Below are 285,062 nucleotides of genomic sequence, written 5' to 3'. Positions count from 1 at the left end.
TGTTTATACTTGTTAATAGAAATGTTATAATGTCATAAGACTTTTTATAATTTATGAGAATATACTATATCTCTTTTTATTAGTCAAATAAGGAACGAGTTTTTGCATCGTTATAATCTTTTTCTAAAGACGTGACTTATGATATGAATTAATTTGTATCTATAACCATTTAGTAGAGTTATGCGAACCCAATTATCGCCGTTGCACAAAAATAATGCGCATAAAGCAACCTTCTTTCTTCCAAACATCATCATAAATCACTCGTCACTTTTCCACCATTCTACCATCGGATTAAGACATCTGCACAAAACTGACAGACATACGAGACGGATCATATAAGCCGTGGAACGTGACGGGAATTATCGGTAGCTAGAATAACTCGCCGTACAAAGGTTGAAACAAGGCAATGATCACTTAAGATTACCGCACCTGCATAGCAGGATGTCGTTTCTTTGCTCTTGTTCTCTTGCGTAAGCTGCTTCCAATTATAGCAAACAAAGGATTATTTTTTTTATCTTTCGTATAATCTTAAATTCATACACAATTTTATATATTTAATAGAATTATTCCAGAACGCAATTTCCTGAAAATATCCATCACGCTAATATATTTAAAAAAATATATGCATGTTAATTATTAGGCGTAGACATTGCAAAAAACCATGGCATTTCACAGAATATTAATTTTACAATTGCGTTATACGACAATTATGATTTTTAATAATCTATCTATCTTTTGATTGTCTTCGTTTGTGCAAAGTTAAGAATTTAATCTCAGTTATCATTGTCACACTTTTCGCAGTTATTTCTCGACCTTTTGAGCTGGATTTAGAAGATTTTTTTATCTCGTTTTATTTCCGTTTATCCCTATAGCCGGACATTTATCTAAGGGAATAGGAATCGTTGCTCCTGCGCGAACAGGTAAATAGGTATCGATAGATGCATAGAGCCGCTGTGTGTGTATGCATGTGTGCGGTAGAGAGACCGCGGCCATTCGCGTGTACCCGTCGCTAGGGTGGAGCTTTCCACGGTTACGGAGGGAGAAAGATAGGAGGAGAAAGCAGGAGGGTGATAGGAACAACCGGGCCGAAAGAGAGAGAAAGGCGCAGCGGCGCGGTCCATAACGCGTGGCAGTAACTAACCGGATTCCGGTGGGCTATGCGCGGCAGCACCATAGCCCCATACGGCGTAGAATATGGGGAATCTATGGGCTCATATCCACGACCCAAACTGTACACTAGCCAAATGGACGCGGCAATAACGGCCCGTTAACGCTAATTCGCGGAATTCTGATTGACGACGGCCACAGGGAACGGGTGCGCCCCTCAATTTCTGCCTCTCTTGCCGCATTCTATGTCCGCCGCTCTCTGCTCTCCGCTCGTGCATTACCTGTCTCTCCCTCGCTCTCTTGCTTCATTCTCTAGGTTACATGAACCCCCCAGTTTATCATTTTACGTTTGGCGTCAATGGCGTCAAATATCTTTCGCAGTTTATACGCATATAAGAATCTACATTCGAAAGGAAACCATTAAAACAAAATAATTTCTGTAAATATATTGCAAGCACAAAAGCTCTATTAGTTATTGCAAAATACTTTCCAGAAAATAATATAAAATTTCAATATTTCTTTTTAAATTGTACATAAAAATCCTTAATCGCGTAGAAAAATTTATTTCATGCTGCATTATACGAGACTGCACATTCTTGTCGGACGAATAAGAGCGATTTTATTAATGATTAGTTCGACGCCACTGCATTCACCCTTTCCTCTCTCTTGATATTCTCCTGTGTTCTCTCTGTTCTCTATGGGTCTTCTCTCTTTATCTCGTGTACGCGGTTGATCCGAGTTTGCCTCCCCGTCATGAGTTTGTAATACGAGCTCAAACACCAACCGGCCTCTCGCAAATACCATCCCCGTGGTGCAAGCGTCTGCATATGTGAATGTGCGCGCAAACAAACGTGACGAGACACGAATCTATCGACATGTAGTAGCTTGTGCATCACGACACGACGTCTGCGACTGGGATGGGATAGTCGGACAATGTCCACTATTTCTTGTTCCTTTCCGTTTTACTACTCGGACTATTATTTCGAACCCTTACTGCCCTTACTTTCACTTTTCAGACTTTTATTGTTTTTCCAACCCTTTCCTGCTACTCTATTGTCCTTTCCTTTCTATAGATAAATTTCTTTTTTTCCCTACTTCGTACTTCCGAGTTCTCAATCTCATTTTAACGTTCTTCTTCGAAACTCTTTCATTATTAAGAGAGATCTCGACCCGTTTAAATCTGTAGTTTATTTTAATAAATAATTGATTTTATTGACATTATAATGGACGAAATAAGACGCTTTTGGCGCATCATATCTTTGCAGCAATCACAAGTTACATGCACTTATTTATAGAGATTCGCAATAAGTGTGCCGCCGCTCTCGTCAGATACCGAGACATGTCCTTTTCGTCCGATGAGATCATCATTTTAATTGCATTCCTGAGTAAAACCTATCGTAACGAACGTTGCGTGTACCCGAAACCTTCCAATTAAAGCAGCGTGTTTGCCGCATTTCACCGTTTATTTATAGACGCACAGTTATAGCATGCCCGCTTTTGCCGTCGGATGCTCATCCTCGTAAACGTGTCGACGTTTCGGAAAATGCATGGCCGCCAGAATTTGCTAAGAGCATAAAATTACGTTTGCACTCCTTTCATTTTGCCACGCGGCACTCTAAGGCTGATGTGTCCGTCTAAAATTAATACGAAGGTAACGTTAGATCAATGTCAATTAAATGTTGGTTCACCACATCCTTCAATCTACTTGGAAGTCATATGATATCCGCAGAAAGTACTCTTGCGTAAGCAATAAATTATCTCGGATAACTTCAAACAAGAAGTTACAATACGAATCAGAGAAGAAAATAAAACGAAAAACGAATTATCTTTTAATTCGCTACGCGAAGCGAATGACGTAGAATAAAAACGCAATTCCTATGCATATCATAATTTTAAAATACTCTAATTTACTATAATTTTATCACATAAATAATAAAAATATGTACAAATAGTTGTATAAATATACCATTTTAGTCTCATTATAGTTTTTCAAAATTATACAGCAAAATTTATGTTAAACAGGTGCGATTTTATCTAGTTTCTAAAATAATAAGACTAAAGTGTCCAAGTGACTAAAGGTTCGTCAATTAAAAGAATCACGGTACAATGAGATTGCCACCTCCTCCTAACTGGTAATTTTGCGATTGCCGCCGGCTGTAGATTAGAACTCCCATTTTGGCAGTAACGCCGGTCTCTGCCCTTAGATTATCGCAGGATAAGAGACTGGACCCAATTAAATAGCTAATAACAAGGATTGCTCAACCGATCGAAAATTTCAAGGGTGAGAAATTTACTCGTGCAACAGCAATATTTTATTTACTAAAATAGTAAGTTGTATTTTGCCCGTTAAATATTTAATTATTCTATCGCTCTACATGCGAAGAAGCATCATGAATGTTTAAAACAATGTAACAAAACCGCTTATCGTTTAACTGTTCTCAGTTTTGAAATCTGCTGTGATTACGAATCGTATCGTACGCGAAACCTATTATCTTTATTTCAATTCTACACCGTTATTTCCTAATATGCTCTTTTTGAATGAATTTTATCCGCGTATTTGTTGCTTGTATCTTGTGACTAAAAGTACCATAAATTTTTTATTCTTGATTATTTATGATTCATATTTGTAAATAATGAAGTGTGATAAGCATGCTTAAGACCGTACCTCATTTGTATAATTATAGTGAAAAATGATGTATCAGATAGCGAATAACAAGGGGGCTTCGAATTCGCAGATTGTAACATTACGCACGTAAATACCCGGGAGCGGTATGCACGGACATTTTACAGTAGCTTGGGGTGCGCACGGATACAAATGGTTCATTAACATTTCTTACCTGCTACTATCGGTACAGTGGATATCAAATTATATATTTTACGAACTTCGAAGCGGCTATAATAGCTGTACAAGTGTCACTCGACGACTATCTCGACCTAGTATATGGTTCTCTGACCGATGCGGTACGCTTCCTCTGTTATTTTTCATTCTCTCTCCGTCTACACGAAATTACGAAAATATTATATATATTTCAAGCTTGCGCAATAATATTTCCATGTTTTCTATAAGTATAATAAACAGTAATTGTCTTAATTTCCTCGTAATTAAACGGAACGTTATGAATAATATTCAGCAAGTATTTCGCATGTTAAAGTGCACATTTAATATCTGAATTTAATCGATTTTAATATTTATTCACTTATAGATTTCTTAAATTTTGGATTGTTATTTGCATTAATTTTCTGCCTGACGTTGAAACAACATGAATATTTCAGGACGATTACAGTACTATGTTAATATGAGGCATTCTAGCAGTTGCAAGCGATAAATTATTTCAAACAAGCTTCCGAGTAGATTAAAGTGCTCTGGTCTACTATAGCTGACGAATGATACCGTCAATTCTATTTAAAGTCGTTTGCTTGAGCCGCATCAAGCGATCTAAAGAGCGCGCTTCAACCGCGCCGCATAAGAGCGCCACGAAATCAGATATCTATGCAAAACTTTGTATACACATACATTGTATATATATATCATAATGCACACAAGCATATATGTGTACCTGGAAGCACGAGTGAGATTCCCGGGAAGATAAAAGGAAGAAAATCAGCGGTGCACGTGCAGGCAACCCGGCTTTATGCCTCGTACTTCTTGTCGTGCGCTGGCCCACGTTGCTCGAATGCATTAATCACTTCGATGGCAATGCATGGACATGGCATTGCGCTGCCCTTTACCTCACCGAACTTCTCTCCGTGCTTATAGTCACGCGCGGCACGAAGATATAAATCTTCGAGGCATTACTCCGAAAACTGGATGTCTCCGTGACCGCTCGAGATAAATTATTCGCGCAATTTCGAGCTGATTTCACCTATTGTAAGTTATTGCGCAAAATTTTGCGCAAAACAGGAGAGAAATAATGTAAGCGAGCGACATCTCCTTGTCTCGGTCCAGGGAGATCGAAGATAATGATCGGAAACTATTTACCTCGCTCACGACAACATGAATCACACCGCGAACATTCTGCCGAGAAACCAATTATCGCTGCTCCCTACATTTCCTATGAAATTTAATTGCTCGCATTACGCGAAACAACGGAGCGTCTTGTGGCTGGTGTGATGCCAGACGCTTGATGCAGTGCCGGCGACAAAATGCAACGGCTCCGGAATGAATAATTCAAGTCACCGCGGCGGTGTGTAACGCGCCGAGAGCTCCACTCTCTCGTGCGAGAACGTCGGGCATTCCTGCACGCATTTGCTCCACGCGATTATAAATCTCGAGACTGCGGGATTATAGTGAATGTTATGCACCAATGAGGACGGGGGATGAGATACGCGACTTTACTTTATTATATTGGCTTTGTCGCCGGTCCGCGCACTCACTCTCAGCTTCTCCATTTTTATGGCTTTAAATGCGCAAAGCCGAGAAAATTATTTTTGTGTTTGAACGTGACGTGCTTCGCAAATTTTCTAAACAAATATTTCACTGTCGCTTCTAGAAAATTCTGTGCAAATGAGTTTGCTACTGTCGCGAGATGTTCGATGTGATATATAAAATGTAATATTTCATTTCTAGCACAATTTGATATGTAACTTTTTTGTCGGCATTCTTGCCGTTTGATTTTACCAGCAAAAGCCCCTTTCGCATAATTCTTATTTGAAATAAAGACGAGCAGCTTATTGAAAACTCATGACAGTTCTTACAACCACTAAGAGTGCGAGATAACTAATATTTATTAAGGAATTACATCTGTAGGGAAAAGCCGCGGGTTAAGATGCCGATAATGGCGCGCGTGCAAGTTTATGTAAGAAGATCAATAGCTTGCACAAGAATTATGATCCTTATCAGCCGATGATGAAGCTTCAATAATTTATTATGGAGCTCAAGGCACATTTATGCCATGAAATTCCATTTACCACATACCTCTGCACATATCTTCGCACGTATTTATCTCATATCCACGTTCTCGTAAAACGTGAAATAAATTACCCAAATTAAATCGACAATAAGTTAACGCTTCAACTAGACATATTTTGTCAAGCTCATATTTTGTCAGATACATATTTCACAAAATTATGTTTAGATTTTCGTAAATACTGCGAGTTAAAGACTCTAATATATCTTGACACTATTTCTCTATACATTTAATTAATATTAAATGCGTCTTTCATGCCGATTTTATAACATGAATCAAGCAATCAAAAGTAATAGCAGCTTATTTGTATTTAGCATATCTGGAGTTGCGTGCAATCTGATCGTCTATCATTCATTCATAGACATCTTTGTGACATTTGTAGACATTCACTCATTTATATTAGAAAATATACGTATTAAGAAACACGCATCTGTAAAGCGAGCTGGAATCAAAACAAGTAACAAGTATACATAGAGCAAGCATTCTATATAATTTTACTATGACAACAAATAAAATAAATAAAAGAGATAGTCTGTGTGTCGCTCTATTCGCTGTCAATTGCATTTAATATATAAAAACTAATTGTTCAAATATGTTATTTAATTTAAATAAAAAATACTGATAAACAAATTTCAAAAAATATATAACACAATAGATATTATAGAAAATTTTGCTTTCATATAGCGAAAAAAATACCAAGCAAAGGAAATTTTTCTACCAATTTCCGGTTTCATTCCGCGGACGGAATGCTCGATCTACGTATGCATGTCGCTGATCGAAACTTAAACCTAAAGCGCCCGAAGGTGCAGAGTGTACCGCTGAGTGTATCAACACCAACCCCGAAGCAATTCTCCCTAATAAATAATCCGGTTGCAATGGTCGTTCTCAAGGATAAATCGAGCGAGGCAAGCTCATCCGTCTGCGACGGCGAGCACGAGAACGTATAGAGGCGTTAGCTATACATACAGCAAGGAGGCGAACGCTTGACGCTGTTTATGGTGGTTCGTTATACACTGACGAGGTGCGCGAGGTTATATTAAGGTGGTGGATACGCGACCACGATATCTAAGAGGGGCAGTAGCGGTCGTAATTCACGGCGGACCGGTGTGTTCCTTTGCGCCGTTCTTGGCGAGGTGACACTGGCGCGCTGGTACCTGGTTCGCGTTGGCCGAAGGTAAGTCCGGATCATATTCTTAACGAGAGTGCTTTACGATCCGCAGGCCCTTTATCTACGGTGGTGTTGTTGGCGTTATCCGAAAGAAAGTAAAGAAGGCGGCGGGCGGGGAGGTAGAGAAAGAGAGAACCTGAAGAGCTGGTAAGGTGGCCGTGATGTATCTCGCACTTAGCTGTCCCATGCCACGCCATGGTCGGTTAGAATCGACTTTACGCTTTGTCAGAGTATCGCGCAACGTGCCAGTTGTATGCCGTTGTTCGAGATCTTGTTCGTTAGTAATCGTCGTCATTGCGCATATGTAGAGAAGAAAGTAATCGGAATAGACGAACTCAAGATCTCAATGTTTTCTAGTGTTTCCGAAAAAATAGGTTGATCTGATAAGAAAATAATGCTGCTTTTCTCAGCAGTTTAGAGAGTCTGAATAAGTCTAAAACTAAAAATAGATCTAGTGTTTGATTTCTTACGAGTAGCTACTGCGTGTTTTTATATACACTGTTTATCAAAAATGTCGATCCATTTCAAAGCAAGTTTTCGCACCGTGGAAATTTGCATATGCTGTGTTGATGAGAAAATTAAGAAACAATGACAATATCACAATATTTATTCAAGAAAATTTGTGTTTTAATAATATGTAAGGCCAAATGTTACGGTCTTAGAATCATTTTATCAGAGTGCGTTAATTTTTTGGATAAACAATTTAGATATTTTGCAAGTAGCTTATATGTAGACGAATTTCGGAATATTTTTCTGCATTAAGCACATTTTATGTCAAGTTAATGATGATGACTTAATGACTTTTTCTGTTTTATAATCATTCTGATGCGATAGCGTCTGCTTACTAGATTTCTCTGAAAACCTCAATTGAATGACTTGACTTCATTTCAATCTGATTTAATTCATTCGCTTCAAAAGAACGAGGGACTTTAGTGTCGTGAGCATATGGGATTTTTTTTATATGTACAGCCCATACAGTGGCCACATTGTTCGGAATATTACAACCCGCATATAAGACAGCAGTTCACTTCAGAGAAACTTCATCATCTCCCCCTTCTATCTATTACAATTTTAATCATTGTATTCGTTTCGTTCACGCAGTTTCTCTATTTATATCCATACAGTTCTAATATTCAAATTATAAATACGATAATTTTCTCTGACGAGCATTTTAAATGCAATTAGGCGTGTCTGATGACGATGATTATGCAGCAATAATATTAAAATATGGCACATCGTCAATCATGTTTACTCGGCCGAATGTAAGACACGTTATTCTCATTACCTTTGCACGTATTGAATGCTTATCCGTTCATCAATTTATCTTGCTTGGCCACTTATTCAAATGAGAAGTTTGCCCGCGATACGATATGATAAAGAGATAATTCAATACACGTTCAGGTATAACGTTATTACAATTACACGTAAATGAGCCGATTACGCGTACGGTCGTGTAAAAGATCAGAAGCACAAGAGAGACAGGTTTCGTCAGTATTCATCTACTGCACATATCCTCGTGCGTGTCACGCTTAACGCAAAGACAACCAAAAAATTCGCGGTAACATCTTTCTTACAAATATATTTGCATTTCGAGAAACAACGGGTTATTCGCAATCAAGGCTCTCGTAAATTGAAGCACAACAGAGACAACAAATCTAGGAAATTTGAATTTCTTCTCTTTTTACACGCGCGCGTGCGGGAGTAACTCGGGAAGATCATTTACCCTGTACACGTGCACGCGGATAAGATCCCATGAATACATACCTAACGTTAGCTAATTTGCATATACGAGAGAAACCTATCGTATATATATATATATATTGTATGTATATACAATACACATATATTATGCCTCGCAACTCACGACCTTAATTTGAATGACATGCTCTTAAGATCAACTGAATTCTCAAATAAAAATAAAAATTTTGATGTAAAATACCAAGATTACAAGAATTTTTAAATGGCGAACGTTAAGATGTCAAATAAGGCAAAACTAACGCGATCAGCTATACCATGCAATGATAAAAATGCTTTTGTATCAATGATATTTATTTTCTTTCAGCAGCATTTCTTGTTATTCCATAAAATAAATCGCGACTATAAAAATATTCCGATTGGCAGGAAAAGCCAGAAGTATAGTATATTCTAGATAACAATTAATTTATTTTAATTTTGCTTTCTTATTTGAGTAAAAATTTCTGTGATCGAAACAGTTCTGGTTTACCTGATATAAATTTAATGCATATGCATAAACGAGCGTATTCGTTAAAGATATTAATTGTCGTACATTCCCGCTTTATAAATTAAATTTAAGCGCGATAAAGTTTCAGTCAGATTTAGCTATCCTTTATCAAGTACGTATGTCCCATTGTGAAGGAGTATTTTCGGAACACCCTGTACGTGTATGCGCTCTCGAAGCAGCCTACGTGCGAGCAGTGGACCGACAGAACATCGCTCACGGCGCTCCCTTGGTCCTAAAGCGCTATGTTACAGGGGTTGGGGGGCACTTACTTCGTTCTCGTACTCTTGTACCTTCGTTATCCACTCCCCATTTATCCTTCATGCGATCCTCGTGTACGTGTACCTACGCGATCCTTTTCTTCCTTCACGTAACCGGAGAGCTGTGAGCGTCATTACGCCGGGCTAGTTGAAAACGGAGTTGGCGGAGTTGCGGCCGAGATAGTTTCGCCATACCGCTGTCACTCTCTTTGGATATCGCGCACAATTCTCGGTTTTATGAAAATTCAAAGAGAGTGACCTGTTGAATACGCGAAAAGTTCGATCGTCAAATTCGAGCGCGCGCGTACAAACTTTCGTAGAACTAATCGCGAATAGACGGCCCTTCCTTCGTAATTCCAGAAAAGCCCTAATATGCATTTCGACTGCAAAGTGCTAGTAGAGTAAGCGTAAGGGGAAGGATACGCTAAACTTTAACACTGCTGACATGCATTTTGCAAGACCTAAAGGAGCCGCTTCTTTCTGAAGGATATAAAATCCTAAGTGCACAATAGTGGCCAATTTCGCGACTGTATATTTATTCTCGTGGCATGGTCCGGTATAGTCGGCGTCATGCGAGAGAGCCGTTGCTTAGGTGGCAACACGGGTGCAGTATACTTTTACGGTAGGATCGCAACATGAGTGACGAACAGACCCACGTCCAGAATTATTTTCTAATGCCGACTACCGGCTCGCTGGTTTACGAGGCAATAAAATCCACGCCACAATACCGGGAGCCGTCTTACGCGACGGGTCGATCTGTTGATGGTGCAAACGCCACCGCTTGATATGATGGATTCACACGGGTCATAAAATTAAAGGCCTGAACAAATTTACGACCATTTCAAATACCGCGGAATTCGGAATTTAACCGCATTGCCCTTCGAATCAGTCGCGCTCTTCTTGCAGCTACTGAGAGACAATTTAACGCCATTAAAATCTCATCAAACTTTTTCGTGCTTATTATGTTATGATTCTCAAAATAATGTAATACAGAAAAATTATTGTCTTAATTAAAGTATAGACAAATAATTAAGCAAATATTTTCCATTTAATTCATAATTTAAATTATAAATATTTTAAGTTATAAAAAAAATTATTTATTAAAAGAATATTGTATTTTTATCAACAAGCTACGTAAAGATAAAGCATTTAATAATCTCAAAACATATTGAAATATAAATAGCTTTATCTTCACATAATTTATTAATAAAAATACAATATTCTTTGCTTGACTTTTCATTTCTAATGGGCAATACTTTTTAGGCTTTTAAGACCCGGAATGATTGAAAGTTATTCTAGTTTTAGGATGACAATAAGATGTCATTCACGGGATTAGAACAGACTCGCTACATCTTATTAAGACTTAAATTAAGCAGAGGAAAAGAGGAGGAGAGTCCAGAGAAGAGAGAGAATATAAGCGATTGAGATCGAGAAAGCAGGGATGGTGGTGCATTCAGGCATTATGGCCGCCGCTCCTTGAGTTTGGAGGGTCCGCGATGAACGGCTAGCAAGGATGTAGAAGGCTCCAGCGCCAGTTGGAGGGGAGTTGCGGATCGAGAACATCCATCTTCCCCCGCTACTCGACCCCTCCCCTATCCCCCATGCTCTGCCCTCTGCAACGTACAGGGTTCACCGTACCGACATACATCTCCTGTCCAAGGGAAGTCCCCCCCCCCCCCTCCCCTTCGTCTTCTCCTTTACTTAAGTTAACTTTATACTCCTTCCGTCCCTCTCCCAGCCTCTCCCGTCGGCCCCTTTTTTTTCTTGCGGCGCTCTTGTGCTTTAAGAACGAGAGGCGAGCTACGAAACAAGCATCGGCGAAAGAAAACACAAACTTAATCCTACACGTGATTCATCTGGGCGAACTATAGATCTGGATTATCTCCCATCATCTGCATATTTACGGGCATCTGCCTCGTACTGATTGTGCGTGCTCCACGCGCTCGTATTCAGCGCAGCGTAGGAAGTAACGCCATCGAGACGATAAACTGGCGAAAAGTATCCCACCGCGTTGTTATTTTGAAATCGCGAAGAGAGGAAAAAGATTGTTACGGACGGAGCTTTGTCACCGGCTCGTTCAACACACTTTGTCTCTGATAAATATCGTTTCCGAGCCATTTGCGTAGAAATGTCTGGCGAAAGAGGAAGCTGCGGTATCAACAGTCGTCAGAAAAATATCTGTCGACTTGCTAAGTCCTGGTAGCAGTAATATTATGAAAAACGGCTCTTTATGTACAAAGAGGACCTCAATTTCGGCTTTATAATACGGTTTAAGATTACTATCGAACAACAAATGAGTCTTGAACATATACCGCGCGACGAAAAGCACGTTTTTGCATCGTTGACTTGATCATAACTGGTTATATGATCGATACTTTGTTACAGACTTGCCTGCGGTTTGGATAAAGCAAAATCGTTACTTAGGGAGAAAAAACGCCATAGTTCTCTTCATCTTCCCTTTCTGTCTCGCGTCTCCTCCTTTCCGTTTCTTCGTTCCACCGCCAGTTACTCGCGCCGCCGTAATTCTTTGAACTACTCGTCTCTCCATCCCTGCAGCGTGGCTAAGTGCCGTTCAAAGCCTGAGCTCTCTCACCTGCCGCGATGATGATCGCTGATTAATTCGCGATTGGTCGTTGCGAGTTATACGGCGATCGACTATCCGCAAATTACCTATTCATCGCGTAATAGCAGTTACGTGCCTCGAGACTAAGTGACCGTGTTCTCTCCTTTCTATCCTTCTCCTACACGAGGCTTTTATCAATCATTTCCTTGTCGATCGTATATATTCCTTGCTCCCTTTTCATCCATTTTATCTGTCTTATCAACTGCTGTTTCATTTTCTTGGTTTAAAAACGACGAAACGATAATATTTATGATTTATCGAGCGTTTTCAATCGAGAACAACGCATTTAATATTTAATAATGATATAATTACGATCTCTTTATAGATAATATATTCACGTTTTTTTACTTGTCCATATCCTTAGCTATTATTCTCTTTCTTCTCATTTATTTTATAGAGCTTTATACATTACGATATATAAGAATATGTATTTAAAGTAATAAATGTGTAATATACCTGAGTGAATGCCTGAGTGATGTGTAATTTAAGATGCAATTAAAAAAAATAATAATTTTTAAAAAATATAAAATATTTAAAAACATCTAAAAAATTCTATTATGTTAATCATATGCCATCTACATTATATGTAGCGTGTTACATATTCATCGCAGCGTATTGTTATTTTTTAGTTGGATTTTCCACTTGCAATGGATACAGTTTAGTCAACATTCGGAAGCCATACCATTTTATCACGACCATTCAAACCCCATTAGCCGTGCAGTAGAGATACCGCACATGTCTATATATATGTATGTATGTATGCCTAATCTGCATCCAACATTTCTACCGGGTGACCAAATGATTATTTTAATTGTGTAACAAAATAATGAGAATTTTTTTTAAGTGTTACGAGATCCTAATAATCAATTGTATTATCAATTTTATTACTAATTATTCTACAAATCTGTAATATTCGTAATTTATATTAAAAATATTGAAAAAGATTTATCTATGTTTGCCATTTAATAAACAGAAAAGCATCGCAGTGTGCCGTTGATACAGAAAAAGAATTTCAATCGACTCTCAATCATATCGAGCGTAGGTAATTTTTAATTGAGCAAAATTATATAAGATCGAGTACGTATAGTATTTTATATAGCTAAATTAATATTCTATTATATTTTACTTCTTATAAATACTTGAGTAAATTTGAAGAAAAAGGTAGCACGACGAAATAATGATATTTGCATTATTCAACAACGAGGTGTTGACAAATAGAATATTTTAAAATCCATGAAATATTAATAGGCCATTCAGTAAGCCAGAGTTAACATGATTCTATCACGGATCTTCTGGCAATATTCAAAAAAAATTTGCTCGTACATTATGCAAGTCCCAAAAATAATATTAACCACGTAAAAGTGATTGGTGAAGAAACTTTAGCATCAGCCATGATACTATGGCGATGGTAATGGGGAATTCTGGCAAGAGTGGGGTTGACTGCTCAAGGCCGACTTGTTGGTTGCCTAAAGCGGTCCCAAAGTGGGGTCTCCACCCAGAGTGGAGGGATTTTACATGTCCCTTCGTCTCTTCTTCTTCTTCTCTCTTTCTCTCTCTCTTTCTCTCTCTCTCTCTCTCTCTCTCTCTCTCTCTCTCTTCCTTCTGAGGAATCATAAGAGAAAGACCAGCACGCATTGAGAGCTGGTTGCGTGTGGTTATCATCAAGGAATGTGCTGTCTACCGATTAGGTAGCAAATGTTAATGCAACACAGCGGTTCGTTGATAGAATCGTAATAGTAATTGTTAGTCACGTATGCTGCTGTATCTGTTTTTCTTTTCTAGGTTAGCGTATAATGCGTTTTTAGATTGATTGTTTTTAGATTTGTATTTTCTACATGTAACATTGTGATAAGATTTAGAAAATTATTATAAAGAATAAAAAGAGAGAAGAAATGCAAAAGAAATTGCTCATCTCTTTATCACTCAACTTATTTTTCAAATAAATATTTCAAATATAAGAATATATTCTAAAATAAGTGGATAGAATTTAAAAAATAGCATTAAAAGAAATCATTTTTGCGCGCTATATGCGATACAATATGCAAGAGATTATTAATATAATAATGCACACTTTATTGCACATTAACGAAACTTGTATTCGCAAGATAATGGTGTAATTTTAGTATTGCCTCCTCACTCGGCGCGGATATTCAGCAGAATCTCGTCCCGCGATTGTCTCGAAAGCACAACGACTGCGGTTTAGGAAATAGTGTAGGATCGTAAGGAGAATTAGGCGTCTGAAATAGCAAGGCACGTAGCTCCTTAACGACGTCTCGAAAGGTTCGTGATTTTACCGAACTACCGAAACAATCAATGAAAGAAACGCAGAAAGAAACCTAATCTTTACTTTATATTGCACGATATATGTATAATGCTAACGCAAATCATCAAAAGAATATTGCCCTTGCAACTTAATACACAATAAGAAAAATGTTTGCAAGTTTAATTATAAATTATTGTTACATTTGATTAAAATTTTGAATTTCTTATATCTATTTCTTAATAAACAATGCATTTTAATTATACTTTTAATGTAATATTGTTTGCTCACATTCGACATTATTCTATAACAACTATGCTCTCAAATAATTCTTAAAGTATAGAGAAATCCAATCATTCATAGAATAAAAGTAAGCTTTGTCCAGTAGTTAAAGTGAGGATAAATTCTAAAATTATCATTACGCTTAACTTATCATCATCTAATCAAAATAATCGATCGATAAAAGTAAAAAGTTTAAATTAATAAAAAAGATATATATCTTTTGTTTTCATAAACATATACATATAGAAATACTACGCATTACTCTTCTGCCCTGCCTGTATACTATATTGCAAGGAGCTTCCTTCCGGTATCCGGTAAGCCATTAATTCAATACCAAAACCTATACTTGTCAAACCAACATGACGAGGGATTGAAACGCTTCGGCGGTCACTCGTCGTCTAAAAGATCGAGCAAGGGAGAGAGGAAAGCCATTTCTCCCGCCGGAAGCTAGATATCCCGAGGTCTCCATTTCTATCGACAAGCGACGACGTGCCACGTCAGCGCGGATCGTCCACCCTTCTCTGGTTTTTCGTCAGTCCAAACGCCCGCTCTGATATTTATTTTCACCGTCGATTCTGTCAACGCTACTTCGACATACACATGGGTGCCCTAAGTCTACAAAATACGTGGAACCGGACAGATCAAACGTGTAGATCCATCAACCAGCATATAAAAAAAATTTCTATGTTAGCAGCATAAAAAATATTTGAAATACTAACTGATATATTCACAGATGAGAGAATCGAAGATAATTATGGAATGTTTTTTTCGAAATTTAGATAAAACTCAAATTCTATAACGCGTCAAATGTCATTAATTTATCATTTTGATTCGAGAAGAATAATGCAATTAAAAATTTGAAGTAATTAGATTATAATTTACAATTCACAGAAAAAAATTAATTTTTGATGGTTAATAAAAAAAGGTTCAAAAATTTTTAACTAACATTTGTGTTCAAATTTGAATAAAATTTTTGTTATCTGAAAGATATCTAACATAAATGACCAAGATTCGTGTAAATTCGATTACAACAGAATAGAACATTGAATAAGTATGCAGAACAATTGTCATAAAGAAAGTAAAATGCTTTTTGATATTACTGAACGGTTCCTGTGAGATAGTTCGAGTCAAAATCAAGTTCGGAGCGAAAAGACCTATTCATACTGAAAATGGGCGTGTCGCAGCGGACACACCAGAGGTTCATTGCACCATTTGCCGGCAAGATCGCCATTTACCACAAAATTATAGACCGAACGATCCACGGGCAAGTCGATCGACCGCGTTGATTAACATTGTAAGGACTATCTTTAAGACGAAAAGCGTTCGTGGCGATCAACAGGCAGGACCCGTGCATAATGATTTTCTCAATTGCTCTCAAAAACATGGTTGACAATCTTTATCACTTTACAACGTCTCGAGATTTCGTCTTATTTTCAATTTTGCCGTCTGAAAAATATTTACTCAAGGAATATTCATCTCTCTTTATATATATATTACTGGATTATTAAATCATCGTCTTACATTAAATATGCTTCAGCTAGATAACTGCAAATGATAATAAAATACCCATTAATACCCAATAAAATATTTTTCAAATACTTTTTTCTTACCGTTTTTATTACTCTACGTATTCTGTTTCAGTAAGAAGTTCAACATCTTTTCATAGTGCACACGTAATAATTTTATCTTTTTCATTATAATAACGTAGAATTGACACTATTTCAAACATACAACAGTTTAAAAAAAATTTACCTTTCTAAAACACCTATCTAAAAGCTTTTATATGTACATATATCACTCCTGTACTTCATTCAGTATACAAGTCTAAAGCGTAGATAGAACGCCGTTTGCTATGGGACATTAAGCGCATTATGGACTCATATTTCGCACAGATTAAGCATACAGAGACGTACGGATGTCGGAAAATCTCAAGTCGCGCAAGTATTTCGAAAATTTTCTTCGGACCATCAGTCTCGCGTATAAAAGAGCGCCCGCGGTCCGAGAGGGTGAGCGGCGGCGGAAGATGGTATTTGCGCGGGCCAAACGACCTAAATAGAGAACAAACAGCGAGGGTGCACACATAGAGAGAATAACGCGAGGGAAAAAGGGAGGAAAGCATCGGAGGAGGTCGGGCGAGGGTGGCGGGCGAGAGAAAAGGGAGGAAATGGCGCGCGTTACGGAGAAATGGCGCGGAAACTGGGGATAGTGACGGGCAATGGGCGACGGTCGACTCCTCTAACCGAACGAAAACTTGAACCGGAGGAGATCGTGGGAGGACAACCACTCCCTGCGCGATCTCTGCAAGTTCGTACCACCGCGGTACGTACTGCGTGGTAGGAGGACAAAGGAGGAAACGAACTAGGATACCTTACGGGCGAGAATCGCGGAAGGGACGAAGGCAGGCCGGGGACCCATGTGAAACGCGCCGTGAGGAGAAAAAGATCGTCGGTCTCTCCTTCCGACCGGTCCCTTTCTTTATCTTTCTTCTTTCTTCGCTTCTCGAACTGCGCGCGGAAACTGTTCGCGGGATTAAACTAACTTCGCCGACCTGCTGACGGCCCCCGGAATTCCTATCGTGAAGGTTCGTAAGAACCTTCTGTTCTTAATGGACCGCAAATAACGAGCCTCGCTATTTCGTAGCTGGCAATTTGACCTTGAGATTAATATAGTCGCTTGCTGTTAATTCTAGATCTTAACCATTCGCGTTTCTGAACGTAAATTGTTTACATAAATACTCATTCCCTGTTGTTAAAAGAAAAGATTTTGAAGATTTAAATGACGTTTTGCATTAGCAAAATAGTATAAATTTTTGGAAAGAATGAGTTTCATACTAAAATGTCATTAAATAAATAGCAAGAAGTAGAATAATGAATTAACTAACGGAATTCGAATAATATCGAATTTTTTTCGACTACGATGTTCACCATACGTACGGTAACCGTGCCGGCATCTATCGGTTATCACAATAACTTGTGAGCACTATCTCGGATCACGACAAAAGTTAACAATATATGAAAGATGTCATTCAACTAAAATATCGATGACAATATTCGTATCGAACCTTAAATGACTATTCATGAATAATTAAATAAATTATTTTCACAACGCAGGTGCTGACCGGCGATCAGCAGTATACTTTACACGTATCATTAAACACATATTCGATTATTTATGGATAAACACAATATTCAAAATTTATGATAATAATATTGCGATGCACACGTATTAAATAAATGCTCGTGCAGTTAGTAATTTATAAAACATAAATTTTTATTTAATCTTCCTCTGGCGATTCATTATATTTCAAATATCAATTTTATGCGTGGAATATGCATTTTCTTAAAATGTGCCAATATTTTTAATTTTTCGATAACGCAATATGATGAAATGATGGAATCGCAATTGGATACCGGTTAATGGCCGTACCGGTGTGAGAGTAATTTATATGTACATTCATGCAAGTTTATTAGGGTTATTTATGGGCCAAATTTTTCTTTCCATTAAAAAGAGAGGGAAGTGATGACCTAAAATTATTATTATTATATTGAGAATTGCAAATATGCGCCTTGCGCCTACATGTTGCGGTATAAGGCTGCACGACATACGATGAAGGTCTTTAAACGCCGGGGATCGTAACGAGGCGCCGTAAATGGCGATAGATTGAATTAAGATTGAGCAAAATGAGCCAATTATGAATTAATTGCGCGGTAGCACCACGGTAGCGATATGTGCTTTAATATCCGATTATGTCTTAACAACATATCAAATCTTTCATCAGTTCTCCATTCTTCAATATAATTAATACCCCGCGAACAGAATTGTTAATCAACGTTTCTCTTTTTGCGTATTGCTATAAATACGAAAATAAATCTAATATGTAAGTATAGTACATAGATTTTCTTGATACAACCGCTTCACTGTTCTTTACACTTTACTGATCATATGTGTATTATATTAACAAAATTAATTCTTTAACTAATAATAATAAATAAATTAAATTTCAAGTACTAACATTTTAATGATAAATTATTTACATAAAATATTTGAATTTAAGAAAAATTACTAAGTTTTAATTAAATTAAGAATATTATCGAAAATTTAGAAATAGCAATTTATTTCACACACATGTATATTAAATTAAAATTTTAACATTATCTTTTAAATGCAATACTGATGATATATTAAATACTGAACTGAAAATTACAAATAAATAAACGTGATTAGCGCCTTTGCATCAGTTAAAAAATTATAATAAAAATTATTCATTAAAATAATTAATAATATTTTCGCAAATATAGCGCATTTGATCAGCTTATATCAGAATATCATAAAGTTGTAATCATTAATTTATACCATCTTGTCTATATTTTAATTATCTATATAGACATATATAGATAATTATACATATATCTATATATACATATAATAAGATAAATATGTGATAAGTGTCGTGATAATATTTAGCCGCAAAACTGGAGAATCCTATAGTACTCTACCAAACATTGTTCGTGCATTATGTTTTCTCTTGAACCTCCTTGTTCATAACATTATCATATATGTACGTGTCCTAACCATAAATGCAAACTCCCCGCGCGAAGGGACTGAGAGGTTTTTGTGGTGCAAGCCGGCACACGCAAAAGTAACGTAGAGTTTCTGAGGCAGTAATTACTTGTTAGAGCCGACGACAAGAGACTCTGTTACAGCAAACTATAATGACTGCGACACTATTATTTCTGTCTCGCAATATTTTTGGGCAATATTTAAACATTAAACAAACTTGCGTTTGTAACTGCACATGATACACATATAAACTGAAAGTCGTTCGTGTATCCTGTAAAATACATATCTTTAAAGATGTCTCAACAAAAAAAAGATAAGTGCAAAAAAATTGTAAAGCAAACATACATTTCTGATGTCTGCTATAAACAATTGCGTTGTCATCTAGAGTGTGAAATTCGAGCAATTAATTCTTATCCAGTGCGAGAACGATTAATCGTCGCGACGCATAATTTACGCCAGAATTTCGTCAATGGCGTGAAACGTTGATAACCATTTAACATTCTCACACTATCAGGCCACTAAAATAATACTCTTTATCATGTAAAGACTGATGACCGACGTCATGTTGATATCAAAAATATTTGCGCGAATATATATTCACATAATTTTTTCATTTGGCTAACAGTTTTCCATTAATAAAGTATTTTAAAAAATATCTAAGAGCAGCCCAGTGTGAATTTATTGCAAAATTGAAAATAATTTATGTTTATATAGTTTCTCATAGAAAATAGATAAATAAACTGATATAATATATAAAAGATCATTAGACGATTCTTAATAATATTCAAAAATTAAAAAAAATAACAATTTGATTTTCCACGCAATGCATTCCATATTATAATACATGATAAATAGTATTATAAATAAAACATGTATAATAAAATAATCTTTAGCCAGAAGGCTAATATAAAAGAATTAAATGCACTTACAGTTCGTTGCACGTTCGTCAAAGCTGTGCACACGTTTGTCGGCAAATCAAAGTTATCCAGAAATCTGAAAAAAATAGAAATATGAGTTAAAAAAGGGTAAATAAAAATTTACAATACTATTACGTATAATTAAAAATATTGCACATTTATAAAATTGAATAAATTAATTATGCATATTGTATTTTTGATTTTCACATGTTTTTATATTAGATAAAGATTTTTGCTCTTAATTTTTCAAAATTTCTTAACAGATTTTAACAATGCAAAGATCTAAATATTGGAATAAAAATGCATAATTGATAAATTTTGTTTTTTTTTAAGAATAAATCGCCTCTTTCCTCTGCACACATAAAATTATTCCTTTTGTCTAAACAAAAAGAGCGCAAAATTGTTTAGTTTAATTTTTAAGAAAATATATAAATAGCATATAATTACAATTGTTTTATTAGATTTTTATTATGTTAATCCGCGTGATATTTATTTACTATATCATTGCACGTGCAAAATGATAATACAAATGCAGGCATGGTACTTCTGTTAACGCGAGATTGTAAAATATAGAATGTCTTTTCTTACGCAAACCACTCTCTGAGACGATAGTATGAAAAATACTAACGGCAAGCCGTTATCTAAAAGAAGTCTGCACACTTACACCTAACCGGGTATACACTTTTTAGCTTACACGCGTACGTTCTTCCTTACAGGAGAGTATAGTGGTGCAGACGGCGCTAATGTTCGCCGTTACTCACGATTCTCATTTGCAAGATTGCCTATACATCTTGCGGCATCCTATCACAACCGTTCTTCTATACAGGTGATTCGTGTATAGGTGGGTATAACGGGTGTACCAAATATTCAAATTTTACTATCTGTACTTGTACCTCTGACATCTATTAAATATAATTTACTAATATATTTCGATTATTCAGATACGGATTTATAATAAATAATTAATTTTATTTTGTTAACTTCTATTTTTGCTCCTGATTTTTATTTATTAACTATCTAGATATATAAATATGTTTTATATGTTGATTAACTTCCATTAAAACTTTATTTTTGTTCCATCTTTTTTGTATATTAATTTATATAAAAAAAAAAAATAAAACTAAAGTAATATAAAACTTTTTAAAAATCATGTAGACGAATTTCATGCTAGTTATCTGTGTTAAATCACAAATGATGTAACTCTAAAAAGGATGTAATTATCATAACTTTGAAAGTACAATTGCAGGTAGTCAAAAAAGAAATTTTCACGGCAAAATCAATCAGTGGAAGGCCTTCCGTATCAATAATTTAGTTCACCCCTCTGATAAATTCCTCGGTGAGTGGTACAATACACCCACTGTAGAAGCATCGTTGTAAAAGTCAACAGCACCCGCGTAAATTGCCGTAAAAAAGCCGAGGCTGTATGCGAGCCCAGGCAAGCAGCAACGCAAGGGTAGTAATAAAAAACGTTGTCTGAGAGACAACAATACAAGCAGGAAGTATCGTTATGTGGGAAGCGCAGCCCTTTTGTCAAATTTTTTTAACCTTAACCTGTAGGAACAATGATATCCTGATCCTTTAAATCTAACTCTGTTTTGTGATTTTTGAGCACGACGATCGTAATTCTAACTTGTCCAGCCTTGAATTTTCTCGTAAATGCTGTGTTTTAAGTTATGATATTGTGCCTGTTCCGCTAATTATGCTTAAGAGATATGAAAAAAATTTATTCATTATTTTAGCAAAAATATTTCTTTAAATTTATAATAAACAATAAATTATCACATTTTGCACAAGCAGTAAATTTCACAAAAAAGCTAATAAACTTTTTAGATTTATAGCAATAAGTTTACGTAATAAAATAAAGAAAAAATTGAATACCTATTATTTTGTAAGTTTATGCGTAATAATAAATTTAAAAAAGTTCTTTTAAAGTGTAAACAATTTTTAAAATTTGTTCTATAAATATTCGACTGCAAAACACATTTGCTTTGTTCACAATAATAGTATTCACATATAAATGTGATTTTTATTTTCTTTTTAGAATGCAAAACCAAAACGATACGCTAATACGATTTAACGATAACAGCGTGCAAAGAGGAGTGCTTGCCAATTATAGAAATCGTATCATAATTAGCCTACTATCTCGCAATAAGATGGCTCTTACAAAATAGTCGCCCTAGATCAGCCGTAACAAGAGCTGGCGTATCTGGACACTGTAACCAGTAACGGCAGGCATGCTTCTGGAATAACGTACTTGGTACACGGGTGTTACAAGATCCCCGGCGTCGTAGGTGTAACGTTACGGCGCTTTGACTAGCAATCCGGCTTATTCTAACGATCGCGTGGGTATTCGAAAAAGTTAATCGTCCGGAAAAGGCGAGTCATTGATTCACGAAAGTGATCATTGACAAGGATTACGTCGTACGAATAATTTCTGCATCACATGTACGATATGGCACGGAAAAACTGATGCGTCTTGCAAGATTGACTCACATGCGATACGTATGTAAAGTGAATATACCGGTAATAAAGCTTAGATGAGCGCGCAATAAATTGGTAAACACGGATGTTAGAAATATTGAACGCGTCGACTGGATTTATACGCATGTTAAGTACCGTACGCACGTAGGGTTCGGCTATTTAAATGCTGGAGCTTCGAACGGCTACAATGTAAATGAGGAGCGCATATCGTTGCGCATCTTTTGTGGGTTACAGTTAAATTTAATGTTTCGCGCATTATGAATTTATATGTGCTGTGCAATGCCTGAATTATTCAGAGCCTATTTCAGTTTCAAACTCCTACAGCAAAACAAATCAATTTGCAAAAAAATAAAACTTACATCTTTTTCGCGCACATAATACTAAACGCAATTATCTCATTCTTAGCCTACGTGTACATTAACACAATTTTCAAAGTTTCAAGTCTATCATGTTTCTGAAACGCGTGCGTATTATATTTCATCAATTAAATTCATACAAGATGAGAATATTGCAATCACTTTTCAAGAATTCAGATCGTGAAGGCGGAAATGAGAATTTCCGAAGACGTAAGTAGCCGGGAGTTCGCTCGACAAAAACGAAAGAAGATCATTGGCCAACCTTAGGCATCTGCATTATTTATAAATCACGCTGTTAAGTAGAAGCCGAGATTTTAGCTGCGCTAACACAGAAGAGCGTTTATCGCCTCAGATAGGATAGGTACTCTCCACCGCGGCACGCAGCTAGCAGCGCAACTTCTCTTCGAAGCAGGAAACCCTGGAGGAGGGTTGGCCTTCAAGATAAAACACCATATCGCACACCATACGGCCCGCCACGTATACGTACTTGCATGCTGTACCGCGGCGGCGTATACCCTTCCGCCGTGTCCGTAAGCTATACACAAACGTGCTCGCCGTACTTCGGCAGGGTTGCATTGCCCATTGGTTGCTGCAGCTATGGCCTATTTCGCTCGAGAGTACGACCCATTCGCCGTTGAAAGGGTCGTCCGTTTCGACCTCTTCTGCGAGCGGGCTAAGCATTCTTTCGGTGCTTCCTACAACACGAGGATTCCGGCGCGCCATTCGCAAAGAACTATTTACCCGAGATGATCCCTAAAACGCGACCGCTTTCGCGTCACGCGAGGCAAAATGATGAAGTCGACAACCGTCGCATACAAGATTTACGGCAATAGAGCAAAAGCCGCATGTATTTTGTATCTTCGAGTGGACGTCCTCGGGCGGCATTTTGTATAATTAGGGATTCATTATTAATTATGATATGACATACAAGTATATGGTGTGAATCAATATTGCCGCGACACTCTCATTACAACATGTAAGAAAGTAATCTACAAAATAATACTCGTGAGATAATTTGCCAGAGTCTCACCTTCCGGCAAACATGTAAATGGTTTCTGAATGATAATTATAGACATTTTTCCAATTATACGCTAATTGGAACGTACGAACTATATTATGCAAATTGTATCGTTTGGAAAAATTTACATGTGATATAATTATGCTGAGCAGATAGGCACTATATAATTTGTACTACGGATGAAGGGGCTCGGAAGCTGCTATTAATACAAGACTATAAAACCACATTACTGTGTCATTAATGTTGGAAGATCAGATACGACAACGCTTTATATCGAAATTAAAGCGCTGTAATTGAAATTTCGTCAGAGCCACTTTTTTGGAAAATGCAACGTGCACTGAATTTGACAAGCAACCGACGCTTCTCATAAGAAAACATTTGCAAATATCCATTTCTGATTTTAATAATTTTTAATCTTGGCTTAATATCAGAAAATAAAAGATATTTTTCTAAATCACAAAATATATGTAGCATTGTTTCATAAACTTTATATTAAATCGGAATATTTTAAGGCAATTGTTTAAAATTCTTTGTCATCTTGTGTTGATTCGTTTATCGCGCGCGTGATATCAATCCTTCAACGTATAATTAAATAATTGCAAAAAAATTATCTTTTAATTCAAGCTGTTCCGCAACATGTTCAGAGGCAATCAAATCGAAGATAAATATTTACGTAAAGATTTCCTTGTCAATGTAAACCATAATAAACGTATAACGAGGTGCGCATACATAGCAACACTGCGCTTTATTTTCAGAGCGTATACGCCCATGTTGTTGTACGTGTGTGACTCGCCACAGTTTATGTGAAACATTATCCCGACATTACCTGCCTGCGCTCGCCCGTATCCGCAGCCTCCCGCGCCACGGGAAAATCTACGAACCGTCGCAGGACTGCCCTGTTTACCAGGATAATGGAAAATGATTAATTACCTCGATCGCACAACCTGCGCGATGTCACGCCAGTTAATTAATCAGATATCCATGACATTACCCGTGGAACGCCTCGATCAACCACGAACGATAATCAAACTGCGGAAATATTGTTACTCTCCATTCATTATTCAATTATTCATTTATAGCTGTTTGTATTCCTATTGTAAGTAATTTGAACGAAACAAAAATATATATAAAACAAAATTTTGTTTTATATATATTTTATGCCAAAGTATGTTAGCTCGCATAATTTTGCGAGACAAACAACGCGAGGAGAGAAAATTTTTTTTATAATATTTTTATTTTGGCGCGTACTTTCATAACTTGCGTAGCGATTTGACGTTTTTCGTAGCGTGAATTACGGATTTTGCCCGATTTCATGTTCCACATCGTTCTATCTGACAAGAAAAAATATTCTCAACGAATTTAAATATATATATCTCTTTCCATTCGTCATTGATGCTCCGCATCGCGCTCGAATAAATTTGAGACGGCTGAACCAATTTCAATGCAAATTAGTGGTGATTCGATACATTCATGGTGGATTTAAGCATGATCGATATTCGAAAGCGACGTGCCCGGAGAAAGATTGTTTGCCGACATAAATTTTCTACGGCATAGCTTCAAAATCGTATCCTACAATATTCGAGTGTTTTACACTGTACCATATCCCAAAATGTAAGAAATAACGAAGGAAGATTATGCCGCGAGACACCCGGTACAGAGCACGCTCGTTGTATAGTTTTAGCCATAGTTTCAGGAAGGATGGATACATCAAGAGGAGGGTAGGGGGAAGAGAGATGGAAGTTGGCGCGATTCAAAGTCGTAGGTTGAGGGGAAAGAACGAAATCCATAGCAGTGGCGAGAGGGATCCCGGTGCATGTTGATGGCGCGGGAGGGAGGCCGGAAGGGAGGAAGCGAGAGAGCGAGATGCAGCGAAGAGCCAACGATACGAAAAGAGAAGGGTGGATTGAAACGGCGGCGAAGTCGTTGGACGGAGAGGGGTGGAAGCGAAGGGATAGGAGGTGGCAGCGGACGGCAGTAGCGACGGCAGTTGAGGCGCATGAGCACCACTTTTATTGATTCCGTAACTGCCGCCATGACTGCCGTGGTGCTTCGCTGAAGGGTAGGGGGTTGGCTGGGACCCGGGGTGGGTCGGGTACGGTTCGTGCCGGTAGCGGAATGAGGGCGAAGGGAACGGTGCGCACGGGGGCGCGATGGGATAGCGGGGGCGCCGAGGGTGAGGCTGATGGGGTGGAAACTCTACGGAGATAAAAAGGAACGAGGGTTGGTGCCGTGCCGGAACCGGCGGCGGCGGCGGCAGCGACGGTGGGAAGGGGTGGAAAAGAAGGGTTTAGACGGGAGGAATATCAATATATCTTATTGCGTACAAACATACAGCCGAAGTGGGAATAAACTTGAGATTCTTCGTGATACTTGTGTAAATAAAGACGACGGCGTGATATACGTATGTACACTACGTACTTGATTCGCTCGATGAACTTTTCGAGATGCAAAATTGCCAACTAACGCAACGTTTTCTAAATTCGCAATACGGTTTTAAATATTTTTGAATCTTAACGAAAAATAAAATTTTAAATATTAAATTATTGAAAATAAAAACTATATTTATTTTAACTATAACAACCTGAGGAAAAAATAACTAGAAAAAAGTTGAATAACTTTCTTTCCTATTTCCTGCTAGATTATTTAGTTAATGCAAAATAGAAATTCTAAAATTATTATTATTAAATTAATCAGCAAAGATGTGTTCTATTGAAAACATACTTAACTCGGATAAAAATTCTGTATAAAAATGATAATTTAATACATTAGTTACCACAGATGGATATAATACATTCATTCGCCAACGTACACTAATCCAGCTTTATCGTAATAAATCCTATTTTATGTACCAAAGAGTCGACGTTCGCGGATTGGCTGAAAGAGCTCAGCTTCCGGACGAATGCGGGTGTAGTACGCCGATTAGAAGGGGTAGGCAGCGATGCGTGGAGATAATTAAGCCGTCTGATCTATGGGCATTTCACGAATTCGCTCGTTATCTCCTCGGTACCTCGGTGTCCCCTCGGTGTATTTAGTTCAGTTTCGGATATACGGCTGGATCCGTAAGCCAAAACCGATGGTATTCCCTCCCGCACAGTAGCCGGCCATAGACCGGGAAAGTGCAGAGCCCAGAGGTCGACGTTCAACAGTCCACCACAGCTTTCCATCTCCATTCCCAATCCTTTTCGGCGTACTCTGTCCCTCTCAGATATTTCCTCGCGTCCCTATCTCTCGACCGTCCTCCTGATCCCTCTATCCCATCCTTCTACTTCTCCTCCTCTCGCGCCCAACCTCCCTCTTCCGACTGCTTTATTGTCTGGAGTCGCTCCATCGAGGGTGCATCCCATTCCCGTTTTTAATTGAGACATAAATAAGGTTTGTTTGGCTTTGCCATTCGACCAGTTAGCTATCCCTGGGAATTGGGATTGAGACTCTGCCAATACAACTCGTTCTGCATAATGGTCGCGTTAAATTTTGTCTCCGTGAAGAAGTACTGGGAGCATTTTTTACCTCTTACACGACAGGTATGCATCTAGGTAAGCCAGTAAGCATGTTCAATAAAATTCATTCATTCTTTCCCATCGAGATTCCGTTCACCAAAATTTTTGATTCGTTAAATACGCGTCCTCAAATTATTCTTAATAAATTATAAATTAAATTTATAATTGTCGTAAAAATAAAAAGTATATGACATAAATAATAAATTTTAGATATTTAAAATTATTAGAAATCCAAAAAAAAATTTAAATTATGACTATAATGAGAACACATTATCATATTAATATATAAAACTAACAACAGAATACGAGAAATTAAATTATATTCTTTCTAGCCACACAAATGTTTTAATTGTGATTCTCCACAAAATATTTCTCCGTTTCCCGGACGTCATTTTTTTAGTAAGATATCGACGAGAGCAGATAAAGTTATTGCCGTGTGCATTCCGAATAAAGTAAAAGTAGCGGCTGGACCAATCCGGTTCGCTCGCAGGCCTGGTGGGCATATAGGTGTAGGCGAGAGGAGCGGCAAGATGCCGCGGAAATTAATGTGCTCGTGTCGTAGGATCCTTCGCTACTAAGATCGTAATTCTCGTTGGCCAGGTACCTCCAGAAACTTACGAGCAGCCTTTGTACGCTGGCGGCAGACGCCTCTACATGGTACAAGTTAATCCCACGAGCCGACATGTATATGAATACCCTCCAGCTCGACGATAATTCCTCCATGTAGTTGCGATCCACTCGCAATGCATGTAGCTAGTTTTAACTCGCATGCATCGAAAGTATCTTATATGCAATGTTTTTCACTTTGCATTTAATTCTTTTTTCTCGCAAATCTTATCTATATATTCAGAAATTTAATACGTCGATTCGTTGACTTGAATATATTATTTTTATAAGACTAATTTAATATTAACTGCGTGATTATTATTGTTGTATTTTTCTCTTTGCTATAATATCGCTTTTTCTTTTTAGGTAATTCTGTTATTTAGCCATTGAACTGTCCATTCTCCTCTCTACTCCTCTTTTCGGATATTGCATTCCCTTGTATCCGACCCTATCTATTGTTCCAACAGCTTCACATGTTTACCCCTCCTTCCCGCTCTAAACCTTTCTCTGTAGGTAGAGCGGGGCTTGAAAGAACAGCGAGTTCAAAAAATGGTAGCGGTCGGTCGTGTGTAAAACAACACATACCATACGTCACCCCCGGTTTAATCTTGCCTCTCATTTATGCTACTGCGAAACGGCCGGACCGACGGTCATGGAACCCCGTGAATGCCGACCACTGCGGCTCGTGGCGATTCCGCTGACGTATCTCGGCCATCCGCTCCCCCTTTTGTCTCGCCGGTTCACGAGGATGTAAATGTCATTGGCGCCATAGTGTCGCGCGAGGATGCGAAAGCTCGGATTAAAGTCGCCCGATATACGACTGTGAAAGTATTCGAGATAATACAATGAAATAATCAATTATTGATCGGTAGGGGGAGCCGCAATTCATATTACTATGAAATCATCTACGTGTGGTATGAATAGTAATTAATTATAGAATGGAACACATATATCCTACTCATATATACGAACTTAATACTTGGGTCATGCAATATGGACACATCGAAGTAATCGGCCGTAAGTGCTTTGGTTAATTATGAGCAAACTTTGGCGAACAAAATTTATGTCGAAGCAAAAAGCATACTTGCTTAATTAAGCAAGCCATTAAATGTCAGAGAATTTTTCTTATAATATAAAAAACAGAAAAATAAATATGTATTAACATTTCTTTCCAGCTGCATGCTTAATTTAAGCATTTCTGTAGTTGCAATTAGAATTTCATGATTATGGATCGCGGCTGCATAATTATAATATATTTATAAACCACTTAGTGGTCATCATTGTGAAATTCATTAAAACATATAAATATACCAAAATCGTGATAATGCCAAAATGGTGATAAAAATTAATGTCTTTATGTGCAGTATAATCTTATAATGCCTTAATGGCATCGTTAAAACCTCCAAGTATTGAGTGAACAAGACAAAGCAGTTTCACGCAAAGATACAAGCGTTAAGTGCGTATCTAAAGATACGTTGGACATGAGTTATTATCCGATATATGCATTGCCAACCATGCACAGGATTCTAATCTCGCTTTCCCGCCTCTATCCACCTCGTTCCACCTCCTTCTTCCAGTTCGAAGCAGGCAAACCGCTTCGCTCTCTGCCCCACCATCTCCGCGGGGAGCATCTTCCGCTAATGAAACGCTGGTGAGCTACCGCCGCCTCGTGCCGCCAGCTTTTGCCATAGAGCCTGGCTGGAATCACCCTCGCGACTTACTAATACCAGTCTTCTAAATCCCCCTCCCCCGTTCTGCAAAAGGGTGGGTTATATTGAAACTCCTTCAATTTACGAAACTTTGGCGGGCCCTCCATATCGATGATATACGAATTACATAGCTTGCTTTTATTCTTCTGCCCGAGAATATCATCGCGTATATGCGTTGATTCAATTTTTTGGTATTCCAATCGCATCCATTTGTATAATTTCATCGCAATGATCTGTATATATATCACAAAAATGTACGTCGCAAAAGCTACGTATAATGATATGAACCTGATGATACGAGATACACAACAATCAATTGAATTTATCACATTTTATCACCAGTCTTCTATGCTTTACATAAAATTGTATTATAAAAATATTTTATGCACGTTGCAACGTGTTTAAAAAAAAAAAAAAAGAAAAAAATAATAAAACTAAGAATTTTTAAATATATACTCATCGTTAATGAAATCGATGACAAATAATGCATGTCGTATCTTATAAATTTTCTCGAAAGTGCGTGCTGAGAGAAACGGAAAAATAGGGAACCTAATGGTGAGCGAGAACGAGAGAGCGGTAGAGGAAACACGGTTTGTGGAAGCACGGAGACAGTAAATATATACGGAATAGCTCGGAGGTAGCTATATGCAGGACGGTAACGCGGTAAGATGGGCCTCGGCATTGCCAGCATGATTGCCTCTATGGCACATCGAGGCAATCCCCGCGGCTACGTGCCCGACATACATCCGCTTCCATCTTACTTTCTTTCTGGTTTTTTTCCCTCTCCTCTCCACCATCTTCTATTCCGTGGTTTTCGCCCCGTGGAGGATCTTAGATATGCAAGCACCTACGCAGGCATTGCATATTTAAATGGCGAACTGAATGTTCTGCTATTACATCACGCTTAATTGAACAAATAAAACGCGCACCGATAATTAATGCCGTCCAGAAGATAAGATACTAATCTCAGATCGAAAAACTTTAAATAGGATTTTTATCTTTCAAAGTGTATAAAAAATTTAAAATTAGTTTTGTTATTAACGCCGTATTATTTTATTATACTTTATACTCTCTTCTTAATTCGTTTTGTAAGAAAACATCTTTGTAAAATTAGTTTTCGAAAAGAGAGCTAGCTGAAGGGATGGTCGGATGCGAAATATTTCAATTTTACAATCAAACATAACTTGCAGCCATTGTCTACCGTCCATCGCTGGATGCGCGCTGGCGGTCGGTGGGATTCGTTTCCCCTATCACCGTAATGAAGATCTAGTTGCGTATTTAGATACAAGTAAAGCTTTCTTAGTCGTAACCTTGATATACAACGGTCTTCGGCCGTTCCCCCCCTCATTATACTCCCGACAGGAAAACGCAGGTACGGAGCGCTATTACACGGGGTGCCATTAATCTTGCCATTAATCTTCTTACACGCTCGCAGCATCGGCGATGCGAAAATTAATTGAGACCGAGAAAATTAATATCGAGGCTTGAGAATTTTTGGCGAATAACCGCGATAATAGACAGACGAAAGGTTGACATATGTACGCGCGCTACGGACAATGAGAGGGTCCAGTCGTACCGTATTATAACGTGAGTGTTGATGAGAGGCAGGTACATTCGTGACCGAGACTAGGATATGCCCCGGTAGTCCCTCAGTGGCTCGTTAAGGCATTTGCATTTCATTTCGGCCCTCCTTCTCCTGCCTCCGACCTCTCGCCCTTCCGCACAACAGCCCCTCTTTTCGCGTATAAATATTAATGCAACATCCCGCTCTCTCGGGAGGTTTTTGTTCCTCTTCTGCCCTGAAGAGTCGCGCCCTCCTTCTACCGAGTACTTTGAATGCTGATGCGCCACGAAGGCTCTGCGCTCGTATCCGCGCATCTCGCGCTCTCTTACGCGTATTCCCTTTTTCTCATTCTCTTTCTCTCTCTTCCCACGAGCAACTGCGCGTGCACATTTACGTTTCGCAATAAAATACAATTTATGAATGTATCTTAACATGCAGCTTATGCGACTCCGGAGAAAAGATGAAGACAGACGCCTTCCGTTTTGCTAGCATCCCGCGACACCGTCAAACCTAGGCGGCTCTTTACAAAAGAACAAGTTGTTCACAAATGGAAAACGTGATTTGAAAAGACTAATTTCTGCATCACTTATATCTTTCTTCCACTTTCTTCTCTAAGAAAATAGTTTCACTCCAAAATCACGCATTAAGATCTAAGAAATCTTAATCATTTTTATTCTTTCGTTTAATTCAAAATATTTGATTTAATTTTTTACTTTAAATTTATTAAAAATAATGTTCATTTATATATTTTAAAAATTTTATTTTTCATAATAAAATTGTGTCTTTTTTTTATTTTAGAAAGTAGCAACTGCATTTCTAACAGCATCAGTAAAATTAATAGAAAGTTTTATTCTAATATACAAATTAAACAAATTGCCTTGTAATTAATATAGCAAGAAAAGCAATTATATTTTTTTCTTTCCATACTCTAATCATGTATCATGTTAGAGAGTGATTCTCTTAACGAACTATGCCGTTTTAGATTTCGCGTGCATGCTAAACGATCGTCGGCCACGTAAAGTCTCATTAAATTGCTCTCCATCCATGCCTTACATCGCAGACTAATTAAGATGTAGCCATATCGCAGTTGCAGATGCGCACAACGACTGTCTGATTACAAATTTATATTTGCTACTCAAATGGCACGCGCACTCTTTAAACCCTCGCTCGTTATGCGTCAACGGCTCAAAGGAGTGAAATGCGATAGGTAAACGTTTGTTATTTGCAATTTCACCCGTGGGATTGTATCGTAGGCGGGGAAGGGCTGAAAGACAAGGGTAGGAAGGTTTAGCAGGACTATTATACAGATCACGTGGTGATTGGATTCGTTGTTATGCCCGCCATACCGCTGCCCGCTTCATTCGGATGGACGACCTCTCTGACTGGCTAACAAAGTTAGGTGGGCTGCAATACCTTCTCAAACCTAAACCCAACTCCGCGGCTTTCATTATAAATTCACCTCCGCCCGCCGTCGGCTCTTCGTTACCGCTGTACGGAGAATCCCCTCGACCCCCTAACTCTCCACTCGTATTAATGACGGCCCATTATATCATTCAGCCTCGAGAGATTCGGCTGCAGGGTGGCTTGAGCTAGGAGGGTAAGGAAAATACATCGAATGTATTTTTCATTTTGGATCAGCGCCAGACTGAAAACTATGCGCAAATCCGGAAATTCTTTCTCGGTTACTTCCGCTGCTTTTCCACCATGCGCACGTCGAACAAAATTATTTTTTTATATTACTGGCGAGCGTAGTACGTCATATTGAAAAATTTTTTTAAAACAACGTTTCTAAAAATATTATCTGAAGCATGAACTTCAATAAAGTGTGACTTATCACATTCTCATTCGAATTGCGATCAAAATAAAAAGTAAATATGAATTAGAATATATAATCTTTTAAAATATAAAAGTAACTTAAAAACTTTTATAATATAAAACATATTTACTTGATAATATCAAGTAATATACTTTATAGTATAATTTAATGTAATTATATCGGAGATTTAATTACATTAAAGAGTTAAAGAAAGCAAAAAAGTTGCTACAAATTTTATTAGCGTATTAGATGAACGTAGAACCGTCCAGTTGACGCGGTATTAAATTAAAGACCGAAAGCTAATTTAATCCGTGCTTTCTACACTTTTCCAAATTGAAACGGCTGAAAATCATCTAATCCTACCGATCGTTCCAAGCGGAAGTGCTTTCTCGCAGATTGTTCGATGAATCAATGGAAACCCGTGGTAACGTTTACCGGGATTGGATTACTTCACCGTAATACATATTCCTTCGTAACTTGCAAGTCGAGCCAGGTCCGCCATGCCCGGGGAAACTTTGCATCTGCGCTTTTCAATTTGGTGCGTTGCCAAGAAGGTAGTTGAGCGCGGAATAAATGAGAATCCACGTCGTAAGGCACCTTAATATCTCGGTGGAAGTGATTTAGACGTTTTTACAGGGTGTCCTCGCAGTCACTTATATAAGGAAGATGGAATGTTCGGCGCGCGGGGGTGTTGAAACTCGAGAGTTCGGATTCGAATTCGGTAGTGGCGCCGGATGTGCATAACGACGTCTTACGTACTCCATCCAGCGCCCCGCTTGTTATTTTTCTACCACCCAGTAGTAGTCCGACTATGTGAAGTCCGCCCTGAGCATCGAACACGTGTTCCACCTCCACTAATCTACCCCGACCATGCCATCCGAAAACGTTGGATGTGGTCCCAGATGCTCTTACACAGCCGTCGGTCGATCTCTCGCCTTGTCTTCCAGACACTGACGCAAAGTTAGCACGAACGTTTCCCCGGAAGCATGTGGAAGTTACATAATAAAATCTATATGTAGTGTTACATACAGCATTTAATAATGCGATCGTATCGTCATCAGATTACGAAAATAAATTGCCTGAATTTTTTACGTAGCAAATTACTTGAGATTTTTACTCGATGACTTAAAAGTGTACATTGTAATCTGCCCTTCTAACATTCAGATGTCAGCAATAAAAATGCAAAGGCCATCATATTGGATTAGCTTTTAATATATGATCGAGGTGATACGGTAGCTTTGATTGCGTGCTTTAATCTTCCTATGAATCTCGGGTAGCCAATTGCCCGACGGCAAGATTTTCTACGTTTCGTATTTGATATTACCTCATGTCGAACGGTCGAAGGCGAATAAACGTCGATTATATCGTGCCATTAAAACCTAATGGGTCATTTAATACAGCATATCTCTTTCATGAGAAATATACGTTTATCTATCGGAGATAATATGTCGCAAAAAATATATATAAATAGCAGCGTATGTATATAATTTTTTAGCTAACATTTAATATTAAATAGTGCATTCAAAAACATCAATAAATCTTACATGATAAAAATTCAAAGAATTTTAATTTTAATAAATTTTGTAAACAAATTTTATAACGCGCAGTAATAGGTTCAACATTAATTGACCATTATACATTTATCGAGTTTAAGAACATAATACCTATAATTTAGAATTTAAAGTTAGTAAATTAACTTTAGTAACAGCAGAAGTAATTAAATTTATCATTATTACGAAAAACAGAAGTTTTAACTTGTAAATTTGAGCCCATTCTAGCTAAATATTGTCATAAGTAATCACAAGCAAATTTGCTGCGAGTAAATGTCTTCATTTAGATGAAGCTATCCGATAGGTGACCGAGCTTACGCTCATAGGCTGTATATTGGTGCGAGAAATGCTTTCCAGTAGAGTAGCGCGGTGTTTATCGGACCGTATCCCCGACCACATCCTCTACCTGATTCGCTTGCTTAGATCCAGAGGTTACTCGTAATCTCCCAAGCTAGTTCGACCATCATGGTTGCTTGCTCCAACACATTCACGTTTTCATGGAAATTGTACGACATCGAATAACTTGTCTTTCAACATATTCTGATTTAATTTATGGCAAGCAGTTTTTGTAATGTTTAGCATACAAGCGATTCAGACTACGTTTATCACCGATTAAATTAATTATCGCGAATTTATTTCCATACTAAACTAATTGGTAAAATTTTATTTTTTAACCGTACAAAAAATATTTTATGACTAAAAAATTAATTGCAATGGCTAATAACTTCATTTCATTAATATTTAGTTAACAGACACTCCAGTCGCAATAAAAAATGACTTCTATTTAGTTATTCAATCCTACTTTATATAGAATATACATTGCACATAAGTAACGTGATTTTTGGAATAATTCGATAATAATAAACATTGTAAATAAAAGTTTATTTATTTTAAATAATAAATTAATTGACAAAATGTTCAAATTATTTTTTTTTTTTTATTAAAGAATCGAATTTGTCTTAATTTTTCATATAAAAGAATTTTCTTAACATAATTTTTCTTGTCTCATTCTCCACATAAATATGTTATGATACGATACTAAATATAATACATAAATACATGAACTTCTTGTATTTAAAATAGTAAAATTTTATTTATAACATTTTGTTTTGCAACACAACTTATTAATGATCATTATTTTATTGATCATTGATTATTGTTTATTATTATAGATTTGTACGATGTATACTTTATATAAAATCTGTGAAAACTAGTTTATAGACAAGATTTTACGAATATCCTTGCAAATCCAGATATAAAGACGCCGTAATCAGGCGTTTTAAACGACTTCAGCAATTAACTAACTTCGCTTTTTTCGAATAAACTAGAGACTATAAAATTGACTTTATTACTATACTATATTAATAGTATACGCCTTGAATACCGATCGACTGAGTTCATTAAATTCCTATTAGACAGCGTACAAGAGATCTTGTAGAGAATGTGACGTATCGTTTCTATATTTAATTTAATAAAATATCATTATTTTAAGAAAAAATATATGTTCCAATATATTTTAGATAAAATTTATTTGCTCGTACTTATATTATGGTTCTATTCAAGCAAATTACGATCATTATAAGAAAATATTATGCACGATTATTATGAAGTGCTGCTCAAGTGATAAAAATTAAAAGCCGTAACGGGGCACAAGGATCCACATCGTGAAATACGTGATGTGTGCGTTCACGGTTTTGCAATCATGAATAAGATAATGATCAACCGCGCTATCGGTATATACAAAATGACTTCCGTCTTCCGTCTTCCGATTATTACGGTCTGACTATCGTTACGGCAATAAGGAAACGATTTCTTCTGGAAAAAATGAGGGGATCGAAACGATCATAAACGATGCAAATGACTCCTTTATGACGTCTCCGAAAACTTTTCGTTTTGAAAAGTAAGTTTTTCTTACTCAGCTCTATCGCACTTTTCATACATATTTAACTACAATTTAATCGTTGAAATTTTCACGTTTGTAGCATTGTAAAATTGATCAGTTTAGCTGTGTTCGCGCGTTTTATACGACTGGACGCTGAAAAAGCTGCGATGAAAGGTCGCATGATTACGAAAGGTATGTAAACAAGAGATCGAACCCAGACGGGGGTATGCTAGCATTGGAGCGAATTCCCATGCGGTAGTAAGATATTGGTTTTCATCCTGCTCGTTCCGGTGCTCGTAACGTTTGATAAAAATGCGTGTTACGCGTTCCAGGCCAGACCCACCTCAGACTGAAAGGGCGCCTGGGGAACCATACACGAAGAGATCACGAAAATTTTCCCTTCGCCTAGTCTCACTCCAGGTATTTGCGCATAAGAGGGTGACGAACAGACCTATGCCTATAAATACCTATACGCAATGATATCGCCTCTCCGCCGGCAGATTTTTCAAATACCACGCAAACTGATAAAATCCACAATTCCTACATTTACGACTTATATACCGGACGTTTCCCACTATGCGACGCTATGGAAAATACTTGGAAAAGATTAAAATTGAAAGAAAACGTTTGTACAATATTAATATCATTGTTTCACCACTTACTGGATTACGACTTGCGAACATCTTCTAACAAACAGCAGTAGAAAAGTGAGTTTTCTGCTGGAAATATATTTCCACGGTTGCGCGTAAGCCCGCACCAACGCCGGGATTTAAACTCAAGCGTGGAAAGCTTATACAAAGCTCCAAATTTATTGGATGGAAATCCTCTCGGCATGAGCGTACAAGTTCCCTACTGCAAAGTTGCCCGGTAGGATTAACACTTTCCTATCTCCTCCTCAATGTGCCGCTATTCTCGGTAAACTCTTCTGTTTCCATGGCTTTCCAGTGTCTTAAAAATTTACTACAGCTGTTAATGACCATATATTTACATTTTCGCGAAAAATATTATTTTTCAAACTTATAATTTTAGTTATAGCTCTTCTTACTAGTTCGAAAATTTCATTCATATTTAAAGGAAAGTTTTCATTTATGATTTAAAAAGATATATAAAATACAGAAAATATCTAGAGATCTAAACAATTTCTTTAATTTTATTTAATTATCAAAGTTTCTTTTTAAAAAGAATTTTATAATTTTTTAAACATTGTTTATATATATATATATATATATATATATATATATATACATATACATATAAATTGTCATATTTGTATGTATATTTTTATTAAACATTTATTACTCTTTTCAATATATTTTTCTATTTCTTAAAATTATTCATCTAAAACTTTTCCTCATTCATTCTTCTCTTTCAACACATGTCTTTTCTCACGCGACAATAAGCTCCTCGTCGTTGGTAAACCTATGCCCTTTGAGCTTGTCCCTTATACGAGGGAAGAGAATAAGATCGGGAGTATAGGGATGGTCCTCGAGCTATGGCAGACCAATATCATGCATGTAGACCTGGATGACTGCGGCTCAATGGGCTGCGTTATCGTGGTGCGACCACCATATGTCCAGGTAAAAGTTAGATCTCAACTTCTTTAGCTACGCTATCAGCTGTCGCATTTATTGTACACTCTTAATAATTTTTTAGTGTGATCATTTTTATCAATTCTTATTTAATAAAAACCAATTATGTTATTTTCTTTCCGACGTATAACTGATTTTATTCTTGTGAACACATTTTGAAAACGCATGTGAGCTCTTTCTTCAAATAATAAAATTACGTTTAGTCACTAATTATAATCGAGTTTAATATACAAAACTGTTTTAAATATTTTCTAATATTTAAAACCTATTTTCTAATATTTTATTCGCTGTGCATGTTATTGCTTTTGTTTATCATGAAGTATTGGATCTTCATCTGTAAATAATTATACTACATACATTGATCTTTAAAATCTGAATACGCTGGTACACATTAATCTTTCTTTTTTGAAACTTATCAACGGTGAGAACATTGTCCGCAGTTGTTGCGGGAATCTGATCTGGGGTCGTCCTCAAAATCAAACACATGTCGTTCGAAACATTATTTGTACCACCAATGCACACTACTGCTCAAAATTTTACAAATACCTATTTTATTCCCTCTCAACATTATTTAAAAGAATTTGAAATATTTTATAACACTGATCTCTTTAGCAGTATAACCAAAAATAAATGCACAAAGTTATTAATTTTAACAATAATTTCAAATTTTTTATATATAATTTTGGAAAGATCACAGCGTATTAAGTTCTTATAAAAAGTTTTTTAAAAATATCAAAATTATTTAGATCTCTAGATATATTAAAATAGTTTCTTATTGTTAGTATAATAATAAGAAGACCATTATATATATATATATATATATATATATATATATATATATATATATATATATATATATATATATATTGTAAACTAATTCAATTTATTATGCAAGATTATTGATAGTACGCGCAGAAACTGAGAAATATATTCTACCACGAATATCTATCACTTAGCATTTGAAGCTACAAAATGTTTACGTTGTAATTTATAGAATTACATATTTTTTTCTTTGCATGTAGCATCATATCTTTTACCCCACATATTGCATAAAGATGGCACTACACTTTTGTGTATTTGGATTTCGGTTTGACTAAGTTCACGCTATGATCACAATGCCTAAGTGCATAGCAGAAGCATAAATAAGATATACAATCGGCACTCGGCAGATACAATTATCGTTATAATCGTATTTTTCGAAAGGCTTGCACAACCAGCACGTATTCTGGACTCGACCCCTCGCTTTCTACTTCAACATCCATTCAAACACACAGTCGGCGAAAACTTTCCTGGCGGGATTTGGGAAGCGAGGCGAAAACGCGAGCTTTCCTGCCAAGGAAATACGGCTCTGAGGGGGTTCCCAGGGCAACGCCAACAGCAGCCAGTCGGCATCTCCCAGAGGATATCAGAGGAAAGGCGAAGAGGTATTTCGCACAAGGAATATTCCTCTAGAATGTTTCAGAAAAGATTTTGCAATGTCTAGCGTAAAATTACAAACATTATAATTATCTTTAAAAAATTAAGGTCTTATTAGATATTGACGGCAAAAAAAAGATTATGAAATTCGCCATTTTCTGGAAAAGGATAAGTTCAAAAGTGAAAGATTCCAAGGAAAAATCTAGGAGAATCTAGAAGGCCTGAAGGGATAACTGGATGGTTGGAGATAATGGGAATTTTGAAATTGGATTATCAATCTTCGGGCTTCTTGACCTCGGGCTTAGAATTGCCCCTTTTCATATCCAATATTAAGATTCAAGATGAGTTTTCCAGGTTACAGTTACATTCTTTTCTTCATTAAAAAAAATGTTATTACCAGTAAACAGTTATTAGCTTTTCTCTAAGAAGGATCCTCTCCCCCTCTCTATTTATTTTACTTTCTCTCTCCTTCTCTCTTTCTCTCTCCTTCTCTCTTCAATTATAAGTTTGGAAAGTTAATACTATTTCAGTCACAAAATGAAGTTAGTAGAAAAAAAAAACTAATATAATGGGCCCGAATGACTCAGCGTATATCCGTGGCAGTTAATTCCCGCGAATAATATCTTCTATTTGCCGTAAGCGCGATTGTACATCAGACCACCTACCTGCCCTCTCTTTTTTCAAAGAAAAAAGAGAACGGCGTGACATTTATGGAGTTAACATTTCTAAAACTCGCCGGCCCTCATACGACGGCGGGGCGGGAGGACGGAGGAGAAGAAGCGGGCAAGAGAAACGCAGAAGCAAAAAAGATAGAAGCGCCGGAGCGAGTCGGGTGGACGGGGATAATGGCAGTCTTGGAATTGCATTATCAATCTTCGGTCCCCTCGGCTCCTCGGCACCACCTCGCCCTACGGGCACTACGCTCGACTCTATTCCATTCCATTCCACCCCTTTTCCACCCCTGGACTACTCTGGAAACTCTCGCGGTACCATACCCCTCTTCTCGCGCCGGGGAAAACCCCCGTCAAACACGGCGCTTCCCAAGCTACGTTGCCGCGCAAGCCCTGTCCCCACTTTCTTGGCGCATGACGCTCTATTCCCTTGGATGTATATGCATGGTATCCTCCCTTCCAGACTGCCACCTCCCCGGATTCACCTCAGCGAACATTTGTATCACATTTTGTATAATATACATGCATCATCATACCGAAATTATTTTGATGAGCGGCGGAACTCATTTTAATATACTATCTATGATGTAGACGTTTAAAAATCATCTAGAAAAATATCGCGCGTATTATATGTCAAAAGTGAAAACATTTGAAACGAGACGGATGCATAGTTACCTCCCTTTTAAACTATCATCTCCTACACGTGTGAATATTTGGTTGTAATATTTTTCTTACGCCTGTTTCATTATACACTTTTGTATAATACATTTCTATTACAACTTTGGATTATTGCCGAATTTTCATGAACATCTCAAGAACAAACACTAATCAAAAATATATCCAATCATATTTTATTTTTCGCAATGTATTTCGAAATTTATAGATCATATTCTACGACTAAAGCGAAAAGTTTTACACTGATGTATGCGCTGACGAATTGAGAAAAGATCAGCTAAAATGTGCGACATGATCGAAGGGCGATACTAGATAAGACATCTTCATTCTAGAGGTGGCAGCAGTCAACCTTATTGGCACCTTCATCCGAGGATGAAGACGAAATGACGACGGGTGAAAGGACGAACGGCAGGGGGCGAAAGAGCGCCCTCCTTATCCGTTCACAAAATGCCGCGGCCAAGCTACGAAGTCGATAGCGTATCGCTTTCCACGGACCCAAAGGTTACCGAATCGTTCTGAGACTATCTTAATGGCAGGATAGATCGTTTGATACTATGGCCGAGTCGTAAAGGCTATTGCTCTGCCCTCCATCCCTTCTTCTATACCGCCACTCTGCCCCGCGCGTCCCCTTCTGCCTTCCATAGCTGAGAAAGCTGGCTTAGCGCCACCCGGATGCCTCTCTACCCTCGTGCCTCTATACGCACCTCGTTTATACCCTCAGAAATGTCGACATAGAGTACCGGCATACTCGATCCAATCCTATTCAGCGAGACACAATTAATTGTCATCAATATCTTGGATTATCCTTTAAATCCGATTAAGGCATTAAGATGATTCATGAAAAATATTATTTCATATACCGTCTGTAATATCTCCTGCCATAAGTAATAAGATAAATGTACATTTTACATTTATTTTTAAAAATTATTAAAATCAAAAGCTATCGCACTGTCGATTTTGATCTTTAATGAAAATTTTTTATAATGTTATTAGTTTCATAAATTATTGAAGTTGCAGTCTAATTGAGCATGTCGATACCCGCGTTATACATTACAAATTTGAATAAAAAAATTTAGTTTTGCTATTATATAGATTCTATCATTACTGAAATAAACTAAGAAAACTCTGCATAATTTGCAGCATTAATATTTTCCCAAGCAATCTTTCTTTGCGATTTTTATTATATAAATTATGTGAAATATAAAAATCTAATAAAAATATTGCAATGCTCGTAGGCTGAACAAGGAGCACTGCTATTGAAACTAATTAATAATCCCTTTCTACTTTCTATCCTGACATTTATATGTATATTCAGAACAATGCGACCAACATGTAACTTAATTAAGGCAACGACGCAAACCCGACCGCGGGTTTGTGGCTACCGTTTCTCTATATCCGGTCTGCGTAATATTATCTAGTCTGTTCTCTTGTTCCCTTCGCAACCCGTGAAATTGCGCAATGCTACCCCGGAATTGTATTTGTTACGTTGCACGTACATTTATTGTGTCTTTTGTTAGATCCGTTTCGACCGAAAGAGGTAAGCAGTTCATATTTACAAGTAAATTGTTACAAGACAAAGCAATCATTTCTTGTATTAGAAAAAATGAGATTGCAGAGATTATAATTGGCTCTTAATATGCTGTGGCAAGTTTAAGATAGCTTAAAATTAAATTTTAGAAGAAATTTCGTCATGTCTTTCAAGAGTATTAACTTTTCAAAGTCTTTCTTCAGTTCAATGTAAAAAGATTCCTATAGATAAAAAAATATATAAGATTCTCAAATAAAATAAAAAAATAAAAATAATATATTTATAATTTTATAACTTTTGTGTTTTTTCAAGCAACATTGTCTTCGATATTTGTAAGACAAAATTTACATCGAATTTTATATGTAATTATATCAATAATTGATATATACGACAATCATTGGTAAAATTTTACCACAGATATATATTACATAAATATGCTCAACATTATAATAAAATCTAAATTAAACAACTAAAGCACAATAAAATCAAACATTTATTGTGTCTTATGCGCGTTCTTTATTTATAGAAATCATTCAGCATTGAACAGTAAACACGTAATAAAAAGCCTTAAAATGTCAGAAAAGGTGATAGGTAGCTCATAGAATAGTTCGCATAACTGTCTGATTAAAAGCAATGATTCGCACGTAAACAAAATTTATGGACAATTATCGTGTTATTTAGTCGACGGTTATAAGCCGGAAAGAGAAGACGGAGATGTTGAAGAGCGCCGACGACAGCGTTCTCTCTTAGCCCGCCCCTGTCATTCAAAAAGGTGTCAACGGCAATAGCTTTTACGAGATACTTATTAATTGTTACTGCGCTTTTACGACGGCATAAAAGCGCGGGCTACGACCATTTGAGTGGGCACAGTGCTGTAAGGGGAAATCCTCCGATGGATTATTACCTCCGACGAGACTGAACGTATATAGTTGCACATACTCGCACGCGTGCCGATTCTTCTCATTGATTTAAAGACAAGTTAAGAGAGCTTAAAAAAATATGTATATAAACAACTAATAAAGAAAATCGTCGATTCTTCTATAAGAAAATGAAACTGCACGACAAAAACTTCGATTATCTTCGCAATTTTATTCCTTATGTTATTCAATGTGAAAATAATGAGAAGGATGCAGAATTTTTTTAATGCATGAGTCATAGTATATTATTTTATATATAGAGATTTTTTATATGATAAGGAAAAACAACCAAGTTATGCACACAATAAATAAAGGTTCGTAGAAAGTAAGCAAACGTTAAAACAGAAGAGAGAAAAATGAAATAAATTCTATTTTTTATAAAAAAATATAAAAAAACTTATTTATTATTGTGATGTATATAAATTATATATAAATAAAATATATATTTTCAATTTTAAACTCTATGGATTCCATCATGGATCCCACAACGAGCATTTGGTCTTGCGTTATAGTACGTCGTGCTGCATCCTTCTCAGGGGTCAGATGAGACCAGTCTATACAAGCTGGTAGTACATTCTAACGTTGCTAGTTGCTTCATATAAGTCAGATAACTTTTTAGATTTTAAAGAGTTGTGTATATTCCCCAAGAATTATTCTTTAAATCAGAAATATGTAATAAATGTATCTATTATAGTATGATTCACATAAAAATATATGTATATTTGTAAAATCTTCAATTTTCTAATAATTAATTATATTAAATTATTGAGTTATATTTACTACAATATTTTTAATTAAACTTTTTTTTTGCATTAATATTTTTTGTGTCCATAACATTACTATTGATACAATACTATTACTATTAATGTCTTTTTTAATCAACACATGTATAAACCTGTTGATCATATTGTTAACTATTTGTTATACTCAATATATCAAGTAGATTTTCATGCAAAAGCCGGAAACTAAGTCGTTATTTGACGAGCTTCACGCAAACGGTAACGGCTTACATTTTCATCGAATTATTTCAGGACGAGGAAACGTTCCGTGGGAAATACACAAAGCTGCGCGCAATAAAGAAGAAAAGAATGAGCCAACGGAAGTGTGCATAGCGACTTAAATGATGCGAATGTTAGGAGTTGGATTCTTGAGGACCACGCGAAAGTCCGGGTAACACCGTCGCGCAGTGGTGTAGGTGGATGGTGACGTAGTCTAGGCTCTGAGCTTTGGATAACGACTGCGGAAAGACGACGGCATTGCCGGGGCGCAAGTAAAAGAGAGTTTTTCTTTCCCCCCCACCGGCCCCCGCGGCTCCAACGCTGCGGCTTATCTCCCCACTAAATCCAGCGATTTTAATACGCGTTCCTCGGCAATTTCCGCGCTACACATTCCACCGCCGACTTAGCACCCCTCCGTGGTCCATGGACCAAGGTGTGCCCTCGCCTTCTTCCTTCCGTCTTGCTTCCTACCGCGTTTCCTATCCTTCGCCCGGGGTTCCCCTTCTTTAAACGAAGTTTATTTTTACGGTGCTATTTAAAGCAATTTCTGATTTCCCTTAATTCATTACGGCGCCGTTCCCTACAGCCCTCTTAATGCGCATAGGCATTGCTAACATTTCTCATTCCTCGCGCAATACGGTGTGTTCGAAATTGCTAGGTTGAGATTTTTCACGATTCAATTCTACGCGATGGTTTTAGCATTATCATAAGTTATATATCTAAATGTCTACATTGTATCTTTTTTTCGTGCAACTTAATAGCAATAATTAAATGCACAAAATTATCATCTTCAGATATCTTGCTTGAAATATAATATGTTCCGTTTTAATGGAACGCTTATAGATTTATAGATTGCACACGCACTAAATCATACGAAACTGTATTAGAATAAACGATAAATTCGAAAAGTTAATAAATTCACCAGCAGCCGTCTGCATCTAGGCGGAGAACAGTCTGCACAAACTTTCTTCCCGCAAAATTGAGTCGGATTTGAGTTATTGAATGGCGTTCATCCCTTGGGAAGAAATGGCCCTAGTCTAACAGCACCTCCTCTGCTTTCCTACGCGTATTCCACACCCTTCTCGCAACACATTTATTGCCATTATATAGGAAACAGGGGTAGAAAACGTATAAGTACAAAGAAATAACACGTGATGTAATGATCAAGCGTGGGGAGCCATCAACTTTACTTTGATTTTAATGCACGTTATTGTCTCATATTCCGACTTCATCAATTATTCTTTTGAAACCTTTTCTATTGCCGTGTTATTGTTTTCACGTAAAAAAAATCTGTTTCATGTTTTTCAACTTCGGTTAATCACAATATACATTGATAACTTCAAATGTATTCTAAAATTTCACATAATCTTTGATAGAATTTACCTGCAGAATATCTAAAAAAAGTTTTCAATAAATTAAAATTTATTTTTTGTGATAAAACTTATTCTTTCATCTTACTGAAAATATTTTGAGATATAACCAAAACTAAATGTATACAATACATCATAAAGTGTAAGGCAAATATCTCTGTTTCTTATATTCTCATATTACTATAGAAAGAGAATCCTTGACAAATCTTTTAAAATTCTATCAACACATGTTCAAATTTCTTTCACTACATAGAAAGAAATACACATATCATAAGTTTTTTTACTATAATAAATTTAATTGTACATGGCAATTACTTCTGCGAGCCATAACGAGTAGCTTAAGATCAAAAATGGAATCTGCCCGTCGGCCATAAAGGTGAAAAAGAGACGACACAGGTAGGTAATGCGATAAATATGATTTTTATGTGAAACCGGCTGCAATATTCGGGATTTGATCATCAAGGGTGGTCCCCGCGCTCGTACATCACACAAGGAGAGTTCTCTGCCAGCCGTTTGGCTCCTCCCTCGAGCCAGAAAGACCCACGAGGAGGTCAGCGATATCCATGGACAGTCGTCAGAGACATTCAAAATCCCATGATGTCGTTCGTCACTTCAACCTAAAAGGGAACCGACTCTCCTTTCGCCTCTTTGTCCGATCTCGGCTCTTTTTCTTTCCGATGCATCTTAATCTAGATGTAACCGTCGCCCCCCCCCCTTCCCCCGTTCATCGTGCCATCTCAACAACTAATTCTATCTCACTCGAACCTTCTCTCACCCTTCTTTTAGCACTTCCCCCTTCTGTCTCACCTTTCACGTCCTCACAGAGACCGACAGGTTTCTACGATGTGATCGTTATTTCACCGTTGTAAACTAACTTTTTCTCTTTCTTTATTCTGCCGCTCTATTTATGGGCGGCAAACGAGCGGACAAAGCACGATGAGCTGAATAATCTCCGACTATCGCTGATATAGTTGCTTGTTCGACCGCCCTTAATGACTTCAACTGGCCATCGAGGCTATCCACTCATCTAATTTGCTATTTGTTTGTCTACAGCCGAATTCGATTTTAATAAATATCCTTTTAGATGTAGAATCTTTACACACGAGCACACACATATACATATGTATATCCTGCCTGACATGAGTTCAAGACGGCATAATTCTACTACACAATTATAAATTATTTTTATACCGATACTTATGCAAATTAAGTTTCTATAAATATATTTATTATTACGTAATATAAAAATACATCTTAATCCATACTCAGGTATTAACGTAACAATTTATAAATGAATCAATTATATAGTTATGATTAACAAAATATTAAAGACAATTTAATGGATTAAGATGTAATTATATTACAGCCCTACGCATGTATGCAATTTTGGAAATCATTATTTCACAATGTACGATAATTTGAAGAGTTTAATTGGTTTAAAAATAGAAAACCAATAATGCGAATATTGTCTCGAGAGTTTGTATTATCTATTGTCTCTCTCTTGGTTGGTATAGCGATAACACCACCGAGATTCGCCCAGATTTACGAATCAAGTATAAACATTGAGGAGATTACGGGAGAGCTCGTTTTAAGTTTTAACGAGATCCCCTCAGCGCGGTGTCGGCGGCATTATCAAATAATTGAGAGATGTAACTCAGCGCTATCTCGCTGTTCCCTGTTCCCTGTTCTTCTCTTTCCTTCCAATCTCTCCTTCCTCCCTTATTCGCCAACTAGACCAGGCTACATCGATTTCACGATATCATCCATTTGTTAATTACGCATGCATCATATCGTGTAAAAAGACATCATGTAACGTGTCATTGTTACACACAGAAGTTATATTTCAACAAATAGCAAATTAAAAATACTTCCAGATTCTTTTACATTTTTCAATATATTTTCAATATAAAAATATAGTTTCAATAAATTCTTATTAAGCATTGTTTAAATATTTTCTAACGTGGCACTCTCTTTTCTAGAAAATTAATATAGAATAATTTTTATTTTTCAACTAATATAAGTACTAAAAAAGAACAATGAATATTACTTAGAATGATATCGTGAATACTCCAAAGCCAGAATAACGAAGGTACCGCATCTTCGCGGTGATACAGCGAAATATAAATAAGCCTGGTGGACGGTAATGCGTCTCGTACGTCACGTGGAAAGATTAAACAGTTAATAAGAATAAGAGTCTCTTCGTCGGATTCTCCCCCTTTATTCCTCGAACGGGGTTCCTTTCGTAGGTCGCGGTACGATAGCAAAGGAGAAAGAGAGAGAATAAATGGTAGGAGGGGAAACACTTCCACGGGTGGTTGGAGGGAAATGGCGGCCATCTTTCCCGCGGGCTCTTCTCGAGAACCAATCGCCTCTCTCCCACGAGCATTAAGGCGGCAACTCCGGCTGAAGAATTGCCTTTGCCACGTTAGACACATTTTTCTCGCTTTTCCTTTATTCTCTCCTCCGGTTCTAGAAGTCCCGGGACTCTTTCCTCTCCTCCCTCGCCTATCACTCTCACCCCCTTCTCTCTTTCTCTCTCGTGCCGAAAGGAAGCTGCTCTCTTACTATCTTTCTTGTCCTCCGCCATCCACGACGCGCCGTTTCGCATCTCTTATTTTCTTTGTTCAGTCAGACCAAACCCCGTTGCACCCCTAAAGTTTTTTCTTATATATAGGTATGGGAGGGGTGGAATAGTGTTCATCCCTAAAGTGAGCTCCATCGAGCGGCAGGTGGCTGACCTTAATAACGCGCCAGAAAACGTTCCGTAAGAAACCTTCGATAAAGAAAAAAGAGGAACACCGCACAGGTACTATATTTGAAACGTCAGTTGTCAGATTTACGCACGAAACTTTCGTCGCGGTTCGTCGCGATAGATAGATCGAAAGCAGGGGGGAGAAAGAAAGTCTTTCGAACTCTCTTCTGTGGGAAAGTTCGAACAATCGATACATTTCACCAAAGGTCGTAATAGACACGAGTGGTATTTAGGTCAACAGTGAATGGTAGAATATCTGTAAATGCATCCCTGCTGCCAGTTGGATGAATTGAATTCGTCACGTATCTTGGATATGTACAAGCTCGAGGCAATAATCGAAGTTTTATTCTTCTCTTTCTGTACACTTTTACTTTATTATATTTTGACAGGGACTCGAGACTATAATATCTTCGAAAGCTATAAAGCTACAAAGATACAGATGTCGGGTACAATATCGGCTCGTAACATTTTAAGCTCGTAATTTTAAGACCTCTATGAATATTTTTTCTTGCTCGATATGCTCATAAGATTCATAAGTTATTGTATTAATTTTTAAATTCTTTAAATTTTAATTTAGATATTACCGTATAATTTTAATAAAACAGAAGTTACAAATATTACAAAAAAATATAAAATATCTTTTATTATCTTGTTGGATTTTATATGCATAAATATAAAAAAATATAGATTACTGTCAACAGCCACGGTAATCGTACGACGCGCTTACCGATATAGAGCGGTTTACTCTACTTCTGTAAGTTGTTTTGTCGTCACCGTGGGATATTTCCAATTCATGAACGACCCAGCTGAACTCGCAACGAATACTCACTTACTTCGAGTACCTAAAGTCCCTTACTTCGCGGAACGTGAATAAAGTACCACATCGAAAACAATGTTTTATTCATTTAGACAACGACCAAACCCTGCGGGATATAAGTCAAAAATAATTTTTAGAATACAACCGAGTTTGTACCCGCAATATCTATATATTTAATATCTCTATAAATAAAAATATCTTTCAGATATTTCATTACTATTTATGTGTAAAATATTTTTTCATTTTAATGCAAACAAATAATGAGATTAATTATGAGATGCATTTATAGAATAATTATCATATTATCCATTATTGCAAAAACTGTAAATTAAACGTGATTGTTATAAAGATTAATTAAGCTTATGCAAAATTTCTTTTATAATACGTAAAATGTGAAATATTTTATCACATTGTAATCGATGTATAATCACATTCTTTACAATGTAAGCTTGTTAAGGATAACGACTCTAAGGATTATTGATAAGTGGGTAAATAAACACTAAACTCTTTTATGTCACGGTTAAGGGTATATAAGGGCATAGACAGCAGACGGGAAACCTCTTTCTTGACTTTATGACAGGCAACTCTCTTGTGCTGTACCGGCAGCACTCCGGCGAAGTCGTCAAAGACTTTTACGAGCGGGCAAACGGGATTTAAAGTGACGATGATGCAACCTCAAGGTGCTCACTTTATCCTTCACAACCTCATAAATGTAACTGATGACATTGCAAGATATGTTAGACTTCGCATCTCAGTTCTACCACCCGCAGCGAACGTGAATTTATCGATAGAAAAGAAAGATCTAAAGAATAGTCATAAATCTTTGAGAGACTATTCGTCTGGGCTAATTTTTCAGTATATCTTAGCTGTTCTAAACTATTATTGTCTAATTTTGACTTATTATTTCAAAGTTTAATGCATTTAAAGGCAATAGCGTCTATTATATGTTAATTACTACCACAATTTGCAAAAAAAAGAACATTTTATAAATGTCAAATTTAAAACATGTTAAATATATTATAGAAATAACGAAAAATTGTTAAAAAATATTAAACTGTTATAAATTATAATGTATTAATTTAAAACAATTTTGTGTTACTACGTTTTTGTAGCGTTTGCTACTTGATATGGATAAGAAAAATATTATTAATATTCTTTACGCGCGTTCGTACTCTTCTTTTTTTTTCTCTTTGACATAAATGATACTATAATTCTGATCGGATATTCATAATTGTTATAAATTTATAATAATTCAATATAAATGCACAGGCATATAGTAACGCCATCTCACAACAGAAATCTTAAACATTATGATCTCAGGAAGAAAAGTAAGCGGCTGTAAGCAAGCAGGCATATAGACTTGCAGATTTTGATATGTACGCTGCATGGTAACATATCCATGGTAAAATGTACGTAATATATATAAAAATATATCGTATTAGAGGCTTTCGTTAAAATATAATATTATAATAATATAAAAAATATCAATAAATAAAATATACTTAAATTAACAATGGCAATAAAAGATAAAGATCCTAAAAACCTTTAGTCGTTACTGACATCATCTATGACCATCCGAGGTTAAGTAAAAGCAGAAAAAATCTTGAAAACCATTTCTGTGTTTTATCTAAGACGTTTATCAAATTTTATTCAATACCGTTATCTGTATTTATTTTAAAATTAAAATTGCACCGTATTATATAATTAAATCTCACAGAATATATTCCTGATAAACCATGTGTAGATGTAAAGCGAAAATGCACCAAAATGTATTGTTTACTGGCAGAAGGAAGGATGCAACCGTGTAGTTCAATTGTAAAATAAATGCTGCGGTATTGAACAAGGGTCGGTAAGCATCTCAAATAAAACAGTAGAACAGCTGATCTCTCTACTACAAACGAAAGCTGGTCAGCATAGAAGTTTTCATGGGCAAAAAACATTTCAATGATGTGATGTCAGATAGCCCTTCCTCGCCATGTGACTATATTTAAAATGGTACAAATATCTTTCCTGCTAATTTACGAGTGAATTAAACCTGACAATTATTATTATCGTAGCATCATATAAGGAGGTAACAGATAATAAATTTGGCCATAAAACTTTGTACTAGTGTGGCTATGTTTTGTAAAGCTGGTTTAGTGCTGAGTCGCGTGCAACAGCGCTCGTTAAAACTACCGTAAACCACGTAATCGCCCGCGATGTAACTCGTCTTACTGACACCAATATTTCACGGTTTTACATTCAAATTAAACATAGAATTTTTTTATTATATTTGCTACTTACTTAATTTGTGATTTACTACAGCTATTTTTATCAAATTAATAACGTAAAATTAAACAGTTAATTATCTATCATTGTAATTGTTGTACCTATTATTTCTATTTAATAAAGGACTTGTTCTGTTTTCCAATACTCAAGATTAAGTAAAATTTGTATAGTCTCTTCATTAAAAAATCCATTTTTTATTATAAATTACTTACCGTATCGTTGCTCTGTTGTTACATGATGCCACCTAGGCCTCCTCCACTTCATTCTCACCTTTGAAACACTCACTCGCGTTCACGACGCACGCATTGCTCGCGTGCGTACCCGAATGCACTACGCGACACTTTAAACGCGACACTCCCGACTTACATTTTGTTACATTATAACGAAACGAATATATTTCGTACCACTGATTACGCGCACAAAATTTATCTGTAAAATATAAACACATTTACATTACAATGATATCCAAAACAATACTATAGTTATACATATATTTATATACATTTAAATTATGTTAAATATCTTCAAAATTTTCAATTTTTAAGATTTTATTTCCAAATTCAAAATTGTATTATTATTTTTATAAATTTTTTTTCAACACATATGTTTATATAATTTATATTTTCTAAATTATGTAATTTTTAAAGTAATTTTATATTTTATTAATAATTCATAAAATTATAGACAAAGATATAATTGTAAAGATGCTACATTTAACCATTATACAAGAAATATTAATAAATAAAAAAAACAATATAAAATTAATATTTCCTTATGCAAATATATTGAATACTTTAACTCACACTCAATACTGACTGATGTAACCTTGCGCTGCAAGCCTTTGATTCCACCTAAAAAAGTTAATATATATTTTAGTCATTATAAATTTTATGTACATATTGCGTACAAAGTATTTGTGATATGGAATACTTACTTGCATCGAATGAAATATACGATCCCGCCGCAAGACAATCGACGAAACATCATTAATCACGAATACTTGACAAACGCCCGTTATTTTATTCGACACTTCCGATAATCGCCCGTCACTTTTTCGACACTCTCGACAAACGCATCAAAACTTATTCGACTCACGATAAACGCCCGTCAAAGATTATTCGACACTCCCGATAAACGCCCGATAAAAACTATTCGACATTCCCGACAAAAATCACACTTGTAATCTGTAACGGACAAATTTTGCAAGTAATCGTGTGAAGTTTGAGCTCTGTGTTCTGAAACTGCGCTTAAAATTCCGCGTCTACAAAATTGCGCGCGCAACGCAAGTCTGTTCTTTATGAGTTCCTACACTTACTATGTGATATAAGCTTAAGGAGGCGCTGTATGCAGTCTACTAACCGGACAAATATTTTAATTTTATATAAATTTAAAAAATATAACTGCATTAAAGTGAACAAACAAAATAAATATATAATTAAATTTTCACTTTTTCCTCACCTCTTCTTTGTCTTTTTATTTTTTTATATTTGTTTAACTGACATTAAAGTGAGAATAAAGAGTGAGAATAAAAGACAAAGAATAAATAAAATAAAAATTTTAATATTAATATATATCAAATAAAAAAATATTTAGAAATTTCTATGTGTGTGTGGTTATTTCCATGATTTTCATAGTGTTACTACTTTTAATTTATTATCTACTTCTTTTTAACATGAAGTTTACATTGTCAAACAAATGTGAAATAAAATATATAGAAACAGCATAAAAGAAGCAAAAAAAAAATTTTTTTAATCATAAATGTGTAATTGCTTTTCTGTGTATGTCAATTACCTACATACTTAATGAACAATTAGATAGTGTCAATTGTTTACAGCATCATTCAATTACTGTATGAAATACATTCTATAAAATATTATTATGTCTGTTATATCCATTTAATAAAAAACTTGTTCTATTTTCTAATACTCAAAATTAAGTAAAATATATATTTATATGTATATATATTAAAATTTATGTTAAAATATATTAAATAATATATCCTCAACATTTTCATTTTTTTAAATGTAGTTTCTAAATCCTAAACTTTATAATTCTTTTTGTATATATATTTTTCTACATATATGTTTATATAATTTATATTTTCTAAATTTTTAATTTTTAAAGTAATTTTTTAAATATTTCAATTATCAATTTATAAAATTGCGGACAAAGAGATGATTGTCAAGATGCTGCATTTAACAATTACACAGAAAATGTTAATAATTAAAAAACAAAGTATGAAATTAGTATTTCGTACTATTATGTAAATAGTATCGAATACTTTCACTCACCGACCGATGTATCCTGTAGGCCCTCAGTTCCACCTGAAGAAGTTAACATATCTTAGTCGTTATAAATTATTACAAATTTTATGTATCTTATTATATAATTATGTGAATATTTTATAATTATAAATTATAATTATCTATCTGTATGTTACTAGTCTGTACAAAAAAGCTAAAGTAGTGCATCCTTTAATTATTTGTTCTGAGCATCACTATACACTGAGAGAAAGATACCTAGATAGAAAGAGAAACATAAACTCTCTATCCTTTACTTTTAGCTTACATGTCAGTGATGCTCAGCAAGATCAGTTCTGCGATGCACCGAGTTAGTTTTCTCATCTAGGTTCCAGTTAACACATAAAATATACATGTGTGTATATATCTAAATAATAAATAAACACAATATTATGTTTACCAATTTTAGAGTATTTAGTTTTCTTGCTACACAGATTCCATTTCAGATTGCTATCCTCCATCAAAGCATCAATAAGTATCTAAAAAATATGCATCCAGTTATATAAATTATTATAAATTTTATGTATATTGATAATTATGTAATTTGTGTAAATATTTAATAATTAGAAATTATAATTGTGTATCTGTATGTTACTAATCTGTATGAGAATGTTAAGACAATGCATCATTTAATTATTTGTTTTGTATATCACTAAACACTGAGGAAAAAGTATTCAGATAAAGAAACATAAGCTCTTTATCGTTGCTTTTGGTTTACTTATCAGTAATGCTCAGTATAACCAGTCCAGTAAAAAAAATTATAAAGTTTCATAGATACAATAAGTTAGTCTTCTCATCCATCTTTTAATAACCACACAGAGATATGTATATATCTAAAAATAATACATAAACAATATCATATTTACCAGTTTTTGAATATTGTAATTCAATTTACTCGCTAAACAAATTCCACTTTAGATTGCTATGCTCCGTCAAAGCAGCCATGAGTACCTAAAAAATTTGCACTTATAATTAGTTACTTGCATAAACAAACAGAAATTAATCTATCATTATAAATTTATTATAACAATATATGTATATATGACAATTCATTCTCGTTATTCATGTTCCAATTAACTTACAGAATTATATGCATATCTAAATAATAAATAAACACAATATTATATTTACCAGTTAAGAGCATTGCAGTTTAGATTACTCCATGCACAAATTATGCTTTGGATTGCTATGCTCCAATGAAGCATCAATAAATATCTACAAAATATACAATTAGTTATTCACATAAACAAAGAAAAATTGACTCACATATATGTTTCACTTCCAAGAATCATAGATTTACGTCGCGAATTTGTTATGCTACGGTACACGAAAGGCGAATACGAGACAAAATAAACTTTGTGCCACACACACACACACTTACACACTTACAGCAAGAAGATAAATGCCGGCCGTTTGGCAAGTCTCAGAACACGGACATACACCTATAAAACATCAACAACGTTTTACTCCATTTAATACCGACGAGCTATATTTTCAATATGCTTTACCTAACCAAAAATATTGTATATATTGCGTACACCGTATTTGTAGCGTCGGAATACTTACTTGCATTGATTTGAATAAACGATCCCGCTGCCAGGTAATCGACGAAATACCGTTGATCCCTACACTCGTAGCATACGTTTCGGTAAAAGCTCGTTACTTTATTCGATTGTCCTGACAAACGCTCGTGTTATTTTTTCGACACTCCCGTCAAACGCTCGTCACTTTATTCGACACTTTCGACGAAAATTTCCGCTTATAACGAATCGGGCATTTGTAACGGATAAAAAATGCAAGTAATCGCGAGAAGTTAGCGCTCCTTGTTCCAAAACTATGCGCGAAACTCGCTGAGAAGACTGCTAATACAGCGCCACCTTAAGCCTGTATCACATAGAAGGTATTGTGCACCTATAAAGAACGGACTTGCTTGCGCCTATAAAGAACAGACTTGCGTTGCGCGCGCAATCTTGACGCGGAGTTTCTAAGTGCATAGTTTCAGAACGTATAGCACAATCTTCTCGCGATTACTTGCAAAAATTGATCATTACAGATGCATAACGAGTGCGAATTTTTATCGGGAATGTCGTATAAAGTGACGGCCGTTTGTCAGAAGTGTCTAAAAAATGACGGGCGTTTATCAAGAGTGTTGAATAAAGTTGCGGGCATTTGCCGGAATGTACAGCGCAAGTGTTCGGGATTATCGGTGTTTCGTTGCAATTATCTGGCGGCAAGATCGTTCGTTCGAAATTATTTCAGTAAGTACAGATTCCGAGATCACATAAACATGCACAATTTATTCACTTTTCATTAAAGTAACATGTTGAAAATTGAACTCATTAGAATTAAACTGATTGTGAGTAAAACATGGTTGTTGTTTTGCAGGTACGTGATCACGTACTAGACGACTTTGTCGTGACCGTCAGGATAACTAAATCGTTTGTTTTGCTCGCTGTGTAAATGTGTGTACATTGTCGAACAGATTGGATGTGTAACGTTGTGCATAATTTGATTATACAATATTATGCGTGTACGCGTTGTAGCACAAAGTGCTTTTATCTCGCATTTGCGTTTCGTGTATCGTGACGTAGTAAATTCGTGACGTAGCAAATTCGTGACGTAGCAAATTCGTGGCATAGCAAATTTGTGACATAAATTCATAATTTTTAAAAATGAAGTGCGTGAGTTGATTTTTGTTTGGTTAGCACATAAGTGTGAGTTTTTCATATTTATCAGAGGAGCACAGCTAAGATAGAATCTGCAGCGGATAAAGTAAACTGCAATACTCTAGCTGGTGAGTACTTAATACCTGTTTATTTCAATATGTATATAATTGTATTAAAGTCTGAATGAAGATGCTAATGCGGTGCATCGCTTGGCTGATCGCGCTGAACACCACTGAACACTAATCAAGAGGTGATGATAGAGAGATATAATTCTCTCTCTCTCTCTCTCTCTCTCTCTCTCTCTCTCTCTCTCTCTCTATCTATCTATCTATCTATCTATCTATCTATCTATCTACCTCTCATTCAGTATTCAGTGATGCTCGGATAAAGTGGCCAAGTGCTCCGTTAACATTTTCATTCAAGCTATAATAATAACACACTATACACAATTAGAATTTGTAATTATTAAATATTTAATATAAGATATTTAGAAAGTTTATTAAAATATTTATTAAAATTTTTCAATAAATATCTATACAATTTTATGCATATAATTATGTTATATATAATTAATATAAAAATTATTAATATTTTAATCTAATTAATTTAATGATAATTAATTTACATGAAATATATGATAATTTATAATAAATAAAATATGTATTAATTTTTCAGGTGCAGTTAAAGACACATTTAGCTAGGGTACAACGACCGGTGAGTTCATTTCATTTGCATAATTACATAAAATATTGAAATCCGTCACTATGTTTTCGTTTACCAATATTTATTGTACAATTGCAACCATACTTTGACAATAGCAAACTCCTATCTAAAATTTACAAATCTATATTTGCAACTAAAAAAATATATACTTTCATACTTTCTATCTTAATAATAAAAAAATTTTTAATTTTTTATAAATCACAAATTATATGTATGCATCTCATTATTTTTAATTGATAAAGTTATAAAATTTTAATAATATAAATTATGTAAATATAAATGTAGGAAAATATATTTTGCAGAAACATATTATAAAACAAAAATATTAAATTTAAGAATTTTAATTTAATAATTAAATTTTGAGAAAATATAATATTTAATTAAATTTAAGGTACAGAAATATATTATTTATTTAAATTTATTAACAAGTTTATTTGTTTAATGTTCTTGCAATAAAATAAATTGTCAAAGTACAGTTCTGAATACCTACATAATTTATTGGTGTGATAAAAGATATGTGATAAGATACAGTTGCTTACATAGCAATTGATATAATCGACATAGTTTTATGGCATATGTTTTACCAAATGGTTTTTTGCCCAGTATAATAATATTTTATGATCTTTTAAATATGACAGACACATTTTGTGAAATATGTCCTTTCTGCATAATAGCAAAAAAGATATTGATACATTATATTTTTTTCTATAATTTTGTTACTTTATAATTACATGAACAATTTAGCCATTATTTAAGAATTAAAATTAACATTTTGACACATTAATATAAAAGAGATAAAAATTAAAATTTCCCCTATAATACACTATTAGTATAATATAACATTTACATATGTGATACCGTTTTATGTGGAAAAATGCTACATTCGATAGTTAAAAAGTTTTTAAGAATGTATAACTATATATTTAGTATTATATTTTAATAAAATATAAAACATTATTGTGATAAAAAAATATAAAGTTTATGTATCTAAAATCTGTATCTCTCTTGTTAATAAAACTTAGAGAAAAAAATATTAATATAAATTATGCTTATGCAGAACATAAAAATTTTTTATTTTATAAATTTTATAGATATTCTACTATAATAATTATTTATGTAAATTAGCAAATATTATTGCTATCTGCCATTCTAGTTTGTTGTTTTCTCTCTACAATTATTATTATTTTTCTTAACATTTTTCTTAAATTCCTGTACTTAATTTTAATTTTTATTTATTAATATTCCACATAAAACTCATAGCTGTTTCTAAAATATTAAATTAAACGTAAATAATAATAAATAAAATATGCAATCTTAAATTTATAGTTCTTGCAATTATATCTATTTGATTTTAATTTTTACAGTTCTGTATATTGTTGACTTTAAATATTGAAAAGAAAAAATATATTATTCATAAAAATATAGATATTTAAATTAAATTATTTATTATGATAAAGAGCTAAATATAAATTTAGAAGAGATTCACATGGCTATAAATTACATAATATATTTTATATTTATTTTCTAAAAGTATGTAAATGTTAGAATCAAGAAATTACATATATTTATATACTTTCTCTTTTATATTTAACACATAAATAATTCGACTCAAATCATACAAAACTTTTTTAGACAGTTTAAATACATAATGTAGTTACTTGAAATAGGAAGCATGTGTAATATATAAATAATCAGTATCTTTCATCAATAATTTATAAAAGATGAACGTGATCGTTCTATCCTATCCGCGTCTACTCGATTAAGCAAATATAGATTTACCGCCGAAAACAACTGCATGTCTGAAATAAGTATAAATTTCACAAGCTAATCACTTATGGCACTTTTCAATAATTAATTCTGATTTATGTGAATCTCTTGTCATAATTTTGCGACCGGCGAAAAAAAATCCATATTTAAAACGTAGTCTTATTCGCGTTGTGCTGCGATTCTGGCCAATCGTGAGCGTAAAATGGCCACCATGGAGCCACGTAACTACAGCTGACTAGCACAAGATGTCGGTAGCTTTGCCAATCGTAAATCGTAGCGAGATTCCCGCCCATTGCATACCGGTAGGCGGTGCCACGGCATTTCGTGATGTCGTCGCACGTCCCCCACCAAATCTCACTGGCAGTCGTTCCCCACTCTGCCGTTCTATGGCGATTCCCCATTTTCTTTTGCCGCACTCCCGACTGTCGTACGAAGAACTCTCGGGTGGGCCACCATCCCCGGTCATCTTCATAAATGCGAGATGGCCGTTTGAAATGGTATTGAGGCTAATTTGAGCAGCGCTTATGTGATACAGTGTTTGTTTATTGCTTACTAAAACGGTTCGGATTAAATATAAAACAGTTGACAGAGAGTAGTAGACGTCGAGCTAGACGGAGTGGCGCTCGCCGAGCGAACGGCGGCGACGTCCGACGGACTCGTTTGGATCGCTGATTGTAGCTCCGAAAAGCATATGCAATCTTATGATCCCTTCCTTTACGGTGTTTATTTTTTTTTTCTCTTCGTATTGCCTCCTAACTTCTTACGCCAGCAGTTCGTAAGTCGTTTTCGGTTCTCATAAGCCTTGCACTTGCAATATCGCTAACTTTAAAGCTACTGATGTCGATTTACGTAACTTGTAGCTCTAACAGTTTTATGAAACACTGAGTAGGCCATTGATTGCTTTAAATCATCACAAATCTAAAATTTTTAACCAATCGATCTTATTATGTCAGCATTGAATCTCTTTTGTTATGATTTGTGTTCTCACTTTCTCACCTTTTCACTCCAATATGAAGGAAAAACTTTGTTTTATCTCTAAAATGGCAAGACACATTCATCCCCTAAATTTGAAAATATGTTTCATCTTGGCAACATTTGTTGCGCTTACTTCCAACAACAGAACATCGGGTCTACCGACATTTTAACCTTCCTCCCTTTCGACATTGTGCATTTATACATATATTCGCAGCACGATATTCCTGGCAAATTGTGTTTATAGGAATAGTGAAACATATTTGTCCCGAAGGAAATATAGACCTTTAGTCTGCGTCAAGGGGAGTAGTGGGAGGGGGCTGGATTGTGTCTGTGGAGACGCTATGTCACTAAAAAGATCAATACGCCATCGCTGCTCGGCGTTCGCCTGAATCTAGATGGTGCGAGCGTACGTACGTATTTGCACGCCAAATGCCACATATCTGAGCTACTCTGTTCTGTATTTTTCAATGCGTATACCAAATACTATCATTCATCGACAGCTGTTAATGACTATTGGTGTTACAACGTGTAAAAAACGTATAATATAGGCAGCAAGATATTTCAATATTTTATTACGCTCTGCATTCGTTATTTATGAGATTTTATAAACGGTAAGATATGTCAGGCGTTTTGAGTTGTATTTTAATTCAGTCTGTGCATAGCGAGGTGACAAATCCGCGCAATAGTTGTTTTTCATAGCACGCGACATATTTATGTGTTACTACGCATGCGATATTTCTCCGGAATTTGCTTTTACAGAAAAGGAGTACTCTTGCATGTTTCCCAAATTAGCATGATTTAACGCGTGGATTATCCGATGATTCTTAATACAACGTCTATGTCATACTGACATTAGTTATGCATTTATATAAATTATAACCGACAGATAAATAAGACTTCCGACATGTGTGTAGGTTCAAATATAAAATAATGCAGTGATTGAGTCACACAAAGCTGCCGTACAAAATCACTTTTATAAATACATATTCATACATATTCAATTTGGACATTTATAAACAGAGATAACGACGCTCACGTCAGTATGTAAAAATTAGAATCGGTATATCAGTTCGAACCGTATATTATTTAAAATGCAACGTTATTCCTTAGATGTGATAAAAGATACATGAAAAAGACAACAATGTAATTGATTAAATGAAATTACTCAAACATTAATAGTATAATTAAATAATTCTGGTCATGTGCTAACAAGTCAGAGTAAATTTGCTTCGTGAATAATGAATGGCGCAATTAAAATACAATGAGATACATTAATATTGATATTTAGTTTCCTTTTTTGAAACTGTTAAACTTATTCTTTAATATATTTTCAAGAAGAAAAAATGTAGAAACTTTCGACTCATTTTAGAATTATTTAACATTATTAATTTTGACGATTAAAACCGACAAACGAGATGTGAGAATCCATTGTCAAGAAGTGTACTTTGATTTTAATTATTTTTGCGCGGGCAGTCCAGTCGGGAAACGACAAAATAATTTTGAGCGGGTGTAAGAACGTGTTTGCAATTTTAAATCCGCGTGCGTGCATATACGATATTAACGTTAACATAGTTACTCGTGCGTGCTAGTACGGCGTCGGTGCGACCGTTTTACACGTGTAACATCATACAATGGCCATAAATGGTATCAACAAGTGGATGCTTAAGTGCCATTATGAAACGTTGATTATGGACATAAACCATATTATGTATTCGTGAGTAGGTACATCAAGATACCGCGCATTTCTTTCTACGATTATACTAGCATTTATTGTATAATCGAACGAGCAGTTGTGCGAAAGTTAAATGCTCTTTTTTGCAAATTCATCTCTGAAATACAAGATCATTGATATGATGATAATTCGTGGAATTCATATAAATCGCTACATTGAATACTTTAACATACGTGACAAATGAATATGTTTTATGCATCTGCGGATGTGTGTACAAGAATATCAGCCGCGACATACATAAACAATCATATAACTCGATCGATTAATACAGGCAATAAATGTTTATGGAACGTGAATCATTCGATTGGGTTTATATAGCTCGTACGTTTTATTCTTTTTATAGGCCCTATAGCGCATTCAATATAAAGACGTCTTTAACGTTCGAGAAGTAAATAGAATTCCGGCAGTACATTACTTAATAGCGTTTGTGTCGTTTTATTCGTATGGCTCTATGCTCTGATACACAGAGACCGAAAAAGGCTAATTCCGTTGATAACCACTTCCACCTGCATTTGCTTTCGTAATATGGTCAATGGATTTTCTAATTAAAACGTCTCACGCACTTTCACTAATTGCTACGATACTGACTAAATACGAACGAGTTTTCAGTAATAAATAGTCTTGTATTATAAATAACTTTTCGAACATGCGAAATTATATTTGCAGCATCTTTATAGATAAGCAAATTGAATGATACTTTATTCATATCTAGAAGCATTCGTCTTTTATCTGTAACAATTTTTTTTTCGTCGTCTCTTTTCTAAGTAAATTGCAAAATTATCAATCCGATTAATATTAATGAGGGTGTATATGTACACAATGATATCTGAGTTGTCCTTACAGAGTTACATTTAAGATTCCATTCAATATAGACCCAAGTCAGTTCAGAAACATTCCTGAATTAAATATACACTAAATTTAAATATTTAAATTACATTTTTTCCGTTGTCTCTGCTTTATATCCGATGGGACCGTGATACGGCATGGACGCTAGAGATTTTATCGCGGGCAGTCTCAAATAGTAGAATGATTTATTAATATCTACGTTTCCGACGAATGCATCCACTTTCTCGAAACTGTAGGCGCACAAAATCGGTCATCGTCTCGGCAATATTTTGCGTCAGTTACAAAAACTAGCACGATTTATTTGCGGATAAGAACGGCGTAGGCAGTGTTCGTCCCTCGAAACGTGTCCCTTCTAGTGTGCACGCCAGCAATTTACTCGGCCGAGCCGACCAATTATGTGGAAAGCGGCGAAGAATTTGCGAGTGCCGCACATGCAACGCACGCATGCGGCCGCGCACACACGCGGCAAGGTAGTCGTTAAAGACAATCTGAGCTTTCCATCTCCCTGCATTGGTTCGGGCGTAAGAACCAGACGAAGTGCAAGAAAATTGCACGAAAAAATACTGAGGTAATGAGCACGTGTCGACTAAATTGTTGACTACGATAACGACAACCTTACGGTCGATATTTTCGAAATTGTCCGATGCCTTCATGCAGTAATGTGTGAAATGTCGCATAGAAAGTTATCTGTATTTCACTATCTGCTGTTTCGCTGATTGCGCTGATCGTGCTGAAGTACAAATTTTATACCTTGAACGTACGTTTCTTTTTTTACCGTTTGCGACTCGTATTATCTATGCTAAAATAGTGATTTTTTTTAGAACTATTGCATAATATTCTCTTTGCTAAGATTTAACAGAATTATAAATTTTAGTAATGCTATATTTTTAACAATAGTATACAAATTATCATTGTGCATAAATTTTCCATTTAAATTATTCTGCAATCTTTTTACTTTCCCACGGCAAATTTTATTAAATAATTATTTGCTATACTATTTATAATTATGCATTTACTATAATATCTAGAATTATAAAACGTTCAGTGCTTAAATTAAAAAAATTTAGTTACATTTTTAAGAAGCATGTTTATTTGAAATGGAATTTTCTCAGCACAATGTAATGTATATTTTGTTTTGAATTGCACTAACACTTTTATTGCATAAAATATATAAATTTTATACTCACCTAAATTAACACACTTATAAAAATTATGCTTAAACTAAAAGATTTATTAAAACTGATGTTAATTTTATTTTCCGTTTTACATATGATTTAGAACACGTCACTTCACATCAATAATAATTTGAAAACATGTACCGTTTCTAAATATCAATTCTAAATCAATATCAATGACAAGATCATAAAACACTAAAACTGACAGATTTAATAACTCAGATTATAAATTATTTCGAAAAAAAACTATACGCGAGGAGACGACCCGAAAGAGGAAACTGAGATAGAAGAAAGTTTCTATTTTGTAGAAGGCTTCTGTTGATCAGGCAAGAACTCTTGCTATTGGTCACAGAGTATCCTCGCTGTTTTGCCTGTTTGATGAAAAAGTGTCCTGCGCAGACTAAAAAGGTTGACTTTCATTCAACTTAGTATCCTTTTTGAACATGGAATTTTTACGACTGTCCTAGTGACGACACTGGAACAAAAACGATACAACCATACTTTTTCAAACCATTTGTCACATAGTAAAACCATAATTTTCAAATTTGTGTTGTTCTTAATAATTACGATTATAAATTTTCATCAGAATTAGATATTATGGTATAACGTTTTACATAGTTTATACAGTGAGTTTCTTTGATTTATACTGACATTTTTTATAAAGAACAATAACAATAATTTCAGAGAATATGAGTGCTATAATTTATTGCACATTCGTAATTTATAATAAAATTTTTATATAAAAGTTAGGCATGGGTTATGTAAGTTTTCAATTTTAGTGCAGAAAATATTAAAATTCTTCAATCGGATAAACAAATGTTCGCGAGTAATTTCTAACACCGGTGCATTGTTGCGGGAAGAGCGAAGCGTCATAAAGAGCAAAGAGATATGATCTCAATTAGCTCGAGCTAAAAGTACGGGTGCGGAATGAAACAGCCGATAAGAACCCGACGACGTGTTCCATTTATGGAGCTTTTGAAGTGGATTATATCTCCTCTCTATCGTTTGAATAATTTTTCAAACATTTATCACATATATCATGTTCGACTTTTCTCACAAAAATGATATATTATTTGTACAATCAATATATTTAATCATCAACATTACATTTATTTTTTAAATTAAAATAACAAAGTTATAGCGAGCTGATGCAATATAAAATGGATGATTAATTAATTTCTTTTGAAATGTCTTTATATATCAGAGAAAGTTCAAGAAAATTTCAGGTAGTAAAACAAGAAAAAATTTCATCAACAGTTTATTACGCAGATAGCCAAATGTTGGCAGATCAAATTTCAATCTTGCTAACATTTTGCTTACTGAGCATACTACAACTTTTATATGTCAACATAAGACAGATCTTTCTTAAAAAAGATTAAAGTATGATATGAAATTATATATAAAATATTAAAATTCATAACATTACAAAAAAAAATACAATTTAAATGATATGTGATAAAAGCATTTTCATTAACTCGCCACTTTGTGACAAATATTCATTAAGAATTCCGTGGTGATAGAACTGGAAACTGTTGGAATCTAGAACGATAAAGAAACAATTCGCAGAAGGTACTGCTACTTGCACGTAACACAGAAGAGGCTGATGCCTCTGTGACCCTTGCAACGGCCCACACCGACGTCTTTCTGCAAGACTCGGAAAGTATAGCGGTTGTAATGTTACAAGCACGGGGAGATAAGAGACCGTGAGACTGTGGTCCGAGACTGGGACAATAAAGTTAGTGGCGTATAACGACCGAGATGTGAGGAACAGGGTACATGTTTCTTGTTGTTTTCATCAACCGCGACATTTTAACGTTGCTGGCTGACTTCGTCACCTGTAAACGTTCTATCCCCGCGCTTTTTTTAACAATTTAATTATTTTATAAAATAAATAACAAATTAAAAAATTTCAGAAGAATAACTGATAGAAAAATCTTAGATAGCTGATACATTTATTTAGCATCGCTTCGGTTTCTGAAAGATAGCATTTCTCAGAAAATAACTGCCACACGTTATTCCTCTTAAGAGTCTCGCCTGATTTTTATACCAAATCGTATCGCGCATGAGAGACGCAGAGCGCGCCGTTAAGGGCATGCCTCTGCGATACTTAGTTCTGATCTACAGAGAACAACGGCGTCGTTGTGTTCAGATGAGAGGGTCACCGCTTCCGCGCCTCCATCCATTTATTCGTTTCAGTTAAAGTTCCCGTGGGACGTCGCCCTTTGCCCGTTTCTTCCTCGCGTAGGCAGCATCCTTTGGATCTCGTACGGGTTCCTTGCCACTTTTCTACCTCCCCAGCGCGCGTCAGGGGCCAACGAAACCAATAAGTAAGGGCAGAAAAACGGGATGGAGGACGGTGTGGCGGAGAAAAGACATACATTCGAAGCGACATGGATATATGTGCGCGACGTGCGGATATACATGGCCGTCCGTATATACGTGTCGTCGTACCAGCGTCGTTGGTAACCTTAACCCCGCGAATTAATATTCTATACGCGCCGTTTGTACGAGGCCTCGCGGAGTGCCAATGGCACACCGCGCGGGAACGTCCTGGACCCTCCGGAAACACCGGGCAAGGACAAAGAGACCGAGACAAGTTTCACCACGGGATCTATTTCATTCGTCAATCAGACAATACCGGATTCTAGCTCTCTCCGCCTACCATGGAGAATAAGATTCTATAAAGCGGATCAGCGATTCTACGTAACATTAGGGGAATATCGTGCTGTGAACAACTGGTTTATACATTAACGGAAATACTTGCCATACCTCTTTGAACTCGTGTAAAATGAAGCATATGTAGAGTAAAAAATTAACAATACATAAGATAAAAATTAGGAAAAAGTTAATAAAAAGACATGCATCTGTCTGTTAAGAACATTCAAAGCAAAAGAAATGAAGAACATCTATGAATTGGAATGAATATGGAATTATTTTTTTTCGCATCTTTTTCTTTTTTTATTACGATAAAACTTAAAAATTAAATATTAAGCATGATAATGCATTATTATTTGTAAAAAGTTGGCTCAAGATTTAACATAAATTTATCACACAAAAATATTCAAAATATATATGTTAATATAAATTCAAATGTACATTACGACATTTTCAAAAGATATAACGTGTTATTTTCAAATGTAATACATTTTCCTTCTTTCACATCTTTTTCACGAACATTCTGTAAACTTATGTCACGTTACTTCCAATATTCTACTATTTGTGACTGCCCTTTTATTTTGGAATAGCATATCGGAATATAAAAACAATCATTTTCCAAACGAAATGTGCATGATACAAAGCAAAATGATGCGATACACCAAATACAAGCGGATTGCAAGAGAAATGGGTGATCGGCAAATAGGAAGAGAGCCTAGGGGACCGTGACGCATAAACCGATACGGTTATTTCCGAATATCCGCAGCCATACGCGACCACTCGATGCCTCCATTTCAATGTTCTGCCCTTGCGAGCGTAAAAGTGGCGAAAATTCGACGAGACGCAAGGGTGGAAATCGAGAAGTAGATAGGAAAAAACCTTGCCGGTAGAATACAACGCTTTCATGCTCCGAAACTTGCCATCAAAATGCACAATCTCGCGTTTAAAGTGAGGGGAGTTAGTTCAGTAAATAAGTTGATCCCACTCTCCCTTGTAATTATTTACGAAAGAAAACTTAACAAAGGAAACGACAAAGGGTTTCCGCAGTAGGGAATGAAACAGACATCCGTAATTTACTATATGTTTTTATTTCGTTTGTATATCATAGATATAGCTTATGAATATAATTCTACATCAAGTTTTGAAAATGGATACATTTACATTCATTGTCAATGAATTACCACCTCGTTCGCCATCATCATCGTTATCATCATCGTCGTCACTCTTGCCATCAGTTTTCGTCATACAGTATAATACTAATCATTAATAGTCAGTAGACATGAGACTCCATTATTCCGTTACTCTTATTACTTAACGTGGTAGGTAGGTATTGAAGGACAGCTACGCTCCCTTATCATTACAGTATTACGTTAATTGGGTATCATCGATACATTTTAAAGACCCGCGGATTCATTCATCTTAATTAAACATTTCGCCTGCGGCTCTTCACTCACTGGGCGATGTTAACGTTACGTGGTGTTTAGTATTTACATCGAGAATTGCTGAAGTATAATGTATGGTTTTCCATTCATCCGATAGACACAGAAAAGTAAAGATTAAGACTAAGTTCTGCACTTCCATCATTTCAGCATGTATGCGAGGGTTTAAGCAAGAGAGTTAAATTAAAATTAAAAATTATACTTTCTAACATACAGTTTTCGCAATTTCACTACGTATTGCGTAAGTATCATAAAAGAATTAAACAGAAATTGTAATTATAAACAGGCTACGGGTTTGAGCAAAGGAATCATTGCAAAATCTCAAAAGAAGATATTCTTATAATCCGATTGTCCTCCGACTGGCATATAGATAAAAATGTGCACGGCGCCCGGCTTGTCGCGTCTGTTGTACGTACAAAGTACAACGTCGCTCTAATTTTCAATAAATAACATTCAATTAAACAATCGGAGCAGAACAAGTATCCGTTAAATATAACTCTTGAACCCATTAACAACTTCAGAAAAATTTTTCTTCAATATATTCGGCGACACGAAGATAATAAAACTTATCGTGACGTTACGTAGTAAATTTTTTACAAACATTGTTCGACAAAAAAGAAAAGAATCCTTTGCCAATCAGACAATAAAGAGCAAATCGGATTTCTCCAACTGAGACTGATTTGTCACACTTTGCATGGACAAGGACAAAGGAAACTATTGTATGTGTCGAGTAAAAGGCGTGGGATGAGCTGTCATAAATTATGAAAAAAATTCGAAACACGGAGTACGCGTAAAACAAAAGACAGCTGCCAACAAAAGTAACTCTTAAAGTGTATATAAAACTGATTAGCTTATCACTTTACAGAATCAGTTGTGAGCAATCTCTCACGGCGAACAACTACCAAAAACAACAATAAAGACAATCAACATATTCTTGCAAACGAACAGAAACATTTTAAATATGTTCAACATCGTTTGGAGTTATTCGGATCCCAAATGCCAATCTGTTCAACAGTTAATTTTTGCATAATTTGGGAATGCTCACAAGACGATTCCAACTTCAAGTGCCCAGATTTGTGTTCACGCTAACCGGACACACGATTCACTAGTGCACAGATCGAACAGACAAATGCAATAAGTATAATACAACCAGTTGTGCAAAAGACAACGAGATTGTTCCGTACCGATCATCAGAGCGTCCTTTTGCCGAGCAAGAAGACTAGAATTAGTTTCTTTTTTCGATATCCGCAAGATATATTTAAACAAAAACATAAAAATTCGTGCCTATCAAGTTTAGAAATTGTGGTACGCAACAGTATCATCGTCTTCGAGTACAGGATATTAAAAATCTATATAATATATCTATATAAAAAAATACGCGTCGAAACAATTGAGACAATAAGCGATATTCACATTACACTATTATAAAAAAAATTCGCCAGTACCTCTCTTTCCACATTAACAAAAAACAAATATACGAAAAAAAAATACGTAAAATAAACAGTTCATAAATAAACAATGACATCTATAGATAAAGAAAATATAACAAACAATTTTTTTCTCACCTCAATCCTACGTTCCGCCAAACGGATTCGGGGCAACTCATTTCATAAATATCATCTTTCGTTTTCTTCTTTAAACCTTATCGCGAAAAAATAATTGATATAATTTTAATTGTGCCAATAGATTCACTTTTTTAACTCACAAATAATACAACGCGCGCACGATTTACACTAAATATTATCTCACGCTCTCAGTCTCTCTCTTTCTCTATCTTTCTCTCCCTCTCTTTCTCTCGTTCTCTGCCTTTCCGTCCGTTTCTTTCTCCCACTTTCTCTCCCTCCCTCTCGCTCTCTCTCTTTCTCTCTCACTATTCTATTCATTATTCTCGAACGCACATGCAATCCTTTTTATCCTCAAACTGAATCACTCCTGCTACTCATACGCGCACATTAAATGTTATTATGTTGTTAAATCAATGCTTGAGCCACACACTCTAGTGTTTGTTTTATACTTTTTAATTCGGATAAGAGAAGTCCTCGCGCGGGGATTGGGGCTAGGGATTTTGGAGAGGATTTGTTCAATAAATATTTTTGCTTCAACGTCGAAAAATCGGCCACGCAAATTCAAGAAAGACGCGAGTTTGGCAAGTCGGGCAATGTTGTACTACTAACATATTGTGTGTTTTCCTTTTTTTTTTAACTTTTCAGTAACTATACCTAATCGGTACTATCAATTCGATATAGTACATCTACGATAATCGTAAGATTAGAGCGAGTAAATGACGGAGGTAAAAGCGGAAGGGAAGAGGAAGAGGGAAAGAGAAGGGGTCAGATCGAAGGAATAAGGGAAAGAGGGAAAGGATGAGGAAGCGTTATGAACGTTATATGATATGATTACGTCAGTTATTTGGAATAATATTCTATAACCATATAGAGTTGCTGCAGCTAGCTTAAGAGATAAGCCGAGAGAAAGCTTCATATGTGGACGGCGCCCGCATAATTTTTAGTCTAAAGTTTCCGCCTTATATCTCTACGTTCTTCCGACCCATGCGAAAGATTCGAGAAGGGACCGGTCTCATTGATCGGGATACATCGGATGCGGACTCTGTTCGCGTGATTCGGATAAGAAATCGCGAATTAAATTTGTAATAGTATACTTTCAGTGTGTTTCTCCAATTGGTTTCGCCAATTTCCAAAAAAGTCGATCGTTTGTTTTGTTTTTTTTTTTTAAGTTATTCGTATACCCGTTGTAAAAATATAAAACGAGCGATTGTAAAGCGCCCTTAAAAATTTCTCGATCAACGATGTGATCTAAATATAGATAATTGATTAACAGCTCGAACGAATTTGCTGAAATCTTTCCTTAAACAAAATAGCGCGGTCACGCATCATCGATCCGTTTCTCAAGTCCAACACTGGTCGACGTCTGACGTATGCGCGCAAAAACCGGCGCGTACGTCGATGCCATCCGCTTTATTTCCCATACGCCGCCTCGCTAGTTAAGACTTAATGTATCGTAAGTAGAAACTAACACGGCCGCCATAAATCTCACACCGCCTCGTACTGTACAAACCTTCTCGGACTAAGTTTAATAATAATTAATTATTATTACGCATTACGTATATCTCTAATTTGTCGGACGTATCGGCGCCGCCATCGTCGCAGTACTTGCTGCTGCCGCGTCACTTAATAATTAACGGTGTCTGTAGTTGTAACATCAAAACATAACTAAGCAATAATAATGATATAATATAACTCACAATTTTAATAATAATATAATAATAATAAGGATAATGTCGCATGCCCTGCAGCTCCTGTAGATTCGGAAACTACAGAGCACATTTGACGCGAGCAAATTTCTAAAACAAAATAATAATAATAAAATAATGATGATGATGATAATGATAATAATAATATTATAATAGTTCGTAAATAGAGTGTGTCATGTTTCTATAAAGCTTTTCTACAAATAGATACACCGATTTTCGGGGCTAATCGCGTCACGAGCGTTCCTCTCATTTTTCGATTCCACGATATTCTTTCATTTTTGTTCCGTATACAATGAGCCGGAGTAGATTCAAGCGCGATCATACTTTTTCTTCGACATTCCGACAAAATAACCGAAAGATCCTTGGGCTACGGCCACGAAATATACAATAATTACGTTGTGTACTCTTAACACGATAACAGATTACGTGGAGTGGAACCGATATACGACTATGTTGTGTTGTCCCATAATGTTTTTTGTATATCTATATGCGTAGGCCGAGCACAAGCATAAAACATGGTCCAACACATAATGAGCAATAGTAGATATATTTTTAGCCATATATATGAAAATTGACAATATTTAGATCTTGAATTTTGCTGAAGAATGTGCACGCGTGTTTTTCTATACTTGCGAGCATCTTTTTTGAAAGCAACAAATTTAATAATCATATGTATACAATGTGAGATCTTGCATAGAAATCTCGTAGATTCATAAAAATTTAATAAATGAAACAGTTGAAACATTTCGAAATATACTTTTAGAATTAAAGAAATTTAATTAGTAATATTAGTTGTCAATGTTAATTTTAATAACTCCGAAATGTATCACGTCGCGGTGTTGATGCTCTGCATAAATTTCTACAGTCATTATGAGTATTTACTGCCAATGTAATCATATGTGATCGGTATTATGTGTCATTACAGCGCCTTAAACTTGGCTATAACTTTCTAATTGGAGATAATGCAATTTAAAATGATAACTCCACAAATATATCAGTTTTTCCAAGCGCTTCTGGACCTTGTGTTAATGCGACCATATTTCTGCGAGTGCTCTCGTTTCCTTATTCAAACCTAATTTCTGCAAAATTGTTTAACCTTACACACGCATATATTATGTTCTACTTCATTCCTTTTCATTTTGCACATTACATTGTTAAAACATTATTACGATTACGGTATGTAGGTAGGTACTTCGCTATGTGAGAAGATATTTACGTGAGTATATCGTGTGTGGACTCACATGCGCAGCTTACTCGTTACATTACGTATGGGAATATTATTTATAGTATTATTTTTAGTTTAGGTAATTAGCGGTAAAGTACTAATACGAATACGTTTTCTTCCTTTCATTTGTTTAAACGTGCTTCTTTTTTTTCTTCTTGCTTTGATTACGGACGTCTATTTGGAGCTGCCGTTCATTATGCTTCTTTCACTCAGTTAAATTAACAAGGTATCTTTTTCCCCTCAATTTACGTACTTGTTTAAAACGTATCCTAAAATCTTCTTACCGCGCCGGCAAAAATTCTGCCTCAGTGCACGACACAACAGATTTTTCTTTTGTTCATATATATATAATATATAATATACTTATTACTTTTAATATATAATATGGTATTGTGTACAATATGATTTTACGTCATTATAGTTACTAGACAATCCATGCAATAGATCTTGACGTTAATCGAAACAGGTGTAATTCTCATTCTGCCGCGTTACGTATATTTTTATTTCACATCAGTATCTCTTTACATTTTGCAAAATATTATCTCTTTAATGAATGATAAATGTAATATATTCCTCTATTCTTTTCTATAATAATTATAAAATCGATGGATGATTAATACATTACGCATTAAACAGCAATATATTTATCTTCTGTCGATTTTATAGTTATTAAATTAAGAATAACGATATATGCGCTTCAGATAAAATTTAATCGAGATTTCTCTGATAAAGGCTCAAGATCTATGCATTGATCGCGCTAACACGGAGGAGAAAAAAATAATTAGGTAATAATTTATATATCTCGGTTATTTCTTTCATTTACCTTTTCCTTTTTTTTACGAACTCTAAGTAAGTAATACCAACAACGGGTTCTATATCTATGGAAAGGTCTACCCTGACACCAAATTACGTATTTAATGTACTAAGAGCGAGATACTCATCCGGTGATGTGGCTTGTGTGTTTCGTACGTATGTACGTACGCCGTGTCCATGTGTCCATGTGTCCATGTGTAGCTTACCTCTCTTTGCGCTGGTTTTTTTGCGCTTATTTTCACGAAATTTTATACTTACAAGTGTGTCGTTATTTTCAATGAAACGTTGAGGAAGATAATTGAAAACTGTGAATGAATTGTAACCAAACAGTCAAGAAAACATAATGTTATGAATATGTTAGAAAGTATGTTACGAATTATGTTAGAAATTTAGAATATTTCACACAAAATTTACATCAATAATTAATTTTTTTTATAATGATGAATACATTATAGAAATAGAAAGTGTATGTATTGCCTAGATGTACATGTGTAAATGTGTACTTTTGTTTATTAACACGGCAGGATAATCGAGATAATTATTCTTCGTTGGAATCTTGGCAAGGTTCGGTTGATGAATGTATTGTACAGTTAATTACCATCAGTATCACGTCTAGAAAAAACACACAATAGAATACATTCCTGATCCGTTGTTCGCTCATGGTGCGTTACCTCGTTCTTTAGTGCATGGATATCATTGCGACATTCACATTTCTTAAATTGTGTGAAATTCGCGAATGCAACGATATTTTATTGCTCATGATAGGATACTACTTTTATTCACGTTGGTAAAAAAATAAATTTTTGCTGTGTAAAATGCAAAATAATTTATTGTTTTTTTAACAAATTTTAAACAAAAATCTCGTTTTTTATGATTTGGCTAAAATAATACGTCGAAAGTAAATAGTATAAACAGTAGCTAAAAAGTATAAACAGTACCTTTTCATACAAAATTAAACATGTAAAAAAGATTATTTTAAACAAAACAGTTATGGGAATTACACTCATTTTTTAAATAAATTTCATATTTAATAAAATTTTCTAAATTAAATGTTCAATGATTTAAATGTTCTATAAGAAATTCCGATCACGTACTTTCTTGTATCATTGTAATCATTGAACATTTTATTTAAAAAATCTTATTAAATATAAAACTTATATTACAAAAAATTTCTATTACAAAATTTATATTATGCTTTACAAAAAATTTCTATTACGAAATTTATATCATGCTTTACAAAAAATTTCGAATAATTTCTTGTAAAGAAAATATATCAATCATTAGCCACTTGATCACTATTTTATAGTGATAGAAATTTCAACACAGTCGACTTTGATAACATTGAAATTTTTGATTAACACACTTGAAAAGCGAATGTCCACAAATACTGAATTTCTTTTATGAAGAAAAACGGAAAGGGGGAAACGCCGTGTATATCGGTTATTTACAATTAATCCGGTATTCAAATTGGGTATTGAAGATACCCTAAATCCGCAACGAGGACATCGCGAATTTTATGCCTTTTCTAATTTTCTCTAGTCGTACGAAGGAAGCGGAACGTTTCAGCGTCGGAAATAACGACTCTGTTTTTTTGAACAGTCTCGTTGGATTTCTTCCTTCGAAATGACGATGCATGTTACAACAGAGAGAATATAGCTAAATCTTCAAAATTCACACGTTCACGATGTAAGCGATGAATTGAAGATTAGCTAAATCCTTAATTTGCTCCCCTGATTTCTTCATCGTCTTGCAACTGAACGCCGGTTCGCTTGTACAATTTGATTCGTCTACCTTCTCTTCCCTCAAGGCTCGATCAATTAATCGTAATGTCATCGTTCATTATTCGGTTGGTTATACGACCATTAATCTTTCAGTTTCGATCCGTTTAATTAGTCTACTCACCGCCTCGACGTAATTATTGGCTCTCCATGGCAGTATCGCGCCAATTCATGCGTTCATCGCTTGATAATCGCGATGGCTCATTGTGTAGCACCCGATTAACAATATACATTATACGTTCTAGGAATCAGTCACAGGCTGAGCCCCCGTGCGAACGTTCGCGTGTCGCCTTTCGGGGGTCAACCAAGTAAGTACGTAGTTGGGGTGGGGTGCGTTCATTCTCTATGCCTCGAGATTTTTTTGTCTACATCGTAAGAGCTACATTACTTTTTACCTTTTTTTGCTTAAAAAAACAAAAGAGAGAACCGATTCAGCAAGGCATTCGTCGTACCTTTCTTATCCGTCCAGAGAAGACCGCTCTGTATATCTTCCAGGCCTCCCAGATCTCGCTATCTTCTCCCTCTCGATGCAAAACCGACGATCGCAGCTGCCAAGTCCTCTGCTCGCGCAACCATCGGCTCACCGACTCGAAGAAGATTGCGGAGACCCTCGCCTCAGTTTCCATGTTTTTTTTTTCGTACCTGTCTCGTCGCGTGCGAAGATGAGAGGAAGTGAACTCAGGATCTTCTACGTGGCCGAACACCTTACCGACTACTTCGCTTCGGCGTCTTCATCCAGGCCGCTCCAGTCTCTTGTGTCTTCCTTAAAAGAAAGAGAGTCGGCTCAGTAAGGTATCCTATGTTGGTACCTTACTGACTGCCTTCAGAAGATCGCTTTGCGTCTTTTCCAGGCCGCTTACGTGATGTTGTTGCTGATGCTGGAGAGCGGCGTTCTGCTGCTCCTGCTGCAACTTGGCCTGTTTCTCCGCCTGCTGTTTCTTCATCATGTCTTGCTCCTCACGCTCGCGTCTGGCTTGCTCGTTGATCTCTTTCACCGCCCTCAACTCCTTTTTCAGCTTCATTCGTCGATTTTGAAACCAAATCTTGATCTGTCGTTCCGTCAGACAGAGCGCGTGCGCGATCTCTATTCGTCGTCGTCGCGTCAGGTAATGGTTAAAGTGAAACTCTTTTTCTAATTCCAATGTTTGGAACCGCGTGTACGTCTGTCGGCCTCTGCGCCTTGGACAACCGTTCGGACCTGAAAATGTTAACAAATCTAATTTCTGAGATTTCTCGAGAGCCTCTAAGCCCTTCAAATATAACTCTTTTTTTTCAAGACGAAAATATGCCAATGAGTTAGTAAATTTTATAAAATTTCGTCAGTGTCAAATATTTGTTAAAATATATTTTATTAGATATTTATTTCAATATTAACATAAATGAAAAAGTATAGAAAATATGATATAAAAAGTACAATTTATATTCAATAATATATATATGTATATATTCCATATTTCTGTAAAGAAAGACATAAATATCGCATAAGTGTTTGATAACTCTTTGTCGCAAAGTCAGAAAAACTATCTCGCTAATCGCGGCACAGTTACTTTCTGTTAATCAAAGATACTTTTCCGTACTCCCATGAATGATGTCATATGCTTTCCATATTCTATCATTGACTATCTGCTGATTTTCTTCCTCTCAGCAAGAGAGAACCATATTTAAAACCCGAGTTTTATTGAAAAGGTTAAAAGTAAAAAAGATAAAAAGAGTGACTAAAGTTAGAAAGTTAGTCCTAAATTTTCTTAAACCTTTTAAGAAAGGTTTCTCACACAAAAGTTAAACCCTTCCTATAAGTTAATTGTTTACTCTACGCTTTAACGCCAGGAAATATAAATACAAGCCATTTCTTACATTTTATGCTATTCAGGCAAGAATCTAAATGCCAAAATAAAATTGAAGTACCTGCCGTGCACAGGTAAGAAAAATTTACCCAATAGAAAGTTATATATCTGCGGGAAAAAGTTTCTACGATAACATTAACCGAGTATAATTAAACAAAATCGATGCGAAATTTCGCATATCCATAAAAAATATTACAGTGATCATATATCTATCATATCTATATCTGGAGCATTATGGAACTTGAAAGTAAACCGCAGAAATAATATTTCATCATCAATTTCTGTCTTATGAGGATCGATATGCGTTTACAATAACATCATATCGAATAATAATTTATTAATGCCATTCAAATAAATTTAAGTTTGATAATTGCATTTAAACGATCTCTTTATGCTATATAATAACGGCACTGTTGAATTTCAAACAAGATATTTTCGGAATCAATTCGAAGGTAACTTCACTTTCAGTTGTCGCCACGGGAAAGGCGCGTCTCTTCTGAAGATCGCTAAGAAACCGGTTTCTTAGCGCAAAGAGTGGACAGCCATAATACCATCATTCCCGGACCGACGCTGAGTGGCCATATTATTGCCTCGTGATGAAGCAAATGTGTGCTACTGACCAATAAAAGATAGCAAGACTTTTCGTTCCACGTTCCACTTATTTTATGAGAGTATGAGCATTGTATCGACACGCGAAAAAGTGAGAAAATTAATTATTATATTGGTTAGAAAAAAAATGTACTTCTAATAGTCAATTAGAGATGCATCGATGATAACAAATCACAGATAAAGATTTATTTTGTATTTTATACACACACACACACACGCGCGCGCGCACGCACACAAGATAGATTTCTTTTTCTGTGTTGTCAAAATTTTACCAATATATCAGAAAGATATTTCACATCGAAAACTAGAAAATTGTAAGGAAATGACAATATTTCTCTAGGCATTAAAGAATCTAGTCTAATCGAAAAGAAACATGTCATATGCTTGTGACATTTTCTATACATTTATTTCCATAAATAAATAAATTTACAATGCAATGATATTTTTTTAGAAGATAGCGCTTATCTCTCGTTATTCATGAGGCCGATTAGCAGGTTGCAATATGCACTCGAGTTATGGGCAATGTAAACCTAATTCGCTTATATACCTCGCAGAATAATATATTAAAGAATCGAGATTAGCGAACGGCAAAGGAGTAGGCTTCTATGACAGATTTAAGCGAGTGGCGCCGTATTTTCTATCTTCTGTCATAACGATTGCCGTGCCGTAGCGATCGGGCGAGCACGAATGACACGCACGTGCGCAATTCCCGATGCAGGATGACCTATCAAATACGTATCGCTCCGAACCGAGCAGAAAACTCTTGGAGAATGCAGAGAATGCTGATATTGAATTCAGCATGGCCGTTCTCGCCGGTGCGGTCCAAGCCCGCGTCGGTGTACGCGTGTACCTGAATCAGCGACCACACTCACGAATTCCGCTTTTTGCGTACGTGTGGAGAGCCGGCCGCGTTCGTGTTGGTGCGAATCAACACGGTTTTTAGCCGTGGCCGTGTGCGTCAGTTTGGCACACGTACATCCGCTGCAGCCATGGGGTGGTTACCGAAGCCCGAAGGGTGGGACATAGGTTACCTTGGCAACCAGAGGGGAAACCATTCCATCCTCCTGGCGGCATATCACGCGGGAGCAAGCCTAGCAGCCAGAAAACTCTCCGTTGCATCCTCTCCAACCGACCCTAGGAGAAGCCCCGCTCGCTCTCCACGTCTTGGTCGTGGAAGACGGGTGAACTTGATTGCGCCCACTCCATTCGCCGTAAATATAGCCCATCGGCGAAGTGCTGGCGCGGGCATTATCAATAATTTCGACCGAAAGAACTAATGCCGGTGTGCCAAAATTTATTCGGCAGGCATAAAGCCGCCAAAGTGAAGCCGCGAGTTATATACGAGTCGTGACAAAGCTGGTTCGGAATTTTCAAAGTTGAATAAAAAAATATTTCACAATAATGCAATTGTAAATCGCACACGATTGAGTAATGTAATTTATTTTATATAAAAGTACAAGAGATACTGTATTCAACTTTCTATCTAATCGAGTCACAGGACAATAATAGGGATGCAAATTAATGAATAGGATGCGTAAACTAGATATCGCTTATCTAGAATCTTGCCAAGTGTTAATTAGCGTTTTGCCGTAAATGATTCAGAAGCAAATAAATTATATCCAACTGCCGGTGATCCATTGCGACCCTACCGAAGAGCGACACGATAGGACGCGCAAGTAGCCTTTATGGATGGCACAGGCCTGTGTCTAATTACGGTCATATACCAAGTTTAATATCTGCTTTAGCACGCAGCTTCGGGGCTTGGGGAACAATCGTGGATATTGTGGAAGTTTGTCAGGCTATGCTCGCTAATCTCGGCCAAAGTATCTCGATTTAATCAAATTATTTTTATTTATGCCACTTTTTGCACACAGCTGTTCGAAAAGATTTTCTTTATTTTGTGTTAAGAAAAAGGACTAATAAATATTCATATTCCATTGAATCTTTTACTAGAGAAATTAAATATAAGTAAATATAAAACATGTTTATCAGATCTTAAATTTATATCTGTCTGCGTTTTGTCCCCGATCTGTCTTTTATTATTCACACGGTATCTATTGAGGATATAATTTATTTGGTGCTACCAGATGCTTTTACTTCGCACGCAGTAATTCATTAACACGACCAATGTTGTCACCGCTATGCAAATGCAGAGGTATTTTCAAGTTTGAAAAGTGTGCACTGTCTTTAACTAAAGCATTGAGAGCGCGTTGAGAGCGAAAATCTATGATCTTTACGATGATTTGTAGATTATTAATAGTGCCACGCACCACCGCTGGAATGTGCTTCGAAATGTCAAATGGTTCGATTAAGATTACGCTCCAACATTCCGTAACATAAACCGTGCCCTGAGATTATCTGGCTTCTAGAATATCCATTGCAAGAACGCGAAAAAGTTTAGTGAATGTCGCATGACAACACGTAGCGGTTCGTCGGCCGAAAAATACCGCACGCGAGGTCGAGGGGACGTTGTACAGATTTCGCGATGCGGCAGCGTCGCGACGCCGCCAACGCGGCATCCGGCTTTGACAGCACCTGCAAATCGCGAACCCTCGCGTTTAGATATGTCGCGCTACGGCCTAACTCTCCTTGTCCGACCGCCGGAGCGACCATGCGTGAGCCCCCTCAGCGATTCATTCATAAATATCTCAAAACGGCTTAATTTCGCGGCACTGCGGGCAAATAAAATCTCGAGCCGGTGAAAAATGTAGACAGTTTGCCAGATGAAGGGGAACAGCGGGGGGGAGGGGGGGAGAAGAGAAGCGAGACGCGAGAGGAGATACGGCGTAGCCACGACCCACGACTCGCTTGATCGCCGTCTCGGGTCACAGCAGCCTCTGCCAACGATAGAGTTGGAGGACCGACCGGGTAGGAGGGCATGCTAAGGGAAGAGGAGGGAATAGAGGTGGAATGCGACTCTGAAAGAAACAGCGGAGATAGAGAGAGAAAGAGAGAGAGAGAGAGAGAGAGAGAGAGAGAGAGAGGGAGGGGAGGAGAGAAGAGAAGAGATATATAAAGGAAGAAGAAAGATGGAGAGTTCCAAGGAGGAAAAATGCCCACGATAACTCCACCGTCCGTTCTGTCGTGATTCCAACTCTGGACACGATTTATACGGCTAATCCTCACACTTTTCTTGCCCAGCATCTCGCATCGTCGCCAGGTATCCGGTTCGACCGTAATTCAAGGCCGCTCAACGATTATTCAGCTTCGCGCTAAACATAGATGCGCTGTTGTTCTATCCGGCGTTCATTAAACTCTACCTGGGACGCGCGCTCAGTGCGTGAGACCTGTGAAATGTACTATCGCCGCGGTGTTGTTGCAGTTATCGAGGACATAAGTCGCGTGAAAAATTCGACGGCTGGAATCTGGACGAGAGCGGGAGAAATCGTGTTAGCATTTGCAAAATGTTACGCGGGGGGGAAATCCGCGGACTGCGTTATAATTTCTATTCTGTAACCGATAATATAGAGTTTTTCTGCCGCGGCTGGAAAAGGCTGTGTGTTCCCGATTTTTTTGTTGGCCGTACGTATCCGATACCGCGGGAAATGTGTTATGTAAATTTTACGCTGTGGCTGCTGTTTGCAGGTAATTATTGTAAGCGGTACAAGAAAGGGGCCTCCGATTAAATCTATTCTAATTTAAGAGTAATTCAAGTGAAATATATGAGATTACGCGAATGAGATTATTAGAACTTTGATATTTATAATTGGACGATTTTACAATCCAAATATATTCCGTGCAAATTGCCAAGATGCTGCTTAGTCGAGTGTATCGATGAAACATTGCTTTTCTTCTTGAAACACGATGATCTTCGTAGCCAATCGTACATCGTAATGAAGCGTAGCGAGAGATTTAGATGATTACCTAAAGCTGATCAACCTTAGAGCCAAATTACTTGATCATTAGGGAATATTATTCCTGTACCATAAATTTCGTCGTCAAATTATCCCACTTATCATTTTGTTATTTTTCAAATCTAAGAAAGAAATCTGGAATATAAATTTAATTTTGTGATCAAATTAGAGTAGAAATATATTTGTAGAAAAATTTATAAAAAGATTTTTCATTAATTTTTCTTAGATAAAAATCAAATAAAGTAGGCAAGTGGGAATAAAACGGGATTATTGTTTTCGGCCGCTACTTGGCGAGAAGAACCAAAATCGCATGAAGGCGCGCACGAAGCGCGCGGTTGACATTTAATCGTCTCTTTAGATTTACGATGACCTGGCCCTATTGGCGCTATTACGGCACAGCGGTCTCTACCAGCTATTTTGTCTCGGTTGGAATGAATGACTGTCCGGTCCACTTGAAGTGACTGCTACTTCTCGTGGCCCTACCCTGAAATCTTTACGCAGTCTTATCGAACACCGCGTTTTTGCAATAGTAGGTTACCGATAAGTAATTTCCATAATGTAATTAATTGTGACGGATGGTGAATTTTTAAATGCATTTTGTGTGTAATTAAAGTGCGGCAAATTACTGAAAATTAATATCTGCGATAATTACATACATTGGCACGTGATTCAAGAATATTATCGAACGGTATTTTTGTAATAATATGCTGCTGATAAATCTGTCACATAATTAATTGAAGTGAGTTAGCAGTATTAACGCCAGTATAATGACCAACAATAAGAACTACATACATATGTATGCAAATTTCAAAGAAAAGAAACATCTTAATGTTACAAATAATATCTTAATGTTACGTATAACACGAAGTAGGAATTAAAAACTTAAAAAAAAAAAAAAAAAAAGATTTAAGTATAAATATTAATTAAAGTATTGACTTTTTTATCTGTTTTTTTCTAAAAACAAAATTCTCATAAAAATTTCTATCCCCATTTTTTTATTTTTACTGTAATATACATATTACAATATATTAAATATCTTTTCCACATTAAAAAATATATGTAAATGATATGATGCGATATTGCAGAGAGAAATCATAAGATGTTAAAATATAATTCTGTAATATCGTTTTCTTCTCTACTCGAAATGTCGTTGCGCTGGTGTGAGTTTTCTTAAACTCTTATTCGCACTGCTAATAATTTTTTTAGTTTATTATAGTTAGAAAATATCTAGTAAAAGATAACATAATTAGAAACATTACGTTGTTTTGCCTATTACGTCAGATTATGACGCACGTTAGTGGTTACACTTCAATGATATTAAATTTCTTAATATATTCTTTACATAAATTTCTTTCAAAAAGAGAGATATCTATGCAGTAGCAAATATACTTCTTAAATATGCATATTAATTCATATTGTGCAATGTGCTTTATGGTAATAATATGATAGATATGACTCAAAACTATACAAGCCATGTGAAATTGTACATACAACGTTTAAAAAAAGAAGCACGAACATACGACTTGTATTTCGTCATAGCTTCGTTAAACATTGCTTACTCTTCTATTTATAACTACAAACTGACATTCTAAATTTATAATACATTGCAATTCATTATGTATTTATTTTTCTGTGTCGTGTGATACGTGTCTTTTATCTAACGACAAAAATAATGTGTCAAATCAAACACATGCATGAATACTACGTGCGATATAGAGCTCATAATAAATATTTATTATGTGTTTTACACATTTCGTTGTGTATTAAATGGATTATATTGCTTCTCTAACTTATACAAAGAAATTTTTTTATTTATGAAAACACGCATCGTATGTTAATACAAGGGAGAAATAAATGTTGACATTACTGAAACAATTTGAAGAATTCTCGCTGATTTAGAAACTGGAGCATTCTCGTGCTCCGACTACTGGCTATAGTGGCCGACCTGACACTGACATTAACCACCGCGAAAACGATTTATCGCTTCCCCGGTTATCACACGAAGGAGGACGGTACGAGCCCCACGAGTAATTTGCGAGGAAGTCACATGGCTAACTTTCTCAATATACGCGTACATATATATTTAGCAACCTCAATTTACAACTTTCAAAATGGCTTATTAACTCTGGGGCTAAGAGACCTCATTTCCATTAATTATTTGATTATTCATCAAACTTAATCGCCGTACATTAAATCATAAATCGGTTGACATTGTAGAATATTCTATTTTAATGTGCTGTAAAATATTTAACGCAGAAAGTTAAGCATACTTGATCAATAATGTTTATTACTCAAATTTTTCGAGATTCTTTTATTAAGAATCCTGAAAAGAATTAAGATCTTTTATTAAGAAGCCGGTACGAAAGGAAATACGTGACCGCTCAAATTGTCAAATCCGAAGGCACGTGGACGTTTGTACATACAAAATGATGCGAGCCGCAAAGATGGTACCGGCACCATCGTGGCTGCAAGCTACAAGGATACACAGGATACACAGGTGCGCACGCACGCGTAGCGTCCGTCACGACCAGCAATAGACTTAAATCCTGATTGGTTAGACAGTTAGTTGGAGTCTGTGTGTGAAACATACAGGTACGCCGAGGGGAGCGTTTGGAAGAGCGGAGGCAGATATATGTGCATGGGAGTATGGGCGTTCATATATATACCATGGCGGCAATAAAGGATTCCGACAAGGATGGATGATGAGAGGGGGAAGTTCGCTCCATTGTTCCCGATGGAACCCGAACGCCATCCATAAGGGTGCCTCCATTATCTGGCGTGTATCTACCACTACATACATGCCACGGCGCGCTCGTGCTCCGTATACGGATACCTAGACGCCTAAAGATCGAGTGTACCCAGATGTGTGGTGCGGCGGTGCCTTTCACCGTGTGCAGAGTTGTACCTACATGGCGGCCAACTGTGCCGCCACGGCAATAAGAGCTCTAATCTCCCACGAAATTGTAAAGTCGGAAGAAAAATTTATAAGAAGAGTGCAGAACGCATGGCTGCGCCGCACTCCGCGATAGAAGATGTCTTTGGAAGGAGAAACAGCTTCGCATGCTTCGCGAATTCGAAAAAGATACAGATAAATTCGTGGCACAAAAAGCCCCTTGAAAGCGTGAAATGTTTAAACTTTAATGTCTATCTCTAATTTATAGAGAACGAGATAGTATCAAAAGTATAAATTTCACGGAATACGTGATGTAACTTTTTTACGATAAATTTGTAAAAATATATTGGTATTTATTTTCCAGTTTATCACACGTTAATATTGAAAATAATACTGGAATTTGTCATTAAACATTACTTCTATCGTGACATTATGGAAAGTGCTAAATTTTGCATGATATCTACTGTCGCGTGTGCAATACGAGCATGCAGATAGCACGTAAATATAATTGAATGCCCGTGAACGAGGTGTAAACGTCACAACAGCTTCTATAAAATCGATAAGTTATCCGTGCACCGATGAAATCTCGGCAATCATTTTTCGTATACACATAACGTCACGCACTTGATAAAAGCGTATCTAAAATTGCAGCTAAATTTATCAAATAAAATTATATGACCCGCGTATTAAAAATTTATCACGATTGACCGAGTAATTTTTATTATTCCAAGTGAACGTGTCCTGCGTGCTTAATGCATTATTGCGCGCCATATACATGCTTAATTCGGCTAACCAAAGGATCTTTAAGACTCGGCTACAGTAGCTCTTAAAAATAAACCTGTCGGCAAGGCGCCAGGCTCGAAACACGCGTAATCTCACCCGGAAGGCAGGGGCCGATACAAAATGAGATTAAATTTTAATTTTACAATAAAGAATGAAGTATTAGAATGCCGTTGGCAAACATTCCTTCCCCTCTTAAAACTCGTAACGGAGGCTTGCTACCCTCTATATTCTGACTAACGGCCTCCACCTCTGCCCCCGACAGGGCAACAGCGCGAACAGCTACCCCCATAGAATCCCTAAGACTCTAATTACGGCCTTACATCCCCTACTACCTTTCTCTCTGTCTTTCTTTCTCTCTCTCTCTCTCTCTCTCTCCCCCTTTCTCTTTCGTTCTTTCTTTCTCTCTCTCTCTCTCTCTCTCTCACGTCCTGCAGCGCCCTTTTCGACCATTCTCATATTTTCCGACACTCCCCGTGCTACCACACTCCACTACAACCCACCCCCTATGCCATTACATGCAAATGCCACGGTTGTCTCTTTCCGCTAATAAAAGTCGTGCCCGTGCAATTTAGAACATCCGACGTTCGGCCACTATGGCTTCTGAAAGACACGAAACGAGACGCGGAATAAGTCTGGAAAGACGATGACGTCTAGAAGATTATTACTCATTAGCCATTAGACTTCAAGGTAGAGGTACGAAGCAGACGTTATGCAATCCGAACTTGATGGCGAAGCAAAGTAAATTCTTTTTTTTAAGCCGCATATATAACTATATTTGATGTTACTTTCAAATGAAAGATAACAAAAGTATTTAGAAATCGGAAATTGAGGAAATAGTCAATAAAAATGTTAAAATTTATCCCAAAATATATTACATTCGAATCGTATAAATTAGCATTTTAGAATATTAAACAAAATGAATGAACGCATTATTGACCATCGAACCAAGTATCAATGAACATTATTAATTAAAAAGATCATTCTAACAGCAAGATATTATTCCAAACGGATGACTGTATGTCTATACATATAATCGTAGCAGTGCGAAGTATTAAGATTCACATAATGTTTAATCAGAGCACGTTGCGGCTTTACGATATTAGCCAATGTTACGTATCTCGCTTCACCCTTTTCCAACCTTCCTCACTGACGTCACACGACCTCTCAAATGCTTGGCAAAATGTGGTAAAATTCTAAATCTTCCGGCTATTTCAGATTTTAAAACTTTGTAAATGTTTAATTTTCAAGAAATAGTGACTGATAATAAATGCAATTTGCTTTGCATTCACCTTTCTTTTTTTGTTTCTTTTTTTTATCATTTGCAATTAACTTTTCACAGATATAGAAACACATACTTATATTAATAAAATCATTATTCAATACCTTAAATCCAAAACCTCGTATCTCGAATTTTTGACCAATTTCACTTTTTCTATTATTATGATAGTATTTTTAATTTTTATATATCAATGTTTTTTGAATAATCCCAAAAACTTATTTATTAACAACTTAAAATTATTTTAAATTTAAAGTTTGACAAATTAATCAGAATATATTATAAATAAACAGTTTTTACGTTTCCTGTAAAATTTGGATTTTTTTAGTTACGATGTTTTGGATTAAAGATATCGTATTGTTCTATCGAATCGTTTACGATTCCTGTAATATATAACCTTTAGATTGTTAGAAATTACGTACCATAAAAACAATTCTTACTCGCTACATTCAAATCTGATAGATGTATTAAGAAGAGAATATCGTTGATAGCTACAATATATGAAATGTGACAACTCAATTAACGATTACAACTCAATCACTGATCAGTAAATGCTGAGTTTCTCTTATTAACCTCCTCTTCCATTAGGATATATTTAATTAGAAGCAACAGAGATCCTCGGGTTTATACAGATTGAATCTGATGGCTTATAATACTTCCATTGAAAGAGAAAGAAAAAGACTAAGGCGAGCGCCGTGTGTAACGTCTCCAGGCACATAACATAAATAGAAATAACGCACGTTTGAGCTTGCGCCAAGAAAAAATATTCACCTTCATGTTCCTATAAAACACACCCGCGAGTAGCGGATGACAACAGATATATCTTCGAGCTTTGTTTCGATCCGTTAGTGTATCAATAGTTTCCACGCGACGAGGCGACATCATGCCGCGTCTAATAAATTGTCTGCAAACATCACTTAAAGTGAATTATCCGTTATATTACTTAAAGTGAATTATTCGTTCTACTTGCTGACTGTTGTATTCTGGCCGCGCCTTTAACACGAAATGTACGATATTTGTGCGCATCAATTTTACGCATCATCTAATTTAAGAATTGCGCGATTCGATAATTAAGTCAAAAATACTATCTGATTTACGTTTGATTTCAATTTTTGCTTTCCTAAAATTACATTTCAAAAGTCTTTTTGTCAAGGATTTTTTTGTGAAAAATTTCGCTTATGCAAAAATCGCGAGATGCTTAGCTGTCCAGAGAGGTAATCTATAAGCTAGAGAAAACCTTCGCTAGGCAAATATACGTGTAATAACAGCTGTAAGATAAAAGAACTCCGAGAACATCGAGAGGAGCAGTCCTCCTCCCATCTGGCGTACACGCTCTCTCGCTTTCATACACGCTTCCTTGCTGCCTCTCGGGTTCTCTGCCTCAGCTTGGACACATCATGCGAACAAAGGGGATTCCGCGCACATGCGCTCTCGATTCCTAGCACTGGTAACGATTCTAGCTCCTGTTATAAGCTAGCACACCCTCCAGTCACCCTCTCTCTTTCTCCCTCTCTCTTTTTCTCTCTCTTTCTGCTCTTTCGCCATCCTCTGACTCGGCACAAGGTACGGGAGCACCTCCTACACACAGCAGAAAAACAGTGCGCGAATGTGTGAACGTATACATAGACGTCAAACGGAGGTAGAATGCGCATCTCGGTGTTTGAGAATCGTACCGAGATGCGCGAATATTATATGCATACAGATACAGAGAGACGCGGGAGTAATGTAATATATACATGCACACATTTGAATATACTGACGAATGTGGTTGCGGAAATAGAAACACATACGTACATATTAGTATATACGTCGGCGAACAGAAATATCTTAATATATGAAGTTGCAACAGTTTTAGACAACTCGGAGCGTGCACATGGTACCTAAATATCCGTGCATTATGACTCCAAATTGTATTTGACAATCTGGCATTTCTGCGCGTTTGACATATGAAAGATTAAATGTTAAAATAATTTAATAGCAATTTATATATGTAGAGTAAGTTGATTAATCAACAAAAATTTTAGTTTCAGATTTTTTAAATAATAATAATGCATTAATACCTAGGTATGACGCGCGCTCCGAATTGTCCAAAACTGATGCAACTTTGTGTCGAAGCCATTTATATAACGTGTATGCAGATACTGCGAGACAAGATGGAGAAAAGTAAGAAAGAGAAAAGACAGTACGTATGTACCTACATACCGCCTAAGTCGCGTGAGACAGCACAAAAGCTGGAAATGGAGCCCTCAGTTTTTATTGAGGGATAACAGTCGTGATAAGCTGTATCAAAGGTATAACATGAAAGAACATGGTGACTCTATGCGGTATCTGAAAAGAATTGTTCTATGGTATATGCAACTATTTCCCGTAGGAACCTCCGGAAACTGTTGCTACCGTCGGAATTTTTAAGAGAATTTATGAAGTATTACATATATTGCTTTCTCTCTCTCTCTCGCTCTCTCTCTCTCTCTCTCTCTCTCTCTCCCTCTCTCTCTCTCTCTATCGGGAACGCAGTAATTTTTATTTCCAATGAAAGCTCGATTACACAGCGAGAATTAAAACTTGTGTCTGAGAAGAATGATAAAGTATTACAAATATATTTATTTATCTGCACATATCATTCATTAATACATTTGATTGAAAGTGAGTTGCTGATTTGAAAAAATGTATGAATATGCGATTTTTAAAAGTGTTGCATGAATGTGAGTTAAAAAGTTTGCAAAAGCATTATTAAAAAGTACAAATTTATTCATCTACGTATTCCTTTTTCTGCACATTTGCCATGTTTTTCTCTACTTTTTCAAGCTATTATTTAATTTTTTATTATAAATACTTATTTTTAAATCCGAATTTGTGGACACTCCTTGATTCATCCTCGTATTACAAAATTGAAATTAATTATGGCAATAAATAGTATTTTACTACGGCGAATCAGAATGTAATCATTCGCGAATATACGGATGGATAACTCAGAGCATAGGTCGTGTAGAAGTCGTCTGGAGCAACAGATCATCTTACAAACGATTGAGCTCTAGCGTCTCAGAACAGTAACTCTACCTCGTCGGATGAAACGTCTGATCCCCTTGAAGAGTTCCCCCTTACACGTTGTATAAATAATACGTTCGGCGATCAAGCGTCGACCTACATGTCATATACGTACGCTTAGCCGCGCGTTAAAGTGCAAATGTATTTTAGACATCGATTCCGAGCAAATGCAACATTGTGACTGCAACGCCGGCGGGGAGGCGTATACTCATTCGGCATTGGTTGTCGCGCGACATAGATTATACAAGAGCCCTTTGGGACATCGTATCGCCCTACCGTTGAACCCCCTTACGTTTCGCGATTCGCCCTTGTCCTCTCTCCCTTTTCGCATCCCGCGTCCACAAACTCGCCGATTCTTCCCCCCCTGAATATCCACGGTCTAAAGGTCTATATCGCGCACCGTCAAACCTGCCCGAATTGCTCGTCGTCGTGTTATGCAAACGACCGCATTTGTTACGATAGCGCCTGCCGGGGGATCGTTCTCCACTACCGTGTTATGCTCCCGGCATAGAGACGCTGAAGAGACGCGGCGTAGAGAAGCCGAGGAGCACGCTCTCGGCGGAGGAAGAGCATGCACGGCTCTCGGCCGCCGCTACGTAAGCTGTATGCCGCGCCGAGAGAGAGAGACCGTCGAGCACGTTTTCTCGCCTGGACAGCATCGTTCCGTATGTCAGCGCTGTACATTTCCGTGACTACACGGACGACGTTCCTTGCAGCGTCGAGTACCGGCACTCTCGCAAAAATATGAAACACTTTAAGACCGGCTCCTTTATCCTTCGCTCCTTCGTAATGGAATACTCCGAGGATAGTGATGCGAGTAATGGCATATCGGACCAACGTTGTCTTAATCCCTGTTGTATCGCGATGTTAGGAATATCGTTGAATCTTTCGTATATAGGTACAATATGTAGACTTGAAAAAATTCACTCGCAAATATCAGGCTATATTGTAAATTTTGATTATATTTTATATATAATACAGAGATATAACATGAATTATTGATTATTAGAAAGTATAAAATAAATATATAACTTCATAGTCGTAATAAAGTTGAGAAATTGGATAAAAATTTATTTTTGTCGATTATCACATTGTCTTAATTTGTTTCAATACTTTTTGTTTATTACTGACTGACTAGATATGTGCAAAAATGACCGAAATGCGTGTAAAAATATTAGTCAAATTCACGCGAGTACTTCTGGCTTAATTAAAAAAATCACACTACCAAGTGTGATTAAGCCAAAATAAACCAAGTGTACTGTGCACTGTTTGTTTAAAAGAATCTAATGAGATTACAATGGGAGACTCGCAGATAATGATATCATTGTTTAAAGTTTCATTTGATGCCATAACACTCCATTAAGGCGATAATTCATTCTTTGATCAATGACGCAGAAAAACTGCAAGTCTTTCAAGTCTTTTAACGACACTCTTTATTTATGAAAAATCTAAATCTTTTTACATAAAACAATTTTCAAGCTATATGTAAATTAGATATAAAAACATATAGATAATTTTAATTAAGTTCTTAACACCTCAGACATATTTTTTGCATTTAACCGATATTTGCATTTTCTTTTTTTCATAAACCTTCAGCGATTATTTAGGGCAAGATTGTACTCAATTGCAATTAATTCAATACAAACTTACTTCAAACTGAAGATCAAAATGCAAAATTTTATTTTAAGATCGTAATCTTCTGTTTTATTATTTGCTTCAGCGTTGATTCATGATTGAGCAAACTAACTGTCTGTCAAGCAATACGACTTTGGTATAATGATCCAAGATGTATTCATCAATTTGAATATATTTACAATTATTAACAACTTCCTTGTACTTATAAATCAGTCTTTGAAGCTTTAAAAAACTCGACTCGACTCGTCTCGTACACTGAAAGCACGTTGCAAAGATTACTTTTAACTGCATGTTAGAGTATCAAAAAAAAATAAATATATATATCTTATTTCATATTAATTGAGTGTATTTTCTAAATAACGGAAATGATTTTCATACAACAAAATATATCAAGTATATACTGAATAATTATAATACTTTCCAGACATTTTTACATTTCTTGAAATGTAAAATGAATGTAATGAACATTGTTACACATATCTGAATGTAGAATAAGAATGGATAAGAAACGAGTAAAAATTTTTAACGCTCTTTTATATTCGCACATATCGTTCGATAAAAAATTATCAGTATAAAAATCCCAATTTCGCAAGTAGATTAGCGCAAATGAGCATGTTTACCGGGACTTGAAAGACGAGATAATACTGACAATATAATTATCATAAATTTTTTTCTAACAAATAATTATTATCACGTGACATTGCGATGCGACGGGCGTGTTCATATGGCTATGAATGCGAGCAATATCTTGATATTTTAAATCTTTACAAATGACTCGTTCATTATAATGCAATATACAGGATGTTTTATACGTATTCAACTTTTATCTATAACTTTTTCTCCCAATATAATTTTGATTTTTTTAAACAATAAACAAGTTCAAAAAACTTGTCGCAAACTTCAGGCTTATGATATTAAATATTTTAGCCATTTATGTTCCAGTTACGGATCTATTCAAATATATATATATAAAATCCATTTCAAATTAAACCAAGAAATTAAAATTTAACTATCTATTTAAACCGTGACTGAAGTTTAGTTCTTAGGAACACTGTATTTTTTATGATTTATAACCTGAAAATTGTTTCCTTGACATTCTTCTTCAAACAAAAATAGACGATTAATTTGATAAGCATGGAATTTTAAATATTTTTTTAAATATTTCAAGAGTCAAAGAGTTGATTTTATAAAACCTTTGGTTATCTATTTGTATGTAACTCCAATACAATCGGGTAAAATCAAGTATTGATTTCGACAAAAGAATGCACAAAAGAAATAAATCAATAGAAAAGAATGCGCGTGACGCCCTTTACCATAAACGCGACACGGTTGATTTTCGTGTAAGATACGATTCTTAAAGCCTTTACTTTCACTTGATTCAACACAAAACAACGTCAAGATTTACACATCTCATAGAAAATGTCCTTGATTTTTGCGCTAGCTTTGCTTTTCTCTTTTCATACATTCCAAATTTTATTGCTGTCATAGTGATAAAAAAACAAACAAAGACGCACAACAAAGGATGCAGTAAAAAATGCAGAAAATGAACGGAAATAGAGTTAAGATACAATAAAAAAATTTTGGACCACACTACATGATTTCTTGTTCAATAAAGTAAACAACAATGGAAAATTAAATTGTATATCATGAATCGTAGGACATATGTACGACGGAATATTCAAAGAAAATATTTAAAATTCAAAAATTCTTTTAAGAATATAAATCTCTCGAGACAAGCATTGCAAATAACGTTAAGAAAACATTAAAATACATTAAATAAAATTTAAATAATTATCAAAAATATTGTAATATATGAAATTATAGTGCTTCACCTTAAATTATATTCCATCGTAACATTTAAAACGCTCTTAAAAAGTATTCTAGCAAATATACAGATCATATTATTCGCACAACGTTCTCACGTATGTAATGATATTATTTTGGCATTCAATATTATCTCAAAAGTGGTGAAATATTCAAGGATATTAAAAAAATGTAGGTAATTTGGACCGAAGTGTAAGTCTTACACCTTCCTAAGATGTTACATCGGTTAAATCCACAGGTCGGTTGCACGATTCCGAATACCTTACACTTCAGGGTGGCCGTCGCGTAAATGTACGCCGATATTCGGAATCGACCGGTCGGCCTGAGGATTTGACTGGTGTGATGGCTTCGGCACGCGACATAACGGGGTACGCGCCGCCGCCGTATGACCATAAAATAAACGTTTGGGGTGGTGCAGGCGGCGGCCAAACCTGGCAGCGTATAAACACTTATATAACGGCAATTAAACTGCTTTTAAGGCCCATAAAACTGCAGTTTCAATAATCTCTGTGACAACACGATTCCGACCTGTCTCCGGAAGCGTGGCTTCCCTCGGGAGATGTCAAAAGCGGTCACACTGTACCGACGAGTATAAAAATCTTGATCGTTGTCTGCCCCCTCCCCCCTTTTCAATTTTTCAAACGACCGCGTTCCCCAAAGGTCTAGCTTTTACGATCCGCTTTATAATCAACCCGCAATTTCGTACGCCCCGAAGTACGGAAACGTTGCGTTTTGTTACATGTGAACCTTATCTTTTCGGCAACGACATTTCGCGTCGAATTTAGAGTCTGACAAGAGACGTATATTAACGGCGAACCGGAAAAAGGCGGTGGAAAAATAGAAAACTGGAAAACATCGGGCCGTAGTATAAAGCAGAATTCTCCAGATGAAATTTTCCGGATAAAATTTCGATAGGGAGGGGTAAAGGGGGCTATTCTTTTTCTAGCCAATGCCGCTGGATACCTGCCGCTGGATGCTGATGAGGGTCGGGACGAGGGAGGAAAACGTTTACGTGTGAGAGACGAGGAGAGCCCGCGAGATCGGAGGCGGGAGAAGATAGGTCCAGGTAGGGGAGGCAGGGGCGATGAAATGGGATAATACCGACGCTGCAGGACGCGGCAGCCATCATCGAATGCTAATGAGGGGTTGGCGGCTTTTGGGGCAGTGGACTCTGTCCGTGGAGTGGTGCGCCGTTGTCGGCGGATCGGCCTGATTATAAATTATACATTATCTCCTGCTAGTCCCCGTGTACACACCGTAATCCAGCTAGACGTTCGCTGGCCTCAATGTCAGAGAATGTTCGCGTAATTGCGTACCAGAGATAGATTAGAAATTCGTATGTCGCCCTCGTTAACAATTTCACTTGGTTATCATATTCCTGAACCGCATTAGTTGGCATAATTTTAATTTCAGCTGAGTATGCGTGAAATTATCGAAAATTTTCATATTTTTAGCATTTTGTTGTTAAACTAAATAGAAAACAAAAAGAAAATCATAGTTTTTAAAAAAATTTCTCAAATCCGTCCCAGTCACAGATATTATAGACATCAACCCCTTTTATTTCACCCGTGATAAGCGAAATAAGTAAAGTGGTGATAAGATTATCTTAATGTATTGCTATACTGCATTCGTAATTTGTATGCATATCATTAAAAGAAACCGCGAATTAAAATCAACACTGTGCATAGGTATAATGTTCAGCAAAATACAGCACAATTAGTAATAAAGGAAACGAATAAGAAATGTAGAATAAATTTTAAATTTGATTCAACACTTATGTATCTATATAAAATATTTAAATTTGTGTACCTATATTTTTTGTAAAAATTAGATACGATTGAAGCATTATTGTTACAAACTCTTAATGTATTTTACATAATTTCGAAAATTCGATAACAATTAACGACAGATATCGAAACAAATTTGAAAATCGCACAAGCATCTCGTTGTTCAGACGCAATCTGGTCAAAACATAGTCAGAGTTACCTTATTTTCGTATTTAAAATCTTTTCGAAAACACCATGTAACCGATATAAAATTTATTCCGTATTTTTTACTTGCTTTTCTTCACGAGAATCGCTTCATCGATTATTCTGCAATTTGTTGAACACCCTGCATTTCTAAACGATACAAATCTTAATGAGAGATATGTAGACGGCCTTCACGAGGACAAGTCCGAGCCGTTCGCTGATTCAACGTCTAGTGCATTCACGTATTAATCGTATATTAAATCAGTGGGAACAACGGAGAGTGTAGCTGTGAGTGAAAAAAGGGGTTTCGCGAACTTGAGCTGAATTTAAAATACACGCGATAAATGCGGTAGTGCAGTAAATATTCCACTATATATCAAACCTTGATGAAATATTTATATCTTCAACTGTGCGTGCACGAAATTCGTCTATGTAGTAAATATCTTCTTTTTTTCGCAAGAGACGATATTCGTCGATGTATTAAAACATCATCATAATAATAAAGCTTAACCATCTGTTTCAGTTCAATTTAATTAAATGGGGAATTCAGAAATTAATTTTCAAAATATTTTTAGATATATTCAGACATAGAAATTAATATATTCAAAATTTATTTTGTTTTATTTTTTTATATGAAATATAAGTTGATACAATATATTGTCTACCTTTCAAAAATTATTGTCTCATCCTTAAAAATGCACGTTATTCTACATTTTTAACTTTGATTAAAAAAATGCTAATTAAAATATAATTAAATAAATTTCTGAATCGTTAAAGCTTATAGGTATTTAATTATAACGTAATCTAAATAGTACAATCCAAATTTTAAGCAGATTATCAATGATTAGGAAGAGTTGAAAATATAGTCGTACAATGACGCATAGTTTCGCTTATCGAATGAAAACAGGCATACATATATTTCATTTGAATATATCGGAATGTGGTTTCCTACTAGACTAAGCATTCTCTTTGACGTTGGACACTTTGTACTGTGATCGCCAATGCCTATTTGAAATTATGATCCGCCCGAATGTAAACAAACCATCGCGATAAAAGCCGGCTGAAGTTTTAATTTTATCTAATCGGTATTTACTGCGCTATTGTGGGCTCGTAAGTGGCCGTATAAAAGATAGTCACGGAGATTATTCTCGACTAACATTATCACGGCGACGACAGGTGTAGTTGCCCATATACATGTCCTTCTTGCATGCGCAACTAACATAAATGAATAGGGTAAAGGACTTAGCGCGTGCAATCTGGTAGCACAATTCACGTAAATTGCAAACGATGACCTTGACACCTCGATATTCTGGCAGTTACATCATTTTTGCATTCATTGATTATTTGTTCGTTAAACTCGCGACTAGTCGGCAACAGTCGTAATTTCTCGAAAAGAGCTCTTTAAAAATATTTATGTTTTCAATTCCGAAGGATTGTAATACCTGCGTATGGTTAATGTTAAACGAAGAACAAATCGCTGTTTTCAGAAACAAGAAACACTATAATGTGCGGCTATAATGTACCCTATTCAAATACAAGTATCTTTTCTCTATATTGCACTGAAGAAAGAAATATGGCTAACACATGGGGCGTAACTTCGTACTTGGGAAAAGCCATTCCTCCTGTTTCTAAACTGAACTGTAGAACTTGTGTGAAAAACTTCATAAGCACATTACATTCTTTGTAGAAAGATAAATGACGAAAAATGTAGAAATGTTTATATTGTTGCGTTAAAATAACTTACATGAAAGGATTGAATTATTTAAAATAATTTATAGGATCGAAATAAACTTATGTATAATCGTTTCGAAATAGATTGCCTAATTTCTTCAGAGAATCATCTATGTTTTATAATAATATAAGCATGAATAATCAAATTATAGTCCATAAATGGCCGTATACTAAAAGATTATATTTTATATATATATATATATATAATTTGGTAATCTCTATTCTAATAATTAAAATCATTTATCATATTCTATATTTAAAAAGAAATATTTTAATACATAAAATATTTTTATACATAAAATTTTTATTTTTTTAATATTAAAATAGTTGCAGAAATATGGAATATATACACAATGTGATAGATATGTGTGTAATAAATAATTCGTTCTCATTCGATAATTTGTACTCACCGCACACTACTCTGTCAAATGGACTCATCCAATCTGAAAATATAAAGATTTACTATAACGAGACAATATCAATCATCTTGAGAATTAGCATCTATCTTTTTTCCCATTAATTGATATCAAATAAAATGATAATACATAATGGAAATCAGTACAGCTGAAAACTATAAAACTATGCGTGCTAGAGATAAGCTTATAATAAGACAGATAGTAAAGTTTCAAGCGTTTCAAGCATCGTAACAAATTCGTAAGATGATTCAAAGCGTAACATGCATTAACATTAAGCATTTACATAAATGCATAATATTAAGATACAGTTAAGAAGATCAAAAAAATCATCCAACTCTCACAATTTTAATAAACAGAAAACATTAGACGAACGATTGAGAACGTACGCAAAGAATTAAATTCAAAGAATTAAATTAAAAGATTGATAAATTCAATAAAGTTAGTTTACCATTAATTTATGCCATATTTATGCAAACGTATTAATTTAGCAATAAAATAATTTGTTTAAAGACTATCCATTTTACCGCATCATTACTTTAAAAAAACTTATACGTAAATAAATAATAAATAAATGTCTCGCGTGTATATGAGCATTCTTTTATTTATGATTAAATTAAAATTTCAAATGAACTTTAAATAAATTGATTGATATTCAAAATAACATTGATTGCTAGAGAAAAAGACAAACTTATGAGTTACTGACACGAATGTGATCCCACTATAGTTTTGCAAACTAAAATCGTCACGCTACATTGTCGACTGAATCATTCACCTCACCCAGAAGCCTCCCCCCATAAAGTTATTCTTACGCACTCATAAAACAGATAAGAAACTTATTGACGCATGAATAGCATACGACAGTAAAAGTGCTCGAAAATCCGTAAACGCTTCAGAAAAGGTAGAAATATATCAAATGTAAAAATAGAAATAAAGTTAAAAGTATTAACAAGAGCAAAGTGCAAATATTGCCAGATTGTTTGGTTGTCATTTGGAACATGCACGAAAGCATTAAAAGACGTTGCAAGTAATAGAAGAAAAAGTTTAGATAACAAGCAAAAATGCAAGCATTTGCAAGCGAAATACCAATTATGAGGATAAGATTAAGTGGAATGATACAATGAAATAATCGGAATATAAACCTAAATTATTTTACAAAAGTATCATGATCGATAAGATCAATTACATCAAGATAATCGTCATACTATAAATTATTTATGAGAGCAATTTAACTGTTCATATAATGTCCACGTAGAAGTAAAGAGTTAATGTAGCATAGTTTGATACACGATTGCCGGTTCCGTTCATTTACTCCTTCCAGAGATAAGCATAGCAAATGATTGTAAAACAGTAACGATTATAAAATAAGAAAATATGTGGAATTATATCGCTAATCAGCGCTATCGCCACGCGCATTAGAAATTACCCAAGTGCGGCCGTGATCCGCAGCAGCCATAATATGAGACCTCACGAGTTGGCAAAATGGAAAGTTAACACGTTAACACTGAGTATTATTATTACGTGTTGATAATGTAACGGCGGACTTCGGAAAATAATTTGCATATTCAAAGATTACAACTTAATCGCAATATATTCCGTGATCCCCTTGCGCTGTGAGTATGCCTTGTATTATATTACCGCGTGCTAGCGCGAGTGCATTGGCACAGACGATCGTACAGCCAGTCTCTCCGAGAAATTTTGTTGTAAAATGTGATAACATGATAAATAAAGCTTATAAAGCCAGACGTTTGAAATGTAATACGTTTGCTCATCGTGTGAACTCAACTAAGTTGGTACGATGTCTAAATGTGACAAATATAGCGATTGTTACAATGGACCTCGAGTCTGAAGTTTTCAACAAAGTACTTAGGAAGATAAAACAAATCACGATTGTAGAATTGCCACGCTATACATGCGCAAAGAGAACTGCGATGCGCCAAAGTTAACTGACTTCTTCAGCGAAGTCAAGGCCCCTTTTCACGCAAACTTCTTGGAGTTATTTCGCACGCCATTGGTACAATGTCACAACAATATCAAACGTGAAAAACGCAGCAAAACGTGCCGTTTCGCATTACCGTAAAAATGTGCAATTTTCGCGCGTCAGCGTGAAAAACACGGCAACAACAGGCGAGCTCGCAGCCATTGCGTCGTGCGCCGCAAATATGCACGATAAATGCCGTCGGCGTATTGTCCTAGCTAACACCTCGGCAGACAAAGACTTCGAGACAAGTCACATGTACAATATATTATACACAACATCAGAGCAACTTGGAGTTTCATACATTTTTACCTATTATGTTCATATAATGGCACTGAAAATTTACTCCAAATTACACAATTTGTGTAATTCTAAAATGATGGAAATTAGAAATGTAAAGATAACTTCACTCTCCGCATTGAAAGTAATATTTTCAAATAATTTATAAAAATGTAATTGCATATATACATAAGAATCTGAAAACTTTTCCTTTCCTAAATGTGAATATCTCTTGTTTACGAAATTTGACAAGGATATTAATCAAAGGTAGAAATTCGAATGGTGTTATTGTGATTTCTTTCTGTTAGGAGTAACAAGACTTGTGTTGAGGCGAGTTAGTTTTTGCATTTCCACTAATACGCACACAACATAAGTACGAAATAAATACGAAGAGATTATCAGTTCTCGTCTAAGCATGAAAAGATGAGATTGTTAAGAATAATTACATTAAACTGTGAATTAGCAAAGATGGACCAATTATGTAAAATTAAACTACTATTTTTATTGTTATCATAAATGTTATTCAAGACATATTAAATTAATTATCAATCTTATCAATGCATGTATATGTACAGTATATATTGCACAAATCTGTTTGATGTTAAAGAAAAAAAATTGCCATTTTTATTTTCTCCATATATAAATAACAAAATATAATACTTATATTTAAATTAAAATATAAGAATGTTTAAAAATGCACAACATTTACCGATTTTAATATCTTTCTAACAGATTTATAACAATAATCAAAATAATTAATCAATGATTAGGTATATATAATTTTCCATGATTTCCATGTTTCGAAAGAATATTATCATATTCACAATTTCATATTAGATAAATTAAATGATATAATCATTAATAAGATAATTTTATGATAATATAACTGTTCTTATTTATATTTCATTCCACACATTCTCTACATTAAACAATTACTTGCGATAGAGAATAGTTTAGCATTTCCTGTCATCACCATGCTGAAAATTACATGCAAATTACAATCATTAACACATTTTTTTCCAATCATTATGCAAAAATATATAGCAATATTCAATCTACATATTATTAAAATACAAAAATGCGTTTAAATGCCGCTAATCAAAAGTATCTCTCTCTCTCTCTCTCTCTCTCTCTCTCTCTCTCTCTCTTATGATTAATAATAAGAATAGTTAATGATATATATTATATATGACCAAAATAAATATTTAACAATAAGATTCGATATAACTAAAATGTAGCAATTAAATTTAATTCATAAATACTATACCGCGCACACTTCTATTTGATAATATGACAGTATATATGAAAATGTTTGGGAAAAAAAGCAATGTACGCCAACCAAAAAAGTGCATCAAGCAACCAAAAAAAAAAGAGATTTACGATGCTATAATTTTATTCTTTTATAAGTCTATTCGAAAAATGATTTCTATTATTCATAAGAGTAAAGCAGAAGTAACAACAAAGCTGCGATTGTCACCGCGTTGCATTTTGCGCATATCAATCAATAGCGGTCAGCAATATGTAATAGAAACAAGATGCAAGTTAATGAACAACATGCAAGAAAGACTCACCTGTAATCGACATCCATGGATAGCGAGGTATGTCCGAGATTCCGGGTTGACCGGTGGTAGGTTGCTGGCAGGATGTCAAGGGATCGACAACGGCCGATGCTGCAGCCGCTTGGTGGTAGAATTGTGCCGCCGCTGCCATGGAGGCCGATGCGGCCGACACGGCCGAAGAAGCAGACGCGGACGAAACGAGGCTACCGGGCGTAGCACCGTTCTGATGATGATGACCGAGAGTATAGTTAACCATAGGATCGGCCGATGTAGGTGCGACATTACCGGTGAGACTAGCTGTGTAACGGCAGGATTTGTCGCCGGCAGTCGCGGCATCCACAGCGGCGGCTGCAGCTAGGGCAGCGCTGGATGCCGCTGAGGATCCGAAACCGGGCACCATGCTAGACGTGGCGCCGAACGCGGCGGCCGCAACCGCCTGCTGTTGCTGATGATGATGATGCGCCGCTGCGGCGGATACGTAGGGATACATACTGGACGTGGTACGCGCCGCCGGTGAGGTCGAAGCGGAGCTTCCTGAGTGCTGTGGACTCGAACCCGTCGGGCTCGGTGAATTGTGCTGCTGCGCGTAATTGACCGCCGCGGCCGCTACTGCAGCCGCGGATAAACTCGATTCTAGGCTCGCGGTAGCCGGACTCGTTGTGCACTGAATTGTACCTGGATTTGCGCTTGAGAATAATTGTTGCGGGTGGAATTGCTGGTACTTAGCAGGTAGCATACTATCAATTATGAATTTCGTACTCATATCGCCTCGTGTCGGTGCCGATGCGGAGCTGATGCCGAAGACACGCCCGGGCCGGATGACCGGGACGAGTGTCTCAACACCGACACCGTGACGGCACGTCCACCGGCTGCTGCCTCACCGCCATAATCCGTCTTCGCACGGATCGTGATCGCACTGTTTTCTCGATTCAAGCCGTAAATATCGTCGTCGTTGTGGAAGAACGCGTAACACTTTCTCTCTACTCGGCAGAAAATCTTTTCTATTTGCTTTATCGCTTCCCGCGTCCACTATCTATCTTCTTCCCTATCAGCAATCAACGTCCACTTTTACTGCCACTTACGCAACTCAGCACATTATCACAACAACAATACCGAAACGCGGCGGGATGCGGTCACTGGGGACGACTGACCACGAATCATCGACTGTCCGCGACGGTAAATGACATGTCCCTCCTCTCGATCTCGGAGTTAGGAGCCACCAATCGCGATTCTTCGCATTCGGAGCATTGGTTCCGCGCGCTTCAACGTAATCGCATCTTCCGATTACAAATCCATCCGTGTATCAGAATGAGAATCGACGATAAAGTAATTCGGTAGGTCCTTCTTCAATCAGGCCCACCCCGGTCGGTCCGGTCGTGGGTCCCAGCTTGCAAAATTAGGCGACGGCGTAGCCGGCGACGGCACGAGGAGAGAGACGAGAAGAGCGTGGCCCCTGTCAGGTGTTAGAAGCCGTTTCTTGCGTACTTCTCGGATAGTCGACGAATCCTTTATGGGCCATGCATGAAGGTACTATAGCCCCCTATCCCGAACGCCGCGTACTACAACCCACGGCCAGCTAAATGTAACCCCTTACAATAATGGCGCCGCTTGTCTCTCCGTTCTGTTCACCCCTCTCCTCTACGAGGCAGGAGCGCGCTGGGGAACCAGCTGGTAAACAGAACCGTCCAATCGTGGCGTGGCCTTACTCAAGGTGGACCAATCACAGGCATGCTAGGCGCGTCAAGATGAATGGGTCTCTCTCTCCTCCGGTTCTCCTCTTCCTCCGATCTTCGCTTTCGACTATACTCCGCACTCACTTCCCTCACTTAGACTTCACCTCTCGCTCGCTCGCTCGCGTATACCCGGCGTGCTCCGTCCGTCCGACGGTCCGTACGTTCGCCTCTTGCCAGTGCAGTCGCGCTCGCCACGTTGCCTTATACTTCGCAACGTTCCAACGTCTCACACGGTATTTTCTATCCTTCTCTATGTTACTCCACTTATCTCTCTCTTTCTCTCCACTTGTCTTTTTCTTTCTCTCGCGTTTTGTCTCTTTCTCTGACGTTTAGATGCAGTCTTTTTATCTTCTTCTTACGCTAGTTTCATCCTGCTCTTCGAAATTATTTTTTTCTTCCTTCCAGATCTCTTCAAAGCAGCATTTTTTCGAATTCTTGCTTCAATACACATTATTCGCTTTCCATTTAGTCTGTAATATTGATATGATGATCGAGTATCATGATCATTATGTCTTCAAATATTCAATTGTATTACTTTCATTTCATCTAAAAATCATTTTTCTCATCCTCTTTCATAAATATTACTTTTTAATAATATTATTTCAGATTCAGCAAAATAGAAATTTTCTATTTATTTCAACAAAATTTTCTCTGCTTTATTTCTTATAAATTAATGTGTATTACGATAATGACAATTTCTCAGGCAACAAACTTTTTTAATATGTTGTACTTTTATTTTTCTTCATTAACACATTATAAATTTTATTCATCCGACGGCAGAGCATTTCTGTGCCACACTTGTTATCTGCAGACTCGTTGTTTCTTTCGTGAATTTATGATATAAATCTAATGTGACATGTTGAAGTGTAATTTAGGTAATTGTCTTTTTTAATCCATAAAGTTGTACGCGCAACTTTGAAGCTGTCAAAAGTAATTCCATTAAAAACATCCCATTCGCGTTTTTTCCCTTGACTCTCTTTTTCTCTGTTCCTTCCTTTTTTCTCTTTATTCTCTTGTCGTTGCTTTCGCCAAGCATTGCAGGAACTGGCGCGATTCGGCCGTCGTCGAATCGTCAACTCGTCGACTTTTGGAAACCACTGAACTCGTCCCGGTTGGGATATCGCGGCGGCATTTCTATGTGGGAATGGTGGCGCGGCATTGGGGTGAGAGGTGACGCGGCTTGCGAGAGGGAGCGGCTTACGTCGGGGGCGAATATCGTGATAGAAGGTGTACCGGGAATATCGCACGCGAAGGTAGTAAGGTGCGGAGGGCGAGTAAAACTTACAACCTGAATTCCGGCATTTCTTACGATAGACAGCTCATTCTATACCCTCATTTTGTTGATAAACTTTGTATGCTTAAAGTGTAATTTTTCTTAATAGAAAATGCATTGGTTTATCACATAATTGTTATTTTGACATAATTATTACTATCACTATTCTAAATTAATTTGCTGGAAAAAAATAAGAATTATCATGCATCATTAATTAATTTTTTCATTTATCACGAATTGTGATTCAGTGAAAAGAAAGATTTTTTGAAAAAATTACAAAACTGATCTTACATTCTGCATTATACATGCAAATCTTTCAACTATGTTAACATCTAATTATCTGAAAATTAATTAACTTAAAATTAATTTAAAAAGTCCGTTTTTAATATCGGTTGATAAGGAAATGATTGATTGCTTTTTTAGACTTTTAAACTAGTTATCTACATTTTTTTTCAATATAACAGTCTATATAATCATAATGCCAACTTTTTCGCATCTTTTTCTTGTATTCATTTATCGCTATTATAAGAATGAATCAGAATTATCATACATATCGGTTCTACTTAAATTATTAAAAAAGGACTTACCTGCCGAAGAAGTATTCACATGACTTTGCACAACTCACATCAGTATTGAATGAATTAAATAACATTACATGAATTAAATAACGTAACTCCAGTTGTATTTACGAATCTTTTGGGAGCAATACAACACCAAGTACTTACGAAACTGGATGCAGGATCATACGAAGACCGTTCCCTGAAACCAAAGTTAGGAAATATTAATTCGTTTATTTTGACATGTAGAAAAGAATTTTTATTTTAATTCATATTAACATTTATAAAATTTTGTTAATCTTTTTTTATTTACCGTATCTTGTACATACATATCTCATATCCTTAAATTTATTCTTTTAAATGTTTCTTTGAGTTACATAATTTGAAGGAATATTCGAGACACAGTAAAAATAGAACTCAAGTAACTTAATGCAAAATATGAGTTCGCATATGAATGATATGCATTTTTAAATCTAATCTATAGAGATAAATATATTTCCTGCTCTATGCCTCTCGTCCTTTAAAATAGTCTGTCGCCTAACATTCAATATCTATGAATTTTCAAAAAATGTTCACATACACACTAAGAGAATAAATAAAAAAATTTTTCTAGTATATTTGATAATTATATTAAAGTATTTGACACATGAATAAGATGCCAGAAAAATGTTTATTAATAATACTTAACCGTCATGATTTACGAATCGTCATTAGTAAGAATAATTCTATCTATATGCAAATGACAGTTTTGCAAAGTAATAAATGATGCAAAAAAATTCTATTAAATATTAAAAACACGTATTCATTATTCATTTTCATAAATTATATATTAGATTAACAAATCATAAGTTAACAATAACTAATTTCAATCAAAAAAGTATTACACAATTTTGCTATATTTACTAATGCTCAAGTTTCTCCTCTCGTTGTCAATAAATAAGTTTCAAAACATTCAATTTATCTGATTGCGGTAATTCCATAAAACGCAATTGATTTATTGCTGTAAAAGAGGGCAATCGCTGTGAATCATGTGAATTGAAACAAGAATGCAATCCCAGAAAACTGATCATTACAATACAACTGATTCAATTATATCAACGATCACTCGTCGGATCTCAACATCTTTGCTCGACTGAATAAGACACAAGCGTGATCAGAACCACACTTACGCATATGCACACACCCACATAAATACGAGATAAGCGTGTAGACACACAGTCTCCTTTGCGACGAAGACGGGCGTGTATCTGTCTCAAACACCACGGAATGTAAATTACAATCGCGCTAAGCATGCGAAGCTACAAAAGACATGGAGAAAGGTAGAAATTTGGCGTGTGTGCGTTTGCAGCGAGATGTGTGGGAGATAAAAAGAGATGCTCTGCCTCCTCTAAAACATGTTCCGTTGGAGACTCGTCAGACATGCTGTGTCCTTCAGCGAATCTTTAGACAGACTTTTTGATGAACAAAAGAGAGGGACATTGGGTTGAATCGAAAAAGAAAAATAAGGCGGTGGTCAGTAGGTGTTGATCCTCGAATCCATTCGGGGAGACGCCCTAACGATTGGGGAAGAGTACCTATTGCGCCATCTCCGAGAAGGTAAAAGTAATCCGCAACCCTCTCGCTATGTACCGATATCTTTTGCTTATTTGATAGATAAATTTAGAGTTCAGGATGTCAAAACTTCCTTAAAAAAATCAGTTAAATTATCGCTAATTAAAAGATATAAGTTTATAGCAGTAATAAATTTATAAAGAACAAAAAAATTAAGATCTTATAAATAACCGTAGGGTTATTATATTATACAACTTTACACTTTGCGCACAAAATTAAGTAATTTTAATTTATAGTATATAAATAAGTAATTATAAATAAATCAACTCAATTAATATGTATTATATATTATTTTTAGATATTATATCTATTTATTCTGGGTAAAATTTTATTATGTTGATCTGTATTTTGATATGTAAAATTGACAAATAATTGACATATATTTCCATATTTTATACATATATTTTGATGCACGATTTTATTACTTTATTCAAGAGAAAGAGTATTATATATGTATATATCCGAGACATTTATTTTCAAGGATCAACTTCTGCTAATGAGTTTTCACATCCTAATCTGTGATTTTACAGATAATATTTATTGAGTGCTTAAATATCAGTATGAGAAGGCTCCGGTTTTGCTTTTCGTATTTTGCATGATGAACCACACTCTTTCATATATTACGAAGTGCTAATCACGAGGCAGAGCACACGACGTCGACGAGCCGACCGCGAAGCACGTGACAGTCGACCGATCGTCTGACAGCCGCGACGTTAGTGACGTAATGACGTGCGGAAGGTCCGGAACGTGCGGGACGAGCGAATGAGCCGGCGTGTGACAGTGACAGTCTCGCGAATGGGGCGGGCCTCTTAATGACATCTGCTGAGAAAGGAACGAGGAAGTGAGAGGAAACGAAAAACGGTTCACAGTGCCCAAGAAGGGAAAGAGAGGAAACGAGGCAGAGAAGTGAAGTGTAGAGAAGAGAGCGGGGCAAAACGGTCGGACTTGTGACTCGATGCGTTTTACTGCTGCTTTACGGCGGTTTATTGCACCATCAAAACATAAAATGCCCGGTCGGGAAGCGTGCATGCGCGTGGGTACACCCCCACTTCACTTTTACCGCTGACTGCCGGTTAAACCAGGCAACATTCCCCGATTTCTTGCTCCACGTTCTCGTCCGGCCATCTCAAATCTCTTTCCCCTTCCCTCCACAAACGCGGTCACTGGCTCCCTTATGCCACTTCTTTTTCGTCTTCTCGCGAAGTTCACGCCCTTTTTGATATCATGTATTTTATTCGCCACTAGTCTTGTCTCGAAAAGTTCACCCTCCGTCACATCGCTGAAATGCGCTTATGCGGTAATCTTCGTCTAGCAATCACAGTGACTTTGATCAGATCTGGTAGAGTCATTTATTCATCTGCAATGTAATGGGATTCGGAGCACGAAAGCAATATAAATAAATTTAAGATATTTTCTTTCTATTATTTATTAAACTTCAACTATTATATGAAATAGCATTATAAAAAAGTGTCTTAGCAAAAGATGTGTTTGTAAAAACAAATTCCGTTTTCTTATCACACCTCGTTATCTACTTGCACGTCGTTACATATGAAAACGTTAAATGTAATAATTTAGTTCCCCGTACGATGTAATTTCGTCGCTGTTGTTCTCTCGAGGCTTGTGATGATAAGAATCAATATAGACGAGTTTATAGTTTCCTTTCAATTTACATTCGCCTAGTAATGATATTAAAAAAAAATAGCACTTGTGTGAAAAGTCATAATGTCATTATAAGCTAGCGCAATAAACGTGCTTATCACATACATTTCGTTCTTTGGACGTCTTTTATAAATTTAATTTCGATTTGCACGATAATGAACATCGACAAAATGTTGCTTTCGGCAACTGAAAAGGGTATGTTATTATGAGAAATTTATTGGGCCACGGAGTTTGTAAACCGACCGAACTTGTGCTGCAAATTTTATTAATCATGCCATGTTTGGCTGCAACTAATCCTGAGATATTTTAGAATTTCGTTCCGCATAATCTGATTTTCATATCTGCTTAATATTATAGTATTATGTATAATATATTATACATAATTATGTATATAATATTATGCACGTGATTAATACTGGGCATAATCAATAACATATTTGACAATTAATATTTTTCGTTATAATTAATACTTTCCATACTTACAACAAATTATTTAAACAAATTATTTAAATAGAATAGAAAAATTAAACAAAAAATTTCGTACATAACTTTGATTACAAAGAAAGTAGAAGATGGCTTGAAGGACGTTGAGCTCAACTTTATGTGAAAATCAATAATCCTCTGGCAATGATAATCCGGCAACCCTTTCGTTATATACTTCTAATTGGTTATATAAAGAATAATCTTTATACGTTCTCTTATAATATTTTGCGAATTATATGCCTACCCGCAACTATAAATAGACTGCAATACTTTGGAAGCATTTTAACAAAATAAATTTATACTAAATAATTATTTTAACGATTAATGAATAATTCTTTCATCACATTAATTAAAAAATTATATAGGAACATATCATAATACAATTTTCTAATTGCGAAACTTGATCTTAGAGCGCTAAGCATCTTTTACATACAGGTATGTAACTTTTATCCTTTATTTCAGATAATTTAACATAACCATAAGAAAAAATAATTAAGAACAGTTATATAATTACTTAAGATAAAAATTTATTCAAAAAGAAAAATAAGATGCCTTTATTTACAGTTGTGGAATAGTGTGGGTTTGCAAAAATATTGCATAACACTGGCGTCATCTGTCGCGGGGTAGAAAGACTAGTATCCTTGCTATGCACCCTTGTTCGCTGCGTTTTCAAGGTTCTCTGCTGAACCAGCCGGTCAAACAGAATTCTATTGCCAAATCCCTCCCTTTCTCCTACCCCGTAGTTTTCGGGAAAATCTAAGGTGTACCCTCAGGGATAAATAGTTCACCCAAAAGTCGTCAGGGCGGCGTTAGAAAAGAACCATTTATAGAATATATTTTGTTTAGCTTTTCTTAATAATTGGCTCTTCATCGTAATGCGCAAATAAACAAACTATAATAAAAAATATATGTTAATAGATAAACATATACTTTATTTTATCAAGCATGGGAAAATTCATTTTTCATATTGTTGATTATTCGATAATCACACACACAAATTTAGAAAAGCAATAATAAAATAACAATAACTAAACTAAATATATATATACTCCAAATTTTTATAAAAATACATATGTCAACATACATAAAACAATAGCAAAAATTTGTCTAAAATTACGTATACATTTTCAAAAATATCCTGTTATCTTCAATGTGCAACTTTTATTTTTCTATATGCTTGTAAGATAAGCTATTTGTGTCATTTGACATTTTTACATTGATTTAATGTCGAAACAACATATGTAAACACACAATCTGCACATGTATTTTGGTATAGCAACATTTTTACAACCTTAGTGTGAATTTAAATGAAAATTTGATGAGAGTAAAAAATTCCATCGCGTTTACGTAATATGTTGTATTTACATATCTTAGTTCCTTGATATCTATCAAATATTTATCCATCGAATATAAATTGTGGATCGTCACATATGTATATACATATACACACATATGTCCACATAAGTATGCTCATTGTTGGCAATAAATGCCAAGAAGCTATAAATGTATCTTCCGTTCGCAACTCGCGTGCACAAGCGATATTTCATTTTACGCCATTAAAAAGTTTCCGCTACATTTAGGCGCTACTAATATTAAAGCATACTGCATTAAATCATTAATGAATATTGCTAGTTAATTGGTAATAAAATTTTTATTGCAACACGTTTATGTTTTGGCACTTTTCATGAAATATTGTCACAGACGTGATGCTATTGCTAATTATTTAATTTTTACTGTAAATTTTATTACAGGCACATGCAGAAAATCATAGAAATATGCATTTGCATTATTCTCAAAACTTCAGATAAATCTCAAATTAATTAAAAGTTAAAAGTTACTGTGTTATTAATTCATATTTTGAAATAATTTTTATTAAAATTAGTTATGTATTTTAAAATAGAAATTTAAAATAAAATTAATGAAATCATAATTAGGAAACTTAACATTTTAATGAGTATTTGAAAATATTTCTAAATGTCGTCTATGATATGTCGATGCATTATTATTATGCTATAAGCAAAATATATATAAAATTACAATAAAATTTTACTTTTTAATTTTATAATTAATAATTAAAATTTTTTTATTTTAAATTGTTCCCAAAAACAATTAATCCCAAGCATATAATCTAATGATTGTTAAATTCATCTAACAATCTAATGATTGTTAAAATGATTGTAAAATGATTGTTAAAATGTTCATTAATCTGTAATGTTTTGAGAGCAATCCTATGATGTCAAGATATTTATTAAAACAATTATTGGATTTACAAAATGTGCAATACGTCTGCGTTCGATTCGGGATCAGCTTGTGACATCTCTCGATGTGTCGCCGAAACACGTGGCGGCAATGTTTCTCAGACATCCAACGGCGCAAACCGCCCCGCGGTAGCAGTCCGTCGACTGACACATTCATAAAACTTTAACTGCTTAATAAAAGCGTTATACGAGCCACTGTCTCGTACAAAAAGTCAACGCCGAAAGCCGAATTGCTGTTCATAGCACGTTGAGGCGCCGGCGTTCAAAGCGGCCGAATGGCTTCTTTGTTTTTCCGCGGAACAAAAGAGCTCATCTCATTAATTGAACACTAGTTTAATTTCGTTGCTCTCAAAAGCATATATTTAATGAGTGTAAATACTTCAAGGAAAAAATGTCTATAATACACTCTCATAAGCGTTAATACAATTTATTTTGTTTTTAATAATATATTTTATAAAGCTTTGACAGATTCACAAACTTTATATAACTTATTATTATGTAAACACTAACATAAACACTTTGTCAACATTTTCAACAAATTTTCTTTATTTATTCTTCCGTTTGTTTCACTTATATGCCATTAATTTGTCACTTGTAAAATTTTGACGTGTAAATGCAAATATATTTGCAAAACTTGAAAATCTTCTGTACTAAAACTAGAAAATTTTACGTTGTTGAGAAACCAAGAACTTGGATGTTAGTAAAGCGGTCTTTCAGAGTGACATAAAATAAAGTGCATAGGCGCTGCTCAGATCCATAGAAGGGTTGCGTGGTTGGCCTTGGAGAGTCGTTTGCACCGTTCTTGACCGCACCGCGCGAAGTGGCCACCGTAGAGCGCGATCCTTCGATGGAATGCATGAATCTTGGTTGGTGCATTATGCTTGTTGCAGATATGTTCGATTATTCGTATAATAAATAATTTGGCATTTATTCGTACAAACGGTAAGAATATTTATATACAACTTAAAGAAATTAATATTTCAAGTTCTCCAAAAGAAATTTCTCAAAATTTCTAAACGTCAGTTTTGTTTTATATAAATTTAAATGCTACTTCTTTGACTATATTTGCACTTATGTAGATGTGTGGAATGAAGAAACACATAGAAAAGAAAGAGATGATATAGAGGCATTTTAATGCAGCTTATGCTTTGAGAAAAAAGGTTTAGTGCATGCATGCAACATAGTGCCTAGTCGCCTTGTCTCGGTTACATCCTGCCCCGTCCTATGTTTCAATTCCAAGTCGAATGCAAACTGCTATTATTGCGACGTGATAAGAATCCTTACGAAAATCCTAGAAATTGTAGTATGTGCGTCCGTATTGAAAGAATGTGAGCGGGAAGAGATACGGCGGGGAACAAATAGAATATGAAATATACCTCGATATATACCAAGTGCGGGAGAAACAGTACGATAATATGCCTTTAACAAAACAGTAAAAGCGTATTTAATCACGATCTTTAGAGGAGAATTGTTTTATAATTCATAATTTCATCTTCTTCACCACCCATATTCACCTCAAATAATTACTTTATAGCTCTTCTACCTTAAAGAGTGATTTTTCCTAGTCTCTATTATTCCGTATATTTTTGTCTCTCAAATATATATCTCGCTCAACACAACAGACTGTAAATTCTTATCTCTTGCAATATTTTTGGCGCGGGAGAGGTGTGAAGCGTGCTTGAAATTATGTAAACTGTCGCGTCGCCGTAATGTTGCAATACATTTTAAGCGAAGCGTAAGGCGCTTTGTCTTCTGTAAAGAATGCGAACGAACTGGCGTTTAACAACGTAAATCGTGCATTCAGGGGAACTTTACGCTGCAAAGTTATGGTAGGTCGATAAGGTTGAGAACCCCCATTGGATTTATGATGTCGGTCGGCGGATGATCATTCGCGATTGCACGGCCTTGTGTCGTAAAGTGACGATGACGTAGGCTTACTACGTGCGTGCACGCATACGGCTTCCCTAACATCGCGCAGAACACATATAACAACGTACAAGATACTCAACACGTTTGTGATTTCACGAAAAGTGTTTCAGTTATTCACAATAACATATCTCTTTAAATAAAATTTTTAGCTAATTTATTGCGCGCATTGATGCAACATTTTTTAATTAAACTATAGTATAAACATATTTTCTTTATTATTCTGAAAACAACGAGCAGATGAGAAAACATTTTCTTTTAATTATATATATACATTTTACATTTTCTTTTAATTATTAATGTAATGCGTGGGCTAAATTCAACGGAAAAAAAGTTTCACATATTTAAAAATGTGTAATTTGCGTGAATGACATCATTAAAGAATATTATCGCTCCCGGTCGTTAACGTAATCAAGCCTTGTAAATTGCACTAAAAAATTATGTGTCAATAGTACCTGCTAACTTCTTAGAGAAAATTTATTGTTAGACTTTATCAATCCGCCGCGCTATGCGATCCTCTTATGTTCACAAGCGCGGGATTATAGTAAAATTTAGCCGCGACTATAGTAAATTCGATAACAAACAACATCACAAGAAAATAAGTTCTCCGCCAAAGTACATACGATAGAATCCCATCCGGATAACGTGGACGGCGTACACACAGGCCAGAAGTATTTAGTATGAGCGTATAATATCGTGAAAACGAAAACCGAAGGCTCATGGCAGGCAGCCTTGTAGCATTCGAATGATAATTGCCCCTGGATTTCTTATCTACCTCTCTTATTTTTTGGTTCTCGACTTAAGTGTACTAAAAAGAGAAAGGAAAATTATTTAATTTACATAGTGTATTACATTTAATATACATAGTGTACAAATTAAAATAATGGCAAAATTATACAAAAACTGTCGCTAACCAAACTTTTTTTAAGACTAGAAAGACTAATCTGATTCGGTTTTATTATAGATAATATTTCTATTCTCTTTTCAGATACAATAAAAAATTAAATTAGATACTATAAATTTGAAATTAATTTGCACAATTATTTTCATCACAAAATGCAATGCTCAGTACTTTATAATATTCATTTAAAAAGAATAAAATCCTTATATTTTACAAATTCAAAAATTTCTATTTTTGTTCCAGCCATAAATCTGTTAAAACGTCTTATTATATCAAAATTCTCATTTTCAGACATTCAAAAAATGTGTTATCGTTCGCTAAATTTTAATTTCTACCTAACTTAGTATAAATAATACTATAACACGAGTAATATGTGTATACAAACAAATAAATTCCAATAGTGATAGTTATCATTTCATTAACATAAGTTATTATGTTTTGTGCTCACTATTCGGTTCATTGACCAGTGCATTATTAGTCATGACGTCGCCATGCGCTTCGAATATAGTGGAGATAAAAATATCTCGGCAAGTATGGCTGCTAAGCCATTCGTAACGCAGTTTTATACGTGTCTTGTGCACTGCTGAAAGTTACGTCGCTGCACATTCTGTCGATTAGAAGAACGCGAGAATTTTATGGCGAAAAAAACAATGATAATGTAGTCGCACTAAAACTATTTTTAACTTCGTGAATATATTTTATAACAAATACCTATATAAAACACCGCAAAAGTATCTTTAAAATTTTATTATTTTAGAATAAAGTTGTTAATACACATGTCAATCGGAATCAAACGCTGTTTTCGTAAGATGATGCAGCTTCCAAATCACTTGATTGAGTAGAGTGAAACACGACGGTCAAGCGAAAAACAACTGCAATCCCGGGCTAGCGGAACCTTGAACAAATCTGCCGACGAAAACCACGGTGAACTCTTTAATCTCTGTTCTCCGATAAAGTGACCGTGAGGCGAGATACCGTTTCCTACGCGATGAAAAACAAAGACCGCGCGCGACGGCGTCCGCGGCGGACGAAGCAGGAGGGTGGAAGTTGAAAAAGGGACAGCGATAAGTAAGAGTGCAGTTCGGAAAAGGATATAAAAGGAAAATATATGATAATGTGCCTTAGGGCGGCTGGCTCCCTGTCTCTGCGGGGGATCGGGGAGGGGAAGATGGGGGTTCGAGATCGCTGAGGGTTGGGCGTGGTGCCTAACGCTACCCCCTAACCTTCCACCACCTCTCGCTCGTTCTCCCATCGCCCCCCTCCGACCTCCTCGCCACTTGATCTCCACCGACCAACCGCTCGCACCCACGGTGGTCGATATCTCGGGGCCGCGTGCCCGACAAGCGTCGCGACGCCGGAATTCTGCGCCTGTCATGGCCGCCATTGCGTACGTACGTGTGTGCTCGCCCTCGGCTCATCCCCAGGATTCCGAATTTGGCTCCGCCACGACATCGGTGAGTGACAATCCCCACTAATTTCTATCATAGTAATCCTGGGAATTTTTGATAGATGCACTGCCCTCAAATCCCATCGTAGACGTATCGCTATCGCTTTAATACACATAGCTTTTATACAGCGTGCTAAAAAAATTAATTACCGTTGACAAAAATATTACGTGAACTGAGTGAAACTTTAACTGCTGTTTGTCTGACGTCTCGATCGGATGAGATGTTCCATTGCTTTTTACTACGGATTTCGTAACCTTTGACTTTAAATCCAGTATCGATCCGAACTCAATAGCGCGCCGCTATGTCCGCTCATTTAAAGAACGTCAACGATAACGAACAAGAGTATGTGCTCTGAATTAAAACTCATTCGCCTATACGCGTTTGGTTTAATGAAGAAAAGATCGTTTTGTTTTTTTTACCGAGAAGACACATGAACGGTTTAGCACAAGCGTAACACTATTCTCGTAAAATCAAAGTGCCTAACCGATTTACAAGTGCCATCGAATCGTTGCAATAGTCCCCGGAAGATCTTGAAGAGAGACACATCGAACAGGGCCTGTCGAAGCAAAGCAGAAGTAGAGAAGCAAAGCAGAAGGAGGAGTCAAGTTGTTTATTTGATGGCGCCATAAAAGGCCTCTTTATGTTTATCTCCCATTTAAAACGTTCGCATAAAACCAGTGACTGCACACACAAACCATCAGCCGGGTATAAATCATGTCGTGAAACGGAGTGTGTTCGAGAGTTACCTCGATTCTGATATGTACGCCAGAAGTAATGCGTTGTATCACGAAGCGACGGCTACGATTACGCTCAAGTAACATTGACTTTCGTCCAATGTTTTGTTTGCATAGATACATTATGAATCTCGCTAGCACACACTATATATTACGACGAATCACAAACATGTTTGAAGCAAAATTCATCGCAAATATAAATTTTATATAGTTCTTGACGAAAGCGCATCACATCGTGATATTTTATGTATAAAAAATAATTAAAATTTCATATAAATATATTAATAAATTTTTTTAACGATTGTTCCACAGAATATATCGGATTATTGAAGCATATAAACATGAATGAAACAGCTGCTTCACATGCGAAATGCAAAAATCTTGCAAATATCAAAAAATCAACTATCTTCCTTGATTCTTTTGCCTTTCATATTCAACGCACTAATAGAGAAAGATTTTCTAAATCTTTTTTTCTATTTCTAACAGATAGAAAGCCACTAAGAAACGCAGTAATTTAAGAAAGATCATATTCTTGCTCCGCAATAATATTAATACTTCCCCAAGCGTTTCTCAACTAAAAAAAATAAAATCTTTCGACAAAAAAGAATGTTAAGATATCGCGTACGCGCAACTTGTAGCTCATCGGACTGCACCTTGTTAAGAAATGTCGGTACAAGGAATGTGTGGCGGAAGAACTTATGTGAAGAATCTCCGCAGCCATGTGAAGCGGAGTCTTTTCAGAAACGAGAAGCACCGACGTCGTGGCGGCAGATATATCGATATTACAAATTTGCTGGAACTTGAAACAAGTTCCAGCGCTCAGTTGTTGAGGATGTTACGTGTATACGCTGCCGGTACACATGGCAACTCATGTGCGGAAGAATTTCAGAAAATATGCTCTTTCGTGCTACCTTTTCCCACGTGCCCGCAACTCAGTTTATAATATGCTACGACGAAACATCGCTGGTGCACCATGAGATGTAAAAAAAAACCATGTGCACATTCTGCATACTATACTTTCTCGAAAGATCTCTCGAAAGTATCAGACGTAATCATGTGCATATTATTGCAGTTCAAACTTATATATCACATCTGATATGAAGACATTTAAAAAACTACGAAAAATCGGAAAAAATATTTTTCAGAAATATATTAATTATGCAAAAATTAATATAAATTTATTTTTTCAAGATTACAAATGCAAAGTTCATAAATTTTTTTAAGCTGTTATCATATGTAATTATATGCAGATTTTTATATCATTTCTGAATATGTCAAATTCATCAACAATTGAAAAATTTATTTTATTGCACAGTAATCTAAAATTTAATTTTTAATTTATATTTTAACAACTGTAATTGCTTCCTGTAGTCATTCATATGCATTTTTACACCGCAATTGCTACTCAGAAACATATGTAAAGCGTAAAAAATTTTCTCCGGTTACAAGTAACGGTACAATGGTAAAAAATCGTAGGTTTCGTGAGCGACATTATACGACCGGAAAATTTTTAACAAGCCCTAGTAATAAAAGCCTGCGGGGTTATTAACCACAGTTTAGACTAAGCCAAGGTTATAAATCCGAATCGCCAGCAAGCGGTCAGCGGAAAAGGGCTGTTTTGTACGTTTTACTGTCGAGACATGTCAAGGCTATGACACCACCGTAACAAATATATATATAGCAACCCTTCCGTATACGCGAAGACAATCTTTTTGCCCTTCATCCCGAGATGAATATAACTACCGCCTACTGCTCGACATTCCAAATTATACAGCACCCTTTTTAAGCCCAAGTAAAAAAAAACGGAAAAGAAAGAAAAAAGGAGCGATGCGACGCTTCAATTTTTTTATGATGAAGGGTGCAAGGTGACGCGAACCATAAATGACAGAGGCTCTGCCTAGGACGTGAGGAGACCTTGGCGCGTCGTAAAGGGGTAATCAGCCTTCCTCGGGCCGAACCTTGACTGTAATGCCTCTCTAGCATGTCCCATCCGGTGCTGTAAGTGCGTGCGTCAACCGGCGTGTCAGTGTCTGCGTCAGTATGCGTGTCGCGTCGCTGCGCTTCTGTCATTCTGTCGTTGAGGTTTGTCTAAGAAACATGGATCAACCGGTGTCTTCTAGCGGAATCGTGTTTCGTCTATTGTGTTTGCTAATACCGCGGCAAGTGTGTGATAGGTTAAGCATCGGCACATGATGCTCAGTGAATCGTGTAGTTAGTTCGTCAACTTAATCAATAGTCAAACAGTTTCATCTGGAGCTGATCGATTAATGATGTTTACATCGTTAGCTGATATACTTCTATCAAGAAATATATAAGGTAATCCGATTGTTGAATAGAATTATTTTTATGATGTTGTCACTTTTTTAACGATATAAATACAACGGTTTAACCAGTAGAATAAATTTACCGCACGTCAGACAAAAATAGAAACTAAATGCGTCATGCATAGATAATCTATGTACAGTAGCTTATAATATTTAATGAAATGCATCACGTGGTGCTATTATTATTCTATTGAATTTTTTATAAAAAGTAATTAGGCATTGTTGCACATTTTAATGACGCACTTACATTTTAAAAAAAACCCAGAAAAGATGTTTCTCTCGCTAGTAAATAAGATATCCACTCCAGTAAGTTTCTCATACATCCGACGGCTTCAGTACACTAAACATAATTACAAAAATGTCTTTACATATCTCAATGTTTGACAACAACATTTACGATCTTAATTATCGCTGTCATTAATAAAAGTTCAAACTCGATGCGATGTTAATTAAAACGAGCCACGTCCGCCATGTAAGGAATAATTATGGTGATTTGCGGGTCAATTGTGCAAGAGCGCTTACATTCTTATCTTGTCGCAAATGAAGGCTACATACGAACACATGTCGCTGTTTCCGACTGATTAATTTGTAATCAGCTAGCCATTTTAATGAACCAAAAAACAAAATTCGAAATCAATTACTCACCGACGCAATGGTTCGGCTATACGGCTGGATTGAGCTGCATTCCATTTTGGTTCATGAGTTTCTTACGTCGTATCGGTTGCTTTGATAAGACGCCCTGACCTCGAGTTTATTTCCCATAATAATATAATAATTGCAAGCTTCACTCGACCGTTTCATTACTGTTTTGCTCCCTTTCTGGCTCGTAGGTTATCATTATGTGAATTTCCCGTTTACTCTACTATCTGTTTTTCTACGTCGTTCCGAACGTATGGTCTATAATTAACTTTATTTCGTTCTTATATTCTCTCCGCACCGCATACTACGCGCCGTTTTGCCTTTTTGCATAAAGTATTACCACATATCGCAGTTGCAGCCGCGATGCATAAAAACCAGGAACAAAATGTACCAATGTCATGTAAGTTAATAACTCGAATAATGATGAACGTAATAATTAACGGTTATTAACACAAGAGAGTGGTATTATTTACTTTTCAATATGATGGAAAAATGAACAATTTTTTATTTTATTACAAACTGTTATCGATAACTAAATATCAATTTAAAATTTATTTAATTTCTTTCCATCACTTGTCACATGTAATTTATTTTGTATAATGTGTATAATTAACTCGTAATTATTAATCATACTTTTAATATACTAAATCTCGCTCAAATTTCACAGAACATAATTATTCATTAATGAAATTTGCTAAATTAAATATTTATTAAACATTACTTTAATTAAGAAAGGAAAAACTGATCTTATTTATTAACGTACTAAAGCAAAATTCATACAAGAAGATTGAACATTTATTTCTTATTTATGTGACAAATACATTAATTAATTACCGTTGCAAAAAGTATAAAAAATATGAAGACTCCGTTAGCGATTTCTTAGTTATTTCGTTAAGCAATGTATTGATGCGGTAGCCGATACGATGACACGAATTTGCATTACATAATGAGATGTTGAAATTCACATCGCCGATAATCTCAAAGTTAATAGCAGATTGCAATAAGAGAAAGAGAGAGAGAAACGGCAAAAAGAGAGAGTACAAAATTTTTAATGATAAATAATTAATAAAGACAAGGTACATAATTAATTGCGTAACATCTATCATTCCACTTTGCAATATCAAACTCGTGGAAAATATTGCCTATAAGATTATCTAATAGCCGTCCGCAGATTATTTCTTCGGAAAGTCGGAATTTCTCGTGAAATTGTTATTAATAAGCGATAATACCGGTATAATCATTTCGATTATGGAAAAGCAAGTTGTATACTTCGCCGTTCACGTTTCTCGATGCAGACGAACGCTCGTACGTAAATATCCTCGGCGAATATTCAGTCGTATTAGTTCGCGAAAAAATTCTGCTTGTGTCGTACGCCATTCTGTGCACGGACTGACCCTAAGGATGCCTCGGCATCGCCGTCGGATCCTCTCATGTAGATCCATGAATATACGCGTTGCGTGCAGCCATTTTAGCGCCCAGCGCGTTCACACGGGCGCAGCCTCTCGTCGTTGAGTAGCCCCCACGGTTTTTGACTGGCGGTAGTTCTCCTCACTACCGATTAGAGGAAGGGAGAGCCGCCATTTGGATGGTTTGAACCCAACCCAATGGACCTAATGCAACGACAATGTTACAGCCACTGCTCTCATATCATCGAGATGCGCTTCTCAGCGATTTTTCAGTACCGAAGATCGTTATTCGATCTTTTATCGGATCGTTACAAGTATCGCCAGTATATTGATTTTATTAGATATCTTCGTGATCACGTAGTAGTCATCAGAGATTACATTGAACAAGTATTTTGCAATAATCGTTCGATTTAAATGTATGATAAGTCAAAAAATCAATTTTCCAAAATTGTGATAAAATAGCTTTCAAAAAAAAAAAAAAAGGGTATTCAAATCAGCATCGCACGCATTCATGCTGCGCTTCGTAGAATATTCTTGAGAGATCGACTTGAATTGATTGAGAAACACTTCTGCTGTATATTGATTTATTTATGGTGGCAATATTCTGCTTATAACACTAGAACTCAGGCAATAGATTCAAACATATTGTATGTTCGAAGCTTGAAACAAAAACATTTGTGCTTCAAGTTCGAAGAGATTAAATGTTAGTAATGTTAATTTGTAATATCAATTCATAATCTCTGAAACCTCGAGCTATTCAAACATTACATAAGTTGAGGAAAAAATAGTATGTATATGCAAAACAAAAAATATACAGTTTTCATTTTTTTTCAATATATAGATATTAATATTACGTTGTCTACATAAATATTTTTTTATGCTGCACATGTATAAAATATTTTTAAAACGTTTTAATGAAAAAAATGGGTATGAAATCATCGTAATAGATTCTCTAATAGAAACAAAGTAGAATATAACGTGTGCAAGAAGGCATTTGAAATGCGTTCGCCTACGACATTGAATAGACACCTACAAATGGTGCATAATATGAATTCGTAACGAGCATAAATATGATAAGCTAGATATGTATATATGTACTGAATGTATCTTCTCAAACAGAGTTTGAATTATTCAAATATACTTTTGAGAAAGAAGATACAAACTTTTGACGCTTGATTTTGAAATTTGAACTGACCGAATTGCACAATTACTTGAAGTTATGGAGCATTACTTAATATCTATTTTTTATATCTATTTTTTCGGTATTCTGATCTGCAAGTTTCATATCCGAGTAAATGATGTAGATATAGACATGTCGAAAAACATTCGCAACATTGATTTCTGATACAAAAATAAACTGATCGAGATTTGCAAAAATAATTATACTTAAACATGCATTTAAAGAGTATCTTTCTAAAAGTTATAGCATAAAAAGAATTTTACCGGAAAATTTATCTGATTTATCATGAAATTATGACGATATTTGCATAAATAAAATTATTTCTTTCTTTTTTATAAACGCGAACATTCGATATACATTTTCGCTGAATTAAAGGAATGTTGATCGAAAGGAATGTACTGCTGTCTATTGAACTTCGAGGCTGTTGAACGCACGACAAACTTACCTACCAAGTGCGTGCCTCGAATCATATATTAACCGTTTAAAAGCAAGGAAATCATTAATTATTCAAACCTGCGCCAATGAGTTTTAAATTGCTATAAGTGTCATTTATATATAGAGTTTACTTATTATTAGTACAATGTAACCACAGTTGCATGCGTAATAATATTTATTGTGACAATTACTTGTTTATGCATGCTATTCTGGAACACATTTGCTCAAATTTATCTTCTCTCGGCCAAATATCTTCCAAAATATTGCAAGCAAATCACATACATATATATACGCGCAAATGCTGAAAGCTCTAACTTTAACAGTTAGCGATTTGAAGAAGGAAACCGTCGGTGCAGTTCAAATCCGAGATACACGGGCGGTTTGGGAGCATTATGGAAGCAGATACTTTTTGGCCAGCAGCGGCAATTTCGCCAAAATCGTTTGGAGTCTTTTACGGGTGAACGGTAAAGAGGGTTTTGGGATAGCCAAACGAGAAGAAGAAAAAAAGAGGAAGAGATTCGACAATCCGGAATCCGAAAAAATTAGGTGGGCGTATTCCATCATCGGTAGAAGCAAAGATGAACGCGAAGAGGTTCTCACTCGATTCATTATTTCACACGAATATATAAATATTTTTATACACATTTGCATCTATACGAAACGGTTTTTATTAATCACGAGGGAATATTAAACGAATAAATTTATTTATACGTGTCAATTCTGCATGTCGAGCAACAACCTGCCTCTAAACAAAATATAATACAGATAATTAGCAATATAATACTGAAGTTATATAGATCATTAAAAACGCAAATTGTTTTATTTCGGATTTAATGCTCTTTCCACTCTGATTACACATCTGATCATGCACTCGGCGCATATTATATCCGTATTACGAAAGCAACAAAATAATCGGACATGCTAATTAGACGGAAAAATACATACTAATTTATTCCAGTGCGCTACGTAAAAATAGATAGTCAAATATAAAATGTGGGTATATTGCATTTAACAAAATGCATAATAAAGAATTAGTGTCGAGCGTCCATTTTCGGTCAATTTTTATCATTGAATCACAGTACATAATAATTACATAAGGTTAATGAGATATCGGCAAGCCGCTCTTGCGTACATATTACACAGGTATATAAAAAAAAAGCACTTGAGTAAATATGGTGGAAATCATTACGATAAAAATCTTAAAAGACCGTACGCTTTGTTAATAGCTTCCTCGCATGCGATCTGCGGCATACACTTTTTTCCCTTTTCTTTCTCCTTTTGTCATTTCAATTAAACGCAATCCGTGGAGATCGAGGTATCAAATACAAAAATGCAGACGTGAAATAAACAAAAAATTTAATAAAACGCACGCCTTATCGTGGGAAAGATGCGCGACGCATATCGGCATGATCGCCAGACGTAATCTATTCCACGAGCGCGCGTGACTGCAGCACGCTCGTCACGGCATAAATCAACATCGCGTCTATCTACTTAACAATAAATACACATTACATTAAGAAAACAATGAAAACAGCCTTTTGGCGTGCACGATGTTGTTCTCGTTATGCAGATACCTCCACATAATTTAGCATTCACTTAAATGGTGAATTGTTACATGCCGATAACACTTTGACAAAGTTGGAGCTGGCGTTTTAACAGCAGATTTTTTTCACTCACTGTATTTCATCGATCGCGAAAGTATTTTAAGCAACCGTTGCTAAAAATTTTGTAGCATTTATTTCAAAATTTTTATGGCCGTATTTTACATGGCAATTAATGTTTCTCCGTTTGTGCAAGTACCTCTTCTCGAGGATCAAAGCTATCGATACAAACTGCAATGTAGAAATTTCACATTCAACGAAATCGAAACTTCGCAATAGCACGTATCAATTTCATCGCTGTATGAACATTATATTTGAAATCGATCGATTTGAACCGATCGACTGATCAAGATTCACTTGTGCGGAGACGTAACTTTTATAATTTGAAAATTTACGTACGACGAAGCCTCGCGAATACTTCAGTAAATCTCGCCAAACAACGCGTTTTACGAGGTCATTCGCATTTACGATCGTGTTAATTTTCACATTCATTATTTCCCACGTTGATTTTTATCGCGACGGACATTTCGGCAATGACGGATAATTTGCGACTCGCCGGACTTGCGCGATCACTAACGTGCGAACGGATTGACGATCCCGGCTACTTTTGTCACTCACGGAAGTGTCGTAAATAATGCCGCTGCAGCCGCTGGACGTTTAACTATCTGCTTTTTTTTCCCCTTTTTTTTTAAAGCCGCAATTTAACGGAAGATCAAGTTGCGGAACGGGCTCTTCTTACCCAGTTATAATTTGATGTTATAAATCGTTTGAAGATACTTGCATGCTAATCTTGGTGCCATTTAGATGAAGTAAATAGAGTGTTCGCTACTAGTTTTCGACTTGCTATTAAAATATTTTAAATGATTATTTAAAAACATCAACAGCATTCGTCAATTCATCAATCTTGTACAGATGTCATTATTAATCGATATGTTAATATATTTATCATTATTATTATTGTTGATGTAGCTGTAGTTGTAGTTGCAGCTGTAGCTGCAGTTGTAGTTGTTATCATTGTTATTATTTTTGTTATTATTATTATATAAATTGCATAAAATTGTGCTATGCGTGTTTTCGAATCTACCAATAATGAGAGAGAAATTTCTTCAAAGAAACAGTTTTCGTACAATTTCTTTTACGGTACAAATAGGTACAATTGGGAACAGCGAAATCGTAATAGACGTTTAGAGTGCCTATTCTACAAACACTTACCTGCCGTTACCTGTTTTTTACCAGACGCATTATTACCAGTCATTACCGTGTAATTTCGTCATCCTGCAGTTCCTAGTATAACTCCATTTTTCTCACAAAATTTTAACTAATATGTTTTTCTTGCAAAAAGTTTTACGATAAATTTTCTCTATTGTTAATCTCTTTTTACATTATTTTTATCGTTACGTCATTTGATTCTTAAAATAGCTAGACGAGCGGCGATCCGCATAGCTAACGTTGTAAAAATTAAAATATTATTGGTACGCTTTATCGTCATGCCTGATGGAACATTTCGCCACTCGAACGTCAATGCAATGGCATTATAACTGTTATTCGCAATTGGAGTACCAATTGCTTGACTCAGAATTGCAGAGAATGTACAATTTCGCATGCGAACGTAATAAACCGTGTACGGGTAGAGGTTTACCGCTTTCCCATTCCAGAAACGTGCGACTTCGCTAACGTCACCGCGCTCAGCATCATAAAGAATAGTTTGCAATTATCGTTTCGCGCTGGTGGAAATTTCGTATAGACTTTATTATTTACAGATTGTAGAAAGTTTTTCCATTATAATAAACAACTTGCGTTAAGCGAAAAGTTCATTTAATATAAGAAAAGCAGACAAACTATGATGTGAAATAATTTGGACCATTAAAATGGAAATTGCCGGCGCTATTAACATTTGCGGCAAGTAGAAATTCCAAATGAGCCATTTCGTTATTGCGAGCAGATAATGAAATCCGTCAATTATCATTTTAATTAACAATAAATCAAACAGCAAATATAAACCCATCATTTTGTAATTACATTACGGTGTTCGCCTGACACGATTACACTATAAACATTTAGACTTGATAACTGGACCGATTGACTTTCTTGCATATTAACAACGTTTTAAAAATCAAATCTGCCATGATCACTCACGGTAATTATTTCTACATTCCCGCATCATTACTCTATCGAACAATACTGCGCGAAATTACGCCATAAAGATTGTTGAAATGGAGAATTCGCCGCACGCCAAGCTGTGTACTGAGAGCGCTTCATTGACTCGAGTCTCGTGATTTCAAGTGGAAGCGCCATAAAACGTGTTCGACGTCGGGGCATTGGTTAACCGCATTCCCATTCTGGAAACGTGTGCGTCGCGACGGCTGGAATCGTAAATAACATTTCAGCAATTAGCACACGCGATAGGGTGACGTTCCATCTTAGGGAGCGGCTGGGATCCCACGAATCGTGGCACGAATATATAGGATTCACGTAATAATACGGATTACATTGGATCACGACAATACCTCACGTGCGTAGCGTAACCCCTATGGCGGTTATCTTTGTCGAGCACTTAACTGAATCGCACGCAGAAAGGTTCGGGTGTGAAAGAAATGTGTAGGGAGCGATCTAGCTAGACCTCGACCTATTCAAGAAAATTCCCTGCAGAAATTAACTTTGACGTACTCACGAGTCTTCTCCGGCTACTCGAATCGATGAGATAGGGGAGAAGAAAATTTCGAGGCTTACCGCTGAAAAAGAGCATAGCTATGAAATAATATATGGCCGAGACGAGGCGATTAAACGTCGTCCGTGGGACATAGCTTAGTCAACCTCGTCGGAGGCATTTATTCCGACCGTTTGCTGCGCGAGACCCGAGACAAAAGAAAAATGGAAAGAAGAATTCAAGGTGGAAACCCAGCAAGCAAATTGACCGCGATATATGCGCGCAGCGTTTTCCACCGTTTATCGACGGATACGGTTGTGTATTGATACGAATTCTTGCCAATATAAGCATAAATTCAATATTGGTTTTACTAAAAAAAGAAATTGTTGAATTATTTTTTCAAATCGAGCAGTGAATAGTTTACATTTTCATGGCGCATCGTATAATGCAATTATGACAAATATATTTTACATTTATTTAACATAGAAGCTTTAACTTTCGCAGTGTTACATTTATTGCAAATTTTCAATAATTAAGTGACAATGTAAAAGCAATAGATTTTTCTCATAATAAATAAAATTTAAAGTATTTATTTTTTCTAAAATTTCTGAGAGATTTATCAAATGCTAGAGAAACTAATTCACGAGATGCAATTTGACATTTTAAAATAAAAACAACATGATTTATTTCCGGATTCACTTATACATATGAAATAGTACGTGTTATTTTCGGTTGAAAGTTCCGCTATCGTCAAAGAACAGCATGCATCCTTCAGTTAATGCTCACTAAAATAGCAGTATACGTCGTAAAGTGACGTCATCTAATGAACTGTATATTAATGCAGTATTTATAGCAGTTTCTTGCTCGTAAAATCTCCAGATCAAACCGATAAATATAAAAACCTGTTTCCTTGGTTTCCGCTAGTTTGGTAATAATTTCGCAAGATTTTAAAGTAAACTCGAAATAGATTAGTTTTTTGTCTAATAAAATTTTAGTAAGTTTAGTAATAGTACATATACATGCAATTATAATCTCCTAATTGATTTAACATCTCAGTAAAGTTGCTTAGTTCTGATTTTATTGACTACATTTTAAGCCAAATGACTTATTTCATATTCAGAACATATAATGATTATGTACCATTGTTCTCGATAGCGATTAGTGAATGTTGATTGGATAACAGTAGTTGAATCGGCCGTCGGTATCTGTCGTCTGTAGCTGCTTATCATAGTCATAAAAGTGTGATAAATACACACTAATTATTAATTATTTATCGATAATGTTACGACGTACGCGGTATTGCAAATTTATTTGTAATATAAAAATATTCAAATATTATTTGTAATGCAGAAATGTGACAAATACAATACATAAGTATTGTTCATATTTATGCAATCGTTTGAAAATCTTTCGCGTGCACTTTAATGGTGGCAAATTCGCCATTAGATAATAGAGAGATCTCCGGCAAGCTTTAGTTTCATGTCGATGTACAATGTGGCGAGGCGCATTCATGAATTATTGAACGTATCGGATGCAGCCCCCTTAACCTGTAAATTCGACGGCATAACGACGTCACGGATTTTGCCCCACAGACGAAGTTGGACGCCGCGACAGGAAAGAGGAGCGAGCGGGACATAAAAGGTGGATGGAAGAGACGCAACGTGGAATCATGAAAGTTCGCAAACTCGTGCGAACGGCCGCTCGAACGCATAAAAAAGAAGTGAGAGAAAGGGAAGGAGAAGAAGAAGGGATGAGGGAGAAAAAGAGAGAAAGACGATGAAAGAGAAAGAGAGCGCGAAAAACGAGATGTTCTAAGCTGGTCCACGAAGCGATAGAAAGAGAGAGGAGCACCATTGGAAAGGTAGGGGCAATGCGGAGGGCAAGAAAGGCAAGAACACGGTTTCAGAAAGGAGAGAAAGAGGCAAAAGTTTCGCTCGTAAAACGAATGGAGGCAAAAAAGGAAAATTACATTAAGGAACTCGAGTGTAGTCGCAGCGTGATGGTGCTCGGCTGCTGGTATGCAACATGGTGGGCTCCGAAGAACAGTCTGTCTCTCTTTCCCTCATTCTTTTCTGGCTATTCACATCTCCATTCTTGGACATTTTTCTGTTTTGTGTTAACGCCCTTTTTACAAATCGTTAAAGTTGATCGAAGATGTTAGTAGAAATACGAGAAACAATAATTAAATAATTTGATTCGAAGCTGCTTACTTATTGTTGCAGATTGTTGTCTAATTATTTTTATACACAAAAGTCTCTCTTTTTTTTCACAATATATACTTAATTTAAAAGCACAGTATATTTAATACTTTGACATGTTAGCACCGCGTATTCCTAATCAAACAGGTCGTATAATCTCGTTAGAAACATTATCTAACTGTAGAATCTTGCTACGATTACACTTCCCCTAAAATGCAAATGTGAGGTGGCGATAACTCAGGACAGAGTGTTAAATGCAAAGAGAAAATTTTTTAAAAAATTCCCGTGTCTCTCGTACACAAATACAATAATAAATAATAGAATTAAATCTCGACTCGGGGAACAGAAATAGAAAAATGCGACATGTCTTATCTCCCTTGCGAGTATCGCGAGATGGGGGGAATATGCAAATGATATAAGAAAATGCTGAAAGGGGGGAAAAAAAGAGATCATTTGCACGCAAAAATCGAGATACGTATCGGACCAGCAATATGTCACGTAATAGGAAAAACAATCGATGTATAGCACATTACATGGCGAACGATCCAGACGTCTGAGATGTCGGCAGGTCGCATAATAGCGGCACTGTAATGGCGGAGCAAAGAGGTAACGCCGAGAAGAAGCCCTTAACGTTCTCGCAGAGATTCAAGCGCGAGATTAAACAAAGGAATGGGAGGAGTCCCGTGGAGAGCAAGGGACAAGAAGGGCGAAGATGGCGTTAGCTCACCTCGCGAGGTAGTTAGTTTTCGAGTACAAGGGGATACACATACACAAAAGGCAGTGGGAGAAAGAAGAGGCAAAGGAGAGAAGGAAAGGGAAAGAGAGAGGGGACGAAGAGGTACAGAGGATCGTCTGCATATAAAGTGGACGGGAAATGAACCGGGTTACGTCGAGTTGGTAGGTAAAAGCGTGTGTCGGTGCCTCTCTACGAAGTTTGCCCGCCTTTTTACTTGGTGTACATTTCGTTTACATAGGATACACGCTCGCGCTCTCTCTCTCGCGCGTGCAAACGCGGACGTATCCTGCGGGAGGCGCGTGTATACATATATAGATATATATACATACATACATATATGTATATACTGCATATATATATATATATACATATACATGTACAAGCGAGTGGGAGTGAGTGGAAGGTCGAAGCCTGGTTAAAAGCGCGCAGGATGCTCGCAATGGCCGGCCATTTTCAACTTTTGCTATCGCGTAGCCGAGAATGGAAAATGGAGAATCTCGTCGGCGAAATATACGCCTGAACAGAGCTCATTTAGTTCGAAAGTTTCTCGAGGATCTCCACGACTCTCTCTCTCTCTCTCTCTCTTTCTCTCTCTCTCTCTCTCTCTCTCTCTCCTCTTTCTCCTTCCTCTTTCGTTTAGTGATCTCCCGTGTCCCTTTCTCGTTCACCCATCCTCGTTACTTCTATCAAGATCTCGCGGATAGCGGCGGACCGACATCGAACACGTCGGTGCGTAGTCTCAGCTGACAGATAAACGCCAGTATACGATTTCCCGAAACAATCCAAGATATTCCTGCGTGATCTCGCGGCGATGAACAGAACGGCGCGTATGCGTAAATGTAATTATCTCTTTGTTTCCGACGCGAGCGTTAGGTGTTTTAATTTGCAAGTGTAATGCCACGCGGATACGGCGCTCGCCGGCGAAGTTCAATTAGAGAGATTTTAGACACGGATGTTCCACATTCTCGCAGCACACGCCGAGCAGTTTTCCCGATGAAACTTACCGGCTGCACGTTTCGCGCACGGTTTCGCAAATGGAAAACTTTGTTCGCAGCTGTGACCAAACGTTCTTACGATCATCTAAGTGCGGACATATCGAGCATCATTCCAAAAATGAATTTCGTACCAGCTTGTCTTTGATTAGATAGATATGCGGTAACCGTAAGTTTGCATAAAGCGTGAATTTTTCATCACAAGCCATCAACAACTATCACATTAAACACAAATGAAATATTCAATATTTCAAAATTTGCATGCATTGCCGATATTCGCGACGCATATATTTCTGAAAGGCGCCAGTGATAATTTCAAGCCTCAGAACTCGTTTTCAAATCGTAAAATTTTTCAAATAAATTAAACAAATTCTTCTTCTATTTTCGCGGCATTTCAATTAAGTGCGAAAATTTCCAATCTTCTGAATGAAGACTGGGATAATTCATGAGGGAACATATCCTCAATTGGTCCAAATCGGCCGACTTCTGATTAGTGAAAGTTAAAAATATAATCTTGCTAATGACAAACATATAGAATACATAGTGTTGGAATGTCGAGAGGTAAAGCTTTAACTATCGTCAAAAGTCAGGGAGCCCGGTCGTAAATTCTCGTATGACATTTATAGTCGGACACCTCGCAGCTGAAATTCCCGCTAGACGAGAATCTGAGACGTGCAATGATCGTTAATCTGATCGGCCGCGACGAGTATGAATTGGACTTTAACATGATTTAACTCCCGTCGGAATAGGCTGCATTTGTTTTAACAATTTACATCGCGGAGAATCACGCCGCATTTTACCTCGGGAAGGCGCCGCCAACCATTTGAAGTCTGAAACTCTTTGGCTCGTTCCCAAATTGTAGAATTTTCAAGTAAATTAAGCAAAATTCTCCATTATTTTCGTGGAATTTCACTTAAATGCCAAAGTCTCCAATCTTTCGAAACTTTGTTGGAAAATCAACCCATCTAGCTAAACAATTTTGAGGTTTTAATAGATTTTCATCAAATAATGTACGCAAAATGTATAATAATGTAACGTTTTCTCAGCCAAGATTATATTACGAAACATGTCGTATTAAAGAATTAATACTTGCAGTCCATAAAATATATGTATCGTTGCTAAACAACTTTCTCTTGAAAATAGAACATTTTCTAATCGCTATTTTATTAGCAATTAAACTAATTACAAACTTCGATGATTAATTAACTTTGTGCGAAATTTAATCGTATTTGCAAACTATTTCTGAAATAATATTAGATTCTATCCACGTTTGATTTTCTTCAGTGAGATTATTAGCGACATTTTTATATATTTTACATATGTACTGATAATTCTAAATCTTAGAAATTAATTTACGAGAAAATGGCAATCTCTTATTCACGGATCGTAATCTTTGAATTTTTAACGTCCGGCCGTCGCTTTGAAAAACGAAAATTCGTATAGCTAAAATCACCGCTAGCTGAAGGGTGTCATCGGAATGATATGCAATCGCGACAACATGATCCGCATCGAGCTTCGTCTACGGCCCTATGCACTAGCGCGGATCTCTTTACCATGAGATTGCCATGAACTCATTTAGCTTCTACCCAATCTCACTGGCCGTGCATTCCGGACCGTTTTTAGATTTAACCTACCCAAATATGCAAATTGCCGTGAAACGTAGCCGTGCTACTCCGAAGATTCCTGCAGTAGAATGGGCGATTCAGTTGGCTTGGTACTGGAAGGGGAATATAATCTTCGCCTATGGGGGATTGTGGGCAGCCGAAATAAACGAGCGAAAAGGACATCGGGAATCCGATCGGGAGTGTTTGCGCGTATGCGTGCACGACGATCCTTTACTGATGCCGATCGATATCTATGAATATCATCAGGAAAACTAGCGAGAATAAAAGCGATGAAACACAATAGCGAGTGAATATGGTGAATTAATATTAAAACGCTGTATGTTTTTTTATAACGTATCTCTCATTGCATACATTTTTCTATCACATCTTTAAAAGATACGGCAAACATTCTTTTTCATTACTTATCTGATAAGCAGTTAAGTGTTGTGATTATTTTATGACGGTTTCGAGTGCACTCGAGGAAAGAATGACTAGAAATTTTGTCTTGATAAATTTAACTAAAACTTTAATGAAGTCTTGATAAATTTAACTAAAGTTAAAATTCCACAAATACACCTGCACTCTAACCCAAAGATTCGCATTGTATTGCGCTAAATAAGTTTTTGACTCGCGCGCGCGTCCCAACATTAATTCAATTGCATCGAGAATTCAAATTTTAACCAGCAAAATAGAGTCCAAAACAAATTGTCACTTCGTACAGATAAGCCACGCCGTTTTAGACTTTCTTGTAAACTGAGAACAATTTGCAATAAGAACTCGTGGTGCGTTCTGTAAAAAAAGGACCGACGTCACTTCAGAAAATACGCATTACGGTGCCTAATAATCGCACGCCGGTTGAGAGCATGATGGCGGCACAAGGCGGGGCTCTCCGCGAATATTTCTGTCTGCGTAGGTAACTTAAGAGCAGGAGAGAAAGAGAAAAACGGACGAGGAGAGAACCGTGAGCTGCAGAGAAGGGAAGAGACGAAGCAGACACGAGGGCGGCGGGGGGGCCGACTGAAATCGTTCCTCGATTCAACCAGAAAGGGAATCCGACGTTCCAATTCCAAGTCGTTCTCCTTCCTTTAATTAAAATCAGAAGTTGACGACCGGCCGCCGCGCGTCCCGCCTTAAAAAACGCGAAACGCCGTATCTTAATGTGACGGAATTGTTTTCGCTGCCTCTATCGCGAGTACGGCGGCGATGATTTCATTCGATATATTTCAGAAGATCCCGTACGCGCCGCATCGAACTCGTGTAATGCTACTATTTATCGTTTGCTCCATTTCAGAATGCTGATAATGTCGCGTACGAATAGATAATGAGTGTCATTATTTTATAAATTTCGTACTTATCTTTGCATGGCTTGTGTGCGGTACACGAGTTGATAAATAATGAAGTAATTAAGTAAACTAAGAAATGCCGACGAGATGTGTTCAACGTTTTATTAGCGAAAATGTAAAAAAAATTATTAGTCTGATTTCTAATAGTTCGGCATGCGAACTGAGAGAGAGTTTTTCGAAAATAATTTTACAACCGTATTGCGATCCCTTAAAGGCAGTAATAATCGGCAACTGCACGATAGCTAATTATCAAGATAGAAATTAAGCGACAGATTAAGAAGTCTGGCAACAAGTCAAGATATTCAGGATTATTAGTGGCTGGTTTGGTAGTGCTGAATAAAATCAAGAGAGAAAGAGAGAAAAAAAGGGGGAAAAAAAAAAAAACAAGTCCACTATTTGTGACTTCTTCAGAGTAAACTGTGCCTCTCTGGATTCTGCCGCATCGCCCTGTAATTAAGTAACGAATAAAAACCAATATTAACATAGGCTGTTTAATACCGGTTCCATCCACGATCGCATCGCACCTACTAGTATTTTAAGAACTTTATCATTGCAGTCTTAAATTCTACACTTCGTTCCATCGGCGCATAATATTCTTTCGTCTCTCTGCACCTTTCTCCACTTCTACTTTCACTTTATTGCCGCGTCGCTTGTCTCGACGTTCCGAGATTCCCGGCTGATTCATTATTATTCGCGTCACCCGGCTCCGAATTTATGTTCGATAATATTTATCGATGCCGTTAATATTAAATTAAGCTCTTATTTTTTTCACAATGGTATACTGTAAATCCGTTTTATCTGTCACAAAGAGAACCGAATACTTCGAGAATAAGGATAATTCGTCAATGACGATGTGCATTAGCAGAATTCAAGCTTCGCCTAACCTGATATCGCCGAATAATCGCGATGATGTTCTAGAGGTGCATTATATATGTTGCGCGGACGGTCAGCAAAAGGGCTCGGAGGGGGGAGGGGAGGAGAGAGAAACGACGGGACTGATAAAGAGCCGGCAGAAATAAAGACGAGGGTATAGGTGTCGGGGGATGGTCCATCCGCCGTGGTCATCCCGTGAAACCGAGTGCACAGTCCAGTGATACAGCAGATACTCCCCTACCACATTCGGCGCGGGCGGGGGAGGGGAGAAAGTTTTATTGGAATAAAGGTCATAAGTGGAAGAGCGTGTGAAGAGGAGGTGTATATGTCGTTGCGGCGTAAGGAGAAATAATGCGGAGGCGGATAAAACAGACGGCCAAATGGGTTCGGATATATTAAAGGTCGGCGCGAGACTTAGCGAAGTGGGAGCGAGAAAAAGCTACGCGAGCTTTTAAGGGCTGATCGCCGATGAAAACAATTCGCGTAATCTTTCGCAATACTTATTTCCCGTCATTTCTCTCCGGCTGCAATTTATTATGCCCTTTCGTCCGTATCGGTGTGGCTGCATCTTGACAATGATGACGACAATCGCAGAAAGCTGTACGATCAAATGTAAAAGCGAAATGACTTGTACAAGCCAGTAATGAAATGCCGCACTTATCGTAATAACCGCGACTATCGTATGCGGGTAATACCGCGCAATGAGCGATTACACGCCGACTGCGAATTACACAGTCGAGTCGAGCGGGGGCGGAGGGGGGAGAGTGGGCTCGTTACAAAAATCCAGAAATATTCAAACGCTGCATTAGCTTTATCTCGGCATGTCCGTGATTCATGCGAGCTGTAAATAACGACCTATTCCAAGAGCATCTCTCTTGGACCCCGGTATGTGCGTATCTAAGTTTGCGAGCAAACGACGACGTTAGATCGTCTCGCTCGATTCTCAAATACCCCGTCCCCTTAATTCCCCGCCGCCGACCCGTTCCCGCCCCTTCGCGCCGCTCTGCCTCTGCCACTCTGCCGTAAGCCCCTACTTCGTATCCAGCGATATCAACGGATTACCTTACCGGAGGTAATAAGGAAGATAGCAATACTGTTAAATCGATACGTTTTACAGACGAGCGTCGTCCCGCACGGCAATTTCTTTGAGGTGTGCTTGCAAGCGCGGCGCGACGCGCAAAATAATCGCGCGCGGCTTGAAAATATTTTCCACTGGCCCACGCGTACGCTCTAGGAAAACCGGATACGTGTCCGGGGCGTCATGCAGAAATAAGATATTATAATCCCGCCGACGGTCGTAAATATCGTTGCGGTGACGCGGGCATTACAGTAAAGTTGTAAAGTCGTAGAACATGTTACATGAAGCCGGCCGCGCTCCACGACTCGTTTGGCACGCCGACTGACGGGGTACTTCTTTTACTTTTAATATTTTTGCCGTCCGGCGCTCGAGCTTGCGCATAAATACGTCGCCCTCTCAAATCCGGCGCAATTGCACCGGCGCTAATTAAAGTATATTGCTCGTGGATTTACATGACGTTTCGTGTGTGCCGAGATATATCTCGATATTATTAACACTTTAAAATATATATGTGGATGTGTGGAATAAAAATATCATATAGTAGTAAAAACAAATAGATTGCATCAACATTATTCAAGATTTTTTTAACATTTTCTATAATCTGTCTGTTCACAAGAAATATAATTAACTATCGTATACACCGTGACAAAAAATTGTAGGAGCAACTGAAATACTTTGCCAGTAAAGCAATCTTGATTGTTAGATATCTAAGGAAGATACGCTGCACGAAACTCGTTAATTAAGAGATCTACGATATCTCATGGGTGGTCTGTTGAGGAAGACAGAAAGAGGAAGAGGAAGACGGTTATAAAGAATACAAGAATCAAAGAGCTTTCGGCGACTGTGCACTAATTTCGGTATATTACTATCTCTTGCTTCCTTTACAAAAAAGTCAAAGTCGGACAGCAAATTATCAAACTTTCATGCATGTAGAAATCGTAATCGAACCAAGGAAGAAATTTAAAGACGTCTCAAAAAAAAAGAAAAAAAGGTAAAAAATAGAAAAAAATTTGTACTGTACTAAAATTAAATTAAAAAATGTAGGACATCTCAGGGCGTTTCTAATTAGAAAAAGTAGGACAAATTGTGGCATGTAATGAAACTTATAGATTCAATAATTCTATTTGTACATGTGTCAATATTACAGCCATTCTTAATCTATTATAAAGGCATTCTACTCAGTTCACGGCAGCATTCTTCTTCAATCGCTTCAATGTATCTCTATACGCTTGGCCGAATGTACAAGCGTCGCTGAATTGTAGGGCTCAGTACATGTATAATGTATGTTGAATATGTATTTCTACAATGTAACGTACATTCTTCACGTACACCAATTGCCGCATAATCGTATACATTTGCGTGATAAATTATTCGGTATTTACTTCCCATGAATTCTTTTTCTCAAGCGATTATATCTATTGCCGATGCAAATGATTATACTTATTACAACATTGTGAGATATTACGACTCGCATGCAAAAATACTCGTCCAACGTCTAAGGCATCTCTGATGTCACGCATCTATTTTCCTCGCTAACGCTATAGCGCCGCCGGCTCGTACCGAATTACCGGCGTCGCGCGTTTGCAACAATAAAAGCGCCCGCAGCTTCGCCGGACTCGCGCGGGCATATCGCGATACGAAGGGACATTATAATGCGCCCGGTCATCTCTATTCCGCGTAGCGCACCCTCGATACCTTCTCGCCTTTTTTGCCTCTATTCCGCTGTGAAATGAAACTGCGATGCATGCACACTGCCCGCTCGTCCCCCTTTCTCTCCCTCTCTTTCTCTTTTATTCCACCTCCTTTCTCGCTCGCTCGCCTCTCCCTCCCTCAGCGCGCCTCTCTTTCTCCTGCCCCTCTGCTCATCCGAAGCTGAATGCGTTCGTCGTTCTGCCTCCCTTCCGCGCTCTCCCTTCGTCTCTTTTCCGACGGTTTTTCTTCCTCGCCCCTGCCCCAAACGCTTGAACCCCACCTCGCCTCTCCCTACCAGCTCTTTCTCATCTGCTACACTGCCATCCCTTCCCCACCTTCTGTTCTCTTACCAACCGGGCCGCACGAGAATACATATTTTACAGGCATTCATGATGGCCGCCGCACATCTGTGCGAACCTGCCTGCTGGGCTGCTTCTAGCCTGCCTCGGGCAGGCTCGCCCCTTTCGAACCAGAGCGATACCGGATCTGCCCAGGCTAACCCTGTGCGTTGTCTCTCTTTCTCTCTTCGACCACGGTCCTACACTACTTAGAAATGCGTTGTAGAAATAATTAATTTGTTGAGTTTTTGCAATCCATAGATCCATCGAATTACTATCTCACTCGATTAATATATTATTAATGCTATAAAAATAAATATGTGGAACATACGTCTTTATAGGAGCTCAAATTAAAAATAGTGAGTGCAGTGAGATATCAAGACGTAATTAAAACGAGTGACTGCGAAAAAGTGAGATATCGAATGCTGTTCTATAAGTAATGATATATCTAAGCGAAGATTATTTTTGCAGATAGATTTGTATAAATAGAAATGACAAATTTACGAGTGCGCGCGCGCGTGTGTGAGTGTGCTTGTAAAAATAAACAAAAGTTTATGTTCTATAATAACTCACTGCTAAATACAAGTCAATTTTTAGATGATAAATAAATTTATTTTAAATTACAAAGTTATCATTATGAAGTACAATTAATAAAACACTTCATCAAGCAATTAGAATAATTAGATTGATTTTAATGAATTGCAGCAAGTACATTAATTATTCATTTATTTCATATCTTCAATAATCAATTAAATAAACTTTTTTCAGTTGCAGTCAAGAATTTCTAAAAAAATTATGTACATTATTTATTATCGCAAATAATATATAGATGCAAATATGAATTTGCCACGTCTGAGTAAACTGGTCAATTTCACCGTTGCTGCATGAAAAAGAGGCCAGATCTGTAAGCGTGTAAAATGCGGCCGAAATTGCGGCAATAATTGCGCAATAATCCCTCTCGCTTCACGATCGTATCACGGCTGAAAGAAAAGTTACGGATAATAAGCAAACGTGTATATTTTGTGGGCTAATCGCTCCTTTCCATTGAACGATCCTTCAGCCGGTTCGCCTTACGAGTATGTACCGCACCGACAGTCATTATTATAATTATCAAACCCTCGTTGATATACTATACCCAATTGCCCATTATTCTGGCACAGCTCTTATTCCACTCAGGCGCTCTGTTGTCTTCGAGCCACCTCTCGTCCGCTTTCCAGTTTTACGACGGTTTACCGAGAGATGCGTGCGAAGTTATTGCCACCGATTTTAGCGTACCTACGTTGCTTATGACTACATCGGGATCCCGAAGGCGCAGCCTGGCTACACGTTAAAACCTCGAGGGAGGATCGAGTTTTCTGTCGGTGGCCTCGCTCTCGTTTCTTTTTTCACGGGATCCGGACGATTAAGTTCGGATTTTCATGGTGGCGTCCTACAGCTCCGCTTCTTTATGCGATATCGCTTAACTAGATACTGTGGAATTCCTTTGCATATATTAGGATCTGAGTCGCACGATACACAATGGCGCAGACACCAGACAGAATCAAAAGTATGAAATTAACGAGATGATAGAAAATTAAAGTAAGTATTTATATTGTCTCGTTCTAAAGAGAGAATTAAAAAATTTTGTATCGTATTTTATAGTTGGTAAAATTAACACTACATTTGTAGTTTCGTTTATTTTGAAAATTATAAATTATTGAGTATTATATAGAAGTATATTGTCATGTATTAGCATATATAAGTTGCATATATAATGTGTAGTTGTATAAATCAAAATCCTGAAACAAATCGGTTAAAAGACTCGTTCAGACTATCTTCATCAACTCGAAATGGTAAAGACACAAATAATGTAAATCAATGAAACTATTTACAGTGAAAATTTATCTTTGAAATGTTTAATTTCAAAAACGCAAAGAAATCTAGTTCTAAACGGAATATGAGCGCTTGCGATTTAGCTAGAATAATAACTGATATTTCGTTTTACACCAACATCTAAGAAATTTAATAGATGTAAAATTATCATACCAAAATATTATTCCATATTTAATAAATTAGGAAAAAAGCAGTTTGAATATATTAAATATGCATGAACGTCTATAAAAAACGCTTAATAACTCCAGCTAAATTCTTCCTTGCAGCATCGTTTACTAATAATCCAGTATACGTTGCTGTATATGTGTTTCTGTGTGCATGTGTATATGATGCTGAAGAGCATCTGTAAACGAATGTTTTGGATTGTGTCGTTCAGATGGCAGCATCTAACAAGATATTGGTATAAAGGTCAATATTCGAAGTCGCAGAAGTCTACTCCGATTTTCATACGTTAAAATTCAATAGTTATTTAAATATTTTTTCAATGTTTTATGTAACATAACGCTTTCATCATTCGTCTAATTGAATTTGCTATCAACTGCTTTGATCTGAAATAATAAAGCTCCAATTACAGAATGTTAAAGTTGAAGATACATTACAGTTTGTTTTAAAGAGAACATGCCTTGTAACTCGTATTTATTATTTCCGTTTTATATTATCGGCAATCTTTACTCACGATTCCCCGTTACGGCACGTATTGTGTAACGTGTCGTAAACTCTATATAAACCTATTATACAGCGCCTATAAGTGAGTAAAAATCTGACTCAGTGTTCTTTAAATGTCTGCAGATTCGGCATAGCGCACGCGACCCATTCCTCCCGACTTACGATGCGCGAGCAAACTGCTCGGCGAATTAATAATTTTCGCCACCGCGGAGTTTTGCAGCAAACTCATGAGGTCGTAACCTTACCTGCACAGTAGACAAAGAATAAGCCGAAGAGACGCCCACGGGGACGAGGGAGAAGCGTGGAAAGAAGGAAGGTGAGACAAAAGCGCAGGAGGAGGATCGCAGCACCATTGCGCCATTTCTCTTTCTGTCTTTCACGGAGAGAACAGAGCGTCGCCCAATAAAAACGTCACGATTCAGGGGCGAGGAGTTTCTACATGGGTGCCGGTTGGTGGCGCCAGAATACACCGCGTTCCCCCAACCCACGGAGGAGTTGCATAAAACTCGCGCTTGCTGTCATACGCAAAGAGTCAGCACGTGGTGGGGAGAGCGTGGAGCGAGACGATATCACACACAGAGATGCGGCAAAATCAAATCGACGCGAGCTCGCTCCGAAGGAAGGGTAAACGCAGCAGAGCTAAGCGTCGAGGAAAACAGAGAAAATATCATGAGAAGGTAATCAAAGAGAGAAGGGGATAAATGGATAGAGATAAACAGGGGCAAAGAGAAGCTAGCGGGAGAAAGATAGTTAGACAGCGCAGGGTGGATGGAGAAAGCACGACAGATGAACAGAGTAGGTAAGCAGAGTAGATAACAGAGAAGGGTTGATTGACCTTATTAAGAATGAAGGAGACGAAACAATCGACGGAGAAAAGAAATAAAAAAGTGACGGAGAAACAGGAACAATAAAGGTGAAGGAGAAAAAGAGAGCGAGGGTCAGACAGAAAAAGAGAGAAATGAACGAATAGAGAGTACGCGTAGGTGAAAGAGAGATTGCTCGGAGGTAACGGGTGAGACAAAGAGAAGAAGCTCGCCAGAGGGAGAAAGGTAGAATGAGAGAGAGGAAGAGAGAGACAACGTGAGAGGGGTTGGTCGACCCTGCGCGTTATCAAGAAGCCGCCCCTCCCGGTCGCCCCTATATCCACCCCGACTTTATATACCCCCCGTGCATCCAAAGAGTACATGCATTCGTGTGTGCGGTGGTTGAAAACCCACACAACATTGACGTGGCTCGTCCCTAGACGCGGCCGGGCGCAGAGCGGCGCCGCATGGCGTCGGCGTCGCGAGGTCGGCCCGACGCTACTCTTACGGCATCGTCGGCCAACCACCGCCAGAGGAAGCCGCTCTTCGTGGCTCGTAGCACGTTCCTGGACGGCGGCTGCCTTGGACTGGCCACGACCCGGCACGAAGAGACGAAGAGATCCGAATCTCGCGAGTGACGTGCAACGCCGGAGCGCCGCGACGCCGACAGTCGTCCGCGGGACGCGTCACGGTCGTCGCGGGAACTGCAGAGACGCCTATTCCAGCCGCGTCCTCGCTCGTCCAGTCGGCGTCTGACGTATGAGCGACACGCGTCTAATCGCCTCTCTTCTTCCCGCGGCTCGTCTCCTTGTCTCGATTTTTGTTCTCCGACCGCGCATTCTTTCGCGTCCTATTCGTTTCTCTACCTCCCCCGTTTTCGTCGCGCACGGTCGCCCGAATCCGTCTCTCTTTCTCCCCGATGCGTTGAGCGCTCTGTCCTTCGCAACCAAGCCGTGACTCGGCGAATCAGCGAACGAAACGGACCGAGCGCATCCACCGTGAACGTCACTCGTAGCATGTAGACCGAGCGGAGTTGTCATTCGTACGCCGCGAAGACGGAATCGGAGTGCCTTCTGTGATTGACAACCCTCGAATGCCCCTCAAAACCCTTAAAAGTGTGCGGTGTTCGACATATATCAGAAGGGGATCCTACGTCAAATTTCACATGTCGGTTGATTTCAGTTGGCGGATGATCAAATGAGAGATCTACGCGATGATGACGTCTCGGAAATTAGCGCGACCGTGGATAGAGAGAGAGAGAGATGGAGAGAAAAGGGACGGAAAAAGGACGAAAACGTAACAAAATTAGTAATATAAGGTCAGTATACTTTTGAATATCTTATTTCATAATTTAAAAATATTTCTAGATTGCGTACTGCGACGAACGCGCGTAAATATATATATGCGGTAACGATGCATGCTTGTGGGTAGACGGCTATTGATCGATTGTCACACGAGAGACGGCTTACATTTCGACGAAAGATTCCCTGCAGTAGCCCAAACGGCAGGCAACCGGTCCGACATCCCGGCACGCTGGGCTTCCAAGCTCCACGGGCTTTCGGGGACCATCACGAGTTGCGAGGCGATGAGATTTTATGACCGATTAGTCACCGTCTTCCCATCTTTATTTTTTTTTTGCACGGTATATCCTTTTTCAGAAACGCGTTAAATAAATCTTCGATCTATCGTTCCCGCAAAATTCTCTAAGACGAAACCTTAGATTATCTGTTCTTACTATCCAGCTTCCAATATCCATTAATAACTCGAATGTTATTTATGTGTATCCGTAGACGAACTCGAGGTACAGCCATGAAAAGCGAAACGCGTATGGACTTCTGACGCTTAAGACGTATTTTAAACAGAGTTTCAATTGGATTACCACGAGACCGCTTGCGTTCCGCCCTAATCATGAATCAACAGCATCTCGTGGAGAGAAACGTTGCATCTCAGCGCTACATTTAACTTTGAAGATCTTGACCGCGATTAACATCGTTTGCGGTAAGACGAATGTGATTACAAAACATCTCTTCGTACAATTTCGATTAGAAAATTAACAAAAATTTTATCTGGATCAGGAAAATGAAAAATATTAAATGGTCGGAGATCATCCGTCGCATCGTGCCAGCACAATTCTAGAAGATGTAATGTTAAACCACTATACTGGCAGACAGTCGTCGATCTTATCAGCGTTGGCATCCTGAGCAGGGTCAATCACCACAGCGAGGCAGTATCCGATGAGGAATGTGAAACCCCCTGTACGTATACTGAATGTATCCTGAGTGTATTCCTGTCCGGTATACCTTCAGTATACGTAACAGGAGGCTACACCGTACAACGCTGGATTTCTTCGTCGACTTCTCGAATACAATCTTCATGCTATAATATGTGAAACCTTAAGAAGATAGAAAATAATATGTAGAAATAAGATTAATCTTGTGTGTGAAAATAATAAGATATTTGATATTTATCTAAGATGTCGCAAATTGTACTTGAAATATGATTATCTACTCATGTTAGATATTCGATAAAATAAATGTTGACGTTCCATTTACGTACAAACATCAGAATTCACTAATTGTATAACATGTAATGCAATAAAAAAATTACAGCTATAATGTTAATATATTTAGGATATTAATATACTAATACTTATATTTACTATATATTACATGTATGTATGATATTATTATAGACAGACACGATTTACAAATCTTTTAATATAAAAAAGTTTGTTTTTCAAGAATATATATCGCGTCTTTTACATCGAGTACTTTAATTAGTTTACGGAATGGAATACGCTCTACATACATGTAAAAGTTAAACTAATTATCATTAAATAATAAATATCTATTAATATTTATTTCATTCTGTCGGTCATTATGCTTGATAAATGAATACCGTGAAATCTTGGATATAAAATAAAATAATAAAGTAACATAATGAAGATTATCAATGCCATTTTTTTCTCTTACATACATATAATATATTATTCCATTCATAAATTAATATGTATACTGTGCGCATATAACTATAATTTATATCTTTACAAATTTATCATGTAAGTATTCTTTCTTCGAAATTCAACAAATAAATGAGCTTTAAAAAATTTTTAATTTCTTACATTAATTGCTTTTTCAAATTCTCAAAATGTAAATTTTAAAATACTTTTGTATGCATTTAAAAATTTTATATCATAATCTAAATCAAACAAATTTTAAATGTATGCTAATTGTACTGTTTAAGTATCTATATTAAAAATAGAGGAACAATTATTCTCTGAATATTAATTAAAATTCAAATGGCAAATGTTATTTCATTCTTCACAGGAAAACATATTTTATTAATCCTTAAATAAAGAAAATCAGAAAAGAATTCGAATAATTATAATATATATTTGAAATTAAGAAATGTTCTTTGTTTCAGGATTCTCGTGAGCTGAATAAAAAAATTGTCAGAAATTTTTTATTTCTTCTGCTCTTCTTCATATCTCTAATAAATTTAACTTTATGTCGTCAATTCTCCTGGAATTCGTTCTTTTTATAATAAATTAACTTTTAGAAGACTTGTTATTTTCAGCACAACAAAAAGGAATAAATCTACAAGATCTGCATATTCCATTTATATAAAATATCGTCATTACATTTAGTTAATTAATACACAAAATTTATTCTTACTTCTAATTTAAAAGCACACAATGACATTAGTTAATCTGTAACATCTAACTGTAAAATATTTGTTAATAACAAAGCTTTCTCTGAATTATTTTTTCTCGATATATTATAGCGATAAACATTAAAGTAAAATAGCACACGAAGAAAATAGATATATATTATTTATTCGCTTACGCAGCACGCAAGATTTACAAACCAGAAATTAGCTACATCTTGTACTGACCATGTGTTAAAATTGATTATGCGAATGGAATGCATAGTTGACTAATTGTTAACAATATTCTCAAGAAATAAACAAAATTTATTATTTCATTTAAATATGACAGCTACGGGAAAAACCCTTCTTTAAATTTTATTATACAGAAATAAGCTTAGCGGACTTTCTCTTTTAAAGCATTCATAAAAAGGGTTGAAGGAAGGAAATAGGCCGAAAGGGGAAAACGAGATCACTGGCTAGTCGAGAGTGAATGCAATCGGAAAGGAGGGTTAGAGAAAGCGACCGAATAAAATTCGAAAGTCAAGAAAGAATTCTCTAGAAAATGGTGGGGTCCAAATTTCATCGAACCGTGCAAAAAGTTGCTCAGTTTTCGTCAATCATCGAATGAGTTCACATGGGTGTAAGGTTTGTGAAGCATTTCGAGATGCTGTTCACAGAAGTTAACAATCAGGTAAGTTAATCATTTTGTTGCATGGAATTATAAAGTGACTTATAAGTTCTTTTAGACACATTGAATTGCAAAACTCGAAAATTTCATGGTAATCATTTCAAACTATATCGTTTTAGCATTTATTATTGCGAATTATTTTTTATTCTTTATAATTCGTTTATCTGTGCAATAATATATTTAAATCAGCAGCAATAGTTGAAAATAAGGGAATTAAAAGCCACATAATAGTTTTCTTCAACTTTTTCCTTTTTTAAACAAAATTCATTATCAAATTTAGCTTCGATGGAGAAACGTACGTTTCCTAAAAATCACTCGTAATATTAATATATCTAACTATACATTTTCTCTATACTTTTTCTCTATATCAAATTTAAAAAATATTTAGTAAGTGGTTAACAATATCATCAGACAATTTTGGTTGCAAGAAATACTATCACTGGCGTTAATAATTACTGAACGTTCAAAAGAAGTAAAGCTTAATACGCATTAAAATAATTATCGCTACGTAATTTCGCATAAAATCTCAATGTACTGTATATGTAGTGAATACGCAAGTAGACCGGAATAATACTTCGGACTTTCTTTCCGTACAAACGAGCTATCGTGCCAATATTCACGACCGCAATGCTTTTCCTTCACGGATGTAACGATATCGAGAACATCGAACTCGCGAAATAAATTTCACGTAGACCCATGGTAGAAACGCAAAGGGTCGCATGGTCGGAGGATGACTCTGAACATGTCCGGCAAACATGAAGAATAATAAAAAATAAACCTAACTTTACCGCTACGAAGAGAGACCGGCTGCGAGATGGAGAGACGGAATTTTGGGGGACGCAGAGGAAGAAGAGCGGAAAGTACAGGAGACGAGATTCAAAACGAAACTGACAGAGACAGGAAGAGACGTCAATTTAGAGCGAGAAAAACGCGGAAAAGGACAGAGAGACGCGCCATTGGGGGTGTCGAATAAAGAGCGCGGCAACGGAAGGGAAGGAGGCAGAATAAGAGACATAGCGAGATGAAGCAAGACGAAAATGGAGAAGCTCTCTCTCTCTTTCTTTCTCTTTCTCCTTTCTCCCGGCCAATGAGTCGCCGTCGTTTTGGTGGCCCAACCCTCGGAGAAACATGGCCGCCAAGTGCAAAAGGGAGCTTAAGTAAGGGTTAGGCTAGGGTCGTCCTTCTGGACCCGTCGCTTTTGTGAGAGAGCCGCGCGTGGATGGAGTGGGATGGGACATCGCTGTCGTTGTCAGCCATCATGGGACGCGAGATAGGAAATGCAACGCTCTGTACCACCATGGCAACTTTCGAAATAATGGAAACGTAATTCGCGACTTTTGCAACTGAAGAGAAATGATCATCGTTTGCTGATATTCGCAAAAAATATTGTCTTAATCGGATTGTGTTCGGGCACTTTTCAGTATCAATAACAAAAACGTACGTAAATTAATCTTACTTGAGTAATTATTGATAAAATCTTCCTAAAGATTTGCAGTATATATGATTAAAAATTACGAAGAATTTATGAGTACAGATATTCAAAAGCAAATAAGCAACTTTTTAACACGATGCTGCTGTGACGATAAAATGGAATTAGTTTATTGCAGATTTTATTTTTTTTAAATAGTCTTATCAACGAATCAAATTAAATCGTTTTCTCTTTGCATAGAAGTAAAGTAAACTAATTACTACGTTTACTTACGAGTCGTTAATATTTTTATCGCTTATGCATATGTTGATTAATGACTGTTCTCTAATCCAGTTCAACAAGCTTTTGCTAATATTATTGTGCCATTCAATTATAATATTGTATATAATACTAATTATAATGAATATTCTTAGTAAAAGTAATTGGTTATTGTGTTAAAATTCATTACAGGTTAATGAAACTAACACAATAGATTGTACTTCACGCAATATTGTACTTCATAGTCATCGTGAACATCGTTGTAAAAAATCAACAATTTAGCTCAAAAGTTCATACTTTCAATAAATATCCACTTCTACAAATCGATAAAGACGTAAATATTTTGAAAACTTTTATCAAAAATATATAAATAAATTTGGTATAAAAATTTCGTTAATTTGTGTCATTATAACTTAATAACTTGACATTTGTCAAACATTATAAAAAATGCAGATATATTCTAGAAAAATATGTTTTTGTTAATTTAAATATACAATTATAGAACAGTTAAATATAAAATTTTATGACATTTTCGCGGAATAAAGTATGTTGATTTAGTTTCAAGAATCTGCTTCAATTTTTTAATGTGCGATAAAATACTTATAAAAAATGTTTCTTTTATTTTAGTTTATTCTATACATATTTAAAGTTCATTAAAATCAAAGAATGAAACGTTTCCTTATTAGATCGTAAAATCGGAAACGAAGTACGCTCGACATTATCCGAAAAACGAGGTACGCGGCAACATGCACATTTTGCGGCTCTTAAAACGTCTTAAAATGCCTTAAAGCACGGCGTCTCGCGCGGCAGAATTGCAAAAGTTCAGAGTGGAAAAGCGCGAAGGCTGTGGCATAACGGCGTCAATTAATTCGATATAAAATCGAGGTGTAATTACCTCGCTCGTCTTGCGATATTAAACCTGAAATTCATAGCAAATGCTGGTTGTGCTTAATTAATTTCTGCCCGAGTCTCGTGATTGACTCGCGCACCTGCATTATTAATTCTCGCAAATATATACACGTTTTAGCGTGCATACACTATGTTACTTGTGCAAAGCCTTGGAATCGTTCGCCAAATTTTCGCGAAACCTTTAAGTTAAATTGACGGGTATAATGTTATATACGACACCTTGACGAATCCCACACCTCTCGTATAGCTTTACAATAATTTAAAAATGTCAACTCAACTTTACGTCAGCAAAGTGTAATACGAGATTCACAGCAGATTTGATCCGGAGTCTTAAAGAACCGCAATCGATGTATATCGAGACACATTTGCGAAGGAATTACATTTCGAAGAGATACACTCTCCGAAATTGAACGGAATCGTTTCGAGACGCTTGAATTCACATTACGCGATTACCAATCTTTAATGTTAATGTATGCATGTGCATGATCCCCCATCGAAGTATGCGTTACATCGTCGCGACGGCAATTTTTTTTCTCCTTTAAAGAGCGGGGAGAGAGAATTCGCAATGAGGACACACGGAGAGCGCGGAAAAGAGAGGAGATAAGAGGAATGTCGACTCGTTTTCGAATACGAATGGTCATCGGCGGTATCGGTTACTATAAATTGCGGAGAAAATCGTACCTATCCGCCGTAAAGGGTGAAGTAAAGTAACGAATTAACGGCGCAGGGTGTGTCGCGAAGTGCAAAGTGCGTCCGTGGTGTGCGTTTCCGAACAGCGACTTCGCGGTCGCCGCCGCCGCCGCCGCTACCGCCGCCGCCGCCGCCGAGATCTGGCTGTCCGACGTAAATGTGAATTTATAATGGCGTTGTACTTCGCAAACTACCTTTTAAGGAAGTAATAAATTACGCCCCCCACAACTAACAAAACAAATGCCGATTAAAGAGGGAGAAGTGGACACGTAAAAGAGGGTGAATTTGCGAACATATCTGTGTAAGACAAAGAAATTTTGTTTACAAAATTATATTCTCGACTTTATGCCAGAAACAGATAACACAAAATATTATTTTGCATTAATCTATCAAATATTTCTTTCCTTTGTAACTCATTTTATACCATGATAAAAAATGCAGCTATAAAAAAATCTCTTAAAATTCGATAATTGACGTAAGCAAACATTTCACTTACTTAATTTTGCAAAATACAAATAACGTAATAGTTTGCATAATTTTAAAATCCTGTTCTCTCTTTGTAAAAATTTGTTTAATTTACTTCCTCTTAGTCGTATAAATTGTATTATTTTTAACACGTATTGACGTTTGATTAGAACAAGCCGCATAAGAATTCTTACGATATTTCAACTTAACACGATCGCTTGAAAATAAAATTCGTTAACCGATCTCTTCGGGCGGTAGAAATAAATCTCGTAACATTATTTTTGCATCTATTCGTGTTCTGGCACAATGAGTAACAAGAACTCCTTAAGGTATTGCGCAGTTACAACGTTCATATTTTACATTTTCTCTGACTATGGTCAGCGTAAAGTACGGCTAAGAGGATACTTGCAATTAAAGCTGTAATAAAACACGTGCGGTTTCGCTTCAGCGATTTTTCATCGAAGCGTTCTAGAAAGTCGGCGGCAAAGTCGAGAAAATTACTGGGATACCATGCTACGACTAGTTTCTTGCGGATGCAATCCATTTCTTTGATACATTGTCATTTTTATTTCAACGTAATCGTCCCCGCGAATCTTTTACAGCAACCCGTTGCGCTAGTTTATATGCATACCGGCTCAAATTGCTCGACTATAAAAACTGCTTTTTCAAATTCAAATTACGTTCACGCGGGATAAAATAGGTATAACGTCGCTTTAATGGCCGCTACCGCGAATAATGATGAATTTCTTGACGATCGCTAACCTTTTTCTTTACTGTACCGTTTTTCTAATGACGGTGCACATACCAGAAAATCGACAATTACATGCAATCATTTCATGCGTCTGCAACATTTCCAACTTACCCCTGTTCAGAATTCGGCGACTTTGACGACTTAGCATGTCGGTAATCTGCAATTCAAAGCAAAACAAAAATAATAAGTACAAATTTCTAACGTCATCACATATCAAAAAAGTCACCAAATATAGTAAAAGTTTCCATATGGCTAAAATCTTTTGGAATTCTTTGTATTCTTGAACCATCGATTGTTTGACGCAGACCATATTTCATAACGCAAGGGTCAAAAAAATAGCCTGGAATGGTGAAAGCAACCTTATGAATTTGCTAATGTGTCGCTCCATTTTTCGTATACAAAAAAGGTTAAAGGAAAGTTTATATTTACTGCGCTATAAAAACGTCAAAAAGGGATTCTTTTTTCCGAGTTTTTCTATCGAATCCTTTGCCGCTACCGTCGGCATACCGCGATTCTTCGACAGTGCGGCGATGTTTTCGCGAATAAGTAAACTTAAATTTTCACAATGTAGATAAAAATCTGACAAAAATTATTTTTACATATTAAACCACAATGTTAAATAAAAATGCATTAAAAGTTAAAATATTTTCGCGAGAAGATTCTTCGCATTTTTCGAATCGCGCGCATTATACATATATTGAAGATGTTTTCTTCGGTAACGATAAAATCGCCAATTGTTCGTCGTCCTTGCATGCGCCACTTGAAATAGTATCAGCGACAACACAATGTGCAGTGTTTAATAGAAAGTTCAATTAAGGAATTGTGTGTCAATGGGAGACAATTGCGTGAAGGCTGCAGACATTTAAGTGTAATCACCAGTGCCACTTTATCGCCGTAGACATCCATACTGGCATTTGCGTGTATCTTATGTGGGCAAAGCCCTCCGTCGCGGTTTCCCCATTATGAACCCCTCACGCGAACGATTTATACGTCCGTCGATCCGTGTATCCACGGTAACCCTCGCCGCGTTTACAAGTTGCGACGTAAGTCGCGTATGCGACGGGTTATTACGGAGAAATAAGCTACACTCAATTAATAAATGTAAATTGTCTTACTCGCAAATATAAATCCAGGAGACATTTACGGGAGCCAATGTTAAATTTATTATTATTCAAAGACATTGCGGATTCATTTTTTTTTGTCTCTCTTTTAAAAACGTTGAAATCGCTAATTCCGTATCATATGTAAAATTAATTCGTACACGTACTTAACGTGTCAACAGTATGGTGCGACAGATAAGTATTTATTATTGCTTTCCTGTTTTTTGTCGCTCTCTTTCTCTCTTTATTTAGTTTTCGCGACAGAATGGCGTAAGTAAGAGAGTCGATATATCTTGTATATTAATAGTTTACTAGTAAACCGCAGTAATTAACGCGGTTGTAAATGTCGCTGTTCGTGATGTTGTTGAATTTTACATGACATTAACTTACAATACGTAATCTTTTGCTTCTTATATTTCTCTATAAGTCTTTTTCTTCCAACTGTAATAATTAATTTTTTTTATGAGCGCGTTAATTAAACCGCTTTAATATTCGTATAAAACGCACTTACAAACTCTTAATAAAGTAAATCCTACTTTCTCGTCAGCTTCATAAATATTGTGGAAAAAAATGTTCTTTATTGTCAAAATTTGATTCATCTGCAATAAAATGTTTCACCTTCAAAATAAGAATTTGCAGCCGCGAAGAATTAATAGCATCAGTGTGCTTCGCAATAAAGTCGCTTATAATACAACAATTAAAATTATCCAAACAGTGCATTTTTTATATATAAAATATCCTGCAATTTCTATAATTTTAATTTTGATGACAGATAAATTTCGAATCAACTTGAAAAAATAATTTTTATGAAAATTTCTTTTCATTTAACCTCTCAAAATGTAGCAGCACATAGCTTTTATATTAGTCATTTATTTATAAACGTGCGCAATCTGTCAATTGAAATTTTTTACTCTCATGGAAGAACGTAAAAGTCTTATTAGCATTTATAATAGCGTGTCATTGTTGCATTTATGCGCGTTTCATATTAGGCATATTTTAACAAAATCCATTAAACATCAACGAGCCACAGGATACACGCCAGATGCACGTCTTCGCGGAACATAGTGGCGAACGTAATAGCAACTTTAGCAATACAGTATACTAAACGACAATTTCCTAGACCTAGATAACCTACGACTAGGGGTGAGCGGACTCCCCCGTTGCGGATTTATCGCCGCGTCTCGCGCATTGTTTACGTCTCTGCCTGGAACATAAATCCTCATTCTAAAGCGCCACAAACTGTCTGCACCTACAGTTTGCACGTCCCATCCCCCGTGTTCCATCTCTCTGCTCTCGTGAACGGTCACATATCCGTGTTTCTCACAAGATGCATCTCAATAAAAAGAAATGCCGATGCGTATCCATCGCGTATCTTTAGATCCGTCCATTACACCTGCTGCGATATAAATTATTTTAGTTGCGCGTTTTTTTTCGGGGACCTTATTGTTAGGAAATCGATGTTTGTACGCCAATAATGACGTGCTAAAGCTCCAATTTTACAGATCTCTACAGATCGAAGACTACAGATTTAATGGAGTTCAAACTTAGAGATTTTTTCACATTTCAAATTAGGCAAGTTTTTCACATTTATATGTAAATGAATATTGTGCTTTTTATAAAATAGATTATGAACTTTTCTCAAACAGCTGTATTTATAAATAATATTTAACTTTAAATTGCTTAAGACCATTTATTAAAAAAGCACAGAAAATGTATGAGAAAATTATTCACCCTCAAAATTTTAGAGGGCAACGAATACGCAGCAAAACAGAACTTTGGTTTGAGTGTCTTAATCGAAAATCAATACGTCCCATCGTTCGCTTCTACGAAAAGCCCTGAATTTTTTATAAAGAAGCTTCGTGAATGTAGACCATTCTTCGACGGCGGACTTTTGGTCTGAATTCGCGTCAGGCACTGCGAACACTTGTGTGTTTTTACTTTGGTAATGAGACACCGACGAGATCCACGAAAGTTTTGTAAAAACCGAACGAAATGCTGATTTATGGAATTTTATGAAAAATTTACGGAAATCCGTGGCTATCAGACGTTTGCCGCGTACTGCTATTAAATTATTGATATATTGCGAAGTTTATTGCAGAACGTGATGCAAAAGTAGAAAGGTCCCTGCAGCTATTATAATCTCTCTGATCTAAAAGGACGTCAATGAAGTCTTAAGAGAAGAATTACAAAAAACTGGATAATATACAGCGGAGATACGTGTAAGATATTCTGGAATGTCTTACAAGTGTAAGAACGCAAAAATATCTTACGCACATATAGTGTGGAAAATATTGTAGCGTATCGCAAATATTCTATAAAGATTCAAAGCTCTGTAGCGTAATCGTCAATAAGAAAGTCATATTATTATTCCCACGTTGACAGAACATTGGGAATTCTATCGGACGAAATGGATAAAGAGATCATACTCAAAAATCGGATATCAGAGAAGGAATCATTGTAGGCGTTGATGGAGAGAAGGAAAAAGTATAATCAGCCACTTTGAACGAAACCAGTTCGATTAAACGCGTTCAACGTATCATAACTGAAAGCTAAATCTTAACAATGGGCTCATAAATAAAAGACAGAGATAGTATACTTCGCGAAAAGCACTTTTAACTCTCGTAATTGTAATTTTTATGTTACGTTTTCAATGCTTCTAAAATTTACAATAAAATGTTGCGATCTCAATTACGAATACCTCATTGCAAATTTGAATAGGAAAGATAGAAACATAATAAAGATAAAAAACCATTCAAACAATATCATTTCAAGTTATCAAAAGTGAAGCGCAGAGATATTTGGACAAAAGCAGATCGGTCGCGTTTCGATCGTATCAGTAAATTCAATCGCTTACTTTTATAGCGTTGCTTTTCTTCCGAATAAAGCAGAAGCAGCTTTCAAGCAAGCTCCCACACGCGAGGAATAAATCTCGCAAGGATTCCAATCTACGACGAGCTTAACAGAAAGAATCCCATTTACCGTCGTACAGATAGCATCATAAGCGACTTTTCGAAAACAAGTCTAATAAATTGCTAACATAAGATCAAGAAATAACGAGAAACTATTTCATATCGGTCTAATAGGGAGACAAAGGGAGAGAGAGAAATATGGAGAACGCGACGATCAGCCATGTTCGAGCGAAACCGACTCGATCGAGTCGCTGTCGCGGTATGCTCCCTCGGTCCCAACCGTCGCGATTCCGCAGCCGTCGATGCAGGCACGTAGAGAGAGGGATTCAAGAAGGTCCGACAGGGGCAACAACCAGGTAGAAGAGGAAGGGAGAGGGTTGGAAGCTACCCTCGGGCTCCTCGACGGTTCCCAGAATAATCCGGCGTATAAATTGGATTGTTGGTGGGACATGGAAACTGAACACGGCGAAAACAGGAAAGCGGGACGGGGGGAAGGGGGGCTACACGTCGCGATAGCGAAGCGGGAAACACATATAGATGCGCGAATATTCGCGCACACTCGTACAAATACGAATACACTGCGCGCACGCGACAGATACACGTACGTACACGCGCGCGAATCTGTTCGAAGCACCCTGTGATTTCGGCTGCGAACTCAACGTTGCGACCGCGGCGGTGGAGTTACATGAATACGCGCGGATTTTCAGATAGGTACGAATATATGGTGAACTATCTACTCTCATATGTAACTTCGCACGAATTCGTAGAGACTCGACGAGCAAACAAAGTCGTTTGGTATCATCATGATTTTGGCTACGAGCTCAATGACGCTAATGCAAAAGAGAAAATATTGGAAACGCTAAAACCAATGTAAAAATAAACCACCGACGAATAATATTACTCTATCAATTTCCTTTTGACGTGAAAACCCTACTTAAATTTAAAGTTAAACAATGATTTTTCAACCCGTTCGGTATTATTGCATAAAATTTCATGCATATATTATATTAGAATAATAAAACACATAAAAAATAAATTAAAACACAAATAATCATAAAAGCAATTTTTGTTTTAGAATGATTTCGAACTAAAATTATTGTAAACCTATAATTTATACGGAGTGCTTTTTCTTGTATATCAAAGCGATTTGGCACGTATAATATTTACACAATTAATAATAGGAAGGTCTAAAACATTTTCGAGAAAATTTTATCGTACCCACTCAAATTCGTAGAAATATGTAGCTACAAGAACGGTTTGCCAGCTTAGATACTGTAAGATGTACATAAAGAAAAATACCAGACGTGTCCGTCGTCTGGAATCGATCTTGGCTGAATGGAATATTTTAGGGACCTTTCCTTATCGCGTATTCTTTTCTCATATGCTAGGTGGTGTGGTGCATGCTATTCACTTTAAGAATTTAGATTGGAACATATTAGAATATATAAAGTTCCGGGGCGTGTATCCGATGAGACACTTGGTATTGCTGGAATTCCGTAAGAAATTTAATACGTGAAGTTTAATTACGGCCGAATTGACTTTAATAAGTCTTAAAAGACGGCGCAAACGACGATCCTCAAAGTTGCCGGATAGATTGAAGTTTCAACAATGAGGCGGGGATGCAAAACGGTGGACCTTGTATGCACAGAGGCGGTCAATTTAATCTCCGCAGATAATCTCCCGTTAATGAGATTCGCACACAGTGCGAAAACGTCTCGAACCGTGACCGACCCCATCTCATTACAAGAAACAAACACGTAACATATAAGAATCGCCGCGTAAACATCGCGACAAATTAGTTCAGCGAGCTGTTTACAAGATAACAATGTGTGTTTCTTTGCGGAATGAATCCATTCGACGGACGACGTCGGTTCGCTCCCTTTTTCCATCGATATCACGGAGAGAACATGTTCTTCCAAACAAATCCTAACAGACGTAATTGTGTATGTCGTCCGATCAATCGCTAACTTCTGATACTATATATCGTCAACACGTGACATTTGTTGATGAACGCGGCCTCGAATTACATTTATTTTGATCTCGTAAGATCAGCTGGTTCTTTATTGATCTTGCAGAACTAAACACGTAAATGTTTCGCAATTCTTTTATGCGTGTTTCGATATCACTTTTTGAAGTCAGAATATATTTATTTGATACGTATTTTTTATTGTATCACACTATGTTATTTTGTGCCAAGATAAAAGTCATTAAACAAATTTATTATTGCACTGTCAAAAAATCGATGTTTCGGTATACTTCAAGAAAATTACGACAAATATGTGTAGCGCAAGCGTGTATTGTTCGCTCAGATCCCTTATAATAAATTCAGCGTACCGATGGTGTACCTAATCCTAAGTAAATTGTTCCTTCAAAACAACAATATGCTGTTTCGTCTGCACGTTGATTACACGCCCTCGTCCCTTCTGGGCTATATTGGCGAGAAACCTGATATATGTAGGGTGCTCCATTTTCTCCCTCCCGTCTTGTCGCGAGCTTGACAATGCAGCGACAAAGACGCCATATTTTTCGGGAAGAACCTTTAGACATATATAGGTAGAAAAATCGATACCTGCATCACACACATGCCAACATTTACATATGTTCCTGCGAGATTTGCACGAGTTTTCGCCAGTCTATTCTATAACAAGTAGAAATTTAGTTTTTGTACTCGAAAGATATAAATCATTTTAATAATTAAAATATTAAATTGCAAAAGACATTAAATTTAATAAATTCCAAAAAATTGTAGCATCGTGAGCGCATGCCAGATTTTATAGCGACGTAAAACACGCGGAATTATTTAATAATCAGAATGCTAGTTTAAAGCAGAATTATGGAAGCTTTAATCACACAAGTAGCATAAACCGCTTAAATAAAGAAAACTTAAATTAGAACATGGCCAAAAAATTACTGCAAATTATATAAATATAACATAAATGCTTCATCCTGCGATGTAATGGCTTAAAATACATTTCTACATCGACAGTAATAATAAAACTTTGTTTTACTTTCTGTAAAGTTTATCTAAATAAAGAAAAGGCGTAAATAAAAATAGGAACAATTTGATCCGATCTGTCCTATTAATTATTGTGAAGCTGCAACAATAAAATTCAATTCGTCTGCATCTCTCGAGCGTTGCTTCAGCCTGTAAGCACTCCAATTTTTCGAATCGACTTTTGTCTAACATGGCGCAACTACAAAAGCGCCACACCTTCAGAATGCACGCCCTACATGCAAACGGTTGGTTCGTACGAGTGCGTCTATATTCTTTTCTCAGCCTACGCTACGACGGCGTGTATGATGCTTATTGTTTATTCATAAGAAAACGTTGCCTCCTTCTTCGACGTTCTCTTTTTTTTATTCGCCCGTCGATACCACCTCATCTCTCGCGCCGCCACGGAGACCTCCCTCTCATTCTCCTTCGCTTTTATAAAATATAAGCAATTTCGTACTTTCCGCCCGACTCCCGAGCGACCCGCCGGGCATATCTTTATAACGCGGCACTCCGGATTTTGCCAACTTCCCAACGCTCCAGCGTCCCGTCATTTCGCCGATAGTCTCGTGTAGTAGAAACCGTGTAATCCCTGGTAGCACAAATAAGCAGATTTTACACTCTGCGAGTGTATCAACCTCTATTTCTCTCAAGGTTGACGCTGAAGAAAATTTTACCAGAAATCAAGGGTTCGTTATGCGGATAGCGCAATTTATGACTTTCCTGATAGTAAATACTAAGATAAATAAAAGATACAAGCGTGATTTGCATTATGCTAATGTAAACTAATGCAATCTCAAACTAGAAACTTTGTATTAGAATATGAGGCCGCGCAACAGCAAGCTTCGTAATATTTCAGAGCAGTTTCTCAGTCGCTGAAACTATTGCGTGCAGATCGTGTGTAGATTAAACTTTCTTAAACCATTTGTAAAAATCATTTGCGGAGCCACGATATGCATACTGCATATCGTGAAACCGAAGATGTAAAGACTGCTCCACGATTCGTTCGTGTATCGAAGATAAACGCGAAGAAGCGTTTTTAATTCTCGATTCGTAGTCGCACTCGTTTCAATGCCGTCTTCGACGATCTCCAAGTGCACCTAATTCGCGCTGCCAGCCACGACAACAGTGTCGTTCATTCTAATTTTCTCCGAGCGTCCCTGATTGGAGTCTACGAGGGGCAATTTAATCCCACCATCTCCCACTACACCCTCCACTTACAAGACCATTTCGTGGCAATATGTATGTCGCACCTGCATCCACGCCCACGCTATTAGCCGGGAACAGCTCGAGAAGTTTGTCTTTGGGCGAAGTACTCTTCAGGAGTGCAATATAATAACGATAAAATGTATTATGTACTTTATAAACACTCGGGCGCGCGCAGCGCGCCCCGTCTGCATCACTTTTTGTTCGGGCGCATTGCATATTCGACACGTATACGTGCGCGTTTTGATAAAATTTACCTGTTTGCCGTTTCGCGCGGGCTGACGGTTATCTACGTGCCGCAGACGAGAGGATTAGCACGTATTCGTTGTCTGCAAATATATTATTCATTTATCTCGCCGCAATTACGGTATTTCAAAAGGAATTATTATGAACGATAGTATTTATTACTCCGAAACGACATTAATTCCGTAAACTCGCATTTGCATCACGAGATGTATGTTCTTTTAAATAAAAGCAGGAAGTATATAATACATTTTTTATACGCATATTCTGGACAATTAGAAATAAAGATAGCTAAAGTATTTACGTCATTTAGATAGCAAACAATATTTTCCGTAATCCGCGATGACAAGAGAAAACTATTTATCGTCCGCGCATTGCGTATAATGTGAAAATTTATGAATCGCGGGATAACGTTTCCATTTTAATGCTTGCGCGGCCGTAGATCAACGCGGGAAAATATCACGGCGTACAATAATAAAATACAGAATAAGTTGAACCTTACTTTTCTATGCTACATTAGTGAGAGATGGCACTTGCTACATTAGACGACCTCGCTCTCTCTCTCTTCTCTCTCTCTCTCTTTCTCTGATAGCTTTTTCTCTTCCAGGTTGATTCCATTAAGTTCCAGCAACGCCTATGTCATTAGCGTGAAACAACTTGCGGCACCTGCACGGCGCAAGTTTGAAATAACGACGGTTCCTTTTCTCGGGAAAGCGCAGAGGAGCCGACGCAGATAGGAAATCGTGATTCCGTTTTTTCTCTCTCTTCTTCTCCCGCCGGATTATAGGTGGGACCGGGAGATTATCTCGCCAGACGGTGAAATGGTAAAAGTTGGACCGCTGTGCGTGCCGGAGTAAGAATGGACGAGGGTGTAGAAAGTAACGGAGAGGGCTTTTCAGACCTTTTCCTCGGGAGCCCGGCAGACGCAACGACACGCCCTGCTCTATCTCTCTGTCCTCTTTCCTCCTTCTCTCTCTCTCTCTTTCTCTCTACGCCTTCATCTTCTACCCTGGAAACATCGACGGGAAACCCACGTAGGGTAGGTTTGACTACAAGGCAGGGTCGATTTGAGGAGGCTGGAGCCCCAACAGCGGAGGGGATGATGCGGATGTCGATCCTGGCTGCCGGTACCTATGTACACATCTGGGCGAGCTAGTGCGAGCGAAGCTCCTATGTGCTCGCGGTGGGTGTGTGCCGCCAGGCGAGCCCTGTGCGAACGCTTGAGTCGCTTGTGTAACTCAAAGACATGAGGGCCCACGTTGGGCTTCTGGTGATAGTACAGCTGATTGTGTAGGTAGTCCAGGCACTTGTGTCAGCTCTTACGGTGGGTGTGGATGCTGGTACGCAGTCGTGGTGGTAGCGGTTCGCCTCCCTCGCGGCTGGCTCGGGCAGGTCCACGGCGTTCAGATCGATACGTGCTCCGGCTCACCTATTCGGCTACGGTATTTCGGCGTCGCAACCATTCTTCACGTATCCTCGTCGAGTATGCAAAACTATGATCGTCCGTTCATCAGTTTCCGCCGTCGAATTGTGACATGCATGAGTGTCGATTTTTTCGTGCACAGCTCGCCGGGGGCGAGCTTTATTGATTCTCTATTAAAAATTCTGCATTGTTACGCAAAGCAAGTAAAGACTCGGGAATATTTTTCGAATTCAAGATTCGTGTTACACGCTTATTTATGTCACTTATCAGTTCAATGACAAAATACTTTCGTAATATGAAAAATAATCCACTGACATGCTCGATTGTGTCATTATGGCTATTAATATATATGCAATAGGTAATTTCTCTCGCGTGAACAGAATTTTATTACTATCTATCATTCGACATTGCGCGCCGTAATTAGCAAATATTTAATTAAACGTTCATATTGTATATAAAACTTCTTCGTCAGCGTGTGACAAAGTTACTGCCGCCAGGAATGTATGTACGTGAAGCTAGTCAATGACTTGTTGATTTTTCTTGAGCAATTATTTTTCCGCAATCGCATGCCTGTCTTATATTTCTTATCTCTTATTGCTAAACGACGATGGAATGATTGTCATCGTGCGCAAACATACCACAAAAATAATGGATGTTCCACCGACGACGTTCTTTTCTTCAATTTCCCCGGACGGGCATAAAGTAATATCCTTAGATCACAGAATCTATTACGCAAATGAACGCAAACGGAACCTACAAAACGCTTTAACAAAAAGTTATTTGTAAAGAGCACGAAATGAGCATTATTAGCATTTGAAAAGTAAACTGTTCAAGTTCGCAGTCACGCAAAACGAATCAACTTCACCGGTCAACTTTGTCAGGCACAAAACGGCAATTTTATTGTTCATCGCGAAAGACTATCTCTTTTATTAGGGCGCTGATCTCTTTCAGTTCCTTAATCCAACGCGAAATGTATCGATAGATGTAAATTAGAGCGATAATTTTAGCCCCGAATCCTAATAAGCTACCCACATAATTTACTAATTACTATATGCGTTCTCGGGATGAGGATGTGTCCAAGGATACAAAGTAATATGCATAATGAGCGCATTTTACTTCTCTCTTTGCGTATCTCTTCCATCGAGAGTATAATTTTCAGCATATCCATAGATAAAACGAAAAATGACGGCGTCGTGAAGGCGCAGTAAAGAATTAAATAAATAATTGACGAGTCTTATCTGATAAAATTGGCACAGGAATCCGATAAGTCGTTAGTTAGACGGGGAAACTTTGAAACCGGCTATATTAAAGATTCTCATTACGTGACTTCTCCGGCGTCTATCTGCTGGACACGTAGATGGAAGACAAGATCGGCGTGGGACTTTATTAAAAGATCAGTTAAAGTAGTAAACATCACACAATATGGATGCAGCAGAATTCCTGTTTGTATCGCCTGTACTTCGGTAACGGACAAAAACAGCTTCATTTATTCATAAATGAAATCTGTTAAGTGCACAAAATATTGAATGTATTTCTCCATGTAACATTGTAACAAATTTACGCAGCCCCTGTAAATTGAACAAGATAATGAAACTTGCGATTCGCCGTGCAAGATAAAGTTATACAAAATAATTAATACATATCTTAATGATGGCTGCGGCCGAAGTATATCATCTAAATGTTAACGTTGCCTATTTCTGCCACTATCTTGACACTTTCAGAAAACAAATCAAATGTCCGGCAATTGTCGCAAAAATGTCGCGCATGCCGCAGCCGGTATAAATAAATAAATTAATAGGTAATGAGTCTTATCCGAAGAAATTGTATGAGAATCCGACGTTATGTTAAGCAGCCGAGACCGGAGAGCTCTCTCGGGTATAAAAAGTGCGCATTATGTGAGCTGTCCAATGGGGAGCCACCACTGATGACGTGCAAAAAAAGAGCAGCGGGAGAGACGGAGAGGCTGTAGGGATTATCGACCATGGAGAAAATCGTCGCTGTTCCTTATGGAACGGGTTCGAGTTTTGCTACAACGCGTTGGCGCTTGATTGCCGATACACGACGCAGAGGCCATATGGTCCGGCAAAAGGAGTGCTGCGAAGAAAGGAAGGAGCGAAGGAAAGGGAATGAAAATGGCGGGGCTGCGTAACGCAACGATGGCAACTACCCTACTCTCGTCGGATTTGATAAGTTTAGAACTTTCACGTGCTTTTCTCGATAGTTTCGCGTCTCTATTTGTTCTACATTTAGATATCCTTCACATATATCGAGCGCACAGAAATCGGCCGCAAAAATAAAATATTATTTCGGAATATCACTGCACACCGTGAAACTTCAAATTATACATTCTGTATTAAAAATATCCTCTTTTACAAATTTATCTTATAAATTTTATAAAATTAAAAATAATATTTTTGAAGATAAAATACTGATTATTTTTAAAAAATACTCTAGACATAATATATAAATCCAGAAATATAAAAATATTTTGATATTTATGACTATATTTATGATATTTATAAATATCTCTGCGATCCGTTTATGAAAAATTATTTATAATATAGTAGGTCAGACAGTATGCTGTAAAAGAAAAATAAACTCTTTTCGTGTGCATATCCAAGTTTCTCGACCCAATTCTTGTGAAGTAGCGGTGCCAAAAAATCAGTTTATGATTATTACGTATTCCATGGAGTTTCGATATAAATAGCTGGAGCCCCGCGTAATACAACGTTCCACGTTTTGGCATGCTCCTTTAAATCACGCTCTTCTGCGACGGATGTAAATCCATTTCGCAGCGGTATTACTATAACTTAGCTCGCTTGTAATGAACGCGTGTATAACGGTTGCATCTTCCAGCGAGTGTTTACGAGGTTCGTGAAACGACACACGTGCCGACCACCCGTGCTTTCGACGTAACGTCGACTGAAAGCTTACTCATCTCTAACACTGTTCTAAGATTCGCAACGTTAAGATTTATATCGTGAGATTGTTGACCTATCCTAATATCTGTGATACGTGAATTGAAATACATGAATCAAACATTTGGTATACAAAAAGAAAAAGGGAACAAATCAAAAGTTCGCGAATAGAGCTTTTGTATTTTTAAACGTACAAAAAATTCAATGCGTCTACAAAATATGCGAAAACTTTCATCATCTAATAACAGATTGAGAATATCAAGAATGATCATTCACAGACAAAAGACAAGTAAGATCTCAAAATATTTTGCAGAACTTATTATCATAAAATTGTTGAATTGATTGCTTTTGACATAAAATATAACATAAAATTCATGAATTCAGTTCATATCCACTAACATTATGTTTCAACGTCACATTAATATAAAAACGAAAGCAAGATATAATAGAAACGTGTGTATTTAATGGAAATACATTATACTCACATTAAGTTTATAAAATATCTAACTTAATCCAAAATTCGTTTTTAGAGTGACATTGAGCGATAAATTCGAAAATTTCATTATGTAGTAGATACATACTTTCTTGCTAGAAATAAATGCTAATTAACTAGTCATCTACAAAACTTGTATACACTCAACAAAGCACGCGCATCAACTTCGTACTTTATAGTAATTTATCTTTATTAAATGTTTTAAAAATAAGCTGCTAGTATCTTTTTCTCTAAAAATATTTACCGCGTCATATATATTTCTACTTTTAACATTGTAACCAAGAAAAAACGATAGTATCCAAATAATAGAATTTACATAGTTAATGCCCTTCTTGTATTTACAAATTAGAATTCCTTTTCGCTAAAAAATTCTTACGACAATTACACAGTAAAAATACATACATCCATAGAACATTAGCTTTGGAACCGAGAGAAAAAAACCGGTCGCGTTAGATACAGAAACCAATTAATTTGTGAGTAGTCGGCCAAAAAACAGGCTAATGCCAGTTTTATCCCCGTTTAAACCATCAACTCGATAATTTTATAACGTCGTAAATACGACACGCATGTATTGAGTTATGTGTCAACTCTACCTCGGGCTCTCCGATGTTTTACACGAAACCGCGGAGCAAAAAGAAAGTAGAAATAAGCGGTTCATTGGATCTTCAAAGCTCGACGGTTCGGAGGATCCGTTCAAGCTGGTTGTTTATCCCTGCAGCTTACCTGGACATCCCGCACAAGTTATCCGCTGTTCCTCTTCGTTTCTTTTAGAGCCGCCGCTCTAAATTCAACGGCAAAGAGCCGGAGATTTTACAGAAAGACTTGATAAGAACAAATGGGGCTCCGAACCGCAACTGCGTGCGACTAAATTTTATAATGAGCATAATCGTAATATTTATCAAGTGGATGCTCCGCTCTTTCCATTCCTGATACACTGCCCAGATCTGAAATTAGTTTCAAATTGCGTCTTGTAAGGATAAGTTGTGATTATCGGAGCACAGCAATTATGATATCCTTTTTTATCAGAACACTCACATGCATAGATAAGTCAAACACGAAATTGCTTTCCGATATTTAGTATTTTTACTTGTTACTTATCGCAATACATTTCCGCAATTTATACATTAAAAAAGTTGTGTTAATTAACGCAGAACAACTTTTCAAATATCGAAATTATGTTATAAATTGATAAAATGTATTTTATATATTGTTTTTTCATGCGTCGCAAGTAATGACGTTTAAAAAAATAACTGACTTTAATTTTCTTCCGGTATTGCTTGCGAAATATCTATAATCAATGTGACTACCATTCACAGTGCAAAGATATAACAATACAATCGCGTAACGCCTTCATGCAAAATTGCAGTTTTTAATTTCAACCATAAACTCTCGCTTCTCTTTCAAAGTACTCGGTCCAAGATAGAAATGCCATGAAAAGTAGAAAGCTAAGTCCCGGGAGAAATACAGACTAAATAGAAACAGGAGCTTTTTATCTTCCGAAGAAAGTCTCGCGCATAGAGTTTGTGGAAAAAGGAGTCGGCTCGGAAATTACCAATCTTGCCTTGGGGTTTGCAGTCCAGACGGAGGATATGTACAACCGCGTGTGCGTTAACATACACGCACCCAACGCACCCAACGCACCCAACGCACGCATACGCACGCGCTCGCCTACCTACGCCCAGGCTAACTGCTTCGAAATCGACGGGGGGAAAGAAGATCGGCCATCATGAATTCCAGCCGTGACTTTTCTTTGCAAACGTCTTCGCGCGACGGCTACGGGATATCTACCTCGCGTCCTTTTATCCTTTTATCCGACGAAATAAAGTCGCGGATAACCGAGCGTAATAAACACGCCGACATAATTATCCGGATCTGAGATGCGGATAAGGTTGCCCCGCTGTCCTTTAAAGTACCCGCGATGCCTCTGGGTAGGGTTACTGTAAATTTTCGTTTCACTTTCGCATCGGCTTGTCTCGCGAGCGTACGCCCGTAGGAAAGTATCGTGAATTTAATCTGCCTACGGATGCGCATAATATTGCAGATAGAGGAAGACTGGATGGATCGAGGCACGCGAAGCTGCGTTAATACATCGCCTTTTCCTCGCATATATCTCAGCCGGCGACTGTGGTCTTTTTTTAAATTATCTTAGATATACTGTAACGCTGTCGTAACTTTTAATTAGCTAAACTCTTACTGACACGATCGCAAAAACCTGCTTATATTTTTAAATGCGCATTTCAAAAAAACAGATTCATCGTGTGATCAATGTTCTTGTTCTTTTAATATGTATCTCTTAGAACATGTACTTTATCAGTGATACGAGATATTGCTCCTGTCGAGCATGATTTTATTAGCATTACAATTTATCATTTTTGCGTATAAAATTCAAGTTACATTATGATAAATAATACTTGTTCTATGCTAATAATATGTTAACATATTGATATCAAATTTGTACATATATCTTGATATTTTGATAACAATTTTTTTTATTGTTTCATAAAAGAAATTGATGAAAGAAAGAATTATTTAAATATTATATATATGCAATTCTTCATAAAATATTAAAATATATAACATAAATATATAACGTATAAATTATACGTAACATATAATATAATATTATATTATCTGTTACATATGTAACATAAAAATATTACTTATTAAAAGTCAAAATAAAATTATAAACTATTGTCACTTTGCAAGCATTTTTTTTCAATATAACACACACAAATCTAAATAATTCATTATTTACTTTATACATCAAATTACTTTATAACTTCTTAATCATTGAATTAAACAATTCATTGATTTTGTTATCACTAATAATCGCAAAATTCAAACTGAAATTGTTAATAATATAATTAAATAATAATATTCTAAATAATTCTGATTAAAAGTACAAATAAATGCATAATATATGCTGCAAATACATTTTTTTAAATGTGCATATTGCAAACATCTTAGCTACTGTTAAGAACAAAACTCATTGTTTAATTAATTATAAAAATTTACGCTTTAAATGTTAATAAAGATCAGCACAGCGTTCTAAGCGGTAGAGACATCTATCTGAGAAGCCCTGAAACCAAAAGTTGCGGCAACTTCTAACAGAGTGCAGGCTTGTTCTTCTGATGGCCGCCGGTGAAGGTGCCCGCCGACGGCCATCATGAATTCCAGGAATAGAAGATTGCATAATGAGTTCCACGATGGCCGACCCAACCGCCAATGACGTCAAGAGGGTGGCGCCTAATGAAAACCGGGGTATCAGCAAGATGGCGCGCCCCTTATGGCAGACATGCTGCTGCTGTTACATGAGGACTGTTCGATCGCTAAGGGAAAATGCGCGTAGAAATATAGATGTCACCCTAAATTGAAACTTGTAGTTATAATTTTTCCGGATCACAAATTAAAAAATAAATTCTACGATAAGTGGAAAAACGTATTTATACAAATCACATTACTTTTATAATATAAAAGAGAGAAATGTGTGTATGTATCGTTTTTAAATGAACCCAGGACACACGTCATACACAACTCTTTTATCAAAATGTTATAGAACAAATAACAATGCCGCTTGCATTTCACGCGCGACAGGTAATCGTGTTACTCAGATGACACATAAATATTTCAATAAGATGCCAGTATGTTTACATCGCATCGGGAAATTAAAATGAGGTCAATGTGCCTGCGAGTAGTAAAAACAATAAAGCGGCGCGACATAAAACCCACCACCGACCGATACTCGCCGCGATCTCAAGTGGGGGCACGCAGGAGGTCCGCGTGTAAAAACTTTTATGATCGCAGTCAATAAAATGACGTAACTTAAGTGGTCTACGAGCGGCGACATGACGTCACAGACCGGAAGTTACGCGTAAATGCCACGTGGACCGACCGAGTGGGGGAGGGATAGACGACATCGAGGGGTAGGTGGAAGATACGCGGGTGTGCAAGAGAGAAAGAATTGGTAAGAGCGACCGAGCGTGTGACTGGAAGGAAGAGAGAGGAAACGAAAGGGAGACAGAGCTGGTTGATGGTTTACGACATTCTGTTGATGGTCGTAGTGGCGTAGTTGTGGCGTCGAGCTCATAAAAATGTAACGAGCCTGTAAACGTTCGTTTATATTGCCCTGCCTTTACACCCGTCCGGATTGGGGCAGGTCGTGGCACTTCTGCCGCGAACCTGGTGTACCATGTGACGTCACGTAAGACAGACGTGAAACTCGGTACAGATACAATCTATTTTAGGGGTGAGGTACGCCGTGTTTTGCTACGTACTCTGCACCTTGACTCGTTTTAGAGTCGATAAACGAGGTTCTCGGCCAATGCATCGTTATGTTTCCAGGAAACGCAACTACCTCACGTAAGTGGACGACTATGTTTGCGGCCTTGACCTTGCATAGCAATCGGAGAAGGGAACTAGAGTTTCAAATTCGCGAAAACCTGTCGTAACGAATAGTTCCGACGAATTAATTGGGGCGATAAACCGAGAAATCTTCTCTACTAAAGATTATTCACAATTTTTCATTCATATCAAATCCTTCTATAATATTATATTAAATTTTCTTAATTGTGTCATTATTTTTATAAAATTATTAGTCGTACTTTATTTATTACAAAAATTAATAAGTATTTTTTGCATGTAATGCCTGAAACGGCGTAATATTCTCCAAAAAGATTAAGCATACGCGAGTAAATATTTTCTGTCTCATAAAGACAGATAATGTATTACACATATAACGTATTGCATAATCCATATATATATTAAAGATTAATGTACGTCTTAATGCTAAAAACTTTTTTATCTTAGCTTATGCAAACGAAAATCACGTCATTCAGATGTTTTTAATGAACTTTACAGTTTAAGATTACGAACATGTTTAGTCAAGTGCAAACTAATCTCGTATCTGTTTATGTAATTGACGAACGTCACGCTCGTGCTGATTCAACACAATAATGATTCGTGCTTCAGTCTAACATCGGTCGATTTCCAAAGTCACGCACGGACAATAATCGTTTCATATTGTCTGAAATAGAATTGCGAAAACGTTCATGCATACGCAATGGCGGTTAGCACGGAAATGCTAACCAGGCTCAACCTGTCTGTCATTTGCGCGGTCGACTTTACCGTTACTCAAGTAACCTTGACATCAATGCGTAGCGTGCAACCGTGATTCATGTGAATGACCGACATCAGTCAGGTGTTTTGCGTATGAACTGGCGTGCGTGCCCGCGCACGGTCACGGCGCCTGAAAACACGGAAAGACGCGCGATTTAAAACCCGTAGAGTCGCCGGTACACCGCTCGTTTCGTTAACACTTAAAGCTTTATAGACAGTCATAAAAGCACTCGTTTAGCTTTATTTGTTCAGCGAGGGGAAACAACTCGTATCAGCAACATGGAAGATAATAGATACATTCTTATCTTATATAACGTTGACACTCGCTCATGCATCCTTGATGTCCTTAAAATGTGCAGGGTGTGATCAGTGATCGGAAAATTAATAGATTGAATGACGGATAGACAGTGCGTCACAAGATTTTTTAACGCGGAGAACGAAGAAAGGTCATCCCCCTCATTAAGGTCACGCGCTGCTTGAATCTATATTGAATGACAAACTCACTCGGTCGAAAAAATCAACCAATACTGGTTAGAATTATCGATTATTTATACATTGAGATGGATGCTTATTGTTTTCTCATTCTAACGGCATATTTCATCATTAAAAGGTCATCGCAGCTTGCACCATGCGGGTCATCGCAGTTATTGCCGAGAGTTCCTCGCGTATGCAAGAAGACTGACGAGTAAAACTCGGTTAGAGAGATCAATAAATGAAAATTTCACAGAACCTCATTATTTCTTCATTCCCGGTCGCTTTGATGACCGCACGAGTTATTACATTTGTACTTTGCAATTGTAATTAATAAATTTCGCGTTATTTTCATCCGACTAAAAAGAAATTCAACCAGGAGTCGATTGTAAGAATTTTCAAATTAGAATTGAAGATTTAACGCAGATCGCTGTTATCTTGTTATTCGCGCAGTTAACGAACTCAAGCGATTTCATCATTGAGATCATCATAGTGACCGTGCACCGTGCAGGTCATCGTCGTTCTTGTCTGGGGACTGTCTGTGTCTAAAGCCAGAGAGATACCGCTTCGCGTTTGCTCGTAAAGTCGGCCGCTTGCGTAATCGCTCGTTCCCTCGGCCGGTTGACTGGCTGCCGTTCCTACGACACATACCACTGCCTTCATTCATGCTCGCATGCCATCCGAGAGGGAATTTTATGCGACCATCGTAAACAGACGTTATGCTTCTCGTCTGCAAGCCCGTTTTTTACGACGAGTTCGACAACGCCACGCGCGATTGCGTGTTACGTTCTTTCCTATTTCGGCCGCGGCTCGCCAGAAGTACTCAACTTTTCGCGTTACATAAATTAGACGCCATTCATAACAATCGCAAACAAATGGCATTTTCCGAATAATGTTTTCTAAGCACGTAGCGTGTAACTTTTACTTTCATTACAGCACATGATACACTACTTCACAAAAAAATAGAGAACACTATTCAAACGCACAAAATGGAACAATTTTTTAACCGCTAAAATTTGACAAAAAATTATTGCAGATAAAGTAAATTAAAAAGCATTTGAAAGCTTGAAGTTTGTACTTTCACATACTTTAGACAGTTTTCTGAAAATTTTTTATCTTTAGACTTCTAAGCCTAAAAAAAGAACATACTGTTTTGTTCTTAAAATTACGTACAAGTTACACGACTTTGAACCTATATTGGCTGTACTGGCTGAGTACGTATCAATGGCGCACAATCAGCCAGTTGGCCGAACTGTTTTGCCGCATCAAGATGTCCGGACGCTAAAAATTTGGCAATTTAAAAACCGCTGAAATTTAGCAAAAAATTATCATAGACAAAAAATTTTCAAACTTGTAACTTGTATTGATACATGCTTTAGGCTGTTTTCGAAAACTTTTTATCATCATATTTCTAAATCTGAAAATTGTTGTAAATAAAAAAATTTCTCGCAAAATTTATGAGTGATTAAGGAACTGCTCGATTTTGTACGTCTAAAAAATGTTCTCTATTTTTTGCGGAATAATATATTACATACTCGTGAATAATGATGTTGTTATTGTAATAACAGAATAATAATCATAAATATAAAAATTTCATTGATTTACCATCTTACCATTAATTAATAAAAACATGTAATCCCCGCTTGAAATGTATTTACCAAACATTCGAATTTTTAAAAAATGAAATTCCAGCTTGTCAATTCAAGAAAACGTGTATCTTCAAATACGTTTATTATGCTTTAAGAATGAAAAAATTATTCAAACGATGGTAGATTATCGAAGATCACATTGTGAAATATCGACATTGACCAGTTGTCGAGGCATCATGTTTTCCAAGAAACGAATCGTGAAGGACCCGAAATATAGAAAGCTCTCTCTGATATGACTTGCATGTTAAATATTTATGATTTTCCACACGCTCGTTGCTGCTCGACCTTTTACAGTGAAATATAAACCCAGCCAATGAATTTCTCTTCACAATATGATCTTCGCTTTGTATTCAAACTCTTTCATATAAAAATGACACTGATCATGTAAGTTACGCGACAATTACTGACATAAATACACGAATCTTCGATAAGAAAAGAAATTCGTTTTAATTCCAAAAATTTCATTTATGTTGATAATAAATGAGTAAAGAATAATTTAAATGACAGTTTAAGCTTTATACGTTAACAAATAAAGTATCTTTACGCTCTGCGAGCGTGATTATTAATATAAAAGTATTTTCGCGTATGTAAAATCATCTATAGTATTTTTTTTATTCGGCCAAAAAATGGTTCTCATAAACACAGAATATTATTGCCTATAATCAACTAAGCTCTATATAGGTACAGTATAATTTTATAAAGCATGATTAAATTCAGAGAAGTGCAGCTTAAAATTTCTAATTATACTATAAAAAAAATGGCGGAGCGACTGACATTCCGCGCGATTTTCTCCGACGATACAGCTGCTGGAATAATGCGCAGTAAATAAAATCGCAACCACATTGGGTGTACGCGCAAAAAGGCATCCAGCGTATAAACCACGCATTTACATAGCTGCGAATTAATTTACTAAACTTTGTTTACGAGAGGTGAGAGCGCAGCTCTCATCGTAAAATGCAGTTTTTACACTTCCGCTCGGATCCCGCGGCCGACGGCGACAGCGGGTTGGCCGGTTGGTACAAGGAGGAACATGCAAGTAGAAAGATAAGACGATATCGATAACGGCGTACGTTAACCGCAATCCTGTCGCAATTTACGAGCCCTCAAGCGTCGTGGCAGGACTCGGCTGAGCAAAAGGAAGATGGAAGAGCGACTCGCGTAAGGATTCTCGTAGAAGCGGCTGCGTAATTGTGTTGCGTACGGTTCATTAGTTCCACTCGAACTTCGAAGCGTGGGAGGGACGAGAGAGGAATGAAAAGGCGCAAAAGGGTGACGAAGGGAGAAGGGGAAAAGAGATAGCCCGGCGTTTATTCGCGGAGCCGGTAGGGTCGTTATCCGTTCGGTGCCTCGTAATATTTCGCGATTCCCTCGGTCTTATCCTTTGGTGCACGCTCGAGAGGCCCTTAATTAGAAACTTTACTTTGCGCGTTCAAATGCAATACTCGCCGTAATATTGCACAATTTATACTCTCAAGTTGTAACTGTATACGCGCACTTTGTATAAAACCGCCCGCGGACGTAACTGCGCGCGAGCGAGAAGAATCGAATATACACCCGCCGCGATACGCATCTCGCAGCCAAGTGTCTTTACAACCCGACTGAGCGATATAATATCGCGTGAGTTATCGGTATCACACTATTCAACGTCGCTATCCCGCCGTCTTCCTGTTGCATAAAACAGGTTTCACTTTTGAAGATACTAAATTCGCTTGCTAATTCACGTGTGTTTATTTACTGCAAATTTCAATGTACGCTAAAGCGCAAGAAGGAAAGTAAAAGCAACGGAAGTACGAGAAATTTATACACACGTCGAGGACAACCGTTCGCAAATAGCTGTTTTGTTTCGTTAAATAAATTCAAGGCACGTATGTGCCTTGCAAATGATTCAATTCCATTGAAAGGCAACTACTTTAGCCACGCCCCGCTTGATCATCTAGAATCTCTTTGGCATGGGTGCAAAAACTGAACGCCCACGATGTAGCATCATGTGAAAACATCTATCATTTTTCTCAATATTGAATTTCTGTAACATTTTATTCTTACAAACTTTAATTCTTTACAATATTAATTTTTATATTTAATTCAAACTTGAATCAAAGTATTAATTCAGCAGCCAAAGTAAACAATTAAAACTGCAACAAAAATTTTTATAAAAAATTTTTCGTGGCTTATAGCTCTCTCTCTCTCTCTCTCTCTCTTTCTCTCTCTCTCTCTCTCTCTCTCTCTCTCTTTGTACAAAGAAATAAAATTACCATTTTATACATATAAACGTAACATCAGCGATTCCACGCTCGATTGCGTACAATATTTTCATCGAGTCCCGACGAGTTTCTAAAATTATATACTAATATATTAATTATTCTAATTAAAGCATTTAAAATTGCTTATTCATATGTTTGTATTTATGACTTTTTATAATGTTCTAATTATTTTAATTTTGACACAATTTATTTTTATTATTTGCCTAATATCATTCAACTTATAATTAACTGTAAAATCTATTTGCATACATTCCAAACATTAACCATAATGTTTTAGCTATAACAAATATCTAAGTTGTATTAATTAATAACTTTTTTAGTCTTTCAATGATTTATTCTTGAAGTATTTAAAAATCTCAACATTATTTCAAATTTTATTTTATTCAAAAATATATAGTGTTCACACGCTGTAAACATGTACTGTAACTGCAAACGACGAATAAAATTAATATCAAGTACATAATTTTTAAATATATTTCGTCTTATTCTTTTTCTGGAACCATTTGGCGTTTGAGAATGATCATAACTGAGATTATAAATGGCATGTTGTCTTTATAAAATTCAGCCGGCAATGTCACGAGAGAAATTCAGCCTTCTTTGATTTCATCGAGAGTCTAAACACGTTTCGTGTGCATATTTATTCGATAAATAACCGCGAGATCAAAGCGCATATACGATCGAAGAACTTTCGGATCCGAACTGCAATCTCGACGTCATTCACCTCAGGCTTTCAGGGAATCTCGTTTGCGTGATGTGAGCCGGGTTATACGTAAAGTTGTAACATGCTGGTCGCGGAATCGCTGTTCATCTGGAGATGAGCTTGGACCGTTTCTCACAAGCAAGCTCGGCGCGTCAACTCACTTATGCTAATTATTCCGTTGGAGGTTGTTTGCGCAGAGAAAAGACGAAAATGCGATGCCCGCGCGAGTACGTTTAATTAAAATCAATCCGAAATCCGGCACTACTCTTTATACGACCAGTGCGACGATGCTATCGTTACCGCATTCTTAGCAAGCTTCAGAATTTCGAGGACCAAAGTTGGTGACCGATTAACACGGTCACATATAGAGATATATGTGTATATACCCTTAACATTTTCGTTAAAATTGCCTAATTAAGACGGAGCTTCGTTGCTTATACCAGCTTAAATCCCGCAGTATCCACGCCCTCTACGAGTCCCATGGGCACCGCGGGGCTTCATTTGCGGGGCCAATGAGGTGAGTCGTCGAACAACATGCCAATGGCTGCGCCCGACTGAAAACTGGTATTCTAAACTCGCACATGCCACTATTTCGCTATAAAACGCCCCGGCTTACGCCGTATAGATACTTTAGATGACCGAAATTGATTATTCAAGTAGTGATGATTCTTTAATATACACTAAACGTCATAAAGCTACCAACTAAAACAAAATCGCAGCCGTTTCTTTCTTTTAGGAAAGTATAAACACCATATAGAAGTAATATCGAGACCACATATATTTGGTGTAACTAAATGCAAATCCCTGTCGGAAGTCCAATAGAATATTATGCTATCGTACGTATACGTTTCAACGGTCCACGGACGCTCATAAATATAGTCTGGAAGTAAGAACCATAAAGAAACCGCTAGCGGGTCGAAAGGGCTAATTTTTTCCCTTCCGTAGGAGCAAAAAAAATTTTATATATCGCTCGCTGACAGAACAGGCAAGTATAACTGAAGGTCATAAGGTAACGAAGGACAAAAGACCCTACTGTTCCTTTATAAAATGGTCATAGAAAAGCAAAAAAAGGTATATTCGGGTTAATATACAGCGATGCGAATTTTGAAATATTTTGACAAATGCTTCTCGCTTCAATTGTACGAAAAAAAATTGTACAAAAGAGTTGAGTCTAAACGATCCTGGCATTCTTTGTTGTCCCAAATTTATTGTTTTAATTGGACTGTATATGCTTCAAAAACGAAGTATTATGCTTCGTGTGTCAAGATATTAAGATAATATTGGTGATTTATTAGTGATAAATTATTCATTTTTAAATATTATCTGTGAACACATCGTAGAATAAATTTGAAAAGGAAGTCAGGAATTTAAAAATGAAGTCAGGAAATTGCTTTTGCTACGAAAAGCCCACGTGTTGGCTGGCGTCCACTAATTAGAGAGGCGGTCTGCATTCGGCTGCACCTTTCACAACTTCAATTCTAAGATCTTATCCGCCATTATCTAGAATATCTTTTGCGTCGAATTACCAGGAGCTAATTAAACCAATCAAATTAGACAGTATAATAGTGATTAAACTATATGAATCCTATATTGCAATCTTATTCAGTAATTCATTTGTTGAATCGATTCAGATAATTCGTGTTATTCGTACTTTCTATGTTAAAACTTTTAGCTTCTCTCGATTAAAACTACTCGCTATGTCTCTCGTTCAATTTCACTCTAATCTCATTTCCTAAGAACTCAAGTTTTAATTAACAAATTGTTATAGAATCATGTAGGAAATATTAATAAAATAATATTCGTCTAAAAAATAATTTTAAATATAAAAGACAATCCTTATGTCGTTTTCTATTGTATCTGCTTCATAGAAATAATTACCCTCTATTAAAATCAGGACGATTAATGAATAAACTATAAGTATATGTGTATGAAATGTATATGAAATAAAAAATATGTAAACTAAAAAATGTCCGAAAAACTACAAAACTATCTATTATTAAAAGACATATTATTGAAAAAATTATGCTTGTTTTTAACATTGCGTTCAGTACAAGCAGCAAACTGTAGTATAAACTGAACATAAAGAAGAGATGTAACTACCGAAACAAAGTCGGATTTTATACAAAAACCGAAACCATCCCAGTAACTGTGCAATTCGAGACTCGACGGAAAACCATTGGTAAAGAAAAAAAAGAGGCAAAACGCCGCGGGCGGCACTTGCACCCACGCCTCGCTGTACGATCGCTCGCGTCCGACGTTCCGAAACAAGCGATGGTGACCTTCGGGGCTTAAATATTCATGAAGCCAACGGGCATAATTCCATAGGCTACCTAGGTGGTATCGTCGATGGACGCCTAGACGCCCTGGAAGACGCTGAAAGAGCAAACGTGACCGCCTTCATTGACTTTACGACCAGTAAAACGTGGCTTTATAGTTCGCGCTCGGAACGGTCCGCAAAGACGCGCATGTGTTGCAGAACATTGTTCCTATATGTAGCACAGTGCGCCGTTGAATATGCACGACACTGCTCCCGTTGCGTACGCGATGCTATTCCCGTCCTATATTGCACAGTTCTGCCAAACTGGAACCGTTGCATCATCCCAGAGATCGATATACAGTATATTCGTGTACCATACGAGCGCGAGCGCGTATAATATAGTTTACATATAGAAAAAGCTTCAGAGAATACGTAATCTCAATATGCGAAATGCTGACCATTCTTCAATGCAAATTTCCATCTGCATGGAAATCGAAAAATTTAAAGAATAAAATTTCTAAAAAGAATCTATAATATCTATATTTTTATTGCATTATGCGTTTTATCTATATTTCTAATAATTATTTACTCTCTTTTTGTACATAAAATATGAATGAAATATAGTACTTTTCTTGGAGACAGGCGCAATGAATTCACAACGTGTTTAATCAACTTAGCAAGTCCTAAGTTTTGGATCATCTAAATAGCCAATTACCGTTTAAGCCAACAACCTCATCAGCCATCGCATTATCAAACTCCGAAACTTTAACGTTTATGGCAAACCATCTTAGTTCCAGTGCACTCATTAACTGCAATCCTACGTATAACAATTTTTAAATATTTAATTACAATGTAGAATGTAAGAAAGTTTGAATATTGCAGTAATGTAATGCATACGCTTTTTTATATTTCAAAACACGTAATTTTATATAAATAAATTCAATATTTGTAGTCTAATGTGAATTTTTTAATTTGACCCTACGAAAAGAGAGCATGTGGAAGTGTCCTTTGGACCGTTCTTTGGACCGTCCTTTGGACGGCAATATTCAGTGAAAAAATTAAAGCAAGGTTATTTCAGATCCGGCGCTGAAACGCCGCGAAAAGCTATAAAACTATAAACCGGGTTATAGCAATAGGGAGAGTTAAAGAATTGGGAATGGTTGGGTTTCGCACACCTTGTCATTCTGACCTCAGGCGAAACTAACTTCCTATCTTCTTTCAGATTACTTTTGACTAAATCTTCTTAGAGAACGTTTCCGACGAAGACATTTGAGAGAGCAAGCAGTAATGAACTAACTTTGGCGAACATGACATTATAAAGTCTCGACGATCAATTTCGCGGTAATAAATTTTTTATCCTTATTATTTTTATCATTCTTACAACTTTTGTTACATTTTATTTTTATTAAAAAAATAGATATTTTTAAAGTTAAATTTATAACATTACAAACTTAATAAAAATTATTCGTATGTATAATAATGCTTCGTAAAATGATTTAGAAGTACTGTTTACTACTCTAACCATACTGTGTGAACTAAATGTAGATTGTATTAACGCTTCACGCTCTCTTAAAATACTTGTGATTGTATTCAGAGATGCATTATGTATATGAATTTTATGTTTGTAGATCTCGATTAAATTCAACCGAATTAACTGTGCTCTTGGAAATGAAGACGAAGAAATATATCCAGCGATGATATCACGACACTTCAAAATGGTGGTGTGCTGGTTTAGGTCTGATCTAATTATAGGCGATGTTGAAGGTGAAGTATTACACACACATACATGAGTGAAAAAAATTTGAAGATGGTTCTGTAGTATTTGATGGTTTTGAAGTATTTCGAGACTTACAGTCCTCTTACAAAGTAAATTAGAATTAACTTCTGCGTCAGTTATAAAAGAGATCTCAAATCTTTAACAAATATTTCAATATTGTAAAAATATGTAATAGATTTACATTCTTTAAATGCTAAAATTAATATAAGCAAAGAACATTCTTAGTAAAGCTTTTCTTCAAAGAAACGTGATTTTTCAATACTAAGATTATGCTGGTCGGGTATTTGTACAGATTCTTAAAACGATCGAAAACGATTTACGTATATATATAGCTCTTCTTACGTACATTTTCTTACTTAGCATAGAAATAGCTGCGTCACGTTCTGATAACGTGATGAGATTCTCAATTTTTCCAAGCTATATGCGGTTGCTGAAAATTTCTCCACGCTTTTTAGAGAATATATCATGTACATTTAATAAAATTAAGTAAAAAAAATTAATCTAAAACATTATTAAGAAAGAATATAGATATATATATCGCATACTATATCACATTGATTGTAAATTTGTAAATTTCTAAATAAAATTTCGTATATTGTTATGCGTTTTTATTTTTAACACAAATTGTGACATGTATTGCAAGAGAGAAGAAAACAAATCTGAATTTTTCCAAGTTCTATCAGAATTATTTATGAAACGTAGATTTTACAAATTCTGTCATAATTACAATTTGAAGTTACTCAATAATAAAATTCAATTTTTTTTTTATTTCAATTTTTCACGTCATTTTAATCTCTTTTCGAAGATGAATGAATATTTTCTACGAAATAACGACTACTTTGTTAAAGAATTAATGAGACTTTTTCTCACAACAGATGATAGCAGTTACTATTAATATTTATATGATCGAAATCTTAACGTCAGTAATAATTCGTCATCAAGTGGCATCGTGATAAGTACGGCTATAGAGCTTGAAATTTTTCTGCGCGCTCCGCGATGATCTGTTATAAATAGCATATTAATGAAAATTATTAGATATTTAAATAAGAATGTTTCTATTAGTTCATGATGAAGATAATGAATGAAATACTACGATTAATAAAACTTTACATGTTAGTAATCGTATTAAAAAGAATCTTTTATTTTTGCCAAAGATTCCATCCTAAATAAGCAAATTAATATTCTCGCGCAAGATATGTCAAACTATTTTTCGAATCTTTTTCTAATATACAGACGGGAAATTCTTGCTTAAATTGCAGATTATAATCAACATGAAAATATTACATTGCGTCGCGAGGTGTTACGTTCCATCACAGTGAACATTTCCTTGATATTTAAAGACGTCTTATCACATCTTAACTTCAAGACATACGGTCGATTAGTTCAGACATTCAATTTTCATAGCGCATAATGCTGTCCAACGCAAAACGTAACTCGACAAGGTCAAATAAAAATTTTAAACAACTTGAATATATTTTGCTGAACGTAATTCTTTCGCAAGAAAATTTTTTGTGTTTTTTAGTAATTAAAAAATCCTACTATATGCTGCTTGCAAAATTTTTTGCTTCTTTTTCTTTCTATGTAAATATAATTTGTACGAGACAGATATATCACACGTTTTCATATTTCTTCATTATCGTTCGTTATCAAACTCTCTTAGGCTCGCATGCAATTGCCTGTAATCAGAAAGAGAATACATTAACTATTCGCTTGGGAGTCCAGTCGGATATGCTGATAAAAATTTATCCGTCACGAATCCCATATTCGCCGTATGTATTTCAGAAGCAATATTTCTTTCAACTCGGTCGAGCGCCAAAGTATGGACCTCGTGAAGTGGACCCTTGCGAAGAGAGGCAGCCCATGGCGTAATCCTATGGGAGTTACGAGAAATGAATTATACACTCGATGTCTGACGTGAGAGGGGAACGAAGCCAGACAAAATGGTGTCCTAAAAGGAATGCCACCCTTCGTTTTCCTCTCCTCCCGCCTTCCCTCCTCACCGCCCCTACCCCCATCGCTCTTTGCCCACTGTTACTTCTTACTCTCTTTTCCATAGCGTAGTATGTTTACGACGCTGCTCTTAGGTTCCGTCCGAGGAACCCCGCGGACGCACACACGCACGTATTGCGGATAAAAATGTTGCGTGCATTTACGTATATTACGTACATCACGTAGGACGAATATGGAGCGACCGGATATATTGGGATACGGGAGTAAAATGGATAAAATTAGAATCACAAAAAGTGACATTCGTTATTTATGCGGGACGCGTGAGCAGTTTTTTTTTTAGCCAAGTTAAGCGTGTGGGCGTTATATCTGTTATCAGAAAACAAACTCTCTATTCCCTCGCGTTGATATTTCTGCGAAGTTCATTCAAGGAAAATAGCAGATAAAAAAAATATACCGTTCCGAAAAGGGTGGCTGGCTGCCGGTGCCCGGATTTCATTTCATTGTAATAATAAATTTCTTTTCGAACGATCTTTCTCTGTAAATTTCAACTAATATATTCACACAACGTCGATCAGATAACATTACAACCACAAAACCTGATTGTAAGGCAAGAGTTACAACGGTGGAAGGAAGAAATGAAGAGAACGAAGGGGGAAAAATAAAACAAGTGAGTAAATCGTAACAGGGGAGTTTTAATTGGAGTAGCGCGGTTGGATAACATTTATATCTCTTATTAGACGAAGACGCGCTGTGGCGAGAAACGCGCTTAATATCTCCCGCTTTCTTATGCCGGCGCCATCGGTTAATGTAAATGACCGATCGTGCGGATATCGTCGTATATCGTCGTCAAAACTGAACGATAACGTATACATAATGGAGAATATTAACGATCACCCTGACGCGTCCCAAGAGGCACCTTTTGATATAATAATGTGATAAACGTCCAATTACAGGTCGCAAAATTTTATAACGGGAAACGGCGAAATGTCATTTACGGAGTTCAGATCCGGTATTATGACATTGGCGACTGAACGTCGTAAAATTACTTTAATTGGAATGCGAGGAGATGCGGAAGCGCGTTAAACGACGGCAGAAGCGGGTGATAAATCTCGCCTCCTCGATACGACGCGTTATTCGTTGCCGTTGGTTTCATTCGAGCGCAGGTGACCACGCTCGGCGAAACGAGCAGTAGACGCGGGCAGTCTTACACGCGGTGAACTCGCATATTTAGAGACTATAGGGTAGACCGTAGACGGGTCGACCAGTTACCCACCGAAATTGCCGCACCGGCTAATTAGGACTTGATTGGCACCCCCCGTCCCTCTCGCACGCCCTTCCCCTCCACGCCGCTTCGCGCACTGCCGAAATCCATAGAACCCCCGCTCGTCCCCACCAACCGCTCGTCATCTCGCGCCGCTCGAAACTCGCTTACCAGCCAACCACCGCTCCGGCGCATCGCCTTTCCAGTCGATGCCATTCGCTGTCGACCATTTCTCTCCGTCCCTCCCGCCCTACATGCATCCTTCGTTTCTTTTTTCCTTGATCCCGTCCGGCGTGCACCTCGCAGTCGTGTGTAATTGTATAATTTACTCGATAATTTACTCCGCGGTCAATTTGTATAATTTTTTGCTGCGGCTCTGTACGTAAATTTGAGCCGCGAGCCGCGCGAGTCTTTGTATTTTCTCGCCGGATTGCCGAAGACTCCGATATTAAATTCCTGATTAAAGGCATCGTACTAATCTTTTTCAGCAGAATGCCATCAACGGCATGCGTGTCTCGCGAAATTCTGGCATTTGTGTGTCCCTCATTTAAAGATAATTTTTTAATTTACGCACAAACCGACGTACATTTCTAAAGTGCAATGACCATGCATCTTGTAATGCACAGATTCCGAATAATAATTTCCTCAACAGATTATTGCTTGTATAAATAAATTTGAACTGCCGTCTAATTATCATAATAAATGTTATGCTTTAAATAGTGCCATCAGTGATCAATATGTAATAATATTAATGTAACTAAAATAAAAAAATATAAAAAAAGTTTTATAATTTTAGACCAATTGTTTATTTTTTACTTTATTGTTGAATATCACGTTACGTATAGTATTTCCATCGTTCACAGTAAATAATGTATATTGGAGAAAAATATAATGATTCATATGTCATCATTTTTTTCGTCTGATCTGACAGATTTATTAAACTCACTGTTAAAAATAACAAAGCACGCATTCATACCATGTGCATTTTTTCTTCGTTCATCGCAGGTCATCAAAATGAAACCGTAGCGTATCAACTAACATAAACAGCACACAAGCTCTTGAGAAGAGGAGAATATCGATCAGTTTTCAGTCTACTTTGATTTCAAATATCTCTATAAGATAATGTCGAGAAAAAATCTTGAAAAAGTTATGCGTGATATTAAACTTAAAATAATGTTTTATCTGTATTCTATATACGAAATAACAGATTTTACGTTGTACAAGATTTATTATTCACACATGTTTTGGTAATTAAATAAAACTAATTCATAAAAAATGTATTTTAAAAAATAAAGCAAAGCTTGAGATAATTCACTCATCCCCAAACTCGGCGTAGGTAATCTAACAACTTCCTAATCTGACCAAATTATAAACTTATTCAAATGCTATATTAATTTCGTGTAATTATTTATTATATTCACATTGCAGATATTTTGTGGCGCATCACAGAAGAGAATTCCGATAGCTACGATACTGTTTAAACAGATTGAGCTTGTTGTCGCTTGTTCTGTAAGTCTTCACCTCGCTTAGCATTCCTGGCGTGTCACGAAAATATGGAACGTGACGGAAAGAACGTGATTTACGGCGCCGTAAAGAGTGTTTAACGCGTTTAAGTGCTCGCAAGGAGTCGGGATTTTCCTTATCTGGCGTAACGAGAGTGCCACGTGTGATCTGCATGTACGAACGACCTAGCTTATCTCCCAAGTAGTGTGCAGCGTTGCACACAAACGCGCACGTATGCCGATTTTCGCACGCATCGCAAAATGTATCGCGTACTTTCTTTTCTCTCCGCGATAAATTCGAATAAATAACATAATTTACTTTTTACGTTCGAACGAATTATCGCCGTGATGCCGCGTGAGGAGCGCGAGTGGTATGCTGGGAATGCGAACTTTTTTACGATTGGTAAGTAACGAAGCGCATCGCCGTAAAGTGTCGTCAGATGCGTAATTTTACGCACGTCCTGTGACTACTGACACTGCTGTTTCGCAGAGCGTTGTAGTGAAGGAAATTTTATCGATGTAGTTAAGAACTGTTCAGCGCAACACGCTATCCCGATTACGCAAAGCGTAATTGCTCAATAAATGGATTTATCCAGCTTGAGATTCGCTGTTTTGATGATTACGGAGTCGCAAGTTTTCGCGATGAAGAAGATAAGTATATATATTGCGTCGCTTGATATATATTTAATAACTCATCATCGAGCCGGTCATCACACCACGCGGGCTCGAACTTTACACAAAAGGATTCGCGGGCGACAACAAGTTTAGCAAGTACTTCAATCAGACGGAAATACTTATCCCGCGTCAAGGCCTCGTAACCCAGGACTCACTTTGCTTTAATGGACGTTGTAGATATCGACGTCGGCGTGGGAACACTCTTGCGCCGGTATCACGGCGGCGTTAAAACTTTTCTCATCTTTCGTTAATCTTGAAAAATGGTCTCTCTCGATGGCGGCTCAGTGTGGAAAAAAAGTACGTATATACGTAACACGCATGCGTAAAGATATAACGCTTTCACGCATCTGCCTATAATTATTTTTCCACGACGCTACTTTCCCGGTTTTGATAAAAAGAAAAGAACGACACAGCTCGATGGCGCTGGACTTGACGATAGGAAACATAATTATTCGGCGGAGAGTTCGTTTCACTTCAAATTATTTCCGTAGCATATTCCGTGTCCTCTTTTCATATTCAAATGAACGCAAGCATACATGTCGCATTTTGACGGTGATCACAGAGTTTCTCTTGTTTTTCGTCTTTTTTTTTTCATGTATATTTCAGAAGCTAACATCAAAGAAACTGGCGTCACTAACAGAAATGCTTACTTTTAATTTAGATTTGATCTGGTCGCGAAATTGCGCAATAAAATTGCACCGCGGTGAATGAGTGTTTTTGAAATATCTGTTTCTTGCGGATCTTTCCAAAATTTATGCGACATGTATTCCTTTTAATATTAAATAACTACTACATTATCTTACATATATTGTGTAATATACACACATAAAATCTATCTAAAAATTTTGTAGTTTTTTGCATAACTACACTAATTTAATTTGAAACTACACTAACTTAATTTTGAAAGATGGTAGGATATGCTTCCGTATAAAAACAGGACAATATCCATTGCGTCACGAGAAATGTTAGCAGATATATGTAATTCTGAGGACAGTTCACTAAGTGTCCTAATGCAAAAGTTTGCTGAACAGCATGAAGAATCACGTAAGTAAATAGCCACATATCCCTCCGCGCATAGAGAAAACTAACACCATGCAGCGGAATGCCGCAATAAGCAAGTATTTGCCATGCGAGCTGTCTGCCAGGCTGAAACGTGAGGAAACTTTGTAGGACAGGCGAAATAGTAGGGTGGAAGATGGGGTGGTGTGGGAAAGAGGACCGTATGCAAAAGAGTGGCTTGGGAAGAAGAATAGACGGGATGCATTTGCGTGAGTAGGCGAGGTTCCGGTGGCTCCATGACGCGGTGGTATATGGCGCACACACGCATAGTGGAAACTTAAAGAGGCTGGGTCAGCCAGTAGCTCGTATTGAACTGTTGCGCGCGCAGCCTCCTTGTTCTACCCCGAAACGTGACGAGATCATCCATGACCACGAATATACGCGCTGTGAACAATGTGCTCCGCCGGTGGCATTACCCGAACTACGCTTCCCTGCCAATCCCGTTCGTGCGAGGGAAAGAAAACCAAAACTAAAATATCTCCGAGAGATTAGAATGCCAGAACCGATCAATAATTTGTGACATGACATTTATTTGTAGAATTTCCCCGTAATTCTCACGACTCGTACTCTCTTTCACCTTTTACGCTCGCTTTTCGAATAAATAAATATCCGAATTTAGAGACGCCGTGAAATTATGTTGCAAATTTCTTCAGCGAGAAGTTACAGCAATAATCTCAGCTTGAAAACTTGAAACTTTAATGAGACTTTCAATCACAAGAGCGTATAATGGGACGTTAGTAACTGAATCTGATATTTTAACGCACAATAAAATAATTATTTCAGTCAACCGGCTACAAAGAGAACAGTTGCCTCCGATACGTAAGCACTTTTTTACAACCCTTTCGACAGTACGTCGCTCAACGACGCCATTTACCTGATGCTCACCTTGACAATAAAACAACCAAAAAGGATTCGGGCGGTTCGCGCTAAATAAACCGTTTCAGCCTGAAACGAGGAAGGCTGGTCTTTTTCAGGAAGATGAAGAAAACCCTTACCTACGGATTGAACTGAATCCCTTTATTATTATCGTAGCAAGTCGGAAAACCACGAAACTAGCAGCATGAGACAGTTCTACATCAAGGTCTCGCGAGACAGGCACGCGGTAGAAAATTTCTGAACTGCCCAAGGTTGAAGCCGGCTCAAGGCTCCGCGAGAATGCACTTGTCGAAGCGTCACACACCTGTTCGCAAGGTAAATCTCCCGCTCGTTTTATTTATGCTAACCTGTTTAGTAAAAGTCGAGACGTTTGTACGCAAGATTTGATCTCCCCCCCCCGCCCCCCCCGCCCCCCCCCCCCCGCGATCGGTCGTAAGTCGCCGTGAGTTGTCGCCGTACGTTGTTTGCAAACGATATTTCGCTATTTATGCAAGCGGGATGGCCGGAGAAAACGGAAGAAGAGGGGAGATAGTGCCGACTTCCGCGAGTCTGGTAAATACAATTTCCATAATCAGTACTTATCTACTACGCCGCTCGCGCAGAGAGCATTGGCCGGCGCAAAGCGTCGCTTTATAAATGTACGATTTACTACGCCGTGTTCCCCGCATCGATCGCGCATAAAAGCGACTCTCGTCGGAGAAACGTACGAACGTAAAGTCGTATCTTTCCGCGAGTTTCGCGCGCGTAATCCTCCACCGAGAGGAAGAGATCAGCTGTTTCGGTTATCGCGCGACATAAGTTAAAAGCGTTACGTTCGCGTAAATGCAATTTTCAACACTCTAACTATTATTTACGCGACACCGCGGAACTTCACGCGTACTTAAATATTCGTTACTCCAACGATACGATATTCTTTATCTTCGTGCGCGCATGACGCATGCATAATATATATCACAAGCGTTACTTCAAAGACCAAGAGTTTACGGAAGTTAAAGTAATTTTTAAATATTATCACGCTTTTCGCGAAATAAATGCCACGGAGCGACGCGATTATATCTCAGCGATTTAGAAATTATTGTATACGTATACTTTTCAATGCAAAAGCTTCCGAAAGCGTAAAGTCAACGGCAAGATATACATACGCGCTAAAACTACAACCCACAGTTGCACCCTTCGCACGTCCGCTATTAAAGCTAGCCGCCTTAGATCATACGCCACGAATTTAGAAACCCTAATGCGCGAAACCAGCAGAGACGAAAGGGGAGAACCACGCATTTACTGGCGCTACACTTCGTAGTTTCCGGACCGCGAAGTATAATGTGCAGAATATAATGCGAAGTTTATTATAACGTTCGTCAAACGACTTACACCGGCGTGGCTATCTTACGCCGCAGAAACTAGCGAAACTTGTTATCGTCGCGAACATTCAGGCGCGCGCGTTCGTCTGATGTTGCACGAGCGTACGCGAGACCTCATACAGCGCAATTTCACACGTGGGTAGCTTCGGACACAGATCGTATTACTTACTGGAAACTTCGTATTCTTATTCGTTGTAGCATTTAGTAATTTTTATAAGCTCGTCGCTATCTATAAAGAAGTTATAAAGTTGTAAACTTTATAACTTCTATCAGACGTATGCATTGTACTTTTGGATTGGAAAATTTCAAATTTCAAATTCAAAGAATCATAGAAATACTGATTGACATAAATTTATCTATATCGCATTTTCCACAATATTTCTTACAATACTATTATAAAAAAAATAAGAAAATTAATGACAGAATTAAAATTTTGGCTGAATTCGCGTTATAAATATCACTTTGTGAATTTATAAGTGCGAAGAAAATGACTTGTACGTTTTATTAGAACAATCAATTACGTGAAAATACTTTTTGTATGTAATTCCATTCCATATACCATATTACGCGCAATTGATATACATGTCACGTCTTGCGTTATCCTATTTTCGCGATTGCCCAAGTGTGAGCGAATTCCCTAAATTCCGTGGGAGAGAACACCAAATCCTGTTTACCGGGACGAAAATGTTGATTCCACCAGCTAGATAGGGCGTATGTGTGCGAGGCGGGGTAAAAGCGTCGGAGAATATTCGGGAGGCGAGACAAAAGAGGTGAAATAAGATGAGAGTTTCGTGTCGCTGGGAGAAAACCGGGGATGGGTGGTGCTGTGACAGACAGTCGATAGGGGTGGAACAACAAAACTTCAATTTCCAGAAATGATGCAGGAAAATCTTTCCTATGTATTGTGTCTTTCGTCTATGTGCTCTCGTCCTTATTTCGAGCCAGCAATCTCGAAAAAAAAATGACGTTGAGTACTTTCGTGACGATAGTGTCTAAAACAAATTTTTAGATATATTTTCAAAGTAAACAATACGTGCTATGTATTCTCAAAGAGATGCAATATTATTAACAGTATATTTAAATTTGGTTGCCTCGCATGTGCCTGGAACAATATTTCTTCAACATTGCATCATAAAGAGACGCGCGCAAACAGATTGCAAAGAACGGAGGTGGAAGCCGGCTGCTACACGAAATTCCACTAATCTACAGAAATACCTCGGAGAATAATTTTGCAGCTGCTCTCCCTCCGCCATTCTCATCTGTCATTTCAAAAGGAAGCGCAGAATTATGTTCTCGCTGAATTCCGAGACGAAACACTTTCACGAAAATACGTTTCTTTTTCTTTTGTGAAAGATTTCATACAAAAAAAGCTATAAATTTAATTTAATATTTAAATAAGTAAACGTGTAGTAAGTAAATATTCTAACATTCTCATGTGAAGTTTTCCATTTTGTGAATATCAGAATTAGAATAAGACTTCTCAATGAGTATTTTTTAAAACTATTTCTATCATAAAATAATAATTTCAAAGTTTTAATTTAATAACAAATAAGATATCAGATAATTAAATATAAAAAAATTTAGTTGCGTTTTTTAATTAGCGAAATACGACGGTACGATGTTAAGCTATTAAAATTACGCGTAATGACTTTCTAAATTTCCATAGTACTTAAAATAAATGAATGCGCACGTATCGAAAGTTCATGGAAGGCACTTTTTGAATCTGTACACATTGTTGCATTTTTTACTTGATCACGTCGTTCCGTCGGTGCTTCGAAACATTCGCACTCCGTCCGCGTAATGCACGCACTCGCAGTTGCTAAAGATACACCAGGTTAGCAGTAAAACGAAGTTTCACGCGGTAAGATTAACATACACAAGCAAAACAACAAAATCGTTGAAATATACTATACTCTACGCTTGTAAGAGATTCGCGTGTTGCCGACGGCTGCCTCGAAAATAAAAAATCCCAGACACTTTAACGCTCTAAGTTGCGGCACTCTAATCCGGATCGAGGTTGCAAAACATTTTAATTTATTCGACAGTGGTATGAACCGAGTGATCAATCGGCAGCAGGTGTTTCCGTTTAATTTAACATTGTAGCCAATTTTTGAGACAACGGAAATGTAAATACTATGTAGAAATATTCCTTGCACGGTTTCCAAGTATTGGCTGAGAATTAGCATAATAAATTAAAGTGTGGTAATTGAAAATTATGAGACAAATTCATTTGCATTCTAATATAAAATTAATAATACTTTAAAAATTATATACAAGTTGCTAAACTGCACACGGTATAATTTTATATAATTTTCTTCCTTGTTTATTTTAATTTTTAATCTTTATTGATGCAATAAAATATCTTATAACTACTTGTGCTACTGCTTCGAAATTATTCTGACGAAAAAAAAGAATATTTTAGAAATGTATGAGGACAGCGTTTGACAAAATGAAAATTCCTAAAGCGCGAATGTTGCAATCGAAGCCCGACGGCAGGTGTTCTTGAAACTGTATGTTCATAACCCGTTCCGCTCTTGCGAGAAAACCCGACGCTTTCGGTCGATTCCGAAACGCCGGGATTAAGAATGCAAATGACTCGGCTTGGACTCGTAAGGCTTACAAATGCGACTGCCATTTTCAGGCGGGAGATCGTCACCGCGTAGGAAACTTTATATATTTCGAGCTGGAGTCTAAAATCCGATTCCCGAGGACGGATATACGAATACGCGTCGCGCATAGCTGATACCCGGCGCAGCTGCGAAGATTATTCCGTTAAATGAAAAATTTCTGTCGGACTATTACTCGTAATCGGAAGTAATTACTTACAGTGTCGGCGATCGCCGATCTAGATTACTAACCTTTCTTCCATTTTCTTTTTCTTAGAATAATTTAACTTTTCTCATCTCCGAAATTTTTTTCAATTAGGAACATTTTAGACTCAAATGCTGCTCGAAAGAGTTGCTTTACTGTAATTTACAATATACGAGAAAATTGTGCATTTATGCATAGTACAGCGAAGACTGTTACTGTACCGTAAAATCATAATCACATAATTAACAATTAATGATAAACAAGTATGCAGTACCATTAAGTAATGTAACACTATTACGATGCATTCTACAAAGCTATTTTATAATTTTTAAATTTTTTCATTCATTTTTCAATTAATGTGACATAAGTTTATTTTGCTATATTTTGCGTAAGAGTTTAAAACATTATGTCCAAGAATGTTATGCAATCTTTAAGATTATTTTTACAGATTACGCATCTTGTTTGAAAACAGAAGGAAGAGCATTGCACTTGTTTATAACGCCGCACATATCTGCTGTGTATAAAGATAAAGCTAATTAGTGTACTACAAGTTCTCAACAATAATTATCACGTTGTAACGAAGTAACATAACTTCGCGTTCCTAATAACAATGTATCTAGGTTCCTCTTATTTAATTTACATTGATTTCATATCTTTCACTCCCTCACCTTATAACGCACCGCTTGTGCTTGTTTTTTCCGTTCTTATATATTATGCTTATTTGAAAAGATGTGAAAAAGATATTATCTTAATAAAGAAACCTTTGCGGCGCGTAATAACGCTATAATAAAGAAACGCTACCTTAATCTCGAAGTTTTTTAATATTGATATATGTATGATCGCTGAATGACAATAAAAAAATGCACGATATTTAATTGCAAATTAAACTTAAATTAAGCAAGTCAATTTTATATGCATGTGCAATGATTTTATCAAACTGCGGGCGTGGATGCCGTCGGACGCTTAAAAACCGTGACAATTTAAAACTTACTTTGCCTGAATGGATCGACGACATAAAATATAACAACATAATACAGTATAAAAAATAATATTATTCAATGTAAATATTACAATTTATGATAATAACAAATTCCTATGTATATTCTTATGTCGTGTTTTTTATGTGTGTTGATCCTGGAAAGCCAATCTTATTTCTCACACTTCCAATTTTTTTTCTACTATTTTAGGCAATCTAAAGATATTTTATTTATCATTTATATTAGCCGTTTATTGTTGAATATATCTCAATGCATTAAATACTTCAGGGTCACATATTTTATTGGATATCTGATACCGCGCATATCACTTACAAAGGTCGCACATCTTTCAAGTTAAATTAATGAATAAAATTTAGCATTATTTTGTAATCAGATTTTTAACTCACACATTTATCTGAATAGTTTAATTATAATAGATCGTATCGCATAATAATATATTGAATAAAAATAAGCACATGTTTCTCCAAGACAAGGCTTCAATCAGATAATTTTAACATATATCAATTTGATTAGTTTACGTTCCACATAAATCAATCTCAGCGTGCATTAAATGTGCCAAGCTTTCCGTAAAGCAAGCTTACACTGGAGCTATAGATCGGAGATAAAATTAAAAAATATCGCGTGAGTGAAAGTCTTATTTTTAAACAACTGATAAATGCCTGCTAGTGAATAAAATATCTGAAAAACTTGTCAGTGTTACGAAAAAAATCGTGCTCGAAATACCAATGATGTACATTAGACGCCATGCTGCCGCCATGTCCTCGATTACGAGAGGCGTGATTCGAGCTCCGGTTGGAGCTTCCACTTCTACTCAGGCTCCACAACACGACTGATTTGTGTCGCCATCTAACCACTAGTTGCCCAAGCTTTTACTTACATCCACGTTACACGACTCGAAAGTTTCGCTCGCCACAGAGGCACGAATCGATCGTGAGTTTGATAGAATAAATTATATCAGTGTGCTATATATTGATATGGAAATGTGCTCTTGTACGCTGCACAAGGTTTAAGTTCAAGGACATTTAGATTTATAGCGTTCACAAAGTTTCTCTCTCGACGTTAAGTAGTTTTAAAAAATTTATAAACAAATATGAAATTTCTTTAAATTACAATTCAATAATTTGAAATTTTAAGTATTCAATATTTAATCTTTACAAATATGTACCTATTAAAATATATTGCTGTGTTGTTACATGCTTTTTAAGCTCAAATAGATGAGATTTTGTACATACAAATTATTAGTAATAATGTTGTGTAAATATTAAATTCAATATTTAACAGAATTTTATAACAAACAAAATTAAGAAAATCACATATGTACAATTTTAATCTTTTAACTAAAATAAATATTGTACAAGTTTTTTAGTTAATAAAATAATGAAGCGCTTATATGGTTCGTAATTTATATTGTGTGCATAAAAAAATCAGATACGTCGAGAAGAAAAATCTGCACGCATAAATCTAACGTACTTCTCGTTATTTTACGCATTAATCAAACGCAATATTACTTCTAAATAATCTCGAGCCTGGTCTGAGAAGACAACGTTCCGACTATTCGTCTGGAACGAACTCCCGGGCGTACAATCCAAAATGATTACGAATCGTGTAACATAGGCGTTCGGATCGATACTAGTCGGTCTCCCTCTCCCCCTTTATTCGTCCGGTTTCCAGGGGTCGGACAGGGTTGTTGGGGCGCGACCGACTGGTCTGGACTGGTTGACCCGTCTCGCCTGGTCTCAACCCACTTCACCCTGATTTTCCCCTGCCTCTTTCGCCACATTCCATCCACCGTTTCTCACACAACTGTTCCATAAGGGAAAGAGGGGAGTTAGTCGAAACTTAACTAAAGATTTCCTCAAAAGATGGCACCACATGCACCGAGACATTGCGCGTTTGTTATCTAATCAATAAAAGGACCTTTCGGTAGGGCGTAGAACACTTTGATGTAAAAATATTGTTTTCTTTTACAAAAATAGAACTTTATCGTAGATATTTTTCCCCAGTCATATATCAGTTTCCGTAATCGCAGAACGGTATGATATCAGATGTAAGATGAAATCAGAAGATTTGAAATACCCTCTAGCCTTTACTCGATATACATTTTGATAAGAAGTATTGTATTCTACTGCAATTATTAATTATATGAGTCAACAGTGGATAAACGTGAATATAATTCAAATACTTCCTCGCTCAACTTGCGACACTAAATCCCGGACACTCGCGTAACCACAAGATTGAGTAAAATAATCTCGGAATATACAAAGATGCCGCTATGTCAATGAGCGACATATCTAATTAACATGCGGCTTATTACGTTGCTTATAATATACATTTCGACATCATTACGGACGTCGATATTGAATTCTGTCGCAAAATAATAAAAATAGAAGAAGTAAAAAGTAGAATTCTAGCTGAAAGATGAGAGGAAAGAGGAAGCAAAAGAAAGAGTCAACGCAAAATGTCGATTAATCGTCGGTTAATTCATAAGTGCCTTATTTAGTGGCACGGCAAAGTTTACGATGGCAATCGCATACTCGTTTTCCGTAGTCGTACCGTTCTTACAGTAAAAATAATAAGGAAAGAAAGCATAGTTATAAAGGCAAAAAGAAGCGTATGGTGAAGTAGAAAAGACGAAAAAGACAGGAACTACTGATCGAAGAGAAGTCACATAAATGAAAATAGAAGATGGTTTTAAAGATATCTAAATACAAATATAAATATCCTCCTTATTTTCCAAGAAGATAATTGCCAACTTTTAAACAATAATTAATAATCAAGGAGAAATCAAATATAACAATTTTGAGACTTACAACTTATAAATTTTGAAACCTTTCTGTTTCAATCTTATAAATCGACAAACATTTCTCTTTCCTTTACATGCAGCACGTGTCGTCTTTTTTTAATCTATGATATCTCCCCCCTCCCCTCTCTCTCTCTCTTTCTCTCCGTCTCTCTAGCTCTCCTTGCCTTGTCATCCGTATCGCAGAAACAAGAATATGGTGGAATCTGGCCAATGAGAGCGAAGCTCTCTTCTGATGCCGGCTGATCAATGAGAAACCCCACTGCACCGACATGCACGGCATGCCAACGTTTCGTCAGGAGACCCAGCCCAGCAAGACTTCTCGGTTCGGGGAGAAACGCCGGTCGTACAATCTCGACACACTGTGACGAATGCAGCCGCCATGACATTTTGGAAAACGGGCACGATTTTCTGATAACATTTGAGGTAACTCTCGTGGAAAAAATACTTTGACATACGTACGAATATTGGTGGTAGTCGAAACTTATCAGTCATTGCAATCATCCCCTTCAACGTTAACTTATTTTGTATCATTTTCCCACAATGCGAAGTTGTTTCCATCCAATCTATTTTAATTTTTTTCTACCAACCGGTTTGTGCATTAGTTGACAACATGTAATCATTAACAAGAATTGCTACATCGATTGCTACATATAATTAAAAATAGAATTAATAGTTGTTTCTATTTATCTCCGTTCCAACTACATTTCTGAATTAATTTCGAATCGCTTGTGCAATGTCTTAAACAAGTATCTACTTTTCAGTGAATTTCACATACGTCGAGCGGGCTTATAGCAAAGCGGGAAGTTTCCGGCTCAATTCGATCCCTTCTCAGGCAAGAATATTTTTCTAACTAAAAGTTAAAGTGGAATTACCGTTTCCACTTTCAGTTTAATTAAACAAAAGTTTCTAAAGTGGCCAATTTTTCCCAAATGCTGTCAAGCAAAGTAAAATGGTTTCAACTTCTTCAGCTTCTCCGAATTTCAATTCAGTTTAAATACAGCTCAATACGTGATGAACTCTCTTCAAAATACTCTCATATTTATTACTATAAATTTTTTTGCTCTTCAAGTTTCTCCCTCTATTATTTTCCAGCGACTTTTCAAAGACCAATCGAGATAACGATTATTTCTATCCCGTAAAGCAATTTCCAGAAAGCTATTTTCAGAAAGATATTTTCATGAAAGTACTGCGTAGAGAGATATTCCATTTTCTTCAGTGTCTCCGCCTGCGATCTACATAGACACCGTTAACTTCTCGCTCTCCCTTCTCTTCTTAACTTCTTGACCTATCTATCGTAAAGATATAATTGCTTTCTTCTCGATTGTGAAATCTTTTTAGAACAAGGCAAAACGCGTCTTACGGTTAATAACCATACAACTTAACGTAACAACTTCGTTAATTATGAGACTTGATCGATCTTTCTAAATTAAATTTTTTTGTGATTTCTTTTTCAATTATTATTAATTAAATTCAAAAAGTTCAATTGTTTTAATCATGGCGGTTTCATTGGTCTTGTGTTATAAATTACCCCCTTTTGGAAATGATTTGTTTACATAGCATATATATATTTTCAATGTATAATAAGATGTGTACTATATATATATACATTTTTATTACTACCTCCGAAAATAATACGCGTAGAATACAACTACTGCATTAAAATTAATATAATAATTTCTAATATTGCCTTCGTAGCAGTAGCTCTCACGATCCGATACTCATAAGAAAATACTGCAATGGTGGGCAATGACGAATCATAAGGGGAAAGGTGAAAGCTTTGTTACGAACGTATACCGAACATAGACCCGCGAGATTAGTATCCTTCTTAGTATTGCTAGAATGTTTCTTTGTTATATTCTCCTCCATTTTGCCGTCTCATGTTTTATGTTTATCCGGTCCAGCATTCGATCGGCATAAACCGGCAGATTTCGCTAAGAATTCCGTCACGACACATTGCCAAAAATGAGATTTCCGAATTCTATATGAGCACTCGGTATTCCCGCGTGACTTCTATTTTTCTATTACATCACGGAGTCAAATAAAACATTTATTCTTTCTAAATTGATTCAATGATAATTGTAATCGCAATGATATTGTTTGACAATAATGATAAAATTGAGAATATTATTACGTGCAGTTTCACTTGCAAGTGAAAAATATATACTAATTTTAACCACGAATTTTGTTATTAAAACTGAATAACCTCCGCAATGTAAATATAATGATTAAATGCTAGTTTAATCATTTAATAATTCTTTTCGTTGACTAAAAAAATTGGCAATCAACTTATTTTTTTGTGTCATGTTTATTTGAAAAAAAATGTTTTAACTCACCCATAAGATGCTAAGCCGCCAAGTTGCTGTCATCCCACATCTGCAACAATTAAAAAACATTGTACATTTAATATCAACCATAGAAGAGTAAACAAATTTATATACAAATATACAATTTATATAAAAAATAAAATATTTTTTGTGCAACTTATTCGAATATGTGATTTTCATTAAATAAACTTCAATATCTAATGCGATAAAATGTTACAGTTTTTAATTTAAACATTCTTTAAGATATTGTAGGTGTTTATTTCTAAAACCGCGTAGAAGCGAGAGAACTTACGTCAACTTCGTGCATTTTTCGAGTTCACTGACTATAACTCACTTTATTAGGTGAATTTAGGATGAAATCATTATCACAATGCATTATCACAATCGCAAATCTTTATCGGTCGACTCCCGGCGGCTCTTGAATCAGAGCACGCGTGACCAAGCCTGATACAAATGCAGAAGTTAGGCTCGCTTCAACTTGTCTGTAAGTTTCACGAGGGACATGACCATCCTTCCCGCCTAGTGTCATTCGCCCCCACTCGACTACAAAATGATCGTGATCGTGATCGTGATCAGCGGTCTCCCGCTGTTCCCGCGAATCATGTTTTTCGTTCGGTTACCTGGACCCCAACCATGCCGATGCATTGTAATCGAGCAACATTCTTAAGCCACGATCAAGGCGGGGCACTGCCACGGTAAAAAACAACTATATAATATAATGTTCACTGGTAAATAAAATTTTTTCCAATTCCCAATCGTGTTTGGATGGATTTTAATTTGTACGGCGAGTATTAATTTGTCCACTGCTTTTACGACGCACTGCCATATCTCGTAGAATTACCTGCATCGCGCTATGTCATCATGAGCTGCAACTATGTTATCATGAGCAGCAGTTGTCATTAATGCTTGGAGACTTAGAGCCAAGCATTAGAAAAAACTTCACGATAGATATCTTTAATATTGCTTTACTATTTGCATGCAATTTATACGTCCACGATCATGTGCGAATGTTCTTTGGACTACAAGTTCCTTTGCCCAATGTGTTCACATTATTAAGTGCTTCCTCAATTATTTCAAGTAGATAATATAAGTCTCCTGTTCTCTATAGGGTGTTCTCTAAAATTTAAGTATTAAAACATTGCAAAAAAATTCGAAAAATTATTTTGGAAGAATCTGTGAATTAGAGACATTTATAAAATTGTTTACATTTAGTTGCATTTTATTTTTATTCCCCTTCAAATCGAGATCTACAATGTTTCTTTTGTCGTTTCCTTGAAAGTCTAAGCTAAAGCAACCCAATCCAATTACAAGCGTTTTAAATTATCGTTGAAGCGATAGTAGTCGTTAAACGAGAAAAAAAGTGAAACAGCTGAGTCCGATGGAAAGGGCAATCGCAGAGTCGGCACCGTTACACGACATTGCTCGCGTATGCAACATGTGCTCACATACGAACAATAAGGCAATTTGTATGAGACATTAGGCGTTGACTGACGAGAATTGTTCAGTTCACTTAAAAACTTTTAATGAAAGTTGCATTTGGCATATACTTTGCAGTCAAGTAATAATATTCGCTATAAAAATTATTTTATTATTCTAAAATCTAGCACGAAAGACTTTTTATGAAATATCTATAAATTTTTGAATCGCTGTATTTGATATTGATTTTTCAATTTACCGATATTTCCATAAACACAATTTGTTCCAATATTTTATGATTATTGATTTCGATAAGTATTTGTGCTTCGCTTCAATGTAGAAAGTCCGCGTATGCGCAAATCAATAAACGCGAAATTCGTGAAAGGAGTAAAAACTCGCTCTAGAAATTTCCTCGCATTGAGGAATAAACGTATAAAAAACTCGCGATGATAGGAATTGAGGTGGTCTCGCGTCATTAATTCTTTCATATCGGAAAATGAAAATGATTTGATTAAACACGTATTCACATATTTTTATTTTATTTTATATCGTGCACTGCGTTCTCACGTTCACAATTATGTTTTATATCTTTGTAATAGTACGTTGTAATCGTACATTTTACTTAAAAATTAACGCTGCGAAAGACACTTGTGATTTATGTGACGTGAATGAGTTATCGATTCGCTACATTCTGTACATATTTGCTACTATTATCAAACTGAATTATTCAGAATCTTGAGTAATTTGTTTATGTATTGCATTACAATAGCTACCAATTCTTTCTCTAAAATATTTATCAAATTTAAAATAATTTAATAAAATATAGAAATATTCTTTCATACAAATTGTTTCATGGTGATGGGATTCGGTCGACTGTGTTGTGACATTCAAATTAAAGTTTTACTGACGCTACCACTTAATTTTATCGTTGCATTGCTGATAAGAGTCAATGTATAAAAACAATTGGATCTAGAGCGCAGTTATACGATTGTATTCAGGTTATCATCGAATGCCGATAATTTACGATTAGTGCATAAATGCATAACATCTACGATTTGCATGTATAAATATAGAAGCTGTTCTTAGATTTAAGTTTCAATTGATTTCTTTATAATTTAGAACATAATTTGAATCTAAAGAACATAGAAGTTTAATACTCTTCAACAAAATAATATATTTTCAAAATCTTAATCATTATAAATATTTGATCAATATACTTATTACAAATTTATTAAAGTTTCATCATCATATAACGCCACATATTTCTGATAGTTAAAAATTGCTGAATCTTCACATAAATCTTCGTTAAATATTATCCTGCGCGTCGCTTTATCTCATACATTGTCTGCGAATATCTCAGATCGTGTTACGCGAAAAATATTTTGAATTCGTGATGATCATTTTTCTACATAATTATTATATGCACCTGCAAAAGCGTCGTCGTCGTTCCACGCTAATCGCTGCTAAAATTGTGATCAAGACTATTTAACTCTTTCTTTTGCGGCATATTCCGGCGGAAACTCGCAGCTTAGCTCTCAAAGAAACACACGCCACTTTGATATACCACTTGACATATTTAGCTCCACGGTCGTACCAACGTAGTAACACATACCAGCAATTCTTTTACCGACACGTTTCGCTTTATACCCCTACGAAAGTGCACACGCCGCTTTACAGCTTAAGGAGTTTTCCCGGGGAGACGCGGCGCAGAAAGCCGAGTACTGCAATGTTATAGTATGACTGTATCTAAGTGGACAACTTTCACGTTTGTGGAGGGTACGCGTGAATACGTGAAACCCTAAATGCAAGATACATGTACAGAAAAAAGAAATATGCTATGAGAAAAACAGATAACTGATCGTTCAGGATGCGATGTATTGCTCTGAATTTCATCTTTTATCTTAGCCTGGATTCGTATTTATAACTAAAATTATAAAAATGTAATACTATCGTGATAGTATTAGAAATATTTAAAATTTTAAGATTTAAGATTGCATTACAAATATTGGGTTGTGTAATATGTAATTCCATATTTTCTAATAACAGTGTTATCATTTTTTACGCAGCTTTTACGCAACGTGAAAAAATCGTGATGCAGGCAGAACTATATTACAACTTCGACAAATAAATATTTAACTTGCGTATTAATCAAACTGCGATTTGTCCGACAAAAAAGTAGACAGATTTATTTTAAAAATCCGAAATCATTACACAATCCAGTATTTTAATATTTTCATTTTTATAGATTTAAACGTAATTTTTTAAAAATATATATTTGAAAATAATTTCGAATACAAATATCTCGAGCAGGCAAATCCTCGTAACTTTAGAGGACTGATGCTTTGCATAACTCCGCAACATGTATAAACTCGCCGCGGGCAAGAGTGTAGCACACATTCATCCACAAGTGTCTGCTTTACTTTCGGATACGTGCGGCGATGTGCGGCGATGTGAGGTAGACTAGATGTGCCTGGTGGTTTTACGAGAGAAGTTTCGGTTTTTCATGCATTCAACAAAGCGAGACATACGGGGTGTATTCATACAAAAAGTACTTGGGACACAAAGTAGTGTTTATAAAAATATTTGAAGCTGAGAGCAAAAGAAATAATTAAAATTAAAAATTCAGCTTCTCTGATTTCTCAAATTTTAATATTTTAAAATAAAATTCGATACATTTATTACTTATCGCGGTCATGCAACTTTGTCTTCTTTGTCTACAAAGAAAGTCTATCTAAAGTTAAATGACTAAATTGCTCCTTTTATATTTTCTTTCCTTACATTACACCATTTTTTATGAATGAGAATTTCATATTTTTTATTAGCTAGAATTTATTATAAAAAGTTCGCGATGCTCCTCGCAATAATCTCTTAAACTCGGAGTAGTAGATACGATTCTTAAGATACACCAGATATGTAGGGATGGTTCTTTAGTGTTTACAGGTCGAGCCACGATGCTCGATGCCTTCGTGTACCTTCGACCGTGTGCTGTCGGGATGCACCCATCAAGGAAACCCAATCGCTTTCTATCCCCACCTACCCGCTTCACCTGCATCCCGCCTCGGAGGTAGCTATCGCGCCAAGAAAACAAAGTAGTAGACGTCAGGCGAGGAGATGGGGAAGGGAAATCGGGAGTATAATCCGGTCGACACAAAGTATGGAAAAAGTGCACGGGCGGCCATGGTTGCAACAGACGCCGCCATGTCCCCCGGTTTCGCTCCCGCACGTTATCGAACATCGCGACCGGTCCTATCAGTTTCTTTGGCATCTTTTTAAGGCACGTACATGCTGGATAAACGAACGAAACCAGCAAAATATCGCATTTAAAACCTTCTTTTTTTTTTATACAGTGCAAATTGGATCGAACGCGAATCAAATGCGATGCAAATAAACATCTTGTTTGGGTTTTTGTTACGGTATAAACATCGTTCGTATTTTAATATCGTACTTTTATTTTGTTCTTGCAATGAAGCATTGATTATTAATTTTAAATTTAATAATCCAATAATATACATGTATGTTTTTACCGCATAAATTTTAAATTTGTAATTTATTGTAATTTACAATTCACTGTTTTTAAACTTTCCAGAAATATATGTAAATTCTATTTGTATATTATTTACAATTTATTCTCTTATATTTAAAAGACACCAGTTAAAAAGTTTATTAAATTTAAATCGACATAAATATATTCATACTTTCTGTTTAATATCTGAATGGCATCGATACTTCTTTACACATCAATGTGTTGATATGATATTTTTAATCGTGATTCGATCATCTGTAAACATGTCACATATTATAATACGTGTCCTGCAACATTAAGACATCCTGTTTTGGTTGCGATATTTTGACGATGCATCGCAGTTATATTGTACAGAACTGAGATAGCGTGGATCGATAATTATTTAAGAAACGTACGATCCACGATTATGAAGATATAAAGCATGAAGCTGAAAATGGACAGTAAATTCGCTCACGTACGCACAAGCTCATACGCGCGAAGAGGAAGGAAACGAGGGACTAAACGTAAGAGGAAGGAAACGCGCACGCAATACCTGCATATAGGTATCGTGATCTTTATCGTAAAATGAAAAATTGTTGCCACAAGGGTTTCATTAACGTCCCCTTTATCCGGGGTGTATTTTACATCAGAATGCATCTAACAAGTTTGCGCATTTACATAAAAATATGAAAAGGCCCGCGTTATCTTATACTTTCAATGCATCAAATGAAAAGGAAATGTACGATTGTCATTAAAAATATAACGACGAAGATCAAATTGATCTCGCGCAGTTGAAGCCGCTGGAATGAAGTCCTTCTGCACGAGCAAAAGGAATTTCGTTGAAGGCAGACCAGACAGCGCGAGAATGGCAAAGCAAAAAAAAATGCGCTCAACGAAGAGAGCGGCAAAGGAATCAATATTGTGCGATAGATTTGACCTAGTTTCCGTGACTTAATCATAAAAGCGGATTTAATATATCCGTGTTGAATAATAAAGTCCATCTACGCGTCTACAGAGATTGCATCTCTCCTTTTTCAAGTTCCTCTCTACACATCTTCATTATTTCCGCATTTCAGCAACAGTAGCGAAAATACTGCAGTCGGCAGCGGCTGACAGACACTATGAAGAAATAAATTGGGCGATGTAATAAACGCCGGAAACATGCTGAACTTTCATCATTCGTTTTCTCTCTCTCTCTTTCTCTCTCGGCGAGCGACCTGCGTAATTCGTTGCAAAATGTTTTTCGTGCGTCATGAAAGTAAGTAGTCGCGCTTGTTCGTTGATAACCCTCTCTCTTTCTTTTTCATCTCCCTCTTCCTCCCTCTCTTTCCCTTGATGCATTTCGTACATTTTGGTCCAACCGAATTCCGGGCGTGCAAGAGAAACGATCGTTGGCAGAGACGCGTAGACGTACTGCGTTTGCGTGAGTGGGCGAGAAGCGCGGTGACGCGCATGCACGGCGTCGACGTCGAATTTTGCCGTCGACCGACATTGCACATACGTCGTATATAGATACTGTATATACGTCCGTATAGTACTGAATAATATTTCGCGTCGCGGACAACGGCGAACGCTATGCAACAACTGCATGAAAGTAAATTGGTATAATCAAGCGGCGCGGATGGAGTACGCGTGGCAATCTCACGCAATATTGCGCATGCAAAGTTTATAAATTCGGTACCCGCCCGCCCGCTTTCGCGACTATATTTTACGTAACACATACACCCACGTACACGTGACCGCATCTATCGATCCTGCTACACACAAAGTTCTTTTTCCGCTTCTCCACAATGTAGAATCTATGTTATCTTTCGTAGCGATCCCTTCTGTTCTCGAGATACGCGTGTCTTCCATCCAATTTCTCCGTTTTAATGTTTTACTTGCATTCCACCGTTGCTAGGAGAAGCTTTAACAATTTTTTTTTCTCTATATTTTCGTATACTTTTGACAGAACAAAATTATTTTGCTAACTTGTATCATTAAAATTAAATGCATAAATCAAACATATTTTATATAATTTTGGATATTAGAAAAATATATTTTTTATATCAGTATTAGCGCTTTACGCATCGAAACAGTTAATAACTGAAGTTAATACAATTTTAAAATATATAAGGCACATAGAAAAATAATTCGCATTTTATGTGTGCGATGTAATCAAATTTTCTTATATCAGAGAAAAGAATCGCATCTTATTTTAGAATGCAATTTCGGAGAGGCGGTTCTAGAGAAAAAAAACTTATTACGGTTGGGATTGGGAACACGCGGACATGGACCAACGAATCAGAAGATTTTCGATACTAGAAGATGGCTTTAACAACGAAATCTTGGAATCCTATTTTCTGTAAAGATTAGGACATATCCCAGGGGTATTCCGACCAGGATCAAATATTATAGTCTCGGAGTTATGGTATTTCAGATATATATAAATATTGCTGTCTCCCTACAGAAAACATAACAATAACGCGCTGAATAATAACGGTAAAATTTTTGAAAATAAATAATTATAACATAGTTATCAAAGCGCATAAATAACATTAATTTCATAGTAAATCCAAAAAAGTAAAAATATTTCCAGAATAAACTTTGATTATAATTTATTATTTATTTATCACCAAAGTTTTATTACGTTTATTACACTAATCATTTATTATCGTATTATTATTTACGCGCGCGATAAAATGTTTTATGTTGACAGAGTTAGTGCCTTTGCAAATATATTATGCATCTTTTTTATATAAAGCCTCAGAAGCCACGTAGCGATGCGATTTAGAAAGAATGATTTACAGTTCCAAAAATGTCGGGCGAATATTTTTCTTCGGCTTGGCGAAAAAAAGTAGCCGCCCCGTGGGGTAAAATAAACTGGAGCCATTAAAGATGCAGTGGTAGCTTCCGTATAACCAAAGCAAATAGGACAAAAAAAATAGCGCAACCCTTTTTTTGAGAGAAGAATACCTGGGTAAGACGGTTGCGACGCGAAAAAATGTAGAAAGTTAACACAATCCCTTAGCTGTTAGCCCACACAAAAAATACCTGTGTCCCATCTCAAAAGTATTTCCTGTTGTGCCACTTGATACCGTTGGGTCAGTAAACCCTTGCCCCTTTCTCAGGCGGGCGGGAAAACGCTACAAAAATTTCACCTCGCGAAAGTCGGTGGCGCATCTCTCGAGTTTTATTTTATTTCGGAACTTTCGGTACACGCCGTAGAGGCGAGAGGGAAACAAATAAAGAAAAAGACGGCTCTTCTCGGGACGCGAAGGTAAATGTTAACATTTAATCTTTCGAGCACTGAACACCGAGAGAGATCCGTTGCGGATGTCGCAGCTGTTCGCTGAGACTTTATTTTCCTCGCACCGGTCTCTCACTGTAAATGCAATTTTATCTTTCTGCAAAAGTCGGCGCTTGAACTTATGGTTTATCAAACACGATTAAGTGACACTTGATACCTCATTTTTCATTTCAATGCTATTTGATATTTTTATCCGTTAAAGTTGTGAAGTAATATATTAATTGCCGTTCGTAAAATACTACTAGTATGTTGATAAAAGTTAAAACATAATAAATAGAAAAATATTCAATTCTACAATCTCTAGAAATTCAGCGAAATTACAACAGAAAGACAACATTTTCGGAATCTTACTTGGAGATGACAGACTGTGCTGACTCCGACATCATCATCCGCAATCGTTGAATAAGAATGTTGCGATCAAACGGGTGAGGTCATTCAATTTAGAAAATCTGGATAGATCTGACCCGAGATATTGATGTCTATCGTCGTCGGGTAAGTCATCACTGCGACGGATTGTGTCGAGGCAGCAGTTTTTATATGTAAGGCCACGCCGGCTATATTCAGTATAAGCTTTACGGCCAGATACGATAGTTATAGATTGTTATGTTGCCTTATCGGATAGCGACGAGAGAGCATATTTTCTCATTCGAAAAATATTTCCTGTGAATTCGGCACATCAATTTAGGCTTTTAGTGGCGGAAAATATATCGCGAGAAGTATGCTCGTTGTGAAGTTTCTATTGAGTAAATAACTTGATAATTTATCATACCATATCAATCTATATCAAGGACGATTTGTTTCAGTATCGATGTCGATGTAGAATATACGTACACGTGCAATGTTTGTAATATTGAATCAAGATTATTCTAAGTTGAGTTATAAATAATTTTATCTGCGATAAATAAATTCGTATAACAAATTAAACGTATGTAATGTCTGGAAAAATAATACGAATATTTGAAACGGTTGCATAATTTAATTAGAAACACGATTATGATCTAGCATGATCGAGATTTTTCTGACGATTGACTAATAACAAAACTTCCAAATGTACAATGCATAGACGAATTGGTGGTACAATAACCAATATAGCCGGTCCATGCGATAACACCGACACGCGTGTATTGGTGATTTGATAATCAAAAATACCTATGCGCTTCAATCAAAATACAGCAGTTTCAATGTCTGCAAGTCGCAAAGTAATACCTTATCAAATCGAAAACACAATTTAATTAAAATCGCTTGGCCACGCATTCTCCCCGCCGTCACTAGCCATCCCCGTCCATATTCTGCGCGACAATTCGGTGTCATAAATGCCACATGCTTGTATGTACAATCGAGTACGTGCATTCCCGTTAAGAACATCTATGAATCGCTTTACGACCACGATGACCCGCTAACGTCGAGATAAGAAAATGATGGCGCGTTCGCGCCAGCTTTTTCAATTTGTAGATTAATTGATTGCAATTTTTCAATAATAGATTTTAAAGCGTGTTTTTCTGTGCCAGTTCTTTTATCGTCGCGTCGCACAAATACCGTTCTTTTCTTTACGCTGCCATGAAGAGAACTTTTCTTTTCCGAATAAATAGTCACGAAGATCGCTGTATGCTTCGATCGAAGCACTTCGCAACTTCGTGTAGTAAAAATACGCCGCGATTGCTAACCAAAATATCGGAGGTCGTCGGTAGGGAACAAAGTAAAGTTCTTAGTCATGGATAGGAGTCGTAACGAGGACGATGGGACGAGGACTGATTCGCAAAAATGTATTAGACCATTTATGTACGGGCGGAATACTCCGTACTTTGTGGAATTGGGATCTACGGAGGATTATTTTATCTCCCCCTAACTTTCCTCATCTCTTACTCCCCAATTTACAAATTGCAAAAATCGCCAAAGGCGAGCTGCATCAGGAATCGCGCTAAAATAGTGTCGTCCGCGTTCTGCGAGCGGAACTTTTATTGAGTAATAAAAAATTTAATTAACATCTTATACATAGTTCCGTTTCTGCGACGTAAAAGAACGCGCAGTGATATTCGCCGAGGAAACCTTTCATATCTCGTACTTTGTGGAAATTGGGATACGTCGGGAGCCGTCTCCCTTCCAGCCCCGCGGCCCCGTCGGCAACCGCCCGACCAGCTCTGCAAATGGTCGACATACATTTGCTGCTGCACGCTTCTGTGATCTCTGCTCTGCGATGTGAAATTGACCCATCGTCCCTCTGGGAAATACGAAGCAATACCTGTATCTACGAATACGACGGTGCGGCCACGCTGAGTGAAACGGAGACATGGGAGCGGCGGGGAAGGAACGAAGGAAAATGGAGAAACGTACCTCCGCCTCTCGAAGATATTTTCGTCCATATTGCTCTGGTGGCTCACGGGGGCACACGGGTGTTCCCGAGTACAGTCGTATACAACCGGTATATATTACGCCACATATCGCATAATGTAGATATATTTATATAATATAGAAGCTGCCACGTGATAATGATCTTATCTGTTTATCTCGTGTTTAAAAAAAGTAAGTTATACGACAGTGACCTCGCATCGTTAACTGATTTCGTGTGTTTCACGATATTCTTTCTACATTTTTATCTTGTTCCCACATTATAATATTCCGTTGGTAGTTTTTATTGATTTTGTATTTCTCGTCATCGGCGTCCGCCGGCTCGTATTAACAACAGCTGCTAAAATGTCGTGAAAAGGTTCGAACTATCTCGTTTACCTGCCATTCTCTATTAAATCGCGTGTGTTATGTAAGTTATATATTGTTATGTATTATATAAAGCTAAATTTGAAAATAAAAAAAGACGAATCTGATCACGAACATTTTTTTCGTAAATATTATATTCTGGATTTTAATTTTATTTACACAACATTTTTAAATGCCAAGATCATTGCATTTACTGTATCTCACATCTTTAATCATCTGTCATATTACGTATTATTGGCAAGTTTTGTACATAAAGTACTTTAAGTATTATTCTTTTAGATCATAATATGTAATATTTTATATGTGCTAGTTTACTATAATCTTTAACATTCATTTATACACGTAACTGATTATGTATTCTTATGCTACAAAGTAAAGCAGGTAACATTAGATGGAAACGAATCTATCTACTTCCATCGACCATAATGCAAACAGAGTTGTACTTCTGATAATTATCAAGCATTTGAGATGATGAATAAATAATACATAAGCTACCTATGCATTATTTATTCTCTTGTGTGTGATGATGGGAATACGGCTAATTTAACACGAATACAAGAAATTCCTTTTATTGCCGTACGATGCACAATCGCTAATTTGAAAGGCAAGAAAAGTTACATGCGTAATTTTTTCTTTATTAGATTTATATCTTGCGCTGTTTTCTTTATTAATTTATCCACATTGTTGAGTCGAGTCAAGTATTTGCATATCAAAGAAAGCGAATTCATGTATATAAAGCGTGACTAGATATATCTGTTGTTCGAACATGGCTTCAGAGAATAAGTCAAAGTTTTTCCTTCGCCAAATGAAGGAAAGGAAAATATTACTTCTGTAGCCGTGTTCGCCACATCTACATCATGAGTTTCACGAGTCAGCTTGTTTATGAGCCAATTTCATATACGATACAGGCTGCGCGAAAATACTGTTTTCTTTTCTGGAAGGATAAGCTTTCAAGTTTGTGTTTTAATCTACAACTTTTGAAACATCTCTTTGAAGCTCTTCGTAAGAACTGTCACGTACAAATGTTGCTTTATGCTTACACGAGTTTTAAAAAATATACATATATCTAATAGTTTTCATAATTTTCATCGTTCTCTGAAAATGTATTCTATTTTTTCAATTCATATTTTTATTTAAACCAATTATTGTTCCATTTTTGTTTCATATTAATCATCGTCGATCAAGTTATAGTAGAAACCACTAAAAGTGGATAATGATATATTAATTTCAAAAAATTCTTTTAATCTTTATATTTCTCTCTGCGCATCTTCTTAACAATATCCAATAATATGCATATTTCTTCCAGACACATCAGGCGCCAACATCGGGGAATATCGATTCTTGCATCGCTGGGCATGCTGTTAAAATATCTTTATTATTGAATTTCCTGGCAACTTGTTCGAAACGGTTTCCGCCTGCGCAAATTCTCAGCATTCAATATTTATACAAAAACACACATGCACCGCTATGTTTTGCGCAGGCATTTTTATCCCATTAATCTACAGTTCTGTTATATCTGATGAAATATACAAATGGCGTTTTTCATTATTATCGCAGATAATTGCTACATTCTACGATTAGTCTATGCGTAAAACTTAGCGTGCAAAGTGGAAAATGGAACAAAGTGCATGAGATTAACACACACCGATGCGACTTGATGATGTTAAAATTACATTTCCACGTGAAACCGTAATCGAGAAATTCTCTATCCGTGGCGGGTCTTGATTTAGACGCAGCCAACCGCTCAAGTTTTTATTTCGTACTTCGATCCTGAGCTCTCCGCTTCAGCTATCTCTGCCGCATACGTGACGCGACGATGATGAAGAAAAGCGTGGACAGGTATATAGAAGGTATTTGTGTGTATCGGCAGAGTATCCGTCCGTGTGCCCAGCTGCTCCGTATGGTTTCTGTATTCGTGTCTACGCTGCGCGCAGAGAACGGATATATCGGCATCAGCAGGAGATCCGTGCTGCCATTTTATCCAAACGTGATCTCAGCCAAATACGAAAATTCGTACGTGGCTGCGGTGTATACGTGTCGTCGTCATCGTCGCCGGCGCTGAACCGATATGCTTGTCACCGACGAAGTGAGTACAGATGCAGGAGACAGCCAGGCGTGGGCAGTACCGGCCGGAAAATATGACGCGTAAGTATCGGTACAGACTTGGGACGCCCACTCGGACCTCCGCTATTTGTTTGCGCGTGGAACATTGATATTCCGGCAGAGTCAGCTTCGTGAATTTGATACTTGTTCAATGCCATGGCCGCGTATTCATCGCACTCGCATCGTTGATATGTTAAATTCCGAGAATGTTAGAAACGTAAATGTATCGAAGTATTTTATCTGCGCAGTACAATTTATTCATTCCTTGTATTCCATATTAAATGCATCAATTTTAACATCTCGATTTAATAAAATTTAATGTTTGATAATATTCTGTTTTCACCCCCAATAATTTAGATATATGAAAACTTTGAATTATGCACATGTTTCACTATAAGCCATGAAATTTATTTAAATTTCAACATTAAATATTTTTTCTAGTAATATTTTCCCTGCGCACAAATCAATATTTTAAATTAATAAAAGATTATGTTATAATTGTGCAAAGAAACTATAATGAAAGAAAAGAAATGAGATAAATGTAGATAATGAAATAACATTTACTTAACAAAGTATATAATATAAATGTGCTTCTGCCTATAAAATATATTCAATGTCTATTTCAATATCTCCGCGGCTGAATTTCTGTAGATCAGAAGAGCCGACATTGATAATCATCAAAAATTTAATCGAACTTTATCCTCCTTCGTTCCACGAATATCTCGTCGGCGCGCGGTTAATTAAGCCGGTTGAACGCGATCAAGGCCCCTCCATTTTGTGCAAGCTCAATTAAATTTAATTGAAGAAATTTCCTTGAGAAACCTGCAATCAGTTCAATTCTTAAATATGCACGCTTCGCCTTTCGGGCAACGTGCAGTCGTTTGCGGCAGAGAAACGAAATAAAGATGCTCTGACGAGAATCGGAAGCCAATAAACTACAAGATCTTCGGGGGTCTCCGAAAATATTTTTGGTATTCGCTCGGACATACCGCTGCCGTACTACTTTGTTCTCCTTTTTTACCGCCACTTTCTCTCTAAATACGCTATTGGAATTCCATTTACGCGGTTTCGAGAGACGTCATGTATGCTTAAGAGAGAAGCTAATAATAATGCACGTATCTTCTAAAAGCTCCTTAATCCTCGTCAGGTTGCTTCGAAGGATCGCAAGTGGTCACACGGTTCCATCATCCTCATAATCGCAATGTTTTCTATCATAATTTACAATTCTATTATGATTTAGACACATTTTCTTAAGCATTCTGCATGTATCTTGTCTCGCATTTTGTGATACTCTTAATCGACGTTCTCTTCAAATATGTATAATACAGACCATCTATAATTTATTTTTAATGTACATATGCGTGTATTAAAAAGGTTTATTTCTAATCTTTTAATCATGAAGAATGTATCTTTTATAATTATTGAACTAAATTTTTATCATAATTGGCATCACAATAAGTAGAGTGCCTCCGTAAAGAATATATCATATCCTTTGGTTTAAATGATACTGATACATACTGATTATTTTATTAACTTACTTGCGAAACATTATCTTTATTATTTATTATTCGTTTTGCCATAGTATAACGTTAATATGTTGCGTTAATGTTGATTTCATGTACAGATTTCTGACTGCACCGTCGACCGCTTGAATCGCGTGCTGTCGTGCAATTTCGCTGCTTTAAGAAGGTAGTGCTTTGACTAACAAATCACAGGCTTCAGTACATTGTAGCTCCTTTTATGTGTGTTTACGACACTCCTTCAGCGACGATAAGGAAAATAATTGGACGATGAAGAAAAAAAGGGAAAGAAGTTTCTCTCCCCCCTCACATATAAATGATTGCACTTGAATTTCATTTCATTCAACGAATCTATTCGCCATTGCTGTATTCTGATAATTTTTAATATCGTATTATTTGCGCGGTTCTTTTCTCACATCATATCAGTTTTTAATTTTTATAATTTTGATAATATCAAGTTGTATTTTGTTCTATGATTATTCAGATATATTAAAAAAAATATTTTTACTCAATCAAAAAAATTCAAAATATGACAAAAAACAAATATGAAAATAAAATTTAAAAGTAAACAATTTTGAATAGTATCCGTCAGATTATCAACATGCATCAAACGCAGAAAAATTAATTTTATTCCGCGGATAAACGTTTCAACTATTTAATTAGCATTTACGCTATATTATCAAATCTATTTGTAAAATTTATGTATTTATTATGCACACATAGTATATAAACTGTCTTAATTACAAATAAAATTTGAAGAATATTTTAAAATATATGGCAAAGGTAAGATATATACACGTGTAAAAGATGTTATTAAAGTACAAATTGAGCTCTAGTTTAAACAAGCCTTATTATTGAACCAAACTTGTAGTCAGTGTTTTCCTTTCGCAGTAATAAAAGAGAAGACCGAAAGAATAGGCGAATGACTTGCCTATAAATGTGTTCGCACCTAACAATTAGCTGGTATACGTCAGGGAGCACGTAATAAAGCAATGATCGCGTTTTACGAGGCAGTATATAACTTCACCAACAAACCACCCAACCACAAACCTACCCCTTCTCTTGTCTCTCACCTAGCCTAACGCCGAACGGTCCGTCCGTCCGTCCAGCACTTATCACGGAAGGAACATTCTGTTTGTGTGCCGTAAAAGTTACGCCTTGTAAATTGATAGAAAGAAATTTCTTTCGACAGCTACTTTCCCTAAACATTGTAAGTTTGCATTTTTGCGACATTGATCGCCTTTTAAATACCAAAGTTAATTTTCCAAAGCGCGTCTATCTCCTTTCATAATCGACAATCATCGGACTATCCGCCCAAACAATTACATTATCCGAAACTGATCTATTCGCACTCGTCCTTCGGACTGCAAAGAAAAAGGAAGCAAGACAGGCATATGCGATTACAAGGAAGAAAATTGTGTACAATGAAGTAGTGAGACAAAAATAAACAAATGTATGGCTGAAGATTCACTCTGGGCCCCGAAATATGAAGTAAATGATTTCTCTTTCTCCCACCGCGCGCCGACCAACCCATCTTACGGCCATTCCATCGTTCCATCCTAATATCTTCCCCCTCCCGCCGGAGGCACCAATCGAGTTCGATGCCACCGTCGATGTCATCCGTGAAATATATTTTAGCTACGAAGCCGTCTTCCCTGTCGTCATCGTGGACGGGTGGTGGTAGACTCCTGGCGACTCGTTTCGTACGGATGGTAGCAGATGGAGTTGAGGCGGAGGGAAGCATCATTTCACGGATCTCCTGCCTCGATCTACCTTCCCCGTCCCGCTTCTTTCATCTTGCTTCCTCGTTGCGGCTCTTTACGAGAATGAAAAGGCAACATCTTACCAGACCGAGTCTTCCTCCGCCATTCTCTTTCCTTCCTCTCTTCGCTGATATACCCTCCCTCCTCCACGCACTCTTTTTGGTTTGTTCTACCTCAATATCGCGTCCCCGACCCTTCCCCACCGCGGCCTCAGTGCACTCCCGTGATTCGCTCGTGGCGAGGGGATACGAGTGCAAACATGATTTAGAGTAATGTCGCGGGTGAAAGAATAAAATCCGCGAGGATGATGCCAAACAAATAACTTGTGGTATCCGGACGTGTGGTATGCGACTTGAGTATCCTATCACTGGGTCTCGGATTTACTCTACTTCAAAGCTTCATTTCCAGTTTTTTTCCTTCGAGATGTTAAAGATAGTATATTACGTTGCGGAAAGATGATATAGATGTAATAGCGAAGCTGTGATATTGGCACCCCCGTAAACAAGATTCTTATACCGACGTTTTTAACTCGGTTATCCATATTACAACAGTGGAAGAATAAAAGTCTTGAGTTACGAGTTATGAAAAGATGTTAATTATGCATACCGTGTGCAAGTAACTTAAAATTTCTAATATTTTTTTCAGTTTAATATACGCAAAAGTGTTTTAAATAAATTTTTTTTAAAGAAACTCTTTCGTTCTATCTGATGTAGCCAAAATTGCAATTAAATACATTATATTATGTATTAGAAATTGAAAATAATAAACATTTTGTTCTATTATCTAAAGTAACATGTATCGGTAATCTGTATCGGTAATCTGTTCTCTTAACGAATATATTTTTAGTGACGCAGTTATTGATATAAATAATCAAAATATCAAATGACTACTGTAGATGGATAATGATGCACGTTTTAACAGTAGCAGTTATACACCTTTATGAGAGAAGGTGGTAAATGGGTTAATGTTTCGTGCCAACAGGTGGTCGCTTTTGGACTCCAAGCTTATAGCTGTACGACCACATAAAACAGTTTTGTGTAATTCTATTGATGGATATATAACTAATAAAAGGTATATAAAAACCATCATTTGTTGACCAATGAAAATTTATCCCTTCGGCATACACTACGTAACAAAATCGAAGCGTATTTCGTTCTCTGCAACATTTCAATTATTTTGAATAAATTAATAATCATTAATTTATATAGAATTACTACATATTTCGTTTATTCGGATCCTTTACAGTCCGAATCAATTTCGACAGATGAGCTAATATTCAATATTTTATAAAAATCAATACTTATTACGTAAGAAATTTTATAAAAATTAAAAAGATAGTTTATAAAATCTGACAAATGACAAAATAAAAGAACAATTTTGTCTTCATCTAATTACTAAAAGATTTTATATATGGATTTTTATATTGTTGATTGCGCGAAAATCTTTTTCGGAGTAAAAATATCAATATCTAAATTTAATATAAATGCAACAATATAATAAAATGCTTCAACATAAGTATCTTTTGTTTTAACTTTATCTCTGGGTATAATCGATCCAGGCAGATTCTTATAATTTATTGTCCGTGTAAATCATCCAATAAAGTTTTATCTTACATAGAACATCGGACTGTGTCAGTCAATTAAGCAGAAAACAGTATCATTGTATCTCATCGATAAATTTATCAAGAAGAGTTCACTTATAGTGTGACGAGTGGTACGAATGCGTGATTATATTCATGCTGTCCGAGTTACGGCTATCCTCGATGTAATATGCATCTTGCGTGCGCGCAACTGAATAAGATCATAGAGATACAACGATTATCACAGCGGCATCTGTATGGCGGTTATTGAAATAGGTCGTAGACAGATCGTATGGGATGGTTAGCCCATGGTCCATTCCGCTAACGGTAACGACCGAGTCGTTGGTTCGAGTCTCGGCTAAGCCTGAAAATGAATTGAGCCGTCCTGGCGGCAACCTTCCCCTCAATTCCAACCCGTTTTCCCCCTGCCATTTCTCCGCCTCGTCGTCCAACTGTATGCGGCATCAAGGCGCATGCGTTACATCGACAGAATTCCACAACGATATATTGAAGCAAGAGAGAAAGAAAATTGTGCCGTGAATGGAATTGAAGATTTTGTTGCTTCTTTCGAGGCGAGCAATTTACAGAAAAAATCTAAAAAGAAGGATATTCGTTATAATAAGATGATTTACTTTTCAGAAAGACTACAGTGGATGTTCAAGATTCAGATCGATACAATCGAATACTTTTTAAGAGCAAAAATTATTTAATCTTCAATATATCGATTACAAAATTATTTGTTGTAATATCAATTTTAAGCAATGGAAATCCTTGTTAAAATTCTATTTCATATCTTATTTTATCAAATCAATATAATACAGATTTTTTTATACTCTTCGCTTCACGAATGTATTGTATAAAATATTTATTTAGTTGATATTTTGCGCAAGATAGCCGAAGATATGATCGGAAAACCGCGTAACCCTGCCGGTAACCTTTCGTAACTTCCGGGACCTACTTGGTGTGCATTTTACCGACGCGACGATCGATTCTACCGGCTATTACTTGTGGTCCCCAATTCATTAACAATCTATTCGGCTACAATCCAAAAATTAATCAAAGAAACATTGAGAATACGAAATAAATGCTCCTTAATAAAACTATAAACATAGATATAACTTTTTATTTAAAAAGTTTTTTGAAGATCTTAAGCAAATTTTTTAAATAAATTTGAATAATAAATTTATAAAATATTTAATTTAAATTTAAAATGTTTGAATTCTTATGGTGTGCAAAAGCAGTTTTATGATGCTGATGCTACTCAAGTTCAATACATTAATTCTGTATCGCGCATTTTAACGAGACTTGAATTCATGTGCAAGCGCGACTTCATTAAGCGAATAATTCGCGACAGATAGTTATATGCGAGAATGAAAATAAATGGTGCGTTATGATTTGGAGTAACGGGAACAGACGTTCTCGATTTTCCTCAATATTTCGCCTTCTATCCTCAATAACTCTCTTGTACAACAGATCATCTGCTTTAGTATGACACGACATTAGCATATCATAAATCTCGCTGTAGGTATATTTTATCACAAAAATAAAAAATTAATTAAAAATCATTTTTACTGACTAAAAAGTTGTCTTTCTACACGCACACAATCCTCGATATTATCACAAAATTGACACATCAGATTTTTACGACAAGCTAATCCATATAAATTTGGCATATAATTTTGTGATAAGTGCAAAAAGATTGAAATTTTTTTTTAATTGCTTTTTTGTTAACAGAATATTTTACGATTCAATCAACAATTTTCTTTGAATGTGTATACATTATCTCTTTTGCCTGAATATTAAGAATATTCTAAATCAAGTAACATTGTATTTACATATCTTGGCGTGTTTCGCTTTTGCAATAAAATGTCTGCAGAAAGATCGGTAAAGCAATCTGAGGATATAGGCGATGTCGTGCATCCGAGTGATTCACTTTATCTCGCGTGCAAGCCAAACTTGTATCATACAACAGAAACGTAACCACTGAAAAGTACCTTAAGAATATGTAGTAGAAAGGGGAGCAATACATAGACAACCTGTAGGCTTTGCCTTTATAGCGCTTTGACATGAATTTCAGAACTATTCGTGCGACTTTCAAATTAATGTTCCGATGCGTAGAAAAAAATATAGTCAAGAATGTAAATAAAATAAGAAATCGCGTTATGTTGCCAAAAGTATTAATTACTATTCTAAATTAAGCATGTTTGAATATTTATGCATTTAGATAAATATCTGAACTTTGACCTAATCTAACTGTAATTTTGTGAACTCTTCTGATATTTCTAATTATCCTATTGTCAATTAAAATTTAAAATTATACACTAATGGAATAATAATAAGATACCTATTATATATTTACATAATACATTAAAATTCCCTGAGAATAAAATAAGTACAATAATAATGTGAAATAACGCGATTAATTATTATGTTTTAAGATGTAAAAACTACAAAGTGCAGGAAAGAAAATGCTATTGTAATACTAAGAATAGCGCGTATATGTTTGTGTAACTATTTTACGTCCATTTACGCACTTTAATAAAATACGGAAACTTAAAAGCAAAAAACGCAAGAACATTAAAGAAAACATCTATCATTCTATCAATGAAACTAATACTTTTTGCTTTTGTGTTTCGTAACTTAAGTGAAGACTAGTCACTTTACATGACTTATGTCCAATTCGCGTTGTCAACTTTTCTCTCCTTAAACAGTTGTGCGAATGACGTATGATATTTTCATGCATCGCTGCAAAAGAATGTGAGTACTCATCTGGAAGACAAATTCCAGATATTTTTGCGTCGACTCATAACATCCGAATAAAACGAGAAGAAATTATGTCCTACACAAAGATGTACGCAACGATGTGAAGATATAATCGACAATATTTTACGCATCAATAAAAGAGATATTTGATTTGCGAAGCAAAATATTACGAAAGTTTATGAAAAAAAATACATAATTTGACGAAAGATATTAAATAAAGCCGTGTGTTTATACTACCTGTAATGTATAACGTGTTATTTACATCTTGGATGTGAAATCTTTGTGATGTTTGCGCTAAAATGCTTCTTTGGTAGCGAAAATTGCATAACGGTATTAATAATTCATTAATAATTCGTGAAAGGTAAAAGTAAGAAACTGAGAAAATGGAATTTAACACGACATAATGGGGGTGGGTTTCTGAGAGCGAAGGGTGGAGTAGACTCCAGGAAGGGTGGGTTTTTTCCCCAAGCGCATTCGACCGAAACGAAAACGCTTCGCCCGCCTTTAAGGCATTTAATGTTCTACAAAGTCTTCCTTGTTCGTATAAATGAGTTTTTGTGGACTCAAGGGAAGAATTATTTACTACCACAACCAGAAATTCGATGCCTAATGAAATCTTTCTCTTATATTTAAACCGTGGTGTCCGATGTTAAAAAACTGACCTCATGTGTTTGTCATATCTTCCAAAATTAATTATTAACATCTAATTAATAAAGTTAATTGATATTGCCACGTAACACAATTTGCTTATTGTAAAATTTATATAAAATGCAATGCTAACTCTCTCTCTCTCTTTTCGTTAACATCATTAATTAAGTAAAGGTTCTTTTGAAAGAAACTGATATTATCAAATTCGAAATAAGAAATATACATATATATTCCGAAAGAATTTTTGTCCTATCTACCTATCAATCTACTAGCGTGGCCTTTGAAGTTTCTCTTACATATCTTTTCTGTAACCTGTTCGACCTACTTTTTGTTACAATTTATCCCTACTATTCATTCCTCGAAACGCCTCCCCATTTTCTTTGCCTATGGCCGCCAGAAAGACGAACTCATAAATTCTTTCTTCTGTATAAGTACGGCTAAGAAAACCTAACAATTTACTATTTCTCGCTCGCATCAAAGAAACATGAGTTGAGCAAACTGTCCGAGTCTATAATGTTGATAAAATGGTTACGCAACATTGTTATGAATTTTTTACATGTGAATTCAATAAAAAATCAAATCGCTTCGCAGTTAGAATTACAAATAAACTATTTCTCAATTGGCAAAAATTTGAAGTTTCCTTGGCCGATGTTTTATCGTAATTGTTCAAGTCAAACAGTTTGCACAAAGTATACGGAACAAATTACACTTCTCTCTTGGAATGGAATAACTCGTAAAACTGCCGCATCGCGAAATCGCCATATCTCTTGTTTCTTCCCCTTCTCTTCATCCAACTCCCTTCCACTTTTCGCATACAAATACTCGAAAATAGCGATGCGAAATTCAACAGCGCGCAATTCGATCCTCGCCCTCTCAATGCCCCTCTTGCGCCGGAGTCACCCAAGCGGCAGTCATCGCCCAATCACTTATCCGAAGAATCGCGGAATACTTATCGCCGAATATGAATTTAGAAGATGTCGCGTATTTTCCGCGCTCAGAGCTGAGAGGAGTGCATTACGGCGGTTGGAAAAGGCATCGGGACCACGCCCTGGCATTACATTGTGATTTACCGATCAAGATGCGAGGCGACGCGAAATAACAACTTTGAAGATACGAAGTAGAAAAAAAATTTCGCAAGATAAACTCGAGGGACATTGCATTTTTTTATCATAAAGATATTGATAGTCCCATAGTAGCAAAAGGAAGAAGAACACGAAATATAATAGCATAATATCCCACCCAAATATTATCCTATAAAAAAATTAAATTTGTGTACATATAAACATTTTCTAATATGTCGATGTTTTCCAAGGCGCGGTTCCGCTATTCCGTTTAACTCAGTATTACGCAAACACATTTCATTGACTTAAGTCCGGCGACTCGCGTAGAATAACATCGTTACCGCGACAGCCATAAATACACATCGCTAATATATTCACCTGATACTACGCGAGCGTATTAAAAGCACGCCTTCGAATCGTCCGAGTGAAACGGCTGTTTACGGCAAAAATACCGAGAGCGCACACCCGGCTGGCAGGATTCTAGCATCGAGATCCCTAATTAACGTGATAAGTTGAAAACTGAATCACGAGCTAGGGGTGCCGTCTAACCGTCTTAGGCCGTTTTGTAGACCGTGATTGTCGAGCTAGTAACAGAGATCGGAGATTACCGCGTGGAGCGTGGTATGTTTCCCTGTTTATTGCTCCACAGAAGCACCCTTTAAAAACGCATCATGCACTTTTATGAGGCAACGATTATGCTCTAAACGCCAAACATTCCGGCAGCACCATCAAGCAGGGTCGGTTGGTGCGACGATAAAGAGTAGTTTGTACTACTCGAGAGCTTACATCGATCGCTTCAAATACATTATGCCAGTCTCTTTTTCCTTCTGTCCTTCCTGCTTTTTCTCCTCCTTCAACTTACCCCCACCACGCGGCTAAACGTGGAGGCGTGACACGGCACGATTCGGTGGAAAAAAATTTCACAAGATAAAAGAGAAAAGAAAAATCGAATGGCCACGATAAGATCGTGAAATACGCTCGCGAGTGCAACTGCGGTATTAACGTCGACAGCCGCCGGTGAAAAGCAACACTGTGGCACGCTAGACGCAATGAACGCGAGTTGGATTACATTCCTCGCGTGGAATGCTGTTCAACACGGTACATGAACATAGTCGGCAATATTGCTAGAAGGGTAGCGAAGCGGTATCCAGAGCAACCTTGCGTCTCTGCGCATGAAAGTATAAAATATCTTTACATAAGTATATTATTTCTCGGCAAGTAAATAAAAGAATCGTAGAAATCGCGGCACTTAAGACTTCGAGTTCGATAAAACTCGCTCGTGGTCGAGCAGTAATGACCGGAGAGCTTGTTTTTCGTTTGCACGTTCCAGAATAACGAACCGCTGAGATATATATTGAACGTATTCTTCATTAATTCGAATATGATCCGGGCATTTTTTTTCAGAAAGCCGCGCCGTTCCTTTCCACGTGGAACATCGTAAACGAAGGAGGAAGGGTGGAGCCACCATTAAAGTTACGAAGATCATGCCCATTACTTTAATGAACGATGTCCAATACGAGTTCCTGGGCTTATGTCGAGCGCCGAACTGGAAACTGAGTATGTTAATCCACGCCAACATTGCCAACCGTGCATCGACGCCGAGGACTTTACCGAAAAAAAAGGATCGGCCACACACGAAGATCAGACTACCGTAACACTCGTCGGGAATATTATTTCTTGAATTTTTCTACCTGCCGCGATTATGAAAACGGCCGCTAGCGTAGCAATTAAGACGAAGATACCCCCGTGAGAACTTCATCCCTTTTCATCGTAACTTCCAACGGAACGCTGAACGAAGAAAACGATGAGTCGGACTTTTAGTTTAGTTTTATCATACTTCTCGTCGGCGTATTAAAATGCAAATATAGCGCGAAATACCGTACATTATCTACCAAAAATATACTTAGCATAATGCTGTGAATTTCATTAAATATATTTCTGCTAAAATTTCTTTGACGTATATAAGATGAATATAAACTTAGAGTAAAATATATAATATATAAAAGATAATATAAGTATTAGAATGTATTTTTAACATTTTTTACACATTTTATAATTAATATGCACAATATTCATATAAGTAAATTGTTATATATTAAATTAAACAATTTAAAGATTGGAATTTTAATAAATTTGAAGTTTTTGCTGGGAGAAATGAATGATTTAGTTTCGTAGTGATAATTTTTGAATTTGTATGATGTTAACAATGAATTTTCATGGTCTAATCGGAGGTTTTCCGACCGTAATTTTTTGCTTGCTAGTTTTTTTCGCGAGATAGTATGTCCATCAGTACAATAGTTGTTCGAATTTTTTCACCTAATTTTTTTGTGGTTGGTTGCAATCCTTTTCTCCCGAAATTTCACGGAAAGTCCCACCATTTCTATTTTGTTTCCCACATTTTGCCCACAGTATATTTTTATAACCGAAAACAGTCGAATAGATATAAGTTTAGCATTAGATTTTCTATAGATTATCCGCGAGCATAAATTTTATATAAATACAAAAGAAATGTAAGTTCTTCTCTTCAAATAAAAATATGCATCGGTCTATTCTCATATCAAACGTGAAAAAAATAAATATATAAATATTTTACATATATGAATTATATATAAAGAGAAAAATAATGCATATTTAAACACTATTATTGTGTAAATTTACTTAAAAATTTATTTCTAGACAATTTATGATAAGTGAGCATTTTACACAACGCTAAAATTCCATTTACGACAGCTTCGCTACATATGTACAACGTATATTACTTGGGTATACTTTTTTTTGTGCAATTTCTTGCACAAGTTCTATCCTGAGAAAAAAGAAGCAGATTCAGGCAATTCTCTTTACTAGCAGCAACCCCGGATGTGTGGGAGACGCGAGAAAATGGCGGAAAATAACGCATAAGAGCAGCACCGTTATAAATTCGAGCACGAAAAACGGGTCGTTCCCGGGTCCCCTGTTCCTCTTGTAGCTTTATGGTGCACTAGTGCAAAAAAAGGTTTAGTCTCCCTCGGGTTTGACTCGTGAAAGCCCTAAGAATGTCTGCAAGGGTCACTGTTATTATACGAATACAAAATGTCAACAGTTGCTCATCCACCTTCGGACCGTCAACAGTAACGTTACCATCGTAACTTAATCGCGCACCAGCGGTTCGCGCGTCAACGAATTGCTAATTAGGAAGTTTCGCGCAGTTTTAGTTCGTAACATTCAGCCATTCTGTCTTCGTAAGTCTGACAACTCTGTCGTCGCGCTACACTCAAGCCGGAAATGAATCGTTTAAACAGTTTTACGCGTGTGACGATCGGCGGATTGACAGTGAAATCAGGTGTTCTCCGATCTTTCCACAAGGTGCACTTGGTTTGTTAAACTGCTTAAAGTTTATGTTGCCGGCGCATCGTCATTAAACTGCACGTTATGTCTCGTATACTAGCAAAGATACACAACAAGCGTCGTGGTTTACTTCGCGTATGTAGAGCAGGGTTATTTACGGGATATAGACGTGTATGATCGCATTAAAATGAAGCGACTAATACTTCGTTAGAATTTTGGAAAATTTATCGCTCTTCAATTTGTTGCAATTAATGCAACGTTGCTCGATTAATTCTTTAGACATTTGACCTAATTATATCACGTAATTAAAACGTACTTGTTGAAATTTTATTTTGCATTAAAATAAAAGCCATTTCTGATATAAGGAAAATGCTTTTCTGTCATTATTTTAAATGCAGTTAAATTTTTAACATATTTATTCCAAATTATTCATATAAGTAATCTTCGTAGCATATACATAAATATCTTAGCTGATTAAAAAAAAATGGTAAAAAGATTTTCGAAAAAGTTAAGTAAAGAAAAACAAAAGCAGGTAGTAAAACGCTACCATATCCTTGGTGTGACGCGGTATCGGCGTTGCGCGACCAATTATCATAACACAGTACACACGTGTTCACCAATCCTTGGCATTTCACATGTTGACTGAAGTCAAACGGGAGTTATTTGAGCGATATTAAGGTTAGCCATCCGTCGTTTATTTTTGAATACTCCTTGGAAACTGTGTGATGCGAATTTGTGCCGAAAACTGTCCTCACCAAAAATATATCGTCAAGGTTAAACAAAAGTAACACAATTTGGAATTTAAATGCGCTAATTTTTCAAGTAAGATTTTTCAAAAGAACGATTAAAATTTATTAATTAATTATCTGCTATCAATTTTTTATTATTTATTTAAAACATTGTAGATAATCTTCCAATAAATGTAAGTTACAACGCGTCACGTAATGCAGCTTATCGGAAGACTGCCGTATAATGTATTTTTTGCATCTTCAAACATGACGCACAGTTTGCTATCGCAAGTCGTTTAATTCACTATTTGTTTATAAGAAAGATATCATGTAGAAGAATAGATAATTATTTCATTAAAAACTTTGTAACAATGATATGACTTCGCACATTTTTCTCATTTGCATACCATAAAAAAAATCTTCATCTACATAGTCGATTTATTCGTGTTTTGATTTATAGTTTGAATAAAATTATTCTTTTATGAATGTTCTGTCAAACAAGATAAATGTGAAATGTGCAAACGGATTTAATTATATTGCCAATGAGGGAAGCAGTCACGTATCCGTGCCATTTTTGCGCATTACGTAAGGTTTATTCCTTGTATCTCTATCGCTGAAAAAACTAGATTAACTTACGAAAATGTAATATGACGCAAACATGCACAAAGTAATGCAATAGAAATAGAACTATGGAACAAGCGTGCGCGTAAAAAGTATAATTAAAACAGAAGATAACTAAACAATATTATAAATAATTAAAATTTTATATTACAAACAATTAAAATTTTAAGTAATCGCCGTAAATTTGACTGGAAACTTTTCAAAAGATATCTTTGATTTTTAATAGTCAATTAGTTAATCGAAATTGTCGGTCTTTTTCGGCTTTCACTTCGTATCTTTCTGACAATCGTATTTTTTTCCACCTGGTATCGGAACTGGAGGCATTTTCTTCGTTGATTTAAGTGTGTTTAAATTACATTCACGTGTATATATAAATTGTTGCCTTTCATAAGCCTGAAGCTCACCGCAGCCGCCTCTAACATAAGACGCTGGAGCTTTGGCGCGGGTACCACGAAGAAGAGTATGGAGATCGAATACTGACAGGTGGGGAACGGTTACGGGTGGTAATATCTTCATTTACATTGATGGCCTCCTTTGTCGATCCGCTCCCTCAACCCTCGCGTGATTTCGAAACCTCTGTATTCCACGCCAAATCACGCTTCAGAACAGTACGTCGGCGATCGATAATTCCCTAATGAGAATACAAGCGCGGAGAAGAGCGGCGTTACTACTGTCTCTATTACACAGCATGGAAAAAACTACGGAGCGTGAGAGGGATACTGAAATCCGGCTGGGTTTCGCTATGGCGTAGCAAGTTATTGATCGATGTCAACTCACTTCAAAAACACTGGTAACGTAAAAAATGTTTCTACATACAAATAGTCAACGGAAAATGCTTCCCTTTACAAGATGTATTAAATTACTAACATTGTGTTGAACGAAATAATTCTTAATACAGAAAATTGTGATTCAAAACTCAAAGAAATACGATCATGGAAGTGAAAGCTAAAAAGAACAAGAGTTTCGATTAATTAAAAAACGACTGTCAAAAATCGAGATAATTTAAAGTAATAATTGCAATAAAACTTGCAAAATTTCGGCGAGAAAGCGATTATTTCTTGCTGTAATTGCATACCGCAAAAATAATTAAAGAAATTAATTACAAAACTACTTTGCGTACATCTCTGCGGAAAGTAAATAGAGGAAATAATTAAAGAAATTAATTACAAAACTACTTTGCGTACATTTCTGCGGAGAATAAATAAAGAAAATACGATTATTTGCATATATTTTATACATGTGTGCCAAATTTCACTTCGCGTAAGACAATTTAAGTGCTACGTTGCCACGATAGCAATTAAAATGTAACATAGATATAGAATATCTAGCTAATGTTATTAGAAAGAATCAATTTCTACGCGCAATAACGCGTATGTTTCAAGAACCTTTCTCCGAGTAAAAGTCGCGAGCAAAAACTTGAGGCATGTAGAGCAAGTCATTTATTTTTACTTCCCATATTTCGCACGACATCAGAATTATAATTACTTTGTTGACGCTATAAATATTGCTTGTATATAAAACGTTAATTCTAAAAAATTTTCTGGAACAAAAAAATTGATTTCAAAAGAAAGAGACAAAGACGCATGATAAAAAATCAATTGCAAGCGAACGTTATCACTTAATATATAATCACTTAATTACGTCCGTAATTACATGCCGCAGCGTGTAACGAATTCGCGGCTAATTACGCGCGAGCAACGTTGTAAGAAACGAAGATTGTAGTAAACAGCCGGCTTATTTATTGGCCGGTCGGTATTAGCGATAAGAAGGGCGGTACCTTGTGCCGTTAATGGATCAAGTTTGCTACCTTGATACTACCTCCCCTCACTGACTATCTCTCCGGACTTCTAACCTATCGTATCCAATCAACTCCCATGAGCCCAGCCCTTTCCGATGCAGTCCCTTTTTCTCTTTCCCTCTTTTCGATGTCGGCACGTCCAATTTCTGCCGGTAGTAATTACGAGCGATTCACGTGAGTGCAAAATTAGTTCAAAACTTGGTAATCTCAGCCATAGCATTTACCTTCTAGCTATAATTTGCGACGATAGAAGATACGACGGCATGTACATCACGGCTAAGTATTCGGATTCACCTGCCGGCTATATAATAAATGACTATAGGCTTTCCATAATTTTCTAAACCGCTAGACCGTTTTGTAAATTACTTTTGCAAAATTACTCATCTCCGTTTTATCTCGCATCTCCAACGTTCCTTTTGCAAGACATTCATCCAAAGTCAACTTTGTATCCGCTTAATAAATTACCTTGCATCATTTGTGCGTAAAACTTCTGCGACATACAACGTATTTCTTGGAAAAAAAATACAGACGATTTTAGGTGAAAATCATGTCTTTTCGATACTGAAATAAGACTCTTCGATTCTCTGTATCTATATTTCGTCATAAAATGTAAAAATACATTTTATTATCGTCGACTCCGTCAAACGTTAAACTTTTATAAATTTAGGGCTTTTTTCCGTCCCGCGGTTGATATCACTTCCTCTTCAGAACTGCAGGTTATCGTTGATAGGCGTCTGAGCATAAATCCCGAAGTGCTTTTAAGCTTTACAAGTTCCAAGAGAGAGACCTGAATGTCGCTCGCTGCGGATCTGGAAAGTTCCACCGTGAACAAGCGACTCTTATACAAACGAGGCGAAAAGTTTGCTGTCCCTTTATCAACGTGTTCGCTTCATTCGCCTCGCTAGTTATTACGAACTTTACGATAAAAAGGGTTAAAGCTTGAAATTAGTTGGAAACTTATATAGATGCGTTGAACTTTCTAAATTGAAGACATTGGATTACTTTTCTCTTGCAAACGCCAAATCTGATCGCTTTGTTTATATCTCGCTTTAAATTTCTCTTTTCCAGTAGTCTCTCATTTTGAAAAAACAAACGCCATCTCGGTTTAAATTGTTAAATGATTCTATCTAGATATAGAATTGCATATACAGTTGTTCATGTACAAATAATACGCGCGCACGTATGGAAAATATTATTATAGTAATATAAAAAATTTAAGCAATTTAATAACAATTATCGCAACTAAATTTGCATTATAAACATAATTATTTCTACACGTACAATTTCTTTTACCTAATTCTGTTTTGATTTAATCAGAAAAAAAGTTTAACGATACGACGATTCAACCAAGCATTTATTTTCTGTTCTGTTGGCTTCCAAGGATTTAGATTTTATCTTCGTTCCTTCCTTCGGATTCGCGGACATCCCTTTGTTGATACGCGCATGAATATAAAGCCAAAAGTGCTTTTAAGCTTTAGAAGTTCTGCATAGCGCCCGCAGAGGAAACCAAAATGTCGCTAGTGCGGATCTTAAAAGTTTCATAGTGCACGAGGACTCTTACGACTCCGCGAAAAGCTTCGTTGTCGGACAGAATAGATCTGACCATGCAACGCTTGTGGAATGTCTGTACAATGTGTTTCCAAGAATAGATTTCTTAATCGTTAGTCATCGAGAACGTGATAAAATAAATTCTTGAAGACACTCCTGACGGCGCGAAAACATTACATAGGAAATCTCTTCTTTACGAAAGACGTTTTCTCAGAATTATAAATTATAGCTTGTAAATGAGAAGCATAATTGTAATAATATGTCTGCAAAATTACTTCATATTTCATCAAAGAGTATACTTTTCAAAATTATTCTTAAGTTAGTTCTAACAAGAAACAAAATATCACTGCGATCTGTAAATAATTTCTATTGAGCAAAGTCGGTAATCTTGTTTTTAGAAAATTAAAATTAAAATTAATTGAAGCGCAATAAATTAATTGAATTTGTTTCTTAAGCCAGCAGCACACGGTACGTTTTTGCTTACTGGATTGATTGCGAGTTAATAAAATACTAGAAATGCACCATACAGCATACAGTATTTTTAGTAATTTACCAGCTCGCAATCAATCAAGTAAGCAAAAACGTACCGTGTGCCGTTGGCTTTAATTTCGCTATTGCTCGTATAATTATTTATTAAAAAATCCTCAATCGCATGCTTCTAATGTTAAATCATATTTCATATGTATGCACGATGCAATTAATGAAATAAGTCACGAAGATACTTTTGAAAAATCGATTACAAGAGCTGTTATCGTAAACTCTACGACAGAATTAATCTGCAACGATCTCATGCGACGGGCCAATGAAGCAGAAAGCAGCGAGAATTGGCAAGCGACGCCAAAGTTAGTAGAACCTATCATCGCGGATGTTCTATTAAAAACGATTCCGCCTAAATGTACTCGTGCATTACGCAAAGTCGGTAATTCGGAAAACATCAACGTTCCAATAAAACGTAAAGAATAACTTTATAATGCACACGTTAAAAAATAAGATTCATACTTTATAAAAAAATTTCATACATCCGCATTCCTCTTTTCTATAAATTTACTTCTATTTATTTCCGAGTAAAAGTCAAAGTTATCGTTTTAGTATCTCAAAAACAAGAAGACTCGCAAGAAGTTAATATTATTACAGGCAGTAGAATTTAATAACGTAATCGAAAATAGTTTCACGTCCGGCAAGCCGATGCATTCATATGCAGTATACCGCACATATCTAAAAAATTCACATCTACCTTTCAGCGGCTGTCAAGTAATAAATATTTTAGAGGGGCTTCCAAGAGTTTCGCATTTCCACAAATTCATAATTCACCAACATCGTTGCGAACTATCGCGGAAATTCGCGCCTGTTTGCCGTTACTTTGCGGCTTCCTAGCATTTCTCCGATATCACTTATGTGTATCGATGTATAGCTGCAAACAATAGAACACACACGCTGTTCAGAATGAGAAAAGATAAACGAAAGGCTTGTCCGTTCTATCGACCCAGCGACGCGCGCACGCTTTTCCTCCGAAATAACGCAGAAGACCGATCATGGCGTCGAATTCTCAGACAATCTCCAACATCTGATATTTTAGATCTAATTAAAATTTCAAATTATAAACCGTGTGTCAAAAGTCTATCTTAAAGACAGATTAACTAATATTATATAGTTAATATCAAATATGTCAGCGAAATAAATATATAATTCTTTCTCTTTAAAATTTTTATATCAATCTAAATAACCATTATTCTATATTATTTATAGAATCGTTAAGAACAATAAAACAAAAAGTAATTTTTTATGATTCAATCACTATCTTGACAAACATATTTAAAACAAACATACAAAACAAAACAAAAATAAAACTTTTAACCGTATTTTTTATCGCACATAATCTGAACTAAATCTTAATGAAACATATGAATATTAAATTGATTTATCTATCATATAATCACAGATAATTATACATATACACTTATAAGGACACATTATAAATGCGAATCTAGCTATGACTCTACATTATCGTCTTAATGGTGCACAGAACGTACTATTTCGAGCGTGATACAAAGTTGTTAAAAAATCTTTACGATTTTCTATATACGAAATTCTACGTTCAATGTCCCTGCTGATGCCGTCATAGAAACAGTCGCTTTTTCCGCTCGCACGCTACAATGGGTTTGTTATCTGCCGTATTACGTCTGTTATTTTTTTTGTAACAAATAATTTTATTGCTTTCCGATATTTGTACCCCGAGTCGATTCCTCTTATAGCGCATAAATTCCATTTTTCGTACGCGACGTAAAAAGACAGCGTGTAACTTCGCTCACACAGAGAAAAGAAAAACTTTGTAGGAATCAAAATGTCGCCGGCAACTGGCTAACATGCTATATGCGATAACAATATAAAATCTTAAACGTAAGCATTTCTTCTTAAAGCGGCCAATTACGGAATTGTATATTTTATATTCTATTCAATGCGCTTAGTTTGCAAGTCCAATTAGCCTCACTCGTCTCCACGCGGTGATGTTTTGTATAAGAAAGTACGAGAATGTGACTGGATTCTGCGCCGCAAAATATCGCGGCGTGTAACCGACGTCCGCCGCCGATCATGCTAAGTGAATTCCGCATCGTCGCCGGACTCTAACCGCGCAGCATCCGCGCACTTTTCCTGGACCGAGTATACTGCGGCGCACGCGTGGAGCATTTGCCTTGGCTTACACGAAACACCCAGCGCGATGAAAATGAGTAGTAAGAAGCGCGATGTATCTCGTCTCAGCACCGCAGGAATTTATAATATTTTTTTCATCACGAGAATTAAACATACAACTATAAACATATTTAACTCTTGGAATTAAATTTCCGGAAATGCGAAAAGCTTTTTTCTGTTGAATTTTATTAAGTCTTAAAAAATCTTGCTAAAATTAATTTTAAAATATTAAAATTTTACTATTTACTTGTGACGCTTGTACAAATATAATATTGTTACTGAATTTCAGAAAATATCATAAATGTTTCTAAGAATAATTTAAGATAACGGTTTTTGTCCTGCAGCTACAATTTCTCTTTCTTCTATACGTATAAAATATTTACAAAATAGCGGATATATAAAAAAAAATAGTGACGTGCAACAGTCATGCCCGTAAACTGTAAGTTCTTACATTTTTCACTTCTCTGCGAAAGCTAGTCATACGCACGTACGATAGAAATTTGAGACGAAAGGGTGAGTCCGTCAGAAATAAAAAAATAAAATCGCGGGAAAATGAAAAATGGCTAAAACGCACGAGGTCGCAACATATACACTTTCGTATATATTTTCTTACGCCTTGTCTGTTACGCAAGTTCTCTCCGGCCGGTTTTATGATGGCTATCATTAGAGGTCAACGGTCCACGAAATTGCGAGGTCCTCCGATCTTGTCAGTTTCTCGCGGTTTCCGAGGTCAAACGTACACCTTTAGAGTTAGAAATCCACGGGCAGCATCAGACATCTTGGTCGATCTTTCAGCAATGTAATTTGGATTCATATCACGAATGGAAACGCTCTGAGATTATTGAAATACGCATTAAAATATTGCGTTATAAAATATTAAACAGATTTAAATTTAATTTAATTCGAACGTAAAGCAAAAAATTCACGATTGCGTTAAATGCAATCCCCTCTTCAGATGTGTAATATTTTATGAAACAAAATGGCATGCACGAAATGCAACGTAAAACGAAGGATTCTCTGAGCTTTATCGGCGCCAATTAACTTTGCCTTCGGCCAGTAAAACTTCGCCACTCTGTATTCTGCATGACGGATCATAACCGTAGGGCAACGAACTCCAAAATTGCGCTTTCCATCGATCGCGCCCAGGCAACGTCCTGTGGATCCCAGGATCCTGTGCGCGAAGTATGGCGCGATTGTCCAATCCGAAGGCGGACGTTCGACCAGACCCCGGTTCTCTTCGGCGAGTGTATTAGATTGGCTTCGAGATACGTGACCTCGCTTGAGAATCAACTTCGTTCCCTTCTCCGCCCACCCCCTTCGGCCTTACATCTCGCCCCTCACTCTGCCCCTGCCTCATCACTCCCTCCAGCAGCCGCGGCAACCGCCCTAGCCAACCACCGTTGCAACCCGACTCAACCTTCCCGGAATAGGTCCGATCCTCCCTCTCCCCGTTCACTTCTCATCTTCCTTCGCGTTCGCTACATTGCCGCGCTCGCTACATCTTTCTTCCTACGTTCGTCGCTTTCTCTTTTCTTTACACGTTCCAGCAAACATTGTTGCGTGATGATCGTTTACTGAATAACGAAGCATGAGTGCTAGTAAAGTAATTTGCCCTCTTGATCGTCTGCGTTTCATAGATTATGTTTTAATTATCACTTCGCATCATGCTTTTCTTCATATATATATAAATAGGCTAAATAATATATAAGTAAAATGCTGAGAAATAATTTTAAAAATTTCGACAAATTATCTAGAAATGACGGACTTTTATTCTTCATTGTGGCAGAATTTTCTACAGTGCTTTTGGAGCAACATTGTTGTTTTTAAACCCATGATCGATATTTTTTCATTAGTTCAGAGGGTTCGTTAGTAAAACCAAGTAAAACTTCATGTTTATACAAATTTCTGCCGTGTTATTCACGGTCACTTCGCTGTTGCGATGATGTCGCGAACCGTGTAGCTTTCACAGCAGATACGGGTTTCACAAACTCGCCGAACGTGCGGATGAAGTTTAATCAACAGACGCGATATAAACCGGTATCCACGTTTTATACCGCGGGATCGTTCGGCAAAATCAAAAAATCCGCACCAACCGTCACCATCCAACCCTCTCGACTTTTTGTTATAAATGGGATTAAATCAGAGGAAGCCTCCTCTCATCGGTGGATTCAGCAAATGACCGAAATTTTGGGGCGGTTATAAAATACCGCGTTCCGATGCACCGCGCCATGACTGCCGCCATGTACCTGTGCATATGTGCGTGTGTATGTGCACAGATATGTGCAAACCGCGAACAGTACGTATCAGCTAGCAGAGACAAACTCGTTTCCAATGTGTTCGCCTCCGCCTTCTATACCGAAGCCAAAGAGCAATTCCTATTCCAACGACTTTCCGTAAAAACGTCTCATATCGTGAGACATTGTTAAATATATTACGCCATTGCCTGTGCTCTCGGGTACCACCGTGTAATACATATGTATGCGCGTACGGGGGAAGCCATTCCGATAGGAGATCACGTGCCTACAGAGTTTTACAGTCCGCGCTTTGATCAGAGTCTAGACGGCAGACTGTCCGTGATCCAAAACTCTTCAACTCTTTCTGTCAGATGGTAGATATTGTACGCGCAGATATCACTCATCGCACTTAAAACTCTTACATATTTTTTAAATCCGACTGCGTTTTAAATTGAAAAATCTTGATTAATTTTCTTTAAATGACGACTGAAAGACGCTGAATGTCAAATCACGGCTACCGCGCATGTATCAACGTTAATTAAATAGATATTGAATTATATATTGTAGTTATTATTACATATTATTCGAAATATTTTATTATTTGATGAATCATGTAAAATCTGATATTTTATATTAGCGCTATCCCAATATACTCCTTTCAACGTACAAAGATAAGGCATACAAATTTCGTGCAGAGAAATTTCTATGCTATCATCTCGGTATCTCTCTTCGTTTGCCCTATTCTGACTTCTCATTTCCTGCTCCCTCCGTCCCTTTCCCTCGTTTGCGGATATTCCTACGTTTTCACAACCTCCAAGTTTTCATGTCTCTGGAATATCCCTTCGCTTCAAGTTCCCTTGGCTCGTTCCTTGTGACTTCAGTCTAATGAGACTGCAACGTCGCCATCGAGATAGACGCATGGATGTATGTATCCATACCTAAATCCCTAGGTACACGGTATTCGTACATAAATACGAGCGCATACCAGCGCACGAAAATGCGCTCACTAACATCAACCGCGACTGCCCGACGTTTCTCTGGAAGCTCGACGACGACATTCCTGCCGATCTCCTTACTTTGTTCATCCGACGATGTCGCTTTTACGTAGCCAATCTTCACGTCAACAATGTAATACGCTTTACGTCTCGACGGAGACAAATAAAATTTCGCAAGACCCGTTCCTGATGAGAAAAGTTAAGAGACGCTTATTCTTGAAATTTGTCCCTTTCTTTCAATGACCAAAATGCGGTTCCAGATAACGGCAAAAATAAGCTTTTGGTAACGAAATAAAAATTATTTATATCATTAAAGATAATAATTCTTATAAGAATCAACAACAGAATTATCATTAATATTTATGCGATTGAAATCACGAAATGCATCATATTAACCTTCTAATAATTATCATAATTTCAGAAAGTTTTAGTCACAGTATAAATTTGACGTATGCCAATAAAATATTGCTAAATCCGTGACATTTACAAAATATTAGTTTGCAATATTTAAAACAATTTAATTAAATAATTTGTATACTGTGATAATGTTATCGTTTCTTTATTTCTTCAGCAATGTAGTATCTCCGATAATTTGATGTTCGTCAATTTATTTATATTTTAATGTGCAAAACTATGAAACACATGAATAAATGATAAGATATGTATAAAGAAATTCATAGAATTTCGTTAAATAATAACTAAATTCATAAATAATTAATATTTATCTACAAAAAATAAAAAATTTCGTCAAAATATCGCCAACTTGTTAGATCCACACACGTCTATAACTTTGCTACAAGGTGGGCATTTGTAAACATGATAGGGGGAGTAAAGATGGGAATGGTGGACAAAGAGTCCGCGTAGAAACATAAAATCAGACGTTGCGACTACCAGAACGATCGTCCGCGTATGGGCGTAAAGAATCCTCTTTACGATATCGTCGTGCGAGTTTCGAGGTGTACAACGGGTTATGCGACGACCTAAGCTGGCTAATTAAGAAGTCCCGGCGTCTTCGATCCGCGACGAGTTCAATTTACGTACGAGTACCCTCTCGTGAGACTCCCACGGAATAATTTCAGCGAGATTGCAACACGCATTTGGTCAGCCCGGCCTCTCGCGGACAGTGTTGTTGCCATTTCACGATAAAAACTGCACTAAATAATCTCCAAGTAGGACGTACCAAGCTGCATATCGGATGATGTTCCATTCCAATTGGTATGAAAATGCGAGATGATATTTTAGTGTGAAATCCTTTCCGACCGAAGTATCGTCTGCCATATTACAAGCAGGTTTTACGAACGCGCGCACAGGAAACTCGAATGCATAAACATGTGGAAAGCATACGACAGAAAATCTGATCCGATAAGAATACTTTAAGACAAACCAGAATTATATCCGTCTCAAATGTAATACTACGCGCATAAATGTTGCATATACGCATCACCGCGCAAACGTTGTAGATCGACCTAATTGTTTCAATTTAATGCCGCGAATGACTGATTCGTTTTATGATTTCAGGAGAAGAAATGGAAAAAGAAATCTGCGAAGCATCCATTCGCTAATGGAATGAAACTCTATTGACGCCAATGTAATCAAGAAAACTGGCCCGAGATAAAATTGATGAAATGCAGCGCAAAAAATAAATAAGTAGGGCACTCAGGAATCTAATCAGAGTTATGTCGAAACATTCTATATATATTCTCGTCTTCTACGTATTTTCTACATATCATTCAATTAACTATGTTGCTGGAGAAAAGAAAAAAAATATATTTAAAATATATTTGGTAAAAAAACGTCTGTTTACCTTGTTGCAGTCTGCATTATATTCTTTGCTGCATAAAGATCATCATTGTCAATTTATCAATACTAAATTCTTATAAATAGCGTTTTTATCAGCAACAGATTCTCCAAAAATATATCATTTTCTCTGCTGTATGTATTTTTAATCTCAAAATGTTTAACACACTTCTGTTGCATTATAATAAAACTAATTGAATCTACCGGTAGTAAAAAAAATTCCAGTAGGACTTCGGGCCTGTGCCTTTGCACGAACGAAAGTGATTGATCCTAGGAAGAGACGAAAAAAGAGCAGGGGATGGATCAGGCACGTAAATGGATGGATAAATAGGAGTTTACTCAATCTCCGGTGCGAGAAACGTGCGGTAAACGACATTGGAGCTGCCCGAGTGTGCTCATCGATGTAAATAAAGGGGTGAGAAACTTCCCGTCGGGGGCGTCTGTGCGATACGACCATTACAGTAGATTGGATCTTTCTCGTGAACGTCGTATATTTTTGCTAATCATGTGCTTTAGCAAACTTCAGGTTTCTTTTCTCTACTTTTTTCGTCAATTACTATATTATCACTTACAAAGTCGAGATAAATTAATATCTATTATCAATATTTACTTATCTCAGACAATTTCAGGTAAGATATTTATACATTTGCCTAAGATTTTGAAAGTAATTGACAGAATTTTATGCAGCACACAATTTTTTTGTCACGCAGATATACACAGTTGCTACAATGTTACATCCAGCCGTGCAAAGTGATGGTGTGTGAGTAAATTTCATAGCACGGGCGAGGACCGCAGTCGCAGTAAAAGACGAGCGCATGCACGGCCGTGCTCGTATACTGGAAGACCAATGGCGACGCGTGCAAACGCGCGACAGTGAGTCGAAAAGAGTTTGAGCTATGTATGTGGGATGCGCGCAAACACGGATAAGAGACAGATAAAAGTGTAGACGGCACATGAAAATGTAGCAGCTGCTGCACCAGCTACTGCGACACAACGCTGCGGTCCAGTTTATTCATGTCCAAGAAAATATTTCATGCAAGTCGGTGAGAAGGTTTTCGGTGGATTATGCGCGTAAGACATTGCACGAGCTAAAATTGTCCAGCTATCAAAAGTTGTCTCGCTGTACACGCCAACCCCTCGACCGCAACGGCACTTAAATACATTGCAAGAAGAAAAGGGTGATTTATAATTTCAGCTATGTCGGGTTTGCATCTCGATTGTCTGAACTCGTTACGCTCGTTATTCCTTTCAGTCACGACAACGTTCGCACGCTAGATTGTATCAGACATGCAATTTTTTCTGAAAACATTATCTTCTATTTTATTATTCCATTTTCACCCTCGAAGAAAGAAATAAGTAGATAACCAACCCAAGTACCTTCACGCAACAAAACAAAATGTAAATTTTTCTTGTATCAATGTAGATAATAATTATTCATGAGACAATTATATTCAGAACAATGTTGCAATTATCATTTGTGTCTAGAATACAGATTAAAAAATTCGTACTATTATTTTGCGTTAGTGAAATGAAATCTGGTCGGTGTCAATAAAAAAATATTAAAATATTTAAAAAATAAAAGATAACATTATGTTTCACTTCAATACTGTTCTTAGGAAGTAATTGATACATATCTGATTATTACATATCTGAGTGCTGTATTGAAAGCGTAACATCACAACAAAGAAGATAATTGCGCGGCTGAAAAACCTCCAAAGAGAATGAATAACGGAGAAGAATATTTTACGGTGTGAAACAGAAAACACACAGCCTTGCATTTTCTAATCGCATGGAAAAAATCGATTTCAACTTTATTTCACATACCGACCGATCCTCAATGCCATCTGCATCGAGGCATCCTATATACATATGTTCTATACATAGCCTTCCTGAGCGTAAATCTTGCGAGACGCGGCGTTTAATTGTACAATTGTAGTAAATCAAGCGATCAGCGGGAAACCGTAATTATCCGTGTGCGGACAATGATAAATCATTTAGTAAGGATGTGGAACTATAAAATGTAATAGCGCTAGTACCGCGGCTTGCTGTGAAGTATATAAAATCCATGTTTGCGCATCCCACCATTGCTCTCGGCCAAGACTTTGTATTTCGCAAAAAAATACTTATGACGCATATTTATGCGAAATATTACACGTATTAGTTTTGCTGTACAATAAAATTCGTAAATAATTTCGTTCGCTTTCTCAAATATTACATTTATTATTGTAACTTTGAGACGCCACGAAAGTAGTGAAGTATTTATTTGTTTATGAATTGATGATATCTCAGCAGAAGTTAAATAATATAAATTTTTTTCAAATTAAATTGCATCGTTGTAAGCTACGATAATTTAGAAGCAAAAATCGCTAAAAATGTAAAAATTAGATAAAACTAAAGATTGGAAGCAATTCTATCGAAAGTAGCGTAAGTCCAGTTAGAAAGATTATGAATTTCGATAAAATACGCGTATAAATTGAAGGGAAGTATAGGCAGATAAGATTTTAGCACAAGAATTCCAAGATTGTATCCTGCGCCGCGTACAAAATAAACAACTCATATATCAATGTCTAACTTTTCGATAAGCGGAGCTAGAATTTCTGTTAAGAGACAATAGCGATTTATGAATTATATTACGGTAATCTTATGTTCCGTTCTATCGAATCTTTTGAATAAAATGTTCTTGGAGTTTTCATTTATTACCCAACCACACCAACGCGGACACAATCGCATTGACTTTTACACAAAAACATATTCGCGATAAACGCAAACATGTGTATATGGAGAACGATTAATCGAAGGGAGCGCACCGTATAATTCGCGTAAAATATTGACACTTTCGCAACGATAATGCTATCATTATTCTAGAATATCACCGCGCGCCATCGTTGGGTGTTCATCCTAACTACTATCGTGCTCTCAGCTGTGCGTAGCTACGTATAAGGGTATCTACGAGAGTGCGCGTAAACGCACACACCATAGTCGCCGGCTATATATAGCACTTCGGAGGAACGGTGTGGTCGTGAGTTACGCTCGATATTTGGAAGCGTAGCTAGCAATAATGCGCGATGATGCGAGAATACAGTAGGAAAACCTATCGTACTGACCTGTGATTACGTAGGGAAATGATCGAGCCGTGGTCGCATCGCCAATCGAATGGATCGTGCGTTCACGCTGCACGCATGTTCGCCGCTCCATGGAGACGCGGATTCCATAATGCTATTTTTACGCATGCGCCTTACCGAGTGACGTCCATTCACCCATTCACACGCGAGACGACGAACGAGTTCTAATCGTGCGAAAAACGAAGCGTCCGAACCGCGACGCCCGTCGCCGGCGTCGGGTCCAGACGAGATTTGGTAAACTTCGATCGGACCGGCTGTGTGTCGCGGCTCGAACTGTTCACAGTTAGTTCCTTCAGGGTTCCTCCTCTTCCTCTCTGTCCTCGTGTGCACATACATGGAGAATACCAAACGGCAGGCGCGTATCCACGATACGTGTGACGGAGCCGAGTCACGTGCTGATTACGCTCTAGAGTTTACGCGTTCTTCTCGCCGCGAAGAGACAACTGCGATCATCAATGTTCGTAATGCGCGAGGAGGGGAATATACGACACGTCCTTGTCTACCTTTTATTTATCAACCCTTCACCTTATTACGCTGGGATCAAAATTCAGCGCGATTAATTAAGAAGTCTCGAACAGCGAGCAACGCTCAATCCGCGCGACACAACGCGGACAACGACGTCTATGTCTCACGATTAAATTTTGACAGCTGCTGATAGTTACACGCGACAAACGACGTCGGATCGGGACGTCTGTCTGACTGCGTAGCAGACGACATAATCGAAAGGCATGGATACGCGCGAGCACGATTTTGTTGGCGCTGTCGTCGTCGTCGTCGTCGCTCGCTACCCTCGTCACTTTCGTCGTCGTCAAAGGTGTTCGCTACCGTAGGTGGTGCGGCCGTTTCGGTCCTAAGTAAAGGTAACGCCGTCTGAAGATCCAGAAGCGAGAGGAAGAGCCGGAATAAAGTGGGGGGTTTATGGGTTTGCATCCTATGTACTCCATCGTATCTCTAGTTATGGCACCACGACAAAACCCACATGTATAACTTCGCGTTACGTTACTTCGTATATCTAGTCTGTATCTATATATAATTCTATCACACGTGTAACGCGTGCACGTATACGAACATTTCAGCGCGCGGCTGATACGAGTCATGTAACCAGCACCCGCGCTACGCGAAGTAACCCTCCTGAGTGTCTGTATGCAAACGCTGAGTGCATTTTAGCAAAATTGAGTTGCGTGCTTCCGCGGCTATAGCAATCTATTCCAACCTGCACCTTGCTCCGAAATATGATATTCATATTCTGATTATGATCTGTGTGCTTGCTTCGAAATATTACATTCATATGCAATGGTCTCTTCACTGAATTAAGAAAAAAATATGTACTATGTATAGTAACTTTCAACGTAAATTTTTAAATAAACTTTATGTAATGTTTACACTCGTTTGTTTGTTAATTATTTTTATATTTATATGTAAACATAAAATATAATTTACAATTTTTTGGTATTTTTAATTATGTCCTAAATAACGTCTCACTTTGCTTGACGCTTTATTTTCTATCGTCATTATCTTATCGTGTATTAAGATAAGTAGTAAAATTATTAAAATAATTATTATGATAAATAATAAGCAAAAAATGTATATAGAAAAATATAGATAAATAATTAAGAGCATAAACAATTATATCTTGTAGATATATGCCAGAGAATATTGATACAAACTGTATTAAAGGGTAAGCTGTATATAAGGGTAAGTCAGTGTATTGTCAGGATATTTATTTTGGAGTAGAGTAGTGACGTCAGAATGGCGAGAAATGGTAGTTTTGTCGGTAATATAGAGCACTAGTTATTATTGATCTGACAATAAAATATATAGTTAAAATTTTCCAAATGTATGATTAATCTCTGCGCATGTGTAAATTCTAACAAAGTATAATAAACTATTTTATTTAAAAAATTTGTCAATAATTGCAACAAGTTACTCCCAAAAATAATTAATAATTAAAATTAATATTTAATATTAAGCGTACTATATAAACAATTTGTCAATGAAGTATAGAAGTTCAAACCGTTCCAAAAAATAAATATCACTTAAATTATATTACCAAATTCAGTCAAGTATACTATATGTATACTGAGCAAATCAATGATTTCCTTAAATATTTAATTATATGTAACAATTAGTGTACTCCTAAAAATATCATAAACTATTGAAAATTATCTATCACAATCATGGTGCAACACCTGAGCTATGTGCAACCTAGATGTGTACCCATTCCTATCAGAGGTTTAGACGGAAGAAAGGATGGCTAGAAATGTGGAGGGATGGAAGCGCATGTCGCGATGGTATGGAAGGGGATGAGCTAGGCAGCCGGCAGCCATCGTTGCTGGGACAGACCAATGGCTGCGTTGCTTCAAACAGTTACGGCAGAATGGCCGCACGGCTCCGCCCGATGTAAAACTCGATGGACGTTACGCTTATTGGACACGAAAACGTTAAAAATTTTATTGCGTGCCTGGCAGTTACACCCCGCTTTTGAAACTGTCTTCTGCTATGATATCCACACCCTCCTCTCTCTTTCTCTCTCCCGCTAATCGTAAAGACCGGCGCACCGATATATAGAAGTTTGTAGTTTTTTTAGTAAACCTACACCTGACTACGCCCCTTTGAATGTATCTTACGAAATTTATTTGTCCCGACGAAAAGTTAAGTTTGAATCGCCAATGGTCCTTAGTTTTCATCCTAAAGCTTAAAATCGACAAAGTAGTTAAAATATGCACAATTAATATTTTTAGAATTATTTTTAAAAGTAATTTATATATATATATAAATACGATAGAACCATCGTATCATATACTACTGAAAATTTATGATCATGTAGCACAATGCTACAGCATGGAAGCTAGTTCTTGCACAGCTTCATAAAGTGCATTATCATCATTGCTAATAGCAAGATAATTATTTCCAACAACATTGTAAAAAAAAATTGCTACAGAGATAATTTCTAATATCTCCGCAAATTGTTTTTATAGTCGATACTGCATAGATCATATACAAGGTGTCCGATAATTGCTGAATTGTCTCTCGGGTGTAGATAGAGCGAGTTAAACCGAGTAGAAAAGTCCTCTACCATTTTGCGATTTTCGCAATAATTAATTGATTAAAAAATATATCGGCCAATTCGCGCGAGTTTAAGAGCGCGGCGAGAAGAGACCCGTGGCGGTACAGCCTATTGTTATTTGGTTACTAGGCGCGCGACGAAGCGTTGGAAGGAGCGCTCTACAAATGACAACGGCAACATACGAGCGGTGCGTAACGCTAGATCCTTGCGTCCTAGCGACCATGTAACAGTGGGCTGTCTCTTCTCGCCGCGCGCTTAGACTCGCGCAAATTGGCCGATCTTCTTTAATTAATTTCTCATTACTTATTGCAAAAATCGCAAAACGGTAGAGGACTTTTCTACTCGGTTAACTCGGTCTAACCCGTTCTACCTGCACCCGAGAGGTGATTCAGCAATTACCGGACACCCTGTATACATAAAAAGTAATACCAACTACTTGTGAAGCAGGAAACTCGATAGTTTTCTATTCAACGTACAAGTGATGTAATATTTTCTTATATTGCTTATCAAATGTGTAATGTATATACATAATTAAGATGAGATAAAGTTATCATATTAGAGCAAAACATATCTGCTAATTATTCGCTAGAGTGTGTCGACAATATATTCTCTCTTCTCTCTCTTTCATCGGTCACGTTGCGTTATTTAAATTTCTAAATCTGACAATGAGTCAGAAGTAAAATATATTTTTTACGAAGCAGAAAGAGAATTATGTCATAAATTAGCGCGCAAACGGTATGGATAATATTGTTTTATTACGCATGTTTCTCATTTGCATTAACATAAATATAAGGAAGTAATTAAAACATTTTTAGCATTCAGTAACTTAGATCTATATAAGTTCTGTGACTGTCCAATTTACAACTTGGTATTAAAAATGTTAATTTTTTAAACGCAATTAATATTTTTTTTTGTAAATCATGAACAGTGTAATGTAAATATAAAGATCCTAAATTAACTCATTAATCCAATTTATAATTATACAAAAGACAGCCGAAAAACTGCCAAAAAGCACTCGTAGAATTTAATCTATCTTTATATTAACAAACTGCATTGCATATTTGCGTCACTAATTATTTCATTTATTTCATTTGTTTTTTTGTACGTCGCGTTCTTTCGATATGACAATAATTTTAAACATATAGTACATTATATGACATAATAATAATTCAAACAAATCCTGAGCAACTCCCTTTGTCTGCTAATTATTCGCTAGAGTGTGTCCACAATATATTCTCTCTTCTCTCTCTTTCATCGGTTATGCTGCGTTATTTAAATTTCTAAATCTGCACACAATGAGTCGAGAAGTAGAATACATTTTTTACGAAGACAAAAAGAGAATTATGTCATAAATTAGCGCGCAAGCGGAATGGATATTATTTTATTACGCAATTCTCATTTGCATTGATATAGATATAAGGAAGTAATTAAAGCATTTTTAGCATTCAGTAACTTATCAAATCTATATAAGGTTTGTAACTGTTTAACTTACAACTTTGTCTGGTCACATGACGTCATGTCATTTATTCAACTCCTGACTACCGACACGTGTTTATCTCGCAATCACGGCTCATGTCAACCGCATCACAAAGTATTTAGTATATACAAAGTGCTTTTTATTCCGTAGATTATTACCGATAGATCCAAATGACTGAGTTCCGTGTAAGAATGGCAATAAAAAATTATGTAAACATTGTAGGTGTTTAGCATTAAATACGAATTAAAATATTCTTATACGAACTAGATTTTACAAAAAAAATGTAGCTAATTAGTAGAATGTTCCCCGATATAATCGCAGTATTTTTAACGTGAAGTATAAGAAATTAGAGAAAATGCAAAAAGTATTATAAACTAAAAATATACATATATTGGAGGATTAATTTACACTCACCTGTATTGCCGATAAATGCATTTTAGAGAAGAGCGATCATATTCTATCAGAATGCAACACAAATGTCCCGCACTGTCGCACATAATTTTTCTACAACCCTAATAATTTAGTCAGTTCAATAATTAACTCGCTTTTGTTTTAATTAATATCTGTAAAACCGTATAATCGTACAACTATGCAAACATCCATATTGCAAGACAGTTAACCTTCCGTTTCTCAACACTCACATAAGAGAAAACTATCTCATGTTTTTAACTGAGTAAAACAAAATATTAGAGATTGTTTTTATACATAAACAAATGAAGAAATATCCCTTAAATGCCTTGTCATGTTAACGCTAATGTAAGGTTGGTAATTTTCAAATTGTTACATAAATTGCCGAGTTTAGACTTCAAATTAAATCAAAAGATTTCGCATTACACCAAATAATTTCGTGAAATAAATCTTAGCAAAAAATAAATAATTCATCTATAAATTTAACTGATATGAATGATTTTATCTTATTTTCTTTTTGTTTCTTCTTTTTTATTTTTTAATGTATTTCTTCCTTCTTGTTTCTTATTAAAATAAAATTAAAATAATTTATAAAATTATAAAATATGATGCAATCAATCTTTGAAACTTGATATTAAATACTGTTCTATTTTATAACATAAAATAATTATTTTTTATAAATGATAATATTATCACGATGAAGTCTAAAAGTCTAAAGTATTAGAAATTCACAAATAATTAATTCACGTATATTATCCAGCAATTGAATATATTATAAGAAATAAACAATAACAATCACAAAAGCACATCACGATACTTATTTTCCTTTCTTTCAGATCAAGTTTTTTTTAATCAGTTTAGAAAATAAAAAATCCTGTCTGATAATGTTTCATATTTTATTTATTTATTTATTGTTTTGTTTTATTGATTAATCACATTGTAGCAATCTTTATAAGATCCAACAACAAACGAATAATATGATATCTGCAAAGTTGTACGATCTCGGAAAAATCAAACGTCGGCTCACTGGAATGATCGGAAAAAACTGCGTATTTGCTTCCGTCAATGTCGGCGTTACGAGATAAATGCAAAATCACAACATCGTGCAAGTCACGGCGCGCTTATTGTTTTCGTAGGTCAGGGAGTCGGCCGTGTTGGGAGCTCAATATCGTAATTCTCGCGCACCGTAGAGATTCTCCACTCCAAAGTGCCTACGTAACGTGCCTCGTTATTTACGTTGTGCCTCTCAAAAGCGCGAAGAGCGATAGAGCCACCGTGATTATTTACTCGTCTCGGATCTACACGGAAGATAGGATGCCGGTATATTCCGGAGGACCGCGGAATAGTAGCCGAAGGCGACCATGTGCTTCGCGAGGTTCACAAACATAACTGCGCTTGCGCCCCTTGCCTAAGCTTGACCCCTACGCACGTCACGGCGAGAAGAGCTCCTCCATCGCTCTTCCCCCTCGTTCTTGTCACTGCGGTCGTCGCGCTCTCCCTGCACACGCGAGCTACACACGCGGAGAGATGGATACGCCATAAAACCCCGTAGAGTCAACTGTAACAACCCCCTGAGTGGTGTAGGTGCGAGGGAATGAGAGAGGGAAAAGAAGAGGGACCCTTCGGAGGAGAGCGAGGTTTTCTGAGTTACATGTTTGTTCATCGAGCAGCACATATATAGTGCTCTTGCACAAAGAAAAAGTCTCCGCTCTCTATCTTCTACTTTTCCCCTACGACACATCTATCTACGACAGACTTTATGTACTCGCACGCCGGTTGTTATTCGCTTATGAGTGTGAAGGAAATTTTTTTTAAGAAGACATATAGTTTCTACATTACGAAAGATAGGTAAATCGAGGTCGAGAATCTATGAATAATTATGCACGCGTTAGCAATTTGATATGTGCCCGATTAATTTTACACCATTTTTTTCTTAATAGAAATAGCAAAAAGGAGTAATGTATGTCAATTGATATTTTTATGATATCAATTCTTATGTGTATATAAATGACTTAAAAAAATAAAAATTAATATTCAATAAGCGTCACAAATACGTTTAATGGATGAGAAGAAATTATTTTCTTCACAGCACCTGTTTGGCAAATTAGCGCGATATTATTGTGGATTAAATGTCTCAATGAATGTACGTAAAGAGAACACCTTCAAATATGACAGAATAATTTCAACAATAATACGATAGATATGTAAACACACGCCTGAAGATCGCGAGCAGCCCCGACACAAGTTACTGATCTCCGACTATCTCGGCACGCTACGGGAGCATCCCGTGCATCCGATGCACCCCCTTTTACGCACTTGCTCGGGCCGCCGCCGAGTTTCCTTCACAGGTATACCCATGCGCACTGCACGAAAAACGAAAGAGGCAGCGTCGTCGAAGAAGGTGAACCTTATTCGTGTATCGAACATTCGCGTCACGTAGATAGTCGGCAAAAACTCCATGGACACAAAGGTTACGAACCAATGGCGTTAGGGTGGGCGGTCATGCCGGTTTCTCTTTATTTTTAATAAAATGTAGATTCTTGTCATTTTTCGCGCACAAAATGATAATGTTTGCTGCGGCGTCTGTTTACGACGTTCTTTTCACGTTAAAGTTCTTTCGACTCTGTATACGAAGGATATATTTTATATAGCGCGTATATAACTCTATCGTCGTTGTGTTGTAGCAAACATTTAATAAATTAAATAAACGTCCATGTTTTTCGAAGTTACAAATGTTATTTTTACTGATGTTTAAAAATAGAAACAAGTATTAATGTATTCTTATCACGAAATAAAATCGTTCTATACAAAACTTGTCAAAAGACAGTGTTTCTGTAGAGAAAAATAAAACATGACGTCGCGTTGACGTTTGCTACTTATTTTGATTTTGGTTCGTATATATTTATCGTAAAATCGAGTATAAAATTAACAAAGTATTTTCAAAAATACTGTTGCGATAAAATAAATTTTAAAATCACATTTGACTCTGCGTTTCAATGTTTTAAAATACTTCAATTTCAACACAGAAGAGAAATAAACTCTTAACGGCGAAACATGAAGTGGACTGAAGAATAAGAGAATATTCTTAGAAAACCTTCATTCACACAGTAAAATGATACTAAAATATCGTAAAATAACTCATTGTCATGTTATCTGCAAAGAAAATATCAACATCTGTACTTTATACACTCTATAGATGCGATAAAAATAAGTGTAAAGGCAAATGTTACTATTTTAAAATAAATAAAAACATTACTCAACATATATTTAGCTATATCAATTAAGAGGAATTTCTTTATAAAAGTAAAAAATTAATTTAAAATTTTTATACTCTAATTTAAATACTTTTCCAACGCCAACAAAAATTATTATCGCTACTGCATACTACCAAAACTCTTTTTGTCGACATACACTTTTTTAAATATAAAAAAGGAATTTTGAAACAAGAATGAGTAGAATCTTTACTCAAGTGCGGCACGTTCTAAAGTATTCGGATTTCAAAAGGGTAAATATATAAAAACTCAGGTCAAAATTAAAAACGTAGCCTACTTTCACTTCATGATATTCATCTGGCGGCTACATGAACCTCACCATGAAAAAATAATTCCCTTCTATACGAGACAAAGGAAAGCAAAGAGAAAGTTAAGCATCTCATAGATATACTGTTAGATTTTGCATATTCCAACTTTGCATATTTAAAAAATATTTAAAATATTCGCGATATAATATTGCCAAACAATTAAATATAATAATTTTGCAAAATATTATTTTGAAAGAAAAGTAAATTTTAATATTTAATTTTATATTTTTCGCACAGAATATTACCCAAGTAGTAAACGGTCTTACCTAACATCTTTTTCTTGTTTTAATTAGTAATCATAATCAGTTATTATGACGACAAAATAACGTCAGATAATGACCGCTTGCTACTTGGGTTAATTGTTTAGTTTTTTCCCAAATTAAATTATAAGTTATAGATTTAATTTTTTATATTTTTGCATAAGATCCCTAATTTCGATCAATAGTCTATTCAATAAAAAAGCCATCAAATTTGATGGCTATTAATTTATATCATCCATTTATAAATAAAAAAAGATTTAATATCATTATAAAACTTTTCTCTCAAATCAGTACTACTTGCATAAGGTACCGACATAAGCGCATATCTATACATACAGATACATATATGTATTTTTACCCGGAGGGGATTTCGCGTGCAACTGACTTTATCCAAGTTTAACACATAAATTAAATTGAATTATCACCACTTAATAAACAAGCGTATGCATTGAAAAGTATGACTTATTATACAACGCCATAATGTTATCACTTCAAGCGCAAAATGCTTTGACGACTTGTATTTGCAAGAGTTTTTTTTTCTACGCGAGAAAATATTACGAGATATTTCAAGTCTTTTTTTCTTACACATTCAATTTGTGCATAATTTTATCTGAATATGCGTTAAAATCTTGTAATAACTCTTGGATTTGTATAGCTGGCAGTTAACTAATATGACAGCCTACTTATTCACGGTAATAATATTTAAGTTAACTTTGACAGAAGCATTGTTTTTGCAACGTAAAAGGTGCAATTGAGTATAATATCCAATCATAGTAAGATTATACATTTTATACGTATAAATTCAAAAAGCTATAACATTTAGACACAAGCAGACATTAGTATCATCTAACGCCTATCATAAATCTGTGATACATTAGATTTCAAATAACAATTCATTGTTCTATTTGCATACCCTGTTAAATTCTGATTTATTCAATCCTTTCACCGACACGCGTAAATTTTATGTAACTTACGAAACAAGTAGAAGACATTGATAATATACCGGCGGTCTTCATATTATTTTTATAACTTATATTTGTAAAAGTATTTTATGTTTCTTTGATCTGCAAATTATAATTTGCAACATTGTTTAGAATTTAGAAAATACTTCTGAATTACATACTTTTGCTTCAAGTTAATTCTTTTTCTAATAACGCGTAATGCTATGTTAAAAAACACACAGCTTTTATAAGAATTATCTTATCAAAACATGATTAATTTTATAAAGTTAAAATACTACAAATCGAAGAATAAATCATAACAAGGAAAAATAAATAATCAAAATTATATAATTATAATTATTGTGAACCCGAAAGTTTTAAAAAATAATCAAGCAAAATTAATTGTTGTGACGCATAAGTAATCAATGCAAAGTGAACTAGGAACTAACATATTCTGCTTAAAAATATAATGTAAGACAGTTTATTCCAACGATAACAAAATAGTATACTAATAATCTCAAAGTACAGACTGTGTAGATTAAATCAATTTTACTTGGAAAGATCGATATTCACAGGGCTATTTCCTGGAATAAAAATTAAATATATCTTCCCCAAATTCGAGACTGTTGCTTTGTATCTCGAGGTCGATAATGCTCCCCGACCTGCGCGAGTATTTTCGTGCATTGCACTCAAGGTGCACGCAGTCACATGGAGTTTGGTCGCGCCGTGTAGTCCGCCACTAGGCGTGGCCAACAACTATACGACACTTCTGCCAATCGATAAGCTTCGGTCCCTTCCACACCGTCTGCAAGCAGTCCGACGGTTCGTGGAGGAGTTCACGAGTCTCCCCTCTCGCTCTCAGGATCTTATCCTCTGCTCCATGGACCTCGCCGGCGATGAAAAAATATCCTCTAATTGATTACTCGAACGACAAAATTTGTTTATTCTGCTAGCATTTATTGCATACCGATGAACATTATTATTTGTGTGCTTTATGGTCAGTAATTTTGGCGGTATATTTGTTTAATTCCTCTTATGTAAACTGTCACTTCATCTGTCATGTCTTCCCGAATATGCGTAAAGGTAAATTAAATAATGGTTACGTCTCATTAGTTACACAATTTTAACAAAAATATGATAGCAAGAAGAAGAGTAGTAATATGTATAAGCTCGACAGTATAAAAATTCGCTTGACAATTAAAAATCACATTAATATCGTATTGATCATGTGACAATTAAATTCTTAACAAGCCTTTTGACGTTTCAATCGCGAGTAGAGAAATTGACATTTAATTTAATATATACAAATGTGTATAATTCGCAAAACTAAAGATGGATTATCAATTTTATTATATCTAATAAAGTTTTTGCTTAGAAGATGTAATGATAATACTTTCGAATAATAATTGATTCGTCCAATGCGGTTTCCTTGAAAATCGCGCGATCGAATTATACTATTCTCGAACAGCCGGTTAAGGTCAAAGTATAATTATCTTCGCACGTGATAGCTTGCTATGTGCTTACCATGAGGTTCGGCGGTTCCCGATCCGCCGACGGTGTCGGCGGACGCATGGCACGCTACGCACTCAACATCACGTGATAATCTGACAGATCTGGACTCAATCATCGCGATCATCTGCTTTATCATTCATTACGATTATCGTGGAATCTCTCGGCGCACATCACTAACGAGATCTACAGCGACGAGCGTGAAGTAACAACCCTGAAGACGAGCCCGGGCTTCACACTCACTTATTACTAGATATTCTATCGCGAGTACGCGATTAACCGAGACCGGATCACTTAATTACAGGTTGACTGACGTGCGCGCAACGAAAGGCGAACTCTCCCGGCTTTCCTACGGCGGAGCGACGACCGGCAGACCGGGACCGCGCAGCGTGTGTCGGCGAATCTTTCGCGGCCGATTCTTTCGCGAATGTCCCGCGAACTAGAGCAAAATGTCGTCCGAATACGACCGGCAAACGCGATGGAACGTCCGTACGTTCGGCGTTCGGCACACTATACGCCTTTGGCTTTGCTATACTATAAGGTAGTAAGTGAGTGAGAGACCAAGCGGGACCCCTACCGGCGCAGCCGTACATCTTAGTATTATGGGCAACTCACATTGGAAGATACGCCATCAAGCATAGCCCTAGCGAGAGCGCGAGAGCGAGCGAGCCGAGCCGAGCGATTGTAAAAGTTTTAGGGACACTTTGCGAACACCCTCTCCCCTCTCCGCGCCACTCGCTCGCTCTCTGGTGCGCCACCCCACGGAACCGCGCCCTGGTTCTCTCACCCCGCCGACCATGGGCGACTAGAAATGTCGGAGAGAGACGAGAGAGAGAAACCCGCGGTGGAGCCACCTCGAAATCCCCCTCTTGGTTCTCCCTCTCCAACCGACAGCTCGGCTACGCCAGAGGAAGATGGCGAGGGCCGGAAGAGAGACGAAATCCAAACGTGTAGGAGAGATAACTTGTGTACTAATAATTAGCGACAAGGGATAAAAGGTTCACAGAGGAGACTGAAGAATCAGATTTCCGCTCTTATTCCGTCAAACAGAAAAAAAGAAGGGTGACATTAACAGTCTCTCTTTTCTCACTATTTTCCCTCCCTCTTGCTCTTTTCTTTTCTCTCTCTCTCTCTCTCTCTCTCTCTCTCTCTCTCTCTATTCAATCTTTAGAGAAAGATGTGATAGGTTCAACAAAGAGGCAAACGGAGATGAGCATAAAGAATCGCAGGGGACAAGCGTGTATGGGCGCATGTCGTCATGGTCGCGTCATCGCCGCCGACATGGGCGCGGCGCTCGCTCGAAAGAGGAGAACCGGCAAGCGGAAAGGATAGGGTGAGGAGAGGCAAGCAAAAGAGGGACCAGCCAGAAAGGGAGAGAGGAAAGCTCCTCTCTGCCCATCGCGACAGCTAGGGTGGAGGAGAGGGTGTCGAGAGAGATACCGCGGAATGAAGACAAAGAGGTGAGTTTTCTGCCAACACGCATTGCTTCTTGCCACTGTGCGGTGGCGCCCTCCGATATCCAACCAAAACCAAACCGTTCCTCCCACAACTTTTTTCCGGAGCTATCCCCCAATCGGTTTGTCGCGAGCCGCTAGTCGCGAATGCGAGAGACGAAGCTTGGGTGCTGTCCGCGGCCAGTTTCGCTGTTCTCCTCTATCTAAATCAGATATCCGCCGATATCCGGCTTGGTGATGCATCAAATTGGGTAATATGCAGTTGTTCTCTTTGTTTTTTAACTGAATGTTTACATGTAGCAACTTAAGTCCTAATGACATTAGACAAACGCTTGAAAAGAATTACAAGAACTGTGAGTAGATACACTTGCAACCGCAAAGTAGAAGAAATTTATTTCGTTATCTATTTCATTAAGAAGCTTAAAAATCAGTCATAGTCAGAGCTAAAAATTGTAATTGGCAAGTGGAAATAATTGCAGTTGTTGTGTAATTATTTGTGAAATTTGCACTTCAATGAGTTTCTAAAAACTTCAATCTCTGTTAGATGAATTAGCTGCCCGCGTTATTTAATTTCTTTGAAGCATGTAATCTTTGGAAGTACAGTTTTTTGTGAAAATTGCGAATGTATACTCTTGTTTAATTTAAATAAACTTTGCATGATAATACGGTACCGTTAAAATAAAATAGCATGTCGATAGACATTAGTTCAAAAGTATATTGTCAGTTACAATATAAGCGGAGTTCTACAAATATCAGGAGCAAATCAAAACAGAAAAAATACTTTATATATATATATATGTGTGTCGCTAATTCTTCAAACATATTCATGCTATATCGTTCTAAATAATTCCGTTTAACACCTGCTGTACAAAATATTATTATATTTTATTCTAAATATAAAAATATTATATTCTAAATAAAAAAAACCTCCACCATACAGAGAAAATTTTACATAAAAAATTACTATGTACAGCAGTGATCGCGGACCATGAAGCCGCGAACCGAAAACTTGTACTACATTTCACATGTGAAAAACATAGTACAAATTTTTATAATTCCTTCATGGTCCACGGCTACTGCCGTACATAGTAATTTTTGACATAAAATTTTCTCTGTGTACAAACTTCCGAGCATAAATGCGGGAGAAAAGCAAAACATTAACATTGAACCAGTCCGCCATGCAAATTCTTCGCATCGCCGTATTCTCCGATTACAAATTTGCAAACGACAGACATGTTCGCGACGGGATTCCGAAAATGTTAATGTCAGCTCGCGGTAGCGAGGCCGGTTTCGAATTAAAACGTGAGGAAACTTTAAGTACCGAATATACGCACGCAGAAGCATAACATATGTCGCGATCGCCGTCCATATTAATCCCAATTAAAGCGAGGATACCGAAGCGCAGGTTAAAGGCTCCTCCTCTTCACAAACCCCGACGGGGATACGGCGATATAATAAAATCGTAAAATGACGGCACTGACCGTGCTGGCGATATTATCCGGTCGCGCTGGCAAGGGAACGGACCGGGAGGGAGATGGTCCTCCACACGTGAAGCATAAAATACCCGGTTAAATGCGCCGAACGAATACGAAAAAGTCTAATATGAAGAACCCCATACCACTTAGAAAAGACGACGAGTTCGAGTTTATGCCGCGGTGGCCGGTCGGCCAATCGGAGCATGGGATTTTGCAAGACGAGTAAATAAATTGGACGGGCCGCGGCAAGCTTCCTGGAATCGGAGACATCTTTCGCAGTGAATACTTTTAAAACGCGTATGTACATGGAAGAATAAATGGCGAATAACGGTTGCACAGAATGCGGAAAAGCTCGACGGACAGAACGGAGTAAAAAGAAATAAAATAATGCATGAAAAAAAATATATTACGCTATGCAGATCTCACATGTAATGGTTTGTGCAGCCGCACGATTGTGTGATTTACTTAACAGATGTAACTATTGCGAAATACAGTCATACTAAAAATATTCCAATGTAAAAAAATATCAAACTGTTCCTCTATATTAATTACTATATTGCGTATAAAAAATAATAAAAACTGACGCGCGAACTATACGCGAAAACGCGTTAAATAAATATTTTCCTGTTCTGGACTATTTTAAAAGGATGTATATATTGCTGTTTCTTTTCGAAAGAAAAAAACGATGCGAGAGAATGCTATTGCTGCCAATTTTTTTCACACATAGCTACGAAGTAGAAATGAAGACAGAGAAGAACAAGAATCACGAAGTTGTGTATGTAGAAGAACAAAGTTCCACATTTCAGCAGTCAACATGGTGGCCGTGACGAGGACGATTCCTGCTCAGACAAGAGAGGCCAATGGACAACGGCGGTCTCGTCCCACCCCATAATGCCCCATATACTTGGCAATTTATGCGCCGAAACGTATTAAATAGCTTTCTGCCCCCACTACATGCACGATCTTCTCAAAGCACGCACAGGCTTCCAGCCACGGCGGTAACTATATATTAAAGCCAATATTTTAAATGTGATACACCTACATTGTAAATACCGACATTTTGTGCGAAACCCTTCTAAGAATAGACCCACTTGCGACATTCGGCCGCTGAGAGCTGCGGAGGCGATCATACGGCAGCGTGCCGAGGCGGGAGAAAGAAGAGGAAGATTCCAGTCTTTGTGATGTTGAAGCTTTGAAAGCCTTGCGATATCTTAAAACGCGACGAAACGGCTAAGAATGTTGCGAGATGTATTTTAAGAAAGCATAAACGTGTTAATCGATAACCGAGCAGAAATCGCATTCTCGACTATAAATCCCGAATAATATGCATGCAAATGCTGTGCAATATGCGAATTTAAAGAGCCATCCGACTCTACCCTTCGTTAACGACCTCCCATCTTCGTTCACAAGAATCATGCAATGGCGACGAAAATTCATGAAATTCTTCCCCCTCGTTACGCTCCACTTGGTGGCACATTTTAATATTTGTTAGTTAATGTCAGCGAAGCAAATTTATCTTCTATATATAAACTTTCTAGTTAAATAGCATCGTAATTTCTACTTTGAATATTTTATAAGAGGAAAATCCAGTTATAACTCTAAGATAAAGTTATATCTCTAAGCAAATCATAAATATCCGTTATATTAAGAAGAACCGTATGCAAATATTTCGTTCATTGTGCAACCAGAAAATACCCGAAGAAGTTTTTATCAAACAATGCGATATTTTAAATTTATACAAATGTCATTTTGCTTCGTGTGATAATTTATCTCACAAACTTGTCTACATTTTTCAAAAATACTATTATTTTTTCATATTTTAATTCTTGACAAAGAAAAAAAATTACGGAAAAGAAAAAAATATTTAGCTAGCGTTATCATATTTCAGTTATTTCATATTTAATAAAATTTCGCTGAGAACCATGTCTATTTCTTGTACTTTCTGAACGCAAATATACTCAATTTTTATTTCGCATTCTTCGCATTTTATTTGTTTTGTCAAGATTATATATATAACAAGTTTCTATCATCGAAATTTTCTGTCAGCAGCAACCATGATCATCCAAAGCAACAATGGCGATCAACATGTTTGTTCGAGTCTCATTTACGCACGTGTTAATCTACAAACTATAATAAAACCATAATACGTTTACTGCAATCCCCCTCGTCTAGTCAACTAGAAATAAAAAAACCGGAGAGCAGTTGGGCAACGTCTCAATTTAGCTCGTTACTCGTTCGACCGGAATTTGAGATATGGTCGAATTATTCTTTCCCTCTCCCTCTTGCCCCGACAATCGTCTATCCTCCTAATGGAATTGCCAGCCCCAATACGTGAGTGGGCGAAACTTAAGTAATAGTAAAGCGTTACCAAAAGGAACTGGCAAATGTTTTCTCATAATGTACTTGGTTATTTCTTTCTGCTCCGAAAGTTCTTCGACATAAAAATTGTAATTCTTATCTTAAATAAAAGTAAGTAAAAAATTGTTTGATTATTAGCATTTTTGTTAAAATGTTTTGCTAATTAATGTACAAATATCCGTACGTATATAAAAATAACGTTTTATTATATTTATAATAAACAATAAATAGAAAAAAATTTTAATCGAATTCAGGACAGAAATTATATTATAAAAATAATTACGCAAATAAGCAGCTTGCTAAAATTATTTTTTAACCAAATATCAAATTATATCTCAGAGTGACAGAATATCATTAATATTATTAAAACAATTTTTGTATGTTGTTAATAAATGTAAGATATAAGTATTAAAGGTTAACTATACTTTTATGTTAAATAGAAATAAATTATTTTTAAAATAATTATAAATGATATAACAAGAGAGAATCAATTAATGTAAATTCCTGCATACAGCAGAAGCTGCATTCAAATAAACAAGTAAAATATATCGTGCTTTTCGTCAATCTCAAAAATTCCATCAAGCAATGCTACAAATACTGCAGCATATCTCATACTTTTCCCGTTTTACAATCCAGGCAGAAAATTGCTTTTCCGCAGACTAACGCGCAATCTGAATAAAATTGCAAAACTACATCAAGTCGCGATATATCGCAAACAGGAGAAACGGGAGAAACGTGAAAACTTGAAATTATTTTTGTGTGTCGAGAAACTTTTATCTCTCCATACTTCCACGTAACATATCGGATATGATAATAACTCAGGGCGCACTAATCTACGGAGAAAATGGAAAAGTCGGTACGCGAGTCGACCCGTAACGTCGTGGAATTCAATTTGAGTGGAACGACAAAACTGAGCTACAGATAAGTCGATTTCTACCTCTCTCTGAAAGCCTGGCTCGTGTTTCACGCGAAGCCATGTAACTGGCACGATACTCATGGTAGTAGTTGCACCAAGTTGGCGCCGAATAGGAGGCTGCGCGAGGGGCGGATATTTTTCTTGCCGTCTTAGAACCGGCCCCACCAACTTTCCGAGAAGGACGTTCCCGTCAACCTTTTATTAGGAGAGAATCCGGGAGCTTCTTATTGGTTATTTTTCGAACAATGTTGTAGATCGTAACTCCCGCTCGAATGATACAAATTATCTTTCGGCACGGCCAAATCGCACGAAAAAATTCATCCACGAAATTTATTTTATAATTAATGCAAATCTAAGAGATTAACTTTTATCGCCATAAAAATTTTATTAGCACAACAGACGACCGACAATAGCTACTTTGTAGTTTTTTCTATGATTTTGTGCTTGATGTGACGCGAATAGAAATTATTTATGCAAACTTATGTACATATTGTTGTGCTCAAAATGTTTTTATCGAAATTTTATTATTTGATTGTTTTCTTTTTATTTAGATCAATAAGCAATCTTTAATAAGATTTATTTACTGAGTTATTTACTGATTATTCACTGACTTGATATTAAATGCATAAATGATTATGTCATGCAAAACTAAATTTTTCTTAATAATATTTTACATGATAATATTTAAAGAATATTCTATCCTTTTGCTATTTTACTGTATTGAACGTGACAACTTATAATATTTTATTAATTATACTAAAATTCAAATACAGGGTGTTTCATAATGTCCGTGCCAACGCTCGTGTGCGAATAGAGTGCGGTAAACTGAATAGAAAAGTCCTTTACCGTTTTGCAATTTTCGCAATAATAATTGAGATATTAATTAAAAGGGATTAACGAATAATCGCGCGTTGCGCGTAGCTAGATCGTGGGCTGTACACTCTAAACGTGACAACAACGAGGATCGCATGGCAACGAAAAATAGCACGTAGCGAGAGCAGGAATGATATGCATTGTTATTTTTCGTTGCCATGCGATTCTCATTGCTGTCACGCCTAGAGCGTACAGCCTACGATCTAGCCGCGATCAACGCGCGATTATTCGTCAATCCCTTTTAATTATTATCTCAATTACTATTACGAAAATTGCAAAACGGTAAAGGACTTTTCTATTCAGTTTACCGCACTCTATCCGTACACGAGCGTTGGCACGGACATTATAAAACACCCTGTATATTATTCTGGTAATTGTTATCAAATAAAATTGCTTAAAAATTGTGAAATAATTACAAACAAATTATTCAAATTTATATAAATATAAACGTGCCAATTAAATGGTATCATGTGAAACATCCTACACAGAATTTTGTTCAAAATTCATATGTATTAATTTTTCTTAGAAGCAGTATACATTTTTTTGCGATATAATAAATTATTTTTTTAAAACTTTGGATGCGTAACTTATAACTTATAGTTCTGTTTCTGCAAAGTTGTTTAAAAGTATTACACATGACCTATTATCAGTGCAATATAACTGAGTCATAATTACATAGCACTTGTTGCAATGGACTTTGTCACTGCGATCAGTAAAACATAATTATTGGAAAAAAATTTAACGAAGAAAACATTGTGCATAGAGACTCGGAGCAAATAGCTAGAAAACTAACATTTAGCCTTCGTATGCCAAATGATGTAATTAAAGGCAGAAAAACAATTAAACTTTGTTCGCAACGTTTGCAAAATACCATTTTCGATAAAACTAGGAATGCATACATAAATTCTTTTAGACATAATATTAAATGTAGGTATATATAATAAAATTAATAAAAATTAATCAAAAAGAAAATAAAGCAAATTAAAAATAAAATTTTCTAAATTAATACAAATAACGTGAGAAAGTTATTATTTGTAAAAGAAGTACGACAAAATATATCTAGAATTAATCTTATTAACACTGATTATAAGATATTAGTCTTACAAATCATATTAATAAATCTAATATAACCAGTTTCCGTCATTTTTAATATTGTTTTAAGAAAATAACAATATAATTTAGACAAATAATGCAATAAAATAGTTTTCTGAAGCATATAAAATATACACAAAGGTAAATTAAACAAAGTGATATTGAAGTGATATTTAAAGAATAAAACTTAAAAAAACTCTTATTTCATTGATTTTTCCTTGTAAAATTATTAAATTCATATATTGTCCAATCGTCTATATTTAATATAATATTAAAATTTATTCTTAAATAATTATTTATAGCTCCCGACATAAATTACAAAATAAATAAGATAATCACATCTCTACAAACCATTTAAGTGACCATTGATGATTATTTTAATCAATTTTGTTCCTATGGATTTAATAATTCAAATATATCACTTATTGTTGATGTTGTTAAAAAGACACTACTAACATTATTCATATAATCACTTTTAACGACATAGAATTCCGTTTAATTAATGAAACACTCAGCGCAACAATGATCCGAAAAATTATTGTTAATTTATTACTTATAAATTCATAGAAAAAAACTTTAATCACATTTTTTTAATCAAATCTTCTCATAGAGCTGAATTATTGCGAGCTCTTCGTATAAAACTTATATGCACTCATATCTTACTGCACATGTTATAACTTCCTCACGTTGCTCACACGAAATATATAAATATAGTTTATTTGTATAATAAACTAGTACAAATAATTGATTAACTAAATACAAATAAAACTTCAATTGATTTTCTGCTCAGATGTTACATCTTTACTTGTCGCAGTATCATACAGAACTGGGGATGTGAGCATAGCCACAACCGAATTAGAAAGCTGCGACAGAAGTTTCTAATTTTTTGCGACATAGACGTGGAATTTTGAAGGGTTCAGCTGCTGTTCATAACAGAACAATATCCCGGGTGACATAGTACCCAATTTTTTTGATCGAGAGAAAGTCGGGTGCCCGTCTCAGATTCGTAATAACAAACTTACTTTTTATCTTGCCGCATTATGTATAGTTTTGTAAGTATTTTCGGAACTACTTTTGTGTCACATAATTGGAATACGTCATAAAATAATTTATTTTAACAATGGAAAATTATTTTCTAACAGAAAATAATTATTCGCGTAGAAAATTGACGAGTAACTAAGTCGATAATTATGTCTCTTAATAATTATTTCTCATGATCAATTTATTCATGATCAATTATTTATCATTCAAATATGTGTGTAATTTAGGCTAGATTTCCATCAATTTATACAAAAAAATTGTACAATAATAAATTTACAATGTACAATGATTGTACAATAATAAATTTATATGTAAGTACTCACCGAGGCACGTTCCGCTGTAACATTTCTTCACCAATCTGGAAATTCTGAAATACGAAATATAAAAAATATGAAATACATAAAAGTATCGAACATATATGAAATATAAAATATGAAAAATGTGGAGAAAATATTATAATAAATAAAAAATATAATCCATATGTTATCTGTCAAAATCTAAACACACGATTCTATTTTGCATGACAATTTATAGACATAGGCATGATATAGACAATTTTATGTAAAAATTAATAGACTCCTAACTAAGTTTTCTAAATATTAATTAATTTTTCTAAATTCTTTTAAAACATTCTGAATAACTCTAATGCAACATATATTAGTGACAATCATTACTACACTTTTGCATAAGTATCGTACAACAGTAAAATATTATAATCTGTAGTTATGTTATACAGTTACATACGTTCGATATAATTTACTTTCCTTAATTATATATCAAAATTGTTTAAATAATAATTATGTAAAAAATATCTTATTTTACTATCTTGTTTTACTTGAATTACTATTTTATATTACAAAAGCACAAAATTATCAAAAAATTGAAGTTAGAAGAATCTATAACAATCTATAATTATATAATTATCGAACGTCAAAATTGTTACAAAGCAATCCAAAATTTTATTTAAAATGACAAACATATAACATATTTAATTTACGGAACTCATTTTAGGGAAATTATGAAGAAATTTCTACTTATAATTGCCGTATTTTCATTTCACGGAAGGAACTTGTTTTTTTTCGCTGCAATTACTTTGGCACTAATATAACATATTTTATTATTGCACTTCGATACAGGAATAATCTTGTGGTTTTATTTACAAGTAGCATATAATTTCTACCTTATGGACATACTTAGTATTACAAATACAATTAAAATGAGAATATCTAAATACAGGAATGAAAAAATTTGAATAAGATGCACATTTCGAAAAACATATTTGAAATCAAAGGAAACATTTTGCACTTACTGCGTTCCATATTTTCTTCGAATTTTAACTGTATCATAAAAATAATAAGCCATAGCTTGTATATTTTTAATATATTAGTTATTAAATTTAAATTTTTAAATTTAAATTGAAAAATTTTCGTGGATTAAATAGCATCACGTTTTGACAAATACGTTAAGCATTGAATAATATATATATTTTTTGAAATATTTTATTAATTGCAAATACACTAAAATATAAATAAATATGTAAAAAAAGAAGGTAATATATAATATTAAGTAACATGCAGTTGTAAATTTAAAGTATATATTATTTTATTGTTTAAAATCGTAATGCATTTAACCACAAAAATTTGTAAGATAAAAAAATAGCTTAAAATTAAACTTACAAAATTGCATTTTATAAAGAAGTAGTGAATACGGGCATAAAAAATTAAAGTCATAAACTTAATACATAAGGCTCATTAACATATCCTGTAAAAAATAAAATAATTATAAATTTCGCACGTTGACAGTAAAGTTAAAATATCATACAAGATTAAATTAAAAATTTTGCAAATCTCTGAGTGCTTTCAGATAAACTATATCATATCTTTCATAACTTCCAAATTAAGAAAATTATAATAATTTTAAACAAATTATATAAAGTTTCAAATCATATAAAAAAATTCACATTATATTTTAATAAGTATATACGTTTGTCAAAATGCATTGTAAAAAGATTGCAAAAATATTTTTCTTCATTATTTTGACGCGTATAATGGGTCAAACAAAAATTAGTTTAATAAAAAAAAACATGACAATTTATTTGTAATATTTCATTATATGTTTATGTCATATGTGATATAAGGATGGAGATTTTTAAACGGAACATTAAACAATTAATATTCACGCATATAATTTACAGATATAGCGCATGATAATATACAGTATGACATGAAGTAGCAAATCGATGATCTACCAGCTCTTGACTGCGTAAAGAGCAATACTGTGGACAACATAGAAATAATACAAATATAATCTTTACATTTCTTTCGTGTACCAAAAACACAATTTGATGCGTTATAACTTTATTATCGCTATATAAAGTAACAGAAAAATATTTTAGCAATTAAGTCACAAAAATATTTAAAAACATCTCTATAAAAAAACAATATTTTTCAAAATAAAAGATGCTTTTTAACATCCCACTTTCCTTTTCCAGCGCCTCAACCATATAATATATATATAACTTTAATTTTAAATTACTCATTCTCTGAATTCCAGACTAAAATAGCAAAATTTTCGACAAATTAGGAAACATAAAATTTTCCATTTGTGTATCAACAGAATGCAAATTTCTCTTCGGATCGGGCACCGCTGCTGTGGGTCAGAAAATGAAGTCAATATTAAGAGCGAATATGTTTACTTCCTTACTCCCCGTTTCTCTACTGTGTCTGTTTGTACGTGTGCACATGTGTATGGATTATTGTAGGTAATATTATTATTATAGATTGATAGGTACATACAAAACAACACACAATAAAAACAATAACATAATATTAACGTGACGCTCACAATAATAATGATAATATAATAATAATAATATTAATAATAATATAATATAATAATTTTAAGAATTTTTTAATAGTCATAATAAACATCAGTGGTATATTTAATAATTAATTACAATCAACTTGCAGCAAAGCTCGGACGGCACGGTAAACGCAACATGACCGCCACCGTCTCTCCAGTCGAAATTTTCCATTTAATCGTTCCACTTGAAATTATTTATTTTGTTATCATTTATATTGTATTATATTATCGTCGTTACATAATAAATTGTTACAGTACCGTGGCAGAACTATACAATTGTCCGGAACTCAGTCTCTCACGAGTTCAAATTCGCTTTATGATCCTCGTCCTATCTTTACGCAATCACGCTTCTTCTCACACTCAGCCACGTTTATGCATTTTTATCATTCGCAGTTAACTCGTACGCCTCAAAATTTCCGACGCACAGTTATCCTATTTTCGTTTTTCTTTTTCTATCTCTCTCCTGATTTTTCCATTTCTTTTTCTGCCATTCCCTTTTCTCAGTCTCGCTCTCGCTTTCGCTTCTTCTTTCTCTCTCTCTCTCTCTTTTTCTCTCTTTCTTTCTATCGATTTTCCCAGTGCAAAGCGCGTGCCTACTTTTCATTTTGTACCGCATTCATACCCACAGCCATGTGACACATTCGTACACCATACATAAAACAAATGTACCTGCTCACAGAAACATACACACATACATATATGTGCGCAAATATGCTTTCACCACACATATACCGCCCATACATACACGACACATACACAAAATATGCATATATAATATATTGTAGCCATTCACGCGGACTCGATAGTCCTTTGTAATTTAGATAATGTTGTTGCACCTTAGATTAGAGATCCACTGGGATAGTTTCTTTTCGTTAAACATCTGATTAAATTATCTACTTACTCGCTGATGCTTTTTAAAATTGTATTCCGGCCGTGCTTAGGACTTCGTTCATACGAGATCAATATTCTTTTTTCTTATTTCTTTCTCTTCTCGTCGTGAAAGACATAAGCATGAATTTTTAACAAAAGGAGTAAAACGACCGGAAGACGTTCGTTGGATGATGCAGCTATTGGGTTTCCAGAGATCAATACTTGCGACATTCACTGGACACCGTAGATACAAATATAGTTAGTTTAAATCAATTTTGTACAAGATCATATATGTATGATCAATTATTGATGATATATATATGATCATTATTGATAATTATTGATCTACAAATATTCATTTTTTGCAATTTTTTAAATATAACAAAAAAAACAAAATCAATAAGAAAAAGATTAATCGATCGCTTACAAATTCTTTAATAAAATACTAATAATCAATAATCGTCAATTAAGCAAATTCACGTCCAGTTATCGAAGATAAATATTTGGGACACCCAATGACATGACATAATAAAAAAATATTTTTTAAACATAAAAATTTATTAAGAAAACTTTCGATATCGATTTTTCAGCAACACAACAAGACAAAAGCTTTCACCACGTTTTACTGATATATACCACAATCAATAAAAATAATACAATTAAATTATCATCAACAATTGACAAAGTTATTTAGCTCATTAAGTACCACAACCCTTTTATTCCTTTCACGGCAAGAATTTCGCCCGCGCGGGCATGAAAATACTGAGCGCACAATCTTTGACCCTGCATAACATCGTAATTTTATGAAGATCCCAAACTCAGCCTAGAACGGTACACCACTCGACCACTCACTAGTCTGACTACTAGGTATGCTTTTAACATAAATTGTTTTTTTTTTTTTTCAATACAATACAAGAATTATAGGTACTAATTTGCGATCCTTGGTAGGCAATTAGTACAACATCGTGGACGTAACTAGCTAATTTTTTCCGAATACGCTCGTGTTCTACGTTGACTTCATAATTTAGTACACCCTTTTTTTTAATTACAGCAGACAAGTAACTGAATAGCGAAGGAAGAAGGCATTTATATAAATTGCGAACTATTCTGACCTTCCTCCTCTGTCGAGAATCATCATTGTAGATAATACGCATTCCAATAAATGTGGACTACACAGCAAGTGTTTAGATAAGCATGGCATTTATCGACAATGATTGAAGTCTGAATCAAATATTGTAAAACTATCGTATATTAAGAAAAAGATATTTACCACTAATCAATTTGTTAATGAAATTCTTACGATAATTTGCTTCGAAATGACATAAAAAATAAATACAAGCGCGAATAACGTTCCACAAAAAATTTTTGCTAATACTAGTTCTTTAGTGTTAGTCGTACTCGATAAGATTTGTAAATCTTAAACGCGAGCGTTGAAGTGAAAGGTTAATTTAAGGATGCACATGCACTTACTCGAGATCAGTGAGTCCACTTACCCCTAAAAGCGACCCATCCACTTTACAACCTGCGATTCTCGACGGACCATCCAGGCCTAACTGTAAAATCAATGGTGTCTGATTGGATCAGCGCCGGATTAGCTGCAACGATACATTCCAATCTCCAATGTGCCGAGCCGGGTTCGGCAATGTAAAGACGAAGTAAACACACGATGCGACTGGAGCGGGGAAAGAGAGGGGGCTTTGGGGCGGTGGGAGGAGTAGGGGTACACTAAGTGACATTAATTACCTCTTTACTTTATGCATATATATATAACTGGAGAAAATACTACCGAATTACGAATTGGACAGATTGCTTGGTGTCGCACGATGACGCGTATTACTCGCGTAATACAGGCATCGGGCACCGATGTTCGAAAAGAGAGTCTTCGGGCCGTTTTTTGAAGCAGTGGCCTCAAACGCGCCCTTTTTATACATTAGCGAAATCTTCGCTTGTCGAATAATAATAATAATAATTAATATATAATAATAATAATTAATAATTAATAATATACTACGCGCGAGCTTTATCTTTCCTTAGTAGGGGCAGTCTTTAAACGGCTGCTCGACAGAGTCCATGAGGATTTTTTCATCGTTCCCGTGGACGTAGATATTGATCGACGGTATTATGGAATCGCCGCGGTTCTCCGCGAGGCGTCTCGATGGGATTTTCTCTGGGGCGTCCAGTGCGTTCAGGCGGCCAAGCCGTGAGGCGTCTGATGTAAAAGCGCAGGATACTGCTGTGCCACGTGCGCCAGCTGATGATGGTGGCTGCCGGTGTGTGCGTGCGCGTGTGTGTGTGGATGGACTACGGCCGTGGCGGGCGTCACGGTGCCCGACGACGACACGTGAATCGGCGGCAGCGGCGTCTGAGACTGCGGCGCGTGGAGGCTATGGCTATGACCTGCTACCAGGCTGCTATGGCTGCCCCCGTGGCTGCCACCGCTGCTGGATGAGGTGTGGCTGTGATGATGGTGCCCGAAGACGACCCCAGAGAAGGCCACGGGTCACTGATGATGTTTCGTGGAGCCGTTCGCGTGATGCGCCTGCGCTACCACGTGGTGACTCGAGGGTGGTGCGTGCGCGGTGCTCGGATGGTGGTGACTGCCGGTTGCCGCATGGTGATTTGCATTATTAGCGCTGCTGCTATTGTTATTGTTGTTGTTCTGCTGCTGCGACTGCCGCTGACTGTTCTTCTTGTTCTTCATCCGACGATTTTGAAACCAGATCTTAACTTGGCGCTCGGTGAGATTCAGATTGCGCGCGAGCTCCCATCGTTTTTGCTTCGACACGTAGGCGTTGAAAAGAAACTCCTTCTCGAGCTCGAGGGTCTGGAACTTCGAGTAAGGTTTGCGTTTCTTCCGCACTGTCACCTGTCCGGTCCACTCCAAGGGATTGGAGCTGCCGCATCCGACTCCCATCCCGGCTACGCCAACCCCGACGCCTACACCCGCAAGCGAACCTGCGGGAAACAAGGAAGATGGGGAGGAACCCCACATCACTTAACACAATTAGTTTGCCGATGATAAAACAACCTAGCTGCTAGCTAGTAATATGCGTCAAAGAATTTCCACTCAAAAGGAACGACGATGCCGATTGAACGATGCTAATTCACACAACAGATTGGACTATTTTTATGACTTTGTACAGATTATTATAGTCTAATTTAAATTAATCCCCGAAATAAAGATTGCATTCATTAAAACTCTTACGTTTACATTAATTCTTGCGATTCCATTAACTCGTCGATATATTCGAGCAGATTTTGTATGAAGAAAGCGGTTGTGTGCTTGTTTTTTTTTTATTTTTTTTTTTTTTTTATTGCCACTAGTCATTACTACAGAGTGACTGGCAGAAATGAGCGCAAATGCATCGGTTCGTTAATCGGTGTATCGGCGCGTGACCGATACCGCTACTTTTTTCCTTTTTCTCTTTTGTTTAGTAAACGTTGTAATAATATGTTATAAATAATTCTGCCAATACAATAGTATAATATGTAAAAGTATCATCCCGTAATACACGATTTTATCAATTTAGAATCTCTGAAATAAATCATTAAAATAGCACACAAAGTAGTATGCACGAAAGTAGTACGCACTACTGATTCCAAAAAGATCGTAAATCTCAAAAACGAAAAAATAAAACGGACATTCAACATCGGACACTACATCAGTTGTGTAATTACATCAAAGATGTTAAGATTGCCGCTAATTATGGATGGAGGAATTCAGGCATCTTTTAATGAACTTCTTTAATTAGTGTAGTAAATTATTCAAAGACATTCTGCTATAAGGGAATTTATTAATAAATCAACTCTATCGATGTTTCTTACGCAAATAGATTATTTTTAATGTTTACAGCTTGTATTAATTTTTACTCTTTAAAAAACATAATATTATTTTAGTACCCCCAAATCTCTATTAATATTTAAAAACTCTTATTTGTTTAGATTCCACCTAATGATTCATATAATATTTGTTACAAATAGTTCTGCTGAATAGTTTAATATGTAAAAATATCATGCCGTACGATTTTATCATACTAATAGAGAAATCATTAAAATAACACGCACGAAAATACACGCTATTGATTCCAAAAAGATCATAAATGTCACAAACAACAAAATAAAAAAAATAAACAGATATTCAGCATCGGACATTTATATCGGTTGTGCAATTATATTAAAGATGTTAAAATTACCGCTATTTATGCCGTATAAATTTCTAATAAAAATAAATGAATAAAGCAATTTACATACAAAATAATCTAATGTAATCATCTTTTATATGCCCGATCTTTTTTATATATTTTTATTTTCTAAAAAATTTTATTTTGTTTATTAATTCTTAAAAAAATGTGTTGCTCGACATTTAAAAATAAAAGTTTGTTTCAATTTTTAAGCTGTAAAAATGATAATTCGAAAAGTGTAACATTTTATCATTTTTGATCCTTTCACCTTTATCGTTCTCTTTTGAATAAGGATTCTGTAGAGGAAATTAGATCCGCATGGGGCATATTAACGACAAAATTCACGCCTGGAACAGTTCTACGAATCTCAAAGCGTGCACTTCAACGGCGTGTGCGCGTGCACGTTACTCGTACGTATATACATATATATATACATGTGTATACAAGCACACGAGGGTTGCCACGGCCGTTCCTGGCACAGTGGTATGATATAATTGGACCGGTTCTACTAACCGCACGAAAAACATGTTGCCGGAGCCACGGAACCGTTCTTAGGTTCTCTAACGTCTGACCGCATGGTGGTTTTTAACAGGGTATAGTATGCTCCGTTGCAGAATGTAGTGCGACACAAATGCATTTGTTAAAACGAAATATACGGCAGAATGATGCAAGATATATACAGGAAAGCCGTGCCAGTGGAACGAAACGATTACGAAAGCTCGCGACTCATCTGTCTATCTTTAACCCAGCCATGGACTGGATAAACGCCTCCTTGGCGTATGCAAATGTAACAAAATTGTTCCTATCCGGCGGGATGCCACACGTATTTAACATTTTTATCAAGTACTAATGTTTCGCGAATATTGCTACGGCTTATATCGTACAAAAACATTACAACATATCTTTGTGATTAAACATCCAATGATCATCCAATGATGATATCGCTTTAGCGCACCGCTTGCTCGTTTTATCAAGTCGTAAAAAATGATAACTAGTAATGTCACGCACTATACATATATGAAGCGTTCTAGAAACGTTTTGGTTCGATCAATTTTGTATTTAAAAAAATACATACGACTATTATAATTATAATAATTACAATTATATATCATCGATAATTATGAGAAGAATAATTAATTTAAATAAATAATTTTGGTAAAATAAAATTTCAGTACACAAAAATTTTGTATTCTTCGAAGAGACCGGATCGTGTATTTTTAGCCTATCTAAGATCTGGACAAACACTGTTGCTGGATGCATTGTGTGACCCGTCGGAACATATGCTTGTGATGGACTCCATCCGCGCAATATCACTATATCTCGGATGTCATATAAGTATTTTCATCCCAACCAATTCTATATGTATATTTATTACCATTAAAATTATAAATTTTTTTCTCACTTTAAAGTATAAAATAACAATATAAACGCGCGTTATTAATCTAATATGCAAACTATAGTATTTGAAATGGCAATAAAATATCGCATTTATTAGACAAACAAACAAAAAATTTAACTTCCCCGATTATTATTCCATCCTTAATTTTTAAATTTTAAAACAGACATTTTAATAAAAAGAAATAAGAAAAATAAAATCTTGTTTTTCTAAAAAATTTTGTAAATTTTAATATTTATTTACTTTATGGAATATTTATTTTTTGCAGCAATAATATAACTGTTTTAATAAATTTAGAATATTAATAAAAAATTCTTTTAATACTAATTAACAAAAAAATCAAAGATATTATTTACAATTAAAGCGTTACAAAGTTTATATAGTACAATGTGTATTCCAAAAAATACTGAAAGTTTAAATAAAACAGGTCATGATCTCCATAAAAAAAATAATAAAAAAGACGAGTTGATATGTGAAGATTGAAAGATGTTCGGAGATCGTTCAGAAATTGCAGCAAATTTCCCCGAGTGATATCCGAGCTCCTGATAGAAATAGTCGAAGGGTTCATAACTGGGGTTGTCGCGTGTAACGGAAGTGTAATATCGATTGGGAACAACTCAATATCTTTTATATCTATCATATTTTCATTATTACTTTGTGTAAATTAAAACACACAATTTCTAATCAAAATCATACCAAAGAAAAGTTAATATCACATTACACGTAATGAATAAAATTACGAAAATGTGACTAATTTAAATATTCACGGGAAATGAAACTTACTAATTATTGCCACATTCCTGATTAATTTTGCATTCAATAATATGATTTTATTTCGAAGAATTAAAAAATGAAATATTTTTACATAAAGAGCAAACAATCCTCTTAAACGGACCATTAAAATCTTATTATTTATAAATGGACGGAATGCTTGATTTCGGAAGAACCGGTGACTTGATAAAGTTATATTTGAAATACCAAATTTATTCCAGCCCATGATATATGTACGCATAATGATGACCGGCTGACATCAAAGACTTAATTAAGCTCGGAACACCAATCTACGATATTAAATGCGTACAAATAAATGCTCAGCAATCTGCATTTTCGTGAAGAGATAATATCTCGCACGCAGAGAAACGTTGCGTAGAGACACCTGGCCAACTTTAATTCCTCGAAGATTATTCGGACTAATATAGGATGGGCTCGGCGCGATACGGAGCAAGCGGTGAACTCGCTCTCTGGTGCTGAACGAACGGGCAAAGATAATGGAGCCGCCATCTCTTGGGCCACGCTTAAACTATACGTGAAGCCCACATTTCACTGTTTTACATGTACAGCACGCTTGCGTACACACTCTACCATCGCGCGCATATGATTAACTCACGGCTGATCACGCGAATGCTATCTCCGTTATCAGAGCGCCGTCGATGGCGGTCGCATGAGCAACAAAGTAACAATAAATTGCGACAACGAGCGCCGTGTCGTATGCGCCGGCGATGCAATGATCTTTCAGAAGGATAAAAGAAAAGAACGAAACGCAACGATCGATCAAATACGGTTTTTATATGCCTGCTATGAAATTCAAATGTTCTCCCGCGTATGAAGGACTCGTATTGACATCGCGGCATAATCATTGTGAATATAATTTACAATCCTTGATATATTGGTTGTAACGTAATAAAAGATGCATAAAATGATGTTACAAAAGTTATTTTTGCGCAGCATTTTGTAATACCGTGATTTATACCGCGACTAATAAAACACAAAAATTAATGATCCATTTAACAAAATATAATGCTTGTCAATAATCTTGTCAAATATCTGTTAGTTGCGAATACTCTCTGTAAAGAACACACGCCAGAATAACAATTTTATGAAAGATTAATTGATATAAGAAAAATTCAAAAATAGGAAGATATAGTCATGACAATACAAGCGCGCGAACGCCGTTAGCCGGAAAGACCAAACGCCTGCATGGGTCATGGAACGGATCAGCTGATCGGAGGCGCGCGCCAGAGTTTACGAGTTACGGCCGCCAATAAACCCGCCGCCGTTCGTTGTTGCTCATGCGACGTTTCATGGGTTGCAGGGTCCCGAGAAAAGGACGGAGAAAGGAGGCAGCACAAAAGAGAACGATGTGAATGAACGATAACTGCAGTCTTTACTTGCCGATATAAGTTCGTTAAGATTGTTGAAGAATACTCAAGACACCGATAATAGGAAGTCATGTGCAATTAGTATAAATTAGCGGCGATCTTTTTGTCATAGTACGCGTTTCGATTCTCAAAGTGTTTTATTTCGTTTAATTGTTGAGATAAAATCAACAAATTCATGTGTAAATTGAAATAAAATCAACGAATTCATATGTAAATTTTATATCATTAATTAATTAATTTTGAGTATTTTTTTTTTTTTTAATGTAGCGCCTGAAGAATATTATGTCAATTTATGGCACCTGCGAAAACTACCTGAGGTTTACGACCTTTCCGTTGTATAAGAGTGTAAACAACAGTTCTACATTGCAAACAACAGATGATTACATATTGTTAAGAGTAAAGAGATCTTTTCTCCACTCAACGATAATCCATTCGATAAATAAAGACATTATTAGCGGCAATAATCTCTTTTACGAAAATAGTATATAAATTTACAAGAGATATAGATTTAAGAAACCAGTTGTGCGAAGGGATAAAAACAAGAGATTAACGAGCCGGAGTAGATGCTTACCTGGAGGTGGATAGGGGCTCGAAGTAACGGGTTCCGGCGCTCCGTAGTTTCTCAGACCGCCGTATCCATCGTGAGGGAAAGCACCTTCCGCGGCGACCATAGCAGCGGCGACCCTGCCGCGATCGTCCGCCGCGGACGGCGTCAGATACGGTACCCCCGCCTGTGAATGAGGATGATGATGTCCGGCCGTGTCGACCGAATGATGATGCCTCGCCGTCGTGTACGGCGCGTAATTGCACCAGCTCTGAGAGAAGCTCTGATGACAAGACGACACGGCCGGATCGGCGGCGCCAGTAGCACCAGCGCTGGATCCACCGGTGGACGAGGAGGTCGTGGCCGCGCCGGCCGAGTTGTAGGACTTGTAATCCGAGGTAGAACCGGCGGTACCAGCAGATCCAGCGGTAGCGGCCGCGGGCGACCAAAAGCTAATGCCAGCCTTCCGGTTGTCCCTGGAGGAACCGGAGGTCGAGGTGGGATCGGCCGCCAGGTTGTAATACGTGGGGGGATTGTTACCCCCGTATGCCTGATGATGGTTCAACGATTCGCCCGCCGTGGACGAGTAGTGGGAGTCCTGAGGATGATGCGGACTATAACTCCAGCCGCCTTGAGATCCCGCCGAGGACGAGTGAGAGTGCCGTATCACGCCCGCCGCGCCCGCGCCGCCCGGCGCGCCTGTAGCCTCCACGCAGCCGACTTCTCCGTAAGTGGAACCACCGCCGCCCGGTGTAGCTGTTAATCTCTTGGCGGGTATGTGAAGTGGTCCGGCCGCGCTGTTGCTCGCTACCGAGGAAGCGCTCGGCGAGGTTGAACTTGCACTCGCTGTCGGCGCCGGTGGCGCTGTCGTTGCCGATGACACCGGTGCACCAGGTGAAGTCGGCGTTGTCGCTTGCTGATGAGGCGTTGAGGTGGCTTGCTGTTGAATCGATACGAGGGTCGAGGCTGTCGGTGGAACTGGCGGCGGGCTGTCCTCGTAGAGGGAACCGTTCATCATGGCCCACCAGGTCACCCCGGTGGAATTCCCCGCTCCGGTTGCTGCTCCCATCGGCGTGACCGAGCCAGGGTGGCCCACGCCGGAGCCACATAGCGGCGCGGCGTGAACATTATCGTACAGCGTCGCCGTCGAGCAAGCCACGTGATCGGCGATGGTGCAGATGATGACGGTTTATTGCCGGTGTTATAACAATATTTATGCCGATGTCGGCGTCGATCAGCGTGGACCGCCGTAAGAGTCCGGTGATTATCGCAGCCGGTCCGGGCGATGCGTAGAGCACAAGTCGATTAAAGTTCACCCAAGATACGAGAGTCGCCGCGTGGTCATCATGATCCAAGGAACAACGTAAGAGTGGAGTGGAAAATTACGGATAATTTTTTTTTTTTTCAATATTTGGAATATTAATTGAAAGGAGAATAACGTAGATCGCAAACAGGTTTCACAGCAGAAAATGTGATAAAGATGGGTGATGAGGATTTTCACGAAGAAGCGAGAGAAGGAGCGCTCATCGTGAACGGACAGGTTACGTTGATCCGTGAATTCACGGAGTAAATAAAGAAAGCAGCGTGTGCAGAAGATGACGCGGTGACGCGCGAGGAGCAGGAGAGAGAGACGGGTGGGGATAGGGAAAATCGTGCGGGTACGCGCGTCGTCCGATGAGGGGTTGGGCGGCGGGAGAGAGGGTGTGCAGCGCCGCAGCAGACAGGTGGAGGGGTAAACGCGGGACGGAGAAGCGGAGAGGCACGAACGGATAGACGGAGGCGCGATAAAGTGCGTGGCGAATCCGCCGACAAAAGGTCCACGCGCGGCGATGACGACGTTGACGACGACGACGAGGACGGCAACGACGAGCAGGATGATCGATGTGACAGCGGCAAACGAGCCACGTGCGAACGTCGTCGATGTGGATCGGTTAACAGGTCGTCGAGCGATATTAGATGCGGAAGTCCAATCGGTCGATCCAACGATGCAGGATGTAGATTGAAACGAAAACAAATGACACAGCGCGATTTATAAAGAGTGCATTATTCGACAAAAGTTCGGAGCGGCAATCGCCGCGCTTTAGTGTTAAGACAGAAACGTTGAAAATTATAGCGCGCGTTTGTAACATACACCAAATCGGTACACTTGGCAATCGTCGATCTCTCACGGCGGGCCAACTCACTGCGCCACTAATTGCGCTATCATCGTCCCACGACCGACTATACACAGGTCGTATGTCGCCCTGTATCTGTCACATTTTACTGTCATTCCCATCGCGAAGAAATTTCGCGTGCACTTTATTAAAGTTCCGCACAGATGTAATACGTTGCAGTCTCTTCGATCACGAAACCCGTACACTAGCGACGTAGAATCGCGAATAAATCAAAGTCGTAGAATCGGAGTCGTCGCGCGTCAAAGTCCGAAGTTTCTAAGGAGAGAGAGCGTATTCCTGATCGGACCGAAATCCTTTTATCTCTCGCATGGCTTTCGAGTCAGTCAGGTAGAATCACCCCTCGGTAATCAAAAGAATTTTCAGCAGGTAGCTCCGGTGCCCGAGGATCGTACGTCGATACACACACGCACGACGCTCGCACACATGGAATAACCCCCTTTCTTCTTGCTGGCCTCGCTGAGCCGAACTGAGCGTCAACTGAGAGCTCTGCCCGCGGCTTGGAGTCGAACGGAGCCGAAAGTGACGCGAGCGCGATCTCCCGGATCGTTTGACAAGCAAAGCCCGGACTCGCTTCCCACCCTCCTAGCGACGGCTTCTTCCTCGCGCGCGTTTCTTCGCGTTTCCCCTTCCTTCGCGCGCGCTCTAATCTGCTTTCCTTCCTTCTCCGTCGTCGAGAGAGCCAGCGAACGCAAACATAGCAACTATCTTACGGAGAGTCTCTGCGTCTTTCGCCTTTCGTGGAGTATTGCGAACTGCCAAATCTCAATATGCTACTGAATACGCTCGATTTACAATAAACGAGGAAATTAATTTATTACGAATGCGGATCGATGACAGACCGATAAAATTAACTGCCGACTAATTGATAAAAAGCTGTCATTATAAAGTATAATATTAAGAATATTATTATTTCGAGAAACAAGTTTTTATTAGCATTTTTATAATACTGAATAAAATTTCTCCTAATTTTTCTCGCCATACTAAAAAGCATAATATAACTACAATATCAAAATAAATTTTTATTAAATGCTGACGTTGTTTGGAAAATATGTTGTCATTAATTTCAGTTATAATTATATTTAATAGATTCATGCCACTGATAATTTATCAAAAGTTTAATGATTGCCTTATGATTGTACTTATCGAATACTAGTGTTTTGTTTCAGATAACCAAGCTTCTCAATAAGAGTAATTTTCATTCTTTGATATTTAATACACGTAAATTTAAATAAAAAATTTTTCCTTTCTTGAAAGACACATACGTATCAACTTTTCTTGTGACATTTTCGTTCATTGTTATAATTATGTCTTTTTACATGCAAGCAGTAACGTACAAATTGTCAAACTTTTATGAAGAACGTATCCAAACTTTTCTCGCCTGTTTTTCACGAGACGTCACACATGGTAGGTGAAATACTCTCATGGATTACGCCTTGTGGCAGCCGGAATCATCTTTGATAGTGTGTACGTCTCCGTACACGCAGCGCGGGCAATACGTCATGACACTATTGCAGTCTAAATCTCGGTACTTTTATGGGCAGTAAAGTAAAACGGTCTGACAACAACTCCGGTAGCATACATGCTTTCCATCTGACTGTCCATGTCAGTGTCGTGTGCCACCGGATTGCTCTACTCGCGAGGGTAAATCACATTTTAATGATTACATATTAATAATTAAAAATAATAATTTTAAAATTTTTGAGAATTCCGTGCTGACTTAAAATATAAAAAAATTCAATTAATTTAATTTATAGCTTCTTTTTGAATTTTGTTTAAATTATGTAAAATGCTAGCGGTTAATTTCTCGACGCTGCTTATTTTTTTATAAATAATAATACTATATAAATATCTAGACATGTTTTTTTCAAAAATTCCTAAAAAAAAATGTCTAATTAAAAAATGTGTGACGTCTGGTATGCCTGATTATGATATGATTAACATTTCAGCGACGGAAACGAAAACAGGGTCGATTGGTCTGTCATCGGCGAGCCAGACAATGAGACGGTTTCGAGCACGATCGTGTGTCGGCGTACACATGTACTAAGTAGGAAACACAACTCGTGCTTGAATACGAGTGTAATAAATCGCAGGAGAGGCGCGAGCCACCCGACGTTTGTTGTACAGGCGACGCGATCATGAATGGACTTTATAGCAGCCCCATTTATAGGTAGTATGCGTGGTTTAGTAGCTATGGGCTTAGTACGACGCGGTTGTATACAATCCTCTGTTTACTGCAAGTACGTACCTAGGAAATAGCGGATTTATCGTCAGATTTTCACTTGAGCTTTCAAAGCTGATTATTCACTGCATTAATGCGAATTAACCCGCAGATATTGACGCGGAAAAAAACCTATCGCCAAAAATTCACATATTTCGCACCTACATTATTGTAAATATCTAAACTCGAGTTTTTACGTATGGCGCCATGGTATCGACTGATTGCCAAGTATCACACATGAGTGTTCACACATGAATATTCTTAAATTATTTAACATTTTTATTTACCTACGAAAAGAGATTATCTATTGAGCTAGCAAAAGATACCTTAGAAATGATTTTTTATTTAATAAAAAGATAACTATTTACCTACCTTCGAATTTTCTATTTAAAATAATAAATAGAAAGTTGTTGAACATCGATAATTAATATTTTAATAAATGTGCACTACTAGACAAATGTAAATTCTGTTATATGTATAGCTAATTGATTTTTGCTATACTTAAAATTTTTCTTTTCTAATTTGTATTACAATAAAAACTAATTTAAATCGATTTATATGTTTTCATAGATTTGGTACATAAAAATATAATATCATACACACACAAAAACACAATTAAATAACAAGTTACAAATTAAAAATTATCTTTCAGCATTTAAAACATTTTTACTATAACAATATAACAAATACTATGTCCAATTCGATTTAAATATTCGCAGTATTCATGCAGTATTTAAAAATTGCAGTGTTTAAAACTCTTTACTTATCCCGCAACATAAACTAAATATAGTTTAAACTAAATATATCAACAAATTATGTTGTGTTATTTCATCAAACAATTATTTATGTAAGCATATTTCAGATTATTATCCGTCCAAATAACATATATGTAATATACACATAATATAAATATTATTATGCACATATATAATTTACAATTACATGTTGCTTTCTTCGATTTAATTTTATATTTGCCAATGTGTAAATTAATTAAAATTGGTTTAAATCAATCTTCAATCAAGTCGCCTTAATCAATTTAAATTAATTTGACATTCGTAAAGGTAAATATTCTCCACTTTTTATGTAATCGAACAAGCAAAAAACAAAAGACAGATTGATAAAAATTAAAATCAATATTATGTCACTCACCTTGTATACCGGGCAGCGTTCCGGGGAACACGCGGGAAAGCCTGCAACATAAAACAGATTGTGTTATTACAAACTACGAGTTTTATTTGCAATATTTGCAACAATTTGTACATATAAAATATTTAATAAAATACTACAATTAAATTATGTACATATGTTTATCAAATTATGAATGATTTTATCGTCCAAGCATATTACTGCTAATAATAACAAATTTTATCTTTATTATAATATTATTATATTAATAATAAAAGACACTAATTCAAAAGATGCTTACCTGCTGCTCAGCTCGAACGGGTGAAACGTCTTCTCCACGGCGCCGTACACTTTGAGGCCTTTTATTTACAGTTCTAAGAAGAAAAACGTCAGCCTGCAAAAGAAAAAAAACCGGAAACACAAATTAAATGATCTGTTCATTGCTTTTCATAATGAATTATGTCATTCTAAGTTTTATATGACTTTTAGCAGCTTCTATCACGACAGGTATAAAAGTTCTCTACCTTATACAACCATTAATGCAACTTCGCAACAAAACCTTATTTCGTTTTACTTCCTGTAATTAGAGACATAGTTTTACTGAATATGCCGTTTTTCTTACCAGTTTCATCAACTTTATAGAACATTTATATTATCCACTTTATACTAAAATAAATAATTTTTTACTAAAAAGTTTAATATTTTAAAAATATAACTTAACTCTCCAAAATTTAGCAATTCGCAAAATTCAATTTATTTATTCCATATAATAATGCAGGAGTATTTTGTAAGTTTTTACGTCTCTAGAATATTTGTACATTATATTTAAATAAAGAAACATTATGAATACTAGAAGATTGAAAATTTTCACGCAAAGAAAGAGATATTGCCAAAGCAATTAAATTAGCGCTGTGATTCTCTTCGAAATCAAAAAATGCATCTATGAATTTCAATTTATCACATATGCTGTGAAAAATGTAGAAATGCTCTCAAGAAGAATTCGCAGAATCAAATCTCAGAGAATAAATTTACATTGGAACTTCAAATCAAAGCTTGAAATAAAAAAAAGATACAAACAACAAATAAAAAAGGCAGATATCGCTCTGCGGTTGTAAAATGTTTAATTCGATCAATTTGATCAAATTTGCTTTCTCTTAATTTCTTCGTTATGTATGACTTGTACATTTGTTATGTAATTTTTTTACGTTAACATGAGATTATTTATATTTATTTTAGTGACAATTTTAATTCATCTCACAAGTTACAATAATAACGTTACTACTTAAAAGTGTTCAATGATATCGAGAAAATTGTTTAAAAATACATTTATATAAATAAAAGCATTTTCGTGCAATACAAATCGTTTAGCTTTTCCCTAAATATCACAAAAAGAGGCAAAAAGTTCTGTTTTCCCAGTCAGGGGAGAAATAGTATCGGCAAAATGTGGGTAGGACGTGCTACGAGGAATATTACTTTTAAGGTTATCGCGAGAGGGGATGAAGGAAGGTCGAGAAAAACGCGTTTGGCAAACTCGGCCTGTGCAAACCGGAGGAGATTGGTCGAGAGTGTACAACAATCGTACACGAGAAAGCTCTTGGTTCCCTACCATTTCTCTCGTCACCAAGGGGATGACGTTGCCAGGATGCCCACACTCGTGAACTCACACGCATGGTCTACTCACGCAGAACATTCGGGAGAACCAGCCCATTTGTCACTCAACTGTAACCCCTTTCAGGCGTACACTTGTGTAATCAAATCAAAAGTCCCGTGTTTCTCAACGGTTACGTGCCATTTTGAGCGTAAGTTTGCTTAGTTTTAATATTATCTTGCGTATATCATAATATTTATATATAATTTATATATAATTCATATAATTCGTAATATTCATTCATAATATTTACGTATGTATTTTGCCAATATTTTTTGAATTGCAAAATTAATAATATTATAAGATAAGCTTCAGGATCTTTGAATTGAATAAAATTTAATTTTTTTATGTTCGACGTTTTTAATTAAAATAAGCAAACATGAAATATATTACTCCCAGCATATCACAATAAATGAAAGTGATAATAATAGATCGATCAATCATTGTTGATATCTCAAAAAATTTGTTGCAATAATATGCAATCAATAGATTTTTCAATAGATACCAAGTAATAAATTGTAAACAAAAAATTGACAATTTTAGTAAACTAAAAACAATATTCGGTTTATATTAGACAAATATTTTTCCTGTAATTCTTAATAGAGGAAAAAGTAATTTTAAAAAATCGTATATTTTTTCTAGCACTTCATAATACATTCAGACAAACACTGTGTGTGTGTGTATCTTTCTACAGTTTTCATTATGTCGAACACTTCGCCCTTTATCTCTTTTCTATTTTCAGCTTCAGATAGAAATAAAGTTCTGTTACTTTCAGAGTATTGAAATATTACGTCGCTCGAGTATATGTTAAGCATCTCAAATTTGCTCGTAGTTTTACATCTAATTTAAAAGTATTATTCGAAACAGAAACTGGAAATGTAAATTGTTTTGTCAAAACATTTGTAGAAACATTTTTATATGGCAGACGGGTGTAATTTAACATTCATTTGGAATTCCTGAATCTTTTATACGACAGAAAACTTTCTATTACTCTCGGAGTCTTCTCTCTTTCTCTTTCGCCCTATCTTTCATTATGCAGCAGCCCTAAACATAGCATAGTAAGAGATTTAATTCCTGCGAGATGATTAAAAAAGTCAACCCTTCTCTAGACGATGAAATATCTTAATTCCCACCGGACAGCGAAAATGAAATGTAGAATTTAGAGTGCCGTTTCGAGAACATTTCGCTGAGATTCCAAATATCAAGTTTCTGTTATTAAAATAATAATACGTTAACAACAATAATCTAAATTATGATTTTACTAATCATCTAATATAGTATCTATTCATTCATATATTTTCTCATTCACAAATGTACGTAAAAATATGTTATTATATCATTAGCATTTCGTTACAGTACAATACCCAAACGTCTCAGTTGTCTACAAGACGAAAAAATCACTTAATTAAGGCACAGACCTTATTTCCTGGGTCATACATTTTAAGTGCACAGAGAATGAAAATATGTTCACTATGCGAAATGGCTTATCGGAGTTGCGGAGTGCAGGGATGGAAGAGTAGAATATCGCGTCTCATAACTGTGTGATGTGACGCGTGCCAGTTCCAAGCGGGGCGTCAAGACGCCTTTCGGCGCTTCAATGCTGTTGGCACCGGGACGCCCTCCCGTTTCGGAGGCCGACGCTACGACCGGACGACCAATCCGACGTTTCGAGGAGCGCATCCAATATGGCAGTGGCGTGCGCCTAGCGAGACGAAGAACTAGCGCATACTACGCCTGATGAAAACGACAAGTGAATTCTCATTTAACGTGGTATTTTGTGACATATATCTCCTCTGAAACGTGTGTAAAGTCAATTAGTCAATTTCAATTTGCAAATTACATTGCTGCACCGGAATATGGTAAATCTTTTGTTTTAAAATTGTGTGAAATTAATTTTGAAACAAAAAATATAAATTAATATTATATATATACTTTAGCAAAAATTTCTAAATTTTTCTTTTGCTGTTTTTAGATGAAGATCATATTATTTTCATCTACAAACATAACAAGCTTATTTTTCGATTATTAATTATAAGATTTATATCAGCTCAATAAATACAACTTAGCCTGGTTAATATTTGTTATAGCTTATTCCTGTTATTATCATTATTATATGATTGAATATGCAATAAATCCTGTGTAAAGTCTATAACTTTCAAAAAATTACTATTGAATTTTTATTCAAAGATATTCAATTATATTTCTAATTTTTTATTTCTCTGACAGACATATCTTGTATTCGATTTTGAACTTTACAACCACTGATTCGCCCGGCAAACCGCAACACATCTCATAATAGAGCGATTTCGAAGTTCAGTCGTGCAATCTTTTTTCTATTAGCTTAAGCTGGTCGTTGGTTTGTATTTCACGTCACATTCGCCAGATATACACAATAAAGAGCTACGGCTGGAACAAAGTATAAGCGCGGGGTATACCATTTGAGTAAGGACAGCGGCGCGGTATGGGATGCAAGGGACAACGGAGGAAGGGGAGGAAGAGAAGCTTAAGAGGGTTTGAAGACTGGGAAAGTAGTGGTGAGCTTGAACGCGTAGCGTACGTGAGTGTATGGCGACTCGGTATTGAGTCAAGAATGGCTAGACCATTTCGTGTTCCTGGGGTTGCGTCGTCATGGGAACCATCCTCATCAGGCAAAGTCTCTCAGGATCTTTCTTCATTCTTCGTTCCTATCGCCCTTCCACGCGGATCTATCGCCGCCCCTGTACATATTCTATATGCCATCCCGCTGTTTTGCATAACTTTATCCGCAAAAATATGCGCGCGACTATCGCCAATGCGTATCTCGCATTCAAAAGTTATTCGACGATAATCGCTAATATATTGCCTAATATATTGTTGATTATGTTAATATTATTCGAAGAAATATTGCTTTAAAATGTTATAATAATTATAAAATTATATAGGCTACTGTTCGATACAATTTCACCTATCACATTATTATTTCTCAATATTTTATCATTCTTTTTGTCAAGCTCCTAAATTCTGAAAATTATTTTGCACAATTTTTATAACAATTACCATTGCACACTACTATTATTACGACAATAATTAGCACAAAATGAAAAAAAAAGTATATGATAAAAATAACATCGTCCAATATATTAATATATAATTAAATATAAACAATCTTCCGTAAGCTCAAAATAATAAGCTAAGTGAGGAAATATAGTAGTGCCATACGACATTTTCTTCGCGCTAAGTACTCGAAGAGATTGGGGCCGCATGGAAGCGAAGCTATAGATAGAAAGCTATCCGGCAACCACGCCTCACGAGATATCCAGATGCCAAGACATTAGCCTCATCCCCCAAACTCCACATCCACGATTTTACCCTGGTCGACTCCACCTTATCTCGACTCATTTTGAATATATTACAGTGATATCCACGGTTTCTGCGCGATTTAAAACACTGTATATAGATTCCATGCACGTATATACAACATTTAATGGACAGCTCTGCAAAATGTAATCTCAAGATTTTTATTTACTTCGAAAAATCTCAGATTCCTTGTTACATTTCAGATAATAAACTGCCATTCTGCAACTAACATGGCTCATTATCCTTAATTTTATAAATTTTATTATCGCATAAAGTATTCAATGTATCGCGAAGGTGATAAAAATAATACAATAAAGAAATTCGATTCTTCTTGAATCCAAGGATCAGTTTTAATTAAAGATTTTGCGTCTCTAAAATAGCATTTCTCTCCCTTGTCTCTTTTATTAGTCCTATCGTCTTTTTAAAGATGTTTATCTTCATACCGCGTAACGTCCAATGCGACGAAAAAAAAACATAACAGGAAAGATCATTAACGATTTATAGATTTGTTCAGTTGTTTGCCTGTTAACTTTATGGTTTGCGTTGTTGCTTCTAGCCTTTCGATTAATTTGACACTATTACGCCTGATTTATGATTAGACGGATGTACTATTCTCTAAACGAGAAAAAAAGGGCAGTATGACATTTGGCTGAATAAGCCCGACTTTTCAAGCTCACTGCGCACACCGTATCACTGCATTTCTGGCACGTCTATTCGATATTTTTCTCCAGCAATGTTCTATAAATAATTCAAGCAAAATAATATAGTTGCTTTGCTCTAAACACGATCTCTCCTCAGAATTCAGTCTCGGCTTTCACCGATACGCGTAAATACCATCGCTAAATTATGCACGAGATACGTGAACAACTATGAACTCGCGTTAGTTTCGCAATTCATGCAAACGGTGAAACATTCTTCTATTTCTAGTTACATTATAAAAAATATTCCGTCTGCGACTTCAAATCGTCATTCCATGGTCAAATGTATTCAGCACATAAAAATTATCAAACATTATCATTCTATCAAAAGTTACAATACTTTTACGCTGATTCATATATCACACATGTTAAAATGTAAAAATGTAATATGTTAAAATGTATCATCTTAATTAATCATAAAATAACATTAATGAAAATATTAAAATTATAAATAAATATGCTGAATACGTATAATGTAATAAGAAGGTTTTGAAAGGAAAGTTTTAAAAGGAAGGTTTTAAAAGGAAAGTTTTGAGAAACAAACAATTCCGAGAATAAATGTTTTGCATAAAAAATGACAAGAAAAACTTCAAAAATTGCGAACAATAAAGCAAAAGATAAAATTCCCCATAAAAAATTTTGTAAAAAACTTTCTTCAAAATTGACGTATGTGTTCTCTTATTATATATATTATATATATATGTATGCGAAGTGGATTCATATATTATGCAACCTTTGGCGGTAACGGCAGCGAATACATTTACTTATATTAGTGCATATATACATCTACAAACATGAAATAACTTATACATGCGTATATTATATATACACATATACATATATGTATTTAGATGGATATCAGAATCTGAGACCGCAGGTGCTGATGGGACCTGCATTATTATTACATTACATATACTATAAACGAACTTAGAAGAAACGAGATAAAAAAATACGATAACAATAAAATTATGGATATAAATGCAACAGTTACTGATTATATCAACTTCAGCAATATGTTTAATATTAATTAGATCATAATTATTTAAAAATCTTGCCAATCTGTATTTACAAGAATCTATATATTCTTCTTATATATTGCCAAAGACAAATTTTTTATTCTGGAAAACGCTTGTATCCTCAGATTTCATAATAAAAAATCAGAAAGGAATTTTACGAACGTTCGACGTGACCTGAATTTGGGTAAAATTCTTTCGAGATTTGCTCCACAAGTTTTTCATACAAAGTGAAAGTGACAACCCCGAGTGTAAGCGATGGGTGATCCTCTCGGAAAGCTTCATTCTTTGCTCGTCGGTCAAAGAACGTAGGTCCAAGTGATTCTATGAGTATACGAATACGTCTTAGCACATCTGCGCTATAGAATATACGTCTAAATTTACAAAATTGTATTAATTTTCTCAATAGAAAAAAGTGCTCACTTTAAAGTGCTTCCTTTTAATTTCGTGAAGTGTTACAGTTAAAGATGTTATCCTTGTAAAATTTGTTTTACCGACGGAATGACTCGATTCGAGGTAATTACGTCCGAAGATGCTCAGTGGCCAAATCTGCGGTTCATAAAAATAGTTACAATGTTTCACCGACGCATATGATGAAAGAGATCCGTGACGAGTCGGCACGAGCCCCTAGCGCAGCTGTGAGAAATGCACACCTATAGGTACTAAGCATCGACGGGCCGCGCGCGACCATAAAATGATCGTAAAAACTTAATTTTACGAGAGACATAATATATTTGCCACCACCACCACCACCGCCAGCATCGGCATTGCCACCGATGAGTGAACGATTGCGAGTCACGAGGTGAAATTTTGCAAATACATATGAACTCCGCGAGATCTCGTGCCGAATGATCGAAGAAACAGACGCAAGGATTATAAGAAGGATGAGAAGGATTATCTCATCCTGAAAATCTTCTTTTCAAAGGTAATTCTAAGTGGAAAAAATTTATACAAAAATACAGAATTCCGAGAATCATTGAGTGTTGTGTAAAGTTTAAAAAAACAATGAGTTATAATCCGCACATTCAATGAGTCTTAAAATAAGTAATTTCTTGTAATAAATAACGAAGACATATGTTCTATTAAACTGTCGCTTTTTCAGATACTTCGCATCGCAATTCATGCAACCAGGATTGCATTATTGTTTCAAAAATGGTACAAAAATCATTAATAAGTAAGTTATTCTTTAAAACAGTATATTGTAGTACTATTTTTTTGGTATAGAAATATATCTTAAATATGTTTCGTATTAATTCGTTCAAAACTTAATTTCAAAATATCTGAACATAATTATAAATTGCATATATTTTTGGAAGTAAAATATATAATTTTAAATGCTAATTTCTAAAGAAGATTTCGATAAAGAAATAACTCATCGTTATGCATTGCGGACTCATCCTGCGAAGAACATTTTGAAACGTCGGGAACTCGATTCTCAGTCCGAAATTTCCTTTACGACCAATTAGTAGATCCAGAAACATACCTATCCTGCTCGGTATAAAAAAAAGAATGGGAAGCCCGAAGAAAGAAATCATCCAGCCACAAACTTGCAGTAATCTTTGAAACAAACTTCACGAATCAGCCGGCTCGGACCCTATTCGAATTTTTCTGGCGAATGTTAAAACGGAACGCCAAGGATGCCGAAGTTAAGGTACATATAATCAGCCAATTCCGTGAGATGGGTGGTCCCGACATGTGAATCTTATTTAAAATGACCGCCGCGTCATCGGAACGTGAAGAGGTTAGACCGTCGCGCGGACAATATCAACAGAAACGGATGTGAAGCTTATTAATGTGCATGTGCACGTATGCTCATCAATGTTTTGCTTACACTTATCTTCACTTTTACAAATCTTCTATAAGATGATCTTTTAACAGAAAGATCGTCTTTTTCAAAATACGCATTTCTTAAAGTTAAGAAATTAAATCGTAATTTATAAAATGTATATCTGATTAAAGTTAAAACAAAAAAATATGCTTTCCTAAACAAAACAATAAATAAGCTTGATCTACGAAACGCTTCTTATTAAATATATTTTGTTAAAAGCACATATCTTAAAGAAAGAACGATTTATTTATATTATTTAATACAATAGAATTTTTCACGATTTTCAGAGAAATCGATAGACTAATTTATTAACATCTACAGACTGTGTGTGATAGAGATATTACAAATCTCTGATTCGGTAGCATCTATTTAAAATGACTAAATGTTCATAATCCGTGTGAGTAATCTGCACACCACCGGCAATTACTTTAACGATGCATATTAATTAGGACAATAAAGCCTCTTACGAGGGTATAATTATAATATTGAATTATGGTCGACGTTTATTCTTGTCACGCGATATTAACGACGCAGTTGCCTACGTAGTCTGTTGCCGTTTATGCGTTCATTCACAATGTTAGACACTGAATTGGTAAAAGCCAAACGCGCACTTCTGTGCTGCGAGCAAATCTTACTAATGTCTTCATTCTCCTGAGTCAATAAAAGAAACATTGGAGAAAAAAGAGAGAGAGTTGATTCGATAAATTCCTTCATATATCATTATCTGTCGTCTCTTCGATCACGTCAACGCTTAAGTAAGAATCTACATTAATTATCATACAGAATATTTTGCATGCAAAGTAAGTTAAAAGATACATAAAATTTATAGTTTTCAGGACAAAAAAAGAAGACTACAATCAACTACAAATCAAAATTTTTTCTATCAACAGCAATTTCGAGCAAAGCAACATGAGGGAGACGACTATCAAGAGATGAGTCTCAATCAAAGTAGAGACAATGAGATTCTGCTAAAATCAAACGCATCTGAACAGGTGAGTAAATGCACTTTTGCCAAAGAACATTACTCTAGTCGCCAGTTGTGTATCTTACACGGAAGCCCGCTTAAACATTTTATGGGGTGGTCGCTGTAATTTGATGGCCCATAAAAACGCCTAGTCTAGTTTTTCTCGGGGCATCGTCATCCGTCGTCGGCGCAGACCACGCGCCTCCTTGACGTTTCATGACCACGATTTCCTAAACATCACTCCATCATGCTCGGATTTACGTCTCTTTAACCTCCGTGAAGCGTAACACGCGCGCAATGTTGTTCAAAACGTCATTGGTTCAACCGTGCTGCACAATAAGCGAAAACCTGATTGATTTGTTTATGATAAGTTTCTGAAGACAACTGGAAAAAGTTCTAATACCAACATGATTACATGTTTCAAGTAAATCTTATATTAATAAAATTGTAATCTAAAATTGTCTTAAATTATTTAGATATTTTTTTATTTATTCAAAGTATCGCGAAGAAAACATTTTGAATTCCTCAACTTAAAATTCTAAAAATCAATGATTGAAAGTTTATGTTAAGTTATCGCTTGAAAAGACGGAAGTTAAAAGCTGGTGGCCACGACGGAATCAGTCACTATCGCCGACGGCGACGTTGACGGTTTTGCGACGACCAATGAAACGGCACCGTCGAAGTATCCGCTATGATCGAAGTAAGCCGAAGCAGGAAACGGGAAACGTGGTGGAAATTGAAAATGTGATGAACGGCGTGACACAGGGGATAGAGATGGCAATCCGGGTATAAGGGTAAAGGTGGAAACTTGCGGAAATTACGAGAGCCGCGTTTATATGCCGTGGATGTATATTAACGTGTTGCCATGAATTGTAACTGCGATAAAAAATTCTGAACCATGTTAAACAGTTTGAAGAATACAATTTAACAATGATAATTCGAGTGTTTTAAGATAGGATATTTTGATGTTTAACCTTTCAAATTTAATTTTAATTTATTAAATATAAAAAAGATTTAAAAAAGAAATTATCTTTTTCAAAAATAATGATTATTGTGTCACTGATAATATTTTCGTGAAATCTTCAACTTTATTTTTTGTATATATCATATAAATATCTTATAAAACATAAAGACAAGAGTCATGAGATGTAAGGGCGACTAATGCTTAAGTGTCGTGGCAGTTGATATGCAACATATAGTAATCTAAGTTGTGTTTATAGCTGAATATATATGCATAGCAGTCCGGTGAGTCGTAGTAACGCGAGAAACTCATTACCCCGTGGCATGGATATTAGCATATTTAGAGACTATTTCCCTCCTTGCTTCTCTTTGCCTCACCTATCATCCCTTACTTCATCCCCTCCGCTCATTTTCCACCACTCTGCAGTCAACCATTGTCCCTCACCGTTCATAACTTAAACTACGATACAGCTAATACGTTATTTCAATGAAAAAAACGTTATAATATTATAATTTGTTCTATTGAGATTAAATAATATATAATGCAAGACAGTATTAATTAAACGCAAACAAATCGCATCGAAATACCGCATTATGAATCGTTATACGCGCAAGAAAGTCCGAAAACTATATAAAGTGTGTATAAAAAATGCGGAAAGTCGTAGAGAAGGCTAAGTAATTAAGGAAGCTCATTCTGAGAGACAATTTAACTTAATGAGAGGTGGTCTGATCCACCCTTGGTACAATCTTTCGTTCTATATTCTCTGCCTCCATCTCGTCGACCGGCGTAATATCAGCGTTCTATTCTTCTCCCAACTCCGAATTTTCTCCCCAATTTTCCTAGACTTTATTCAACTATCACAGACACACATAACATCTATTTTCCTAAATCCACCCTTTTTATCTATCTGACAGTACAATAAAATAAATTCTAGATGGAACAATAAATAGTTATTATACCTAAACCATATCGATACCTATATATATATCCGAAACTAATGTCTTTTTTTACTTTTACGATAAAACAAAAGTTAAACTGTATTGTGAGATATATTTGAAATAGAAAAAGATTTGATCGATACATTATAATACATATATTTTTTTTTAATCTTTTATTTTTATCTTTTTAACGTTATTTACAATTTACGAAAAAAAATTTTTAGAACTCTGATTCAGATCTGTGGCGGCAAATCAAATTCTGCGAATCGTACACACATGCCAACGTTTATGTTCGGTTGTCGAGAAATCTTCGTTTATGTACTGCGAATCTTTGTTTATATTACTACATTTGCTCGTCAGCTGTATTACATGGTACAGTTTGCTTAACCTTTCGCACTTTGCAATTAGGCCAAGAAAAATTACGGACTAATATTATATCGAAATAATAAATGCATCGCAATATTTTTTTAACTTATTTTACATTTAAAAAATATCAGAATTATTGTTCAATATGTCTTATATGTCTTTATAATGTCTTTTTTACTTTAATCTTTTTCATATATCTCTCGTTTCTATTCTAATATAATGCACAACATTTTATTAATATTTTTTTCAGGTTTTCTTATCTCAAATGATGAAATAAAC

The 285,062-nt window shown here is 36.4% G+C and overlaps 2 protein-coding genes and 3 long non-coding RNA genes across 13 annotated transcripts; 3 read left to right on the top strand and 2 right to left on the bottom strand.

Annotated features, from left to right (window-relative positions):
• Positions 1-56,013: 56,013 nt before the first annotated feature.
• LOC105674660 (uncharacterized) lies at positions 56,014-143,576 on the top strand. Of its 3 annotated transcripts, XR_010890163.1 has the most exons (7): positions 56,052-56,361; positions 56,489-56,897; positions 57,445-57,483; positions 139,192-139,867; positions 141,054-141,189; positions 141,662-141,869; positions 141,947-143,572. It is a non-coding gene; the product is annotated as an uncharacterized lncRNA (long non-coding RNA). The 3 variants fall into 3 exon arrangements; XR_010890164.1 differs by having other exon boundaries at positions 56,014-56,361; positions 139,192-141,167; positions 141,239-141,869; positions 141,947-143,576; XR_010890162.1 differs by having other exon boundaries at positions 56,022-56,361; positions 139,192-141,189; positions 141,947-143,574.
• Positions 64,042-103,119, bottom strand: LOC105674554 (homeobox protein abdominal-A homolog). Of its 4 annotated transcripts, XM_012370973.2 has the most exons (5): positions 100,874-103,105; positions 97,043-97,075; positions 76,029-76,366; positions 75,621-75,931; positions 64,042-64,462 (listed from the first exon to the last, which is right to left on the bottom strand). In XM_012370973.2, exons 1-4 carry the CDS (start codon positions 101,622-101,624, stop codon positions 75,881-75,883), a joined length of 1,173 nt encoding a protein of 390 aa, XP_012226396.1. In that variant the 5' UTR covers positions 101,625-103,105; the 3' UTR covers positions 64,042-64,462; positions 75,621-75,880. The 4 variants fall into 4 exon arrangements, with proteins under 4 accessions (XP_012226396.1, XP_067210916.1, XP_012226404.1 ...); XM_067354815.1 differs by having other exon boundaries at positions 75,621-76,366; positions 100,874-103,112; XM_012370981.2 differs by lacking the exon at positions 97,043-97,075 and having other exon boundaries at positions 75,621-76,366; positions 100,874-103,119.
• Positions 143,577-144,133: 557 nt separating the features above from the next.
• LOC136999892 (uncharacterized) lies at positions 144,134-180,380 on the top strand. 2 transcript variants are annotated; one of them, XR_010890172.1, is made up of 4 exons: positions 144,134-144,210; positions 175,669-175,787; positions 176,075-176,210; positions 178,006-180,380. It is a non-coding gene; the product is annotated as an uncharacterized lncRNA (long non-coding RNA). The 2 variants fall into 2 exon arrangements; XR_010890171.1 differs by lacking the exon at positions 178,006-180,380 and having other exon boundaries at positions 176,075-177,394.
• A 37,350-nt stretch (positions 180,381-217,730) lies between these two features.
• LOC136999972 (uncharacterized) lies at positions 217,731-232,064 on the top strand. Its single transcript, XR_010890296.1, has 2 exons — positions 217,731-219,538; positions 231,651-232,064. It is a non-coding gene; the product is annotated as an uncharacterized lncRNA (long non-coding RNA).
• Positions 232,065-258,396: 26,332 nt separating this feature from the next.
• On the bottom strand, positions 258,397-273,425 carry LOC105674545 (homeobox protein abdominal-B). 3 transcript variants are annotated; one of them, XM_067354805.1, is made up of 4 exons: positions 273,333-273,425; positions 273,056-273,096; positions 267,542-268,573; positions 258,397-262,228 (listed from the first exon to the last, which is right to left on the bottom strand). In XM_067354805.1, the coding sequence occupies exons 3-4, from the start codon at positions 268,530-268,532 to the stop codon at positions 261,735-261,737; spliced, it is 1,485 nt and encodes a 494-aa protein (XP_067210906.1). In that variant the 5' UTR covers positions 268,533-268,573; positions 273,056-273,096; positions 273,333-273,425; the 3' UTR covers positions 258,397-261,734. The 3 variants fall into 3 exon arrangements, with proteins under 3 accessions (XP_067210906.1, XP_067210905.1, XP_012226360.1); XM_067354804.1 differs by lacking the exons at positions 273,056-273,096; positions 273,333-273,425 and having other exon boundaries at positions 258,397-262,189; positions 267,542-271,448; XM_012370937.2 differs by lacking the exons at positions 273,056-273,096; positions 273,333-273,425 and having other exon boundaries at positions 267,542-271,438.
• Between the last annotated feature and the right edge of the window lie 11,637 nt (positions 273,426-285,062).

Source organism: Linepithema humile, chromosome 5, assembly GCF_040581485.1.
Source record: "Linepithema humile isolate Giens D197 chromosome 5, Lhum_UNIL_v1.0, whole genome shotgun sequence".
Lineage (NCBI taxonomy): Eukaryota > Metazoa > Arthropoda > Insecta > Hymenoptera > Formicidae > Linepithema > Linepithema humile.
This window is presented reverse-complemented; position numbering and strand designations above follow the sequence as displayed.

Excerpts from the sequence above, each read along its gene's own strand:
- LOC105674554 (XM_067354815.1), bottom strand. The coding sequence starts at position 101,624 with ATGAGTACGAAATTCATAATTGATAGTATGCTACCTGCTAAGTACCAG. Across the intron at positions 97,076-100,873 it reads TCCATGGATGTCGATTACAG|ATTGGATGAGTCCATTTGAC; the intron begins GTGAGTCTTTCT and ends TTATATTTTCAG. Across the intron at positions 76,367-97,042 it reads ATTTGACAGAGTAGTGTGCG|GTCCGAACGGTTGTCCAAGG; the intron begins GTGAGTACAAAT and ends TAACATTTTCAG.
- LOC105674545 (XM_012370937.2), bottom strand. The coding sequence starts at position 268,583 with ATGGGAGCAGCAACCGGAGCGGGGAATTCCACCGGGGTGACCTGGTGG. Across the intron at positions 262,229-267,541 it reads GAGCCCCTATCCACCTCCAG|TGATGTGGGGTTCCTCCCCA; the intron begins GTAAGCATCTAC and ends AATTGTGTTAAG.